Source organism: Plecotus auritus (genome assembly GCF_963455305.1).
Source record: "Plecotus auritus genome assembly, chromosome: 1".
Lineage (NCBI taxonomy): Eukaryota > Metazoa > Chordata > Mammalia > Chiroptera > Vespertilionidae > Plecotus > Plecotus auritus.
The window spans coordinates 116713353-116998946 of NC_137770.1; the positions used below are offsets into that span (position 1 = coordinate 116713353).

At 49.2% G+C, this 285594-nt stretch overlaps 4 protein-coding genes and 1 pseudogene across 8 annotated transcripts; 2 read left to right on the plus strand and 3 right to left on the minus strand.

Moving 5' to 3' along the window:
* Window positions 1–2879: 2879 nt before the first annotated feature.
* Window positions 2880–28197, plus strand: SEMA7A (semaphorin 7A (JohnMiltonHagen blood group)). The gene is made up of 14 exons (XM_080672670.1): window positions 2880–3304; window positions 17872–18023; window positions 18534–18575; window positions 18930–19022; window positions 19222–19306; window positions 19418–19528; window positions 20161–20300; window positions 20912–21096; window positions 21965–22073; window positions 22157–22355; window positions 25512–25639; window positions 25833–25987; window positions 26206–26267; window positions 26557–28197. Exons 1-14 carry the CDS (start codon window positions 2956–2958, stop codon window positions 26916–26918), a joined length of 2172 nt encoding a protein of 723 aa, XP_080528796.1. The 5' UTR covers window positions 2880–2955; the 3' UTR covers window positions 26919–28197.
* Window positions 28198–57066: 28869 nt separating this feature from the next.
* Window positions 57067–58264, minus strand: LOC308240916 (large ribosomal subunit protein uL22-like; annotated as a pseudogene). The gene is made up of 3 exons: window positions 58250–58264; window positions 57514–57825; window positions 57067–57329 (listed from the first exon to the last, which is right to left on the minus strand). The product of its transcript is annotated as a large ribosomal subunit protein uL22-like (transcript).
* A 49924-nt stretch (window positions 58265–108188) lies between these two features.
* CYP11A1 (cytochrome P450 family 11 subfamily A member 1) lies at window positions 108189–126287 on the plus strand. Of its 3 annotated transcripts, none has more exons than XM_080668395.1 (9): window positions 108189–108503; window positions 117623–117778; window positions 119355–119554; window positions 120525–120728; window positions 121494–121651; window positions 124382–124548; window positions 124812–124890; window positions 125361–125558; window positions 125969–126287. In XM_080668395.1, exons 1-9 carry the CDS (start codon window positions 108235–108237, stop codon window positions 126098–126100), a joined length of 1563 nt encoding a protein of 520 aa, XP_080524521.1. In that variant the 5' UTR covers window positions 108189–108234; the 3' UTR covers window positions 126101–126287. The 3 variants fall into 3 exon arrangements, with proteins under 3 accessions (XP_080524521.1, XP_080524522.1, XP_080524523.1); XM_080668396.1 differs by having other exon boundaries at window positions 120657–120728; XM_080668397.1 differs by lacking the exon at window positions 125361–125558.
* A 1927-nt stretch (window positions 126288–128214) lies between these two features.
* Window positions 128215–225301, minus strand: CCDC33 (coiled-coil domain containing 33; the record flags this gene model as incomplete). Its single annotated transcript, XM_080654407.1, has 19 exons — window positions 128215–128322; window positions 129155–129268; window positions 129636–129722; window positions 130523–130689; window positions 131627–131717; window positions 131830–131958; window positions 132519–132607; window positions 132885–133050; window positions 173988–174182; window positions 186947–187018; window positions 187933–188066; window positions 188641–188770; window positions 194836–194956; window positions 196149–196240; window positions 198855–198971; window positions 200514–200623; window positions 208240–208373; window positions 221460–221623; window positions 225284–225301. The coding sequence occupies 19 exons, from the start codon at window positions 225299–225301 to the stop codon at window positions 128215–128217; spliced, it is 2238 nt and encodes a 745-aa protein (XP_080510533.1).
* A 27376-nt stretch (window positions 225302–252677) lies between these two features.
* LOC308252900 (mitochondrial fission regulator 1-like) lies at window positions 252678–253707 on the minus strand (the record flags this gene model as incomplete). Of its 2 annotated transcripts, XM_080677755.1 has the most annotated exons (2): window positions 252888–253121; window positions 253231–253707. In XM_080677755.1, 2 exons carry the CDS (start codon window positions 253705–253707, stop codon window positions 253008–253010), a joined length of 591 nt encoding a protein of 196 aa, XP_080533881.1. In that variant the 3' UTR covers window positions 252888–253007. The 2 variants fall into 2 exon arrangements, with proteins under 2 accessions (XP_080533880.1, XP_080533881.1); XM_080677754.1 differs by having other exon boundaries at window positions 252678–253707.
* Between the last annotated feature and the right edge of the window lie 31887 nt (window positions 253708–285594).

Here is a 285594-nt window from a genome sequence, read left to right on the forward strand (position 1 = left end):
CAAGCTCTGAGGTCTCATAGCAGGGATGGATCTAGCAGGAAGGGGTCTGTGGGCTTGAGTTCTTATATCTCCATCTTTAACTTCCCACAGGCCTCTTGTTAGGGGTGGGTTACTCCTTTGAAACCAAGTGTAGCCATGGAATCAGGGATGAGGAGGGGGTCAGAGGAAGCTTGGAGAGTGGAGGAATACTCTGAATAGGGCTGTGAAAGGCTTTGCTTGGAAGGCTGAGGAAGGCTCCCAGGGCCTCTGCTGCTTCAGGCCTGTGAACCTCAGGGCTGTGTGTGTCCATTTCTCTGATTCCCCAAGGAGCCTTCTTGGATTTGACTGTGTCTTAGCTGCCGTACCGGGAAGACCCTGTCAAGGTTTTTTTTTTGTTTGTTTTTTTTTCCTAGATAGGAACCCCCACATCATTTCTTTCTCTTGGTTTCCTTTCTGCAATCCCTCATATTTGGAGTCATGGGGAAGAGGAGGACAGGAATGGCCTCTGCCTCAGACCTGTCAGCATCCACATCTGTTGCTTCCTTTGCTGATCCATTTCCCATCATTGTCTGGGAGTGAGGGTTGTGCCCCTGTCCTTGTTTAAGGCTCCTGTCACCACCTGTTCCATTCTTATTTTATTTTCCTATGCTGCCTCAGGCAGGGAGGCCACACACAAACACTGGTCCAGTGTTCTCCCCACCCCATAGAGGGGTACCCGCTCTCCTCTATGTCCATAGTCTAGCTGCCCTCTCCTTCTGTTGGCCTGGTTCTCACCTCCCCTGGCTGTCTGTAGCCAAGTAGGAGTGGTTTGCCATCTGGCCCTGGCCCTTTGCCCCTAGATTGGCTGGCTCAGGGATGCCCGCTGGTGGTAAAGCAGGTGCTGAGCTGGCCATGGAGGAGCCCAGCCAGAGGCCCACCCTGAGACATGAGGTGGGATGATCTTTAGCACTACCTCCTCACCCCTACTCCAGCCTAGAAAAAAAAAAAATCACTGGCATCTGCCCCAGTTTCCATCTGCTGCCTTGTTGCTTGGAAGGCTGAGCCTAGACCCTAGCGTACCCTCCTGCCCAGCACCTGGTAACCTGGGACCTGTCCGGGTTTTTCGAAGGATCATTCAGATCCAGAATCCAGCCTAACACAAGAGGCAGCAGCAAAAGGGTGCATTGCATTAAGAGCTTTATGATGTAGAAGAGTGTCGGCATTAATCTCAGACCTTCTCTAATTGTGACTTTGGGGATATCACATTCTCTCTCTTTTCCTTGGTTTACTTGCTTGCAAAAGGAGCTGTATACTAGCACCCATCTCATAAGATTGTGAAGATGAAATAAGTTAAAATGAGGCTAAGAAACATGCAAAGAACATAGTAACCTCAGTGTTAGCTATTACCATTGGAGTCAGAAAACCCAGGTTCCCATCTTGGCTCCACTAGCTGACCTTGAGCAAGTCCCTTTCCCTCTCTGTGCCTCAGTTTCCTTCTCTAACATGGAATTATGCTCTCTCACTGAGGGGAGAATATAGGATTGGAGGGAGAATGTAGGTGGAAGTGGGTTGTGTGTTGAGTTGTTATGCACATGAGTAGTGTTATCATTAATTCTGAATTTGCTTACCTTTGCAGAGAGGGCAGACACTGGGCCATACAGCTCAGCAGATGAGGCCCTGGGCTGGAAACAGAGTGTCAGTCTTGAAGACTAGCCTGGGCCAGGACATGCTGCTGGCTTCCGGGTCTGGGGAGGGGCTCTTGAACCATCCTCTCTATGAGGCAGTGTGCGACCCCACCCAGTCTACCAGGAACCTGGTCCTGCATTATCTCTGGAGGCATCTTGATTTACCCTTTTGACCTGTTGGGTTATCTTGGGGCTCCTAAGGAAGATGGAGGTGATAGTTGGAAACAAAATTTGGAATGGTAAAGCAAAACTTACTGGTAACAATACTTTCCTGGCTGTAGATCAGAGCAGAGGGCTAGAGCTGAGGTTGGGACAAGGATATCTTGCTCCCTGTCTTAGCTGGTGCCTGCAGTGTGTGAATCAAGTCCAGATAGGTGTGAGGGTCCTGGAAGCTCACATGCATCTCTGCTATCTCCTCCTCACCCTGTGTCCTCTCAGTGCAGGCCACCTGGGGAGAGACATCTCTTAAGCAATGGATAAGTGGATTTCCCATCCATAGCTCCTTCAGGCACAAGCCAAGGTAAAGGGTCTGGTCCTCTTTGGGCAGAACTGATGGGAGAATTGCCTGGGCTGCTCAGGTGACTGCAGAAGGACTGGGCCTAGACCCTGCAGGGGATCACCAGGTTGTCTTCAGTAGCTCAGCCCTATGTAGCTGGTGAGCGGAGAAACCCTATAGCTTGTTTGACTCTGCCTCCTCACAGTGAGTCCTAAGAATGCAGGATGTTCCCTCTCTTTCTGCTTGGGTAAGGGGCCTTGTTGATTATATCCCCCTGCACACACATGGAAATGAGTTTGGATTTTCTGAGCACACACCAGCTGGCTGGGGGGAGGCAGCCCAGAAGGCTGCTGGCTATGGAATGGGGAGAAGAGGGAAGGGAGGAGAGGGAGCCAGGCCAAGATGAAAATTCCACCTTCTCACAGCAGAGCAATGATGGGGTGCTGAGTGGTCCCCACAGCTCATCAACCCTCCCTTCCCCCACCCCCCTCACTCACCTACCTTCGGTGCTTATAGGCTCAGAAGGAGCCAAGTCCACTCAGGCCAGCCTACCTCTGAGAAACACAGTCTTCGGGGTGCAAAACACTGAGCTGGCCATTAGCGAGGTTGCCTGGTAGTAGACTTGTCTGTACCCTCAGAGAGGTCCTCCCCCTCTTCTAGGCCAACCCTTTCATTGGCTGGGGGGCGGGGGGCGGGGGCGGGGGGGCGTGGATCTGAGGCCCTAAGAGGGAACCAGAACTACCTCGGATCACAGAAGACCCAAGTCTGTCTTGTCCCGGTCCACTCAGGTTCTCCTGTGGAACTGCCCGGGAGGGAATGACTAAGGTTCCACTGGCGGTGGGCACTGCGCCCCACTTGGGTAGCCCGGAGGCGAGAAAGGCTGCGAGGGGCGGGGGAGGGGTGGGGTGGGGTCAGGCATTTGACTCCGCCTCTTCATGCTGGTATCGGTCTGTGCTCGGGTGCTGGCTCAGTCTCCGCAGCCAGGTCCACGAGATGACACCGCCTCCGCCCAGATGCACCTCCCTCGGTGTCCCGCGCTACCGCATTCCTGCCCCACAGGCTCGGTCCGGACTCCTGCTGCAGTTGCTACTGCTGCTGCTCTGGGCGGCCGCTGACACCCAAGGCCACCCGAAGAGTGGACCCCGCATCTCCGTTGTCTGGAAAGGTAGGTGGCACGCAGGGGAGGGGGGGGGGGAATGGAGCGCGGGATACGATGCCTCGCGGGTGGGTGCAGTGTGCGGCACCGGAGAGGGTGCGTGTGCGAGGCTCTGTGGGTCCTGGGTGCTACTCTCGGGGAGAGTATGGGTCTGGATGAGTGTGAGTGTGAGCGCTGGCACACTGGAGCCGCTGGAACACTGAGGGGAAGCGGGTGGTGGGGCCGGAACCCAGGCTAAGTCGCTCCAAGTCCTCCTGCAGCTGGGATCCGCAGCGCCGGGGCACCGGGGAAGGGAGCGGGGCCCCTCTCTCTGCCCAGAGGCGCTCTCTGTCCTCCAGCACAGGGCCTCTGTGCAAGACTCTCTTGGGCTGGGACCTCCACCCAAGTCCTTCCTGAGCCGTGGGCTCCGCTGTCGCAAGGAGCCCTGGCTGGGCCAGAGACGGGGGCGCGGACTCCTTGCTGCCGCTGCTCCGCTCTGGCTGAGGGAACAAAGACCCTGCTGCCTGCCCTCGCCCGGGGCCCAGGACCCAGACCGGTAAAGGGGTGGGCACCCTGTAGCGTGCTGGGTCTTGGTGTGGTGCTGTGGAGGCTTGGGGCACCTGGGCGCTACCTCTGCAATGCCGGCACCTGCACCGGCACCGGCCGATCCCCCCACCCTACCCGGTCCGCACGTGGCAGTTGTTACCAGGAATAGGTGCCAGCGTTGTGGGCACAGCATAGGGTGGAGTGCGGCGTTGGGACCCCACGCAGCGGATCTGGGGTGGGGGTGTAGCTTTTAGGCTGCGGTGGATATTCGAGTCTGAAGGACAGGAGTCTCCCTCAGAGGTGCCTTAGTTAAACAATGGGTCCGAAAGCCTGTTAGGTGGGGTTTGAGGCTTTATGCCATGAGGGATTGAGCTCCCCTCCTCTGCATTGCACGCAAATGCTTCCCACCCACAGGACAACTGGGTTCTGTCCCCAAATTTGGTGGTGCTTTGGCCCCCTGTGGTGGAGGTGGACTCAGCGTGGGGGTTGGAGAAGCTGCCTGGTCTGGCCCTGACAGGGCCCTTAGATGACTGAGGCCATTTGCAGGGATTGCCAGAGCCTGAACATTATCTGGGGCAGGTATTCTTAGCAGAGAGAAGGAGAAAACCCCACACAAAACCACATGAACTGCAGCTGCAGCAGAGAGAATGTGACTCGCCCAAGGTCACTGGACAAAGTGCAGACAGGGCTCTGATCTGGCATAGGACAAGTGCTAGCACTGGCTTAGGGAGGGGAGAAGGATTTAGGCAACTTCTTGGCCACAAAGGAGGGACTATGGGGGCCAGCTCTGTAACCCAGCCTGAGATATTCTGTTGGGAGTGCAGCAGAGTGGGTGGACCTACTCATGATAGATACCTCCAACCCAGGCTTCCTCTACCTTCCCAACATCTTGGCCTTGGGTCAAACCCCTTGGCTGTCCTGGACAGCCCAGCATTTGGGCACTCTCAAGGGGATAAATGGCCATGTCTAAGTGTTCTAGCATCCCCGCCCTGCGCCAACCCCCTTGCATTTGGCTCTGCTTGCCTCCACTCCCCAAGACTTCTGAAGACCTTTCCCCCCACATATTTAATGCACACCCATTTCTTAGTACTTAATATGTACCTCCCCATCTCAGGCACTTCATCTCTCCACCCTGAGGCTATTTGAATCTGCTTTCAGTTCTTTTGCCCACTTTCCAAAGCTCCCAAAGCACCTCTTTCCCCTCCATGCAGTTCACTATAATAGCCACTCTGGCTGTGCCCTCTGCTTGGTAATACACTAATGTCCCCCGCTGGGATCTGCCAACCCCTCACTTGTCTCGTTCTAGGGCAGCCTGTAGTCTCCTTCATCAGTGCCAGGCACCCCACTGGCCAGACAGACCCAGCCATTTGCCTGTCCCTCAAGACCACCAGCTGGTGATGGTATGCATGGCTGACAGCTGCCTTCCATTTCCTGTGGGGTGACACATGGACAGAAGTGGGCTTGGGCAGGGCAACCCCAGAACTGGGGTGAGAGGAGGATCCCCTTGGCTTTGCTGTAGTATAGGCCTAGGTTCCTGTCTACCAGTGGGTGGGGTAGGTGAGCGGTAGGCTCTAGGAACAACCAGATGTAGGATAATGGTGGTTCTGGAGCCACTTCTCTATGAGGCATAGGTTGGCATTAAGTTTTAAGCCAAGACAGGTGTGGGACTGGGTATGGAGCTCCAGCTCTTCTTTGTAATTTATTTTTTGCTTCATGAACCCCTACACCCTAGGGAAAGATTAGATTAGGGAGTTCTGGGAGGGTCCCAGCCTGCACTTGCCAGAGGTTGAGAACTCTCCAAAATATTGAGTCCCCGTCCAGCAGTTCTGGGCAGAGAGGGATGTGCTAGCACTAACCTGCTGGGTGCCCTTGAGCTCCACACTGTCTCTGACCCTCAGAGCTCACCAGAGCAGGAAGGGCTCTGAGATTGTCCCCTGAGGGCTGTCACTGACACATGGGCCAGTCAGAGATATGACTGTTTGGGCCTGCCCTTCCTGCAAGCAGGGGCTGGAGAGGAGTGGGTTGTAGGTGAGTGCAGGAGATTGGCATGCCTGTGGAAGCTCTGCACCCCTCTCTCATTTCATCCCCAGTTAGAGGAGATGGAGAAGCTCAGGAAGGTCCTGACCCCCAAGGTCAGAGATGAGCCAACCTGCCCCCAAGGAGAAACAGAGCTACCTGCCCAGCCGGTTCTGCTTCTCCCTTGTCCAATTAAACAACAGGATGTTATTGTTGACTTGAGGCTGCTGGGGAGCCATTATGGAGCTGCTCCCCAGGGAAGGGGTTGTTGTCACCCCCTTCAGGGGATGAGGTCACTGCTGGGGCTCCCTAAGCATCAGCATTTTCAGTGGAAATCCTTGCCTCCTTGGGGACTTAAATGTGCTCCTCACCTTCAGGGTGAACCCCCTGCAGAACAGAGAGGGGACAATTCCCAGGAGGAGATGGGGGTGGTCCTAGGCTGGGAGAGAGATGCTCTGTGATGCCCCTAGGAGCTTCCTGCCGAAGTCTGTGGCCCCTCTGTCCTGGATAGTGGAGGTTCTGAGAGCAGGCTGGAGTGAGTGCAGGCACGGGCTCAAGATGACCGTGGTGTCAGGGGAAGAGATCCCAGCTCTGGCCTGATTTTCTGTGTGACTCTAGGCAAGGGTTTGCTTTTTTTCTGAGCCTCAGTTTCCTCAGATGTCCAAAGTGAATGGAGGGAGGAGTTATACTTATCAGAGCACTAATTTCCTGCGATCCCTACCTCTCTGGTATGAGCAGAGTCTGTGGTGGCCCATTCAGATCTTAGCTGTGAGGAGAAATTGAAACCTGGGAAATCAGGGGAAATCCTTGAGTTTCGTGTTCTTTTCTTTTTCTCTCATGAGCTGAGGATCAGCTGGAGGAAGTGGCATATTGGTTTGTGGCCTGAAAGGTAGACAGTATTTCAGCATTTTTGACATTTGACATTTGCTGGGGCCAACCTGTGATGGTTCTGGGGCTGAGCTTGGGGATCCAGGGATGAGAAACTAGACAAGTCTGTAGACTTCTCAGTGTAGGCGGAGAAATAGGAGGTCAACTTGCAGTTACAATGAAATGTGGCAGAGGGCAGCTGTGGGGGTTGAGGAGGTACATAATTCAGTATCCCCAATTAGGTAAGACTTCCTGAAAGAGGTGGTCTGCCATGATGGCAGGAGGAGCAGGAGACAGCTGGGGGATGGGAGGGACGGGAGGGAGCACCTGGCATGACAATATTTCTGACCCTAAAACTTACAACTAGGACCAGGGAGAGGAGGAGGCAGTGAGTGGGAGACATTGAGTCAGCCTTGGCCTCCGGGTTTTGGGAAGGTTTCTTGCAGGAGGTGACATGTGAGCTCAGCCACCTGACTTCCACAACCAGCCCTGTGTGGGGAGGAAGGACCATGGCTGTCAGGGAAGTCCTCCCCAGAGTCACAGCTTGCTGATGGGAAGCTGGGGCTGGGTCCTGGGAGACCAGAGTTTTCCCCCACTCCCAGCCCTCCTGATTGTGAGGGACAGTTGATGCCTAAGGCCCACCCCTCGGCAGAGACTTTCCATGGAAGGGAGAGAGCTCCCCCAGCACCAGCCAGGCCCTGCGGGGGGAGGAGGGGGAAGCAGATGCCCTTCCTCTGACCTTCCAGGAACTTTCACCTTTTTTTTTTTTTTTAATATATTTTATATTTTATTGGTTTTTTACAGAGAGGAAGAGATAGGGATAGAGAGTTAGAAGCATCGATGAGAGAGAAACATCGATCAGCTGCCTCCTGCACACCTCCTACTGGGGATGTGCCCGCAACCAAGGTACATGCCCTTGACCGGAATCGAACCTGGGACCTTTCAGTCCGCAGGCCGACGCTCTATCCACTGAGCCAAACCAGTTAGGGCAACTTTCACCTTCTTAAGAGGGGTCAGGGGAGGGGGGTGTAGGTCACTCCCCGGGGTGGGAGACAGGGAGGCTCAGCCCAGGGAATAGGGTCCAGTTTGCCTGCAGGCAGCAGTGGTGGGAGTGGGTGGCCCTTGTGGTGGTAGCTGGGGCCCCATCTGATATCCTGTCCTCCTCCCCCGGCCCCATGTCACTCATTTCAGCCACTGTAGGGCCTGTGTCACAGAAGACTGACCACACTTCCCCTGCTTTGGTTGGCAGTTCTGGGGCTAGAAACTTCCTCTTCTCTTGGTTTCCTTTTTTGGCAAGGCCTGGCTGCCCCGGAAACCTCCTCTCTCTCAGGGCAGGGGAGGAAGAGGTCTCCTACAGCATGGAGGACTCGTTGGTCCCGGCAAAATGGGCTTCCACCTTCTCTAGCCAGCCCAAACCACGGGAGACCAGGAGGTCCATCTCCTCCCTGCCCCCTATGGTATGAGGGAGGAGAGTGGTTCTCCTCCTCCAAGCCCTTTATTCCCCAGCCTTGGCCTGGGCCCTGCTGTGTCTCCAGGACTGTGCCCTGGCCTCTGTGAGGCCCCTCCATCCCTCTGGGTTATTGTGTTGAGAGTTTTTCCTGGGACACGCAGAGACAGAGCTGCCACTTCCTGGTAGCCTGGCCCCATTCCTACCTTATCTTCCACACGTCTTCCCTCACCACTCTCCAATTCCCCACATTTTCTTGCCTCAGGGCTGTTGCCCTGCACCCCATTCACTCTCTTCTTCCTTTCTGCCAGTGCTATCTCACTTCCTCCAAGGAGCCTTCTTGGAAGACTTCAGCCCACACAACCTGACTGGACAGAGTTTATGACGTCAGAAAAAAAATCAGATCTGTTGAGCTAACCACAAGTTCTACAGATGGGGAAATTGAGGACAGTGATGACAGGGACTTGCCCAAGGTCACCTAGTGAGACCGGCATAGCTGGGACCAGGGCTGTGTCTTCTGCTCCTGGCCTCAGTTCTTGGCTTCCCTCCATTTGCCTGTCTGCCTTCATGCTCTGTCCCAGGCTTAGGGCTCCCTGAGTCCCTTTCCTCCTTGGCTGGCTCAGCTTGAGCCCAGCTTTTACTGCCCCAGCACTGTCTGCTGACATGAGCCCCACTGTCATGACCTTCCTTCATTCGGGATCTTAGATTTGGGCCGGCTCAATGCACCTCTTATGCTTTTTCCTCAGGGCAGCTGGGCCCCCGAGGGTCTCTGCCAGGGCAGGTTGAACTGTGTCATGACTTAGGCTAATCTGGGTTTAACCTTCACAGCATCCTGGGATTAGGCTGATCTTGAGTATCTCCTGCACACCTGCTTCCAATCAGGGCTCTGTGCCAGCAGCCCCGAGCAGCCCTTATCGTGGAGGGCAGCTACCCCCTGCCCCGTGCTAGGTCTGTGTTCCGCCCATCTGGGGAGAGAGGAGGAGAAGCTCTGGGCAGCACCCAGGTGTCCGGAGAGCAAGGCCTGCTGCCAGTGACTAGGGAGGGCACCTGGAGATATCAGGAAGGACCAGTAGATACAGCCAAGGACTGTGACAGCAAGAAAGGTCACTGTGGAGTGTTACAACTGGGGAAGACTTCCTGGGGAAGGGGGAAGAACCAAGCGAGGGCCAGGGACATGGTGTGGGGTGGGGGCAGAGAGCTGCTCATGTTGTTTGTCTTCTGGGCCTGAGGGAGAAAGGAGGGTCACCATGATAAGCTCAGCACCCTGTCAGTGGCCTGAGAACCTATTTTAAGATGTTTCCTTGTCTGACATGGGGTTTAACCTACCCCAGTCCTGGCTCTCCCTACTATCTCATCTGCCCCACTTGCCCATCCCTAGCCTTGGCTTGGCCTGGGGATGACAGGGACTTGCCCAAGGCTACTCAGTGAGACAGGCATGGCTAGGACCATGCCTATCCCTGGCCTCAGCTCTTGGCCTCCCTCCACTTGTCTGTCTGGCCTTGCCTACAGGACTCCACACCAGACAGTGTGATCTGAAAGAAGATGGTGTGTGCCAGCATAAGGTCAGAGGGAAGACGGAGCAGTGAGGGCTGGAGCAGTCTGAACACTTCCTGGAGCCACGGGGTTTCAGACTAGATCTTCAAGGACAGATAAGACCACATACATAGAGAAAGGGGAGAGAACGGTCAGAGGCAGGAAGAGCACCAGCAAAGGTGTGGCGATGAGAAGGAGTCATGGCAGAAATGGGTAGGCCTTTTCTGCCAGCTAGAGGAATTGGGCCCTGCTGGGATGGGCAGTGGGGAGACATGGTGGGTTCTTGAACTGAGGAGCCAGGGGTAGAGGTGAGTATTTTTATAATTTAATGTAAAAATATTTTTCCATTACAACTGTCATTCAATATTATATTAGTTTCAGGTGTACAGCATAGTGATTAGACATTTATATATCTTATGAAGTGATCACCTAAGTCTAGTACCTACCTGGCACCATACATAGTTATTACAATATTATTATTATTATTATTATTTTTTAATATATTTTATTGATATTTTACAGAGAGGAAGGAAGAGGGATAGAGAGTTAGAAACATCGATGAGAGAGAAACATCGATCAGCTGCCTCCTGCACACCCCCCACTGGGGATGTGCCTGCACCCAAGGTACATGCCCTTGACTGGAATCGAACCTGGGACCTTTCAGTCCCCAGGCTGATGCTCTATCCACTGAGCCAAACCAGTCAGGGCGTTATTACAATATTATTGACTATATTCCCCATGTTGTACTTCATAGCCCTTGACTGTTTTGTAACTACCAATTCGTTCTTCTTAATCCCTTTACCTTTTTCACCCAGACTCCCAACCCCCCTCTCCTCTGGTAACCATCAGTTTGTTCTCTATACTTAAGAATTTGTTTCTGTTTGTTGTTCATTTATTTTTTTCTTTTAGTTTATACATATAAGCAAAATAATATGGTATTTGTCTTCCTCTGTCTGACTTATTTCACCTAGTATAATACTCTCTAGATCCATCCATGTTGTGGCATATGTTAAGATTTTATTCTTTTTTATGGCTGAGTAATAGTCCAGTGTGTATATGTACCACATCCTCTTTATTTAATGGTCCACTGATGGGCACTTAGGTTGCTTCCATATTTTGGCTAATGTAAATAATGCTGCAGTGAACATAGAGGTGCATATATCTTTTTGAAATAGTGATTTGTGTTTCTTTGGATAAATACCCAGAGGTGGAATTGCTGGGTCATATGGTAGTTATATTTTTAAGTTTTTGAGGAACCTCCATACTGTTTTCCATGGTGGCTGCACCAATCTGCATTCCAACCAACAATGCATGAGGGTTCCCTTTTCTCTATACCCAAGAGGGGAGTGTTTTTGGCCAGTGCTGGCTGGTGGGAACCTTGCTGGGCATGTGTTAAAGAAGGGTTTGTGAGTATATCCTGCACTTCGCTGTGGTCTGCCCAAGACCACAGAATATGTTCTATTTCTGGGCAGAGATCTCAGAAAACTTATCTTCTCAGTTAGTCATGCTGGTCATCACTCAGTGCTGTGCTGCAGCCCTAGATCCACCCACACCACTGCATCAGGCCTGTATACCCACGCTCACTTAAACACTCTCCTGAGGGCATCGTGATGGAGGTCAGGGCTTCATTGGCCAAGAGGCATCTGAGCAGGCTGTACCCTCTCTGGGCCTTAGTCTCCTCATCTGTATTGAAGAGGCTGGCCTGGAAGCTTCCAAGGGCCCATTTATGAAGCACAGAGTTATAAGCACAGATTCCAGAGTCAGTCTGCCTGAGTTTTAAACCTTCTCTCCACCTTAATAGCTGTGTGATCCTGGGCAAGTTACTCAACTTTTTTGTTTCTCGGTGCCCTCATCTGTAAAATGGGGATAATAAAAGAACCCACCTCATAAAAGTTCAGTGATTATTAAATGAATTAATATATCCCCAAATCACTTAGAATAGTGCCCGGCACATGGTGAATGCTATGGAGTGGTTAGGTGTTAGGTAGGGGTATCACTATCGTCATTGTCATCCTTTTCCTCCTTTGGCATCTCTCCTTTGGTTACTGATGAAATAAGGCTCTGGCAGCCCAGCCCCCATCAGCTCTCCCTAACTGGCTGCCCTTCTACTGCTCCCCCCACCCACCCATTGCTGGCCCAGGCTATGCTGACCTGGAAACCTTCTTTTTCTCAACAGTCTTCCCATCCTGCCTCCCTGTCTCCACTAACCATCTTCTGCCCTCTCTGCCACCCATGCCCTGGCTCTGGGCCCAAGGGCAGGCCCTGCAGCTCTATTCATTGTTTCTTTTGAAGGAGTCACCAGCTGACCTTGGCCTCACTTTGGGGCTTTTAGAACCTGCTGGGCTGAAGAACAAGTGAAGCGCCCTAGCCGGTTTGGCTCAGTGGATAGAGTATCGACCTGCGAACTGAAAGGTCCCAGGTTCGATTCCAGTCAAGGGCACATGCCCAGGTTGTGGGCTTGATCCCCAGTGGGGTCTTGCAGGAGGCAGCCGATCCATGATTCTCTCTCATTATGGATGTTTCTATCTCTCTCTCCCTCTTCCTTCCTCTCTGAAATCAATAAAAATATATTAAAAAAAAAAAGAACAGGTGAAGGTAGATGGGACATGGTGTTCATCCTGGCCTTCCTGCCTTCCCTGGGCGTGTTGCTTCCTCTCTGCTCCAGTTGGGTCTCAGTGCTAACCTTCCCCTCCCTGAGCCCCTGAATCTGGCTCAGCTTAGCTCCCCCACAGCTTGCTTTTCAACTGCCACATTCCCTCCAAACCTTTGCCCCAGCTGGTCTCCTCACCAGCCAAGCCTCCTGTCTTTTAAGCACAGTGGCTCAGAGCTGGCTTGGAAGAGCCTTAGTTTTCCTGTCTATAAGATGGGCATGCACCCCTTGTCCTGCCTTTTCTGCAGGGTGGTTGGGGAATTTGGTGGGCTAGTCAGTGGAGGCAGATGAGGATGTGGCTTCTGCTGCCTCTACCTCCAAAAAGTTGTCTCTCACTTTGCCACAAGTGACCCATGAACCTAACCCTGATTGTTTTGTGATTTTTCCAAGATTAATGGTGGGTCATAAAACCTAGACCTTAGCAAGTACTAGCTGTTCCAATCCATAGAGGAGGAAAGTGAAGTCAGGAAGGCCCAGCCCCTGGTCATGGTCATACCCAACCAGCCGCCCGGCTGCCAAAGGGAGAACATGGCTTCTTGGAATCAGGGCTGAGTCTACCTGGTATATGCATCCCTCCCACCCACAGCTGACCTTGGTGGGCAGAGGACGTGCCCCTTAGCCCAGCCCTGTTCCTTGGCTGATAAAGAGTGGCAGACCTCTAACTTCCCATGACTAAGAACCATATCAAGAGCCTGCTACCTGTCCAGTGCATGGCTCTGCCCCTGCCAGGCAGCTGGCTGGAACCTTGTCCTGCCAAATGTCACCAGCATCCCAGTAACAACCACAGCTCCTCCTTAGCATGAGTCATTGCCACCCTGGAAACTGGGCTTCTGGGTATGAAGAGTAGCTTCTCACACCCTCATCCCGGACCATATCAGGAGAGACAAAATCAATGCAACATTTGCCCCTTTGACTCCATTCATCCCAGTAGAAAGGTTTCCCTCCACTGCTCTGATGCAGTGCTACATTCCACCTTCAGTGCTACATTCCACCTTTAGTCACTTCTTGGAGTTTAAGGCTTTGGTTGCTCAAAGTCCCTGGAGATCAGGACCCCCACCTGGAAGGTAGGTGTGTGGGTGATTCCTGTCAGTTATCAGGTTAGTGTCTTCTCAACGAATCGGGGTGGGGGGATGGTGGAGGGGGAGGGTGGAGAGCAGGAGATGACTCAGGGAAGTGGAGAGAAGATGATATACAGCTTTTTGCAAATCCTGAGGCTCTCAAGAAAGTCCAGGATGTGGTTCCAGAGGCCTAAGCTGTGTGCTGGGTACCAGAAACCCTGGGCTGTGATCTTGCCCTGCCCCTGTCTCCTTTGCTGTGTGCCTTGGGCCATTGACACAGCCTCTCTGGTCTCTATGCCCCCTCAGCCCAATGACTGTTCAGATTTCCTCCCTTCCACCTTGACCCATAGGGTGTGGGTTCCAAAGGGTGGAGAGGCTGCCGGCTCATTCCTGGGCTCCACGTGAGCCTTTCCTCTTCTCTCTGCCAGCTGTGTGGTAGGCAAGGGTGTGAAGTGGGTGGGGGTGGGGCGTAGCTCCTGCCACCTGTGGCTGGGGTCCCAATTGGAGGTTGGCCTGGCTTCTGCTGGGTGTCTGAATTCCTACCATTCTCAGAGCCAACCTCAGTACCCACTTTCAGAGGACTCCTTGAGGTTAGCATTCAAGACCTATTGGGTCAGTGGGTCAGGTTGAAAGGCTGTCCCTGCCCAGACCAGACTGTGGGGCCTGTTTCTTGTTGCTCCCTTCAGGGACAACAGTACCCCCTCGCCATTCCAGCTCTTACTTTGCCCTCCCCTTGGACTATCCTCTTTCACAAGCAAAGAGGAAATGGGGACAGCACCCAGAGAATATGAGAGAAGGAATGGTGTTCCACCCGGCAGGCCTGCTTTACAGAAGTCCAGACTTACCCCGGCCAGCTGGCTGCTGGAACAGTGGTGGGAAGGTGGCAAGCATGAGAGGAATCGGCTCTGACTGGTTCCAACAGGATCAGGCTTTAGGGACAACCCAACTTGGGGGGCTATGGCTGAGGGAGATTGCCTCCCACACCCAGCCATCTTCTTGGCCCTTGTTTCGGTCTGGGCTGGCCTGGGCCTTGCCTGTCCTGACACTGTGAGGAGGGTGGGGTCTCAAGGAGGGCCATGGAGACCTGCTGGGTATGGGGCAGCCTGAGTGTGGTCTTCCTTGATCCAGAAGAAGTAAAGGTTGGAATCACATAGGATAGGAGGAGGGGGTATTGTACCAGGCTGCCTCTGGGGCTATGCCCACCCTGTGTTCCCCTAGCCCCCTCCCCTGCCTGAACTCCTGGTTATGCTGGGAGCTTTTAGCTACCACTTAGTCAGCCACTAATGCATCAGGCTGGAGAGTGAGGGGGGAGACATGGTGGTGCCAGACGGTGCTCCTTTTAGATATCCAGGATGGGAAGCAGAGGGGGCTGGGCAGGCAAGGGAGCACGGAGGTGGGGTGCTAGAGGAGGGGTGGCTTTCGGGACACTGACCCTGCTCCTAGGGAGGAGGAGAAGCACCAGAGACTGCTGGGCAGTGGGTTGGTGTATCCTTGCGGGGGCCGCAGCACCTTCTCTTCCCATCACACAGGTCCTTAGCCTGCCTTCCTGATCTTCTCTGGTTAGTTCTCTGTACTCACCATACAGTTAGCTTCCCTGCTTTGCTCTGCCTGTTTCCCCTGCCAAAGTCAATTATCTTTCTGCCTGTTCCTGATCCATCTAGCTTGAATCTGCCTTCCTCATCTCTTCGATTTCATAAGGAAGCAAAAAGACGTGTTTAAGGATGTGACAATTGTTCCCTTGGCTGGGCCTTTTTAGGGGCAGTCCCAGCCTTGCTCTGTATGGGCAGAGCCTTGAAGGCTGACCCCTCCCTGGCCCATGTTGGTGCCATGGGGCTACAGATCCTGGCCCCAAAGGCCTGGTGCTGCCTTCACTTCCAGGCAGCCCTCCTGCCCCTGAGCCCCCAGCCCCCGCTCTTGCCAACCTGAACAAAGCGTCCTTTCATGTATTCATCGAGCTCAGACACTTCCCAGGCACAATCAGGCCCTTTGAGGGCTTTGGGCTGTGCAGGAGCAGGGGTGGGGCTGGGGTGGAGAATGGGCCAAGTCCAGGACCTGGTGCCGGACTGGTGCCATCCCCTCCAACATATCACCAGGTGCAGAGCAGTGAGGGGCGGGAGCCTGGGGGTCAATGGAGGCAATGCTCCTGGGCTCCTGTTTGTTCTTCTGCAAAATGGGGCCAGTAGTCCCTGCCTCCCCTGCACCCCAGGGCCTGCAGCCAGGGTTTGAGAGGAATAGGGCTCAGGCTTGCAATTCTGTGCAGGACTGCCCTGGCCCTGATGCTGCAGTCCCCTCACATGGAGCTGCATCAGCTCTCACCCGCCCTCTGTGTCCTCAGAAATTCTTTGTGAGCAGCACCTAGACAGTTTTGCTTGAGCATTGTGGAGGCTTGCTTTGATGTGGTGACTCCCCCCCCCCTGCCCCCCTTCCCCCCTGCCCCCCCTCCCCCCCCCCTGCAAACTGAATTCCAGGGTAGGACCAGTTTCCCTGCAGACCTTGCTCTTCAGGACCAGGCTACTGCCTTTCACATCAGACTCGACTTCCCCGGGCAGGACTTCAGACGCCCAGACAAGGGCTCCTTCAGGGCCCCCTCTGGTGCTTCTTTCCAGGGGCGAGAGCTGTGCCTTGATTGTGGCCTTGTTGCTGGTGCAAGCTGAGGTGACTGGTAGAGATGGCTAGCATGGCCCAAGGGTTGGGGCTCCTTCCCTTTAGCCTTCGGGTGAGGGGTTCAGAGCTTCTGCCCCAGTCCAACATCTCTAGATGCAGACACATAGCTTCTCCTGGCCCCTGGCTGGCTGGGGATGTGGGAGGGGAGCCGGGGCTGCTGACTGTCTGGATCCCAGGCTGAGCTCTGGGCTCTGGGCTGTGGGATGGTGGCTGCTGCTCAGGCTGCAGGTGCAAGGGGAGCTGTGGGAGCTGAGTCAGGAAGGCCTTGTATCTTCTGGCTGCTGACCCCAGCACTCTAATTTTATCTCAGCTGGAAAGGAGGCCTTGCACAGCTGGGACTTATGGGGAGTGGGCCTCACAGTGCAGGGAGGCTGCTTGGGCTGTTTGTGGAGCGCCCAAGGAAAGCCAAGTGAACCAGAGGCAGTGAGTTCAGCATTTCTCTGTGGCTCACAGTGCTGCACTTCCTAAACGCTCCTGAGAACCAATACTCAGTAATGGACTAGGCAGTCTGTCCTGCCGCCTAGTGTGACATTGGGCTGGCGTGTCCCCAAGGAGCCCTCAGTTTCCATCTCTGCAGTGAGCCAAGCTACAGCTGAGGTGGAGAGTGTGTTACCCCACCTCCAGAATGACTTGGCCACACTGGGATATATCTTAAGGAAAGGGAGTGAAGGTGTGTTGCGCTCCTTGCCCCGTTGAATGCAGAATCAGTAGGAATGGCTCAAATGGCAGCAAGAAGGAAAGGGCAGTTCTTTTCTGTCTGGCTGGAGTGTGTCTTCCTTGTGTATCACTGCTAAGCTGGCTTCCCCGGAGTTTGCTGTAGCTGAATAAACAGTGGTCAGGCCCAGTTCCTGCATGAGGCCTCAGGATGGTCGAGGTGGGAAGATGTGAGCTGTCCAATCCCTGGAATTTAGTTCTGCAACTAGGACATCCTCAGCAATGTCACTGGAGATGAGACATCTCCCCAGAGGCAGTATCTGCAGAGAGTTGCCTTTTTGGGCAAAATTGCCCAGATCAGTCCTCCTGTTTAAAGGCCCAGGCTGTGCTCTGTGAAGGACATCCTGTCCCAGAGTTGCTGGGGTGGGAGGGTGGAACTTGACCCCTGGGGTGAGCTGGCACCTCCATGAAACCAGGCCAGAGTGGGCCAGGCCAGCGTCTAGCTGTGGGCAGGAGCTTGGCTCTCGTTAAGGGACTGCTACTGACTTCACAACCTTGTGCTATACCTGCTCTGGGCCTCTGTTTTTCCATTTGTGAAATGGGAGGGAATGGACATTTAGATTCCTTTCCATCTCTGATCTGAGCTGACCTATTCACTGAAGGCCTGGTCTGGGCAGGGAGGAGTTGGAGAAGGCTTCTTGAAGGAGGGGATAGGGTGCTGAACAAAGTGATTCCAGGGAACCTGGACTCTAAGTGGGGTGCTTAGAGCCCTGCTACCTGCAGGGGGTGGAGATGGCTGCTTGCTGTGTTGTGGGTTGCAGAGAGCCTCAAACAGCACCGCGGAGGTCCTGGTCCCTCTTGCCTAGGTCCAGCCTCTTGGAAATAGCCAAGTGTTTGGGAGGGTGGGGGTGGGGGAGGAAGCCTGCTCTCCTAGGGGTCCCTACTCTGAGGTCACATATTATAGGGTAGGGGCCATGGCTTTGGGGTGAGGACCCTACCAGGGTACCCCTCACTTCTTCCACTTGTGGCTCCGAGTCCTGGTGCTGCCCCAGCCCGGACTCAAGCACTAGTTGCCAGGCAGTTGCCGGGTGCCTGAGAGGGAGGATAGGGTCTCCCTGCTCATGGCCCAGCCTCAAGTTTTTGCCAATTGCCTCCTCCTCAGGCCGCGCAGGGAAGGACCGGGTGGATTTTGGCTCGGCAGAGCCACACACCGTGCTTTTCCATGAGCCAGGCAGCGATTCTGTGTGGGTGGGTGGACGTGGCAAGGTCTACCTCTTCAACTTCCCTGAGGGCAAGAACGCCTCTGTGCACACGGTGAGCCTGGGGCCCTTACTGCCCCTTACCCCCAATTCTCCTCTTATTTCCCTTCTGGCCTTGGTGAGGGGCCTCAGGGAATTAGGGGATGGGAGCTGGCATCTCCTCCTAAACTGGTCCACCTCCCATTTTATCCCATAAACGGTCCCTGGGGGAGGCTCCCTAAAGGTAGTCCAGATGGGCGTGGGTGTTGGTCAGTGTGGAGAAAAGCCCGGAGCTTACCCACCTGGCCAGGTGGGCTGCACTGATGGGGGAGGCCTGGGCTAGAAGCTGAGCTCCAGAACCCCATCGCCCCTGGCTTCTGAGATCTCTGGACTGGTGGCGCTCTGCGCTTGGCTCTGGGTATCAGGCAGAGCAGCCTGTGTGACCTTGGTGAATCACTCATCTTCTCAGAGCCCTAGTTGCTCACCTATGCTATAAAATGAACTTGTCCTAAGGACACATGGACAGTGCTTGCAGGGCATCTGACCCCTGGCAGGGTAGACTAATGCTTCCTCACCTCTCCCCCAGGTGAACATTGGCTCCACCAAGGGATCCTGCCTGGGCAAGCAGGTGAGTGGAGGAGAGGGAGTGTAGAGGGGAGGCTGGCGCCTTGGAAAAGGGATGGGAGTCCCTGGGAGTCTGAGGAAGGAGGCATGGCCCTGCCTTGGGAGCCTCAGTCTGGGAGGAAAGAGGCAGCCCTGTCTTAGGGTTTCCAGTCTGAATGCGAGACATAGTCCTTCTCCAAGGTCTCTGTGTTCTTCCTCTGCTCTGAGGGGAGTTGGGATCAGCTGCATCCCCTCTAGGCCCTCCTTGGAGACTGCCTCCATGCTCAGCCTTCTGATTCTGTCTTCCCCAAGACTAAGGGTTCTGGTTCGAGTCCTGTCAGGGTCTCTGACCAACCTCTCTTCTTCCCTTTCTGGACAGGACTGTGAGAACTACATAACACTCCTGGAGAGACAGGGCGAGGGGTTGCTGGCCTGCGGAACCAATGCCCGGCATCCCAGCTGCTGGAGCCTGGTGAGAAGGCCCTTACCCATATGCCTCATCAGCTTACCCTTGCATGGGTAGGCTTCTGCCTCCCAAGGTGGGAAGGAGGTGGGAGACTCAGAGGCTGGCTCACCTTGTATAGAATGCTTGGGAGGAGGGGAAGCTGGCACCCATGGGAAGCAGTAGTCATGGGATTATGTGGCTGTCTAACCCCCTTTGTCTCCCCCAGGTGAATGGCACTGTGGAGTCACTTGGTGAGAGGAGAGGTTATGCCCCCTTCAGCCCGGATGAGAACTCCCTGGTTCTGTTTGACGGTAGGACTGCTGCCCTTGCCTGGGGGAGGGTGATCAAATCAGTGCCCAGGCCCAGGGGAGGGACTTCTAGGAGCTGTCTGCCCTTACCCACATCCCTTCCACCATGAACAGGGGACGAGGTGTACTCTACAATCCGGAAGCAGGAATACAACGGGAAGATCCCTCGGTTCCGCCGCATCCAGGGCGAGATTGAGCTGTACACCAGTGACACTGTCATGCAGAGTGAGTCAGGCTCCATCTGGGCTGGGGTGGACCAGGGTGTGAATGCCCACGGTGGCTCATGGGATCCTCATGTCCCTTGGGAGGGCTCTCCAAGGGCGACTGGGGCCATAGGCCAGACAGGAAAGTGGGAGTTTGGGACAGGCCTGAACAACCAGAGTTGAGGACGTTGGCCTGGCAGGGAGCAGGGGAACAGCAGAGGCAAAGGTACAGAGGCAGATGGGCCCTACACACTGTGGTAACAAAATAGAAGAGCCCCAGACCCAGAGTGTGGTCCCTGGGAGCCATAGTGTATCCCTCTGCTGAGCTCATGTGGGGGCAACTCTCCTTCCCTCCTCATTAGGGCTCTGCCAATTAGGCAGAAATGACATAAAGGCCCAGGGACCTTCCTAGTCCCCAGGCATGAAGTCATTGCTCCTGGGCTGATGACATCTTTGTAGGGGGAGAGCAAAACAGATGTGGGAAGGGGTGCTGAGTCTCAGACCCTTGGGGTGTTGGGCCTGATGTTCTGAGTTTTATTCCAGGTCTGATTTGCTCCAGGTTTGTTTGTGCAGAGTTGGGGGGTGTGGTGCAGGGTTGGAATGGGTCTCCCGAGCAGGCTCCCCATGACACCAATTCACATGTATCACTGGTAGATCCACAGTTCATTAAGGCCACCATCGTGCACCAAGACCAGGCCTATGATGACAAAATCTACTACTTCTTCCGGGAGGACAACCCTGACAAGAATCCCGAGGCTCCTCTTAATGTGTCCCGCGTGGCCCAGCTGTGCAGGGTGAGTGGGTGGCTCAATGGGCAAGAGTGTGTGTCTATGCGTGAATAGGTGTGAGTGTGTGAGTGCCTGTTTGTCTGAAGGAGTGTGTGAAATGTATAAGTCTGTGTGTGGGATGTATATGCACAAGAGTGTCTGTGCATCTGTGAGTGGGTAAAGATGGTTGAGCTCATGTGCATGTGTGGCAGTGTGCAAGTGTGTGTAGTCATCTAAGAGTGTGTTTGAGTGTGAGTGGGAGTATGAAAGTGTGTTTACATGTGTGTTTCACCAGTGTGAAGGTGCTGGGGTATTCGAGTGTGTCACCTGTGTGTGAGTGTGCATGTGTGAGAATGGACAAATGTGTGTCTGAGTCCATCTGCTCTGTAGGGACAGACCTAGCACCCTCACCCTGCAGGTCCCCACTGCTGGCCCTGTGCCCTCAGTCAGCCAGGCCTTCTAGCTGGAACCTGGCTCAGGAACCTGGCCTGAGTCATGGGGCACCTCTGTCTGGTCCCCTGGCAGGTCCCTGCCCCTTTCAGAGCCTACCTTCCTCCTCTGAAGTCTGGGTGCTGACATTCCTGGCAGCAAGAGCTCAGGGGGTACTGAGGGGCCTCCTTTTCCCTCCACCCTTTCAGGGGGACCAGGGTGGTGAGAGTTCGCTGTCGGTCTCCAAGTGGAATACCTTCCTGAAGGCCATGCTGGTGTGCAGCGACCCTGTCACCAATAAGAACTTCAACAGGCTACAGGATGTCTTCCTACTCCCTGACCCTAATGGCCAGTGGAGGGACACTAGGGTCTATGGTGTTTTCTCCAACCCCTGGTGAGTGACCCTTGTCCTGGGGCTGAGCCTGGCATTAGTTACGTGTCTACTAGGGATTAGAGGGCTTGGGCCCTGCTGAGGGGATAGCTGATGATAAGCAGGGACGCCAGGGGGCAGGGTTGTTGCCGGGCCTGGGGTGGACACAGTCAGTGCTTGGGGAGATTTTTGTGCTGGTATGTTTCTGAGTTTGTACAACTAGTGTACATGCATGTACTGTATACATGTTCATGGCAGTGCCTGTGTGTCTACCAGCTGTGTGCTCAGAGTGGGTGGTGGGCCCTGGAAAAAGGCTGCTGAGGCCTCATGGGGTGCTCTCACACCCATTCAGACACTGCCTGCACCTGATAATTCACATCTCTTAATCACTCTCATTGATTGAAAATAAGGCAGGCAAAAGTGTTAGGTTTGGGGGGAGGTGGGACAGGGTAGAGAATCAACACCCTGCTCTGTAGCTCCCATGTGGGTGGATCCAGCTGGCTGGGGAGGGCATGGGATCTGGCTTTGGGCATCAGCATCCTGCAGCTGTGTCCAGAGAGGCGGGAGAATTGCCCAACGGGATGCACATGAGGATCCTTCTGCCCTGGAGCTGGCCTCTGAACCCTGCGATCCTATCAGGTTGTGGTTTTAGATTGCAGCAGAAAGAAATTAGGTGGAATTTCTCTTTCTCCCTCCTGCCTTCAATGGTGACTGATGACTCTTAGGCACTGATCTTGGCTCCTAGGATAGTCCCTGTCTTCATGGAGCTTGTAGGCTGGGGAGCTTGGTTAGAATGCTCTAGTTGTGCCCTGTATGGTGCTGAGCTGGCCTGGGTGAATGAAGGTGGGTGAGTACTGGGCCCCTCACTGAGGTAGTCTCTGTGTCCCCCCAGGAACTACTCAGCTGTCTGTGTATATTCCCTTGGTGACATTGACAAGGTCTTCCGTACTTCCTCACTCAAGGGCTACCACACAGGCCTTCCCACCCCTCGGCCTGGCAAGGTGAGCACTGACATCTGCCATGACCCAGGCCCCTACCCCACTTCCCAGCCACCCACTGACCTGGGCTTACTCTTCTTGTCCAGTGCCTCCCAGGCCGGAAGCCGATACCCACGGAGACCTTCCAGGTTGCCGACAGTCATCCTGAGGTAGCACAGAGGGTGGAGCCCATGGGGCCTCAGAAGACACCACTGTTTCACTCTAAGTACCACTACCAGAAAGTAGTTGTCCACCGCATGCACACCAGCCATGGGGAGACCTTTCACGTGCTTTACCTAACTACAGGTGAGGGACTACCCCATGACCCCTAGTCTGCCTTGTGAAGATGGATATGAAAGGTATAAATAATAATGTAATTAACATGTGGTTGGATCGTTATACCCTGAAGGAAGAATTGAATGACTAAGAGCTGTCAGGAGTTAGTATGTGTGGCTGTGCAAGAATCAGGCAGGAAGGGCTTCCTAGAGGAGGTGGGGGCAGAGGCGAAGAGGGGAAGGCATCCTAGGGTGGGAGGAGAGCAGGTTCCAGGATTCCAAGGCAGAAAGGTGGCCAGTCTGAGCAAAGCCAGGTGCAGGTTTGGTTCTGATATCTGATTCATGAAGCTGGGAGGAAGAGATGTGGAAAGCCAGGAGGAAGGATCTGGTCACTGGGTATCCTGTGGGCACCTGCTAGACAGAATGAGGAAATCGAACCCCTTTCCCTGTCTTTGGGATTATGCAGGTGAGAGGAAACATTTGATGTGGGATGCACAGTATTTAGTGAGACATGAGGAAGGGCTTCCAGGTAGCAGAGCCTTTGCAGTCTTGCAGAGGCACCTCCTCTTCCCAGGGAGAGCAGGGTCTGGCTGACCCCTGAAGCTGAGTGGAATGCCCTGGGAGATGCCCCTGCATCCCAAGAAGCCACTGGCCATGGAAGAGCCAGCCCTGAGCAGGTTTATGGCAGCTTCCTGGTCCCAGTTGTGGGCAAAGGGGACTCCTGAGGGTGAACATGGAGATCAGTGTAGGCAGGATACAGCATTTCTTTGAGACCTGGTGGGCAGTGATGCCATATAAAAGGGCAGTGTTTCCCCCAGGGGCTAGCACCTGGGGCTCCAGGGCTCAGCCCCCACCCCTCCTGTGTGATTTCTGCTGTTGCTTCATCTTGGAATCTTCTCAGGGCCACAGGAGGTGAAGGGCTGTGAAGGGCAGTTCCCATGGAGCAGGGTCTGGTTTCCAGGTCCCGAGATCACACCTCTTTGCTCCTCCATTCATCTTGGCTGTACCAATGGGCTCTTGTCCTTGCTCTGCTCCAGCAGTGGCTGGCCTAGCTGTTGCAGTCAGACAAGGGATGACAGGCACTGGGGTGCAGCAGAGGAGAGGTCACACAATGGGGGACTAGGAGCAGGAGCCAAGGACAGAAGGGTGGGGCCTGGGCCAAGGGAACCGTGGACTCTTTTCCTGCAGACTTGGGAGGTGAGCACACTTGAATGATGAGGGTACTTACCTTGGTTCTCCCTGAGGGCCGTCGGAGAGATGCCATTTGGAACCTGCAGCAGGAAGAATTGGAGCCAGATAAGAAATAGAGCTTTCTGAGCCCTCTGCAGGGCACAAGAGGCTCTCACAGCTGGGAGAAGCTATGGGAGGCTCTCACTGGGCTGTTGTGGAAGGAGGTGAAGGGCTGTGAGTGGGGTGGGAGCTTGTCAGGCCAAAGAAGCATTGGGCTACATCCCAGAGCCTACAAGAGGCATCACAGAACTAAAAGACATGTCCTAGGCAAGCAACCATCTTTTCATCTGACTGCTGTTTTGGAACAAGCAATGCCCTGGGGAATTGAGAGGGAGGGAGGCTATTCTAGAAACTGGGACAGAAGGTGATGTGGGATTGGGAGGACCCAGGGGTCAGGATGCCCATTAGACCCCCAACAGGTGTGAATGGATAGAGCACTGGCCTCAGAGGCAGGCAGCCATTATGTGACCTTGGGAATTCCTGTCCAGAATCTAAGGTTCTTTTTAGATTTTATAAAAATTTAAAAATTCCCTTAAGACTAAATGCAATGTGGAGTCCTGGATTGGATCCTGAAACAAAACAAAACAAAACAAAAACATGAAATCCCAGTAAAGTCTGTAGTTGAGTTAATAATACTATACTGCTCAGTTGTGATGAATGTGCCATCTATATATATAAAAGCCCAGGGATTGGAACGGCAGAATGACCAGTGGCTATGATGCATGCTGCGGCAGCCAACCAGCCTGATTTGGGCCCTGATTGGGCCCCAAACCCTGATCAGGGGCAGGGCCGGCCGGCCAACCGCCCATGGCCCCTCCCTCCTGCTGGCCTGGCCCAATGGGCCCCCATCAGGGTGGGCCAGCTGGATCCCACCTGTGTATGAATTCGTGCACCAGGCCTCTAGTCTATACGAATAAAATGGTAATGTGCTAATTAGACCAGATGTCCTTCCGGACAAAGCCATGGTGGCAGGAGCCAAGGCAGGGGCGGTTAGGGGCGATCAGGCCTGCAGGGGAGGGCAGTTAGGGGTGACCAGGCCAGCAGGGGAGGGCAGTTAGGGACGACTGGGCCGGCAGGGGAGGGCAGTTAGAGGCAACCACGCCAGCAGGGGAGGGCAGTTAGGGGTGACCAGGCTGGCAGGGGAGCAGTTAGGGGCATCAGGCCAGCAGGCAGAGGCAGTTAGGGGCGATCAGGCAGGCAGGCAGGTGAGTGGTTAGGAGCCAGCAGTCCCGGATTGTGAGAGGGATTCCAGATTTGAGAGGGTGCAGGCGGGGCTGAGGGACAGGCGCCCCCCCCCCCCCCCCCCGACTCTCCCCGCTCCCATGCATGAATTCTGTGCACCAGGCCTCTAGTAGTTATATAAGATGTTAGCATTAGGGGAAATTGGGTGAATGGTATACAGCAAATCTCTGTGCTATCTTTGCATTTTTTATGTAAATCTGAAATTACTCCAAAATAAAAGGTGTATTTAAAGAAAACACATCCTTAAGTTGTCCAGGAGGCAGGGCAGTTATAGAAGAAGCTGAGGGGTGAGATTCTGACATCTCTGTGTTGCAGTCACCAGCTGTGTGATCTTAAACAAGTTGCTTAGACTTTCTGAGCCTCATTGCCCTATCTGGGAAGTGGGGAAGATAATACCCACAAGCAGGGATGTGGAGGAAAGAAGTAACGAAGGGTCAGCATAGTAATTGGGTATGCAGGACTGCTGGTTCTGTTCTTCATGCTCCAGCTCACCCAGGGCCTCACGGAGCTCTGGGCCAGCCTTGGAAACTTCCTGGGCTGCGCTCTGACTCCCGCGTCCCTCACACTCACCTTACCTAGTCTAGTGACCCTTGCCTGAGCCATGACTTCCCAGGCCTCCCCACTCGTGTCTTCCCTGGTTGGTCCTATGTAGAGGGAGGCTGCTTGTCTCTGAGGTGGGATGCCCGTCTGCTGACCCTCTGCCCACCACCCACAGACAGGGGCACCATCCACAAGGTGGTGAAGTCAGAGGAGTGGGAACGCAGCCTCATCTTCAACATCATGGAGATCCAGCCCTTCCGCCGTGCAGCAGCCATCCAGGCCATGTCACTGGACCCTGACCGGGTGAGCCTCCACATCCCCAGCCCTGCCCTGTGAGGCTACCCTGTGATGGCCAGCTAAGGACAGAGCTCTTTTGCATGCAATTCACATGTCCTTTTCAGAGCTTCTGGGCCGTAGGGCAGCCGGCCATGGCCTGGGAGTTTAAAACTCAGTGTTGGAGATGGGGGCCCTGGTCTGACCTAGTCTCTCATTCCAGCGGAAACTATATGTAAGCTCCCAATGGGAGGTGAGCCAGGTGCCCCTGGACCTGTGTGACATCTATGGTGGGGGCTGCCATGGCTGCCTCATGGCCCGAGACCCATACTGTGGCTGGGACCAGGGCCACTGTGTCTCCATCTTTAGCTCCCAAAGGTATGTTGGCTGGGACCCCTTCTCCCTGGGAGAAGGTGGACACAGGGGTGGGGGTGGTGAAAACAGGCTGCAGGAGTTGTCAGTGCTGGGTACCGAGCCATTCTGGCCAGACCCTCCTCTTGGTAGGCACTGTGGCAGATACTGGGTGGGGGACGAGGACAGGGAAGGGCCAGGTGTCTGGCCTCCTGTCTGTTTAGCCTTTCTCTTCCCAACTCCAGGTCAGTGCTGCAGTCTATTAATCCAGATGAGCCACACAAAGAGTGCCCCAACCCAAAGCCAGGTACCTGATTTAGCCTTGCCCAGGACCCCAGTCCGATGAGGGTGGTACAGCCTTGCCTCAATTGCTCTCTCTGAGGGAAAGCTGGCCTGTTCCTGGGGGCCCCAGATAGTCCTTGGTGTGGGGGTGGTATAAGAAGGGTGGGGTGAGGGAGGCAGGGGAGAATAAGGAGACTGGGTGCTTAGATTCTTGTGTTCATTTAGAAGCCTTGGCGTTAGAGGCCTGGGGGAGGACACAGTCTGCCCTGGGAGCTCTCAGCCCCTCCTCACAGCTGCGTACCCATCCCTCCCAGATGAGGCCCCACCTCAGAAGGTCTCCTTAGCTCGGAACTCTCGCTACTACCTGAGCTGCCCCATGGAGTCCCGCCATGCCACCTACTGGTGGCGCCACGGAGAGAAGGTGGAGCAGAGCTGCGAGCCTGGCCACCAGAGTCCCAACTGCATCCTGTTCATCGAGAACCTCACAGATGGTCACTATGGCCACTACTACTGCGAGGCCCAGGAGGGCTCCTACGTCCGCAAGGCCCAGCACTGGCAGCTGCTGTCTGAGGACGAGGCCAAGGCCCAGCATCTGCTGGGCTGTGCCCATGCCCTTTTGGCCTCCCTCTGGCTGGGGGTCCTGCCAACACTCATTCTAGGCCTATTGGTTCATTAGGGCCTCCTGGGGCTGGGCATGTTGTGGGCTTCTGCAGTCCCAGGGCACTAGAAAAGTCTCACACCCAGAGCCACCTGGCTGGGAGCTCCTTGCCCACCACAGGTTCCAGGGGGACTGCATAGCTTGACAGGGGACACCAAGCCTGGAGATGGCCAGCCACAGGCAGCTGCTGCGTGGGGCAGGGTAGTGGGGGCTGGAGAATGAAGGCACTGGCTATGAAGCTGGGGCGTTGATGGCCCAAGACTTTATCTTCTGGAGACTATTTTTCAAAAATTCTTCCTCAAACTTGCCCAAATTCAGTGATGCTCCTGGCCCAAGAGCCTGTGGGCCAGAGTGGGGTTGGGAAAGGGGAGCTGGGATCCCGTTTCTGGACCTTCACGCTCTCTATACTCAAATTGCCCCCTCATCCTCCCTCCTGCACTGCAGGGGCTGGTGGGTGTTCCTGCAGGCCCAGGCTGCCCTTTGTGGCCCTCACCAGCCCTGGGTCCCACTAAGGCAGCCTCCTTGCATGTTTATTGAAGGATGTTTGCTTTCCGGACATGAGGACGGAAAGGGCTCTATTTTTATCTTAGGCTTATTTCATGTACTGCTACTTCCGACTGCATCTGTATGAAAATACCAAAACTACATGCTGGGGGGGGGTGGGGAAGGGAGGGGCTGGAAAGGGATGGGTTGTGGGGTGGGGGTGGGGCGTCCCAGCCTGAGGCTCTTGGGCATGGGATAAGAGTCCAGGGACATGGTGGCATGGGTTCAAGGAGATGGCATGAGCTGGCTCTTGCCCTGGAAGCCCAGGCTGAGGGGTACATTGTCCAAATCTCCCTGTTGGTTATGGGAGGGGGTGGGGTGAGGGAGACGGGAAAATGAAGGAAAAATCTGAGCCCTAGGTTCACACGTTCATATAGGAGTCAGGTCCTCAGGGGGAGGTTCCAGGACTCTGCCCTTGGCATTGGGGGTTGGGGGGCGGGCCCCCTCCCCTCAGTCCCCTTCCGCAGGGGCTGTGCTTCCATGCTCCTAGCCTTCCACCTTCAGCTCAGGACATGCTATAACTAAGGCTAAACTGTGAATTCCAGTGGGGACAGCCTGGGCCAAGCTCTCCAGGTGGGTAGCTCTGCCCCAACCCCGTCCCTGGATTTCAGCAGAGAGCTGGGCCTTCTCTGGTGTGTCTGGCCAGCCCCGGGCAGGGCCTGGGGCTGGCGACCTTCCAGCTTTGGTCCCTGCATCTCTTTTCAATGCACTTTAACGATGTAACATATTACTAATAAACAAGCTATTTATTTACCTGTGCCTGCTCCTTCCCTTCAAAGCCGTTCTGGTGGTGGGGGCGGTGAGGGTGAGGGCTCTTGTTTGTAACTCCACCTCCTGCCTGTGTGAGCATCACCCCCCAACCCCCACTAGCACTCTCTGTAGAGCCTTGGAGGGGAGGACACCCTCAGCAGGGCTCCTAGCTAGTGAGAGGCAGGAGCAGGATCTGAACCCAATGCTCCTGAGCAGTGCACTGCCTGCCAAGCCATTGACCCTGGAGCTCAGACAACTCCTGCACTCCACCTCCTCTCCTCACCTTTCCCCCTTCCCAACTTCCATCTCCCATACTTGCCAGGGAGGCCTGGCCTCTTCTGGCCATGAAACAGCCTCAGGCCTCCCTGCCTTCTAGGTTCCCATTCTAGGGATTAAGCTAGTCAAAGAGCCCATGGAATAAACCTGTGATGACAGAAGGAGGCTCGAGGGCAGCTGTAGGATGTGTCTAAGTGGAGTGAGGTACTCCAGGCTCGGCCCACCAGGCAGGGTAGGTGTTGGTCTGCATGCAGAGGGGACAGAGGGATAGTAGACAGGGTTTGTGTGCTAGCCTGGAGCTTGACCTTTCAACCCCAAGGCAGTGACAGGGCTGGGTGGGATTTGAAACATAGACGCTCTTGAGTTCTCTCAAAGGTAAAGCAAATAGGTTTTAGAACCCAGAAGGATGTGTGAAAAATGGCCCCTGAAGCTGGGGTGAGAGGTGGGGAAGCTCTCCAGGGGTATGAGTGGGCAGGTCCAGGGATGAGGGGTAGGGTTAGTGGGGGATTCAAAGAGAAACCTGGATGTCCTTCAGGGGCCTCCCTCCATTTTTATCTCCTCTCCCCTTCATTCCCTTCTCACCTACCCCTTGTGGCAGGGACCTGTGCCTTTTGGGGTTTGCTGGGAGGTTTTCCTGACCAGTAACTGTTGGAGGGGGGTGTGGAACTTGAGACAGCTCTCTCTCTGAGTCTGAGCACAGCTTCTGGGCGGCCCTGGCAGACCCCATAGGGCTGGAATCGCCCCCACCTACCACACTGCCCTGTGATCTGGGCCAGCCTGGTTCTTTCCTCTCCCACACCCAAGATGGCAGCAGGTGCTGGGGCCAGGAGTCCAGGAGTTTGAGGGACCAGGATGAGCACTGGGCTGGGAGCAGGGACTCTGGGCTGCTGTCACCTTTCATGATCCCAGGCAGATCTTGCCTTTCCTAAGCCTCGTTCTCCTTATGTAAGAGGTAAGGGCAGGACCAGGGCTTCTGGGGGCCCCTCTGACACTGTTCTGGGTTATAAGACCAATTTACTTTGTCTTGGAAGGAGTTCGGAGTCTCTATCTTGGCCCCTTCTCTCTGTTTTCCCAGCTCATTGCCACGCAACAGCAGCACAGGGGCTTCCTGGGCTCTCCCCACCCCCAAGCGAGTCCCTTTAAAGCAGTGGTTCTCAACCTTTCTAATGCCGCGACCCTTTAATACAGTTCCTCATATTGTGGTGACCCCCAACCATAACATTATTTTCGTTGCTACTTCATAACTAATTTTGCTACTGTTATGAATTGTAATGTAAATACCTGTGTTTTCCGGCCCACAGATTGAGAACCGCTGCTGTAGAGCCTAAGACCATCGGAAAACACAGATATTTACATTACGATTCGTTAACAGTAGCAAAATTAGTTATGAAGTAGCAACGAAAATAATGTTATGGTTGGGGGTCACCACAACATGAGGAACTGTATTAAAGGGTCGTGGCATTAGAAAGGTTGAGAATCACTGCTCTAAAGGGAAAGGACAGAAGGAGTGGGTTTTAGGAGTGGTTGGTAAAGAAAGTGTGGGCTCAAGCCCTGGCCCACCTGGATTGCTGAGTGACCTTCTGTGAGGTCTCTGCCTTCTCTGGACCTCAACAGGCCTCCTCTTTCCTGCAGGGATGCTCATGGTACCCTTTAGTACAGCAAGAAACTTGAGGAACAGAACACACTCCTTTGTACCGGAGGCACCAGGAGAGGCCAGGCTGGCGGGTGGGCAGGAAGCTGTGTGCATGAAGGCATGAAATGAGTCCTTGTAAATCCATGTGAATGAGCCAGCGAAATGGCCAAGCACAAACCTCCCTCCCTCTGGCTTTCGCATGACACACAACTACCCCAGTGGACCTGGGGCAGAGTGGGTGCCAGGCCATTAGGCTGGGGTTGGGGGCATGGAGATCCACACAATATGGCACCAATATTGGGTTCTTGTGGGCCAGGCTAGGGCCAGGACACAGGCCCAGCCTTCTGCACTCTGTCTTGTGCATCCTCTGCACGCCCCTCCCCCCAAACCAGGGAGAAGTGGGGGTGCAAACGAGGGAGCATGACTGAAAAACCAGAGCTCAGCTTTCCTGAGCAAGCCAGAAGGAATGGGAAACTATGTCTCCCTTACTTCATAAATCTCAAGGGCCACTAAGGTTTACCTCGAGTAGGTCCATGTCTTGCCAACCTATCTCTTGGGGGAAGGCCAGTGCCTTCTCTTCCTGCCGTTGAAACCTGTTAACATCCCCTTCCATGTGCAGAGCTGATGTCCTAACCCAGTGCTCATAGCCCTGTGCACCCTCTGTCTTCTCCGTCCGGTCTTCCCTCAGTCCTCCACCTGCCTATCCTGGAAGCACTCTGTGCCATTGCTCCCGTGAGGCTTTCCCCTGGGGTGCCAGGAGTAGGATGATCCCAGGCAAAGGTTCCAGAATGACCTTGAATTCTTCAGAGGCGTCCTGGACACCCACCCCCATCCCCCATGCCTCTCCTGCTCAGTCCTGAGTTGGGGTTAGGGAATGGAGCCTTGTGGCCGGTGCATCTAGAACAGGGGTGGGCAAACTTTATGACTCGAGGGCCACAATGGGTTCTTAAACTGGACCGGAGTGCCGGAACAAAAGCATGGATGGAGTGTTTGTGTGAACTAATATAAATTCAAAGTAAAGGAGCAGAGGGGAGAGCAAGAGAACTGGATAGAACAGCCGGATCCGGCCCGCGGGCCGTAGTTTGCCCACGGCTGAATCAGGCCCTGGGGTACAGCCCCTTCCCTCAAGACCCTCACAGCCTGGTAGGGGAGGCAGATATGTATGTGGAGCTGGATGGTGATCATCTGTGTGATGATCCTAGGTGGTACCCAACCCATGGGCAGATCAGGGAAAGGTGGGCGTTAAAGGCTGAGTCCCCCAGGTGGAGAAGTCACTAAAGAATAGAAGAGGGAACAGCCTTTGCCAAGGCCTGGGAGCATTATGGGCTTGGTTGGAGTAATATGAGCTCCAAGAAGGCAGAGAGACTCTTCTCAGTTTTGGTCACAGCTGCAACTCTATCACTGAGAACAGTGCCCATATAACCCACCCCTCCATTCTTTTAATATTGTTTCTGTAAAAAATGTTTTTGTAAAAGGTGAGTTGTTAACTAATGTGTAACCCATAAGTAAACAGCATATTTGTGTAAGAGTTCAAAGGAAGCTGACTCCAGTATCTGGACATTCTGGCTCAAGGAGACTTGTTGATGGTCAATCATAAAAACTGGACCAATTTTGAGGTAATCATCAGAATGGACTGTACTGACTTACACATAACAAATGTTCAACTCCCTTCTCCCCTAATTTTTTTGTTCTGCTTTCCCTATCCCTCCTAATAAAAAACCCCACCTGCACTGAGATGTGAAGATGGTCTTTTTTGTCGTTGTTAATCCTCACCCAGGGATATTTTTTCCTTTTTTTTTTTTTAAGAGAGAGTTGGAGGGAGGGAGGGAGCGAGGGAGAGCGGAAGAGAGAGAGAGAGAGAGACATCAATGTGAGAGAGAGACATCAATTGGTTGCCTCCCACATGCTCCTTGACCCAGTATGTGCCTTTGACCAGAAATCAAACCACAGACCCTTTGGTGTGTGGGTGGATGCGCTAACCATTGAGCATACCTGACAGGGCTGAAGATCTTTAGGACAGGAGTCTGCCAGTATTTGAATAAACTATTTTTCCTTACATCAGCACTGGTGTCTCAAGTATTGGCTTTTAAAGCAGCAGGTAGCTGAACCTGAGTTTGGTATCATCTGGAATACATTCTTATTGAATGAATGAATAAGATGAAAGAGGGAAGAGTATCTGGAAGTGAGATTGAATAAGTTTGTTCCAGCTCTTGGGAGCTAAGGCCCTAGATCTTTATCCTGCCAGTTATAGGGAGCAATTAAAGAGTTTTGAGCAGGGGGTGGGTAGGTGATGATGACAATGCTAATATGGATGACGAGGGCCTGAGATCCAATTTTTCTCACACCTCATCCCTGCCTGCCTCACTGCAAGCTCACCCCTCCCCCATTCCCAGGCCTTTCCGGCTGCCTACACAGTCCAATTTTAGCTTCATTGTCTGGAAAAGCAAATGGAGAATCTGGGTTGGGTCATTCCAGTAAGGGTTCTGGCCAGGAGGTCTGCAAATGTGGGTTGGTGAAATGGGGCTGGAATGGCTAACTTAGGCTCAGGAAACACTTTTATGTTGGTATTGGTTAACATTGGGAAAAAAGGCCTTGGGGAAAAAACAAAAACAAAACGAAACTCACATTCCCATAGTGAAGGAAGGAACATAGGACCACAACCAGGAGGCACTTGCCCTCTTAGTGTGGTGGTGACTTTCTGGAGGATGGTGCCCATGCCAGAACTGATTCAAGTCCCAGAAGTCAGACTGGCAGTTTTTTTCACATTGGGCAAAATGAATGGGCTCAGAAGGGCTCTAGAGACTCTCCTGATACCCAGGAGAGGGTAGCTGGAGGAAGAAAACACATGCCTGGGGTCAGGCCTATAACACAGGGGCAAACACATGGCCTGCAACTTTATCCAGCTCCCAGACATGTCCATGCTCGTAGCAGACATCACTAATCAATCGTCCTTTCTCCAGTGAGTGGTTTCCTCTGAAACTGCATTCTCCAAGGGCTACTGATTGAGATTTGAAGACGTAATATGAAAAAGAGAGTTTATCTTATTAATAAATGATTATATTGATTACTCAGACATTAAAATGTTTTAGATATATTGGGTTAAGTAAACTATTGTAATTGTTAATCTTATTTGTTTCTTTTCATTCCTTTCTTTTTTTAAATAAATCTTTATTGTTCAGATTATTACAGTTGTTCCTCTTTTCCCCCCCATAGCTTCCCTCCACCTGGTTCCCACCCTACCCCCTGCCCTTACCCCACCCCCACTGTCCTCATCCATAGGTGTACGATTTTTGTCCAGTCTCTTCCCACACCCCCCACACCCTCTTCCACCCAAGAATTGTCAGTCCACTCCCTTTCTATGCCCATGATTCTATTATATTCACCAGTTTATTCTGTTCGTCAGATTTTTTATTCACTTGATTTTTAGATTCACTTGTTGATAGATATGTATTTGTTATCACTTTGTTGTTCATAATTTTTATCTTTACCTTTTTCTTCTTCCTCTTCTTAAGGAATACCCTTCAGCATTTCATATAATACTAGTTTGGCAGTGATGAACTCCTTTAGCTTTTTCTTGTCTGTGAAGCTCTTTATCTCACCTTCAATTCTGAATGATAGCTTTGCTGGGTAGAGTAATCTTGGTTATAGGTTCTTGCTATTCATCACTTTGAATATTTCTTGCCACTCCCTTCTGGCCTGCATAATTTCTGTTGAGAAATCAGCTGACAGTTGTATGGGCACTCCTTTGTAGGTAACTAACTTTTTCTCTTGCTGCTTTTAATATTCTCTCTTTGTCTTTTGCTCTTGGCATTTTAATTATGATGTGTCTTGGTGTGGTCCTCTTTGGATTCCTTTTGTTTGGGGTTCTGTGAGCTTCCTGGACTTGTAAGTCTATTTCTTTCACCAGGTAGGGGAACTTTTCTGTCATTATTTCTTCAAATAGGTTTTCAATGTCTTGCTCTCTCTCTTCTTCTGGCACCCCCATAATTCAGATGTTGGTACGCTTGAAGTTGTCCCAGAGGCTCCTTGCACTATCTTCATATTTTTGGATTCTTTTTTCTTTTTGCTTTTCCGGTTGGGTGTTTTTTGCTTCATATTTCAAATCTTTGACTTGATTCTCGGGATCCTCTAGTCTGCTGTTGGATCTCTGTATATTATTCTTTATTTCAGTCACTGTATGCTTAATTTCTAATTGGTCCTTTTTCATATCCTTGAGGGTCTCACTATATTTCTCAGAGGTTTCTAAAAGATTCTTGAGTAACCTTATAACCATGGTTTTAAACTCTATATCCAGTAGTTTGCTTTCCTCCATTTCTTTCATTTGTGACATGTTTCTTTGTCTCTGCATTTTGGCTGCTTCCCTGAGTTGATAGAGTGGCTTTGTGTGCTAGGTGTCCTGTAGGGCTCAGTGGCTCAGCCTCCCTAATTACCTGAGGTGGACACTCTTGGTGCACCCCTTTGTGGGCTGTGTGCACAGTCTTGTTGTAGTTAAGCCTTGATTGTTGTTGGTATCACTGGAAGGAATTGACCTCCAGGCCAATTGGCTGTGAGGACCAGTTGTGTCTACAATGGAAGAACTTCTGTGCTGGAGACACCCTTATGGGGCAAGACTTGCTTCAGTGGGACTTTGGCGCTCACTGAGTCTGCCCCCTGAGCGTGTCTCTTATGGATGTGAAGAGTTGTAATCTGGATGGTCTCACTCTGACCACTGGGTACACTGGCTCTTGGATCTCCAAGGAGGTGCAAAGTCAGCCACTGCCTGAGGCCACCCAGCAGAAGCTACAGAGAGATCTGCAGATTTCTCCTCTCTGTATGGGGTTTGGAGGTGCCCAGATGAGGCCCAGCTGTGAAGCAATGCAAGCTGCTGTGGAGCCTTGGGCCTTCTTTTGGAAGCTCTGGGGCTCTCTGACCCAGCTGCAGTTTGTTAGGTAATTTTGGATTGCAAAAGGCCAGGCCATTCATATGGAAAAACCTCTGCGCACAGCTTGGGTTGGGCAGAGTCTCAGGGAATCACCAGGGCATAGCAAACAGCAATGGCTGCCCATCAGCCCTGCCCAGAAGAGGCCCCCGGGTCTCTGTGTCCCATGGCACCATGCAGGAACAATGATTGCTGCAAGCACCTCTGAGAGAAAGCCGCCCTCGCATTCTGGCCTGATGCCAGACAGTCCAGTTTCTCTCAGTATGAGTCTGGGTCCCCAGAATCTCACCTGGAACTGGAGTTCAGAGCAGTTGGGAGCTTGTATTTCCCTCCTAATTGAAAAAGACAGGGCCAGCCCCTTTCGTATGCACCTCCATACCTCTACACTTCCACACCTCTGCACCTTCTACCAGACTCAATGCGCTTTTCTCTTCCCTTCTAGTTGTAGAATTTCCACTCAGCCAGCCTTCCCGTGGTTCTGGATGATATTCGTTTTGTCTTTTAGTTGTAGTTTTGATATGGTTGTGCTCGCAGCAAGTTCAGGTGTTTACCTATGCTGCCATCTTGGTTGTCTGTTTCTTTTCATTTCTATTTCATGTGGCTGCTAGAACATTTAAAAGTATCTCTATGACTCACATATCTTTCTTTTGGCCAGCACTACTGTTGAAATATTTCCCACCAGGGCAGAAAATTTTGTCCTTTTTTGTTCACAGCTAAATCTCTTGCATCTAAATAGTGTCTGGAACATAGTAGATGCTCAGTAATTATTTGTGTAATGAATGAATGAATCCTCATAAACATTGCTTTTCAGGGATCCCCCAGATGGACTGTATTTGCTACTCTGAGCCTATGTAGTAGTTCAAGCATCATGCAAAAATCCCCTGTGTGTGCTTTCTGATTTTAGAGCTGGTATCACCCTCTGGGGACTCTCCTGATACCCAGGAGAGGGTAGCTGGAGATGGACTCTGCTGAATACACTGCTCCCCAGAGGATCCTCTGAAAGGGGACTTTCTGTTCCTTCTCATGAGGAAGCAGGGTAGTGTGGAAATGATATGGAAATCACCTCTCATGTGCATTTGCATGCCTGGGGGTTGCTGGAGATGCTTCCTGTTCACGTCCTGACCCTAACCCTTAACCCTAGGGACAAAACAGGAAGCTCTGGAGACCTTAAGCTCCTGGGAAAATCAAGACCACCTTAAGTCTTTCCCCAGTAAGCAAGGGCTGTAGCCCACAGGATCCTTGTCTCACCCATCCAGCAGGAGCCTAAAAATACTCTGCAATTCCAGCCTCCCCCACAGCTGCCCTCCCTGAGCTGGGCCCTGTGCCTGCCAGCTCCTCCAAAGCCCAGACTGTCTGCATAGTCCTGTCTCAACCACCAACCCCGACTCCTCACCCTCTGTCCCATCCTGGCCCCTGGTGACCCTGAACTCAGTGCTCCCACTGTAAGGCCTGTTGAGGGTCTGCCTATTGCCCTGCCCTCCTAAGCAGACTGGGCTCTGATCCCCTGGACCTCCAAATCCCAGGCTCTGTCCACTATCCTGTTCTTGAGGGGATATTAGCCAGATGCAGAGGTGGGGTGAGGGAGTTCTGGGCAGTGGAACTCAGGCCAGTGAGCCAGGGCAAGCAAAATAGGGAAACTGAGACAGATAGCTGCACTAATTGGCTGAGCAATTTACAGCAGATACAGAAGTCCACCTCCCTAGAGATAACATCTAGGCCTCAGTTGTATTTCAGCTCCAGGCCCAGAAAAGCAGCAAAACCAGGTGAGTGAAGCCAAGACCAGCTGCAATGACTAATGACTCCCTGCCCTGGAATTGATCCATCAGTGGAGACCATGACCCTTAAAGGAGCCACCTGGGAAGCTATTGAGATCCTCTCCTGGGACCTCCCCTAAGATCTCAACCCTTAAAAGCTTTTAGGCTCTGGTTGGTGTGGCTCAGTTGTACACCAAAAGGTGGCAGGTTAGATTCCTGGTCAGGGCACATACCCAGGTTGTGGGTTCAATCCCCAGTCAGAGCTTGTGTGGAAGGCAACTGATAGATGTTTCTCTCCTATATCAGTGTTTCTCTCTCTCTAAAAATCAATAAAACTTGAAAAAAAAGAAAAAGGCTTTTAGAATGGTGATAGATCCTCCTTTCCCCCGACTGGTGGGCGGAGTATGACATAACCGGCGTCTGCGCTGAGACATCCCCAAGACATTGAACCACCAATCAGCGAGTGCCAAGTGCCCCGGGCCCCACCCCTTCCCGTTCCACCCTGGGCCCCACCCCTTCCTGTTCCTCCCCTCAAAAGGCGTATTCACCGCTGCACGTGTTGCTGTCTCCCCAGTCTGCGAGGCAGTCCGGCTGGGTCCTTCTCCTCCTCCCCCTCCTCTAATCCTGGTTTTTCTACCCTCCTCCATAATGAATCTCTCTCATTAGTGCAGAATAAACTTCCTCTTTAAGATGCCTTGGTCTCTGACTCCCGTTTCCTGCACCTTGAACCTTACAGATGGAAGACCTAGCGTGCTCTCCCTCTGTGGAGCACTCTTGCTCTATTCTCTTCCCCTTCCTCTTCCCCCACTTCTCCCGCCACAGGCCTATATCTCCTAAATTCTAAGGGTCCCCATGAGATTTGCAACCAGAGCAGCAAGCTTGTCCCAGGCCAAACCCCAGAACCTATCCCCAAGGTCCCCTTTTCTCTGATTTCCTAGTGAGCTAAGTAGGGCAGCCCAGCCTAGGCTCTCCTGTTACTTCTTCTGTGCTGAGTCCTTCCTTGTTTTACTGTTCCCAGCTTTAATAAATGTACCCTTATAGTCACCCAGACTTGTGTTGTGAAATCTTTCCTACACAAAGTCAAGAATCTACATACTACTGGCCGGCCCTAGACACATCTGCTCAGAGCTAGGTCCCTTGTCCGGTAACAGAACCAGCATATGCAAAACCAAGTGGACAGACCATGGCAGTTGGCAAGTCCTTTGGAAGGGCTTGTTGAACAGGATGGAGTGGTGGGACCAGGCACAGGCTGGAAGGCACTAGGGCAGGTCTGCTGGCACATGCATGGGTCTTCTATACATCTTTGTTGTGCTTCACAGGAAGGCAACTGCCATTCTCAGATCTGAACCTTCCTCTCCCCTCCCCTCCAAGTTCGAGCTATTGCTGTTCTGTCCATACCACCTATAAAACCAACGGGAACTCTCAGTGCCAGGGCTCCTCAGTTTGGACCTTCCACACCTCTGATTTGTGGGCAGCCCTGGTGCCTTCCAGATCTGAGCTTTGGGACTTCCTGTCTGCTCATTAGGGCTGTGGGTGGGCAAGCAGGGCTACTCACTGGACCCTTAGAAAGAAGATTCTCAAGGCAACATGGAGCATCTGGCAGAGCTGGGGCCAGAGCCTCCAAATCCTGATACCCAGCTGGGACCCAGATCCTCATCCTGAGGTCAGGCCATCACTGTTGGAGGCACATCCTGGTCTGAGTGAAGCATGGAGTTGGGGCCACTCTATGGAGTGCTTCCTGGTGGCAAGCATAAATGTGCAGGTGACACCGTTAACCCATGACAATTTCCCCACTCCGAACTGATCAGGGTACCAGCTGCAGGAAGTGAGGGCATTGGAAATCATACTTTCCTCTTCTGGGTGGTGACTTTGGAGGAAACCCTGAGTTCATAGGGTGGTTGTTTCCACAGCTGGTGCTGGGGATTCTATTACCAAAGCTCCTTGTAGCCCCAGCATCTCCTGGTAGGCCACCGATAGCCCTTGGTGGCAGAATGCCAGTGTGAACATTATTGTTCCCATTGTCTCCAGTAGACAGATGGGGGATGAGACCAGAGGAAGGGAGCTTCTTGCCCAGAGCTACCCGGCCCATCAGAATCTGGCCTAGAACCCAGGACTCTTGCCTCTTCCTGTCCCCACACACCACCCTCCCCCAAGGAAGTAGGAGTGGGTGTGAACTAGATGCTTCTTGTCTGAAATGTAGGTGTTTGGGAGGTTTTCAGACTCTTGAGGTTTTCTCACCCACTAGACCCCTCATTTCTCAGCACATAGGAGCCCTCCTCAGAGTGCACATTGGCCACTGTGGAGAGTTAGACAATTTTAGGACATTTGGTTCTGGCTCTGGGGCCTGTCAGAGGTGGCTCCCCTCCCTCAGCCACCTCAAAGCTCAGAGACACCTGGAGCTCCTCTGTACCCTGGAGAGCATCCTTGGGACCTTAGAGCCATTTCTCAGCATGAGGAAACTACAGCCCTTGGAGGAAGCCCAGACTGGCTGTGTGAGTGGGGAGGTGTGGCTTGTGACTTCCTGGACTTGATACAGCCCTTTCTGCTGCCTGATCACCTCCTCTGAGCCCACCTCAATCATGGATAGAAACACAGGTGTAATAGGAGGAGGGCCTGTACCAGGGAAGATGGAATTGTGGGGTTCTCTATCTCTACCTATGCTTTTCTTGTGGCTCTGTCTTATTTCTTCTCTGTTGGCCTCTTTGTCTCTTCATGTTCCTCCTGATTCTCTCTGTGACTTGTTCTCTTGTGTTCACTCACATGAACTATGGTAGGCAGTTAGACATGAGAAAAGCCAGGACCAGGACCAGGTATGGAAGGTCACCAGGGTGGAAAGCCCTAGATGCCTAGCAAAGGACAATTATAGGGTGAGACCTCACCCCCAGGGTGACCTTTCTTTCCCTAGCAGATCACTGGTTATGGGGTTTGGACCCCCTGACCTTTCCTCCCTAGAGATAACATCTAGACCTCAGTTGTATGTCACCTCCAGGCCCAGAAAAGCAGCAAAACCAGACAAGTGACCCCCATGGCTGACTTCAGGGCATCAGATAATGATCCCCTGCACTGGCACTGACCAATCAATCTGGGGAGACCTAGACCCTGAAAGGATACCTGGAAAGCTGCTAAATATTCTATTGAGATTTCCCCCTGGGACCTCCCCTAAACTCTCCACCCTTAAAACCCTTAGGACAGAGGACCCAGCACCCTCTCCCTGCCAGGAGAACACCTGTGCCTTTCCCCTCTCCCTTCCCTCAGGCCTGCATCACCTTTACCTTCCTCACTCCTAAGCCCTAGGGCCCTTCCTTCATCTCTATAACTTGTTTCCTAAGCCCATTTCTTCTACAAATTACTTTTACCTCTTTGATTTTCCAAATAAATGTTCTCTTATAGCTTGAATCTTGACTCTGAATTCTTTCCTAGCCAGAACTCAAGTTCTGAGGTTGCTGACCCAGGTCTAGTCTGACTCCACCTAACACCTGGTGCCATTCCCACCACCCTCAACAGAATAAGCATGTATACACATAACACAGGGGACCACACACATGACCTGCTCACATGTACACACATGGAGGCACCTACATCTGTGCACATGTGCACTCCCCACAGAATTTTCACTCCTCAGGTCCTGTCCACATATTCAGAGAAGGGAGGCTATGAAACTTTCTGTGTCCACAAGCTCAAGGCAACCCACAGCTGATGTCCAGGCTGTTCCTGCCTCCCTGGCACTGGCAACTGAGAACTTGAAGACCTAGGCTGAAACCCCCTCTGGTATCTGAGGAATCTAGTGGGGCCACTGGGCCAACAGGAACTGCAGAGAGAGAGAGGGAGGGAGAGAGGGGGGAGCACAGAGAATAGAACATAAAGATGTGATGTAGATTTAGTGATGAACTAGCCCAGGTCTCCAGCCTCTGCTCCATTTGATGCCCCTTCCCTGTGGTCCTGCTGAGATGCCTTATGACCTGCCTGGGAGCTGGGGACAGGGGATGACTAGACCACGGGAAGTTCTAGGGGAGGTGGCTGTAGGGAGGAAGTGAGACTGTTCCTAGGGGAGGTCATGGTCATAGTGGCAAGGTCTTTGTTCCTTTCCTTTCCTTTCAGGACAATGGGGCGGATAAGGCCCTGCCAAGTACTTAAATTCCCTGGGCCCTAGGGGTTTTCCTGGAATGCCCAACTTTCCTGGTCTCCCCAATGTAAAAATCATATAACACATATAACAGGGGTGCAGGAAAAGAGGTTGTGCAGGCAGGAAGCCCTAGCATCTGGGCTGAAGCCTGCCTCCATCCATCACCCTCAATGCATGGGCCTGTCTCTGTTCAGACCAGCCTACTTCTGAGCACCTACCTCTTAAGTGCAGGTTCTGAGTGTAGTAGGCTTGCACTCGGGAGGAGTCATGGCTGAGCACTTGGAAAAGGGTACCTCTCACTGCTGCGGCAGAAGTCAAAGCCCGTCTAGGGACTGAGGCTAACCCAGCAGGAGCTCAGAGGTCTTTCTGAAAGGTGTCACTATCTCCACACTCTTTGTCAGAGACTCACATTGGCTTCAATGGGCAAGACCGTAAAGATAATATCACAAACAGCGATAGTGGTGATGTATAGCATATATCCTGTGAGTGTCAGCATTGTTCTAAAAGTTTTACATTAATTATTTTAGTTAATTTTCTCACCATTCCTATGAGGTTGATACCATTATTGTTTCCATTTTATACTTAATGGAATTGAGGTGCAGAGAGTGTAACCAGTTTACCAACATTTTGCAGCAAAACGATTCTTCTAATCTTTGTCCTCAAGAAACTGGGGTTTGAGACAACTTTATCTGATCACATTCACTCATCTTACAGGTATTTAAGCTCCTCTTCTTTGCTGGCTCATGGTTGACACAGGGGATATACGGGGCAGAGGTAAGCAGACAGTGAGGTCACTCTGATGCTCGGACCTCTGAGAAAGGTCATGGAAGCACCAGTTCCAAGAGGCTCAGACAGGAGAGGGCCACTTGCCAACCTGTCTGTCCTCTTAGTGATCAGAGGCAGGCTGGGTGTTGGCCCAGCCCCTCTACTCTGGCTGGGGTGTGCTGCCAGGGGCGGGGTGGGGGGTAAGGGGGATGGGTAGGAGGCTGGGGAGGGGACAGCCTTCTCCTTTCACTGGTTCCCACCAGAATCATTCAGGGAGCAACTGCTTTGGGGGCCTGAGAGAGCCCACCTCCTGCTCCATCACTATGAAGTGAGCATCCAAGGACAGTGACCCCAACAGGGGCTGAATCAAGCTGACTCAGTGGAAACCTCTTCCCACTACTGTCTCCAAGCTAGATACCACAGTCAGACCAAAGGATGAACTTTCCAATTGCTGGTCCATATACTGCTGGAATGTTTGCAAAGGAGAGGCCTTTGGGAGGATACCAGTGCCCAGGCTGTGTCACACTCATCCTGCCCTGTGAGGGACACTGCTGATGGAGACACTGAGGGAGGGGCAGGGCCTGTGCCAGAGCCAACACCAGAGCCACACCTTGGTTTTACTTGTGGGAGCACATGCTCTGAAGCTGAGGGTACAGAGAGGGTTTCATCCCATTACAAGGCCCAAGTGTTTCCTTGGGGCTCTTCCCCTCCCACTACTCCTCACAGGCTACTCTGGAGGCAGGACTGGGGTGGGAGGTGGGACCTCCCCAGGACAAAGAATGGCTCCTGTGGGATGGTGTTTTCAGAGAGACAGAAATAGACAAGCAAACCAACAAGACAGACAGGTTTGGCCTTCTAGCTCTTCCCTAGAGAGAGGTAGTTTGCCTTTATTTATTTTATTTTATTGAGATTTTTTTAAAAATCACCATTTTAAAATGTACAATCCAGCCCTGGCCAGTATGGTTAAGTGGTTAGAATGTTGGCCCGTGAATCAAAGGGTCTTGGGTTTGATTTCTGGTCAAGGGCATGTACCTGGGTTGCAGGTTTGATCCCCCGCCCAGTCAGGGTGCCTTGGGAGGCAACCAATTAATGTGTCTTTCTCACATTGAGGACGTGTGTGTGTGTGTGTGTGTGTGTGTGTGTGTGTGTGTGTATGTCTCTCTCCATCCCTTCCTCCCTCTCTCCCTCCGTTCCATTCTCTCTAATAATCAATGGGGAAAAAAATTCTTGGGTGAGGATTAACAAAACAAAACAAAAACTAAAATGTACAATCCAGTGGTTTCCAGTTTATGCACATTCACCACTATCTACTTACAGAGCAATTCATCACCCAAAAGAAACTTTATACCTGTTGTCCGTTCCTGCCTCTTCCATTTGCCCCCATTAATTTACTCTGTCTCTGGATTTGGCCATTCTAGACATTTAATATGAGTGGAAACATACACTATGTGTTCTTTGTGTCTGGTTTTCTTTTACTTACCATAATGTTTTCAAGGTTCATCCATGTTGTAGTATCATGTATCAGTACTTCCCGTCTTTTTATTGCTGAATAATATTCTATTGTGTGGATATCAGTCACTGTTCATGGACCCTCGGGTTGTTTACACCATTTGGCTGTTATGAATGATGCTGTATGAACATTGGTGTCTGTGTTTTTGTGTGGACATATTTTTTTGATTCTTTTGGGTCTATCTACCTAGAAGTGAAATCTATACTAATAAAAGGGTAATATGATAATTAGACTGGGAGACCTTCCAGACAAAAGCCATGGTGGCGGGGCTGAGGCAGAGGCGGTTAGGGGCGATCAGGCCGGTGTGGTGGGGGGACAATTGGGGGTGATCGGGTCGGCAGGGGTGGGGGCAATTAGAGGTGATCAGACCTGAAGGGAGGGGCAGTTGGGGGCGATCAGGCCGGCAGGCAGGTGAAGGGTTAGGAGCCAGCAGTCCTGGATTGTGAGAGGGATGTCCAACTGCCGGTTTAGGAGGGATCGGGCCTAAACCGGCAGTCAGACATCCCCTGAGGGGTCCCAGATTGGAGAGGGTGCAGGCCGGGCTGAGGGACCTCCCCCCATGCACAAATTTCATGCACTGGGCCATTAGTTGTGGAATAATATGGTAATTTTATGTTTAACTCTTGGGCAACTGCTTTCCACAATGGTCATGCTGTGGTTTCAATTTCTCCACTTCCTCACCAACACTTATTTTCTGTGCTTTTATTCTTTTAACACACATTTTGTAGAGAATGTAAGGTTCGAGGCACAGGAAACGGGAGTCGGAAACCAAGGCATGTTAAAGAGGAAGTTTATTCCGCACTAACGAGAGAGATGCATTATGGAAGAGGGTAGAAAAACCAGGATTAGAGGAGGGGGAGGAGGAGAAGGACCCAGCTGGACTGCCTCGCAGACTGGGGAGACAGCAACACGTGCAACGGTGAACTCGCCTTTTGAGGGGAGAAACAGGAAGGGGTGGGGCTCAGGGCACTCGGCACGTGCTGATTGGTGGTTCAATGTCTCGGGGATGTCCCAGACACAGGCTACGTCATACTCCACCCACCAGTTGGGGGAAGGGAGGATCTATCAGAGAACCTACTTGGTGTGAAGCCTGTGCTTGGGATAGGGGATGCAGAGGGACTGAGATTCAGGCTGCTCTGGAAGGGTCAGGGGACATAGACAGGAAACAGTGGCTGCTGGTTATGAGTGAAGTGAAGGATGGGGAATGGGCACCTTATCCATGAGGGGGGTGTAGGGCAGACTTCAAAGGAGTCAATGTTTATGCTGTTCTCCCTGGTCCCTGCCACTGCTCCCTTTCCAGCACCCATGGCCCTGAGAGGGCTGGTGGCCAAGGTGCCAAGTATTGCCATCTGAAAAGTCCCATCCTTTCCTGAAAGCCACCCATTAGAGCCTGTTTCTTGTGTTGAAAAGATCATATGCCAGCAACACAAACCAGATGAGGAAACTGAGGCTCAGAGGGGATGATCTGCCAAAGGTCACTTTAGAAGACCAGAGCTCTGATCTCCAGAACCCAGCCTGAGGTCCTTTGAACTCTGATGGGATGAACCACAGGTGGCTAGAATGAGGCTGGCGGTAGAAAAGGGGAGGCAGCAGGAGGCTTAAAGGAAGGGGGAGGGGAGGCCCAGGTAGGAGGAAGCCAAGCTTCAAAGACTTTCCCAGGCTTGCAGGAAGGGGTTCTGGGCAGGGTGTGTGGGGAGAAGGGGTAAGCAATAGAGGCTCCTGGGGCCTGTTCTGACCTATTTCTCTTCTGTCCAGTTTCAGTTCTACCTCACTTGCCCCCTGAGGCCCCAGGGTTGGGGTGGGTTTGGTGTATGGGGGATGGCTCTTAGTCAAACCCATCTTGGTCCCTAGGGGGTGGAAATGGAGGGATGAGTCCAACACTAGTCATCAAGCCACCTCCCTCAGCCTGCCTTGTCTCTGACAGGTCTGAGGGAAGAGGCTGGAGGCCTGGCTGGATTCCATCCTCACTGGGTTGGGGTGAGCTAGGGCTGGGCCTGGCTGGTTGACAATGTCAATGGCCTCTCCTATTTTGGAGCTTGAAGCATCCAGTGGGTGGTGACTGGCCCCAAAAGTAGACTTGGGAAATGTTTGTTCAGTTAACTAATACATATATATATATATATATATATATATATATATATATATATATATATATTTCAGAGAGGAAGGGAGAGGGAGAGAGAGATAGAAACATCAATGATGAGAGAGAATCATCAATCGACTGCCTGCTGCACCCTCCACACTGGGGATCGAGCCTGCAACCAGGGCATGTACCTTGACCGGGAATTGAACCATGACCTCCTGGTTCATAGGTTGATGCTCAACCATTGAGCCATGCCAGCGAGCAATGAATTAATACTTCATAGGACTAAGCTGAAATTTATTCATTCACTTATTCTTAGTGACTCACAGGTCCTCAGGGTACATCCCTGGCCATATCAGTTGCTGTGGGTATGTGGGAAAGGGGTGGGACGCAGCCCCTGCCCTCCTGGACAGCAGAAGAGGTTCTAATCCTCCTGTGACCAGAGTGCTCAGTGGCAATGGCTCTGATGGGGTTGCAGATAGGAGGGACAGGCCTCACCTGGTGCTCAGGTGGGTGGGCTGGCAGCCCTAGGCCCTGCCTGAGCCTGGAGGAAGACTTTCTATTCCACCATGGAGTGTGAGCTCAGAGATCATACACCAAATTTACCAAATATGGTGCCAATTCAAGGTCTTGTACCACCTTTGGGTTTGGCAGGGGTCTTTGAGGCCCTGTGGGGGAGGTGTCTGTGGCTACTTTCATGTCTTTGGTTCACTTGAGTCTCCAGGGTTGGGGTACATCCTTCAGGGGCTCTGGGCACTGACAGAGAGAGCTCAGGCCTTCCTCCTCTGGGGCTCAGCTCACTCAGGCTGACTTTATCTTTTGGTCTTGTTCCCTGGTAGCCCCCAGGCCTGTCCCAGCAGCTGCCCTGAAGACATGTGAGTAAAACTGGAGTCGTGGGGGAAGTCCAGATGATGATGTCTTTGAAGTGCCTCTTGCCACTCTGGCCTCCTGAAGGCCTCACTTCCCCATCATGTGGGGCTTTGAGGACACTTTTTAGATCTTTAGCAAAGGCCTCTGAGGGACTGGCTTTTCCTTGGGGCTGCCCTGGTATGTGTCACTGTGGGGTGGGGTATTTTGGTAACTCCAGGGGCTCAGTGTGGCTGAAACTCCCGGGGATGGCTTAGCTGCCCAAGTGTAAGCCTCCATGCTGTGCCAGCCAAGCCTGTACCACTGTGAAGACAGACATCAGGACATCATTCATGCCTTTGGGCCAAACCCAGGGAGAGGACATTAAAACCAACTAGGTACTGTTAGTACAGTAAGTGATTCTTGCGTTCTGTCTTTGTGTAAAAGCAGGACTTAGCTGGGCAAAGAAAGAGCTGAGGGAAACTACATGGTCAGAGGCACAGAGTAGGGAGTGTTTCCATATGACTGGAGAGGAGTGGATATAGGGGGACAGGAGGGCAGGGTGGCTCAGAAAGGACTTCGAGGGCTCAGGCAAGGAGCAGGAACCTTCCCTGAAACCAGCAGTGGAATGAAGAGCTGGAAGGCCTCCCACATGAAGCTGGCATGGACAGCTCCACGCTGTGGCTGATGGCAGCCGACTCAGCTCTGTTTCTGTGAGGGCCGGGGACTGGTGGCCCACATGAGCAGAGGTATAGCCTGGGCTGACTCCACAGGCTGCCCTCGGTCCCTCCGTGGCTCAGGCCCTACTTCTGAGGGATGTAGGTTGGTACAGAGGGGAGGGTATGAATTTGGAGTTACCCAGCCCTGGGTCCAGATCCAGACTCTGCTGGGATACACACTAGGCCGGTAAGGCTGTGGGAAAGAGGCACCTCATACCTTGCTATCCCACTTCTTGGAGTCTTTCCTACAGCAGCACCTGCATGCATATGGAGTGGGCAAAAGCATGTTTACAGTTGTTTGTATTGAAAAAGGCACATGAGTTATGATTAATACAATAGCTTTGCTAACTCAGAAGAATGTCACTCACAACTGTAACCCTACTTGTACCCCTGTATGCACAAGATGATTCACAAGATTGGAATTGCCCTCTATACCCATCCATATGGAACTGGTTTAGACTGTGGTATGTTCACATGATGGAATACTACACAGCAGTAAAAAATATAGATGCTTTCTATGTATGAACGTCCACAAAGCCCTGGGATTTTTGTCAAGTTAAAAAGCAAGTGTGAGCCCTAGCTGGTTTGGCTCAGTGGATAAAGTATCGGCCTGTGGACTGAAGTGTCCCTGGTTCGATTCCAGCCAAAGGGCACATGCCTGGTTGCGGAATCGATCCCCAGTAGAAGTTGAGCAGCCAATCAACGATTCTCTCTCATCATTTATGTTTCTCTCACTCTTCTTTCCTCTCTGAAATCAATAAAAATATATTATAAAATAAAATAAAATACTTTCTCCTTTTTGTGAGATGCCTTTCACTTAAAAAAAAAAAAAAAAAAGCAAGTGTGAGTTTGTGAGGAGCAGAGAGCAGCTCATGCCCTTCTGGCCAGGTTGGAAGCTCAGGAGACTGGGGAGTTCAGTGATTAGAAAGAAGGAAAGGTGCCAGGTTAGTGAGATGGAGACCAGCTTTGGGGGCCCCCTGGGCTCAGAGAAGAAACTGAAAACTACCAGGACCCAAGCAATAGTGTTCAGCTTTACCTGGCCCAAGATCTGGCATCAGTAAAGCAAAAACCACATGTGAACTGTGCTTTATGTGCATTGTCTCATTAAACTTCGCAACAACTCCAAACTCCATGAGGGAGGTGCTTTCCTTATCCTGCTGGGCAGAGGCTGGAGGTGGGGTGGGGGGCTCTGAGAGGGTTCCTGAAGGCTGCAAAGACATGAAAAAGGGTTTGATGCTAAGAGGCAGCAACAGAAGGTCGAGGAGGTTGGGACACGTGAGACAGGATGAATGTCATGTTCTCTGGGGCCTTTCTGGAACAAGACTGAGGTGACTTCCTCTTGCTCTACTCTGGCTCCTGAGTCCTGAGTCCTGAGAAGAGGAGACTGTGGGAGGGGAATGTGGTCAGAACTAAAGGAGGGACAAAGGCCCAAAGGCAGAAGTGTCAACATCTCTTACAGATAACCTGATGTTTGTTTCCGCTGTGGTGAGAAGACCATAAAGGAAACCCATTTAAGCCGGGCAATCTTTTGAAATACTTTTCTGAAGTGAGGGTGTAAATCCCTTTCCCAGCCTGGCCCTACCTTCAGGTCTAAACCTGGCTGCTCTCAGAGGACCCCCAAAGAGAAGGCCTTCGAATGGGACAACCGTGCAGACACAGAGGTGGGAGGAGAGAGGGCAAGGCCAGAGGCAGTCCGGGTAAAGACAAGGAGGCAGGGAAGCCATGTGGTATCTGGGAGAGAGGCTGAGGCTTAACTGTGGAGACCAGCTGGCCAAGTAGGGGCTGGTGGGTGCTGTTCGGCAGGCGTGGGTGCTGAGAAGTAGAGTCTTTGCTGAGTGTGACCTGACCAGCGATGCCTTCTGGCACTCAGCACCTTCTCCAGGTCCTGGGCCAAAGGTCCCAGGAGAAAATGGATGCCTGGAGGCGGGGCTGGGGCCAACTGGACTTGAGCAGACAGGTGCTGGGTTTGCTAGCTTGTGTCTGGTCACCTGTTCCTTTCTGGGCCTACCTGGACCTCACCTATTGAATCATCAGAGCTAGACACTTGCCTGGGGGTGGATCTTCCCCTCTGGCTTATCATTTCTCAGGAATCCACCTATTTCCTCTTTTCTGAAAATGGGAACTGACTTTGTTACCTTCAGAAAGAGGAATTAATCTTTGTTGATAGCTCTCCGCACACTTGCCCCTCCCCCCACACATGCACTAACACATGGTGTGTGAGCAGGTACCAGGCCTGAGCTGGTACCCATGTGGTGTTATCCTCATAAAGCCTCACAGAGAGGACACTGTTGTCCCCAGGTGGGAAAGCTGAGGTCATGCATAGGAGGTGCAGTGACATCCAAGGTTGCACTGTGTGGCGAGTCTAGTGAGGCCACTGGTGTGAGTTGAGTATGGAGAGGCCTGGCCATGGCACATGGCAGGCCAGGCACCCCATGTAGCTGAGTAAATTCCTATTCTTCCCTCCTATCTCGAGTGCTCATTTCATGGATGCCTGGGGCTTCTGTGGCTCTCATGGATGAGAGTTCCTCCATCTCTGGTGACAGGCACTCTGGGTCTGAGAGAGGCTAGAAGGGGGGACTTGGTCCACGACCAGCTTCACAGACACCCCCCAATTTACTGATGGGGCTGGTGGCCAGAGCATGGAGTCCACGCATAGTGGCTGGACCTGGCTCCCCAGTGGTGACCCACAGATCCTGCTCTCTGCTTCTACCCAGCTCCCCACAAATGCCCCACACTTCTCTCTGACTGCTCAAATGCGAAGAACACAGGTTCTGGGCTCAGAGAGGGGGCTTCAAAGCCACCTGTGTGACCTTGAGCAAGTCAGTGAACCTGCAAATCAGGCCTCCTCAGAGGGTTACTGAGGGCTGCGGAGCCTATTAGAGCCTGGTGTGCAGTAAGTACTACTTTCTTTCCCTCAGGCGCCCAGCCTCCTGGGACCACCCTGATTGTCAGCCCCTTGGTGCCTAGGCAGCCAGCTCCAAAAAGAACTGGGGACTGGAGCTTTAGGACTGCCTCTGGTTGCTGATAGTTCAGCTGGGAGTTTTGGCATTTACATTCCTTCCAGGGCCTCACAGAAGGAGGCCCCGAGCTTCAGAACAAGAATGAGGAAGCACTTGTGAAGACGGGTGTCCGCCGGTGCCATCAGGTGCCTCTGAGAGGCTCACCCCAGGCATTTGTGGGGCTCAGGGCAGAAGTACAAATGGAGGCTCACATAACATATGTGTAGATATTTAAAGACTATAAATCAAGCAAGTAAAAGGCTAAATAGAATATGTTCTAGCCCGGCTGGGGTGGCTCAGTGGTTCAGCGTCAACCTATGAACCTGGTTCAATTCCCAGTCAGGGCATATACCCGGGTTGCGGGCTCGATCCTGGGTGTCCAGGAGGCAACAGATTGATAGTTCTCTCTCATCATTGATGTTTCTATGTCTCTCTCCCTTCCTCTCTCTGAAATAAATAAAAATATATTTAAAAAAATAGAATATGTTCTAGCCTACATTGACAAATCTACTTTCACAACAACCTGGAAGGCTAGGTTGCATTTAGAACTCTTGGCCTCCTGGATTCAGTGCTGCAATGTGGCAGCACAGAGAGAGCCATCGCCAGCCCCTCCTCCAGTTCCAACCTTGGGAAGCGCATGTGGCCACCTCAGGCCATTTGTCCATGGTCCATTCACATAGCTGGCAGCAGCTGCCCTTGGTTACACCGTAGCCTGGGTATGCATACCAGCCACAGGCCCAGGGGAAAGGCCCAGGCAGACAGAGCAACTGGGCTCTGGACCTTGTGGCAGGGAATTCTGGGGTCCTGCATTTGGGTAGGCATGTCTCCTTGGCTCAGTCTTTTTGTACCCCCCCTTTACCTCTGTGAGAGGGAGGCTGAAGCCAGAGGAGGGCCAGAGTGGGTTCCTCTACAATGGGGGATCCAGGACACTTCTTGCCTGGGTCTAAGTTCTATGCCCTGGGGGTACTGCCAGGATCTGGTTCCAGAGTGAATGCCACCCCCACCCCCTGCTTACACCCCAGCCCTTGAGCCCCACTGGACCATGGTGATTCAGGCCACATTCCTTGCTGAGCACACAGTCTAGGGAGCTGCCCCTCCCTCCCCTGGACAGCAGGGCTTCTCTCCAGCACCAGCCATCCTCTTCCTAACCAGGATGACTCACTTTTATCATGGAGGAGGTGTATCCACCACCACCTGCTCCCCACCTATCTGGAACCTTGATATTGCCCTGTCTAGTCTGGCTCTGTGGACTGCTCAGTGCTGGGCCCTACAGCAAGTGGGCAGGTCTTCCTAGCTTCTGCCAGGAAAGTGGAGCACAAACTCCACTTTAGCCAATGTTTCTTGCTCACTCAGCTGAAAAGCCACAGCTTTCTAACCCTCAGGCTCCCAACCCCCACTGGGAGCTAGCTGTTTCTTCCCTGATGCTGTGTGACAGTCCCAAGTCAGGGCTCCTGCAGCTGTCCTGCTACTGGGTGCCTCCCTCATGGGGGCACATCTGCCACAGGCTACCGGTGCCTACACACCCTCTCCCACTGGTGCTGGTGGCTCTTTCTGGGCTCCCTTGTTACCACCTTAGAAAGTGTGGGGTGGAGAGGGCAAGGGGAGGTAGGGGTAGTGAGCAGACTCTGCTCTCAGGGTCCAGAGGAAATTCAGAGACCTTTTCCATTGGGAGAGAAAGGCCTGGGCCCTGGGCGGGAGGTGGGGGGTGAGGGGGTGGGGTTGACAGGGTTTTCCCAGGAAGGCTGAAGCATGCCCCAAACTTCAGCTATGAAGGACCTGTACTACTATGTGATCAAGAACACTCTGGACTGAACACCCAGGGAAAGTCTATTTTGTACATCCTTCCAGTGTAGCCACTGTCCTGTGGCCAACACAGCTCCCTGTTGGTGGGGACCAGGTCTGGGACCTGGTGAAGAGGTGCCAACCTCATCCTGCCAGGTAAAGGAGGGAGAGCACCTGTCACCCTCTGGGCAGCGGGGCCACCCTGGATGGTCTTTTCTCCTTTTTCATCGCATATCCCTCATTTCCCTCCTGGCAAGCTGCCCCCTCCCCAGCTGGCCTGACAGGGACCAGTAGCCCAACCTGTCAGTTAGTGGAAAGACTTCAGGATGGGGGGCAGTGCCCAGGACAGTTAACACAGTGAGGGGGAGGGGCATTCAGGCCAAACCTGTGGTGGACCATGTGCCCAAATTCTTCCCCTGAGGGCCAGCCTACCTGGATGAGATGGGACATGGGCCAGGGCACTCTGATCTGAGTGGGAACCACTGAGCCCCTCCTTTCCTCCACACCTTTACACCTGCCGTGTCCCGGTCTCCATGCCATCCTCCTGCCTCACTGCCCTTGAGGACCCCCAGCCCCCTTTCGGAGAAAACCTCCCAACTGCAGAGCTCCTAGCTGAGGTCCAGGTGAGGGCCCAGAACAGGCCTTTGTTCTGTGAGCTGAGACTCTGGGGAACTGGCCCAGGTACCCTCCTCAGCAGGTGCTGGGTCCTAGGGCTCAGCTCAGGCGAGGGAGGGGTTCGTGGCGCTCCAGCATTCAGGGGTGAGTCTCAGTGTGTCACACACTGGCTCACCTCATTTCCTTGACAGAATAGCCCAGCTGCATCCGATGGGAAGCACCTCCCTCCTCTGGGAAGGGCTCAGGAAGCAATCCAGGATCTGACCTTATGTTTGTGTCTATCCAGCCCTGTCGGTGCCACAGGATATCCCAGGAGCTTCTGCGGGGGGGAGGAAGCTAGGGAGTAGGAGTTGGGGCTTCAGGATTAGGGACTGGACATGACCCAGGCCCCTCCTGGGAAGAAGTTGTCCTCCATTCTAACTGGGGTTCCAAGTTGAGGGACGGTTCAAACTAGACACCATGCCTCCTTGCCCTTAACTATCCTGGCACATCCTGGAGACCTTCAAGGAAAACCACCAGCAGATACCAGGCCTCAGGGTTGCCTGAGGCTCAGGAGCTGCCAGGGGCAGGGAGGGGCCGGAGGCTGACTTTAGGTGGGTGGGTGAGGTAGGGGACCCTCTGAGGAGAGCAGACAACCTGAGTGAGAGGCTCTAAGCCAGGCCCTGTGGAGGGGAGCCTCTGGGACACTGCATTCCTCTGGAGCACCACTGAGTCCCGCTGGTGGGCTGGGCTGGAGGAGTAGTCACTTCCTTTTTGTGGACCACACCTTTTGAATGAGATCACCTCCTACTTCACTACTGGACTACCTGGCTATTGCAGGATCAAATAAGGTAATGAAGAGGCTAAAAAGCAGAAAGGTGGTATTATTAGCAGGAGTCATATTTGACTTGCTAATTAGTTTCCTAAAAATAGCCACATTTATTATAGTGCAGGGAGAACCGTAAACGAGCCAGCGCCTGGATTCTTGATGTGGTGCTGTGGCAGCCTTGCTGTGTGAATTTGGGTTGGACTCTGACCCTCCCTGGGCATGTGGTTCCAGATGGAGACTGGACAGTCTCTGAGGGCCATAAGCCTGAGTCTAAAACAGTAGCCAGATGCAAACTCAGGGATGTCTTCTCCTATCTGGGGCTGGGTTCTGGAGGACTGGCTTCCTCTGAGTCACTAGGTCAGAGCAATTGGTGTCGCTGAGGATGGCTATCCCTGGCACCTGTTAGGGAATCTAAAGGGGTCCTGAGTCTGGCCTTGATCTTGGAATCTGGGGGCAGGCTGCCCACTTTCCATTACAGAGCCCAACCATTAGCAGGGACTGCAGACAAGAGGGCTCACAGAGAGGAGTGGGGCCTGGCGGGGGAGGGAGGGGCGTGCGCGGGCTGGGTTGGGGTAAGAGGAGAGGGGCTGCAGACTCAGAGGGACATCTAGCTGGCTGGATTGCTTCCTGAGTCCTTCCCAGAGGAGGGAGGTGCTTCCCATCAGATGCAGTTGGGCTATTCTGTCAAGGAAATGAGGTGAGTCAGTGTGTGACACACTGGGACTCACCCCTGAATGCCGGAGCACCACGAACCCCTCCCTCTCCTGCGCTGAGCCCTGGGACCCAGCACCTGCTGAGGAGGGTACCTGGACCAGTTCCCTGGAGTCTCAGCTCACAGAACAAAGGCCTGTTCTGGGTCCTCACCTGGACCTCAGCTAGGAGCTCTGCAGTTGGGAGGTTTTCTCAGAAAGGGGGCTGGAGGTCTTCAAGGGCAGTGGGACATCCAGCTGGTTGGGAAGTCCATTCACTCAGTGCATGTTTATTGAGCACCTACTATGTGTCAGGTACTGTGCCACATGTTGCAGAGATAATATAGGGCAAATTAGATCCAGTTTCAATCTAGTGGAGGCGGCAGGCACTCATTACTAAGCACCCAACTAAACCTCACAAAACACACGCAGCTCTGACAAGGGCTCCAAAGAGTCATGTATGGTGCCAGGGGCATGTGTAATGGGGAATTTGACTTAGTTGAAAGGTCAGGGAAGGCTTTCTGGAGGAGGTGACATGGGTTGAAACCTAAAGGATGAGTAGGCACTCTCTAAGCCAGTGGTTCTCAACCTTTCTAATGCCGCGACCCTTTAATACAGTTCCTCATGTTGTGGTGACCCCCAACCATAAAATTATTTTGGTTGCCACTTCATAACTGTAATTTTGCTACTGTTATGAATCGTAATGTAAATATCTGTGTTTTCCGATGGTCTTAGGCGACCCTGCTAACGGTTCTCAACCTGTGGGTTGCGAGAAGCAGAGGGTTCAGATGCGCAAAGATGGTGGTGAGCAGGTGCATACAAGGGGCTGAAGAAGAGCTGGGGTGGTTGGAGTGGAGATGGGGGCGCCAGAAGCCTGCTTTTACCTTTAGTGTGATGAAAGCCCCGGGGAAGGCGGGGTGGGGAGAGATTTCAATTTGAAGAAGCCTTATTACTGTGGTCCAGGCCAGAGGTGGTGGCGGCTATGGGACAGGGAGGGTATTCAGGTGGTAAGATCAAGAGCACTAGGACATGGCCAGACTCAGATGTCAGCATAAGACAGCAGGAGGATGTCACGTTGACTCATCAAAATGCTGACGTATAAGTACACCTGGGAAGACAAAGGCTGTGGGATAGATGTTCCTCCCTTCCATGCTTCCCTGTGTGATTTCTTAAAAAACAAAACAAAACAAAAAAAACCATTCTTTTTTTTTTTTTTTAAATATTTTATTGATTTTTTTTTTTTTTTTACAGAGAGGAAGGGAGAGGGACAGAGAGTTAGAAACATTGATGAGAGAGAAACATCGTCCAGCTGCCTCCTGCACACTCCCCACTGGGGATGTGCCCGCAACCAAGGTACATGCCCTTGACCGGAATCGAACCTGGGACCCTTGAGTCCGCAGGCCGATGCTTTATCCACTGAGCCAAACCAGTTAGGGCAAAAACCCCATTCTTATTGATTTCAGAGGAAGGAGAGGAAGAGAGAGATAGAAACATCAATGATGAAAGAGAATCATTGATCGGCTGCCTCCTACATGCCCCTCACTGGGGATTGAGCCTACAACCCGGGCATATGCCCTTGACCGGAATTGAACCCCAGACCCTTCAGACTAACGCTCTATCCACTGAGCCAAACCAGCTAGGGTCCCTGTCTGATTTCACTGCTGAGAGGAAATGTCCCCTTTGTCATTTCCTGTGAATCACTAGCCCCTCTGGCAGTATAAGCTGGATCCTGCCAGGATGCTGCACCCTCCCCTCACCTATGTGTTTCCATCTCCATTTACCTTGCCCCTGTGTCCAGGGAACCTGATGTGACTCCCCAGCCCCAGTGTCTGCTCTCTAGGGGGAGGAGTTTGTGAGAACTGAAAGGCTAACGGGGACAAGTGGCCCTTACAGGGGGCAGTCCTACAGACAGTTCCTGGACTTTATTACACGCTAACATCAATGGGAACCTGAGGAGGGTGATGAAAGGGGCTCCTGGGAGACCATCTGGTTTGACCTCCTGGGGCACAGCCAGATTGAGTGCTGAGGACCAGGGAGGGTATGACTTACCACAGCAGAGCACAGCACACCTGCATGAGAACCTCCAGCCTTCTGGGCATTTTAAATCTTGGGGCAGGCAGGGCTGTGGGTTCTCTCTGGGCTGAGGGCCCCCAATATCTTCAAGGCCCGGTCTTGCATTGCCTCCTGCTCTGGAACTCCTGCCCCTAGAAGTTGGACCTCTGAGACATTGAAGGGAGGCTCGGAAAATAGTGAGCTCCCAGTCACAGCAGCGATTCTTGCTGCAATGAGATTCTAAAAGACTAGTTATAGGAAACCTCACCAGTGGGAAGGGATGTAGGGCTGCTGGGAGTGACATGAAGACCCCTCACCTGGGGAGGCCAATTACCTTATACCGGGATCTCTCCTGGGCCCTGGGATAGCTCATCCCCACCCTCCTCTCTCACCTAGGGGAGGTCTGAGACAGCAGCAGAGACACCCAGCCCCATGCAGCTTGACCACCCTCCTTACCTCCTAGGGTAGGATTTTGGTAAAAGAACAGTCCTGGAATCCACCAGGGACACTCAGTGGGGAGACCTCACAAAGTTCCTGCCTCTCTTCAAGACAACTTTCTGTGCAGGCCTGTGGCCTGGGCCACATGCTCTTTTCCAGAGAGCAGAGGTTGGGTGGAGCTGGGTGCATTTCCAAAATGTTCTTTAAGCTGGTGGGCATGTAAGGGGCGGGGGGTAAGAGTTTATTTTCCTCCAGTGCTCAGGTGATGGAGTCCTGATGTTCAGCCCTGTGTGCTTCCCCCCTCCGATCCCCCACTGGAAATCACTTCTGCCTTTCCCACAGATCTTGGGTATCCCCACCCTCACACCTGCCCTGAGGCCTTGGGTAGGACCTAGGGAGTCTTACTTGTGAGAGCTCTCACTCCTGGGACAGCACTGCCCCATGTGCCCACCCAGAGAAGCTCGGGGGAACAGAAGTCTCATCCTGTGCCCAACATCAGTCAGTCCGTTGTGAGCTGCTGGGGCCCCCACAGGGGCTGGGTCCTTGTTTCTCCCCAAGGCCAGGCTGGGGCCACCCTGGGATTCAGCCTCTTCTTGGCCCTCCTCCCCAACAGGCCCCTGTCTGGTTCAGGACACAATGAGAGTGGAGGTCAAGCTGCTGGGAGAGGGGTTGGATCTCTCCGCTGCTGTCTCAGACCTCCTTTAGGGGAGGTCCCAGCTTGGCCTCTGGCAGACTGAGTGATCTTGGGCAAATTTCTGTTCCTGCCCGGGCCTCAGTCTCCCCATCTGTACAATAAACAGGGTGACTCAGGGAGACTTCCTCCAGACCACAGATTTTTTCCCCACTTTTACTTTTATTAGTATTTACTTTATGCTAAATTTACTCCAGGGCCATAATTTTTTCTTCAGTTTCTTCTGGGATATCTTTTTCTTCGGTGCAACCTCCTGCTCTGGTTTAGGAACAATCTGCTCCGTTGCAGTGAGGATCATCTCAATGTGGCCGGGAGAGCTCGTGTATGGGTTCACCTGCCCATGAGCTCCTTAAGTTCTGCGCTGCATCCTGGGAGCTTTGTTCACCTGGATGTGCTCAATGACCAGAGAATCTACATCTACCAGCCGTGGGCAAACTACGGCCCGCGGGCCGGATCCGGCTGTTCTATCCCGTTCTCTTGCTCTCCCCTCTGCTCCTTTACTTTGAATTTATATTAGTTCACACAAACACTCCATCCATGCTCTTGTTCCGGCCCTCCGGTCCAGTTTAAGAACCCATTGTGGCCCTTGAGTCAAAAAGTTTGCCCACCCCTGATAAACCCTGAAGTTCAGCATCACTCTCTGCATTTTTAAGCGTGTGCAGCAGAAACCCAGCACTCTATTTGGGCCACTCACCGTGTCCAGCCCCACGTTTGGCCTGGGCACACCTACCAACTGCACCACAGTAACAACAAAATGGCACATATTGCTTCTGTAAAGTGACATCGTTCATTTACTTGGTGGCTTTTTGATATGCATACCCTTGGTGGCCTGGGCAGTTCTATGACTGTTCTTAAAGTGAACACGAAGATTTGAATTTCTCTTTCTCTCTCTCTCTTTTTTTGTTTGTTTGTTAATACTCACCCAACGATACTTTTAGAGAGTGGAAGGGAGAGAAGGGTGGGTGAGAGGGAGAGAAACATTGATATGAGAGAGACACATTGATTGGTTGCCTCCTGCATGCGCCCAACTGAGGTTGGGGATCGAACCTGCAACTCAAATATGTGCCCTTGACCAGAAATTGACCTGTGACCCTTCAGTTCATGAGCCGACACTCCAACCATTGAGCCACACTGGCCAGGGCTCATTTTGTGAGGTTTGCATGATTTTTGTGAGGTTTTCTGGGTTATGTGAATATCGCACCATTTTCAGAGGTCACCTCTGGCTGCTTTTGAAAGAACAGATCTCAGCTTTAAAGCCCTCTCTCAACCTATCTCTCATCCTATCCCTGTTCTCCTGACCCTGCCCAACCTCTCTCCCCTCAGTGTCTGGCGGGCCCCATTCTGGGAGCCCTCACTAAAGGCACACCCATGCCCCGCCCCCCCGCCACCTCTCTGTGACCCCTCTCCTGCCTACAGGCCCTCAACACTTGGCCTCTGTTCTGTTCTGGGCCTGGCTGGCCCTGCTGGTTCTGAGCAGACTCCTGATGGGCACCTAATGGGACCATAAAATTCAGTTTGACCACAGTAAAATGAATAATGACACCCAACTCCCAGAGCTGTTATGAGGATTAAACAAGCTAATAATATGTTTGTGAAAGAGCTTGTAGGTGGTGGGCCTGTGTCAGAAGAAGGGCAGTAATTCTGGAAGGCTGCCGTGACTGGTCCCTAAGGCCACTCTTCCCCAGGCCGCTGCATGCAGGGCCATGCCAGCACGAGTGGCACTCACTGGCTGGGTTGAAATTCAGGTCAGACCCTTGTTGTCCAGTCCTGGCCCCCTGCAGTGAGAGAGGACTGCAGTCTGGTGAGAGGAGAGGACAGCTCCTTTACCTACTGGTACAAAAGTACACAGGATGGTTGGTGGGGGCTGAAGCCATACCTTCAGCACCCTGGGGGCAGGGCAGGCTCTCAGCTTCTGCAGAAGAGAAGGTAGGACCTGCCCTGGGCACCATTTAAGATATAAAATTGATCAGAGCAAGTCACAAGCCTTAGTTGAACACTGAAGGTCTCAGGTTCCTGGCCCCCGTGCCTCTTTCTGCCTCATTTTATCCCCTTGCCCTCATCTGCTATTGGCCATTCTGGATTTCTCAGTAACCATACTGTTCACACGCAACCCTAGGAGTGGGAAGACCAGCTAGGGGGCACTGTAGGGGTCTAGGTGACAGAGGATAGTGGCCTGAGTGGGGCAGGGCTGAGGGCCTTGGGAAAGAGAGATGGGGTTTAAATACACTTGGGAGAAGGACAAGGAGGTGCTGGAGTTTGAGGCTTTAAAGACTGGATGAAGAGGGGCAGGGCTGAGGAAGCTGGCGGGCAGGTTTGGGTATAGTGAGAGTGCAGGCCTGGGGCTACTAGGAGGCAATGGGCTGGGCTCAGGGGTGGAGCCACCTGGGAGTTAGGATCCCAGTGCTGTGGGACTGGATGCAGGCACCCGGAGCATGTGTACAGGGAGAAGTCCTAGGGAGCCGCAAATCAGGGGCCTCTCACACACTGGCAGGGTTGAGGAACAAGACAAGGTTCAGGAGGCCGGACAGCTGCCCAGGAGAGGAGCAGTGAGTATCAGGCCCATCATGTTCCCAGGACACAGGAAGCAATAGCTCTAGATCAGTGGTTCTCAACCTTCCTAATGCCGCGACCCTTTAATACAGTTCCTCATGTTGTGGTGACCCCCCAGCCATAAAATTATTTTCGTTGCTATTTCATAACTAATTTTGCTACTGTTATGAATTGTAATGTAAATATCTGTGTTTTCCGATGGTCTTAGGCAACTCTGCTAGCGGTTCTCAACCTGTGGGTCATGACCCACAGGTTGAGAACCATTGCTGTAGAGCCTAAGACCATCGGAAAACACAGATATTTACATTACAATTCATAACAGTAGCAAAATTAGTTATGAAATAGCAACGAAAATAATTTTATGGCTGGGGGGTCACCACAACATGAGGAACTGTATTAAAGGGTCGCGGCATTAGGAAGGTTGAGAACCACTGCTCTAGGGGATGAGAGGGGGCCTGTGGGTGGGAATTGCAGAGGGAGGTTTCTCTTGGTTTGAGGAAGAGTCTTCTCAGAAAGGGAGCCCCCAAAGATAACAGGCTTCTTCTTGAGGATCTGAGCTCCCTGTACTAGTAAATATGTGAGGCAGGGCTGGATGGCTCTCTGAAGGGTAAAGGTCATTGCTGAGGGGATTTTTGCAGTGGGTGATGATAGATGTGAGGCCAGAGAATCTGCATATAGCAAGGGTTCAGGGGTGGTGGTGGCGACATTGCGTCCTAAACAGTAAACAGCCCCCTTCCTTGGCTACAAAGCTCTGACTTGCACCGATTGGCCCAGCATGCCTGCCATGTGAATGGAAGCCTCCTGCCTCTCCAGAGAGAGCCTCTTCTTGGGGCACTTCCTCTGCCTCCCTTCTCCCTGCACCACTCCAAGCAGGTTTCTGAACCAGGTCTCCTGCCTGGCTGGCACGGAGGGAGCCACAGAGGGAGGTCCAACAGCAGCCACTAGCCTGCCCTGCCCACATGACATTCTGGTTGGCCTGGGGGCTGCAGTTGACAGGCTGGCCTAGGGAGGGGCTCCTGAGAAGTTTCCTTAGACATGTGATTGGAATGACACACACAGCTTAGTAATTAGGAGGCAGCACTTTATTCTAGAAATGACTGTAATTATAGTTACTTTCTGCTGCCAAACCAGGAGTTTTGGGGATCACCTGGGATCTGGGTGAAAGGGGGAAGGGAGAGAGGTAAAGACTTGGTTTTAGAGGGCCAGCTTTATATAGTCATGAGGCCCCTCCATAGATGCCTGATTACTCTAGAACATCAACAGGCTTGGAGACCCAATTTGACAAGGGAGAAACCTTGAGAAGGACAGAGTGCCTCAAGTGACAGCAGAATCTGCACTGGAACCCAACCTTCCCCTCAGCCAGACTGAATCTCTCATTTTTTATTTGGTCTATGCTAAGTGCTTTCTCCTCTCCTGGTCTTTCCTTAGTCTGGCACATTCAGCCTGGCACATTCCCCACCTACTATCTGGGACACTCTCATTCTTCCCTTGGTCTCTGTGTGACACCACCTCCTCCAGGAAGCCTTCCCTGACTCGCAGGTTCTCCATCCCTCTGTCCCCCACCAATGACCTCACAATGAATAGGCCTGTTTCCTTAGAGAGTGTTATCTTGAGGTCATGGACCACATTCAGTTACCAGTGGGGAGCTGGAGTTGGCTTGTACTGGCATGTGAGAGCTGATGATTAAATTTGCAGGAATTTTGTGAACTGGTTGTTAAATGCAGTCATTGTTAACAATTAAATTACATAAGTTTACAATTAAATACTTTTTGTTAAAAATGGCAATGGACACTAAAAACATCACTTCCTAATTATTTTGTTATCTATGTTCATAAGGTTATTTATGTCTATCAGATCTGGTGGTAACAGATATACTATATAATGGTGCAAACCAACTCAGTCTTTTATATATATACTAGTAGCCTGGTGCACAAAATTCGTGCATGGGGTGGGGGGATGGGTAGGGGGGAAGGGTGTCCCTCAGCCCGGCCTGCACCCTCTCCAATCTGGGACCCCTCAGGGGATAACCGGCAGTCAGACATCCCTCTCACAATCCAGAACTGCTGGCTCCTAACTGCTTGCCTGCCTGCCTGATTGCCCCTAACTGCTTCTGCCTGCCAGCCTGATTGTCCCTAACTGCTCCCCTGCTGGCTTGATTGCCCATAATCACCTCTGCCTCGGCCCCGCATCCAGGACCCAGGATTCCCTCCTCCAGCTGACCACGGGCACCCGGGATCTGGGCTTCCCTCCCTCTGGTCAGCCATAGGCGCCCAGGCTGGCTGCAGCCACAGGGGATTGTGGACTGGTGGCTTCGCCTGAGTTGCAGCCGCAAGTGCTGGTGCCCGGGACCGCGGGGTGGGCGGCTTCTCTGTCTCCCGGGCCACAGCCAGCCGCAGGTGCTGGCTCCTGGACCACAGGTGGATGGCTTCTCCGTCTTCCCTGGGATGCAGTGTGGGCGACTTCTCCGGCTGGCTGCAGCCTGGGATCACGGGGCAGGCGGCTTTTTGGTCTCCCTGGCTGCAGCCAGCCTCAGGCGCTGGTGCCCGGTTTATCCGTCTCCCCCAGGACATGGGGCGGGAGGACGTGGGGCGGGTGGCTTCTGCAGCTGGCTGCGGCCTGGGATCACGGGGCAGGTGGCTTCTTCATCTCCCTGGCTGCAGCCAGCCTCAGATGCTGGCACCTGACTTCTCTGACTCCCACAGGCCAGGAGTGGCTGGGGGGTGGGGCTGCTGCCATCTTTTCAGGTTAATTTGCATACACACTCTGATTGGCTGTTGGGCATAGCAGAGTGATGATAATTTGCATGTTTCTCTTTTATTAGTGTAGATTCTAGAGGCCTGGTGCACAAAATTTGTGCACTCGGGGGAGGGGGGTCTCTCAGCCCAGATTGCGAGGGGGCGCAGGCCAGGCTGAGGGACCCCACCTGCACGATCTGGACACAGGAGGTTGGCCAACTGGGGAGGGACTGTGGGAGGGCTCCAGGGCGTGTCCAGCCTATCTCACTCAGTCCTGATTGGCCGGATCCCAGCAGCAAGCTAACCTACCAGTCAGGGTGTCTGCCCCCTGGTGGTCAGTGTACGTCATAGCAAGCAGTTGAGCGGCCTTAGCATATCATTAGCATATTACGCTTTGATTGGTTGAATGGCAGACCAGACGACCAGACACTTAGCATATTAGGCTTCTATTATATAGGATATTTTATTGATTTCAGAGAGGAAGAGAGAGAGATAGAGAGATAGAAAATCAATGATGAGAGAGAATCACTGATTGGCTGCCTCCTGCCAATCCTACTACGGGGGATTGAGCCCGCAATCTGGGCATGTGCCCTTGGCCAGAATTGAACTTTCTACCCAATGCTCTATCCACTGAGCCAAACCAGCTAGAGTCCATTTCAGTCTTAAGAGACATCGCATTGGTGGCTTGATACTTGCCATGGTAGAAATACTGACGCCACAGAAGTGGGCAAGTGCCACAGATCAGAGCCCTTCACTGCATCCCAGAGTTGGTTGTTAAACATTTTTCAGTTCACTGCTGAATTCATTGCTGACCTTGACTCTTACAGCTGAGCTTGGCACACAGCAGTGCTCAACAAAGGGCTGCTGGAGAGAAAGACACAGGCATTGCCTCGAGAAGTGGGATTACTTGCTTCCAACACCTGCCACCAGTACTGGCTCCAGCCCTGCCCACTCCTCCCAGCTCTCTGGGGGCACAGATAAGGCCGCTGCTGGGCCTACATTTGTGGGCACTGGGGTGGAGGGGAGCCACCTTTCCCAGGCCAGGGCTGAGGGGCACCAGAGAGTCAGCAGGTGTGGGCGGCCTTGGCAGGGCACACAGAGAACTGGGGCTGGAGGAGGTCCTGTTGCTTCCTCCCCCATGGCATTGTGCCACCTTTCTGCACCCTGGCCACAGCAGGAGCAGCGGAAAGGTTGTCTAGCTGGGCTGGCTTCAGAAAGGGTGCCTAAAGTCCCCCTCCCTTAGAACTTTGGGTAAGAATTGGTCCTCTCATGATCTTCCTTAAAAGTTGCACCCCCCTCTTTGGGGAACAGACCTTTTAAAATCTGGGAAGGTCAGGGATGAGAAAGGAGAGGGAGTCTGAGCACTTTCTACCCAATGCCTCATTTAGCAGTCACACACACAAAGCCACTCACTCTACCCATTCACTTTACAGAGGGGCACACTGATGAACTTACTATTCAACTAGCCCAGGGTGTTCCTGCAGCTTTTACAATGGTTCTCAATGAAGGGAACATTTGGCAATATCTGGAGACATTTATTGCCTGGCATCTAGTGGGTAAAAGTCATGAATGTTTTTAAACATCTATAATGCACAATATAAGCCCCCACAAAAGACTGTCCAGGCTAAAACATCAATAGTGTCAAGGTTGAGAAATCTGACATAGAAACATACACACATAACACACATGTTGACACATGAGCAATTTCAGTCTCCTTGCAACCTGTGCTATCAGCATAGTGCCTGCACAGGAGCAGCAGCTCCATAAGTGGTTATTAAATTGGGAAGAAAAGCAAGACAAGGCTGGGCTCTGGCCTAAAACTCCTTTCAAGGTTTACCTGGACAGGATGCTCACCAGTGTCCTCTGAATCCTCATTGGACCCCAACCTCTCAGCAGCAATCGCCACTCCTGATTAGTCCCTTCTTTTTTTTTCTTTATTGATTTTACAGAGAAAGAAAGCGGGGGGAGATTGATTCTTGCATGTGCCCTGACTGGGGATTGAACCTGTAATCTTGGCATATCAGGATGACATTAACCAACTGAGCTACCCAGCTAGGGCACGATTAACCCCTTTTGACTTCAGAGAGGAGGTCTGAGCCAGGCTAATGGTGGGGGTAGGTGGGGCTGCCTACTGGACGAGGGAGAGCGTGGGTTGCAGCCTACTTCGCACATCTAAGCCCAAGAGGCCGAAGCAGTTGGAAGGGTACAGCATGGTGGTGGGTACCTAAGGGCATTGGAGGGCTGGGTCCAGTTCCAGGTGCTGATGGGGTAGGCTGGTGCCACCTCCCCCTGGCCACATCTCTTCGAGGCATGTGGGGTATATGCTCAGGGGAGCTCAGATTTTGACCACTCAATAAATATGAATTATTATTGGCATTTTTTTAATTAGGTTCCTCACACCCTCTGGGCAGGTGGGAATTAACCAAGGTTCTTCTTGCATTTCCACTTCTCTGCTGCCCTCTAGTGGTCTTGGCTGCACTGTCCTGAGGGAACTGTTAACTTGATGTGTCCAGAGTATTTATTTATTTAAATCCTCACCCGAGGATATTTTTTTCATTGATTTTCAGAGAGAGTGGAAAAGAGAGGGAAAGACAGAGAGAAATATCAATGTGAGAGAAATTCATCAATTGGTTGCCTCCTGCACTCGCGTGCCCTTGACTGGAATAGAACCTGGGACCCTTCAGTCCACAGGCTGAAGCTCTATCCACTAAGCTAAACTGGCTAGATTTCAAAGGAAGTTTGCCCTGTAAGAAAACCTTACGGTTGATTGTCGGATAGAGTCAAACACTAATTTATTTCCCTTCTTCCCAAATAGAACTCACCTGTGGATTGGCATTTGCATGTTGGTTTTCTTTCTTTTTCTAAAAATCCTCATCTGAGGATATGTTTCATTGATTTTTTTTTTAAATTTTAGAGAGAGGAAGGGAAAGAGAGAGAGGGATAGAAACATCAATGATGAGAAAGAATCATTGATTGGCTGCTTCCTGCATTATCCCTACTGGGGATTGAGACCACAACCCAGACATGTGCCCTGACTGGGAATTGAACCGTGACCTCCTGGTTCATGGATTGACGCTGAGCCACAATGGCTGGGATGTTTTATTGATTTTTTTCAGAGAGAGAAGGGGGGGGGGGAGAGAGTGAGAGAGAGAGAGAGAGAAACATTGATGTAAGAGAAAAACATTGATTGGTTGCCTCCCATATAGGCCCCGGCTGGAAATCGAACCCCTAACCTTGGTGTGTGCCCTGACTGGAGTCAAACCTACCACTTTTTGGTGCACGGGATGACATTCTAACCAACGGAGCCACCAGCCTGGGCTGCAAGTCGGTTTTCTTTTCTTTTTAAAAAATGTGTTTTTATTGATTTCAGAGAGGAAGGGAGAGGGATAGAGAGATAGAAACGTCAACGATGAGAAAGAATCATTGATCAGCTGCCACCTGCATGGCCCCTACTGGGGATTGAGCCTGCAACCCAGGCATGTGCCCTGACTGGAATCAAACCTGGGACTCCTCAGTCCGCAGGCCACATGTTGGTTTTCTTGAAGCAGCACCCTGTTATAGAGGAAAGACAAGGGGGCAAGTTTTCTTTTTGATATTCATGGTAATTGACCATTTTATCTTTAACATTTCTGCAAACCTCTTTACCCCCGCTGTTTAAGCCAAAGGTTGCTCACTCACATCTCCAGCGTGGGGATAACATGTTAGTTGTCTCAAATTCTGTCTCTCTCTCCCTCCTTATCCTACAGTTTGTTGTGAAAACTGGGTAACAGCAGTGACCATTTCTGTTTTGCTCCCAGTTATCTCTGGGAGTAGTGTCTGGCAGATGGCAGGTGCTAGTACATTTCTGGGGAATGAACACTGCACTCATGGCATATAGGTAGCCATGTGGCCCCCTAGCCCTCCCCTGCTCTCCAGACACTGTGAAAAGCTGGGGTCTTTGTGCTGAGCACTGGTTGTACAAAGGTAAGTGTGTTGTAACATTGGACTCTGGAAGAGATTTTTTAAAAAGGAAAGATGAAGGTAGAGGGTGTGAGAATAAACAAGTAATCTTTTCTGTCAAAGAAGGTTTAGGCACCGGCCATATTAAAACTGCAAAGGTCAACTCTTCCCTTTTTCCTTTAAATTAGCCAATTGTGCAAGAATGTTAGCCTAAACTCTGACCAATCAAGAGTGAGGGACAGCCCTAGCCAGTTTGCTCAGTGGATAGAGCATCAGCCTGCGTACTGAAGGGTCCCAGGTTCAATTCCAGTTAAGGGCACATGCTCGTGTTGTGGGCCTGATACCCAGTGGGGCCATGCAGGAGGCAGCCAATCAATGATTCTCTCATCATTGATGTTTCTATCTCTCTCCCTCTCTGAAATCAATAAAATATATATGTATTTTTAAAAAAGTGAGAGACAGACAGCATGTGTCAGGGATAAAACCCAAGCGGACTGCCTGCTCGGTGTGCGTGTGCTCCCAGACCCTGTGATGGCTGCATACCCTTCTGCAGGAGTAAAGATATTTGCCTTGCTGTCTGGCTCCCGAGCATCCTTTGTGTTCTGCCAGGATCCCTGGTTTGAGGGCTCACCTTCTTTCTAACAAGGGGACAGGTTTTTGGTGAGAGGAGGTGTGGGGGCCCTGACCAGAGTAGTCAGAGGTTCAAGGCCTACACACCATACGCACATGCGTGCAGGCGAGGACACAGCAGTATTGCTGTTAAAAGCCCCTTTGCCCTAGGCATGCTTGAGGGCAATGATGCAGCAGTAACACTATACGTACTGCGCAAGCGCACCCTTATATAACCTGCTTATGTTATTGTAGCACAGCGTCACTATTTGGCATGAGGCCGCTTTTGTTTGAGCGTGTATATAAGTTGCCACTGACCAGCCAGTTTTGGGCTGCTTTGATTGTAATAAAGCATGTCCCACCTACTGCTGTCACCCTATGTTCTTCCAATTTCCTGCACTCAGAGGGGTCAAGTCCCTGCTGAGGAACTTACCCCCAAGAAGGGGTGGCAGATTGGAGGAGTGGACACTCATCTGGTTCCTCTGGTGGGAGGTCAATGGTTCCTCAGGGTGGGGCAGGCAGAGTCCTGGATTCAGGACTGGGAAAACTGAGGGGGCCTGGTGCTTCCTCTCCTGCAGCACACCTGTGCCTACAGACCACAGGCCTGATGCTTATCCCAGACGCCGGGACCAGCTCCGGGACCAGCTCCGTAGATCAGGCCGGGAAGCCAAGGAATGTATCTCAACTGCGCCGACTCCGTGCCTCTATCCACCCGCGCTCTTTCCCGTCTTTAGGGCTCTCAGCCCCACCCCTGGTCCCGCCCCCTTAGCCCTAGCCAATCCAAGAACTCCAGCAACCCTCACGTCCAATGCGGAGCCACGAGGCCCAGGCCCCACCCCGCCGCCTCCACTAGCAGTCCGGGAGTGAGGGCACCTTCTGACCACGCTCACCAGCGCTGGTTCTCTCAAGTCCTGACCTCCGCTCCCCCGCGCCCGCCTCACCCTTGCAGGTACTGGGGAGGACAGACCCGGCGCCGGGGGCCAAGCGTGCCCGCTCCCAGGGTCGCCCTTTCTGGAAGCGGCACCTTCACTTGCGTCCTCCCCACGGGCAGAGCCTGGGTCCCCTGAGTGGCGCGGGCTCTGGCCTCAGCCCTGTCCTGGTTCCACTTCACACCCTCGAAGGGCTCAGGCTCCTCATCTGATAAATGGGGGTTTGCGGCTGCCGGGGTCCGCTCTGGGGCCATTAGCCTTACTGCTAGGACAGACTTTGAAGTTTTAATAAGGCCATCCTGGGCTGAGCCTGGGCTGGCAGTCCCGTCTCCTTCCCATACTCCTTGGTAGGGCCCAGACTCAGCCCCTCTTCCCCAGGCCGCTGCCTCTGGAGCCCACCTTTCTCACACCCAGCCCGGCGCTGTTACCGGGAGCTTCGGCTCCACCTAGTGGCACAGGCGCTGGCTGAGGCTCTGGAGCGAACCAGGCGGCTGGATGCGGTGAATACCTGGATACCTCAGAGACATCCAGCAAGAGCAAAGTGGCATTTCTCTGCTTCTGGTTCCGAGGGAGGCTGGGGCGGGAGAGAGCGAGAACACTGTTACCGAGCACAGATGTCTTTCCAGACCCCTCTGCCTCTGCCTTCCAGAAGGCTGGGGTAACCGAAACCCCCTGCCAGTGCTCGCCACCCCCACTCCTGGGCTGGCCCTGACACCCGCTGCTGCTGCTGCTCTCCCAGGCCACCATGGGAGAACCTGTTTCCTTTCCCCTAAGGACTGTCACACAAACCATCTCTCTTCCTGCCTTTCTCGTGCCCTCATTCCAGTTTCTTCTCAGCCACTTGCTCTCCCCACCCCCTTTCTTCTCTCCTTTTTGCCCCACCCTCTGCCTGACTGTGTGACTGTGTCAACATTTCCACATCCTCCTTGTCAGGCACTTCCCTTATACCACAGAGAAGCCTCTCACAGCCCTCCAGCCCCAGGGTCCAGCTGCTGGGTGAAAGACGAAACAGAGGGCCGAAAACTAGGTGCTCAGGAATGTCCAGGCTGCAGGGGCAGGTTACATCATACACCTTCCATCAGTTGGGGGAAGGGAGGATCTATCACTGGGAACAGAGGCCATAGTCCCCACATAGGTCCAGGCAACTGCTCTGTGGCTGACTGTGACAAGCAGAGTGACTGGTCCCTTCCTCAGTCTCCCTGGGCCCATGCCAACCTCCAAAGCTGGGTTGTCTCAGCCTCTGTGTCCTTAGCAGCTCCAGCCTCCGGAGTAAGGAAGCCCCTTCCGACATGACATAACATTGCTTCCATCCCTGCTTCTAACTGGCCCCACCTGTTACAGGTACAGGATTCGTGTGCCCGGTGCTTCAAAAGAAAAGCCAATATGCAATACATTACAGTTTGGAGTAAGGAAAGGTTTATTGAGAAGGCCCAGATGAAGATGATGGGGGTGCCTTATAGCTCCCACAAATCCATCTTAAGAGTCTAGAATTCAGGTGTCTTTTATTGTCAAGAGAAGGGAGGAGGGGAGAGGCAAGAGGTGGGTGAGGGCTGTAGTCATCTAGGCAGGTGTAGAAAGGGTGAGCTCAAAATTTCTAAATCCTTTTGTTCCTCGTCTGTTGACCCCCAACTGACCTGAGTAAATTTTTGAAAAAAGTCATTACTTTGTGCATATTTCCCCACCTCTGACTAGGAGCTACTCAAGCCTTAAGCAGAATTCCTCTAGTTCAGTGGTCGGCAAACTCATTAGTCAACAGAGCCAAATATCAACAGTACGATTGAAATTTCTTTTGAGAGCCAAATTTTTTAAACTTAAACTTCTTCTAACACCACTTCTTCAAAATAGACTCAGCCAGGCCGTGGTATTTTGTGGAAGAGCCACACTCAAGAGGCCAAAGAGCCGAATGTGGCTCGCGAGCCGCAGTTTGCCGACCACGGCTCTAGTTAATCAGCATATCTATAGCAGGAAATAACAGCCTTAAGGCCATCAGAAAAAGGAGCATTTCATTCTATTACACACTATCTTCCTCCTCTAGAGTAGACTGTCTCCACAGTCCAGTCAAGGTGATGTTTTTCCTCAGTATGTCTTTGTGTGAGTGTATATTTGTGTGTGTGTAAGTGTGTACAGGGGTGTATATTTTGTGAGGAGGATAGGGAAGACCTATTGGCTGTTAACATAAAATATTCAAACCTGTAAAGAATTTTTGTAGGTTTATTTAAGCCCAATTGTCGGGGAAGCAGAATCTCAAAGTATTGGGATAATGCTCCGGAGAATGGTGGTTTTACACCTATTTTTATAAATTATCATCAAAGGAGGAGACGTACGTGGGTTATATGAAATCCATTGGTGATAGATTAGGGAGGTGGGAGAAAGCAAAGAGGGGAAACCTCTGGGAATGGATAAAAAGTAAAATGACAGACACATATTTCTTTTACACAGGTGGGTTCAAGATAGTTAACAGTCAACAATTAACACAGTAACAATCACAATGAGTGAATTTGTGGTTTCTGCTGGGGTGCCATTTGTTGTGCCCTGAGGGGTCCGGAAAAGGGGAAGTTACAAGCTACCCCGACATTCCACAGGTATGTTATCTTAGATGCAAAAAAAACAATTGGCTCAGTAAAGATCCAAGTTGATCTTTGTCTTGGGAGATCCTGGCCTTGGACATGACTACTCACTATAAACTGCTCTTTAACTAAAAGGTTTTAATTTCAGACCATCCTTTGTGGTTACTTTAGGTCTATGAATTTGCAAGGACGCCACACAGGCCTTCCCTAAATTAGCCATGTTAGCATGTGGCCCCTTTTCGTCCACAGGCCCAGGTTACTTATGTGTTGCCCACTGGAGGAGTCCGTGGCTTAGGTCCTCCACAGGGCCCCACTTGAAAATTTGACAACTGGAAAAAAAAAATTGCAGGCTCTAAAATAAAAACACTGCAAAATTGAAATCAATAGATTGTTAATGAAATGTCCAATTGTAACATATCAACTTCATTAATTGTTAAATTTACTATTCATAAAAATTTCATTGTATTAAAAAAAATGTACGGGCTAGGTTTTTCTCATTTTACAAGAATTCCAGATTTAATTAGCCAAATGGTTTTGAGTTAGACAGACATGAGCAGAGGAAGGATGATGGGCCAGGTACAGAAGGTCACCAGGGTGGAAACCCTAGGCACCCAGCAATGGACAAAACTGGGAAAGCAAGGACCTCAATCCCAGAGTTGATAGATCCTCCCTTCCCCCAACTGGTGGGCAGAGTATGACATGCACCTGTGGCCTGGACATAACAGGCACCTTATATGGACTATACATTGAACCACCAATCGACACCTGCCAAATACCCTAAGCCCTTGTCCCTATATGACCATACATTAAGCCACAATCAGCACGTGCCGAGTACACTAAGCCCCCATTCCTTCCCATTCCTCCCCTCAAAAGGCATGTTCACCTCTGCACGCGTTGCTGTTCTCCCCTTGTGAGACAGCCCAGCTGGGTCCTTCTCCTCTAATAAAGCCTGTAGTGCTGGTTTTCAGCCTCTGTCTGATCTTTCAAGAGTAACCTTTTCTCTCCTAGCATATCACTGGTCAGATGGTTTATACCCCCTGACCTTTCATATCACTGGTCGTGCAGTCAGATACTCCCCTGGCATGTTGCTAGTCATGTGGTCTACCTCCTTAAAGGAGGAACAAGGCGGGGGCGCATGGAGAGGAAGAATGGCCTCATGGGACTCCTATGTAGGCCCTTGTGTGACCACTCCCTTAGCATAACATCCAGGCCTCAGTTATGTTTCAGTTCCAGGCCCAGAAAAGTAGCAAAACCAGACAACAGACACCAAGGCTGACCTCAGACCAGCTGCATTGACTAATGACCACTGCCCTGGCACTGACCAATCAGTGGAGACCACCACCCTGAATTGACACACCTGGAAAGCTGATGAATATTCTATTAAGATCCTCCCTTGGTACCTCCCCTAAAATCCCTACCCTTAAAAGCCCTTAAGATGGAGGCCCCAGTGCACTCTTCCTTCTGGAGCATACCTAGCCTTTGCTCTCCCCCTCCTCTTCTGTCCTCCTGGCCCTTATCTTTACCTTTCTCCTAAGCTCCAAGGGCGCTTTTGCCTCTAACTTATTTCCGAAGCCTATTTCTTCTATGGCTCACTGTGACTTGCTAAGTAAACATTCTCTTGGCACTGAATTCTTTTCTTTTTTAACTCTTCATTATTGAGAGTGTTATAGATGTTCCCCCCAATTCCCCCCTCCCCCATTATCTCTCTCCACCAGATCATGCCCTGCCCCAGCCTTTACCAACTTTTTTATTATCTGTGTCCATGGGTTATGCATGTATGCATATAAGTTCTTTGGTTAATCTTTCCTGACCCCTCCCCTCTTCCCTCTGAGATTTGTCAGTCTGTTCCAAGTTTCCATGCCTCTGGGCCTATTTTATTCATCAGTTTATTTTATTCATTAAATTTCTTGTTCATTTATTTTGATTTTTAGAGTCAATTGTTGATAGATATGTATTTATTGCCATTTTATTGTTCATATTTTCTCCTCCTTCTCCTTCTCCTTCTCCTTCTCCTTCTTCTTCTTGTTTGTTCTTCTTCTTCAAGAAGACTCTTTAAAATGTCATGTATTGCCGAAACCGGTTTGGCTCAGTGGATAGAGCATCGGCCTGCGGACTGAAGGGTCCCGGGTTCGATTCCGGTCAAGGGCATGTGCCTTGGTTGCGGGCACATCCCCAGTGGGAGGTGTGCAGGAGGCAGCTGGTCGATGTTTCTCTCTCATCGATGTTTCTGGCTCTCTATCCCTCTCCCTTCCTCTCTGTAAAATATCAATAAAATATATTAAAAAAAAATAAATAAAATGTCATGTATTACTGGTTTAGTGGTGATGAACTCCTTTAGCTTTTTCTTGTCTGTGAAGCTCTTTATCTTTATCTGACCTTCAATTCTAAATGATAGCTTTGCTGAGTAGAGTAATCTTGGTTGTAGGTCCTTACTATTCATCACTTTGAAAATTTCTTGCCACTCCCTTCTGGCTTGCAAAGTTTCTGTTGAGAAATCAGCTGATAGTCATATGGGTGCTCCCTTGTAGGTAATTAACTACTTTTCTCTTGCTGCTTTTAAGATTCTTTCTTTGTCTTTAACTTTTGGCATTTTAATTATGATGTATTTTTCTGTGGGCCTCTTTGGGTTCCTCTTGTTTGGGACTATGTGCTTTCTGGACTTGTATGTCTATTTCTTTTACCAGGTAGGGGACATTTTCTATCATTATTTATTCAAATACGTTTTCAATTTCTTGCTTTCTCTCTTCTCCTCTGGCACCCCTATAATTCGAATGTTGGTATGCTTGAAGTTGTCCCACAGGCTCCTTACACTATCTTCATATTTTTGGATTCTTTTTTCTTTTTGCTGTTCTGATTAGATGTTTTTTTGCTTTCTTATATTCCAAATTCTTGATTTGATTCTCAGTGTACTCTACTCTAATATTAATCCCCTGTAAATTATTCTTTATTTCAGTTAGTGTGATAATGTAAGAAGCATTCAAGCCTGTGAAGAATTTTTGTGAGTGTAGTTGAGCCAGACTGTGGACAAATACTGGGAAGCAGAGTCTCAATTGATTGAGATAATGCTCTGGAGAATGGCAGTTTTGCAATTTGTTTTATACATTACAATCAAAAGAGGAGACGTAAGTGGGTTACATGAAATCTGTTGGTTATAGATTAGGGAGACAGGAGAAAGCCAAGTGGGGAAACCTCTGGGATTGGATAAAAAATAAAATGATAGCCCTAACCGGTTTGGCTCAGTGGATAGAGCGTCAGCCTGCGGACTGAAGGGTCCAGGGTTTGATTCCAGTCAAGGGCATGTACCTTGGTTGTGGGCACATCCCCAGTGGGGGGTGTGCAGGAGGCAGCTGATTGATGTTCCTCTCTCATCGATGTTTCTAACTCTCTATCCCTCTCCCTTCCTCTCTGTAAAAAAAAAATCAATAAAATTTATTTAAAAAAATGATAGACACATACTTCTTTTACTTAGGGATTTGTGACCTCTGCAGAGCAGTGCTTATGCTTTGAGGGATCTAGAAAAAAAGGAAAATTACTTTGAGATTCCAGTGATATGTTACTGTAGATGCTAAAAGACAATAGACCCACTCAGTTAAGGTAAAGATCGACCTTTGTCAGGGAAGATACCGGCCTAGGACATGACTACCTACCATAAACTACTTTTTAGTTTAAAAAAGTTTTTTTTTTTTAACTTTTTTTTTATTGTTTAAAGCATTACATATAGTAGTACATATATCTCCTTTTTTCCCCCCATTGACCTTCCCCCAGCCTCCCCTACCCCCTGTCGCATGCCCTCATCCCAGCCCCCCAGTATCTTGTGTCCATTGGTTGTGGTGCATGCATACAAGTCCTTTGGTTGATCTCTTTCCTTCCCTCCCCAACACTCCCCAGCCTTCCTGCTGTAATTTGACAGTCTGTTGGGTGCTTTACTGCCTCTGTATCTATCTTTTTGTTCATCAGGTTATAATGTTCTTTATTTTCCATAAATGAGTGTGATCATGTGGTATTTTTCTTTCATTGCCTGGCTTATTTCACTTAACATAATGCTCTCCAGGTCCATCCATGCTGCTGCAAATAGTAGGAATTCCTTCCTTTTTATAGCAGCGTAGTATTCCATTGTGTAGATGTACCATAGTTTTCTAATTCACTCATCTGCTGATGGGCATTTAGGCTGTTTTCAAATCTTAACTATGGTGAATTGTGCTGCTATGAACATAGGGGTGCATATATCCTTTCTGATTGGTGTTTCTAGTTTCTTGGGATATATTCCTCACAGTGGCTGCACCAGTCTGCATTCCCACCAGCAGTGCAAGAGGGTTCCTTTTTCTCCGCATCCTCGCCAGCACTTGTCCTTCGTTGATTTGTTGATGATAGCCATTCTGACTGGTGTGAGATGGTACCGCATTGTCGTTTTGATTTGCATCTCTCAGATAATTAGAGACTTTGAGCATGTTTTCATGTGTCTCTTGGCCTTCCTTCTGTCTTCTTTTGAAAATATTCTATTTAGGATCATTTATCTTCCTTTTATTAAGTTGTATAAGTTCCCTGTAGATGTTGGAGATTAAACCTTTATCAAGTGATAACATTTGCAAATATGGTCTCCCATACAGTGGGCTTTCTTGTTGTTTTGTTGATGGTTTCTTTTGCTGTGCAAAAGCTTTTTATTTTGATGTAGTCCCATTTGTTTATTTTCTCTTTAGCTTCCATTGCCCTAGGAGTGGTATCGGTGAAGAAATTGCTTCGGCATATGTCTGAGATTTTGCTGCCTGTGGATTCTTCTAGTATTTTTATGGTTTCCCGTCTTATGTTTAAGTCCTTTATCCATTTTGAGTTTATTTTTGTGTATGGTGTAAGTTGGTGATCTAGTTTCATTTTTTTGCATGTATCTGTCCAATTTTCCCAATACCATTTATTGAAGAGACTGTCTTTACTCCATTGTATGTTCATGCCTCCTTTGTCAAATATTAATTGAGCATAGTGGTTTGGGTAGATATCTGGGTTCTCTATTCTATTCCATTGGACTATATATCTGTTCTTGTGCCAGTACCAGGCTGTTTTGAGAACAGTGGCCTTGTAATACAGCTTGAAATCTGGTATTGAGATCCCACCTACTTTATTCTTCTTTCTCAGGATTGCTGTGGCTATTCGGGGTCTTTTTTTATTCCATATGAATTTTTGGAGAGTTTTTTCTAGGTCTGTGAAATATGCCGTTAGTATTTTAATGGGGAGTGCATTGAATCTATAGATTGCTTTTGGGTAGTATGGACATTTTATTTTATTTTTTTTATTATTTTTTAAAATATATTTTATTGATTTTTTACAGAGAGGAAGGGAGAGGGATAGAGAGTTAGAAACATCGAGGAGAAACATCGATCAGCTGCCTCCTGCACACCCCCTACTGGGTATGTGCCCGCAACCAAGGTACATGCCTTTGACCAGAATCGAACCTGGGACCCTTGAGTCCACAGGCCGACGCTCTATCCACTGAGCCAAACCAGTTAGGGCTTAGTATGGACAGTTTAATGATGTTGATTCTACCAATCCATGAACATGGTATGTTCTTCCATCTGTTTACATCTTCCTCTATCTCTTTTTTCAGTGTCCTGTAGTTTTCTGTGTATAGGTCTTTTACCTCCTTAGTTAATTTTATTCCTAGGTATCTTAATTATTTTGGTGCAATGGTAAATGGGATTGCTTTTTTAGTCTCTCTTTCTGTAAGTTCACTATTGGTGTATAGAAATGCCATAGATTTCTTGGCGTTAATTTTGTATCCTGCTACATTGCCGAATTCATTTATTAAGTCTAATAGTTTTTTGATGGAGTCTTTTGGTTTTTTTTTATGTACAATATCATGTCATCTGCAAATAAGGACAGCTTTACTTCTTCTATTCCAATTTGGATGCCTTTTATTTCTTCTTCTTGTCTAATTGCAATGGCTAATACTTCCAGTACTATGTGGAACAGGAGTGGTGAGAGTGGGCATCCCTGTCTTGTTCCTGTTCTTAGGGGAAATGGTTTTAGTTTTTGCCCATTGAGTATGATGTTGGCTGTGGGTTTAGCATATATGGCTTTTATTATGTTGAGGTATGATCCTTCTATTCCCACCTTGCTGAGAGTTTTTATCAAGAAAGGGTGTTGGATTTTGTCAAATGTTTTTTTCTGCATCATTTGAAATGACTATGTGATTTTTATCTCTCAATTTGTTTATGTGATGTATCACGTTTATTGATTTGCGGATATTGTACCATCCTTGCATACCTGGGATAAATCCTACTTGGTCATGGTGTATGATCTTTCTGATGTACTGCTGGATCCGATTTGCTAGAATTTTGTTGAGGATTTTGGCATCTATGTTCATGAGGGATATTGGCCTGTAATTCTCTTTTATTGTGTTGTCTTTATCTGGTTTTGGTATTAGGGTGATGCTGACTTCATAGAATGAGCTTGGAAGTGTTCCTTCCCCTTGAATTTTTTGAAATAGTCTGAGGAGGATAGGTTTTAGTTCTTCTTTGAATGATTGGTAAAACTCCCCTGTGAAGCTGTCTGGCCCTGGGCTTTTGTTTGCTGGAAGCTTTTTGATGACTGCTTCAATTTCTTCCATAGTTATTGGCCTGTTGAGATGTTTAGATTCTTCCTGATTGAGTTTTGGAAGGTTGTATTTTTCTAGGAATATGTCCATTTCCTCCAGGTTGTCCAGTTTGTTGGAATAGAGTTGTTCATAGTATTTTTTAACAATCCTTTGTATTTCGGTGGGGTCTGTTGTTATTTCTCCTCTTTCATTTCTGATTTTGTTTATTTGGGTCCTCTCTCTTTGCTTCTTGGTGAGCCTGGCTAGAGGTTCATCAATCTTGTTTATCCTTTCAAAGAACCAGCTCTTGGTTTTGTTGATCTTTTGTATTGTTTTTTTGGTCTCAATGTTGTTTATCTCCACTCTGATCTTTATTATTTCCTTCCTTCTGCTTACACTGGGCTTTTCTTGTTGCTCTCTTTCTAACTCTTTGAGTTGTAGGGTTAGGTAATTTATTACCATTGTTTCTTGTTTTTTGCAGTAGGCTGGTAGAGCTTTGAACTTCCCTATCAAGACTGCTTTTGCTGTGTCCCATAGATTTGGATTGTTGTGTTTTCATTGTCGTTTGTTGCCATAATACTTTTTGTTTCTTCTTTGATCTCTCTGGTAACCACGTCATTGTTTAATAGCATGCTATTTAGTCTCCATGTGTTTGATTTTTTTGGATTGTTTTTATTGTAGTTGATTTCCAGTTTTATGCCACTGTGATCTGAGAAGATGCTTGATATGATTTCTATCTTCTTGAATTTGAAGAGACTTTGCCTGTGTCCCAGTATATGGTCTATCTTTGAAAATGACCCATGTGCACTTGAGAAGAATTTATATTCTGTGGCTTTGTTGTGAAATGTTCTGAAGATGTCTAGTAATTCCATCTGGTCTAGTGAGTCATTTAGGATTGATGTTTCTTTGCTGATTTTTTGTTTAGAGGATTTGTCCAATGGTGATAGTGGGTATTAAAGTCTCCTACTATGATTGTATTGCTGTCAATCTCTCCCTTGATATCTTCCAGGATTTTTTAAAATGTATTTGGGTGCTCCTGTATTGGGTGCGTATATGTTTACCAGTGTTATTTCTTCTTGTTGATTGCTCCTTTTAGTATTATGAAGTGGCCTTCCTTATCGCTTTTTATGTCCTTCACTTTGAGATATAAGTTGTCAGATATAAGTATTGCTACCCCTGCTTTTTTTTTTCATTTCCATTCACCTGAAAAACCTTTTTCCATCCCTTCACCCTCAGTCTGTGTGCTTCTTTTTTTCTGAGGTGGGTTTCTTGTAGACAGCAGATATATGGGTCATGTTTTCTTATCCAATCCGTTATCCTATGTCTTTTGATTGGGGCATTTAATCCATTTACACTTAAAGTTATTATTGATAGGTACTTGTTTGTCGCCATTTTTATTCTTTACCCCTGTGTTCCTTCTTCACTTCCTGTTTCTTCTTTTTACTGCAGACCCTTTAGCATTTCTTGCATTGCTGGGTTGGTGGTAATAAACTCCCTTAGTCCTTTTTTGTCTGTGAAGCTCCTGATTTTACCTTCAATTTTGATTGATAGCCTTGCTGGGTACAGTATTCTTGGATTCAGACCCTTCCTTTGCATGACTTTGTATATTTCATTCCATTCCCTTCTGGCCTGATGTGTTTCTGTTGAGAAATCAGTCACTAGTCTGATGAGGGATCCTTTGTAGGTAACTTTCTTTCTCTCTCTGGCCGCTTTTAAGATTCTTACTTTGTCGTTGGTGTTTGCCAATTTAATTATGATGTGCCTTGGCATCGGTCTTTTGGGGTTCATTTTGCTTGGGACTCTGTGAGCTTCTTGGATTTGTGTGGGTTTTTTCTTCCCTATATCAGGGAAGTTTTCTGTCATTATTTCTTCAAACAGGTTTTCTATTCCTTGCTCAGTTTCCTTTCCTTCTGGCACCCCTATTATGTGGATGTTGTTTTGTTTCATGTTGTCCCAAAGTTCCCTTAGGCTCTCCTCCTGCTTTTTAATTTTTTTTTTCTAGAAACTGCTCTGCTTGGGTATTTTTTTCTACCTTGTCTTCTAGCTCACTGATGAGGTCCTCTGCTACTTCTAGTCTACTCTTGATGCTTTCTATTGAGTTCTTTACAGCAGTGATGTCATTTTTCATTTCTTCTTGATTCTTCTTCATTTCCTCTTGGTTCTTACACATATTGTCGAATTTGTCTTCCATTCCATTTCTCTGAATTCTTTCTCTGACAGGTTGCTTGCCTCCATTTCATTTACTTCCTTTTCTGGTGATGCCTGCTTTTCTTTCAGATGTAGGCTGTTTCTTTGTCTCCCCATGTTCTCTCTTCTCCGCATGTCTGGTTATGAAGTTCTCTCTCTCCTTTCCATGGTGGAGTGTAGAGCTCCTCTGAATCCATGTGCTTGTGCCACTCTGGGACCGGTGTTCTCGGATTCACAGCTGTTCAGAGGGTGCCGTAGTTGTAGATTCCCTGGGCTTTTCAGGCTCCCAATAACATCCACGTTTCCTTCAAGATAACACGGTCTCCACGTCCAAGCCAGTCGCCCCGGGAGGGAACCCAGCAGCAGTGGGGGCTGCCTGGTCGGTCAGGGGATCCCCGTCTGACAGTCCCCCACAGTCTCCTGGAGTATAACTGTCCCTCAGTTCACCAACAAACACTCCCCGTGCAACCACAAACTCTCCCTTTGTTTTCTCACTCACACACTGTCTTGCAGTCAGCCTTCCCGTCGGCAGCCATCTTCCTTCTCCAGTTTAAAAAAGTTAAAAAAAACTTTTATTGTTGAATTTATTACAGATGTCCCTCTTTTTTACCCCCATTGCCCCCCTAAAAATGTTTTAATTTCAGACTGTCCTTTGTGGTTACTTTAGGTCTCTGAATTTACAAAGCCACCACATGGGCCTTCCCTGATCTAGTCAGGTTAGCATGTGGCCCCTTTTTGTCCACAGTGTAGCCTTCATTTCTGGGTGGTTCTTTTTTATGTTGTTGATGTTCTCACTAAGCTCCTTAAAGTTCTCAGTAAGTTCCTTGCACATTCTTATAACCATTGTTTTGAACTCTGTAACTGGTTGTTTTCTTGCTTCTTTTTCATTTAGTTCTTTTTCTGGAGATTTCTCCTGTTCTTTCATTTGAGACATTTTTTTTTTGTCTCTGCATTTTGGCTGCTTCTCTGTGTTTGTTTCTATGTATTAGGTAGATCTGTTATGTCTCCTGGACTTTGTAGAGTGGCCTTCTATGGTAGGTGTCCTAAGAGGCCCAGTGGCTCATCCTCCCTAGTCACCTGAACTGGGCACTCCAGGTGCGCTTCTATGTGAGCTGTGTGCACTGTCCTATTGTAGTTGAGCCTTGATGTTGGTGTCACTAGGAGGATTGACCACCAGCCAATAAGTCCAGAGGAGCCCCTGCACCCCAACTTGAGGGGTGTGGAGCCTCTCTGTGTCCCACCCTCACCCCACTGGTTCTGTGATTCTGCTCCGTGTATAGCAGTGTTTTCCGATGGTCTTAGGCTCTACAGCAGCGGTTCTCAACCTGTGGGTCACGACCCACAGGTTGAAACCACTAGCAGGGTCGCCTAAGACCATCACAGGTTGAGAACCACTAGCAGAGTCGCCTAAGACCATCGGAAAACACAGATATTTACATTACGATTCATAATAGTAGCAAAATTACAGTTATGAAGTAGCAACGAAAATAATTTTATGGTTGGGGGTCACCACAACATGAGGAACTGTATTAAAGGTTCGCGGCATTAGGAAGGTTGAGAACCACTGGTATATAGGAATAGGCTGCAACTACAGCAGAAAAGCTGTTGTATAGGAGCCGACCCTATGGAATAAGACTTGCTTCAGTGGGGCTTTTGTGCTCACTGGGTCCACCCCTTGAGTGTGTCATTCCTGGAGTTGGTAAGGTTGTAATTCAGTGTGGCTGAAGCTGACCGCCAGGTGCACTGGCTCTGGGGTCTCATAGGAGCTACAAAATCAGCCTCGGTCTGTGCCTTGCCCAGGGCCACCCAACATGAGCTACAAAGCAATCTTCAGATGGCTGCTACTTGTGTTGGGCTTGGAGGTGCCCAGGAGAGGCCAAGCTGTGAACCTTGGCAGGATTCTGCTAGTGCAGGCCTGGGGCCACTTATTGCGAGATATGGGGCATGCTGAAGCCAACTCCTATTTGTTTGAGAGATTTTAGAAAAGTCTGAAGCATGAGGCAAGAGAGACCAGTTGTATGGAAAAAGTCACTGGAAATGGCTTGGATGAGCCCTACTAGAGAGGGGAAGGACCTCAGGGCATCACCAGGGCCAGGTTAAAAGTGTGAGACAGGGAGGAACCAAGATGGCGGCATAGGTAAACACCTGAACTGCTGCCTCACACAACAACTTCAAAACTACAACTAAAAGACAAAACGGACATCATCCAGAACCACAGGAAGGCTGGCTGAGTGGAAATTCTACAACTAGAAGGAAAGGGAAAAGCACACTGAGACTCAGAGGGGCTGCGAAAGTAAAGTGCAGAGGTACGGAGGCTAGCGCGCGGAGAGGGCTAGCAACTGAGTACGCTGCTGGCTTTTTCAAGCTGGAGAGAGACAAAAGCTCCCGACTGCTCAGAACTCCAGTTCTGGGTGAGACTATGGGGACCCAGACTCATACAGGGAGAAACTGGACTGTCTGGCAGCGGGCAGAACTCAAGGGCGGCTTTCTCTCAGAGGTGCTTGCAATGATTACCGAGGGACACTGAGACCCAGGGGCCTCTTAGGGCAGGGCTGACAGGAAGCCATTGCTGTTTGCTCTACCCTGAGACCCCGCCCCACCCAAGCTGTGCCAGAGGCTTTTGCATATGAATGGCCTGGCCCTTTGAAATCTAAAATTACCTAAAAAACTGCAGCTGAGTCAGAGAGACCCAGAACATCCAAAAGAAGGCCCAAGGCCCCGCAGCAGCTTGCATTGCTTCACAGCTGGGCCTCATCTGGGCACCTCCAAAACCCAAACAAAGAAGAGGAATCTGTAGATCTCTCCGTAGCTCCTGCTGGGTGGCCTCAGGCAGAGGCTAAATTAGCACCTCCTTGGAGATCCAAGAGCCAGTGTACCCAGGGGTCAGAGTAGGACCATCCAGATTACAACTCCTCAGATCCATAAGGGACACACTCAGGGGGCAGACTCAGTGAGCACCAAAGCCCCACTGAAGCAAGTCTTGCCTCATAAGGGTGTCTCCAGCACAGAAGTTCTCCCATAGTAGCCACAGCTGATCCTCACAGCCAATTGGCCTGGAGGTCAATTCCTCCCAGTGATACCAACAACAATCAAGGCTTAACTACAACAAGACTGTGCACACAGCCCACAAAGGGGTGCACCAAGAGTGTCCACCTCAGGTAACGGGGGAGGCTGAGCCACTGGGCCCTATAGGACACCTAGCACACAAAGCCACTCTATCAACTCAGGGAAACAACCAAAATGCGGAGACAAAGAAACATGTCACAAATGAAAGAAATGGAGGAAAGCGAACTACTGGATATAGAGTTTAAACCACAGTTATAAGGTTTTTCAAGAATTTTCTAGAAAAGGCCAATAAATTTAGTGAGACCCTCGAGGATATGAAAAAGGACCAATTAGAAATTAAGCATACACTGACTAAAATAAAAAATAATATACAGAGATCCAACAGCAGACTAGAGGATTGCAAGAATCAAGTCAAAGATTTGAAATACAAAGAAGCAAAAAAACACCCAACCAGAAAAGCAAAAAGAAAAAAGAATCCAAAAATATGAAGATAGTCTAAGGAGCCTCTGGGACAACTTCAAGCGTACCAATATCTGAATTATGGGCATGCTAGAAGAAGAGAGAGAGCAAGATATTGAAAACCTATTTGAAGAAATAATGACCGAAAACTTCCCCCACCTGGTGAAAGAAATAGACTTACAAGTCCAGGGAGTGCAGAGAATCCCAAACAAAAGGAATCCAAAGAGGACCACACCAAGACACATCATAATTAAAATGCCAAGAGCAAAAGACAAAGAGAGAATATTAAAAGCAGCAAGAGAAAAACAGTTAGTTACCTGCAAGGGAGCACCCATACGACTGTCAGCTGATTTCTCAACAGAAACTATGCAGGCCAGACAGGAGTGGCAAGAAATTTTCAAAGTGATGAATAGCAAGAACCTACAACCAAGATTACTCTACCCAGCAAAGCTATCATTCAGAATTGAAGGTCAGATAAAGAGCTTCACAGATAAGAAAAAGCTAAAGGAGTTGGTCACTGCCAAACCAGTATTATATGAAATGCTGAAGGGTATTCTTTAAGAAGAGGAAGAAGAAGAAAAAGGAAAAGATAAAAATTATGAACAACAAATACATATCAACAAGTGAATCTAAAAATCAAGTGAATAAAAAATCTGATGAACAGAATAAACTGGTGAATATAATAGAATCAGGGGCATAGAAAGGGAGTGGACTGATAATTCTTGGGTGGAAGGGAGTGTGGGGGGTGTGGGAAGAGACTGGACAAAAATTTTACACCTATGGATGAGGACAGTGTGGGGGGGCTAAGGGCAAAGGGTGGGGTGGGAACCGGGTGGAGGGGAGCTATTGGGGGGCAAAAGAGAAACAATTGTAATAATCTGAACAATAAAGATTTATTTTTAAAAAAGCAAAAAAAATAAAAGTGTGAGCCAGGTTTATTGAGATTCAGATATGGTGCAGCCTATCAGCTCTGTCGTGGAGAAGGCTCAGCAAAGGAACACTGGCCTCTGCCAGCACTTTTGATTAGGAGAAAGCTGCCCCTCCAGCCCTTGCCCTGATTCCAGGCAAATTAGTTCCTCTCTTAATGTCCCAGGTTCCTTTCAAGCTGCTGCTCTAGCAATGGAGCTCAGAGGGAGTGAGTCTGAGTAAGTCTGTGCACTGGACTTTTAACTGCCTGGGATTCCTGCAGCCTCCATGTCCTTCTGCCACAAGCCCCACTGGTTTTTACAGCCAGAAGTTGGGGGGACTTCTCTTCCTGTAACCCTAGGCTGGGAGTCTTGGTGTGGTGCAGGGACCCTTCGCTCCTCAGGGAAACCTCCACAGCCAAGATATTCCTCTCAATTTTATACTGCCACACATGGATGTGGGACCAGCTGGTTCTGTGATTCTGCTCCGTGTCTCCACCTCTCCTACCAATCTCTATGTGCTTCTTCTTTGATTCCATGCTTGTAGGACTTCCATTCAGCTAGATTTTAGGTGGTTCTGAATAATGGTTGTTCTGTATTTTAGTTGTAAATTTTGATGTGGTTGTGGGAGGCAGTGAGGGCTACATTTACCTGTGCTGCCATCTTGACAGGAAGCCTGAAATTTTTCTTAGCCAGAATGCCATGGTTGCTTAACCAAGGTCTGGTCTGACTCCACCAGTCTAATACATGGTACCATTTTCGTCACCAAGTTTCAAGAGCAAAATTATAAATATCCTTTCAAAAATTTTACAGCATATTTTAAATATTTTAATATGTTTTCAGTGATGTAAGGTGAAGAGATCCTAAAGCAGCCCTTTGTCTCTGGGTGAGGCAGGAGCCTGGAGACTGTGAGGTTGCTGGAGTGGGGTGGGGGTGGAACACAGATAGGCCTCAGGGGATAGTGAGGACAGTGGTGATGATGGGGAGAAGGGGGGTGGTGTCTCCTTCCCACACCCCAGCAGGGAGTGCTCTAGGCTACTCAATCACCCCTCAAGGTGGGGTGCAGGGGCTCCTCTGGACTTATAGGGTATGGAAGAAAAAAAGTTCTATGGAAAGGGTGATCTGAACATAAATTCCTAACTGGGCAGGTCATAGTGGGTAGTCTCCCCCCAGGCATATAACTTCTTTTATTTTTTTAAACAGAGTTCTGGTTTCTTTATTAAATATTTTTATTGATTTTAGAGAGGAAGGAGAAGGAGAGAGAGACATAGAAACATCAATGATGACAGAGAATCATTGATTGGCCACCTCCTGAATGCCCCCTACTGGGGATTGAGCCTGCAACCTGGGCATGTGCCCTTGACTGGAATCAAACCCCATACCCTTCAGTCCTCAGGCTGATGTTCTATCCACTGAGCCAAACCAGCTAGGGCTATAACTTCTTCTTTTTTTTTTTTTTTAAATATTATTAATTTCAGAGAGGAAGGGAGAGGGAGAGAGAGATAGAAACATCAATGATGAGAGAGAATCATTGATCAGCTGCCTCCTGGGGATTGAGCACCCAACCTGGGCATATGCCCTTAACCAGAATGGAACCTAGGACTCTTCAGTCCACAGGCCAGTGCTCTATCCACTGAGTCAAACTGGTGAGGGCCATAACTTCTTTAGTAAAAGGTTTATCTTTGCCTTAAGCAAGCCCTGTCCATTGTTTCTGTGCATCTAGGTTAATGTACCAAAACTTTATTTTTTTCAAACCTTTAAAAAAATATATATATATATTCTTATTTATTTCAGAGAGGAAGGGACAGAGATAGAAACATCAAAGATGAGAGAGAATCATTGATTGGCTGCCTCCCACAGGCCCCCTACTGGGGATCAAGCCCCAAACCTGGGCATGTGCTCTGACCTAGAATCAAACCATGATCTCCTGGTTCATAGATTGATGCTCAACCACTGAGCCAGCTGGCCGGGCTGTTTGTTTTGTTTTATTACATCAATTAATCCACTTATTATAGGCTAGCAATGTTCCAAATTGTGGAATTCCTACTGGTCTTTCAATTCCTTGTCTTCTTATAGCAAACTTTACTGTGATGGCCAAAGTGGTGTTTTAGGTCCAGGCACCAGCAGCTTCTGTTTTCATGCAGGAACCACAGTGCCAGATCCCCACGGCTCATCTCTTCATCTTGGAAGGGACCTTATCAGGTGCCTAACCACAAAGGGATCTCTACCCCTATTTCTGACACTTGCCTCAGTCTACAGCAGACATCAAAGATTCCTCAAGGAAGAGAAGATGCTGACATCAGAGGTAGACTGCTATCTGAGACGTCAACAAGGCCTGTGTACCAATGGATTGATGTTTTACTCAGAAACAGTTGTTTGATTGTCTTTACCTGTTTGTTAATGACATTAGTTATTGTAATAGTTATATTTGTTCTTTATATAACTATTTTCTATATAGTTATAGGCTTTTCTATATAGTCCAACTGTTTATGGTTACTGAAGATGTATAACTTAAGTCTTTTTTATGGCTTATGTAAATGTTATAATAGATACCAAATACAGAAAAATGAGAAAAAAGGCAAGACTCAGGTCATGATAGTTCACAGATAAAAATGATCCAGAGTGTTTTGTTTTTCAATGAAGACCATGAGATCTGGCTGCCTTCCATTTACCTGCTCTTCCCTTTTTGGGAAAATTCATCTTCAACTCACATCCCATGGTTACGATATTGCCCCATCCCAGTGGTCCACCATTTCAAGAAGACAATGCTGATACTGAGACTTCCTAGGAATGAGCCCTCCTAAATCCTGTGAGACCACATATCTGACCAAAAGGTTGGTCATAAATCAACCTGAAGGATGCATTGATGACCAAATCAGGGAGCTGTGGATAAAGGGATCTGATCATAAATTCCTAAGTGGGCCGGTCATGGTGGGTGCTCTCCCCCCAAGCCCATAACTTCTTTAGTAAAAGGCTATCTTTGCCCTAAGCAAGCCCTGTCTATTGTTTCTGCACATCTAAGTTAACACACCTTTGAAATGCCTCTTTTCAGACCCCTCCTTTTAATATGCAATCACCCTTTTAGACCCCTTCTTCCAAAGTGGACCATCCTCTAAAGAGCACAATCTTAACTATCCTGCAATCCAGTGATTTCCAACAGATGGGCCACAGGAAATTTTAAAACATGCAGTACCTGACTGTTTAGTCAAGGGCACTGACCTCTTTTCCCTTAGATTGTCAAGTAAAAAAATGACAACAGTTAATACAACAATAGCCATCTAGTGTAAATAAATCAAAATCATACCTATTTTTTTGTCAGATCTGCAAAAATATAGTATTTTTTTGTTGTGCCTCAAAATTTTAGTAATTAGTTTATGCATGTCATGAGATGAAAATTGTTGCTGTAATCCAATTCGCACTCACCTTCATATAGTCTTCCTTATGTTCCCTCCTTAATTTCAAATGCATAAAAGAAACTGCAAAACTGTTGTTCTTTGGAGCATTTCAGATGTTGCTCCCTGGCATATGTCATCAGTTTGGCTCAAATAAACTCATAAAAATTCTGTTTCTTACATCAACAAGAGGTCATGGAATCTTATGGGATCAGGGAGAGCCCCATAGAGTAGCTGAGTGAAGATAAGGGCCAGGACTTGTGTCCAGCCCAAGTGGAGTAAGTTCTCATAGGAGACTGTGTTGGGGGACGTGTGTGTGCCTGGGGCCAGCTCTCAGAGAATCCCTTTGCAGGGACCTCCAAACCGGGAACATTCCTCTACTGAGGACTCAAGGTCCCTTCCAGGTCCCTTCTTCTCCCTCCACCACACTGTTTTACTTCTGCCCCAAAAGTTCTGTTAACTCTGTCTCACATTCCCTTCATTTCACTGTCTCTGGCCAAAAGAAACAGCCTAGGATCCATGATAAGAAACAGTTTCCAAAGCAGGGTCCCCTTTCCTCCAGGGCATGAGCACTCAGTCTTTAGAAACCCTGAGTATGGGCGGGGAGTAAGGTATCCCGACCCTCAAATGGCCACATGATCTCTCCCAGGTCCCCTCTCCCCTCGAAAAAAAGAAAAAGAAAAAAGAAAGCATAAAAAGCAACAGTGAACAGCTAAAGGAATTCTGTATTAATTTAGTAATTTAGTTTTCGGAGTCACATTCCGCTACTCAAGATTAGCAATGCCACAACCTTGAGGCCTGTCTCCAGGGTTGGTTTCTCTCTAACCATCTCTGGGTCCTTCCCACCCCCAACCCAGACTCTTTAAACTATTAAGAGTCAGGTGGGATGAGAACATAGAAGAAACCCACTCTGAGGAAGGAACTGGGTAGGGGTGGGGGTGCAGTTTGACTTAGTGGCAATATGACACAACCTGGAGTAACAGTATGACACAGCCAATAAAAAACCTCACATAGCCCTAGCCCATTGCACAGTGGTTAGAGCATCGGCCGGTGGACCAAAGGGTTGCAGGTTCGATTCCTGGTCAAGGACAGGTATCTCGGTTACAGGTTTCGCAGCCCCAGTAGGGCACATGCAGGAGGCAACCAATCAATGTGTCTCTCTCACATCAATGTTTTTCTCTCTCTCTCCCCCCCACCACCTCCTCCCTCCCTCCCACTTTCTCTAGAAGTCAATGGAAAAATATCCTCGGGTGAGGATTAAAAAAACAACCCACATAATCTATTATTATATTTTTATGTATGGTGTCCATACCCTAAGTCAGTGGTCGGCAAACTCATTAGTCAACAGAGCCAAATATCAACAGTACAACGATTGAAATTTCTTTTGAGAGCCCAATTTTTTAAACTTAAACTTCTTCTAATGCCACTTCTTCAAAATAGACTCGCCCAGGCTGTGGTATTTTGTGGAAGAGCCACACTCAAGGGGCCAAAGAGCCGCATGTGGCTCGCGAGCCGCAGTTTGCCGACCACTGCCCTAAGTTAAGCCACAAGAGGGTGGTAGGGTTACTTTGAGAACCTAGGAATTTTCCAAATGTTTTATTATTTCGCAATAATCTTGAAAAGCAGGTGTGATTATCCCCATTTTAAAGATGAAAAATTAAGGATCAATTAGTTCCCCCAAGACCAGTGGTTGACTCAGAAACTCACGTCTATTTGACTCTAAAGCCTTAGCTTGTTTCAAAAGGCAAAAGTGTATTTTTATGTCTGTGGTCTGCCCAGCACCTCTCTGCTTTTAGAGACTGTCTTTTCCTATCCTGTCTGGTTCCCATCAACCACAGAGGCTGCTGGTCCCTGGCAGACGGGCTGAGTGGTGACACAGGCCTACCTAGTAAATGCCCTAGCATAGTGGCTCTGTACACCAAGCATGTCAAACTTGCGGCCTGTAGGCCGCATGCAGCCCACAATGCATATTTTTGCGGCCCAGCCAATATAATGGTATGCAAGAAACGTTTTAATAAAAATTTCATAACTTAATTTTTACAATATCCTGTTATACTTCATTATTAATAACAAACTACAACGTTTGCTAATGACTGATTACTATAATCATGTTGCATTCATTTCCCTTACGCACCTTATGTGCAGGCGCACCATTTCTCTCCACTGATACTAGCAGCGAATATTTTAGCAGCCGACTGCCACGCCATTAGTCTTGGACTGACTTGTTTGGTGTGCGCAACAGGAAATATTTTGCTTTCTGAGAACAAGAAAAATAGGTTTATTTGCATTATGCTTATTAATTTGTGCAGGTATTCCGTGTCTGGTAAGTTAATGTTTAAGAAAAAACATTAATTTTTATTTAAAATGTTCTATTATTAGATGTTAATGATGACTCATTTATTTCAGCCCTTTGTATTCAGCATGTCTCTATTGAAATAAACCTACATTTCTATGAAATTTGAAGGTTTTGTTTTTTGCAACCCACATAAACTTAGACCTTGTTTATTTGGGCCGTGTCAGCCTTTGAGTTTGACATGCTTGCTGTACACTATGAATGGACTGAAGGGTGGACATGTGACACAGAGTAGACAATCAGAGATCTGTGGTCATTGAAGAGGGGCTCCCTCTATTTCTGGGAGGGTGAGCTGCCCTGGCATCTTTCTTGCCATGTGCAGGTGGCTGCAGGAGGGCACAGCAATATTGGAGAAACAAGAATCAAGAGAGGGGGAGAGTTGCAGAGAGAGCACGCGAGCCCTGAAGCACCATTAAATCACCAGTTTCTGCCCTGACTTGTAGAATTTATGTCAATGGATTTTTTATAATAATAGTAATAATAATTGTTATTATTATTATTTAATCCTCACCTGAGGACATGCTTAGGCAGGGAGAGAGAGAGAGAGGGAGGGAGAGAGAGAGAGAGAGAGAGAGAGAGAGAGAGAGAGAGAGAGAGAGAGAATTGAACTGGCAACCCTTCAGTGCACAGGACATCGCCCAACCAACTGAGCCACTCCAACTGGCTATGTATTTCTTTTTGTTTAAGCCATTTTGAGCTGGATTTCTGCTACTTGCTACTGAAAGACTTCTGACAAATACTATTCTCTAATTAAATGTGTTATAGACACAGAAGCTCTTCTCTATTGGAGAGAAACAGGTAACTGGAATAGTCACAGTTCTTTATGGCAAGTGACAGAAACCTAGCTGGAGTTGGGTGATGTAGATGGGAGGGGGTTTGACTTAGATGGGGGGGCAGGGGTACCAGAAGAACAGAGTTGTAACTGGGCCTCTTGGAACAGGAGCAAGGTCCTAGCGATGACCTTGTGCTCAGAGCTCTTCTCTTAAGTTTCTCTGGCTTCTTTCTCTCTGTTGCATTCTTCCCTCCAGGTGGACAGGACACAGCCTCACACCTTACCACTTGACCATCAGAGAAGGACTGGTGCTCTTTCCTCACATGAACACTAGAAGATCCTAGAAGGGACTGCAAATGGCCCGGTCTGGATCAGTTGACACTCAAGTAGAACTGTCATTTGTGTCCAGAGGGAGGATGACTCAGGACCCACCTCTGTGTTTTAGTCTTTCCCAGAGAAGAGGGGGTTATCGTGAGACCGAATTATTGCAGGATGCGTCGTCCAGAAAAATGAAAGTTCTGGTTATTTGTTCTGTACCAGGCACTGTGCCAGATGCTGAGGATTTCTGAGGTTCCAGGCACAATACTGTCCCCTGCAAATTCTGCAGTGATTTGAGCAATAGACCCAGATGTCAGACAGGATGAGATTCTTAGCCTTATTCTTGGATGGAAGAACCAGACTTCCTTCTCATTCTCTCCTTACTTGTCCTAACTTACAGTGACCAAGACTGCTAGCTGGGCCTGTTGCCACCAAGCAGAAACTATATTTGCAAGCCTCCCTATTGTTAGGTGCAATCATGCAATTCCGTTCTGCCCACTGAGATGTAGTTGGACTTGTGTGGGATCTAGAGGAAGGCTGCTTCAATGCAGTTGACTCAGCAAGAGGCCCCTTTTGCTTTCTTTAGCTCTTCCTCCTCCTTCTGGCCAGCAGCAGGGTGAGGGCTTTCACAGCATTTTGGTGACATGGGCTGGGGTGTGTAAATCAAGTGCTAGCATGCATGGAGCAGGAACATGGAGCCTGGGTTTTCCACAGGACTGATTCAATAGCCCTAGACTGCCTAGTTTTGACTCTCTTTACATGAGATCTCAAGAATAGGCTCTTATCTTGTGTAGGCTGTGATTTGCATTTTCTGTTTATCCAAATCAGATCCCAGTCAGTAACACCTTCTCAGTCATAGACAACATTTTAGATGGATCTCAGTGTGTACAAATTCTGCCCTGAGAACTGCAGGATCATTACAGAATGCAGGAGATGGGGTGGGGGAGTGAGCACAGGCTTTGTCAGCACTGGCCAACCCTCCTGAGAGGGCAAAGAAGGGTTCAACATGCCTGCTCACTAGTACAGCCTCACCCATCAGAGAATTTAGAGTCCCTTTCAGAACAGAAGGGCTTGGTGAGGGTGAAAACTAATTTCCTATCACTTTTGAGAGTGTGAAAGTTTCAGTTTGGGCACTGGTAGGACAGAGAGAGAGAGAGAGAAAGGGAGGAAAAATTGTAACATACATTTGTACATCATATATGATTTCATTACTTCCAGCAATAGTTTGGTGAGGTGGATACTAAAGTTTCTGTGAGCAGATCTGAAAACTGAGCCCAGGGTCCCACAGCTGACAAGGAGTGAATATGAAACACAGCCACATATTCTTTAGTCTCTTAATATTGTTTACTATTTTCCCACTACACACAGGGGTTTAACTGTCTGAGTTGGAGGTTGAAAGCATAGGGAGGCATATCTGGAATGGCCTTTTGGAGTCTGGAGGGTGTAGGACCCAACAAGACCTGAGTGTACAGACCTGGTCCTGTTGCTAAGACCCAACTAATGTGTCTCCAGGGTTTGGTTTTGATCTAAAAAGTCCAGTATACGGGCATTCTGTCTGGGAAACAAAATGAGAAATGTCAGATGTGTGGCTATCCTGGAGTTTCTTTTAAACTGAGTCTTCTCATCAGATGGAGGGCACTCCTAGGCTGATTGTCACTTGGGTAAGAGCCCACTGGCCCCTCTGTGCAGAGCAGCCCAATGAGTGGGTGGGCAGTGCCCTGGACCCCCTCCCGAAATGGGTGGGATTTCCCTTGTGATATGCTGTGGTGATCTCACTATGTGACTCTATGCCGGCTTCTTCATTCCTACGAGGGGATCAGGAGACATTTGATTCCAAGCAGCAGAAATCCCAACACAAACTGGCAGAAACTATAAAGAGGACTCATTGGCTCATGTAACTGGAAAGTCTCAAAGAAGGCCCAGTTTAGGTCTGGTTTAATCCAGCATCTTTCCAGTGGCATCAAGGGCCTTGTTTCTTCACATCTTTCTAAAAACTGACTCCTCTTTATAATTGCTAAATGGCTGCCAGAAATCTCTGGGGCTGCAGGCTTCATCAGTGCAGATTAAAACATATCCATGAGTTCCTGGATACTTCCTTTAAAAAGTGGAGCCTAATTCCCTTCTTCTTGAGTGTATGAGGGACTTAGTGCCTAGCTTCCTAACAAACAGAAAAAAGCGAAAGTGGCAGCGAGTAACTTCAGAGTCTAGGGGCACAAAATAGAATGCAGCTTCTTGCTTGCTCCCATCCAGATCACGTGCTCTGGGGGAAGCCAGCTGCCATGTTGTGAGGATGCTCAAGCAGCCCAGGGAGATGCCCATAAGGTGGAAAACAGGTCTCCAATCAGTAGCCAGGGAGACCTGAGTCCCCTGACAACCGCAGCTGAAAGTAGGGCTGGTTTAATTCAGTGAGATTGGAAGCTGATTCTCAGCTCTGGGCAAACTTCAGGTGAAAGCAGCCCCTCATGAGAAAGGCTGAACTAGAGCCACCCCAGTGCTGTTCCTGGATTCCTGGCCCACAGAAATTGCAAGGTAACATTTGTTGCTTTAAGCCACTAAGGTTTTGGGTAATTTGTTAAGCAATAATAGACAACTAACATCTGCAGCCTCATCCAGAGAGAACAATGTGCAGAAGCTCTTTCTGAAAAGTGAAGAAGCTCCTTATTTGTCCCAGAGCCTTAGGCAAATCCTTCCTCATATCTCATTGGCACACACTAGTCACAGGCCCATCCTTCAGCCAGTGACTGGCCAGTGAGTGGGATGAGGCCAGTAACCTCCTACCTGGGCTACTCTTGGTGGTCAGTGCCCTGCACACATGGCTGAGGAGGAGGGGTGGGGCTGGACTGAAGCTGGGGTGCTGCCAAGAAGAGGACCACAGGTGTTTCATGCCACACTAAGCAGGACTCTTCCCAGCGAGAAATGTGGAGCCACTTAAAACAAAGGAATTGGCTTTAAGTCATGAATTTACAAATTTCACCTTGGTTCTGAGATTCTATGAAGAAAAACAAGTTGACCGTTTTTCTTTGTGGAAGCTCATTGCCTTGGTGCTGCCTGTGAGAAACGGCCTTCCCTGGCTGATGTCATTCCAGGCTCGAGGTCATCAGTGAGGCAAAACAGGCTCCCTCCAACTCTCTTTATCAGAAAGCCCATGCCTGAGAGGGGCAGTGGTCACTCTCCTAGGGAGAACAGCAACCACTCTTGATAAGTGCAAATAATTATTTTATTTTATTTTGCTAAATAACAGCTGCTTTAAATTTGTGTTGGAAGTGGTTCAACACCATTGGAATCCTGGCTCAAGTGGCTGTGTGTAGTGACAACTTTCACTGTCATGGGTAATCTATTGGCTGATAACACCATGGAAGAGGCAGGAGGATGCCAGCTCTTTTGTGCACATGCATGTGTGCATGTGTGTGCGTGAGTGTGGGATAGCAGCTTTATTGAGATACAATTCACATGCTACACAATTCATCCATTTAAAGTGTACAATTCAATGGTTTTCAGTATATTCACAGAGTTGTATAAATATCACTACAAGTAATTTTTGAACATTTTCATGTTCATCACTCAAAAAAGAACCTCCATACCCTTTAGATATCATTCCTTCAACCCAAAGCTACTGCCACTCTACTTTCTGTCTATACCTTTATTTGCCAGCAGGTAAGATTTTGGGGAGAAAAAAAAAAGGAGTCATATTGTCCAATGTAAAACATAAGGTATAGTGTAGATTGTTGTCAAGAGATGTTCTACATGGCATGTGTGTGCTTTTTGACATACACACTTTTATCAAGAGGGCTGTAGTTTTGTTGAAGTTATATTATGATGGATCCTATTTTCTGGGAAGGTGGTGGGTTCAGGGAGGGTTGTGTGTGGGGAATGATCTCAGCTGGCCTGGGTCTGGGGGTGTATGGTGGGAGGGGTTGTAGAAGCAGATCAGAGACCAGTGGGCAGGGAGGAGTTGACATCCTGGGTTGGGTGGTGACCTGATTTGTCACGATCTTGGAGTGAGTCCAGAATAGTCTGACTGCAGACCTCAGCTCAAGGGACCCCAGGCTCCTTCTGAGTCAGCCATACTGAATCATGACCCAGATCAGTGTCAGCTGGGAAGAGATGACGAAGATTGGGGTTCAAGGTAAAATTCCTTTGTTTCTTCAAGTTCTTCCAAGGCCTGGGGAATGAAGGTCTTCTCATCACCTTCACTTCCTCCTCTGGCTTTTCTCTCTATCCTCAGCCAGGCTCCTACTCTGTGGAAGTCACACAGGCCAGGCTACAGGGAGGAACCAGCCACACTTCTCCAAATGGCCACTCTTTACTTGGGCCCCTATGGGTCTTTGGGGGGTTGGGGCCTGGTTCAGGCCTGCCTCTGCTCCTACTTTGCTCTAGTGACTCAATGTAGGTCTCTGTTCCTTTCTTTCTTTCTTTTATTTTTAAAATATTTTTATTGATTTCAGAGAAGAAGAGAGAGGGGGAGAGAGATAGAAACTTCAATGATGAGAGAGAATCATTGATTGGCTGCCTCCTGCATGCCTCCTACTAAAGATCAAGCCCGCAACTCAGGCATGTTCCTGATCAGGAATCAAACCATGACCTCCTGGTTCATGGGGTGATGCTCAACCACTGAGCCACACTAGCCGGGCTCTGCTCCTTTCTTTCTTTCTTTTTTTCTTAAGTCTTTATTGTTGAAAGTATTACATATGCCCACCACCCCCCCCCCCCGCCACCATTGACCTATTCTAGCCCACCCCTGCCTCCCGCCCCAGGCTCTGCTCCTTTCTTGACCTCAGTCTACCATCTGTTTAATGGGAGGCCAAAAAAATGATACCTAAGGGCCTTTCTAGGTCTCAGCCTGTATAACCTAGTTCAGTCATCACTTTACAGTTTGCAGGGCATGTCATAGCATTGTCAATGCCCTCATTTAGTGTTCTCAGGCCCACTTCTCAGCAGCATGGTGAGGGGTCAAGAGCCCAGCCCTGGGAGAAGGTCCACCCGGATTTGAATACCAACTCTGTCACTGGTTAGTACTGTGACTTTGGGCAAATGCCCCACTTGTCTACATCTTAGTTTCCTCATCTGTAAAACAAGGGAAGTATATGAACTTACTTCACAAGGTGTGTGTGTGAAGATTAAGTAAAATAATGCATGTAAAGTGCCCTGCAATGCTCCATTCAATGCAGACATGGAAATTTAGTGATCTTGCCAACCCCTCCCACCATACACAGTGTGTTAAACAGTTGCTCTTTCTACCATACTGTGCCACCTCTCCCAGGTGCAGAAGTTGAGAAGCAGAATCTCCTTGATGTTCCCAAATCCGGATGCTTGGGAGGTGGTCCCAGGCTCTCCTATCTGGGCCTCTTACAACCACACCTTAGCCTGGGAGCACATCTTGACTACCACCGATCCCTGGTCTGGTTTGCTCCCAACTGGCAACATGTTCAAGGAGCTGTGGAGGATTCTGGAGCCTTGCACCAGGAGACCAGAATGATATAGGGATACAGGTGGTCTGTGGGGTGAGCTTCAGGCAGCTAGACAAGGCTGTCTCTTACTCATTGGGAGCTGTATTCTTCCCTCTTGGAGGGGTGCAATGAAGTGAGGGCAGGGACCCAGGTAGAAAGACACTGCCTAGGGAATCATTTCCTGTCTTGCAGTCTGTTTCTCCCCTTCCTCATCCCAATCCCTGTTCATCATTCCCTGACATGGTGTTACCCAGGAGGAACTTTCTCTGGAGCTGGTCTCCTTCTTGTCCCCACTGGCCTTGCCTCCACTCCTTCAGTCCCCCTCCACCTGGGCTCTGGCTTTGCCTCCTCCTGGCCCCGCCCCTTTCCTCTGCGGCTCTCTCTGCATAGATTTCCTTATTTTGCCCCAAAGAAGGAAAGTAAAAGGCACCCTGACTCAACCTGTCTGCCCCATCCAGGTACTCCAGGCTCCTTCCCTGCATCACTGTACTCCTTCAAGGGAGGGTCCACACCTTGATTCATAGAGTGTGAGGCCTATGTGGAGGGTTCAGAGGACAGTGTTCTCCAACTCCCAGTGGCCCCGTCATGTAACTCATTTGAAAGAGGTGGATATTCACTCTCAGAGAAGATGGGAACATTTCTCAAGGTCACCAGCTAGTATAAGGCAGAGCCACAGCCGTACCCGATAGGGTGGATTCTGAGCTGTGATCAGTCTCCTGCAGGTTATTGCCTCCCACTCCTTTCTCACATGTTTTCTGGAACTGGTCCTTTACCTGTTGCCTTAGGGAGGCGGAAACCAGCAGGCTATGGAGGGTCATTCTTAACTTAGGCAAATCGTGCCCTGATCTAGCCCTCTGCAAAGCATCTCAATATCCAGGACACAAATGCACAGGAATGAAAAATGCCCACACTGACTGACCTGGACACTTGCATTGCCCTCGGTCAGTTTGACAACCTCACCTGCTCTCCCCTGAAACTCAGGCCTCTTGGCTCTCTCCTGCTTCTCTCCTGCCTTCTTCAAGTGCTTTTTCTTTGTCCCTGAGCAGGATTCTCATCTCTCACTCCCACCATGGGAGCCACCAAGCCTCAACCCTCGAATGCCGCTACCTCCCTGTCTGTGGAGTCTGGAGTCCTTCCAGCCTCCCCTGATTCATGGCTTTCTTGCCACCTCCCCACACTGTACCACCAAGGACAAGGCCAGTGTGTCCTGAGGACCTCCCCTCTCTGCCATCACCTAGCCCAGTGCCTGGAACAGAGATGTGGAATGCTGTAGGTGTGGGAATAAATATGTGCACCTGTCCCATGGTTGTTACCTCAATTGGGCTGGCCTCACCTACACATCCCAGTTGACCTCTGAACTTCAGAATTTTGAACTTGAAAGAATAAGGCACAGATAACCTCCCTCACAGAATGTGATGCAACTTTTCCAAGAGATACTTCAGGAACATTTAATAATAAATGAAAAATGCTTACGATAATTAAGGTAAAAAATGCAGCAGCACACAAAATTGTGTGAACATGATGACCATAGCTGTGGGCTCAGAACACCTGGAGGGCTTCTGGATCAACATGATGAGGTTTGCTCTCCAGATTCATTGAGCCAAGAAGGATCTGGGCCTGGGTACATCAGCCATAGTGAGACAAACGAGAGGCCCTGTACTGAAAATGTAGAAGAGTCTTCTTTAGGAAAATGATCAGCTTAACTGAAGTCACATAGCTATTGACACTGGTGATCTGTCAGAGTCTTACCTTATGGCCCTTTCCCAAAGCCACAGCTGGACAAAACCCACTGACATGCTCCAAACTGGCCAGGCTTTTGGGTCCTAACTCTTAAATTTGGAGTTCAGACAAGACTCCTAATGGACTGCCAAAAATCAGTAGATATTTGAGGAAATTTCTAATATAAAAGACAGAGACCAAAACAAACAGAAAATAAGACTCAGAGGAAACGGGGACGGAGGAACCAAGATGGCGGTGTAGGTAAATGCCAGTATTCACCACCTCCCACAACCACATCAGAATTACAACTAAAATGCAGAAAACCATCATTCAGAACCACCTGAAAGCTGGCTGAATGGAAGTCCTACAACTAGAGAAGTAAAGAAGAAGGCACATTGAGACTGGTAGGAGGGGCAGAGGCACACACCCATGTTTTTTTTTTTTTTTTTTTTTTTTAATCCTCATTGGAGGATATTTTTCCATTGATTTTTAGAGAGAGTGGAAGGGAGAGGGAGAGACAGAGAAAAACACTGATGTGAGAGAGACACATCGATTGGTTGCCTCCCACATGCCCCAACCAGGGCAAGGAGCCTACAACCGAGGTACGTGCCCTTGACCGGAATTGAACCCAGGACCCTTTAGTCTGCTGGCCAACACTCTATCCACTGAGCCAAACTGGGTAGGGCTATGCCACTTTTTTAATTGGGAGGGAGATTGTCCCTGCAAAGGCCACCTATGAGGATCAAGGGGTCCCAGCCTCACAGCAGACCCTCCAGCCCAGGGTTCCAGAGCTGGGAAGAGAAGTCCCTGTAACTACAGGCTGTAAAAATCAGCAGAGATTGTGGCTGAGTGACACAGAGGCTGCTGGAGACCCAGTTGTTCCTTTTAAAGGGCCAGGGCACAAACGTACTTAGATTTGATACCTCTGAGCTTCAGCACAATTGGCTCTGGGGGACCCAGACACAAAGGGGGAGGAAATGGACTGTCTGATATTGGGGCAGGAACCCAGGGGCAGCTTTCTTCCAGACAGAGTTGCTCTCAAGGGTCATTGTTCCTGTGCTGGAAACTCCCCTGTAGCAGGGCTGACTGGCAGCCATAGCTGAGTCTCAATCAGCCTGGAGCACACTATTTGCTCCACCCTGGGGATTCTCTGAGACCTGCCCCATCCAGTTTGCAGCCCTGCCCAAGCTGTTTGCAGCAGTTTTTCCATATGAGTGGCCTGTCCTGGCTCAGGCTTCAGACTGTTCTAAAATCTCTCAAATAACCTGCAGCTTGTGACAGCTTGCTCAAATCTAGCAATAAAAGGCCCAAGATCTGTGCCCCAAACCTATCAATAAAAGGCCCAAGACTCAGCACTAGCACCAGCCTGCCTTGCTTTACAGCTGGGCCTCGTCTCCTGCATAGCAGCTCTCCCATTGTAGTTGCAGCTGGTCATCACAGCCAATTGGTCTGGAGGTCAACTCCTCCCGGAGATGCCAACAGCAATCAAGGCTCAACTACAAGACTGTGCACATAGCCCACACAGGGGAGCACCTAGAGTGCCCATCTCAGGTGACTAGAGAGATTGAGCTACCGGGCCCTACAGGACACCTATTATACAAGGCCACTCTACCAATTCCAGGAGACATAGTAGCTCTACCTAATACATAGAAACAAACACAGGGAAGCAGCCAAAATGCAGAGACAAAGAAACATGTCACAAATGAAAGAATGGAAGCAAGCGAACTACTGGATACAGAGTTCAAAGCCATGGTTGTAAGGTTACTCAAGGATCTTCATGAGAGCTTTAAGGGATTTAGTGAGACTTTCAAGGATCTTAGTGAGAATTTTAATGACATGAAAAAGAACCAGTCAGAAATTAAGCATACACTAACTGAAATAAAGCATAATTTATAGGGATTCAATAGTAGAGTAAAGGATTCTGAGAATCAAGTCAATGATTTGGAATATGAGGAAACAAAAAACACCCAATCAGAACAGCAAAAAGAAAAAAGAATCCAAAAATATGAACATAGTGTAAGGAGCCTCTGGGACAACTTCAAGCATACCAACATTCACATTATGGAGGTGCCAGAAGGAGAGGAGAGAGAGGAAAGAAAGAGAGAGCAAGAAATTGAAAACCTATTTGAAGAAATAATGACAGAAAACTTCCCCTACCTGGTGAAAGAAATACACTTACAAGTTCAGGAAGTGCAGGGAGTCCCAAACAAGATGAACACAATGAGGCCCACATCAACACACATCATAATTAAAATGCCAAGGGTTAAAGACAAAGAGAGCATCTTAAGAGCAGCAAGAGAAAAGCAGTTAGTTACCTACAAGGCAGTGCCCATAAAACTGTCAGCTGATTTCTCAACAGAAACTTTGAAGGCCGGAAGGGAGTGGCGAGAAATATTCAAAATGATGAATAGTAAGGACCTACAACCAAGATGACTCTACTCAGCAAACCTCTCATTTAGAACTGAGGGTTAGATAAAGGCAAACAAGAAAAAGCTAAAGAAGTTCATCACCACCAAACCAGCATTATATGAAACTAGAGGCCTGGTGCACGAAATTTGTGCACAGGGGAGGGGGGTGTCCCTCAGCCCAGCCTGCACCCTCTCCAATATGGGACCCCTCAAGGGATGTCCGACTGCCCGTTTAGTCCCGATCCGGATCGGGCAGTCGGACATCCCTCTCACAATCCAGGACTGCTGGCTCCCAACTGCTCGCCTGCCTGCCTTCCTGATTGCCCCTAACTGCTTCTGCCTGCCAATCTGATCACCCCCTAACCACTCCCCTGCCAGCCTGATTGATGCCTAACTGCTCCCCTGTCAGCCTGTTTGCCCCTAACTGCCCTCCCCTGCAGGCCTGGGTCCCTCCCAACTGCCTTTCCCTGCAGGCCTGGTCGCCCCCAGCTTCCCTCCTCTGACGGCTTGGTCACCCCTAACTGCCCTCCCCTGCAGGCTTGATCGCCCCCAACTGCCCTCCCTTGCAGGCCTGGTCCCTCCCAACTGCCCTCCCTTGCTGGCCATCTTGTGGTGGCCATCTTGTGTCCACATGGGGGCAGGATCTTTGACCACATGGGGGCAGCCATCTTGTGTGTTGGAGTGATGGTCAATCTGCATATTACTCTTTTATTAAGTAGGATAGAGGCCTGGTGCACAGGTGGGGGCCAGCTGGTTTGCCCTGAAGGGTGTCCCGGATCAGGGTGGGGGTTCCCTTGGGGCGTGGGGCGGCCTGGGCGAGGGGCCTGTGGTGGTTTGCAGGCCGGCCACGCCCCCTGGCGACCCAAGCGGAGGCCCTGGTATCTGGGGTTTATTTATCTTCTACAATTGAAACTTTGTAGACTGGAGCGGAGCCAAGCCTTCTGCTTGCTCCGTGGTGGCAGCCATTTTTGTTGGGATTTATGTATCTTCTATAATTGAAACTTTGTAGCCTTAAGCGGAGGCCTGGGCCGGCCAGGGTGTGCGGAAAGCTTGGCTTCCTCCATCACTGGGGGCAACCCTAGCCTCCTGCTCTTTCCAGCTTCGTGGCTGCCGCCATTTCTGTTTGGGTTTATATATCTTCTATCATTAAAACTTTGTAGCCTTGAGTGGAGGCCTAGGCCAGCAAGGGCAGGCAGAAAGCTTGGCTTCCTCCATTGCCGGGGAAACCCAGGCCTCCCTCCTGCTCTCTGTGGCCATAGCCATGTTGGTTGGGTTTATTTGCAAATTCGCTCCTGATTGGCTGGTGGGCGTGGCTTGTGGGTGTAGCAGAGTGGTGGTTAATATGCATATTGCTCTTTTATTATATAGGATGTTGAAGGGTATTATTTAGAAGAAGAAGAGATAAAAAATATGAACAATAATATGGCAACAAATACATATCTATCAACAATTAAATCTAAAACTCAAAATAAACGTAATAAGAAATCTAATGAACAAAGAAACTGGTGAATAAAACGGAATCAGAGGCATGGAAGAATAGAACAAACTGACAAATCTCAGAGGGAAGAGGGGAGAGGGGCTGGAAGAGATTAACCAAAGATCTTACCTATGGACACAGACAGTAGGGTGGTAAAGGCATGGGGTGGGGCAGGAACCAGGTGGAGGGGGCAATAGGGGGAAAAGGGGGACATCTGTAATACTCTCAACAATAAGGATTAAAAAAAAAGAAAGAGGAAACAGGGACAATACAGAGGGCAAAAGAAAACTGAAAAATAATCTGCAAACCAACAACTAGAAAACAACCCTATGATTTATATCTTCAGAGAGTTTTGAGAAGCTATCATGTCTATATTTTGTCTATACCCAGATACAGTAAAAGTCCGTAGGAAATTAAAAAAAAGATAGTGGACATAAAAATTGCAACAGAGAGACTGGAAGCTGAAAAGACAAATGTAATATGGGAAAGAAAAGAAAAAGTAAATGAAAGATAAATCCAGGAGGTTCACTAATAAATAACAGGAGTTCCAGAAATAGAGAAAAGATAAATGGAAGGGAAAAGTTATAAAGTAAGTTATACAAGAAAATGTCCAGGAATTTCCAGAAACTTGAGGACATGAACATGAATTCATAGGTTAAAAGGGCTAAGTATCCAGCCCAAGGACTAATGTGGCAAGATGCATTGTGAAATTCGAAGCAGGCAAAATAAAGAGGAGATTCTAAGAGTGACTGGAGGGAATAAAAAGGACCAATGCAAGGTTTCAGGGATCAGAATGGCGTGGACTTTTCAACAGCAGCTCCAGGATATGGAAGACAATGTAGCTATGCTTTCACACATTATTTTAAAAAATGGAAAATTATTTCCAACCTAGAATTCTATATACAGTTAACCTCTTAGTCAAGTGTGAAGGCAGAATAAAGACATTGTCAGGTAAGCAAGGTCTCAAAATTTCACTTTTCATGCACTCTTTCTGAGGAAAGCACTGAAAGCAGGAGAGACATGGGACCCAGGAAACAGGAATGAGAAAAAGGAAATTTCCAAGATGAGGGTGAAGGGAGGATCGTGAATGGTAGCTGTTCACCGGCTCAGAGACTAGCAGCATGGAATGGGGAAAGTGAATTGGCAGAAGTCCCTAGAAATAGAGAGGAATAGGAACCTGATTGTTTTCAGAAGATGTTTTCATTCCCCTCTGGGAAGTGGCACCAAGAGTAGGGAGGGTTGGAGCAGACAGTTGATATTTTTCCTTATAAGCTTAGAAGTGCTGTGATGGTCAGTTTTATATGTCAATTTAGGTAGGCTATGGTCCTCAGTTATTCCAACACTTATCTGTGTTGCTGTGAAAGCACTTTTTAGATGAGATTAATGTGCATAATCAGTAGACTTTAAGTTAAGGAGATTATCCTAGACAATCTGGGTGGGCTTGATTCAGTCAGCTGAAAGGCCTTAATTGCAGAACTGAGCTTTCCCTGAAGGAGAAAAAATTCCAGATGTGGACTGAAGCTTCAGTGTGTGCCTGAGAGTCCCAGCCTGCCCTTCCTGACCACCTGGCCTGTGGGTTTCAGACTAGCCCAGCCAGCCCCAGGATTGTATAAGCCAATTCCTTGAAACAGCTCATACTAAAACTGCTTCTCTGGTTGAACCTGGACTGATACAAGTGCTTTTTGCATTAAAAAAATTTTTTTGAGCCAAAACCGGTTTGGCTCAGTGGATAGAGCGTCGGCCTGCGGACTGAAGGGTCCCGGGTTCGATTCCGGTCAAGGGCATGTACCTTGGTTGCGGGCACATCCCCAGTGGGAGGTGTGCAGGAGGCAGCTGATCGATGTTTCTCTCTCATCGATGTTTCTAGCTCTCTATCCTTCTCCCTTCCTCTCTGTAAAATATCAATAAAATATATTTAAAAAAAAAAATTTTTTTGAGAGTACGTTTATTGAAGCTGGGGATGGTGAAACAAAGAAGGGCCTAGGATAGAAGAAACAACAGGAGAGAGACTAGGCAGGACTGCTGTTAGCTCACTGGAGAGTCAGAGAAAAGGGGCCTTGGAGACAGGTTCAGGGGGTTAGCCCAGGACGAGTTGCCGCTGCTCATTGCTCCCCTTGTTGAAAGTCTCATAGGGACTCTTAGAGTTCAGGAGATGCCTGTAGGGGAAGAAGAGGGGGAAGGGAAAGGCCAGGGCATGTTCCCAGAAGGGAGAGAACTCAAGTACTATTTGGATTTTTAAAACGTCTATACAAAGTATTTGGATAAAACTGTGAGAGGCAGTTAGACAGACATGAGCAGAGCAAGGACCATGCCAGGTACAGAGGGTCACCAGGGTGGAAAGCCCTGGGTGCCTAGCAAAGGACAATTGTAGGGTGGGACCTGGCCCCCATGGTGACCTTTCCTCCCCTTGCATATTGCTGGTCATGTGTGGTTTGGACTCCCTGGCCTTTCCTCCCTAGAGATAACATCTAGGCCTCAGTTGTATCTCAGCTCCGGATTCAGAAAAGCAGCAAAACCAGACGAGTGACCCCATGGCTGACCTCAGGGCCAGCTGCATTGGATAATGACCCCCTTCACTGGCACCGACTAATCAATCAGGGGAGACCTAGACCCTGAAAGGACACCTGGAAAGCTGCTAAATATTCTATTGAGATTTCCCCCTGGGACTTCCCCTAAACTCTCCACCCTTAAAACCCTTAGCACGGAGGACTCAGTGCCTTCTCCCTCTTGGGAGCACAACCCCTTCCCTTACCCCCTCCCTGACCGCCCCCCCCCTCAGGTGTTACTATTATCTTCCTCACTCCCAAGCTCCAAGGGCCCTTCCTTTACCTCTATAACTTGTTTCCTAAGCCCATTTCTTCTACAAATTACTTCTTCCACCTCTGTGATTTTATAAATAAATGTTCTTTTATAGTTTGAGACTTGGCTCTGAATTCCTTCTTAGCCGGAACTCAAGCACCGAGGTTGCTGAGCCCAGGTCTGGTCTGACCCCATGGGTCTAACATCTGGTGCCTTTCCTGCCACCGCAACAAAACTATACATTGTACTAATAAATAAATAAAATTTCAACCAATCAGAAAAAGAAAGAAGAGAACAGAAAAGAATAGTCTGGCTGGCATGGCTCAGTGGTTGAGCATCAACCTATGAACCAGGAAGTCATGGTTCGATTCCTGGTCAGGGCACATGCCTGGCTTTTGGCCTCCATCCCCAGTGGGGGGCATCAAGGAGGCAGTAGATCAATGATTCTTATCATTAATGATTCTCATCATTTATGTTTCTATCTCTCCCTCTCTCAAAAACAAAAAACAAAAAACAAAAATCAAAACAACCAACCAGAAAAGAATAAATTAGAAAAGGACTGAAAGAAAATATATCAGAATATTTTTAACAGGGTTAATATTTATCTCAGGGTGGTGGGGCCACAGGTATGACAATGGCAGTTTCCATAACAAACCATTTTGCCCCACTATTTCCATCAAATACCACCTTGTCATGAGATTTTCTCTCTGGTTCCTGGAATGTACCTTTAATGAGTTAAAGCTTATGGGGTATAACTTAAAAATAGACTGATATAAAATGATCCAACTTAGCTACATTAATTTAGGTGCAAACAATTTTTGAAGTGTAAGAATGTGATGGACTTTTAACAAATATAATTAGCTGTTTACTGTAAACAACAATATAAGTGTAGCCATGGATCCAGAGCTGCCATCCCAGAGGAACAGCCTTGCACATCTTATATATCAAACCTTGGAATGTTAAAAACAGGGCCAAATAACCTTTGTACTGGGCCTAGGATGACATTATGTCCCAAAGAACTGTTTGCAAAGATAAGAGAGCAGTTGACCACTGGACTGATGACTACTGGACTGAAAATTAACAACGTTGTTTAGAATTAACATCACTATGTTATCTGTACCAATACAAATGCCTTCCTTCTGTTGATGTAATTGTTCCCCTCCCTTTCTCAAAAATAGCTATTGCCTGTCATCTAATCAGAACACTGTCTGGCCTTAGCTATTCTTTTTTTTTTTTAAATATATTTTATTGATTTTTTTACAGAGAGGAAGGAAGAGTGATAGATAGTCAGAAACATCGATGAGAGAGAAACATCGACCAGCTGCCTCCTGCACACCTCCCACTAGGGATGTGCCCGCAACCAAGTTACATGCCCTTGACCGGAATCGAACCTGGGACCTTTCAGTCCGCAGGCTGACGCTCTATCCACTGAGCCAAACCGGTTTTAGTGGCCTTAGCTATTCTTATTGATCTCAAATGCTTGTTGCCTCTTACTCTGAAAAGTCTTTTATTTTTAGATTAACATTACTTTTGTATCATTCAGAGTTCTTAGTTATCAAGAACAAAATTCATTCCAGCTACTATTTTCAGGGAATGGATTTATCAGGGAATATTATGCAGTTCCACAAAATCTCTAGGAGGGTAAGATAATCAGGCTTATGGAGCATAATGTAAAAATAGATTATTTTAAAGTTATGTATGTCAGGCCCAGGCCAGTGTGGCTCAGTTGCTTGGTAGGTGGTCATGAACACTAAAAGTTAGCGAGTTTGATTCCCAGTCAGGGCACATACATAGGTTTTTGGTTCAGTTCCTGGTTGGGGCACACATAAGAGGCAAACAGTCTCTCTCTCTCTCTCCCCCCCCCCCCTCCTCTCGTCTTTCCCTTTCTCTCTCTAAAAATAAATCAGCCCAGCTGGCGTGCCTCACTGGTTGAGTGTCAGCCTATAAACCAGGAGATCACCGTCGATTCCAGGTCAGGACATATGCCCGGGTTTCCGGCTCGATCCCCAGTTTGGGGTGTGCAGGAGGCAGCCGATCAATGATTCTCTCTCATCATTGATGTTTGTATCCCTCTCTACCTCTCCCGTCCTCTCTGAAATCAATAAAAATATATTTTAAAAAATTATGTGTCAGGAATATTATCCAAATTATAGCCAGGGCTGCTTTGGTGGCCAATTATTGGCCCCCACAGGCCTTATATGCTGCAGCTGGCCCAGGCTAGAGGTCTTTTGCCACCACATGTTCCAGGCAGGGTTTCACATGGGGCCTGCTTCCTCATCTCAACCAAAACGTCACTAGAGGGTATCTGATTGGGGGAGTCCAAGTCATCTGCCTGATTTCCATTTGCAAGGTATTCTGGGAAAGTGAGTTTGAAAAAGTATTTGTTAGAAAAAGATGATTTTTTCTTTTTTGTATTTTTACTGCAGTAACTTGTATTTCATAAAATGCAAATATCACATATATATTCAGGTGAATTTTTACATATGTAAACATACAGATCAAGAGAAAACATTTCTAGCACCCCAGAAAGTTCTCTCATGTCCTCTCCCAGGCAACCCCCAACGAGAGAACCTCTTCTAACACCATACATTCATTTGGCCGATTCTTGAACTTTGTCAGAATGGAATCCAACATGTCAACATAGGAAACATCCAAACCTGTAGAGGATTTTATACAAATTTATTTGAGCCAAACAGAGGATACACCTGGAAACAAGATCGCAACAGACAGAAAAATGTTTCTCAAAATGACAGTTTACAGCTTCTTTTATGCATTTGGAATTAAGGAGGGAATGTAAGGAAGATTACATGGAGGTGGGAGAAAGCCAGGTGGAATTGGATTATTGGGTATACATGTGCTGTCCTCTGAATAGAGGTATTTCAAAGGTGTGCTAACCTAGATGCACAAAAACAAAGGACAGGGCTTGTTAAGGCAAAGCCAGAACTGTTTAAAGTTATAGGCTTGGGGTGAGATTAGCCATCATGACCTGCCCGGTTAAGAACTTAAGATCAGATCACCCTGTGAGGTTACTTCCATAGAACCCCTTTTTTCATTCACAACCAGTATTTACTCTTTTGTGTTTGGCTTCTTTCACTCAGCATTCAAGACTCAGGAGATGGTAATTTGTCTTGTCCTTTTCCTCAATGTTCTGCAATGAACAAATAAGACTAATTTAATTTACTTTTATAGTTATTAGTATCTTTAAAAATAATAATAGCAATACCTGCCAATTACAATGTTTTCAGAAAATAGTATTTTTTTCTTTTTGTAAGCAGAGAAAGTAGAACTTTAAAAATCAGGGAATTATCTATAATAATAAAAGTGTAATATGTAAATTGACCGAATGGCTGAACAGTGGACCGACCATTCAGACAACCTTCCAGACAACCTTCTGTGAAGCCGGGGCTGCAGCCACTGTGGCTGCGAGGGATCGAGGCAGCCGGCAGGTGCAGGGGCTGCAAAGGCCTACTCTTGCACGAATTTCGTGTATCAGGCCTCTAATAGAAAAATAATTTAAATAAAGCAAAATCAGGGAACTATACAAAAACAGTTTATAATCATATAAGGTATATATATAGTGGGGGGTCACAATAAGATGTATGCTGCCCCAAAGCTGCAAGGTGCCTCCAACCTCCTCTCAGGCCCCTCATTATTGTTCCCAAGCCCCAGCTGTTGGCAAGTCCTGATGGATGTCTGCCAGTAGCTGGGTCCAGCTACTATTTTCAGGGAATGGATTTATCAGGGAATATTATGCAGTTCCACAAAATCTCTAGGAGGGTAAGATAATCAGGCTTATGGGGCATAAGCCTGCAGGGGTCAGCAGGAGGCCCCAGCAGAGGAAAAGCACAAACCTGTACCATTTCCAGGGTCTGCTGTGGCTGGCACTGAGGATAGAGACAGAGGGTCTTCTTGTCTTCGGGGAGCCTCTCTGGCTGCAGAAATTCCAGACTGAGCCTTGGTGTCCCACTCTGGGAGGGGCCGTGTGTGGGTGGGAGCCAACCAGAGGAGGAGGAGGGCAGTCCGCTGCTTTGTCAGCTTCTCCCTTAACCTTGAGCTGGCGGATATAAGCTGGGCCCCAGGGCCAGAGTCTCCAGTCAGGCCCTGCTGCAGTAGGAGTAGGAGCAGTGGCAGTCTTGGTGACAACATGCTGGTCAGGGGGCTTTCTCTGCGCTCAGTCCTGGTCAAAGGCTGCCAGCCCCTTCTGAGTGCCCCACAGGAGGCACTGGGGAATCCCAGGGTGCCCACTGGAGAGGGAGCCGGAATCTCCACTCGCATGCCTCGTCCTTTCAGTGAGATCCCCTCCCCTGGTGACAACGGCTGGCTAAACCTATACCATTTCTGGAGGGAGAAGGGCTCACAGAATTTCCACTATCACCAAGTCCAGAACTTCCAGAAGTATGGCCCCATCTACAGGTAAGCCTGGTAGAGGGAGGGGCTGGTGGGACAGGCAGGGAGAGGGGCCTGGATAGCCTTGCTGTGTTCCCCCTTCCCAAATTGCTTGCCCGTTGCAGGCTCCTGTCTACCTTCTGACTTTGCTTCTTCCATGCCTGGTGATGGTGGCAGGAGAATGGATAAGGCTCCCAGACAGTGGGTTCAATTCCCAGACTCAACCCTTCCCAGGTCCTACCCTTTGAAACTTTATGGGGTGAGGGGATGGTAAGAGAACAAGCCTCAGTTAACTGGTTAACTGCCCCCTACATCCATTATCCTCAGGACCCCTTGGAAGGTAAGTTTTCCACCCCCATTGTCAGAAGGGAATAAAGCTCAGAGAGGTTAGGGTGTTTAGTCACCCAGCTGGATCCCTGTCCTGTTGGGCTGCTGGCCTCGCCCCTCAGCCCTGTGCATCTCTGGAGCAGCTGATTTTGTCCCTTCCACTTGGCCTGGCTAGGGCCCCCTTCCCCAAGCACCTGTTTTGCTTACTACCTGGAGGAAGGGACTTTGGCCTCAGTACTGCCACTCCCGGGGCTGGGGGGGGGGGGGGGGAGGCGGGGGATGCGCAGAATGGGGGGGAGCAGGTATCTGAGGGCTGCCCCTGGTGGCAGGCCTTGCTTGTTCTGGTTTAGCAGTTTCTAAGGTGGGTCATCTTTAGGCCAGCCTGGGTTCTTTTCCGAGAGCATAGTTGAGGAGGATGGGAGGTGGTGGAGGTGATTGTTGGGAAGGGAGGGAACATCAGGAGGGACAATGCCTTTTACTTTGAGTGATAGGGAAAGAGCATCCTAGGGCATGTTGCTGGCTGGCTGGCTGGGGGTGGGAGGGCAGGCTTGTTTGTGTAGGGGTCCAGCTGCCCACTCCACTGGGTCACTTCCTCCCTCTCCCACAATCCATTTTGAAGTGTACAGTGCCTTTTTCACAGCAGGTTGGAGGCTGGAAGGCCCTAGGCTGAGTGTCAGGCTTGGGAGAAAGTTATTCCTGAGCCTCTCTCTCTCTCCTAGGCCTGTCAGTGCCTCTCCCCCAACCTCCCTTCAGGGTGATCCCTCGCTATCCCCTGCTTCCTGTGCCCCAGTGGAACTCTTTACCAAGCCCCTTTCTGTTTTCTGAGTCACTTTTGCCTGAGCCTTGAAGCTTGTCCTTTAAATTGGCGTTATAATCTTCATTTCACTGTTGGGAAAACTGAGGCCCAGGGAGAAGAGTCTTGCCAAGGTCACAGAGCTCACCAGGGCAAAGCCAGTGCGGGAGCTGCCGCTGCCTGATGCCAAGGCACTGTGCCACCTTGCTGTTCACACATACAGCCTAGGCACGGTGAACTTCTGAATAAACGTGAGGAATTTAAAATACAACTTTGGTAGATTTCTTCTTTTTGTTATTTTTAAATTGAATTTATTGGGGTGACATTGCTTAATAAAATTATGTAAGTTTCAGGGGTACAATTGTATTGTGTGTTCACCACCCCAAGTCAAGACTCCTTCCATCACCATTTATCCCCCCTTTACCCTCTTCTACCCCCCCCATAGGTTTTTTCTTAATACAAAGGCTGTTCTAGTTCATATTTATAGAACAATTTGGAAAATATAAACAAGCACAAATGAAAAATTGAAATCAGTATATAATCAATTTTGATAATATGTATGTACCATTAGAATGTGAATGTTATATACACTGTTTGGTGTCCCACAGAAATATATCAAAGACTTCGCTCCTCTTTTCTCTTTTTGATGTAGTTTAGAAAGGCAGCATTATAGTCCATAGTATGAATAAGCCATACTTTTTTAGTCAGTTCTTCAAAGTGGACTCTGGGATCTTTGCTATTATACAGATGCCATGATGAACCTCCTCATCCATTAGGCATCACTGTCCCCTGTCAGGTCGTTGCCTTGGGCTAGATTCCCAGAAGCAGAATTGGTAATAATACTAGTGGTTCAAGGACTTGGCTGAGCCAGGGTGGGGCTATGGAGCTTATGGTGTGAGGACAAACGGTAGTTGGAAAAACACTGAGGGGATTTTCTGGGAGACTTGGGAAGGTAGGCCCAGGGTTTATAGGTCAGCAGTTAAAGCTGAATTCCTGAATTCTCTCTCCCCATTCCCCCTCCCCCGCCCGTCCTCCTCCCACTATTTTCATCACTGTGGGGAGGAAGCGGGGGAGGGAGGAAGAGGGGCAGTGAGGAGGTGGGAAGGGAGGGAGAGAGAACTCAGCTTGTACCTGTACTAGTATGTATTTCTAATATTTTGCCTTAAATATATCTTGAATTAACTTTCTTATGCAAAAGGCAGATTACCCCCCCACAAAAGGCAGATGCAAGTGACATGTTGTTTTGAGAGAAGTTAACTTTAAAAGCAGGCAGGCAGGGCAGGGGTTCAGTGGGACACAAAGGCAGGTGGGACATAGGCAGGGGCAGACACGAAGTTTGAGCAGCCTAATCACAGGAACCAATCAAGCAGAAATAATAAAATGTTTCTGGACTCAAAGCAGGAGGCATGGGAATCCAGGAGAGCCTGCAGCAACAGAGAAAGTTCAGCTGGGCAAGAACAATGAGGGAATCAATCAGGTGGTGACATAGGTGGACATAGAGCAGGCCTGGAGCATACACAGATATATATGTCAATATATATACACTCCTAGACTACAAGGCTACACGGGCAGCCCATTATTGGGCCTCCTTTCCCATGAGGGGAATCTGAATCTGCTTGTAATAAATTTTCCACACTTTAGTTTAAATCTTCTGATCCACGGAGCTCATTCTTCTGTGACGCAAGGCACGACCCCGGGGGGGGGGGGGGGGGGGGAGACCTTGGCTCACAGTTCTGGTTATCAATTTCCCCAAGTCCTTGTATATTCTCCTCCCTCCCTCCCTCCCTCCCTCCCTCCCTTCCTTCTTTCCTTCCTTCCTTCCTTCCTTCCTTCCTTCCTTCCTTCCTTCCTTCCTTCCTTCCTTATTTTTTAATCCTCACTGAGGTTATATTTTTATTGATTTTAGAGAAGAAGGGAGAGAGAGAGACATTGATGTGAGAGAAACAACAGTTGTATTTTATTATTTTTTTTATTTTTTATTTTTTTTATTTTAATAAATCTTTATTCAGATTATTACAATTGTTTCTCCTTTTTCCCCCCATAGCTCCCCTCCACCCAGTTCCCACCCCACCTTCTGCCCTTACCTCCCCCCCACTGTCCTCATCCATAGGTGTATGATTTTTGTCCAGTCTCTTCATGAACCCCCCCATACCCCTTTCCCCCTGAGAATTATCAGTCCACTCCCTTTCTATGCCCCTGATTCTATTATATTCACCAGATTATTCTGTTCCTCAGGTTTTTAATTCACTTGATTTTTAGGTTCACTTGTTGATAGATATGTATTTGTTGTTCATAATTTTTATCTTTAGTTTTTTCTTCTTCCTCTTCTTTAAGAATACCTTTCAGCATTTCATATAATACTGGTTTGGTGGTGATGAACTCCTTTAGCTTTTTCTTATCTGTGAAGCTCTTTATCTGACCTTCAATTCAGAATGATAGCTTTGCTGGGTAGAGTAATCTTGGTTGTAGGTTCTTGCTATTCATCACTTTGAAAATTTCTTGCCACTCCCGTCTGGCCTGCATAGTTTCTGTTGAGAAATCAGCTGACAGTCGTATGGGTGCTCCCTTGTAGGTAACTAACTGTTTTTCTCTTGCTGCTTTTAATATTCTCTCTTTGTCTTTTGCTCTTGGCATTTTAATTATGATGTGTCTTGGTGTGGTCCTCTTTGGATTCCTTTTGTTTGGGGTTCTGTGTGCTTCCTGGACTTGTAAGTCTATTTCTTTCACCAGGTGGGGGAAGTTTTCAGTCATTATTTCTTCAAATAGGTTTTCAGTATCTTGCTCTCTCTCTTCTTCTGGCACCCCCATAATTCTGAGGTTGGTACGCTTGAAGTTGTCCCAGAGTCTTCTTACACCATCTTCAACTTTTTGGATTTTTTTTTTTTGCTTTTTGCTTTTTCGGTTGAGTGTTTTTTGCTTCTTTGTATTTCAATTCTTTGACTTGATTTTTGTGTTCCTCTAGTCTGTTTTTGGGTCTCTGTATAATATTTTTTATTTCAGTCAGTGTATGTTTAATTTCTAGTTGGTCCTTTTTCATATCTTCGAGGGTCTCGTTATATTTATCGGCCTTTTCTAGGATATTCTTGAAAAGCCTTATAACCGTGGTTTTGAATTCTATATCCAGTCGTTTGTTTTCCTCCATTTCTTTCGTTTGTGATCTGATTCTTTGACGCCGCATTTTCACTGCTTCCCTGAGTTGGTAGGGTAGATTTGTGTGCTAGGTTTCCAATATGGCCCAGTGGGTCTGCCTCCCCAGTTAACCTGAGGTGGATACTCTTGGTGCACCCCTTTGTGGACTGTGTGTACAGCCTTGTTGTAATTAAGTCTTGATTGTTGTTGGTATCACTGGGAGGAATTGACCTCCAGGCCAGTTGGCTGTAAGGATCAGCTGTGTCTATGCTGGGAGAAGTTCGGTGCTGGAGACAGCCTTATAGGATTAGACTTGCCAAATTGCAATAGCCTCTGTGCTCAGCTTGGATGGGGTGGAGTCTCAGTCTTGGCTTCCAGTCAGCCTTGCCCTTGCGCGCACATGCGTGCCTTCAGACCTCTGCCTTCCCCGGCTCCCGAGTCTCTGCCTGAGAGTCCAGACTCCCCCCACAAGAGCGTGGGTCCCCAGGGGCTCGCCTGGAACTGGGGTTCAGTGCAGTCAGAACTGGGGCTCAGTGCAGTCAGGAGCCTCCAACTCCCTTCTGCTAGGGAAAGCCTGTGGCAACCTCTGCAGCCTTTGTGCGCACTGGCACGCGCGCGCCTTCAGACTTCTGCCTTCCCCAGCTCCCGAGTCTCCGCCCGAGAGTCCAGACTCCCCCCGTAAGAGCGTGGGTCCCCAGGGGCTTGCCCGGAACTGGGGTTCAGTGCAGTCAGAACTGGGGTTCAGTGCGGTCGGGGGCTTCCTTCCCCCTTCCGCCAGAGAAAGTCAGCCAGGTTCTCAGCCTCCCTTCCTCTCTGTGTGCACAAAGACCCTTTGTCATACCTCCAATTCTCTGTAAGCTTTTCTCTTTCCTTCTAGTTGTAGAATTTTCACTCAGCCAGCTTTCCCGTGGTTCTGGATGGTGTCCGTTCTGTCTTTTAGTTGTAGTTTTGAAATTGTTGTGCGAGGCAGCAGTTTAGGTGCTTACCTATGCCGCCATCTTGGTTTCTCCCAACAGTTGTATTTTAAAAGAGACTGCTGGCAAAGTTCTTTGTGAGGTACATCTTGGGGATAAAAAAGGATTCTAGGGAAAGTAACCTCATTGATCATAGATTCCTAACTGGGCAGGTGTGGGTGGGTAGTCACATCCCAGACATTTTATTTCCTTTTTTTAAAAATTTTTTTTAAATTTTATTTATTTATTTATTTATTTATTTATTTATTTTTTAGTAAGTATTTTATTTATTTATTTTTTTAAAATAAATCTTTACTCAGATTATTACAATTGTTTCTCCTTTTTCCCCCCATAGCTCCCCTCCACCCGGTTCCCACCCCACCTTCTGCCCTTACTGTCCTTATCCATAGGTGTATGATTTTTGTCCAGTCTCTTCATGAACCCCCCCATACCCCTTTCCCCCTGAGAATTATCAGTCCACTCCCTTTCTATGCCCCTGATTCTATTATATTCACCAGATTATTCTGTTCCTCAGGTTTTTAATTCACTTGATTTTTAGGTTCACTTGTTGATAGATATGTATTTGTTGTTCATAATTTTTATCTTTAGTTTTTTCTTCTTCCTCTTCTTTAAGAATACCTTTCAGCATTTCATATAATACTGGTTTGGTGGTGATGAACTCCTTTAGCTTTTTCTTATCTGTGAAGCTCTTTATCTGCCCTTCAATTCTGAATGATAGCTTTGCTGGGTAGAGTGATCTTGGTTGTAGGTTCTTGCTATTCATCACTTTGAAAATTTCTTGCCACTCCCGTCTGGCCTGCATAATTTCTGTTGAGAAATCAGCTGACAGTCGTATGGGTGCTCCCTTGTAGGTAACTAACTGTTTTTCTCTTGCTGCTTTTAATATTCTCTCTTTGTCTTTTGCTCTTGGCATTTTAATTATGATGTGTCTTGGTGTGGTCCTCTTTGGATTCCTTTTGTTTGGGGTTCTGTGTGCTTCCTGGACTTGTAAGTCTATTTCTTTCACCAGGTGGGGGAAGTTTTCAGTCATTATTTCTTCAAATAGGTTTTCAGTATCTTGCTCTCTCTCTTCTTCTGGCACCCCCATAATTCTGAGGTTGGTACGCTTGAAGTTGTCCCAGAGTCTTCTTACACTATCTTCAACTTTTTGGATTTTTTTTCCTTTTTGCTTTTTCGGTTGAGTGTTTTTTGCTTCTTTGTATTTCAATTCTTTGACTTGATTTTTGTGTTCCTCTAGTCTGTTTTTGGGTCTCTGTATAATATTTTTTATTTCAGTCAGTGTATGTTTAATTTCTAGTTGGTCCTTTTTCATATCTTCGAGGGTCTCGTTATATTTATCGGCCTTTTCTAGGATATTCTTGAAAAGCCTTATAACCGTGGTTTTGAATTCTATATCCAGTCATTTGTTTTCCTCCATTTTTTTCGTTTGTGATCTGATTCTTTGACGCCGCATTTTCACTGCTTCCCTGAGTTGGTATGGTAGATTTGTGTGCTAGGTTTCCTATATGGCCCAGTGGGTCTGCCTCCCCAGTTAACCTGAGGTGGATACTCTTGGTGCACCCCTTTGTGGACTGTGTGTACAGCCTTGTTGTAATTAAGTCTTGATTGTTGTTGGTATCACTGGGAGGAATTGACCTCCAGGCCAGTTGGCTGTAAGGATCAGCTGTGTCTATGCTGGGAGAGGTTCGGTGCTGGAGACAGCCTTATAGGATTAGACTTGCCAAATTGCAATAGCCTCTGTGCTCAGCTTGGATGGGGTGGAGTCTCAGGGCGGAGCAGACAGTCTTGGCTTTTAGTCAGCCTTGCCCTTGCGCGTGCGCACGGGCCTCCAGACCTCTGCCTTCCCCGGCTCCCGAGTCTCTGCCCGAGAGTCCAGACTCCCCCCACAAGAGCGTGGGTCCCCAGGGGCTCGCCTGGAACTGGGGTTCAGTGCAGTCAGAACTGGGGTTCAGTGCAGTCTGGAGCTTCTGACTCCCTTCTGCTAGGGAAAGCCTGTGGCAACCTCTGCAGCCTTTGTGCACACTGTCTCATGCGCCTCCAGACCCCTGCCCGCCGGGGCTACCCCGGGTCTCCCCCGGGTCTCCGAGTGAGTCTCCGGGTGCCTTTCTCTCTACCTGACAGTCCAGACTCCCCCTGTATGAGCCTGGGTCCACGGGGTTTCGCCCGGGACTGGGGTTCAGTGCAGTCAGAACTGGGGTTCAGTGCGGTCGGGGGCTTCCTTCCCCCTTCCACCAGAGAAAGTCAGCCAGGCTCTCAGCCGCCCTTCCTCTCTGCATGCACAAAGACCCTTTGCTGTACCTCCATTTCTCTGTGAGCTTTTCTCTTTCCTTCTAGTTGTAGAATTTCCACTCAGCCAGCGTTCCTGTGGTTCTGGATGGTGTCTGTTCTGTCTTTTAGTTGTAGTTTTGAAATTGTTGTGCGAGGCAGCAGTTTAGGTGCTTACCTATGCCGCCATCTTGGTTTCTCCATCAGACATTTTATTTCTTTAGTGAAAGGGTTATCTCTGCCTTAAGCATGCCCTGCCCATTGTTTCAGTGCATCCAGGTTAGCACACTTTTGAAATGCCTCTTTCAGATCCCTCCTCTAAAGCAGACCACTTTAGAGAGAACACATCAATCTTGTTAACTATCCTGTTATCCAATCCCTGCCTTGTCTTCTCCCACCTTCATCTAATCTTCCTTATGTTCCCTCGATTTCAAATGCATTAAAGATACTGCAAAACTGTAGATCTCTGGAGCATTTCAGATCTTGCTTCCCTGCAAGTGTCCTCAGTTTGGGCCCACATAAAATCTTCTAAAACTCCCCTCAGGTTTAGACATTTCTTATGTCAACAATTTGTACCTGGGTCAGTGTTTATTTTTATTTTATTTTTTAAATCCTCACCTGAGGATACTTTCCAATTGGTTTTAGAGAGAGTGGAAGAGAGAGGGAAAGACAGAGAGAAATATCGATGTGAGAGAAACACATTGATTGGTTTCTTCCTGCACACACCCTGACCAGGGCCCAGGCCAGGGGGGAGCCTGCAACCAAGGTATGTGCCCTTGGCAGGAATCGAATCCAGGACCCTTTGGTTTGCAGGCCCACCCTCTATTCACTGAGCCAAACCAGCTAGGGCTGTTTGTGTTTTGTGTTTTTTTTTCTTTTTAATTTTTTATTTATATTGATTGTAGAGAGAGAAGAAGGGAGATAGAGAGAAATATCAATTTGTTGTTCCACTTAATTATGCATTCATTGGTTGATTTTTGTATATGCCCTGATGGGGAATCAAACCTGTAACCTTGGTGTGTTAGGATGATGTTCTAACCAACTGAGCTACCTGGCCAGGGCCAGTGTTGTTTTAATAGAGACAAAGTGCTTTGTCAGGCCTATGATTGACTAGCCCATGCGTGACCTATCTAGTAAGCTACATGGAGTCATTCCAGTACAGGGTCACTCCAGTGGTGACATGAGGGTTTCATGTTTCTGAGCAATGCAGTGTGTGAGAGAGTGAAGAGGGTCTGAACACACAGGAAGAATAAGCATGGGATGAGGACTTGATGGTCCATGGAAGATGGGTGGGGGCGAGTCTGGTCCTGGAGGACATGATGTGGCATGACAGCAGCCAATGGATAATATAAGGAGCACAAAACTGTCACTTAGAGAATGCCTAACAGGAGTCATATTCACAGACTTCATCTTATTCTTTAGCAGCCCTGTGAGAAAGGTACTGTATTCATCTCCATTTTATAAAAGAGGAAACTGAGACTCAGAGTGGGTGAGAGACAGCAAGAACCTTGTGGAAATGGGATCCACTTCCAGGGCCCTCTGCTCTGCATTCTCAGCCATGATGTGGTTACAGATGAGCTGAGCTCCTGTCCTGATTGCACAGGGTCTTCGAGGCTCTCCTTGATTCCTTACGCTGTAGCCCTCCTCCTTCCCTCCAGGGAGAAGCTTGGCAACATGGAGTCCGTTTTTATCATTGACCCTGAAGATGTGGCCCTTCTCTTTAAGTTCGAGGGTTCCACCCCAGAACGGTATTGCATCCCGCCCTGGGTTGCCTATCACCAGCATTACCAGAGACCCGTCGGGGTCCTGTTCAAGTGAGTCTGGGGACAGAAGCTGGGGAGAGGGGTTGGGGCCATGCTTGCTCTGTGCTGTCTGGCTGGGAACTCTAGGGACATCCCTGTCATCTTCCTGCCTCCATGAAACAGATGGTAATGATACTGAACTGCTGTGCCCGCCAGCAGGGAAATGGTCAGGCTGAAGATCTGAATGGGTAATTAAAGACCTTGCAAAGTTCTCATTTATTAGTTCATTCATTAAGTCCCATCTTATTGAGAACCTACTATGTGCCAGACTTTGTGCCAGGCTCTGGGCTTTTAGCGACATGTAAGGCAGGGCCCTGCCACTGTGAGTCCCTCACAGTCTAAGAAGGCAGCGAAACAGGACAAACTGGTGTATTTAGTGTAGTGGGTACCATTTCCCACCAAATTCCTAATCACAAATTTAAAATGTGACCATATCAAACGTTGGTGAGGATATGGAGCAACTAGAACTCTCCCAGATTGCTAGTGGGATGAAAACTGGTGCCAGCGCTTTGAGATGATTGGCCATGACCTGCAATTGAATACACACAACCCTGGGATGCAGTAGTCCTGCTCTCAGGGATATGCTTTAAAGAACATCCCTGAAGGGAAGGTAGCAGAATGTTGGCAACAGTGTCATTCATAAGCACAAAACCCAGGAAACCACCTGAATGCCAAACAGGAGTATAAATTAGTGAGTGGTGGCATATGCCACTTATTATGAACAAACTCAGTGACCCCCAACAGTACAGATGATACTGAGACAGATAAAATTTTGTCAATAAAGCAAATCCCCCAAGGCATGACAAGAAAGCATGTTTTAGAATTATATGTAGATCAGGTAAAACTATACACAAAAGCAAGCGAGTCAGGTTGGTGGTCCTTAGTTGGGGAGGACCAGGTGGACACACAGAAGTTACTGTGATGTTCCTTGTTTTCCTATTGGGTGGTGAGTTTATAAATCATTCTTATAAAAAAACAAAGCCTCCAAACTAGAAAGAGGGCTTTGCATGGATCTACTTTCAAGAGTGGGCCATAAGCTGAGGCTTATCATTGACCCTATTCTGGGCATGTGACAGCCCCCACCAACGTGGATAAAGGCACATGCTAGGGTGCAGCGGAAAGGTTGATCAACTATGTCTGTGCGGGGGTCAGAGAGGATGACATACAGGGGCCCTTAAATGGCAGGAGGTGAGCAACAGCCAGGGGGAAGGCGAAGTGATGGGAAAGGCATACCTGTAGCTGAGGCAAAGACGAGGCAAAGGTTAGGGCACTGAAAGAGACATAAAGGCTCCAAGATGCCCAGTTCCTAGCTCGCAGCAGCAGCAGCAGCAGCAGCAGCAGCAGCAGCAGCAGCAGCAGGGCCGGGGGTCAGGTTTTGTTTTCCTTCATTCACTTTCTTCCTGTCTCTTTCTTAAGGCCCAACAGAAACAGGGAGCTGAGGGTGTTGGGAGGAGTGAGGGCTGGTGGACATGAGTGCTGGACTCTGAGCTGTGACTTGGCCTCCTGGGAGAGCCCAGTTAGGCCCCTCTGTGTGTGCCAAGCCTGGGGTTTGTGGCCATGAGGGCCCAAAGGGCCTGTGTTTCCACAGGAAGTCAGGAGCCTGGAAGAAAGACCGACTGGCCCTGAACCAAGAGGTGATGACTCCAGATGCCATGAAAAACTTCATCCCCCTGCTGGACACGGTGTCCCAGGACTTCATCAGCATCCTGCACAGGCGCATCAAGCAGCAGGGCTCTGGAAAGTTCTCAGGGGACATCAGTGATGACCTGTTTCGCTTTGCTTTTGAGTGTAAGGGGGTGGGAGAACCCAGCGTCCCACCTTGAGACCCAGCCAGCATAGACCCTGAAGAAGTGGTGGAATTGGTGTTTGGGATGGGCTACTGAAAACATTTTCTGCCATTTTACCCAGGGGATTCTGAACACTCTTATCTAGCATTCATACTATGGGGGCAAGGGTCTCCACAATGTAGGTCCCCATTGTCACTACCCTCTAAAGGACAGAGTATGGCTCAGCCCTGCATTCTGCAAATCTCTGTCTCTTGGGCCATAGACCTTTGAGGTCTGGGAGGGGAAGGGAGGATTGGGTGGGTAATCTGAATTGGGTATTCAAGAAGGTGTAGCAGTTATTCAGATGGGGTAAGGAGGTTGGGCAGTCTGGGCAGAGGGAACAGCCCATACAAAGGCCCTGTGGCATGATGGGAGTCATGTGATCACTGCAGGAGATCTGGGATGCCCAGACTTTGGTATAAAATCAGCATTCACATTCCTGACCCCACAGGTGGGAAAAACTTGGGGTTGTTGTGACTTCTTAAGTCTAGCCAGGGTGGGTCCTGTATGGCCAATTACTAGGGCTTTATGTCTTCTAGTCTTCCATCTGGCCTGTTTCAGGAAGTATTTCACCAATTTGGTCAATTAGAGCTAAGGAGTCTCTCTTCCTGGAGAAAAGCCCAGCAGCTGCTTTGGGTGCTGGTGAAAGGGTGGATGGAACTGTTTCATCCCAGCGTGGGCCCACTCCTACCTCTGCTGGAGACTGCTTCCCACCCAAGTGATCCCTTTCAGGGTCTTCTGCTTGCTCCCCTGAGTGGTTGTCAGAAGGGCAGTTTTCCTCAGTCCTGAAATTTCAGCCCCATAAGCCTTAGGTTTCTGTTTCTTTACTGAAGGAGACTGAGGTCGGGTCAGGAGGTCCTATGTGTTGGCAGGAGTGGGTTGGTGGGGGTTCCTGGGAGCGGAAGCTCCTCAGCTTGTGCCTATCCCTGCAGCCATCACCAACGTCATATTTGGGGAACGTTTGGGGATGTTGGAGGAGATTGTGGACCCCGAGGCTCAGCGGTTCATTGATGCCGTTTACCAGATGTTCCAAACCAGTGTCCCCATGCTCATGCTTCCTCCAGGCCTGTTTCGTCTGTTCAGAACCAAGACATGGCGTGACCATGTGGCTGCATGGGACGTGATTTTCAGTAAAGGTGAGGATTCCTCTGGCTATGCCCTGGGCAACTCAGTCTGGGAGCTAGGAGAGCCTTGTCTACCTCAGGGGGTGGGAAACCCAGGCTTGGGTGGACACACACACACACACACACACACACACACACACACACACAGCTGGAAGCCCCAAGTCTCGGCCTGCTTCTTTGCCCCAGTTATGTCAATGGACACTGACTTGCCATGTGGGCAGGGATGGGTATTAGGGAGGTCCTATAAGCCCTGGGATTGGAGAGTTGAAGGCCAGCTGTTGGGAATGATCAGATCTTTATGGAGAAAGAAGATCTAAGATGTCCATCATGTTCTTCTAAGGATCCCATGATCACCAAGATAGGTTAAGGCTAGTGTTTTAGACCCGGCTACACTTGGGGACAGACTGGGACTTGGGTGAGAGAGATTAGTGAAGTAGAGTGGAGAAGGCTGATTGGAGTATGGTGATGATGCGAGACCTGGAGTCAAATCCCTTCTCCATCTAACCCTGGGCAAGTCACTACCCTCTGTGGGCTTCTGTTTTCTTACCTGTAAAATGGTGATAATATCACTTACTCCATAGGACTATGGTCAAGAATTAAACAAAGAAACAGATAGGAAGGGCTTAGCAGATAGTATGTGCTCAGTAAAATGCAGCTAGAAATTGCAGCACTTTAGAATCTCCAAGCCCTTGGCCCATCCCTCTCACCAAGGGTCCATCCCTTCACTTATGCCTGTAGAGAGCCTCACTCTTTTTCTCCCCTCCTGCCCACCCACAGCTGAAAAATACACCCAGAACTTCTACTTGGACTTGAGACAGAAAAGAGACTTCAATAATTACCCGGGTGTCCTCTACCGCCTCCTGGGAAATAACAAGCTGCTCTTTGAGGACGTCAAGGCCAACATTACAGAGATGTTGGCAGGGGGCGTGGACACGGTGAGGTGATCGCAGGGGCATACTCTGTCCCTTCCTGTGCCCCTGTGTCCCTTCTCCACCAGTTTGCATCATTCAAACCCCTGCCCATGTGGGGTAGATCTCCTTCTCTTGACTTTATTTCCTAAATAATCATCTCCTAGGAGGCTGAGGTCAGGTCATCCCTTGAGGCTGATCCAACATTTTTTTTTTTTTAACCTATGAGAAGGGAGTAACTAGGCATAGGTGGTGAGCCCTTCAGTCACAGGTGGGGGACACAGCTCCCTGGATTCAGAAAGGCAGGCAGGACCTCAGAAAAGCTGGGAGCCAGTGGAATTAACCCTGGGCTCTGCCTTCTAGGGTCCTTTTGTTGTTTTCCATTCTCCCCCACATTATTATTAGTTTGCTAGGGCTGCCACACAAAGTACCACATACAGGATGGCTTAAACAACAGACATGTACTTTTCTCACAGTTCTAGAACTAGAAGTCCAAGATCAAGGTGTCAGCAGGGTTGGTTTCTTCTGAGGCTCCTCTTCTCCCTTATGTCTTCGCACAGTCGTCCCTCTGTGTGTGTCAGTGTCCTGATCTCTTCTTACAAGGACACCAGTCCTATTAGATTACGGTCCACCCCAGTGATCTCATTTTACCTTATTACCTCTTTAAACACCTTGCCCCAAAATACAGTTACATTGTGAGGTATTGGGCGTTAGGGCTTCAACATATGAATTTGGGGGAACACAATTCATCCCATGACAAGGATGGCCACCATACCATAGTCATAAGGCTGAATGAGTAGGCTTGGATCGGGTACTGACAATGCTGAGAAGAGGCCCTGCAGGATGGGGAGAGGGCCCCTTAGAGGAGCTAAAATTCAACTTGTGTCTTGAAGGCTGTTGCCAGGAGGAGAGAGGGAAAATAACATTTCAGGACAAGAGAGAAGAAATATGTGTCAAGTCCCCTGGGTGAATAACTTTATTTCCTAGGTATCTTATTTACATCGTGCTCTAATGGAAGACTTTTAGTCCCTGTGACAGGCTGCAGATGGAGCTTTTGAGTTTATTTTATTTTTAAAAACATATCTATTTATTGATTTCAGAGAGGAAGGGAGAGGGAGAAATAGAAACATCAATGATGAGAGAGAATCATTGATGGGCTGCCTCCTGCATGCCTCCTACTGGGGATTGAGCCCGCAACCTGGCTGTTTCCTCTTCCTAGAATTCCCTTCCCAACCATGGAAGCCAGTCTCGGCCTGTTTCTTTGCCCCAGTTATGTCAATGGACACTGACTTGCCATGTGGGCAGGGATGTGCCCTTGACTAGAATCAAACCCGGGGCCCTTTAGTCCTCAGGCTGACGCTCTATCCACTGAGCCAAACCGGCTAGGGCTGAGTTTATTTTAAACCTAGTTCTTGTCAGTTATGTAGAAGGGATCTCCAAAAAGTGCTTACCTGAACCAAAGCAGCTATTATTATTAGGTAATGTTTATTGGGCATGCACTATATGGTAGGCAGGGCCTAAGCTTTTCATATGTATTAATTCATTTAGTGCTCACAAACTAAATTATGAGGTATATTACTATTATCCCCTTTTCAGATGAGGAAACTGGGGCACAGAGGGTTAACTTAGTTGACTACCTTAACAAACAAGTATTTCCTGAGTAGCCACCTTGTCCGGCTTTGTAAATAGTGAGACGAATACACAGATTTGATTTGAGCCTTAAAGGCCCACAGACTGGCTTCCATGGTTGGGAAGGGAATTCTAGGAAGAGGAAACAGCCAGAGGAAGATTTCTGGGCTTCAAGGAGCTGCGTGTAGCTCAGTGCAGCTAGAGTATTAGGTGCATGTTGGAGAAAGGTGATGGCGAGGCTGGGAGCAGCAGGCAGGTGTTGGGGGCTCTGTACTTGATCTGGGGATCTGGGCTTAATCTGGGGGATCTGGGCTTTATTTGGGGACTCAGACAAGGATTTCCAACTGGGAAGTGACTGGATGGCATGCTTTCATGATTGCTCCTGCTGGGAGGAAGGAGAATGTTCCGACTTTTTGGACAAAAATATGATTCTTGGTAAGATATGTGCAACAACCCATGCCCTAACCATAGGAGGGAGGGCTGCACCAGCCTGGGGTCCCACCACAAAGGTTTGTGGGCCTGTGGGGCTTGATGAGGGTCACTCATACCTCCAGGGATGGTCTAACGGTCATGACGCTGACTAATAATGAGATTAGCAAGTTCATCTTAGTATAACCGTATGCTAATTGCAACACAGATAGGAACCAGGGTGGTGGTGGCTTCATTATCTGAGCCTTCTTTCCCACTTCACTGCTATAGGCAAATGCTAAAGTTTGTGAAGTTCTACTGAGGAGACGGCTGCTTGTTTAACAGGCATTTCAACAGGAATGGCAGTTAGTCAGGGAGAACTGTTACAGAAGAGGGCTTTGGCCTCTGAAGGGCTCCAGAGTCCTTTAGAAGAAGGCATTGGTTGTGTGGGTGCCCTCTACTGGCTGGGGAGCTGGTAGGCTCTGGTGACATGAGGGATGAGGGCAGGGACAAGTGGTACCCCAAACATTCCTGCCTGAGCTGGAGAAAGCCTCTGGCACATTTGCCTTTTGAATTGGACTTTGCTTTTGTAGATGATGGTCTCTGAATACTGGGACAAGGGTGGGAAGACGTTCTTGGAAATGAAAATTTAGCACGAGTCTAGGTGCCTCAGGAGTGACAGGCCCTCCTGGTCTTCTGCACCCTGACACTCCCTCCCAGACGTCCATGACACTGCAGTGGCACTTGTACGAGATGGCACGCAGCCTGAGAGTGCAGGAGATGCTGCGGGAGGAGGTTCTGGCTGCCCGGCGCCAGGCTGGGGAAGACACGAGCATGATGCTGCAGTTGGTCCCGCTTCTAAAAGCTAGCATCAAGGAGACACTGAGGCAAGCCCACACCCACCCATGCCTGCCTCCACCCCAATCCTGGCCAGGTTCAGCATGGTGCCTGGGGACTGGTGGAGATTGGTAGCAGGAAGTAAGAAGTCTGGGGAGATAGCTGGGAATGGGGAGGAGGGAAGAGAGTCCTGGTCTTGCCTCCAGATTCCCCAGGGGTGCTGCCACTGGGCCTGAGATGCATGCTGGGTGTGGGGCTTTGGGGCTTTGTCCTGGCCTCGGGGCATTAGCTTCTGAATGCCTTCCTCCGGCAGACTCCACCCCATCTCTGTGACTCTGCAGAGATACCTCGCAAACGACTTGGTTCTTCAAGATTACATGATTCCTGCCAAGGTAGGTACAGCAGGGCTGTACCTGCCAGTCAGACAGGAGGTTGGGGGCTGACTGCAATTGCCTACAGATGGGGGCTTCTGCCTGTGTTCCTGGAGCTGGCTAGTGGGTCCTTGGCAGCAGCAAAGTTTGAAGGGCAAAGGTGGTAGGCATAGTGGGTGATCCCTGGAATGTTGATGGAGGCCAGAGTTAGGAGGGCAACGCCATGGGTCACCTGGGTCTCAGGGGGCCTTCTGGTGCTGAGGAAAGGGCAGGACAATTTCTTGGGCCATCCCTGGCCTACTGGCTTCAGTCATGCTCCTTTGATGGGTGAAGCTCAAGGAGAAGTGGGGTCTTGTTCAAGGTCACCCAGTGGGTAGTGTCTTCTGGACAGCTGGGAAGCTGGGCTGGGGACTGGGAGTGGGGAAGCTGGGTTATGCTCCTGGCTGTGAGGAGGTGAGGCCTACTTAGACCTCTGCTCACCTTGTCCCCAGACATTGGTGCAGGTGGCCGTCTATGCCATGGGTCAAGATCCCACCTTCTTCCTCAATCCGGGCAAATTTGACCCCACCCGATGGCTGGGTAAAAACAAGGACCTCATCCACTTCCGGAACCTGGGCTTTGGCTGGGGTATTCGGCAGTGTGTGGGTCGCCGGATCGCCGAGCTTGAGATGACCCTCTTCCTTATTCATGTGAGTCTAGCCTAGGGACCTCTGGGCACCCTGGGCTGGCTTTGGCCTTAATGAAAGCACCAACCCTCCTACTCCCATCTCTGTTCAGAGCCCTCCCCCACAATTCCCTGCTGCATCCTCTTTTGGGCTAATATACTTGTCACCCATTGGTGCCCCTGGCCATCTGTCCTCCCATGGTGGTGATGGGATGGGGGTGGGGGTGGGATAAGGTTCTTTAGAAACTAAAGCGAAAGCCTAAATCAAGGGGACAGCACTAGTGGTGTGTTCTCAGGTTATGTAGGAGCTGGTGTGGACCCCTTAGAGCTCCCCAAATCCCACTCAACAGGCACTGCCTATAGGTGAATGAGTCTGGTCCAGTGGAGATGGATCCTCCCCACTTGTCCACTAAGTCCATCACCCCTCTTTCTCAGATTCTGGAGAATTTCAGAGTTGAAATCCAGCATCTCAATGACGTGGGCACAACATTCAACCTCATCCTGATGCCTGACCAGCCCATCTTCTTCACTTTCCGGCCCTTCACCCAGGACTTGCCCAAGGCTTGACTGAGAGAGTGGTGTGAAAGGAAGGCCCGAGGGGTGGGGCGGGGGCCCATGGAGGTATCTGCATCCTCAGCTCCTGGTTCCCCACCCCTGCTCCTTTCTGCCCCAACTCAGTGGAGGCACTTCTCTTTCACCCACCTCTTCCCCTCTTCCCCCACCCCATGAAGGCAATAAAAGGCTGAACTACGTGAAGTGTTTTCATTTCCATCTGGTCCCTAAGGTATCACTCCTGTGGAGATGCTCTCTGATGGATCAACAGTTGGATCTGAGCACAAATGGGCAGCCACACCTGAAGCCATTTCTGCTGGGATCCACCTACCTACAGCTCAGGAGCCAGCAGGATCAAGCCTCCTGCTTCCTGGGGCTGAGAGCAGATGGAGGGCTATTGCTACTGTGCCCAGGCCAGCAGGCAGAGGGACAGAGGACCTGATGGAGCTCTGCTGAGAGAACAGGGCATCCGGGGCAGGCACACCTATCAGAGGCAAGGCTCGTGCAGTGCTCTGCTTGGCTGAACTTTGGGTAGGAGTTCCATGTGGGTCATGAAGACTTCCTGCCAAGGTCCAGCCAGAGTCTTGGGCATGACCAGGGCTGAGGCCTGTGGGTGAGGGGCTGGTATGAGGTGGCTGACCCTAGGGGTGGAAGGCCAGTATGCTTCCTCTGCCCCACCTGACCCTTCTCTGGGCTTCCCTAGGGCTGCTCTAGGGGGACATGCCCACTTTTCTAAGCTCTGGGCTGTAGGCAGGGAGACTGCAGCAGAATCTTTGGTCCATTATTTGAACTGATCCCAATTTTAGCCCCCCTTACCCCTTCTGAGTTCCATAACTTCTGATCTGAACCAGGTGCCTGATACTTCCTGGCCCTTGACTACCCAAGTCTAAGTCTGGCCGGTAGACAGGGGAGCTAGTTCTGTTTGGGACAGCAGCCTAGTTAGCTTGAAGCCTTTTACCAGGATCTGTAGGTTCTGAGTCCACTGTTGGAGTCTTTCTGCTTTTCCCCATCACAATACTCTTTCTTGTCTCTCTCCTTCCTTTCTCTTCTCCTGGCTTGAGTCATCTTTGACTCAGAAATGTTAGAGCTGGAAAGGGTCTTACCATCAGAGAGGTCAAGCTCTGCATGGGATAGATAGGGAAACTGAAGCCTAGAGAGGTTGCTTGAGTCACCCAAGGTCACATTGCATGCTTTTAGCTAGAACCCAGGGCTCCTTTCTGTGGAGTACTCCTTCCTTTAGTCCAGTGGTTCTCAACCTTCCTAATGCCGCGACCCTTTAATACAGTTCCTCATGTTGTGGTGACCCCCAACCATAAAATTATTTTCGTTGCTACTTCATAACTGTAATTTTGCTACTGTTATGAATCGTAATGTAAATATCTGTGTTTTCCGACCCACAGGTTGAGAACCGCTGCTGTAGAGCCTAAGACCATCGGAAAACACAGATATTTACATTACGACTTATTAACAGTAGCAAAATTATAGTTATGAAGTAGCAACGAAAATAATTTTATGGTTGGGGGTCACCACAACATGAGGAACTGTATTAAAGGGTCGTGGCATTAGAAAGGTTGAGAACCACTGCTTTAGTCCCATCTGCTTTCCTGTCCCGGGCTACATTGATGGGGCATTTCACACTATTATAACTGGTTGCCATAGGCAGACTTCAAGTGTCTCCCTTCCCAAGAAACAGGTAAACTAGACTTCAAGGAATTTTAGTTATGGTAGATGTTTGGGGGCAGGTGGAAATCCCACCCTCCCTCACATCACCTAACAGAGTTGGTCTCTGGTGGTCTCACTTCTTCCAGAAGCCTGGAAGGAGCTTGTTTCCTTGGCTCCACTGTTGGAGCCTTTCTGCTTTGGAAGGACTTTTCTCCCCACCCTCCTGGGTCCACAATGGCCTTCAGCTCTCCAAAGATGGGAGGCAGGAGGCTATTTCACAGCAGCAGAGGGCCCAGGCCCAGAATGAAGTCTGGGAGAAGGAATCTGGGCACCTCCAGCCTGCCCTGATCCAGGAAAGAGGCAAATGCTCACTGACTTACAGCATTTAATAAAGTCATTTTGAGGATGTGGTAAAAAACCCCAGCACACAGTGAGGGAGCTGCTCCAGTTCTCAGGTCTGTTGGGACTCAGGTCTGCTGGGAGTTTGAGGGCTTGATGAACTTCGTCTCTGAGCTGGGCATCAAGGGGTCCCCTTTTGAGGGTTGCCTATAGTCCTTGGCATGGGTTGAAGAGTTCTGCATTGTGCAAAGCAAGATGAAGTGAGTTTGCCCTTGCCTCAGGATCAGGGGGCCCATTCAAATGCAGCTTGCCTGGCAAGCCATGTCTTAGAGGGCCATGACTTCCCAAAGATTTTCAAACTCATTTAACCATAGAGGTTGTATCCAATTTCTCCGGGGCCCAGCAGGTGAATTTGCACAGGAATCCCTATGTTCCTTGTCACTTGCCCCATCTTCTTCAGACATGGCCAAGAGCCTGGAATTGAGCTGAGTACTAATGGCTCAAGAGCAGGAGCAATCAGGGGTTTTGCTCTGGGGGCTGGGTGGCCCAGGCTGAGCTTGAGGCACAGTTGTCAGCAGATCTATTTGTTTTTAAGAAACCGCAATGTTTCTGGCAACATGCTCCTATCCCTGGCAGGTCTGTAGCATTGCAGTTGCTCAAGAAGGGTGTGCTCACAGGACAATCTTAGGCACTATGGCATTGGGTGGTGGCCATGTGTACTTTGCTCATGAGCAAATCAGCCCTAAAGTACAGCTAGTCCCAGAGCACTCCTGGAGTGCTCGTGTAGACACTTCATCCACAGCTCTCTCCCTTTTGGTTCTCACCATCACCATGGGGGAGGGGTAGTTCTGACAAAGTTTTCTATTCCCCTTAGACAGGTGAGGAACTGAGACAAGGCCAGGGCTTCTTCTGTTGGTAATAGAGTAGAAGCTGAGCCTAGGTCCTCTGAATTCCAGCTAAGGAGCTGGCTCCCCTGGACAGTTTTTTTTCAAGGCCCAGTGACTCCGGGTAGAAGTTGCCAGCTCTACCGCCCGAACCCCAGGGAGCTTTTCCAGAGGGATCACTCACTGGCAGGTCTGTGAAGATGGAGTTTGAAGGGTGACCCAAGCCGTTCTCTTGCTCCTGCAGCTGTGTGGCCAAGTCCTGCTTCTCTCGTCCCCAGCGTCGAGCTGAGTCCTCTAACTGCCACCATGGAAAGGACAGATGGGGAACCTCTAGGTAGCAGGGCCCATCCCTGAGATCTGAGACAACCAGAGCTTGAGCCTATTCTCTGGGCAGAAAGTGAAACCCTGGGCAATGGGAGCTTGCTGCTTCCCCAAGAGACCTTGGGTGGCAGGGCTGGGTAGAGAGGGTCAAGTCAGTCTGACTAAGACACGGATGGCTCTTCTTTGAGTTCCAACATCATACTGAACCCTGACTCTGAGTCCACACTGATCCTTGACTCTGGTCATAGATTGAGCCTGACCCTGCTCACATACTGATCCCCAACCCTGGTCATGGGCCAAGTGGTGAGCCTGCCCAGTCTGACCAACTCCTTTGCCTCACCTACCTGGTTTTCCAGGGACAGGATCCGGTTCTGAGCTTGTTCCAGTTTGGCCAGGAGGTTAATCTTGTCTGAAGTGTTGGTAAGAAGATCCTGTGGGCAAAGCAGAAACTCACACATGGCTCCAGCTGAGGCCAAACTCAGCTCTCTGATGTAGAGCCTCAGACAAGGGCTAAAGCCTCTTCTTGAAGTTCAGACCTGATATGGCATGTGCTTTTTTCACAGCTGTTCTTCCCACAGATTTTGGATATATGGTTTTTGCACATCAATTTTATTATTATTTTTAATCCTCACCTGAGGATATTTTTTTTTAATCGATTTTAGAGAGAGGAAGGGAGGAAGAGAGAGAGATTGGTTGCTTCCATTACACACCCCAACTGGAGATCGAACTCACAACCTAGGCATGTGCTCTGACTGGGAATCAGTGCACAGGATGATGTTCCAACCAACTGAGCCCCATTGGCCCATCTGTCTCTCAAAGCCTCTTTGCCAGGTCTCCTGCTCCTAACTCCCCAGGGTCCATCTGGGGTAGGGGAAAAGGACTCTCCAAGGCTGTACCAGTCCCAGGAAGTGCTTCAGACTGGAGTTTCTGAGAGGTCTGTGTGGAGTTCACGAGCAGGCCAGACAGGTGGCAAAAGGAGTCAGAGATCAAGGGCCAGTTAGGGGCTTGCTTTCTCCCAGGATGCTAGGTAAGGGTAAAGGTGAATCTTTCAGACCCATGTGTGTCCCCCCAGGAGAAAGAGCAAGGCCTGAGGGCTGGCACTCCAGTAGACACCAGGCACATTAGAGACACTGGGAAGCCTAGCTCCTGGTCTTAGTCTTTGACTTGGATGGCACTGGGTGATGGCTGGGCACAGGCAGACCCAGGCCAAGCCTGTGCTGGTGGCTCTTACCGGCAGGGCTTGCTGCTGCAGAATGATGGGGGCCGACTGGTGGTGGCTCTTATCCAGCTCTGCCCGCAGCCTCGAGTTTTCTGCCAGCAGCACTGAGTAAAGGTCAACAGGCAGGTTCTCTCCTGTAGGATCCTGGGGAAGTCCTGAGGCTGAGAGCATGGGGAAGACTGAAATGGCCACAGATGTTCAAGAGGTGGGCTTTCCTGTCTCCACGTCCCTGGCCTGATCTGCTCCAGCATTTTGCTCCATTCTGCCCCTCTGCTCCCAAGCCTTCAATGGCTCCCCACTACCAGTGGGATCAGGTCCACACTCCTCAGACCATTATTCTCAACTCTTTAGAATCTGTTCCCATTGTTCTCCCTAACCACTCCCCTGCCATTTGTCCTAGGTCTATTGTAGCTCTTCATCCTTCTATCTTTCCTCCCTTCTCTGCTCTTGCTATGGTCATTTCCTTGGTCCTGAAGTTGCCTTCTTGTTTCTCATCCTACTCCTGGGTGACCTCAGGGCCTGAAAGGGGAGCCCTACTTTCATTGTTTTCTAAAGGCCTTCAGAAGCGCACCCCCTACTTCCAGTCCCATGCAGTAAAGGCTGAATGCTGGCTGGGCACACAGGGGTTTCTGGTGAGGCGGCCCAGATAGGCGCAGGGAAATCTGCTTAGGCTTGCCTGGGGGGGTGTGACCTGATTCTCTCTTGCTCACCAGAGCTACCTTTAAATGGCATTTCTAGGTGGCTTTGTTTAATATCAATGGAAAAAACAAATCATTGATTTAACCAAAGCATTTTGTTTGTTTTGTATAGAAGCAGATTCTGCAAATAGGGGAGATGAGGACATAATGTGAAAAATCCTGGAGTTAAGAAATTGGAAACTTTCCAGATAGCCCCTCTCTGCTACTCTGGTCTGCAGGGTTCTCCCCTACCTCTTTCTAGCCTGGCTCATACACTATGTTCCTATGTATTCTGTGGGTTTCCTGGGAGAAGAGAGTGCAAGGGCCTATGAATAGGGGAGTACCACCATCTGCCACAATTGGGAGGAGCTCCTGGAACTGGGAAGCTCTGGGAAGGGAGGAACTCCAGGGCCTGGATGACTCTGGGGGAGCAGCTCACCCCTGCTGGGCTTTCCCTGCAGCCTGTTGGGGAGGGGCTTGCTCCTCTCCTGAAGCTTGTTCTTCAGCACCCCCTCCATCTTCTCAATCACCTGGGAAGCAAAGTGCAGAGGCTGGGCTGGGCTGGGCAGGGCTGGGCTGGGCTGGAGGCTCCACACATTCCCTCCGTGGCTGGTCCCTGGCAGCCTGCCCCCCTGCACCTGCCTTTTCCTGGTGCCGCACGGTCTCCTCCAGCGCCTTCATCTTCTGCAGCTTGTCCTGGTGCCACTTCAGCAGCGCAGCCTGTGGCTGCTGAGTCTGGTACAGAAGCAGCTCTTTCTCTCGATCATTCTTCTGATGGTGGGGGACAGGAGCAAGAGGGAAGAAGGAGTGCCTGGGTGGTACCCTTGGCCTAGAGGGCTCACCCCAGCCCCTCTTCTGAGTTCTCCACTGTGCTAGCTCCCCTCCCTCTAGGCCAGTGGTTCTCAACCTTTCTAATGCCGCGACCCTTTAATACAGTTCCTCGTGTTGTGGTGACCCCCAACCATAAAATTATTTTCGTTGCTACTTCTCATAACTGTAATTTTGCTACTGTTATGAATCGTAATGTAAATATCTGTTTTCCGATGGTCTTAGGTTCTACAGCAGCGGTTCTCAACCTGTGAGTCGTTACCCACAGGTTGAGAACCGCTGGCAGGGTCGCCTTAAGACCATCGGAAAACACAGATATTTACATTACGATTCATAACAGTAGCAAAATTACAGTTATGAAGTAGCAACGAAAATAATTTTATGGTTGGGGGTCACCACAACACGAGGAACTGTATCCACTGGCCTAGGCCCTTCTCCCTTCTGCTCCCAGACACTTCTCCACAGATTCCCACCCTCGCTCCCCATACTCTGCCCCAGCTCACTCGAATCAGCTCATTCTGCAGATGCTGCATCTTGTTCCTCAGTTTCTTCATGTCCAGCTCACTCAGCAGCAGTTTCTGCTTCATGGACACTGGTGCTGGGGGCATGGGGAGAGAAGGCTCAGGCAGGAAGCATCTTCCAGCTCAAATCAGCACAGTTTGATGGTGAGGGCAGGTGTCTCTCAGGCCTGAAGCTTGAGACAGGACTGGATTCCCTGTTTCCCACTATGGAGAGGGCCCAGCTGGCTCCTATCAGCCTGTGTCCAGTAACATGAACCCTTGGGAAAGGTTCCCACCGCCCTGTCCCACAATTCAGAGCCAAGGCTCAGGCGGGCACCCGGACTCCCTTGGTGGCCTTTATGCCCTCACTCAGCTTCTGGGTCTTGTCCGCATCGTCCTGCTCCTCCTCCATTTCCTCTGGGGTCAGGTGGCTCCTCAGCATGCGGTTCTCTGCCTCCAGGACCCTGGCCTGTTTCCGCAGTGACAGGATGTCCTCAGCCATCGTCTGTATGGCCTGTCGGTAGCTGTTTATCTCCTGTGGATCCCAGTGCTCAGAGTTGAGTCTCCGGCCCACATCTGTACCCACACTTAGGAGTCGGTGGGTCAACTCCAAGGCCGATGGACAGCATGCCCTCAACTCTTAGCAATTCCTCTGAGGGGTGGTTATAATTTGGTCTGCACCAAGTGAGAAGTCGCACTTGGGTTCTCTCCCAGGGTCATGCCTCTTCCTGTGATGCCAGCTGGGGGGACCCAGGGCTCAGACACGAGGTGAGGAAGATTGTGAGTGATGGAGACTCGACAGGACCTGGAGCCAGGTTTCCAGGGCTACTTCTCTGGCTTCTCCCTGCTCCTTCTCTTCTTTTCTATTTCCTCTCCTTCCTCATGTCACTGAGAACCCAGGGAGAAGCTCTCAGAAACTCCACTGACTGCCACTTGGGAACTGACTGCAGACACCAGCACCCCAGCCAGCTTAGGGGTCAGGAAAGTAGGCCTGGGAGATCCAGCTCCAAGATCTGGGGCCAGGATGCCAGGCTCTGTTGTTAGGTTAAGAATAACAAAAATCTTAATATCTGGCTTTCATTGAGCTTCACTATGTTCCAGGTTAGGAGGAGGGCTTCCCTCAGTTGTCCTCACAACAAGCCTGTGAGGGTCGGCACTGTTATCATCCTCATTTTATTGGCAAGGAAACCAAGGCCAGATGGGCAACTAACTTGGTCAGTTACAAAACTGAGTGGCAGAGCCAAGGTCTGAAACCTGCACTTCAGCTCACAGACTCCAGTGGCACTTGAGTCTGTGTTCTAAGTGCTGTGCAATCCTACCACGAGGCTCCGATGTGGAAACATCACAGTATGTTGAGAAGTGATGCAACAGGCTACTAAAAAGAATTATCAGTGTGATCTCAATCTGGGGAAATTATTTATGTCTGACCTTATGTGTGCATAGGAGAATTACTAAGCTATATTTACATGCATTTATTTCATAATTAGAAAGTCCCTCTTGTTACTTAGAAAAAGTTTTATAAAGGAAGTTTCTTAAATCTAAACAGCACAAGATATAACAGGGTCCCAAAACATGAAGCCAGAAAGGTCCATAGAAGCGGAGGAGGTGGGTGCTTGGCTGGGGGAGGAGTGGGTGAAGTCAGCAGGAATTTGTTAAGCCCTGGTTGCTTGGCCTCCCAGTGACTTGCACGTGAAGGTAGGGCTCCTAAAACGGCTAGGGTCCTAAGTCTCCCAGAAGCAGAGTTCTGTACCCAGTTTCCACCTAGGCCTCATGCTGACTGGGGACGAGGCCTGGCTCCCAGCCACTGCCAACCACCAGCTGCAGGCTGGGCCACTGGCTTCTTGGTGAGGGGCTCCTGGACAGCAGGGGTTCATCAGACACCACTTGTCACCTGCTACTGTCTAGTCTTTTGGCTGGATTCCCTCTAACCAGTGCCAGGGCCAGGCCCATTTCTCCAGCACCTGCTGCAGTTGAGTTCCAGGTCTCGGCTCCTCCAGATCAGCCCACATGGTGCCCTCAGACAGCCCGTTAATTAGGAGCCAGCCCAGAGCCCACACAGGGCTTTGTGTTTGGGCCCTGGTCACAGCCCAGCTTGGCCAATGACTCACTGAGTGAACTGAGACAGGCCCCTTCCTTATGAGCCTCAGATTCCTCAGACGAGATAAACACAGGTGCTGTAGGGCTCAGAGTCAGAGTGTGTGGGGCGGCTGGCACAGGGCCTTGCCAGGGCAGGTAGGACCTGGAGGTATCCATTCCCATCCAACCCTATTTCTGTTCAGTGGCCGCTTTATCAGCAGGTCAGACCCCTTCCTCTTTTTCCTGGCTGCCTTACTCATCACTTTGGAGAATTGCTTGAACACTGGATACTATTAATGTTGAATACATGCAAACCTATGATCTAGCAATTGTATTCCTGAGTATATACCCAATAAACATGCAAGTGTGAATGTATCTAGAAGCAGAGGTAAGAACATTGCTACCAGCCTTATTTGTAATAATCCTCAACTGGACACGACACAAGTGCCCCTCACAGTAGAATGGTGAGATAGTTATACAGTGGAATACCACACAGCAATAAAAATGAGCCAACGTCAGCTACATGCAACCACATGGAGAAATCTCTCAAATATAGCACACAAAAGAAGTCAAACACAAAATACCTACTCTATGATTCCATGTAGATTTGGTTCAAAAATAGACAAACTCAAGCTATAAAGTTAGAAGTCAGGGTATGAGATCCATTTGGGGAGGTGATTGGGAGGCACCAGGGAGCTTTGAGGGTGCTGGCAATGCTGTGCCTCTTGACCTTCATTGAGCATTTACTATGCACTTTGTAATAATTCAACACAGCAAATACACCTATGTTTTGTGCATTTGTCTGAATGTGTGCTGTACTTCACATAAACAAATTAAAAACATTTAACGAATTAAAAAATAAATGAAATCCTGGCTCAAGTTTGGTTGAGTATATGAAGCCTCCACACAGCAGCCCTCCTCTGGGGACCCTCTCAACTCTCCGCAACAATGGGCTCTTCTCAGCTCTGAGCTGTGAATGCTTCTGTGGGTCCTGCTCCTAGGCCCTCACTGCAGCCTCTGTACCCTGAGAGGCCTCCTCCCAGTTTGATTCTGGAGGCTGGGCGGATTCAGTGATGCCTCCTGGCAGGCCCTTCTGAAAATGAGCAGGTGTGCACACTGATAGTTGTTGAGGGCTGGCACGATGCCTCAGAACATCCTGAGACTCACACTGGTTCAGTGACATAAGGTCACACTGCCGCAAATGTGGAGCTAGCACTGGAACTGACTCTACTCCAACACCTGTGCTCTTTGCATCTACTTGATTGAGGAAGGCTGGGGCCTCACCCAGAGGGAAGAAGAATGACTGACTGAATCTGTCTACAGAAATTAAGGGACACTGATGGGGGAGGTGGCCAGTGTAGGTACCAATGTCCATCTGATGTCCTGAGGCCCCATTCTGCCTTGTCCCTGAGGCCAAGATTGCCTTGGGGCAAAGGTGGAAGAAGGAGTTCCCCTGTCTGCTCTTCAAGGAGCCAAATGTGCGCAGGCCTCTGTGTCAGAAGAGGTGGGTGTAGCTCATCTCACTGTCCCCACCTGCACCTGGCCCAGCACAATGTGAAAACAGCAGATTTGAATAAGCCAGCCTGATCCCATTGCTGCCTCACCAGCTTCTTCTTCAGGTGAGGCCTGCCCAAAGTAGGGGAGGGGGCAGAGGGGCCCTAGGCAAGGAAGAACCCTGCTGGATGCTGCAGTCCAGGCACCTTAGTCTATGTGTGTGCTGGTGTAGGGCTGAGATTTCTAAGGCTGTGGTTCAGAGTGAGCTCCTGAGGTTTGGATCAGATGCAAAGCCTGGCATATAAAAACTCTTACAAGCTTCCCCTCATGCACACTGACCAGCCCTTCCCCTCCCACACTCTTATTTCTCCCTTTATACCTCCACTCCTGCATTCCTACAACCTAACTTGTCCTTTTATATTCCATCCAGAAAAATTTTTTAAAAATGTATCTTTTTATTGATTTCAGATGGATAGGGAGAGGGAGAGAGAGACAGAAACATCACTGATGAAAGAATCATTGATTGGCTGTCTCCTACATGCCCCACACTGGTGACTGAGCTGCAACTCAGGCATGTGCCCTGATTGGGAATCAAACTGTGACCTCCTGATTCATAGGTCGACGCTCCACCACTGAGCCATGCCAGCTGGGCCAGAAATTTTTAATCACATGAGGACCAATAGTGTGTGAGTGTGTGTGTGCATGGAGGGAGTCCCAGGGGAAGGGGTTGCCAGGCCCTCTGTCTACTCCGTGAATCTGATCACCCCCTTCCCATTCAGGGCTTTTTCTAGGATCCCCTTGTTCTTCATCCCAGCAGTCCCAGGGTGAGCAAAGCTCTTTTCTGAACACCGCCCCCCCACCCCTGACCTTGACAGATGAAGAAAGCTGAGACCGAGATAAAGTGGGTGTCCTCTCCTCAGCCAGATGGGCTCTGCTGGAGGAAGAATCATGGCTTCTTCAGGACTCCACTCCTTGGAGAGTAGCTCTATAGACCTCCCCAGGCCCCTGTGCCACCCCAGCCTGGCTGCTCTCTGAGCATGAGGTCCTCCCAGGAAGATGGAGAGGGACCTGGTCCTCACTTATCCTCCTCAGTCTCTACCCTGGCCAGTATTCTCTGTCCATGGGACCCAGAGAGGTAGCCTGGCAGGCCTGTCCTCCTTCCCCAGTTTTGCCCACCCTCATAGCAGAGTGGAAACCTTGGGCAGCACAGCTGAACTGAGAAGCTGCAGCCTGACCTATCCAAGCAGCCTGGCTGGGCTTCCCACTCAGGGCCACATTCTGCGTCACAGTTCAGCCTTGAGAACACACAGGACACCATGTCTCAGATTTCTTGTAATGGTCTTGCCCCTCTGCCTGCTTCCTCCTTCCCCCAGTTCCCAGCCTGCTTGGGCTGGCACATCCTCTAGAGCACTGAATCTACTTATGCCTGACCCTGAGTGCCCACTGCATCCCCTCACTCCCTGATAACCCACAAGGACCCATCTCTCAATAGTGAGCCCAAGATCATGAAGACAAGTTAGGAAGCCTAGACTAGAAGCAGATCAGTGAACACCCGATCACACTTGCAGACCACCACTGTGTGCCAGGTCTATGCCACACTGGGGCCATGAAGCACAAAAGAGCCCATACAGTCTCTGCCTGTAGTGGTCTCCTCTCTACACTGAGAAGATGGCATGTACATGTAACAGAGGAGAGTTCAGAGAAGGCTCTTAACTCATCCTGGTGTCCAGGAAGGCTTCCTGGAGGAGGTGATAATCTGAGCTGACTCTTTGAAGATGAGTAGGTGTTACCTGGGGTAGGGAGAAGGCCCTCTGGGCAGAGAAGACACTGTGGCAAAGGCAGAGAGGTGAGATAATGTGTGATGAGGAACAAAGCAGGCAAATTTCTGGAGAGCAGGATGCAGGGAAGAGGGGTAGGAGTATGGCTGGAGAGGTGTCAGGGAAGACAGAAGAGGGCTTTGAAGGTCAGTCTCAGGAGCTTGGACTGACTATTGAAGGGTCTAAGCTGGGGGCAAGGGGTGCATGTGACTCCTCTCTGGTTGTTTAACACAAAGAATAAATGGGGGGAATGGAGGCCAAGAGCAGCGGGCAAGGTGACACATCATGGGACTTGCTCAGGTAAAGGCAGTGGGCATGAAGACGAGGGCAGGAGCTACAGGAGGGAGAAGAGCAAGGAGAAGGAGGAGAAAGGGGGGAGGAGGAGGAGAAGAATCTTGGGTCTTGTGAGGGCGGACGTACATGTAGGAAGTGATGGGGAGAAGGTGCTGGCTTGGGGAGGGGAGGGGCATGTTGAGTGTGAGGTGCTTGTGTGGCATCCAGGTGAAGATGGCCACAGGCAGTTGATGGCGGTCAAGCCTGAAGAGAATCTCGGGCTGGAGATCTGAGATGGAGGGGTGGGAGGGCAGCCCTCAGCGGTGTGAGTGAAGCCTTGGAATGGAGGAGATTTTCCATAGTTAGGGGAAGTGTAGAGTAGCGTGGAGGATGGGCTTAAGAACAAAGGGAGGTTGGTTGTGGGAGAGGAGTCTTCAAGATCAGGGCAATTGTCAGAGACATGAGAGATAAAGGGCTAAATCAGGCTGGAAAACAGAGCTTCAAAATGAAGGGACAATGGCCTTCCATGTTGGGGAATGGCACATTGTGTAATATAGAACTCTCAACCTCAGAGATAACCTTAAAACCTGGATACAAAATAAAACTACACACTTAAAAATATTAAAGAGCTGGCAAGATAGTGAGGAATTATTGGACAGAGATGAGGGACAGATGGGAACCCACACAGTGGAATACTACACAGTAATAAAAAGGAGGAACCACAGCACCAAATAACCACACAGATGAGGCGAGCAAAAGAACCATACACAAAATAATGCACATGGCATGATGTCCTTTAAAGTTAACAACAGGGACTATTAGGCCATAGTGATTAGGGAAGTACACTTAGGTGATGACAGTATAAAGAAGCAAAGCAATACAGTAAGCTGGCACAGTGATCTTGTCTAGGAAAGGAGGGGTGTGAGGGGCTTCCAGGCACTGGTGATGTTTCATTTCTTGACCTAGGTAGTGTTTTCATGGACATCTTATAATAATAAAAGCTGATATGGCCCTGGCCAGTTTGGCTCAGTGGATAGAGCACCGTCCTGTGGAATGAAGGGTCCCAGGTTCGATTCTGGCCAAGGGCACATGCCCGGGTTGCGGGCTCGATTCCCAGTGGGGGGTGTGCAAGAGACAGCCGATCAATGATTCTCTCTCATCATTGATGTTTCTATCTCTCTCTACCTCTTCCTTCCTCTCTGAAATCAATAAAGAAATATATTTTTTTAAAAAATAAGTAAAAGCTAATATGCTAAATGTCCAGTCGTCCAGTCGTCCATTCAACCAATCAAAGTGTAATATGCTAATGATATGCTAAGGCTGCTCAACTGCTCGCTATGACATGCACTGACCACCAGGGGGCAGACAGTTGACCAGTCTACTAGTCGCTATGACCACCAGGGGGTAGATGCTCCGACCGGTAGGTTAGCTTGCTGCTGAGGTCCAGCCAATTGGGACTGAGCGAGAAGGGCTGGACAAGCCCTGGAGCCCTCCCACAGTCCCTCCCTGGCTGGCCAACCTCCCACGTCCCTCCCTGGCCCTGATTGTGCACCAGTGGGGTACCTTGGCCTGGCCTGCACCTTCTCACAATCCAGAACCCCTCAGGGGATGTTGGAGAGCTGGTTTTGGCCTGATCTCGCAGGCCAGGCTAAGGGACTCCACTGGTGCATGAATTCGTGCACCAGACCTCTAGTTTGTTTTATAATAACTTGGTTGTGTTTTATTTTTATATTCAATGCAATTTTTCCATGTGGGTTACGTTTTATAATTTAAAAGGTTTTTAAAAAATATGTTTTTATTATTTAATTTTTTTGTTAATCCTCACCCGAGGGTATTTTTCCATTGATTTTTAGAAAGTGGAAGGGAGGAGGAGAGACAGAGAGAGAAACATCGATGTGAAACAGACACGTTAATTGGTTGCCTCCCGCATGCACCCTGACCAGGGCCGGGGATTAAGCTGCAATGGATACATGCCCTTGTGTGGAATTGAACCCTGGACCCTTCAGTCCATAGGCTGATGCTCTATCTACTGAGCAAAAGTGGCTAGGGCTGTTTTTATTGATTTCAGAGAGAGGATGAGAGAGGGAGAGATAGATAGAAACATTAATGATGAGAGAGAATCATTGATCAGATGCCTCCTGCATGCACTATTGGTGATTGAGCCCGAAACCCAGGTATGTGCCCTGACTGGGAATTGAACTGTGACCTCCTTATGCTCAACTATTGAGCCACACTAGTCTGGCAAAAAATGTTTTTTGTTTGTTTGGTTTTAAAAAATATATATTTTTATTGATTTTAGAGAGGAAGGGAGAGGGAGAGAGAGAGAGAGAGAGAGAAAGAGAGAGAGAGAGAGAGAGAGAGAGAGAGAGAGAGAGAGAGAGAAACATTAATGATGAGAATCATTGATCGGCTGCCTCCTGCACATCCCCTACTGGGGAATGAGCCTGGCGCCCTTGGCTGGAATCAAACCTGGGACCCTTCAGTCTGCATGCCGATGCTCTATCCACTGAGCCAAACCAGCCAGGGTGGGCAAAAAAGGTTTTTGAAAAAAGGAGAGAAGGATTTACTTCCAGCCAAGATGGCAAAGTAGGTAAATGTTTTGCTTGCATCCTCCTATGACTACACCAAAATTAGAGAACAACTACTCTTGAGAACCACCTCATGCCAGCTAAATAAAACTTCTATAACTAAGGATATAATGAAGAAGCCACTGGAGACTGATAGGAGGGGAGAAGATGTGGAATAAGAAGGTTTCACACCCATGGTGTGGTAATTAAGAATCAGGAGGTATATCTTGGGTGCAGAGGTCCCCCCTGAGGAAAGACGGGTCCCAGGCCCACACCGGCCTCCCCTGCCTGAAGCACCAGTGCCAGAAAGGGGAATCCTCACAACACCTGGCTGTGAAAACCAGCAGGGATAGCAGCTAAGTGAGATGGAAGGCTATTGGAGTTCCAGGTGTTCCTCTTGAGGGCCTTGTTCATGGACTCTCTGGCTCACAAACTCATTCATTTGAAGTTTGCAGGAAAACAACTCGAAAAATGCTAGGGACCTATGGGGAGGAACTGAATTGACTAGCTTCAGGGTGAGGGATGGAGGGGCAGGGGTCAGGGGAGCTGTCTCCAGGGATGGAAGTGCTAGCAGTTGCCATTGCTCCTTTGTTGAACTCTTCCCCCACTCAGCCTGCAGGTGTAGGCAGGCACCAAATATGAGCTATTACTAGTAACTTAGCACTGTTCACCCTGCCCTAGTGGTTTCCTGAGACCTTGTCCCACTCAACTCTTGTGCTCAGTCCAAGTCACTTCCGGAGGCTTTTCCACACAATTGACCTGTCTTAGCATGTGCTGCAGACTTTTCTAAAATCTCTCAAAGATCCCCAAATCTCCAAACAAGCAATGGTTGGCTTCAGCATGCCCTGTACTTCTTGCTAAATGGCCCCAAACCCAGAAAAAGCAGCAACAGGGCTCAACTTGCATTGTAACTCCTATCAGGTGGTCCCAAGCTACACTGAGTGCTGACTTGGAACAAAACCCAGCACAAGTGATGGCTGGCCTCAGTTTACATTGTGGTGCCCACCAAAAGGTCCACGCACAGCACTAGTGTCAGCCAGCCAAAGTTTTCAGCATAGCATCTCCCAAACATTTTTAAGCCTTGCACAAGTGGCAACTAACTACAGATTACTTTATAGCTTCACCAGGTGGCCCTGAGCAAAGCACAAATGATGGTTGACTTTGGCTTGCACCAGAACCCCTTCCAACAGCCTCCAGAACCAACATTCCTGGTGTCCAGCTTCAGATCACACCAGAGCACCACCCAACCAGCTCCATAAATGACACACACACACACAAAGGGTAGACTTTGCAGGCATCAGAAGCCCTCTAAAGAGACTCCTGCTCTATAAAATGAACCCCACAAAATAGCATCTCTGCTGTAGTCTTAGCCAGTCCTCCCAGCCAATCAGCCTGAGGATCAATACCACTGACTTATGTGCCAAAAGAAATCAAGGTCTGACTACAACTGGAAGGCATACACAACCCACACAAGGGACACCCCTGGAACACCTGGCTCAGGTGAACAGGGAGATTGCACTACTGGGTTCCCCAGGACACCTAGTAGATAAGACCATTTTGCCAAGACTTGGAGATATAGCAGCTCTACTTGATACATAGAAACAAGCACAGGGAGGCAGTCAAAGTGAGGAGACAAAGAAACATGTCCCAAATGAAAGAACAAGATAAAACTCCAGAAAAAAATTAAACAAAATGGAGAAAAGCAATCTATCAGCTACAGAGTTCAAAACACTGGTTATAAGGATTCTCAGTGAACTTAGAGGAAAAAAACACACCAGATGAACTCAGTGAGAACTTACACAAAGAGATAGAAACCATAAAAAAGAACCAGTCATAAATGAAGAATACAATAACTGAAATTAAAAAAACACATTAAGGGAATCAACAGCAGATTATATTAAGCAGAGGATCAAATCAGTGATTTGGAAGACAAGTAGCAGAAAACACCCAATGAGAACAGGCAAAAAAAGAAAGAAGAAAAAAAATGAGGACAGTTAAGAGACCTTTGGGACCACATCAAGTGTAGCAATGCATGTCATAGGGGTACCAGAAGGAAAAGAGAGAGTGAGCAAGGGATTGAAAATCTATTTGAAAAAATAATGATGAAAATATCCCTAACCTGGTGAAGGAAATAGACATATAAGTCCAGGAAGCGCAGAAGGTCCCAAACAAGATGAACCCAAACATGACCATACCAAGACACATAATAATAAAACTGCCAAAGATTAAAGACAAAGAGAATCTTAAAAGTAGCAAGAGAAAGCAGTTAGTTATGTGCAAGGGAGCTCCCATAAGACTGTTAGCTGATTTCTCAGCAGAAACTTTGCTGGCCAGAAGGGATTGGCACGAAATATTCAAAGTGATAAAAAGCAAAGACCTACAACCAAGATTACTCTACCCAGTAAGGCTAGCATTTAGAATCAAAGGAGAGGTAAAGTTTCCTAGACAAGAAAAAACTACAGAAGTTCATTACTACTAAGCAAATATTATAAGAAATGTTAAAAGGACTTCCTTAAGTAGGAAAAAAAGGTAAAAAATATGAATCAGAAAATATAGGAAAGAAAAAATTCTCATTGACAAAGGCAGACATTTTAGTAAAAGCAGTGGATCCACCAACTACAAAGCTAGTACAAAGTTTAAAAAGCAAAAGTAGGATGAGCTCATGTAAGTACAACAACAAATTAAGGAATCTACACAAACACACACACACAAAACAAGTAAGAGATAATGACAAAAACATAAATGTGGAGGGGGTGAGTCAAAATTGCAGTGATTTAAAAATGTGTTCAAATTTAAGTGACCATCAACTTAAAATAGGCTCACATAAACATAGCTTGATGTATGTAAAGCACATGGTAACCATAAACCAAAAATCTACAAGAGATATGGAGGAATAAAGACAAAGGAATCCAAACACAATACTATAGAAAGTCATCAACATACAAGAGGAGAGAGTAAGAGAATGAGAAAGGAATAGAGAAGAACTACAAAACAATCAGAAAACAATGAATCACATGGCAACAACTACAGGCCTATCTATCAATACTTACTTTAAATGTAAATGGACTAAATGTTCCAATCCAAAGACTTGGGGTGGTTGAATTGATTAAGAAAAAAAAAATACCCATACCTATACACTGCTTATAAGAGACTCACTTCCTTTCAAAAGACTGAAAATGGATAGAAAAAGTTATTTCATGAAAATGGCAACAACAACAACAACAAAGCTGGAGTAGCAATACTTATATCAGACAAAATAGACTAAAACAATGGCTGTACCAGGAGGCAAAGAGGGGGGGGGGCTTTGAGGAGGGTGGGGAGGGAGGTGGGATGGGGAGGGGAGAGGGATTCAATAAGGGAATCCAACAAGAGAATATAACTCTCATAAACATCTATGTACCCAACATCGGAGCACCTAAATATATAAAGCAAATATTTATAGACATAAAGGGAGAGATCCACTACATAGTCATAGAAGGGGACTTTACTACCCCCTTGATATCAATGGATAGATCATTCAGACAGAAAATCAATAAGGACACAGTGGCTTTAAAGGACACACTAGATAAGATGGACTTAATAAATATTTTTAGAACATTTCACCCCAAATCAGCAGAATATACATTCTTTTCAAGTGCACATGGAATATTTCCAGGATATACCACATGTTAGATCACAAAACAAATCTCAATACATTTAAGAAGATTGAAATCATATCAAGCATCTTCTCCGATCACAATAGTATGAAACTAGAAATCAATTACAAAAAGAAAACTGAAAAACACACAAACATGGAGGCTAAATAACATGTTATTAGACAATGAATGGGTTACCAGTGAGATCAAGGAAGAAATAAAGATCCTTGAGACAAATGAAAATGAAAACACAATGACCCCCAATCTGTTTGATGAAGATAAAGCAGTTCTTAAAGGGAGCACCAGAGCCCCACTAAAGAGACTCCTGCTCTATGAAATGAGCACCCACAAAACAGCTTGTCTGCTGTAGTCATGGCCAATCCTTCCAGCCAGGCAGCCTGAGGGTCAGTACAGGCTCAAGAAACAAGAAAAATCTCAGTAAACAATCTAATCTTACACCTAAAGGAACAAGGAAAAGAACAAACAGAACCAAAAGTGAGGAGGAGAAGAACGGACATAATAAAGATCAGAGCATAAATAAATAAATAAAATTGAGTCTAGCCCTGGCTGGGTGGCTCAGTTGGTTGGAGTGTTGTCCCATACATTAAAAGGTTATGGGTTTGATTCCTGGTCAGGGCACATGCTTAGGTTGTGGGTTTCATCCCTGGTCGGGGCATGTACAGGAGACAACTGATCAATGTTTCTCTCTCAGATTGATGTTTCTCTCTCTCTCTTTCCCCTTTCCTTTCTCTCTAAAACAAACAAACAAACAAACAAACAAACAAACATATCCTTGGGTGAGGAAATATAATACATATCCTTGGGTGAGGAAAAAAATGAGTCTAAGATATGTTAGAAAAAATATCATTGAAACCAAGATATGGTTCTTTGAAAAGATAAACAAAATTGATAAACCACTAGCTAGACTCATCAAGAAAAAAAGAGAGAGGACCCAAATAAATAAAACCAGAAACAAAAGTGGAGAAGTGGCAACCAACACCACAGAAATACAAAGGATTATAAGGACATACTATGAACTATCATATGCCAACAAATTGGACAACCTTGAAAAAATGGATAAATTTATAGAAACATACAATTTTCCAAGGCTAAATCAGGAAGAAACAAAAATGTGAACAGAGTGATAACTGTTAATAAAATTGAACAGTAATAAAATACTCCCAACAAGCAAAAGCCCTGAGCCAAATGGCTTTACCGGTGAATTTTATCAAACTTTCAAAGAATTAATAATTCTAAAAAAATTGAAGAGGAAAAAAAGGCCCAAAACTCATTTTATGAGGCCAAAATTACCCTAATACCCAAGCCAGACAAAGACACTACAAAACAGAAAATTATAGGCCAGTATCCTTGATGAAAGTAGATGCAAAAAATCCTCAATAAAATTTTAGCAAACAGAATTCAGTGACACATTAAAAAGGTTATTCTCCATGATCAAATGTGAGTTAGTCCCAGGATGCAAGGTTAGTCCAATGTCCACAAATCAGTCAATGTGATACCCCACATAAACAAAACAAAAGTTAAAATTTATAATATTATTAGATGCAGAAAAAGCATTTGAGAAATCCAATATCCATTTATGATAAAAACTCTCAGCACAGTGGGAATAGAGGGAACATACCTCAACATAATAAAGGCCACATATAACAAACCCACAGCTAACATTATACACCACAGTGAAAAGCTGAAAGCCTTTTCTTTAAGATCAGGAACAATGTAAGGATGTTCACTTGTATAACTTTTATTCAACACAGTATTGGAAGTAATAGCCATAGTGATTAGACAAGAAATAGGAGGCAGAAGGCATTCAGATGGAAAAGAAGAAGTAAAACTGGCATTTTTTGCAGATGACATGATATTATATATAGAGAACCCTAAAGATTCCACAAAAAAACATTAGAACTAATAAGTGAATTCAGTAAAGTAGCAGGATACAAAATAAATATTCAGAAATTGGTTGTATTTTTATATAGCAATAATAAACTATTAGAAAGAGAAGTTTAAAAAATCCCATTTACAATTGCATAAAAGAGAATAAAATACTTAGAAATATATTTAGTCAAAGAGATAAAAGATGTGTGCTTGAAAAATTATAAGACATTGAAGAAAGAAATTGAAAAAGATACAAATAAATGGAAGCATATACTGTGTTCAAGGATAAGAAGAGTTAACATCAGTAAAATGTCCATAATACCCAAAGCAATTTAAAGATTCAGTGAAATCCTATCAAAATACCAGTGGCAGTTTTTTCACAGAACTAGAATAAATAATCCTAAAATTTAAATGAAACCACAGCCCTGGCCGGTTTGACTCAGTGGCTGGAGTGCCGGCCTGCGGACCAAAGGGTCCTGGGTTCATTTCCAGTCAAGGGCATGTACCTCGGTTGTAGGCTCTTCCCCAGCCTGGGTCCTGCTTGGGGCATGTGCAGGAGGCAACCAATCGATGTGTTTCTCTCACATCAATATTTCTCTTTATCTTTCCCTCTCTTTTCCATTCTCTCTAAAAATCAATGGAAAAATATCCTCAGGTAAGAATAAAAAATAAAAAAATAAAATAATAAATAAATGGAACCTCAGACCCCAAATAGCCAAAGCAATCTTGAGAAAGAAAGTTGGAGGTATCACACTACCTGATATTCAAATATATACTATAAGGCTATAGAAATCAAAACAGCATGGTACTGTTATAAAAACAAACACACAGGTCAATGGAACAGAATGAGAGCCCAGAAATAAACACATGCCTACATGGTCAATTAATATATGATAAAGGAGGCAATGGGGTAAAGACAGTCTATTCAATAAATGGTGTTAGATAAACTGGACAGATATGTGTAAAAAATTGAAACTTTCTTATACCATATACAAAAAATAAACTCAAAGTGGATCAAATACTTAAATGTAAGACCTGAAACCATAAAACTTACAGAAAAAACATAGCATAGGCAGGAAATTCTTTGACATTGCTCCCTCTTGGATATGTCTCCTTGGACAAGGGAAATAAAAGAAAAATAAGCAAGTGGAACAACATCAAACTAAAAAGTTTTTTCCCCCCATCACCATTTATCCCTCTTTTACCCTCTTCCACCTCTACCCAGCCCCTTTCCCCTTGCAATCACCACACTGTTGTCCATGTCCATGAGGTATTTCTCTTTTTTGCTCAATCCCTTCACCAAACTAAAAGTTTGTGCACAGTAAAGGGAACTATCAACAAAATGAAAAACTGTCTACTGAATAAAAAAGATATGCACCAATGACACATCTGTTATAAAGGGGTTAATATCCAAAATATATAAGAAACTCATACAACCTAACACACCCCCACTAATCCAATTAAAAGGGTAGAGGGCCTGAGGAAACATTTCTTCAAAGAAGACATATAGCCCTAACCGGTTTGGCTCAGTCGATAGAGCGTCGGCCTGTGGACTGAAGGGTCCCAGGTTCGATTCCGGTCAAGGGCATGTACCTGGGTTGCGGGCACATCCCCAGTAGGGGTCGTGCAGGAGGCAGCTGATCGATGTCTCTCTCTCATCGATGTTTCTAACTCTCTATCCCTCTCTCTTCCTCTCTGTAAAAAAAATCAATAAAATATATTAAAAAAAAAAAAGAAGACATATAGATGGCCAATAAACATGAAAAGGTGTTCAACATCACTATCATCAGGGAAATGTAAATTAAAACCACAATGAGCCCTAGCTGATGTGGTTCAGTGGATAGAGTGTCAGCCTGTGGACTGAAGGGTCCCGGGTTCGATTCTGGCCAAGGGCATATGCCCGGGTTGTGGACTCGATCTCCAGTAGGGGGCATGCAGGAGGCAGCCAATCCTTCCTCTCTGAAATCATTAAGAAATATATTAACAAATAAACAAACAAACCACAATGAGATACTACCTCACACCTGTCAGAATGACTATCACCAATAAATCAACAAGCAACAAGTGTTGTGAGGATGTGGAGAAAAGGGAGCCCTCGTGCACTGCTAGTGGGAATGCAGATTATTGCAGCCACTGTGGAGAACAGTATGGAGGTTCTTCAAAAAATTAAAAATAGACTGCCAAGCCCTGGCTGGGTAGCTCAGTTGGTTGGAGCATCGTCACAATGCACTAAGGTTGTGAGTTGGATCCCCGGTCAGGGCACATGCAAAAATCAACCAATGAATGCATAAAATCGGTAGAACAACAAATCAATGTCTCTCTCTCCTTCCCCTACCCCTCAAATCAATCAATAAAAAAATAAAAATAGAACTACCTTATCACCCAGCAATTCCATCTCTGGATATATATCCAAAGAAATCCAAAACACTAATTTAAAAAAATATACGCACCTCCCTATGTTCATTGCAGTATTATTTATAACTAGTAGCCCTGCGCACAAATCCGTGTGCCAGTAGCTCTCTGCCGCCTCCCTGTAGCTCTCTGCTGCCTGCTTGTACTTTGCTGCCCCACCCTCCTGCAGATCCGTGATCTGGTTGTTACGCAGTCAGTACTTATGCCTCATGGCGTAACAGATGATTAGCTTATTCCTCTCTAATTATACAGGGTAGCCAAGACATGGAAGCATAGAAGTGTCCACTGATAGACAAATAGATAAAGAGGATTTGGTACAGATACATAAAAAAAGAATGAAATCTTATCATTTGTGATAACATGGATGTACCTAGAGGATATTATGCTAAGTGAAATAAGTCAGACAAAGAAAATGCCATATGACTTCACTTACATGTGCAGTTTAAAAATAAATGAACAAACAAAACAGAAATAATCTCATAGATACAGAGAATAAATTGATGGTTGCCAGATTTTAGATGGGGGGCGGTGTTTGGGGGCTGGGTGAAAAGGTGAAAGTATTAAGAAGTACAAATTGCCAGTTATAAAAATAGTTATGGGGATGTAAAGTAAAGAATAGGGAATATAGTCAATAATATTGTAATAACTATGTACGGTGTCAGATGGGGACTAGATTTATCAGGGTGATCACTTTGTAAGTTATATAAATGTCTAGTCAATTTGTTGTACACCTGTACAACATAATATAATATTGTATGTCAACTGTAATTGAAAAAATATTTTTTTAAGAAAATAAAAAGAGCCCTGGTGGGTGTGCTAAGTGGTTAGAGTGTTGGTGCATGACCAAAGGGTTGCGGGTTCCATTCCTGGTCAAGGGCACCTACATGGGTTGTGGGTGCAGGAGGCAACCAGTTGATGTGTCTCTCACATCAATGTTTCTCCCTCCCTCCTTCCCTTTCTTCCACTCTCTCTGAAAAGCAATGGGGAAAAATATCCTTAGGTGAGGATGAAGGAAAAGGAGGAGGAGGAGGAGGAGGAGGAGGAGGAGGAGATAAAAAGAAAAAAGGAGAGAACATTTAATAGGCTACAAATCTGTGGAGGAAGCCTCTGGGTGTTGTCTCCAGAAGGTGGCCTCTGGTGACTTTGGCCAGTGCTCTGGATGCCAGGGTGCAGGAGAGAGAGGACTGAGGGGGACAGTGAGACTGTGAAGGGACAGAGATAGCTGGGGACACAGGGTGGATGAAAGGCTGGCGGGGGATGGGCGGTGGGGAGGTGGAGAGAGAGGATTTTCTGGAGAATGAGGAGACTAGCAGGAAGGGGTGTATCGGGAGGGAGGGCTGAAGTGGGAGAGGGGCTTCATTCTCCCAGGGCAGTGGTCAGCAAACTCATTAGTCAACAGAGCCAAATATCAACAGTGCAACCATTGAAATTTCTTTTGAGAGCCGAAAACCGACTTCTGCGCATGGGCCACAAAGTTTCAATCACACTGTACGTGCGCGCCCGCACGTGGTATTTTGTGGAGGAGCCACACTTAAGGGGCCAAAGAGCCGCATGTGGCTTGCGAGCCGCAGTTTGCCGACCACTGTCCTAGGAGGAAGGAAAGAGGCCTGAGCCCCAGGCAGGTGTAGGCAGGTGTCTGGATCAGAAGCAGGGTGGGTGTCAGGGCCCTACAGGGGGTGGAGTGGATGCAGTGGGTGGGTGCCAGGGCAGAGGATTTGCTAGGTCCGGCGTACATTCTTCTCTCTTTGCTCTACACAGTGCAGCCATCCAACCTCTGGGTCCCCAGGCTGGCAGGCTCAGGCTACCTGTCCTGCGGTTTGCCTTTACAGCCGGCAGAGGGCAGCCACCTTCCACAAATGCTTCAGCTTCAACCTGTAGCTGGAATGAGGCCAGCTTTAGGGGCCCCACAGCTCATGATGGGGGGCACGCATGGAGGACTGTCTTGCTGACCAGCCCCAGGAAAATATGTCCTCCCTCCAGATGATCCAGCCTGCCTTTCCATACCTCCTGTCCCCAAACTCCCAGCTCTGAGGTTCTGATGGGTGCTCCTGCTGAAAATCACTTATGGAGTCCAGAGAGGTGTAGTGATTTGCCCGAAGTCACAAAGCAAATCCTGAACCTCAACTGGGTCCTCTGTCATGAGCCAGCACCAGGGAAAATGATAGGGCTGAGTGGGGAGGGGGAAAGCTTGGGACAAGAGCCATCTCAAAGCACTGAAGTGACCTCATCTGAAAGAACCCTGCACAGCAGCAGACATGTAAGGCTCACCTCTGTGCACAAAGACTTGGATGCAGCTTAGAAAGTGTAATAAACACATGCACACTAACCAAAGCCTAAATCTTTGCAAATCAGACAAGATTCTTCAATCCACTTAGGAAGACACAGTATGGACACTGGGCCCAGGTAGGGCCTGTAGGGGTCCTGGGCCTAATGGCAGCAGCTCTCTTTGTTGAATGCCCACGACTGGCCAGCCCAGTACACTTTGTCTCTAATCCAAGCAATGAGTCTGCAAGGGAGGCCTTTTCATTCATTCCTCATTTTCTGAGGAGGAGGCTGAGGCTCAGAGCAGGAAGGGCTGGGTCGCTCATTCAAGGCCACCCCTCTGCCAGGGGCAGAGAGGCAGTTCTGCTTGGGCCTCTGGCTGTAGGTGAGGGCGTGTGCTACTAGAGAGCCCACACAGAGAAGCTGGGGTGGGGCTGGAGCTGCGGTCTCCCAGGGCAGTGGTCAGCAAACTCATTAGTCAACAGAGCCAAATATCAACAGTACAACGACTGAAATTTCTTTTGAGAGCTGAAAACCGACTTCTGCACATGGACCATGAAGTTTCAATCGCACCGTACGTGTGCGCCCGCACGTGGTATTTTGTGGAAGAGCCACACTCAAGGGGCCAAAGAGCCGCATGTGGCTCGTGAGCCGCAGTTTGCCGACCACTGTCCCAGGGAACTGAGTAAGGTGCTATCCGGCTCTTGACCTTCTCCTTGCACCAGGGACTGGGCAAGGTGTCTGCTGGGGGAGGGGAGGATGCCCAGGCCCATCCCATACCCTCCCAGCTGTGATATGCTCTTAGGGCCCAGAGGGGCTGTCTTTCTGAGTCAGGGATAGAAAGATGCCTGTCCCCCCGGGCCTGGCCAGGCTTGTTTCTTGGTGCCTCTGGAACTCTACCCAAAGCCAGTTCTACCCAGAACACAGCTCTGCCCCTGAGAAACCAACTAATAATGTAACCCACTCTCCCCCAGGAACTTCCTCTGCTCAGGGAGCATCTCTTGGTTGAAGGAAGTGCCCAGGCACCAGGGTGGGCAGCCCCCTCCCACTGCTCCTGGTTAACTGGTCTGATCTCTGTAGCTTTCTCCTTTAAGCAGGCCTCCTAGTTCTCTGCTTCCCTTATGTTATGGTTGGGCTTTCTTTGTGCTGCTTCAAAACACAGATGGAAGATGGCTGAAAATGCTGTATTACTCCTCTTACCAAGAGGTGGTATCCCACCCCCACACCCCCGCCCTCCCCACTGCCCTGGCCTTAGAGGCTTGCAGAATGCAATGTTGTGATGTTCTGGAATTTCTGAGGCCAGGCCACCAGCAGCTGTGCCTTTCCTCCTGGAATATTTGCTGTTTCCCCTGGGAAAGAAGTCTCCCTACGCGGAGGCTGCCATGCTGTGAGGAAGGCCAAGTGACAGTGTGGGAGACAGCCATGTCCACCTAGCCCCAGCTGCTCCAGCCCCAGCCCTATAGGTCTGCTTAGCTGAGGCCCCACCAGATCTCCCAGCTGTGCCTTGGCTGAGCTCCTGACCCACACAACTGTGAACTAGGATAATAAATGTAAAATGATGGCCCTGAGGCACATAGTTTTGGTGTGGTTTGTTATACTGCAGTAGGTAACTGGAACATTCTCCCTGGCCTCTCGGAGCCATGCAGTGGCTCCCACATGCCCTCATGATAAACTTCCAACTCTCAATTTCAAGGCAGTCTGTCCCAGCGCCAGATCTCCTTTCAGAAATTAGTTCTTGATCACTCTGCTCATGAGCCAGCCTGAACCTCCTTCTATCCTCAAAGCCACACCTACTTCTGCCAAGAAGCCATTATTGACCATTCCAACCTGGCATTCCCCATTCCACCAGGGACCACCTACACATTCTCCCTCTTGTTCCCAGGAGATCCTGACAGCGAGGAAGGGCCTCGCCTTCTCTCTGCGGCCTCTGGTTGTCCTGAGTTGGGGCATGGGGCTAAGCAGATGCCCAGGACTGGGAGCGGAGAACCTGCTCCTGCTAGATTTGCTTTCATCTGACTCATCTTCAGGACACCCCAGAGGCCCCTCTTGGCTAATCTAAGGTATCTAATAATGTTAAGGGGAATTAACAACATTTCTTTAAAATGGAAACATTCAGCCTGTGCAAATTGGAGTTGGCCTCCAGCTTTGAGTTCCAGTTGGGGGCTGTCTCAGGGAGGTGTGGGAGAGGATGAAGGCGGTGTCTAAGATCTGCTGAAGGAGAACAGTACTTTTTTGGGGCAAGGTTTACCATGGCTAAGTAGCCTTGCTCCTAGGTACACCCAGGCCACCACCTCTGTACCTGTGGCCCCCTGCCCTTAGCCACAGACCACCCAGCCTTGGGCCCTTCTGTCTTGCCCAGGACAACAGAACCCCACACCCCACAGTCATGAGAACAAACCATTTTCTTTTCGCCATTCATTCTCATATTCATTCTCCCCCCCCCGCCACCCCCAACCCCAAGGAAGGCTAGGGAGGCCTGTGAGCACCATTGCCAATGGGGATGTGAGGCCCAGGGCCGGCCAGCCCGAGGTCAGGCAGCTTGAGGTGGAGCAGGAAAGGCTCCACTGCAGATCGTAGAGGGCAGGGTAGGACAGAGGATGGGCAGGGGATAGATGATCTCCGCGGTGGGCCTTGGTCCTGGGGGTGGGAGCCTGGAGGAAGTGTGCCCTGGAGGATCAGTTCTCCATCTGTCACTGCTCTTCAAGCCAAGCCCAGGAGCTCTGCCTCTGCTTTGAGGCAATCCTGGAGTCAGCACCTGCTCAACCCAGATCCCTGCTCCAGGGTCCCCTTGAATGTCAACTGAGACCTCAGCCACAAGCAAATCTGTGCAAATTGCTGTTTAAAAGAGACTCCCTGAGGGGGAGGCAGTTGCTTCTTTGTTCAGCCCAAGATTATAGTAAAGAAACAAAATAGTGAATTTTCCTTTTTTCTGTTCTTTCTTTTCTTTCCTGTTGCAGCAGAGATGGTGCCTAGAAAGCTTTTGTGCTTAGCATGGTGAATGTGAAGCTCAGAGGGGTGGTGAGACCTTGGCCACTGATCCCAGCCCCTGCCTAATTGGACCCTGCAGGAGCTGGACTGCTAATTAGTCTGTGCCTGGATAATGGGGCTGGGTTGGGGCTGGCTTGGGGGAAGGCTTCCTGAAAGCTCTTTCCAGTTCCCCTCCCAGGCCTTCCGGAACCCTGCTCCACCTTCAGGTCTCCACTCTGTGCCCTCCTCCTCCAGGAAGACTGCCTGGGCTACCCCCAGCCCAGCCATCAGTCACTCTACTTCAGGTTTGTGGGTCAGGGTCCTGCCTCTCCTGGACTCATCTTAGAGCTGGCTCTTGCCCTCAGCCCAGCGACTTAGGGTACTGGTGAGGGGACAGATCCTAACCCTGGCCTCACAGGCCCTGCTTACTCTCCCATAAAGAACCCCCCGCCCCCCCCCCCCCCCACACACACACAAAAGTTGGGAGGGGGGAGAGTCTTTTCTGGTCACCTCCTGCCAGAACCCCCCCCTGGTTAGAGTGTTGCTGCTCTGAATGCCCAATGTGGGGTGCAGGGAGAGCTCTGTCCAATGTGCTGTATCACCCTAAGCAAGGCTCTGGCCCACTCTGTGCCTCTTCATCTGCAAGCTGGGGAGATGACCCTTGTTGGCATGTACTCTGGAGTTCTTGCACAATGAAAAAGCAAATACTTTGGCAACTGTGGCTCGAATGAGAGGGTTGTTGTCACTAAGCCAGGCAATGCCAGCCCCAATGGCCTGGGTTAGTTGCACCTCCCCTTGGATGTCCCCATCTGCCTCAACCTCTCTCCCTCTCAGGTCTACACAGCCAGCAAGCCTTCCGCGCTCTACTTGCCAGGCTAGCCCAGGCACAGACACTTTCTAGGATGTAGGGCTGAACCCCCAAGAGACCAGAGCCAGGGTCTGAATTAGCAGGAGACAATGGCCATATTAAGGGATTTACCCAGAAGCCCTTCCCTTTTTCCTCCTGGTTTTCTGGGTTCAGGGGGCCAGGGCAGAGGCTAGAGGCTCCAGAGGAAGTTCCTGTGACCATGGGCATTTGGGGTGAATGTCTGCAGGCCTGATCTTCTCTCCGGACCTTGCTCTGGCAATGCCTCTACTGGCTGCCAGGCAACACACCCCAACATACTTGTCTGCTAGGTTAGCCAACCCATCCTTCCAGAACTGGTGAGTGTGGGGGCAAACTTACACAGTGGCTGTCAAGGAGGTCTGGGGCAGCCTTGGGGGCTGGAAGGGATGAGGAGTCTGGCTCCCCCATCTTCCCTGCTAGCAGTCCTGCTCCCCAGGGACTGTTGCTACAACAAGTACCTGCCTGGTGACAGAGCCCAGCCCTGAGCTGGAAGCAGGCAGGCCCCTGGGGCCTTCCCCTCTGCTCCAGGGTGGGGTGGCTGCCATCAGGCTAGACTCATTTCTGGGCTAGGGAAGTACAAGTTGATGAGGGCCTGGGAGGGTTGTGGCCAAAAAAGGGGCTATGGCTTGAAGGCCTGTGGCCTTCCGTCCCTCAGCCCGTCAGCATCCTTGCCTGCCTTCCAGCTACACTTCAGTCTCCCCCACAGTGCCCCCTCTCGTTCCCCCTTTCCCTCTGTTACCCCTATATCGGCCCCTGTCTCTGCTCCTCCATCACCCCTTGCCCTCTCAGCAAAGCCCCCTCAGCAGCTTGGCTCCTCCTGTACTGCACAGTATGGCCTTAGGGCCACCTGCCCAGAGCCTTCCCATCTCTGCTTTCCTGATTGTCTGGACAAATTCCTTTCCCTTTAGTTCAGTGGAGACATTGGTAGATGTTTTTTAAAGGAACTCACTGCGAAGCAAAGGGAAAACAAACCCAAACAAGGCCGCCCACCACCTAGAGATGGCTCTGGTCACTAAGGCGGGGCCACCTGCTTTCTCTGTCCTGGGCCTGGGTTGCAGAGGCCCGCTCCTAGGGCATGGAAGGGTCCGTCTGCCTTTTTTCCAACTGAGTTGGGTTTAGCCTGCCTGTCCCAGGCAATCTTGGCTCCAAAGCCTTTCCTGATAGGCATCCCCATCTGACTGAGCAAAGTGCCTGCATAGAGCTGGGGCTCCATACAGAGTTGTTCACCTGTTTAATGAACGGATGGGTGAATATTGGAGGTCGCTAATGGCACAATAGTATCCCTGACTGCACAGGCCAGGACAGATAGCTCAACCTGTTTCACAAGCTCCACCCCTAAGGCACCCCCACCCCTGGCTGTTGGGCGCTAGCTCAGGACTCTGCAGGGGAGGCTCTGACCTCTGTCAGTGTTGAATGGTGACCCTTACTCATCTCATTTCAGCCCTAATTTTTTGCTTAATTCACTTTGAGACCCTGGAGAGTTCACCTTTTCTTACTGGGATGTCTTCCTTTGTATATAATAGGGACGGGACTGGGGGCTGGACAGGACAAGCCCCACACTGCTCTGGTGGCTCACGTCCAGCTGCGGGAGCAGAGGACAGACAGTGGGCGTTGAGCTTGCTCGGAGCTGAGTTTGAGTCCCTGCTCGCCTGCTCACTGTCTGTGTGACTTTGGATAGGGCAGTCACTGGCCTGAGCCTCGGACTCCTGCTCTGAAACATGGAGAGCATGACCGTGCCCATCTCCTAGAGCTGTTGGGGGTTTAGTGAGGTTGTGGGTGTAAAGCTCCAAGCAGACTGCCTGGCCCATGAGTGGCTCTGAAAATGTTACTCCCTCCTCTGTGAGGATCCTGGAGGGACTAATATTCCTCTAGGAAATGAAAAGTAGGCTTATGATAGAGATGGTCATCCTCTTTGAACAGCACCAGCTACCCAGATGGCATCCCAGATGTGGGCCTAGACCTTCCCCATCTTGCCCCCGCTTCCCACAGGGAAAAATGGCCTCTGCTTTCTGCTGTGTGTGCCCTCCTGTCCCAAGTTCCTGGGCTAGAAGCCTAGGATAAAGGCTAAGTCAGACTGGTGCTCCCTCCCAGCCCTGCCTTTAGCCACCCTCACAGAGAGAGGCCCAGTGCTCCCACGCACACTGGGCTGCCAATCGATTGAATGTGCTCCCATCCTCGGGCGTGCCATGAATTTTTCATCAAAGGCCTGTAGACTTTGGGAAACACAATTAGAAGCCCCATCAATAATGCACCACGCGGAGGCATTGGCTGTGCTCAGCCAGGCCCCAGACATGGCTGTCTTCTGGCCCTGCTCTGGCAGAAGGCTGGAGGAGCACCGAGGGACCCCCATAAGGGTCCTCATTGAACACAGATCAAGTGTGGGATGTTGAGAGGCAGGAGCAGCCTATCAGAAGAGTTGAACCTGCCTCTTGAAGCCCCAGTGGGACCCTTTACAGAAGTTTCAGGGATGGAGCCCCTGACGCTTAAAGTGTGATAAGACACAGCGGAGAGTTGCTATGTGAATACTAGGGTTCTTTGTAGAGCATCTTTCTTCCATGGGGTCCCAGGAAGCAGGGTGGGCACTAGGCTGGGGTGGAAAGGAAGAGGAGAGGAGCACAGAGATGCCTGGTGACATTAGGGGGCTTTATTCACCCAGCTATCGGTCAAGGTCCCCTGTGATCCAGCCCCACCACCTTCCATCCTTGTAGCCCAGCTCCCTTTCACAAGCATCCATCCACTTGCTGCAGCTTCAGAACCCTCATGGGAAAAACAGTTCTGTTCTGTCCAGTATCTGCCTTCACAATTCCTCCACCGACAGGACAGAGGCGCCCTTGCCCTATCTCTGTTGATCTGTTCTTCAGAGCTCGCCTCCAGGCAAAAGCTTTTCCCTCTCTCCTTGGCCAGAGGGATGTTTTTTTCTGAGTTTCCAGAGTCTGAACCAGGAGGTAGTAAACAGTGCTCACCTTGGCAGGAAATGTTCTAAATACTTTATATGGATCAATCTAACTTCATCCCCCCAAGCAACTGGACAAGGCAGATGTCCATTCTACAGAGGAAGAGGTCAGGGAATTTGTCCCGGTGGGGAATCTGCTTCCAGAGCTTACTCTGAACCACCTCCTCAGACTCTGGGGCTGGCTCTCCTGTCCTCAACTGAGTCCACAGGGCTGGGCTCATGCTCCCACTTCCTCACTCACTAGGGCTAGGATCGGGGACTGAGGCTCTCCTGCCCCCAGCTCAGGGGAGCACAGGGTGGGGTACATAGGCTGATAACAGCCACTGGCTCTCTGCTCTCCCACCCTCACAGGCTCGAGCTCTGGCTGCTGCATGCCCCTTGAAATAAGGCCATCACATGCTGGGGGGTGAAGAGAGAGGAGGCTGGGGCTGAGGCAGTTTGTACCATTGATTCTGGCCGTGTCACCAGATCTCTTTGGGTCCTGTCTAGCTATTGGCCTTTCTGTTCCAGCCTCTGTGGGGGCTCATAGGGTTCTGTGACTATGTACATGGCTGCCATGGAGGATTACCTGAAGGCCTACATTTCTAAAGCCCTCTCCTGGCAGAAATGCCACCAGTGGGCCTGAAACATAAAGGAGGCCATGTCACACCCTTCCCACACCACCTGGCCAAGTCCCAGCCCTGGCACCCATGAAGGACACATGCTGGGACTCTCTACAGCAGAGGACTCACTATGATTCTAACCACAAGGCTCACACAGGTATCCTGGGAGGGACTCTGGGGGTGGGAGTGGTTGGGGGAGGGTGAGAAGGGACCTGGGTGCCTCCCCAGTTGTGTGCTGTCTTTGGCCTTAGTGCCTGCCCTGAAGACCTCCATGACGCTATCAGCGGGCAGCCAGGGTGGCAGGAGGAGCACCACCTTCCATCTATGGAGGATGGTGACCACTGCCTCTCCCCAGCCCTGGCTAAGGGCACTAGGCCCATCCATTTTTCTCTCCAGCGGCCCCTTGCCCAGGCCCTGTACCGGTCACTGGGAACACAGATGTGAGCAAGGGTTAGTCTCTGTCCCTGAGGAGCTTGTATTCTGGTGGATGTGGTAGCAGGCACAATATAGCCCTCAGCCAGGCCCCTCGCCACCCCAGGGTATAGGCAGAGGTGTAAGGAAGGGCATTTTAGAGCTGGAATGGGTTTTGAAGGGTGAGTAGGAGTTTGTCAGATGATAAAGAAGTGATGAAGGGGTGCATTCTCAGCAGAGGGAACAGTAGGAGCAAAGGTGTGGGGTGAGAAGCAGCCTGGCACAGTTAGGAGGAGTGGTGGGAGGTGAGGTTGGCATGGCTGCAGTCATAAGGTCTTGAATGCCAGGCCAACATCCAATGAGGAGCCTATTACAGTCAGGTGAAATGGGCTGGGCTGAGCTAGATGCTGGCATCAAGCATGACTATAAAGACCCTCCTAGGATAAGGCCTGGTCACCTTACAAACATGCCCAGCCTGGCAGCACAGACTATCAGAGCTGGAAAGAGCGGCCTCCAAAGGAGTAGGGCTGGGATATTGGCCACCAGGAACCTTGGTTGGGGAGATAGCCACAGGCAGGTGACCTTAGGATGCTGCCCTTTCTCAGTTCTTGGATAGGCTACCTGCTTTGGCATCCCGGAGTCACCAGGCCATGCCCACCCTGCGCCCGAGGGCTGTCTGAGTCTTGATCCCTGTGCCACCCTTCACCCTTGCTGTGTGAGAGAAACAGACTTGGCAGTAGCTTCTTAGTCCCCTCTGACCTGTAAATCAGTGATGTCACTGTTCTTGGAGCAGGAGCCAGAGCTGGGACCAAAATGGAGACCTGCTTCTCAGCCCCAAGGGCAGCAGCCTTCTGGGGGATTGAGGAGCTTCTTCTGGGGCACAAGACCCTACCTGGTGGGGTCAGGCTCTGCGGGGGCCTGTATGGCTCCCCAGGGTGAGGGGCCAGGGGTGAGGAGGGAGATGAAAGAAGTAGGCTTGGCCCCACCTTCAGAAGTCCTAGATTGAGGGGGGGGGGAGGAAACAGTGCCCACCTTGAGGAACCCCAGTCTGAGGTGGGACACATGGTTCTGCTCTGGGAGTCCCAGTTTGAGGGAGGTGCCATGTCCCTGGTCTGGAGCACAACTGAGGAGGAGGCAGGGCCCCACACACCCTCGAGAAAGATGCATGAAAAGAACAGATGGTCCCAATAAGTGCAAATTAATTGAGCGAAACCTGTGTACATAGGCGCTGTGAATAGGTGGCTGACAGGAAGGGGGGGGCGGTGAGGCAGGGCGGGGGTGGGGTGGGGAGGAGCTGTAACGAGCACTTATCAATGTCTTGCTGGATCTGCAGCTGGGAGCACAATTATTGATCAAACCTGTCTATAAATTTCCCAACCACGTCTCCAGAAACTTTAATGACAGGGCCTCATTATCCCTCACACCTCCAGGCACAGGGGACCAGCCTGAGCTGGAGTGGCCGGTGACACTGCGGCTGGCCTATGACAGCTTGGCAGAGCCCTGCAGCAAGAGGTGCCCAGCTGGGATGTGGGAAACACAATTCAGGGTCCCCTTTCCCATGAGTGGGAGTGGATGGAAGCTCAGCTTCCAGGCCAACCAGGCCGCAGGTGGAGGGGACTTTGGAAGTAGGGAGTTCGGGGTTTACATTCCAGTTTTGCCAGTTACTCATGACTCCCATGAGCACTTGGCCTCTCTGAGCCTCAGTTCTATCATCGTACAGCGGGGAGAGAGCTGTGGTAAAGATTAAGTGGGCAGAGTCTGTCTAGGGCTGAGCACAACACCTGGCACTGGTACGTGTGTAACACATGCCCCTTCTCTATCCTCTGTCACTATGCCCAAAGCTGTTGAGAAAGAAAGAAGCAGCCCCTGGTGGCCAGGAGCGGGCCTGGCATGCACAGCCAGGCCTTGTTCTGTGGAACTACAGGCCACTCTGACAATCAGGTCTGAACACAGTTGAAACATGAACATTGGCCAAACCACAAAATGACCAGACAGCAGCCTGGATAACGTGAGTGTCTGCTGCTGTTTTACCAAGGACAGTTTCAACCTCATTTCATCCCCCTGCCCTCGGGTAAGAATCACAATTTTTACTGCCCTTTCTAGCACCCTCTTCCTGGTCGGTGGCCCCTTGGCTGCAGTGAGTTAATAAACCCAACGTGCTTCAATTGCAGGAGTGCTCCTGGTCATCTTTGGCTGGAGAGAATCGCGATTCTACTATTAGAGCATCATCTCTTTAGTGTGCTTTCCAGGCCTGAATTCCAGACTCTCTTTTTCACCCTCCCCCAGTTTATTATTTCTGTGAAGGTGTGGGATGCTGCTTCCATTTACTGTGTCCTCCCCAGGCAAGGAGAAAAGACCCCTGGAGCAGGGCTGTGTGTTGCAGGGGGAGATCCTGGGGCCACCTGCTAAATCTCTGGTGAGGGGGAAGGAGCCCAGGCCAGACTTCTGGGCCTCTTGAGGGATCCAGGGAGGCACAGTAGGTGGGGATGGGACTGTGCTAAAAGGGGAGCCACAGGTGAGGCCTCCCTTCTCTGTATTTCAGGCTCATATTAGCTCTGGAAAGGCAGCCCTGGAGGGCCAGTGGAGAGGGTGGGGTCCTCTGCTCCAAATGCCAGGCCTGAGGGCCAGAAGAAGCAGACCCCCAGGGCTTTCTGTGGGGAGGCCAGCATGGCTGCATACCTTAGGGAACTTGGGACAAGGTATGTGTATGTAGGTCTCCATCCCTCGGCACTCACCTACCTGTCTCTGCCTCTCTGGCCCCATCTAGATTCTTTCTTAGGGGTGATGTCCTCTGCCCCTTCCTCAGTGGCTAGAGACTCTTCCTGGCTGGTTCACCCCTCCTGCCTCCAGCCCAGGCCAGCGCACTCTCCTTGCCATGGAGTCCTCCATTTCTGCAGGGCTCCAGGCTCAACCCAGGACTGTGCAGTGTCTCTACTCTCAGATTCCTGGGCAGTGCTTCTGGAAATCTATATGACCTACTTTGTGTTTTGGAGGCCAGAGCCACAAGGGAGTTGGTCCCTTCTGAGCCCCTTCTCACCTGGCTTGTCAGTTGGCCTTTTGGGGCCATTTTCCCTTCATGACTAGCTCTCCCCTATCAATCCTTTTGGGTCCAGGCCCTCACAAATCTGAATGAGGGGAGGGGTTTCATGGGGGTGCTCTGTTGTCTGGGGCACCCTCCCCACTCAGTTTCTCAGGATGCCTGTGCCCTGCCCACCTCAACTCAGTCTCAGAATGCAAATCCTGGTTACCAAGACCTTTTGAACCAAGCCCATCTCCAGCTCTTCTGAGCTCCCCTCCCACTTTAAGGTCCAGCCCCCAGGCCCTCCTGCGGAGATGCCTGTGAAGTCCTGGCTGGGTAGAGGACTTGGGGATTGGGGATGGGTAGGGCAGAGACCTATATATAGTGGGGGAATGGACTCTCCAAGGGAGTGGCTGATTGTTGTCTGATATGAGGGACTGGGAAGGGCTGAGAGAGACAGAATCTGGTCTCCAACCCGCTGCCCCCAGCTCTCCTACACGGCCTTCCTCATCTCTGCTGTGAATGATTAGGCACCAGAGGCCTGGCACAGCTCGCAGAGGCCTCCCTAGGCACATCAGGATTTTTGCAGCTAGCCTGGGGTAAGGATTATCATCATCCCCATTTCACAGCTGAAAAGACTGAGGTTCCTGTAGGTGCTGGCTGGGAGCTGAGTGGGAGGCAAACATCCTCTCTCTGATGAAGATCTGTCATTTCTCCAGACCAGGCGTCCTCAAACTACGGCCCACGGGCCACATGTGGCCCGCCAAGGACATTTATCCGGCCCGCCGGGTGCCACTGCCTGTCCTGCTTAGTAGCCGACTCGTCCCGGGCCCGCAGTGCGCATAGGAATTTGTTCATAGTTTTTTTTTTTTTTAAACTACAGCCCGGCCCTCCAATGGTCTGAGGGACAGTGAACTGGCCCCCTGTTTAAAAAGTTTGGGGACCCCTGCTCCAGACCATGTGGCTGCTTAGGAAGGGGCATTTTATGCATTCATTGGACTCATTTACTGAGCATCTACTGTGTGCTGGGCACCTGGGGTGGAATGGAGAAGGAGATATAAGGCAGAGAGTCGAGGAGAAAAGGCCTGGAGCTATAGTGCCATCAGGGTTAGGTGTGGGTAGAATATTCTGGGTTGGGCACAGGCTTCAGAAGTCACAGGGGCCCCCAGGCTGAGGGGTTCCTGGTACAGGTGAGGGAGTCATGGAAGGGTTGTAAGCAGGGGCAACACATTTTGTGCTTTGGATAGGTCACCTGGTGACTGTGCCCTAGGGCGGAGGGGTCAAATGGGCAGGAGGGCCCCATCTGGACTATCATCAGCTCCTGGAACCTGAGCCAGCTTCCTGAGGGAGCCCCTCGGGCCCTCCACCGGGCCTTCCACCCACATAAAGGAGAAGGTGAGAGGGAGGGGTCTTCACCTTAGCCTCCACATGACTCCCAGCTGATGGAGCAGGGCTCCGAGGGGGCTCCCCATGCAGCCAGAGGAGGGAGGGTCAGATAGATGCCTCCAGTTTCCCACACTCAGAGTGGGTCTAGCTGCCAGGCCCTTGCCACTGCCCTTCCAAATCCCTGAGCCACTGTTCAGCCCTCTCTAGAGTCCACCATGCTGCAAGATATTTGCATATCTGACAGTAAAAACAATTCTTCATAGAAGCGTAGCATCATCAGGGCTGCAAAGCCCCCTTTTGTCTGTCTGAGTAAGAGCTGGCTAAAGGCTGAAGGATAATTAGTCCCCCAAGGGCAACTGCTGCCCACCTCCTTGAAGATTTAAAAGCACAGCCCACCTATTCAATCTGCTACTAGCTTCTCGGCCCCCATGGTTCCCTCCAGCCCCTCTCCTGCAGCCCCCACCCCCATCCTCTGTCCGGGCTTCTCTGAGGAGGGGACATCAGCCTATGGCAGGAGCCGATGAATGGGCATTTTATCTGATTAAACTGGGAATGAACTGGCCTTTCTCTATTATCTTTGGACCTGATTGGATATTTAACACCAAATGTAGTGTGTGTGTGTGTGCGCGCACGCACCCAGAGTGGGTTTTTCTAGTTCATGTCAGCGGAAATTGGATTGTACTGAAAGCATTTAATCTGAGCTCAGGAGTCCACCCTAATAGTTACTAAGTTGGGGGTGGGGCAATTCTACCCTTAGCCCTGGACAAGCAGAACCCTTGCCCTGGCCCTGTGTGTTAGTGTCGTGCTCTGGCCTCCTAGGGCTACAACTCTCCCCATGGGGTGAGGAACTGGTGGGCCAGGGGGGAATGCACAGCCAGAGCTTGAGCACCCTCTCACCCATAGCCCGGCTACCTGGGACCCTGGAATTCCCTTCTACTTCCTGGGCCTGTCCTCCTGAAGGTGACGGTGTAGCCTTATGCACCTCATGTGAAAGGTCTCACGTGGTCATTGGGTCATTAGTGTGTGGAACTGAAAATATGAGAAGGGCACAGAGGGGGCTAGGGGCAGGGGACTCTGGAGGTGTTAACAAGGAGATGGTGTTAAGGTAGAAGAATAGACCATATGTAATAGATTGTTAGCTACAGCTTGGTTTATCACTTTTCCTTATTTGGAGTTTAGACATATGGTGTGTAGGCCTCTCAAAGGTTTGGGCATCTGGCAGGGAGCTGCAGTACAGAACGCTGTTTTGGTGTTTACTCGGAAACTGAGGCAGACTGCCCACCAGACCAATGGGGAAGAGGGCAAGCCAGGCTCTTGACTTCTGAGTCAGGAGGTGTGGCCAGGGCAGCTGCAGGAGCGGGCACTGGGTGGGTGAACCCAGACCTGTGCTGGACCAGTGCTCTCCTGTGGTATTGCCCCGAGCAGCCAGCAGTTTCTCTACCTGCAAATGGGGTTAAATGTGTGTTCTTCATCAGATTGGTGTAGGGATGAAATAAGATTCTGATTAAAGCTCTGGGAGCAGAGTAAGAGCTCAATAAATATTGGTGAATGAAATTAGTGTTATTAAAAGGAGGGCTAAGTTTGCAGAAGAGGTGGGTCTTATTTCCCAGGTTAGCAGATCTCTCCCAGTCACCCCTGGTTCTGTCGTCCCTTCTGCCCTCACCAATGGATGGTTCCAGCCCTCAGAAATTCACGACCTCATCGTCTTGGCTTTATTTACTGAGAGAGCTGCACTCCTGCTCACCCTCCCACCGCTTACTCGAGGAACTGAGATGGACAGTGATGGGGCAGCAGCAGTCTTTAAGTTACTGTGACTAAGGAGCAGAGCCAGGAGGCCATCCCACTCCATCTGCCTTAAATGCCAGGATAAAATAAGAAAAAATCAAGACCAAGCCCCTCACTGCAGAGGCCCAGGGAGGCTGGTGGGGGCCCCTCCCATATCAGGCTTTCTGAGCTGTTTTCTTTCGTTGCCCCAGTGACCTGCTCATCCATATCTCCTCGGATCCTTTGGGTGCTTGGAGCTAGGCCCTGATTTGGTCAATCCACCGTCACACTTACCTCCTCAGTTCTCTCTTCCACACACCTAAGACTTCCTCATCCCTCCCTGGAGGGAGGCATTCCCCCCATTTTACCGATAAAGAAACTGAGGGCCAGAGAGGGACGGGTTAGCCTGAGGGCTCCACAGTGCCTCTGGGTGGGAAAGAGATATGGAAACACACATCTTCACTCCCTGACTTCTCTTACAGAAACAAGTTCACTGCTACCAGCAAACCAAAGACCTGTCATGGTTTTATACCAACACCATTGATGACAGTGACATCTGGGGACCACCCCCTGACATTCCGTATAAAGTGTGCCCTGCCTGGTGGGGTAGGTGAGGCTTAGGATTAGGTACACTTCCCTCTGTGCTTCCATAAGCCCCTCAGCAGATTGCACCCCAGTCAAGGACACACCCTTCTTCACTGATTCCCAGAGTCTTTCTGCTGAACTCATCCTCCTGAGGACAGGGCCTTTTGCAGGAGGTTATCTTTAAGTTACTGTGACTCAGCTTGGAGAGGAACTTCTGGAGAGGGGTCAGAAGGGAAGGCCTAGTAAGCTGTGCTGCTTCCCCGCTCCCCCTCAGTCTGCAAGGGCCCCATGAATACAGTGACTATTTATAAGCTTCCTGCAAAGTGGACAGTCCTTTGCAGTTTCCAAGGCGCTACCATCCACTCTCTTTAATCCTCTCTAAAGATTCAGGTAGGAGAGAGTATTCCTTCCCCTTAACAGAGGAGATAGGCCCACACAGGTGGGGTAATTTATCCAAGGTTACACAGCTCTTGAGTGGTGGAGATGGGACTCAAACCTGCTACAGCTACACAGATGAGTAGAGGTGTCTATGCGGGATATCACAGGACTGGGCACATAGCAGTGTGTAAACGCTGGTCAAATGAATGAGTGAGTGCACGTGGCAGGCTGTGGAGTCAATAAGAACGAAAGAGGCAGCCCAGGGTCCGTGGTGTGGGAGAACACTTGACCGTTTTGTTCCCAGTGCCCCCTTCGTGGCTCTTCAAGCACTGCTCATCTGGGGGCAGAGCTCTTTTGCCTTCTCAGCCCCGGGGTGGAGCCCCTTGCTCCCCAACCTCCCAGGCTATCTCACTGTCCTTGGCCTTTGCAGACTCCTCCCCAGTGAGGCTGGGCTTTCTCCATGGAAGCTTACCTCCTCCTCCCCAGGTCCACCCCTAATGTCTGTGGGCCCAGGACCAGAGCATAAATGGAGGCTCCCAACAGCCATTCCCCGGGCCTAGGGGCACAATCCCCTGAAACTATTCGACCCTTGGGAGAATGGACTTCAAGAGGAGGTTTGCATAGTCCTCACAAGCAGACTCAGGTCCACTTGGACCCCAGAATCTTGGATACCCAGATAGTGGCCTAGAATTGTGGAGTTGGGGCTCTGGGCTACATTTACCTGGCCCTGTGTACCCTTTGCTCTGTGGGGAGAGATGAGGCTGAAGGAGGCCCAGAAAGGGCCCTCTCAACATCTAAGGATGGCCTCCCTCCCATCCTGCCTAATACCTGGTCCCATGGGTCCTGGGGCTCTTTCCTGGGCAAGTTGGTCAGGAAGACAAGCCCACTCCAGTGGCCAGTGACTCTCCACTAGGCTCCTGGGACCAGGTGGGGGTGGGGATGGTGTGGGGGTGGTGAGCCTACCAGACAGAGTGTGTGGAGTGGGGGAGGGGGGAAGGAGGTTGGCCTGCAGGGGGCCTTGCCCAACCACTCACAAACACACCAAGAGACAATAAATCCATAAACACTTAATCTCTCTGCAAATTGAAAAGGAGCTGTACATATCTGCTGCACCCCAGCAGCTGAGTTATGAGTCTTGCTTATTAATTTCTTTAGTCCTAGGTGATGGATGGAGGAGGAGAACGGCCCACCAGGGAGATGCTGGGTTGGAGGGAAGGAAGGAGGTGGAAGTGGGTCAGGGCTCTGGGAAGAGCCCTTCTGGAGAAGGGGTGAGAGGGGGGAGGCCTAGGCATTTATGCTTCTCCCTTTTATTCTGTCTAGAAGGGCCCCATGAATATAGTGACTATTAATGAACCTCCTGCAAAGTGGACAGCTCTTTGTAGTTTCCAAGGTGCTGCCAGCCACTCTCTTATTAATCCTTTCCCTCTCCCCCCCAGTCTCAGAATGGAGATATTCCTACCACTTCACAGTAAGAAGACAGGTCCAGAGAGGTGGCGTGATCTATCTAAGATCACACAGCTCTTGAGTGTTAGATATGGGCTCAAACCTGCTAGAGCCACATGGATGAGAGGAGGGGGCAGGAGGGGTCTGCAGGGGGAGGACAGGTACACAGGCAGGATGAATCCTATTTCTTTCTTTATCTTTCTCCCTCCCTCCCTTTCTTTCTCAAATGCTGTGTCCCCCCACCCCAGGAACTGGAGGAGGAAGAAGAGAAGGAAGTTGGAAGAGGAAGAGGTAGCAATGCCCAGGAGCTATGACTGTTGTAACCTCACAAGACTGATTTTTAGACTCCCCAGGGGTACGACCTGGTGCTCCTGTGTGAGGAACACATGCCTTACTAGTAGGTGGGCCCCACAGCACATGGACAGAGCAGGGGAGATTAGAGGTGACCGGGATGGAAGACTGACCTGGGAAAGTGGGACCACGAGCCCTGGGCAGTGGAGTCAGGGGGACAGAAACTGAGGTGTGGGGGGTGGGGTGGAGTGACCGAGGTATTTCGGGAATGTATCTGGTGGTTGTGCGGGTGACCTGGAGGGGGCACTGAGTCAGGGGTCTGATTGTGGGAGAGATGAGGCTGGGAGAATGGACTTCAAAGATGATTGATTGGAGGCTGTGGAGGTGGACACCAGATGACTGTGCTTTCTTTGTCTCTGTCTCACTCTCCGTTTCTGTTGTATTTTCTCTGTCTCTCAAGAGGCCTTGGACTCTCAGGACCCGGGTGAGCTGCCTCCCAGGCTGGGCTTTGTGTCTCCATGGCTGGTGGGAGCCAGCCCCAGGCTCCTGGGCTGATGTTCCTACTACTAGTGGCCACTGCGGTGGGTGTGTCCGGTTAAATGACCACCGCTGGTGCCGTAGGAGGCTCCTTCTCAGACTCAGCACCTGCCACCAGGTGGTGCCACGGGAACCGAGACTGGGTCTGACCCAGCCTAACCTGTCTGCAGACCTCATCTGGGCAGGAGGCTGGGCCAGGATCAAGGCTCCAGTCATGGTGCAGGAGCCCCTGGGACTGGGCAACATCTGCTCAACCTCTGCTGACAGTGGAACTGGGACCCAGAAAGGGGAAGAGAGTTCAAGGTCACTTCAAAGAGCTGATGAGTACAAGGGACAGTGTGGAGCTGGGCTGGACAGTGAGCAGAGAGTATGCATCCTGTGGTTGTGGGTGCTGAGGGGGCCGAGAGTCCAGCAACCTCAAATGGAGCAGGGCTGGGGCAGGGGAGAGTCCATGCTATGGAGGGTGAGCTGTGTTCTGACTTACCTGGGCCTGTGTTGGTTTTAGCACTGCTGAACCCCTCAGTCCTGAGCAAACAAAGATGATTGGTCACCCTGGAGCCATGCCAGGCAGACATGCAGGACCAGGCTCTGAGGTGTCCCTGCTACACTGCCAGCCCTTTCTGAAGGCCCCACCATTTGACCCTGAGAGGTAGGTAGGGAAGGAAACATCCTGTGTTACAGATGGAAAAACCAAGACTCAGGGACACAAAGTGCTTCAAGCCACCCTGGGAAGGTGTGGCAGGGCCAGCACCTCTCTGCCTGCGGGAGGGAAGCTGAAGCGGTCCCTGGGCTAGAGGCTGCCCTCCTGTGACCCCAGCCCCCACCTCCCTGCTGTGTGACTTGGGAGGAGCCACAGCTTCTCTGGCTTTCCTTCCTGTCTTCACACAGGCAATGAGGTCCTCTTCCTTGGGGAAATGGTGTCCAGAGGAGCTGAAATCAACTTACTGAGGAGCAGGTTAAATGGGGTGGGACAGCTGGAGAAGTGGACATGAAACCGAGGGATCAGGGATCATTCTGGAGTCTAGCAGACTCAAGAAAGGAAGAGAAACAAAAGCGTTATACTCAGTGGGGGTGGCATGTGGGGAGTGGATGGGAGAGATGGGGAAGGGGGTGGGGGAAGGCTGTCAAAGAAAGAATGAAAGAAATGAGTCATTCCAGTGTGGTGTGGTTGCAGAAATTCCACTGAATCTTTAAACAACCCTTGTCAGTTTTTCATCTGCTGGTATGAGGGTCCTCTGGTCTGCCACAAATCTCTGAGTAGCGGGGGGAAAGAGGGAGGGAAAATATGGGGTCAGAGAGAGGGAAAGAAAATCAGAAAATCAGAAAGAAATAGAGACAATTAGAGAAATACAGAGCAGGGCAGGGAGAGACAGAAATAGAGAGGGGGTGGGGAAGAAAGGAGGGAGGGAGCCAGAGAGAGGCGGGAAAGACCCTGTGCTGGGATTTCCACACTGGCAGCAACACTGAACACAAAACACACTTCCTGAATAGCACCGAGCACTTCTGCCTCTGTTTATTCAAAGCATAGCCCACCTCCTCTAGGACATCCTGCTTGTTGCTCTCTCTCTTTGCTGAGGGCTCACCAGGTGTGCCCAGCAACACTGGGAAGGTGTGACACTTAGAGGATACATGGTCTCAGTCATGCCCCTTTGTCATTCATACCTCACCAAATATTTATTGGTCTCTTACTCTGGGCCACTGTCTTGCCTCCTGTCTCCCAGGGCATGGCTCAACTCCTGCTGGCTGGAGAATGTCCAGGGCTCAGGGCCTTGGCCTCTTCTTTGTCTCTGCCTTCCCCTGGACACAGCTGGGCACCTGGCAGGGGATGGGAGTTTTCTGGCTGGTTGGAGGCTTGCTGAGGACTGGCGAATCAGGCACAGGGCAGGTGTTTTTAAGCCCTGTGTGAACAGAACCAGGCCTATGCACACAGCATGGAGTCCCTCATCTTACCTGCTCTCCCCTAGTGTCTGGTTGGCTGAGGGGCTCTAAGGGTGAAGGAGGATGCTTGCAAATGGTTACTGTTTGGAGCGCTGTCATGTTCAGGATAACTCTGACTCTTCATTCCACTTAAAGCCTGCCTCTTTCAAAAGACTTCCTGGGCTGCTCAGAAGGGTGGTGAAGGCTTCCTCTAGCTCTGCCCGGGCCTTGCACTTGACTCAAGATCACAATCATGGGACCCTGACCCTAGTGGTCCAGTCAGGACAGGAGCTTTGCACCACATTGACAAAATGGTACATGAAAAGACCCATTTTAAAACCAAGTGTCCTGAATGAAGGTAGCTCGAGATGGAAGAATTGCCTGGATGGCAGTCCTGAAAGGAAGATGATCCAAGGGCATACTAGGGGGAGGGCGCCCCAGTAGAGCATGGTGGGGCTGTAGGGTTGGGAGTGGCAGGCCTGGGGCAACATAGAGCATCCACAGCCTCCTCCCTAAAGAGAGAGTCCAGCCTGCATCTCCTCCACTCCCTTCTCCACCCCCAAGATGCTTCTTTCTCCAGAAAATGTTCAATTTCTTATTTAGCCACAGTAGGCTCTGGGGGGAATCAGAGGTGAAATTATTTCTTGTGCTCCAGGGAGTGTGCTATAAGACTACACATAGACCAATGCACTCTGGGAGTCAGGTGATGCTGGGAGGCTCACAGCCCCGATAAAGTGGCCAAGAGCCCAGGGAGGCACTTTAGTCCTTTGCTCCCTACACTGCCATGTCACTGGGGCCCAATGCTACACCCTGAGGCTCTGCTGCTGGTGACTACTCCCTGACCACACATTCAGGAGTCACATACCTTGTGGCCATGCCATTGCCACCAGATGTGTTTGAGTGCTAATCAGATATCTTCTACTGCTCTGTGACTCTGTCTATGGCTTACATGCCATGTTCTTTGCTCATTGCTATGTCCTATGGTTGTGTCTTCCTGGAACACAGTGCTATGTGAAAGCACTGGGCAGCTTGGGTTTATTGCTATGCAGCTGCACTCCGCTGCTCCCTGATTGCAGTTCTCTTGCTTGTCACTATGTTTCTTGGTTGTATGAGCGCATTCACTACTATGTAACTTTGTTTTGTTGCTATGAAACAGTGATCCATTGCTACATCATTATTCATAGACCTGTACTCCATTGCTACCCACCCAAGTTCTATTGCTTGTACTGTGCTGTACCGGCCTTGTGAATGTTTGGGTGCTACTGTGGTCCTTTCAGGTTCTGGCTAGTTATTAAGAGCTGGAGCTGGGGACTGGGTCTTCAGGACCCAATGAGAACAAAGGGTTAGAAAGAGAGAGAGAAAGAGAGAGAGAGAGAGAGAGAGAGAGAGAGAGAGAGAGAGAGAAGTAAAAGAAGAAGAAGAAGAAGGAGGAGGAGGAGGAGGAGGAGGAGGAGGAGGAGGAGGAGGAGGAGGAGGAGGAGGAGGAGAAGGAGAAGGAGAAGGAGAAGGAGAAGGAGAAGGAGAAGGAGGAGAAGGAGAAGGAGAAGGAGAAGGAGAAGAAGGAGAAGGAGAAGGAGAAGAAGGAGAAGGAGAAGGAGGAGAAGAAGAAGAAGGAAGAGGGGACAGGGGAGAGGGGAGAGAGGAGAGGAAAGGCAGGGGTAAATAAAATGGAGCTGAGTCAGGAACAGGAGGGAACAAGATGGGGCCTTGGATAGGCTGGGATGGGCAAGGGAGAGGGGCAGGCCCATTGCCTTGCATACTATGTGTCTGAGGCACCCAGTGGTGTCAAGTGGCTTGAAGGGTCCAGGGCTGGGTATCCGGGCCTCTACAGCCATCTGGTATTCACTTGGCTATATGCAAGGCAACACAGAATCAGGAGCCTTGGCAGGGTTGTCCCACCTCATCCTCATTGCCATCCTTCGTAAAACCAGGAGCTCAGCCTAGATGCTCTCTAAGGTTCTTTCTGATGTACTTCCTGTCTAGCCAGGGTTTCTAGCACATGGCCCAATAAGCATTTACCTACATTTGTGTGGAGCCAGTATGCTCTTAGTTCAAAGGCTGAATGGTGATGGCTGAGTGGACCTAACCCCACAGCAAGCCAGGGAGAGCAGCCAGTGCCTGTGGCCTTGCCAGGTGCCCAGCAAGGGGAGACCAACCCACTGATGGGTGTGCCAGGGTGGTGTTCAGAGAAGACATGCTTTAGTTCTCCATCTAGACCCACTCAAAACATCTCTGACAGCCTGTGGATATGGGGCAACCCTGAGCCCCTTGTTTGCACTCAGAGCTTCACAGAATCCATTTTGGTGTCCTTGGGTCACTTATTTCTCCTCCGGCCCTCCATCACTCACAATGGTTACTCAACCTCTTGCTTAAAAATGGTTCTTCCTCATGGCTAACCTTGACTTCTCAATATTCAATCTCATCCCATCTATTATAGTTTAATTCTTAAGAGAAAATCAAGACTAACTGCAGGCATTGATTTATTAATACTGTCTAAAGCAGTGGTTGCCAACCGGTGGTCTGCGGACCACTGGTGGTCCGAGAGGTCTGAAAGGTTGGCGACCACTGTTCTAAAGTCTTCAAAGACAAGGTTTGAATCTTTATTTGCAACCCAACTAATGCCTAAACTGGGAAGTCAGGTTAGATAACTGCTTTCCCGAGGGGCAGAGGCGAGAGGAAGGAGAGCAGAAGGTAGCCTGAGTGCTCTGGCATCCTGGGAGGGACCTGTGCTGGGGTGGGCAGGGGCACTTCATGTGGGAGTAACCTGGACACACCCAGCAGACAGCAACCCTCCCTACTCATTCAATGGGACATGTTTCAGAAAGGTGCAGAGTGCCCAGGGAAGATGTGGAGGCTGTTAGTGAGAGGGGAGATCCCTAGAGGAGAAAACCCAGGGCTTCCCTATTGGCCAGTGGCCGTGGCTCGGGCCTTTTCTCAGGATCTTCTGGAGCAATGTTCACTATGGGACCCATTGTGGAAGAAGGGAGGAAGCCACACTTGAATTCATCCATGGTCATTGGCTTGGTACCTCAATTAGGGACTGTGGACTGTCTTTTTGGTAGCCTGCACTTCAACTCTCTTTAGCAAGGGACTAGCACCCAGCACTGACCCCTCAACAAATTAAGACACCAGCTTGGCCACCTTCACCAACCCTTTCCCAGCATCTGGCCAACTGGCAACAGGAAGCCATGCCAGCTCTCACGATCAAAGATGGTGTCCTCCTTTTTTTGAGGCTCCTCCAATATACTCTCTCTTCACATTATACCATTTTACTGTGCTCATAGCACTTTACCAGAAAATTAAATTTCAAAAAATGCGTTTAGTTGTTTAGTGTCTCCACACTAGAATTTAAGTTATATGTAAGCAGGGACCTTGTTTATCCTCATGTCTGCCTCATTTAGATGCTCAATGAACACTTTTAAAAGAATAAACGATGCCATCTATGACTTCCATACTCAGTGTAGTAACAACAGCTTCTAAAATCTCCACACTCTTGTGACACCCTTTGCTGTGCAGACTTATTTTCCATCCCATCTCCTCTGTCATTATTTCAGAAGCTAAAACGAATCTCTCAGGGCTTCCCATTGTCAGTGACATGCTCCTGAGGATGCTCTGAGTTGATGACTAGTTGAGTAAATGGAACCAGCTCATACAGTGTTTCAAGGTTTGTTTTTAAAAGAAATCATATGGGTATTTGATTCAAAAGATAAAGAAACTCTGTAAAATGAAGAATGCACACCTTCCACAGTTTAGATTTGGGGTAACTCACTTACAGAGTGCTCCCAAGTGGAGGTCTACTTGTCACCTGAGGAGTGAACCAGGCCCACAAGGGCTGTCAAGCCTCTTCCAAATCCCCCCTATCATGGCTCCAGCCCTCCCAGGCCTGGAGGTGGGGGGAGACACTCACCATTTCATGGGACATTTGGGGCATCTGAGGCTCTTCCTCTGCTTCCTGGCAGGTGGATGTGCTGGAGTTCATTATGGAGCTCACTGTGGCCTTGGACCAGGACTCATGGATGGAACCCAGCTTCTCATCTAAGATCTGAGGGTCCAGCGTGGGCAGAACCTTGCTGTTGTTTGGTGTTAAGAAGTTTTCTGGCCTCTGGGAAGAGCAAGTGCAAAGAAATTCCTCTGTGCCTCTCTTCCATAAGTGCACTTTCCACACCCCAAGCCTCTCCTCCTCATGGCTCAGGAGGCCCTGCATGTCTGGCCCCTGTCTACCTCCTGCCCCCTTGCTCACTGGGCCCTAATCACACTGTCCTTGATGTTTCTCTAACAAGCCAAGCACTTTCCTGCCTCTAGGCTTTTACATCTGTTTTCTCTAACTGGAAAGCCTCATGGGTCTTTACAGGCTGTTCCCTTCTCTTCACTCAGGTCTCAGCCCAAATGTGATTTTCTTAGAGAGTTCTGCTCTTTGAGGTGGAGGCCCATCCTATTAAAAGTAACTCCTCCTCCAATATACTCTCTCTTCACATTATACCATTTTACTGTGTTTGTAGTACTTTACCAGAAAATTAAATTTCAAAAAATGTGCTTAGTTGTTTACTGCCTACCTCCCTTCTCCAATTTCCACGCTAGAATGCAAGTTATATGTAAACAGGGACCTTGTTTATCCCTCATCTGCCTCATTTAGATGCTCAATAAACACTTTTGAAAGAATAAACAATGCCATCTATGACTTCCATACTCAGTGTAGTAACAACAGCTTCTAAAATCTCCACACTCCTATGACACCCTTTGCTGTGCAGACTTATTTTCCATTCCATCTCTGTCATTCTTCCCTCTTATCACCCCTTAAACAGTATCTCTCTCTCTCTCCTCTCTCTCTCCCCTTTCTCCTTTAATGTCTTGTTTCCTATTCTCCTCCTCCTCTCTTGGTATGATTTTCACTCTCATCTCTGCTTGTCTAGAATTTGACCCACTCAAATACCAGCCCTTCTAGGAAGCCTAATGGCCTCTGCCCACACTTGCTCAAAGCTTTTCTGGGTTCTTTGAGCTCAAATGCTGGCTCTCTCTGCTCACATTGGTCTCTAACTCCAGGCTTGTTTGCCATTTTATTTTTCTAATTAGAGGCCCGGTGCACGAAATTTGTGCACGGGGGTGGTGGGGGGGTGTCCCTCAGCCCAGCCTGCACCCTCTCAAATCTGGGACCCCTTGAGGGATGTTTGACTGCCCATTTAGGCCCGATCCCACCAGGATTGGGCCTAAACGGGTGGTTGGACATCCCACTCACAATCCAGGAGTGCTGGCTCCCAACTGCTCACCTGCCTCTGCCTGATTGCCCCTAACCGCTTCTGCCTGCCAGCCTGATCACCCCCTAACCACTCCCCTGCCAGCCTGAATGATGCCTAACTGCTCCCTGCCAGCCTGGTTGATGCCTAACTGCTCCCCAGATGGCCCGATTGCCCTTAACTGCCCTCCCCTGCCAGCCCGGTCACCCCTAACTGCCCTCCCTGCTGGCCTGATCACCCACAACTGCCCTCCCCTGAAGACCTGGTGTCCCCCAACTGCCCTCCTCTGCTGGCCCAGTCACCCCTAACTGCCCTCCTCTGCTGGCTCAGACACCCCTAACTGCCCTCCCTGCTGGCCTGATCACCCACAACTGCCCTCCCCTGCAGACCTGGTATCCCCCAACTGCCCTCCTCTGCTGGCCCAGTCACCCCTAACTGCCCTCCTCTGCTGGCTCAGTCACCCCTAACTGCCCTCCCTGCTGGCCTGATCGCCTACAACTGCCCTCCCCTGCAAGCCTGGTCTCCTCCAATTGCCCTACCCTACAGGCCTGGGTTCCCCGCAACTGCCCTCCTCTGCTGGCCTGGTCACCCCTAACTGCCCACAACTGCCCTCCCCTGCTGGCTATCTTGTGGTGGCCATTTTGTGTCCACATGGGGGCAGCCATCTTTGACCACTGGGGGTGGCCATCTTGTGTCTTGGAGTGATGGACAATTTGCATATCACTCTTTTATTAGATAGGATAAAACTTTAAGCTCCTTGGACTCGGGGACATGTCTTATGCTCTCTCTGGTGAGAGGTTACTTTAAAGCTCTGTTGAAAATCCGTAGTTAGCCATAACTGCATTGTTCGAAGAATTATGCAGTATCAAGTTTGTAGGAACCTCAAAGGTGCTCCACTTCCACCATACATCAGCTGATGGAATTCTGTCTTGGCCAAAAGCAGACAAATATGGCACTGTCTAGAGCAGCGTTCGCTAACCTTTCAGACCTCACGGACCACCAGTGGTCTGTGGACCACCGGTTGACGACCTCTGGTCTAGAGTGTTGTTCTAGAAGTAAATAGAAGAATGGGCATAGTGCCAACCAGGACAGATGTGTTGAGGGTTAGAAGTGCTTGAGTGTCTGACTCTGAACAGTGAGAACTTGGTACTTTATATGAAAGCCCACTCATGAATCAGATGAATTAGGACAAGGATCCTTCACTTTACCACTGGGATCCTTTATGATCTTTAAAAATAAAATTGCAGAAATTCATTAACATGAAGCCATTTCAGGCTTGTGTTGGTAGAGTAAGGGATAGTCACACAAGTACAGAGGTATTTCCTGTTCAATTTGGCCTCACCCTCACCCTCACCCCCACCCTCCACCTCCATCCCTGGATATAAGGATAAATATTTCCAAAGAGAAAACAGCTAAACAAAGACTCTTGGGATGGGAAGAATGAAGCTTGGGTGACCTTGGGGCTGACTATGGCACCTACTGCTTGTTAAAATCAAGATTTCTGGGACTGTTTTGTCCCTGGGCATTAGGCCTGGCTGTCTCTCTCACCTGCTCCTCTCAGTAGCTATGGTACAGGGAGGGTGAAATTCACTCAGGGGCTCCTCATTGAACATGCCCAGGGCCTCAGTGCAGCATCTGAGTCAGATGGTTTTGGCATTTTGGGTTGTCTGTTTTATATAGGAAAAAGTACCATGTCTCTCTCCTGTTCAGAATGGCTGAACACCAGAATGGCTGCAGAGAACAACAGAATGCATATTGGATGGATAGATGGATGGATGGATGGATGCAAGAGAGAATGAAGGAAAGAGTAACTACCCAGGGTAAAGACTAACTCCCCATTGACAAAGTGGCCCCTGGGGCTGGGGTGAGATGCTGATTCGGGACCCATAATGACATTTCTCCTCATTTCCAGGCAGCAAGCCAATTTTGATGTCCTGGATTTCATAGACTGCCATCTAATTCAGTTAGAAAAGGAAGTAGAAGTAATGAAATCAAGGGAGAGGTCTCCAAAGGTGCCCTATCAGTTCTGAAAGCAGGGACACAATGCTGAGAAAGTCCCCTCCCCCACAGCCTGTCTCCCTGACATCCACCCTGTGTGGCCCCAGCACCAGAGGGGTCAACTCAGTGACTCAAAAGCTGACATTTACGGAACTGGGCATTCACCGGATACTTTTATGTGTATTCTGAAGTTTGTCATGGATAATTCATTTAATTTCATTATAAAGATAAAATAAAAATGAGACTCACCCCAGTCCAGTCCAGTGCCTTTACCCCATCAGTTTCTGGTGGGTGTGTGTGTTCTGAAAAGCACAGCATCTATGGACTCTAGTCTATACTGCCCACTGCACTCCCTTCTGACTCTCAGCTGCTCTACCCAGAGCCCCTGTCAGACTCAGAGGTTCTGCACTGCTCTGCCCTCTCCATGGCTGGTCCTGGCCTATATCTACTCCCACAGCTGTTTCATGCCAGTACCTCCCCACCCCACCCACCTCTGCAGGTCTCCTGCCCAAATTTTCAATCAACTTTGTCAGGATCTATTGTGGCCTGGGGGTTGGGGCCAAGGTGGGTGGGTGGTTTTTGCAGAAAAGTCTTTAGACTTCCACATAGTATAGGCCCCACAGGCAAGGCCAGAGGCAGTTGCTCTTGTCATGTGAGGTAACTGGCACCAGGAAGGCCACAGTGCCTCACGAAGTGCCTAAATTCTCCCTAACGGTCCTTTACCTCTCCAGACTCCTCTGCTTTCACTGCCCTATTTTGGGGAGTGGATTGTGCCCTCCCTGCTTGTTTCTCATGGGAAAGGAGCTTGTTTAAGACTATAGGGAGGGGCCAGGCTGCTGGAAGTGGTGGGTCAGGGTAGAGGATGGGGGAAGGGGCAAGGCTAAAATGGGGGAGAGGGTGAAGCCTTGGGGCTAATTCTTCCTTATGTAGTCCCAGGCTTTCTTGGCTCTCCCCCTTTCCTCCAGATGAGGGTTGGAGTGAGGGCTGCTGGCCCACCCCACAAGCCTGCTTACTTGTTTTTCTACTTGGCAGGTCATACCCTGCCTATTGAGGCAGCTTGGGGCTGACAAGTGGCCTCTCACTCTGTGGCTCCATGGCTGCAGCACGCCCAGCTTCATTAGGGTTGTAATTGGAGACTTACTTTGAAAGCTCAAAGCAATGCATCGCCATGCACTGGCTCAGACTCGGAGCCCAGCCCACCACTCCTTGTGCTGCCACAGCAGCTGCCCCACATGACGAGTGCCATGGTGGGGAGAAGACACCCCTTCCATATGCCTCCCAGCCCTCACTGATGCCTGCAGGCAGGTCTGTTGAGACAGACCAGGCCAAGAGCATCACAAGCTCAAGGTTTTTTGGGTCACCTGTTTTCCCCTCCTCCACTTACATATTCTGCTTCTCTCCTACGCACTCCATCCCCCAGACCCCTGATCATGCAAAAGGCAACAGTTCCAGCTTGCCCTGGCAATTACAGACTAGCCAGGTCGCAGCTGCTGTCCTTGCTGCTGAAAGTCCCCCTACCGGACTGGGGCCTCTCACCCCGCCCAGAGCCTTCCCGCTGGAGTGCACTGCTCTTAATTCAATTAGCTGGTCCTGAATCCTCCCCAGGGAGCCTGGAGCGGAAACTGACAAATTCTGTTTAACAAAGACATTTTCCCCCACCCCACCAGCTTTAGGTTCTGCCCGCCTCTATCCCCTCACCTCCCCCTCATTAGGTATCTAACAAAGTGCGTCCCAAGAAATCTACTTCCAATCACTAGTAATTCAGGGGGCCTGATGCAATTTTCTCCGTGATAAGGGTGTCTCGCCTGCTGGCAAACGCCATAATGAGCCCTGTACAGCGGCTCCCCATCAGTCACTGCTTTGTCATTTCCTGTTGCTGAAGTTGTAGGTTCTTATCTCTTCAGCTAAAGGCGAGGCTCAGACAACAGGCTCCCTCCAGGAGGGCTTGCTGCCTCCCCTGCATATGGCAAGCCTCATTTATGGCATCCTGCATGGCCTTGCAGCTGCCATGGGGTCTGTCAGCCAACCAAGCCATGATTCATTCTTCAGTAAATGATGTCAGAGGGTTAATCTAAAAGCCAGTTGTGGGATCAGGGGAGAGGAGTCAATGATATGATTTAAAGAAAATTCTGGCAAGGATTCTAATTCTATATAATAAAAGCATAATATGCATATCGACCGAATGGCCAAACAGCCGAACAAACATCTGGACGACCATCCAGGACCATGCTATGACACCCACTGGTGGCAGGCCAGCCAAGGCAGGTGCGATGTGATTGGTTGGGGCCCAGCCATCCCCCATGATCACCCCACAGAGGGAGGCCCAGGCCACTTACTGGTGGGCTGCAGCAGGTGGTGGGGCCTCTCTCTGCGAGGGAAGCCTGGTCCGGGTGCCGGCAGGAAGCTGGTGCTGGCAGCCAGGGGAAGGAAGGCCTACTCTTGCACGAATTTCATGCATTGGGCCTCTAGTCCTATATAATAAAAGGCCAGCCACCATGGGTGTAACAACCAGAACAACCAGAGACCAGAACCACCACAGCCCCTTGCTGGGCTGGCCCCGCCCCCGAGCAATCAGTTAGGGGCAATCAGGCAGGCAGGCAGAGTGGTTAGGGGTGATCAGGTAGGCAGAAGGCCCCTCGCCAGGCTAGCCCCACCCCCCAGCAAGCCGTTAGGTGTGATCAGGTAGGCAGGTAAGTGGTTAGGGGTGATCAGGTAGGCAGGTGAGCAGTTAGGGGTGATCAGGTAGGCAGACAGCCCCTTGTAGGGCTGGCCCTGCCCCCCAGCAAAGAAAGAGGGAGGCCCAGGCCACCAGCAGCGACCCTGTGGCAGGTGTGTGGCTGGCCAGCAATCGCCCCGCAGAGGGAGGCCCAGGCCAGCCAAGCCATCGCACCCCACGCCTGTTGCCTGCAGAGGGAGGCCACCGGTGGCAGGGGAGGGAAGTGCAGCGCTGAACAGATGGCAAGCAGTGACAGTGGTGGGGTTGGGGCCAGCTGCCTGCAGCCGGGGGAAGGAAAGCCCTGATAGGCCCTGATTTTAGGCCAGGCCTAGGGACCATACCTGAAGGGTCCTGGATTGTGAGAGAGTGTAGGCCAGGCTGAGGGACCCCTCCCCCCCTCCACCCGAGTGCACGAATTTTCATGCACAGGGCCTCTAGTTTCCTTAGCCATCCTTGCATCCTGACTCAGTGGGAGCTCAGGGCTCACACTGCTCTCAAGGCCAAAAAGCAGGTCTTTACTTTCTTCATCTCCTCCATAGCCCCCAGCTCAGGGCAGGGTACACTGGGAACTCCAGCAAGTCTGGTCTCTGGAGAGATGATTGTCTGTCTCTTTCCCATTTCTTTATTCCCTGAAAAATTGCTGTGAGACCAATGTGCTGCTGGTGACATTTATCTTCAGCACTTGACAAGGCTTTCTGATGTCCTTATGGATGTGAATCTGGTGGGATGGCTGTCATGAGGGGTGGGCAACAAGTGAGGGTTAGCAGGGCTCCACTGTTCCCCTCCCTCAGGATCCCTGCCCTCATCCCTGAGGAGTTCAGGTGCTTGTCAGCAACCTGGGTGAACAATGAATGTTAAGCACTCCCCTCACCAAGTGTCTGCAAGACACTGTGCTGGGCACTCACACATGCTCCTCCTGTCAATTTTTACTACATTCCTGGCTGGTAGGAGTCACAACCCCCTTCTTTAGATGAGGAAAGCAAAACTCTAAGATCAAGTGGAAGATCCAGGATTCAAACCCAGTTTGAAGGATGCACACTTTTTAGTACTCATAGTGTCCTGACCACATCCACAGATGATACAAAGGTAGCGGTGGGGATGCAGGCAGGACTGTAAATGTGATGCATGATAAAATCAGGGTCCAGAATGATCGCAAGCCCAGACAATGGCTGAGATGAAGAAGGAGAAATACGGCAGGGAAGAGAACCCTGCCCAAGTTCAAAATAGAGCAGCAGAAGGTGAAGATGTGCTGCCTGACAATGGCTCACATGCCAGCCTGGACCCACAGGCTTTCACTGGATCCCTGTAGTGTTGGTTAGTAATAAAGTAAATGACAGACTTTGGCTGTACCAAAGGGGAGAATGTGTTTGGAGAAAGGGGGTAAAGGTCCTATTCTATCCTCCAACGTTGATCCAGCCCCACATTTTGGGGGGAGTTTTAAGAGGGGTCTTGTCAAGAGGAGATGGCCAGGAGGATGAGAAGCAGAAACCAAGTGGGACAAAGATCAGTCAGAGGAAGGAGAGCTGGTCAGACTAGAGATGATATAACCAAGTTTGCAGGCAGCAATAGAGCTGATGTGGGCCTGGGAGCTGACTTCTGTGGGGCTGGCCTCAGGAAAGAAAAGGTAGGGTCAGGGGGAGGAACTGGAAAGAGACAGAAGGAAGAGGTTTACAAGGGAGCTGACAGATGCTGGAAAGGGCTTCCTGGGAGGTAATGAGCTTCCTGTCACAAGAAGTGAGCAAGTAGATTCTGTAGAACCCAGTACTTTCGAAGGAGTGTCAAACTCCCTCCCTGAGGTGGAGAGCATCAGGTGGGGAGTTGTATGATAACCAAGAGACTGTGGGGGGACCAATATTTGTCCCCAAGGCATGGAGCACTACTGGGATGGGTTCGGGCATAGTGAACCCTGAAAAACCACAGGCTCTTGCCTCTTACCCACCATTCGCAGCTTCCTTTGAGTTGACTTGGGCCTAGAATCTGAGCAGGTAGAAGAAAGAGTACCTGTGAGCTGGGGGAGAGATAGGCCTATTCCTGCTTTCTGCCATCTGGCCTGGGAGAGTGAGAGGATAGGGGTTGTAGCAGTTTGGGGCAGAAGGAAAGATAGGCAGGGATGTTGTGAGGTTGTGGGAGGGGACAGGGCCTCTTTCTCTGGATCCACCATTGTCCTTATGGTAGTATTTTCAGAGCTGGCGTCTTGGGATGAGGACAGACCAGCCAAGGAGGCTGCTATGCTATCCCGGACACTGGGCCTTCCAGGCAGCTGTGCTTGTGAAGAAATGAAGGCAAGCTTGTGTTGGGGCTTCTCAGAGAACCAGCCTATGGCTGTCATGTGAGCTTTTCAACGAAATTCATGAAAATTCACCAATAAAAACCAGCAGCCTATGTCCTGCCTATGCCCCCACTTTGGGCAGGTCTCCAGAGATAGTGTTGTAATCAGTGGTTTGAATTAAAATACCAGGGCAGCATGGTATCAAAGACCCACCTGCCCCTTTCTGTGAGGGGATCAGGGAGGGGGAGGGCAGACTGACTGTGGGAGCCACCCCTTCCCCCAAGGGGTGGCAGCAGATTCTTCCTTTCCTCAAATATATCCTCCCTGTGCCAAAATCCATGGAAGCCTGTGTGTTTCAAGTCCTGCCAGCATCTCTCAGGGCCGTGGGCTACCTCTGCCTGGTGCCCTGGCACCTGGCCTGGACAAGACTCTGGATCCCAAGCCCAGCCCTAAGAGGGGACCCAAATGACTGCATGGACTTGTCCTACCTCACGGGAGGCTGAGACCCCCACAACGAGCACCTGATGTGTGCATCCAGGCTCCAGTGCACATGGCTCAGTGCACATGGCCCAGTGCCGGGCCGGGCCTAGAAACCTGGTCAGGGTGGGCCTCACTTAAAAGAGGATGTCTGTGAACTGGAGGGCACCCAGGATACTGTGGGAATTTGAAGCCAATTCATTAAAAGAGGAGGCTGCTTAGCCTGGAGAAGCATAGACTCTCGGAGGAGCAGATCACACTCTTCAAAGAGAAGAGGCCAACATCAGAGAGGGAGTGGAGGAGACCAAAGGCTTATTCATGTATGTATATGTGGAGTAGCCACAGGCTCAGGGGTTCTTAGAGCACAGTGGTCCTCCAAGGCCAACCCCTCCAGAATGTGCAATAAGGGAAGTTTTCTTTGTATCTATGCGTAGCTATACACCTACTCATGTATATACACAGCTCTGGCTTGAGGCAGATCACTCGAAGCAGCAGGTCCCATAGAGAAGCCCCACTAGAGGGAAGAGCTTAACCAATCACCAACACAACCAGCTTCAGGCACAATATCCCAAACCAGGAGACCACCTGTTCTTGCCATTCACTGAAATGGCTGGCTTTGTTGGCTAGTCTGCCCACCAGCATGCTGGATGGCTGACCACGTCCCAGTGTCTCTCGAACCCGTGCACGAGGCTTGCTGGCATTGCACTGCAGCCCCAGAGGGCAGAGTCAGTAGCCTGGGGCAGAGGGAGGGCCCTTGGAGGCAGGGTGGGCTCACTGGGGGTTGAGTGTTTCTATCAGTTGTAGCTACCGAGCCATGGCATGGGTTGCTTCTAGAGGTAGTGAATTCCTGGCCAAGGCAGAGTAAGAGGAGAGACTGGGCTGACCACCCATAGTAGATGTTGTCAAGGAGATTCCTGTCCAGGGTGGGCTGTTGAGATTCCTCTGTGCCTAATTTGGAATAGACCACAGTGCTCTTGTTCCTAGAGCTTTGAGAATGGGAGCAGTGGGTGGGGGGTGACTGTGTTCACCAAAATGTCAATTAACCAGGATGGTCTGTGCTATCCTGTGGAGGCTCCCAGGAAAACAGGCTATGTCCTCAAGCAGGAAGACATGCATATTTATTTTTCCTGAGTTATTTCCTCTCTACAGCACATCTGACCATGAGCAAGGAGCTGCACCTAAGACAGCGTTGTTAGCCACATGGACGCGGGGCTCTGAGGAGCCCATTATCACAAGCCCCCCTGCAGCTGGATTGTCACATTTATTATAGGACTGCCAGCCTGCAGGGATGGCTTTGGACAGTGTTTGATTTAAATGGTGGAAGAGTCAATGGTTCTGGTCCCACAGGCTGGAACGCAGAGATGAAGGCCTGCAGTCCTATGTGTGAAAATATTTGTGTGTCAGTTTGCATGTGTGTATGAGCATGCATATATGTATTAAATGTGTGCACCCTGGCAAAGGTGTGCGTGAGCATTTGTGCACATATGACTGTGTGGTTATTTGAATGCTATTGTGTGAGTGTATATGCGTGGAACTGCGTGAGTGAATTCTTGGCTGTAGAATCTGAATTTCCTCTAGTATTATTTTCCCGGTACACACTGGATCTCCTCCCTCTTTACCTTTCTTTTCAGAAATCCATTACTGAAAGGTTTTTACCCACCTTCAGGGGGAGGGGGAGGGGAAGGGAAAGCTAAAATCACAAGGCCCAGATCAAAACACTCAGCAGCTCAATGAATTCACAGCGTTTTCCCGCATGACTTGGAGGGATAATTTAGTGAGGTCGCCAGCTGGAAGGAAAGGGATTAATTCTGCACTTAGCACAGCTCCGGTGAATAATTCATCACCAAGTTCTTTGTGCCCAGCCCCTGGGCAGCTGGGAAAGTGTCCTGCACACCTGCCTGTTGCCTGCCTGGATCCCCCAGTGCCTTGATCGCTTGATGCTCCTTTGGGTCCTCAGAGCACACTTGCCCCAGTGAAAGGGCAGGAGGTAGGGGGAGGTGAGGAAAGGGCTGGCAGTGGCCCCTGGCAGACGCTAGACCCTGAGAAAAAGGTATGGAGCATTGAGCTCTAATTTAGGTAATCTGTGACATTTTTCTCCAAGGACTGTCCTTCCCCTTTCTTGGTGTCTTTCACTGCCTCTGTGCTCTCCTCTCTCAGTACCTTCTGGCTCCTGGTTTGGGAGGGGGTATGTCAGCTACCTAACAAACTCTCTGACCAGGAATTAGAGGGTGCTCTAGAAGGCAATGTAGAACGTTGCACAGCAGGGAGTGCTGATGGGAGGTCTCAGACACTCACCAGAGGCCTTGTGGGGAGACACCTGCAGGATGGTACATTCCTGGATATACCCTAGAAGGGACAGTGGACAAATTCCAGCAGGTGACTGCAAGGTTCACTGGGGCCAAATGACGGGTCCAATCTGGACTCAGAGCCCAGGAATAATTGGCTAGAGGAAGAGACTCATCCGCCAGGCAGGGCTCAGCCCCTGTTGCCTGCCTGGATCCCCCAGTGCCTTGATCGCTTGATGCTCCTTTGGGTCCTCAGAGCACACTTGCCCCAGTGAAAGGGCAGGAGGTAGGGGGAGGTGAGGAAAGGGCTGGCAGTGGCCCTTTCCACTTGGACCAACCCAGCTGTGGTAGGCAGCGTTCCTACAATGGGCCCTCAAGAGTCCACACCCTAATTCCCAGAACCTGTGAGCATGCTGAGCTGTCACTCTTGTGCTTATGTTATATGGCACCGTGCACCATAAGATGGGAATGTTATCAGAGGGGGCATAACCTTTTCACATGACCCCTCAAAAAGCAGAACATTTTCTCTATCTGCTGACAGAAGGGGAATCCAGAGTTTGGAAGTTTGAGGGGGATTTAGCATGCTGCTGTGTAGAGAGCACCTGGGAAGGCACATGGGCATTTCTTTAATTATTGTCAGCTGAATCCAGTGGTGTCGGCAAAGCCACGTCCTGGAAACACGCTTTGCCAAAAGGCAGCAGTGTTCTCAGCTTGACCTTCATTTCTGCCCAGGTGCCGGGGAGTGGGTTTTATTATGTGAATCCAGCCAAGCACCAGTAATGAACAGGACTCAGGCCCATCCAAGAATGTGAATAATCTCCTTTGTCTTTACTTTTAGTAAAACTTCCTGGTATTTGGGGTATAAAGTAAACATGCTGTATCACCTCTGGGTCACTGTTCCTGTCCCTGTCCATGTCAGAGGACAGTGGTCCCACCCGGCCCCAGCTTTTCCCTTCTATCTCTGTGTCTGTCTCTTTCTTTCATTTTCTCAATCCCCAGCTGCCTCTACTCAAGAACCAGACCACTCTCCAGCTGCGCTGGATGCGGAAGAGAGAGAACCCTCCATACTGCTGGCTTGAAGATGGAGGAGGCCATTGTGAGAAAGAACGTGGGCAGCCTTCAGGAGTTGAGAGAGGCCCATGGCTGACAGCCAGCAAGGAAACAGGGACCTCAGTCCTACAACGGCCAGGAACTGGGTTCTGATGACAACCTAAATGAGGCTACAACAGCCGTGGGCAAACTACGGCCCGCGGGCCGGATCCGGCTGTTCTATCCGGTTCTCTTGCTCTCCCCTCCGCTCCTTTACTTTGAATTTATATTAGTTCACACAAACACTCCATCCATGCTTTTGATCTTAAACACTCCCTCCGGTCCAGTTTAAGAACCCATTGTGGCCCTCGAGTCAAAAAGTTTGCCCACCCCTGGGCTAGGAGCTCAGTCTTCCCATAGCCTCCAGAAAGGAGCTCGACCCTGCCAGCATTCAGATCTCAGCCATGTTGTGTAGGTCTGCCTACTGCAGAGTCTGAGCTCATCCGTGGGTGTTTTTTAAACTGCTGAGTTTGTTATAAGCTACAGAAGCTGATGTTCTAGTTCACCCTGTGGACCCTCAAGACCAGTGAGTCAGGCTTGGCTTAGACCAGGTTAGAGACTAACTCCCAGGCTTTCTCCTCCAACTCTCTTCTTTCTAACTAAGTGTTCTCTCTGGTTTTCTGGAGCCTCAAGTCACCCTCAGACGTTTCCATCCAAAGCAGCAGTTCCCTCTTCCCTGAAGCCCAGACCCCAGCTCTGAACAAGGCCAGCAGTTGTGAAGGAGGCTGGAACGCACCGAGGGGCTACTGGAGGAGGCACAGGGCTTCCAGCCCCCGACTTTGCCCTGACCTTCAGCCTTACCTCAGAGGAAAGCAGCTGAAAGGAGAGATCCACCGTGGGGGCCTCGCCATTCATGGTTTTCAGCTTGGTGTCCTAGAGAGAAGAAGGGAGCAGTCAGACCATGATGTCCAGGGCAGCTCTGCCTCTGCTGAGCCCACTCTTCTGATTACTCAGGAAGGTGCCTGCTGAGGGCTAGGCCTCCTTCCTTACTCAACCTCACTGCTCTGTACACCCTTCCCCACTCCACTGGAGACCTGACTGGCACCTTCAGACTTGCCTCCTGGTGAGTAGGGGAGGTCTATTATGACCGCATGGCCAGAAGTATTGTAGTGAAAAAGGTGGCATAGAGGTAGACAATGATGATAATAATGTATTAATTCTTATTGAGAACTTATTCTGTTCTAAGTGCTTTATGGGCATTTCCCCCAAAATCTCACAGCAAACCTATGAAAAAAGTATTATTACTATGAACCCATTTTATAGACAAGGAAACTGAGGCGCTGAGACTTTAAGTAATTTTCCCACAGTCATGTAAGCTGGTAAGTGGTAGGACCAGAATTTGAACCCAGTTAGTCTGGCTCTTGAGTTTGAGCTCTCGATTCTTATTAAACAGAGAGACTGTATACAAACATGCTCCCATTTTAGAGTGGGGCACTCTGAGATTTAGAGAGGTCAAGTAACTTGGCCCAGCTTCTACCATGAGGACTAAGGCAAGTCAGGATTTGAACTCAGGTCTCACTGGATAGAGGCCTGAGCTCTTGCTGCTATCCCATGGAGCATCCCTGTACTTCTCCCCAAGTTGCTCTGGGGCAATTTCATCACAAGCCCAAGGGCAAGATGGACTTCCGGTGTTTGTGGATACTCCTCACACCTAACAGCGATCAGCTTCAAGGGTGGGGGCCCTGCTGGAAGCTGCTGGGGAAGCCAGATTCGCCTGTGTTGGTGAGGCATGGAGGAGCAAGGCGGGGTAGGGTGGGACCGGGTGGACTTGCCAGGGGCAAACTCACGGTGATGGGGAGCCTCTCTATTCGCAACCCGTTCAGGCCTTTCCCTCTCAGCATCTTGGGGTACAAATGGCTCTTTAATGGCAACACGGAGACTCCCAGGGGCTTGCTGAAGGTCCACGACTCACCGCCTTTCACTGTGGTGATGGGAGGACAAGCTGAGGCTCCCAACAAAGTCCCCGCCTCAGGCTTTTCAGTTCCCAGCCCCACCTGAGCCTCATCCTTTGGTACCCAACCCTCCCATCCCTCACCACCCACCTCCTGGCATTTGCCCACAAATATCCTCCTCCTTCTCTGCTCTTCAGGGCTTACTGAGTTCAAGGCCAGCTCTAAGCATATTCCTGCCTCTGGGTATTGATATGTATCTCTCTTGTCCCTGTTTCTGGGGGCTTCAGTCTTATAGTGTGGACTGAAGATGGTGGATCAGCTATTCTTGGAATCTGTCTCCTCCCCTCTCCCCAGGATGTGAGTCCTGAGGGCCCCACCTCCACCCACCTCACTGATAAGTGCATGGGGAGGGGTGGTGGTACAATAAAACCACATGGACCCAGTGTGGGAATAGGGCCCATACCCCAGAGCTGCAATTTAGACAAGGAAGGCAGCCTGGCGCTCCGCTGCCTGTCTGTGTGCACTGGGAGGTGGCCCTGGGACCACCCCTGAAGGAGGCAGAGACAGGATGGTCTGAAAACCCTGTCACACGTGTGACCTTACTTGAAGTCGAGGTATAGTACTCCAGCACCAAGGCAGTGTCTTCCGAGAAGTTGGTGGCTCCGTCTCGGCCTTGGAAGAGGAAGGACTGATTCCACAGGGGCAGCTCCGGGGGTCCCCCGGGCTTGGACAGCTGAAAGGAGAAGGTGGGAGCAGATGATGGGCCATAGCTTCTCCCCAAGCAAGGGATGTCCGAATATTGGGTTCTGTGCACGTCTATATATGCCACAAACCTTTGTCTCAATTATAAAAGCAACACGCACTTAATGAATAAACTTGGGAAAATATAGAAAAGTAGAAAGATTAAAAACCCCTAAGTTCCTATACTAAAGACAACTGTTCACAAGACAGTTCATTTTTCTAGTCTTTTCCTATGCCTTTTTTGTATATGATTGCTATTCTAACATCCCATTTTTTAAATTTACCATGAAAACCTAAACATATCCACAATCAGAAGTAACATTTGTCACCCAGAGTTGGCTATTCTGTCATGAACAAGTGCCCCGGTTTCTCCCTTCCTATTTTTCCTATAATAACATGCACTGAATGTTCTTTGACATATCTCTCTATATCTCAAATGGTGTCCTTAGTACTGAAAATAGAAATTTGAGTTAAAAAAATTCCTTATGGGTAGACTGTTTTCCTAAAGAGTTGCACCAACGTTCACACCCATGGCTGCTGGTATCAGAGATGCCAAGTCAGACATGACCTCTCCCCTTGTCACAGCCCCTCTCTGTTCCACACAGGTTTCCCAGCTCCTCGCAGAGGCCACACCAGTTCTTCAACGGACTTTCAGGGGATTTGATGACACATTAATGCAGCAGCTCGTGTACCATTTAAACAATGAAACAAGACAGCATTAACTATAGCCCCCAAATAAGGGTCTGCGACGTCTGGGTGTGGTCAGAAAAGCCACCTGGTAGGAAGAGGGACCAGTGGAAGGCTCTGAAGGAGGACCGGCAGGGCAAGGGAGAAAGGAAGGTCTTCTGGGTGGGAAAACAGCCCAGCAAAAACGTGGAAGTGGCTTGGGTGGAAGGTGCCTGGAACAATAGGGGACTCCAGGTGGAGGAGGCCCAGAATGGGGGGAGTGGGGACTGAGACATGGGGGTGTCACCCTATAACCCCAGCAGGCCATCCTGCACATCCCAGCACAGGGCGGTCATTGGTGCACTCTCTCCTAGTGGCTGACTTGCCTCTGCCCCCAGCCAGAGGCTGTCAGCAACAGTGGAAGAGGCCCCACCTCCCATTCCCCGCTGGAATCAGTCATCACTGGAAAGGTCAACGCAAATGCACCACCGGCTTCAGGGGCTATTGATGGAGGATCACAACACTTCAGTGGGTCTTCTCCCCCCGCGGTGGCAGGGCCCTGATGCTGTCACAGTAATGTGCCTGCTCCAGCTCTGAGGCTCAGCTGGAGGTTCAGCTGAGTCTGTCCCATCCCTCCCCCTGGGGAGGGGGGTTGTAGGCACTTCGGGGGCCTGAACACAGGCAGTGGCTGAGGTGATGACAGTGTTTCTGCGAGCAGGCGATGGGACAGTGCCCAGACAGGGCTTGGCTGTGAGGCCAGGTAGAGAAGCTGCTTCTAGGTTCAATGGCACTTGGAAGTGACCTTTTAGGATTGATTGCCAAACCATGCCATCCCAAAGCCCTCCCCTGCCCCCCATTCTCCTGGGTGCCAGAGGAGCATCCACATAGCCTGGACCACCTGCCAGGCACTGGGCACTCAAGGACCTGTGACTCAGTCCCCCGCTGCCCTATCCCTTGCTTCCACCCTGGGAGAGGGGTATTGAATGGCTGCTGGCTGCCCTCTCTGTGGTCTAGTCATGTGTCAAATGAAGTCTACAAAGCCAGAAATGGTGTCTGCCTGCCCAGTATGGACAGCTCCTTCCCTGAATGGTTTCACACAATGAGTCCCCAGAAAAGATCCCTTCAGACTGAGAATTGAGGAGGGGGAGGGGTCAGCCTCTCCTGTGTGTGTAGTGAGCAGGGGATGGGGTGGGGGAGCAAGGAATCAAGGTTAGACCACCTTCAGAGTCTAATGCTAGCACCCTGGTGAAGGTGCTGGTGGCATGTGTGTTGGGTAGGGGAGGCAGGAGGATGGTGGGGTGGGGAGGCGGGTGTAGGTGGGGAAGGGGGAAGGGGAAGCCAATTCCCGCAGTTGCTAACAGGAAAGACCATGGGGCTATGGAATTAAGGAATGTGATTAATATTCAGTTGTGATCTCCAGCAAAGCCTTTAACCTCCAGCCACTGAGGCAGACTTGCCTTCCTTGGAGACAGAGTCTTCATTATGTGGCCCGTGGTCGCTCCTTCCATTTCCCAGGGCCCATCACACCCACACCCACACCACACCCACACCCACACCCACACCACACCCATACCCACACCCACACCCACACCACACCCACACCCACACCACACCCACACCCACATCCACACCACACCACACCCACACCCACACCCACACCACACCCACACCCACATCCACACCACACCTACACCCACACCCACATCCACACCACACCCATACCATACCCATACCACACCCACACCCACACCCACACCCACACCCACACCCACACCCACACCACACCCACACCCACACCACACCCACACCCACATCCACACCACACCCACATCCACACCACACCCACATCCACACCACACCCACATCCACGCCCACACCCACATCCACACCCACACCCACACCACACCCACACCCACTGCTGCCGGTTGTGCTCAAGCATGTGACAGCCATGCTGGGAAGATTAGCTGCCAACAGCTGATGCAGTGTGGGGCCTCAAGGGAGCTAAGATGCCAAGAGACCCGGGTCTATCTCAGCGTTGCTGTGTAACCTTTGGCAAGTCTCTTTCCCTCTCTGTAAGTTAGATTTGTCACCATCCAATGTCTTCTGCTCCATGTCCTGATGAGCTGTTGTGAGGATTGAAGGAGACAATAGATATTTTGCTGTGAAGGTGAAAGTTCAATTCAATTGTACTCAGCAAACGTTGACTGGGGCTTCTCCATGCTAGATGCCTCTGGGGTGCCAAAGGGCATATGGGGGAGCTAGAGCCAGAGCCTGCTCCCCTCTGGAGTTTATCATCTTCCAAGGGGATAGCCCCCCTCCCCGCCCATGATTCATGCAGAGGCCTAAGCAAATTGCAGGTTGTGGAAGCTAGGGTGTCAGAGGAAAAAGCAATGATTTCTGACCTGGGAAAGTGAGAACCTAAGATCATGTAGTTGGTAATGAGGAGGAAGACCATTCAGGCTCAGAGTACAGTAGAGCTGAAGACTGAGAGGTGAGAGGGGACAGTACAGGTGTGGAGAACAGCCAGTTACCCAGTGGGACTAGAGAATGCCTGTGAGAATTGGAGCAGTGAGTCAGGAGGCTGGAGGAAATGAGGCCTGTGTATCTGGCTAACAGTGAGGGCTTTGTCCTATGGGTGATAGGGACAAGAGGTCCAGAGGAAGGGACTAGCCCTGGGCAGGAGGTCATTGTGGCTGCTTCTGACAAGATGTATGGGAGAAGCCTGAGTGGAGGCATGGCCAGCACTAGGGCAGGATCTGTGGGATGACAAGGGACCCCATGAGAGGTTGAGTACAGGCTGGCTGCGGAGGCTGAGACAGGAGATGATGCTGGGCGCAGACAGCTTCTCTCACCACTGCTTTTGTTTCATTAGCCAGGAGCTCTGCCTCAGCTCTGTAGCAAGCCAGGCCAATAGGAGCAGCCTGTTGGGCAATGTCCCCCCTCAAAGGTTCTGGGAGGAGGGTAGGAGTAAGTCCTAAGTCTCAGACTTGTGCTGGGTCCAGCAGACTCATCAGAGCTCAGATTTTGCCATCGTTCCCAGGCTCTGAGAGGGGTGAACAGACACTGAGGGCCATCTACCTCTCAACCATTCCCCTCCTCCCTCCTAGCCAACAGAACCCACTTGGGGCCAGTAGGCCCCCTTCTCCTGCATTAGCTACTGCAAGGTGATGTCATACTCCTCCTCAGGATTGGCTGAGAGAAATGCATGTGTCCTAGTTCTGGCCAATGAGATGAGAGGGGTGGTCTGCCAGGGGTTGCAGGGGAGGTTTCAAGTTCCTCATTAAGACCCTTTCCTCTGGTCTTGGTCATGTCTAGATGAGATGCTGAGACATTTTGCCTTCATGAGTTGTCCAGCTGAGGATGGCAGGGGTGTTGGAAAGATCCTGAGTCCTTGAGGACACTGCTGAGCCAGTAGATCAACCAATTCTAGCATGGGGGGCCCTTTTGATGTATGATAATAAATCTCCTTAGAATTTAAGTCCATGTGAGTTGGGGTTCCTGTTACTTGTAGCCAAACATGACAAGGGCAATGTCCAGGCGGGCCTCAAAGGGGGCATTTGGCATCAAGGGAGGGGCATCTATAAAAAGGATGGAGCCCATTTAGCCTCCACCCCAAGCTTGGGCACTTTGCACAGGTTAGCCCTCTACGTTTCCTAACAGTTCAATAAGGTAGTAATCAGTAGGTCTAGAGAAATTGGGCAGCTTGCCAAAGGTCACTCAGTAAGTCACAGAGGTGGAGTCCAGCCTCAAACCTCTGCCCATAGTGCTTTGGCTGGCGGGCAGCTGGTGGGAAATCACAGCACTCCAACATGTCAGAGAGGCAGATCCTAGGGTTAACCCATTTCCCGCCCCCCCCCACCGCCCCCCCCGCCGCCCCGGCCCAACTGGAGAGAAGAGGGAACTGAAGCTCAGAGTGGGGACAAGGCAGGTCTGTGTGAGTTCTGAGCCCAGGGTTGCTGACTGGTGTCCCTTCCAGGTGGGGCTCTGCCCACTAACGACCTCTTCTCACTTGTACTACAGAAGCTCACCTCCCACTGCTGGCACCTGGGCACCTCTGTGCTGGCTGCCAGTGAGCTCTCAACCTGGCCCAACTGCCATAGTACTGGGTGACCTTCCACAAGTGTTCTGCCATCGCTGGACCTCTGGCCTTGAGTCCCACACATGCAAGAGGCACTGCGGCAAGTTTCTGTATTAAGGGGTACCTCTGCCACCCAGACTAGCCAGGCAGCAAAAGCAGCCAGAGAAGGGCTGGGGGTGGGGAGAGGTTCACTCATTAAAGCAGCCAGTGCCTCCTACCCCTTGGGACTGCCTGCTGATTGGTTTATAATTTTCTGGGCAAATGCAGGTCCATGTGTGAGATGACTCTGGGGAAATCAAGCCAAGGATTGGCTTGGGTTTGAAGCCTTTGTCCCCAGGGTCCCCCTTTGTTCCACCCCTCCCTACCACCATCACTCTTGTCCATGTCGATCCGAACCTTCTTCAAATGTCTTTGCCTTTAAATGAAGATTGTAGCTCTGAAAGAGTGCCTCATTTTATATTTGCCATGTCAGGCATGAACATTGGTAGACAGACAACAGGAAGAACGTCCCAAGCACCCTGTCTTCTTTAAGGCCCCTGGGAATGTTGGGACCATCGTGTGGGGCAAGCTCCTGCTGAAGTGCAGACCATGGGAAAAGATAGCCATTTGCCTGGACTCAGACACTCTCTGCACACCCCTCCCCAATATACTCAGACACACTGGCCTCCTCTCCAATCCCGACATGCACCCCCACCTGCACACCTGTGCTCTTGTTCCTACTTGCCCTGCTAAACACTCCCTACTAAAAACTCAAGTCCTGCAGCTGGATGCCCAGGCTTCACATCCCTCTCACCTCTAATTAAAGCAAATTTTTATTGTGGTGAAATATACACAAAAAAATTTTACCACTTTAGCCACTACCTACTTTTAGAACTTTTCCAACATCCCAAACAGAAACTCTATACCATTAAAAACTAACTTCCCCATTCTCCCTGGCCCCAGTCCCTGGCAACTACCATTCTACTTTCTGTCTCTGAATTTGCCTCTTTAGGTACCACATTTAAGTGGAATCACAATATTTGTCTTTTTTCTGTCTTCTCTCCTCTGATTTTTACAGCTCTGGCCAGCCCCTCCTGGTTTGTTATTAGATTATCCATTGTCTGGTGTTGATGTTTACCCTTTTCACCAGACCAAGAGCTTCCTGTGGGCTGCTTCTCTGCAGCACAGACGGCATAGCCCTAGGCACACGGCAGATTCGGTGAGCTCCATAGTCAAGTGAACAGCTGACTGACTGAGTGAGGGACTGGATGAATGTGTGGGTGAGTTACTAGAGGTCTGGACCAGTGAGAAGTGAAGTAGGGAAGGAGCCATACCTGAGGGCACCCGTTCTGGCTGACTTGAGGAACATCGAAGTTCATCACAGATGGAATAGGGAAGGAGAGTGGGGTGAAAGGCAACCCCAGGGAGGCTGGATCCTGGTTCATCTGACTGACCCTGGGGAGGCAAGGAGACAGGGGTCAAGCACTGCTCAAGGCTGCTGTCCTTCAGGCCCTGTGTCCAGCACCCTTGACGCTGTGCCCAAGTATGGCAGCCAAGGGCCCCCAAGTGGACTCAGGATTGATGTGAGAGGAAAGTGCAGTGGCCCACCTAGGACAGGTAATGGGTCCTGGTCCTTCTGATCAGGTAAGGGCCTTGGGAAAGCTCATCTTGGTCAGGGGATGGGATGCAGCTCCCAGGTTTCCTTCCCCATGACTCACCGTGGCCTTGGCCACATCTGAATGCCCCAGCTGCCCGTCTTTAAAATGGGTCTTGCATCCCTGCCTCACCTTTAGAAGACCTTGTGAGAATAGCCCACCCCCATGGTGAAATTCTGGTTTAGGCTTGGGTGGCATGGAGGCTGCAGGGGTGGGATTCAGGTTGTGTGTGTGTGTGTGTGTGCGCACACACACACACACACACACACACACACACACACACACTCCCTGAGCTCATAGAAGGGCTGGGAGTGAGGGCATCAGTTATCTTCATTCCTCCAACCAGCAAGGAGGCCTCATAGTTTGTCAGAATTCAACAGATGAAGCAGATGAGTCAGGGAATCCTCCCAGACCATCAGTCAGTAGAAGCGCAGAGGCAGACAGCTCCAGGAGATGGTGCTGTCAGAGAGGGCACATTTTCCCTAGGGAACTCTCCACACTGTGTGTCTCCAGTGGCCAATCTAGACTGAATCCCCTCCTGAGGACTGTGATGCTCATACCCAAAAAGAGGTCTGGGGGGAGGGGGATGAGCTGGGGCTGCAGCCAGGGAGACCTCATGGAGGGCAAGGAAGGGGACCCTTGGGCAAGGCTAAAGGTCATGAAGTTCTGAGATGACCCTTAGGCTGCCTCCTTTGGGAACAACCACCAGACAGTGAACCACCTTGGCCCTGAATTCGAGTGGTGGGTATGAGATGGAGAGGTAGATTGAAAGGGCTGAGGACCCCCTTTCTTCATAGTATGCTGACCCCCCTCAGCCTGCTCTCAGGAGGGGTCTGAACTGCCCCTCTCCATGGGCTGTGGGTAGCTTCCTGGGTCCTCAGTCCCAGTGGGAAGGCTTGAAGGGCCTTGTGGGGAGGGCAGGGTTCTAGCCATCCCTCTCCTCTGTATTCTGCCCCCCTCCCTCCTTGCTCACACCACTTGGCCTTACTCACTTAAACTCCGTGTAGTTGGGAACCACCCGGGCAATGACCACCATGGGACTGGGGTTGTTGACTAGGGGTTCATTTATTCCCCGAAGAAAGACCTGGGGAAGAGAGGAGGCAGGTGAGCCCCAGATGGCCTTTGGCTCTCTCCGGAGCATGGTTAGCTAGCCTGCCTGCCATCTTTCTTTCCAAGGATGGGCTCATTTCTGCCACCATACCTCTGCACCTGCTCCTGTCTCTCTAGGGTCTTTCTCTGCTCAAGGCTACTGTCCTTCAGGCCCTGTGCCAGGCATTGGGTGGGCAGCAAGAGAAGACACGGATTCTGTCCCACATACCTCCCCTGCCATCCCAGGCAGCTCCTGATCTGGATCTGGGCCCTCAATCCTTGTTCCCCCCAGCTGAGATTCCTGTGGCTTCTTTTACTTCTTTGACCCCTCACTGGCCTCTACTCTTGTCCCAAAACCATCCCCTTTCCCAGGCAATTTGATACATGGTGGCAAAATTGCTGTCTTAAATTAGATTATGTAATTTCTCTGCTTGAGATTCAGCAGTGACCGCCCTTCCCCCCACTACCCTTAGAATAAATGCCATAATTTTTACCATGATAGTCAAGGCCTGCACAAATTGGCCTGTCTGCCCCTTGGCCCACATCTCCTGCTAGCCCCCCAGGCTCCACAGGGGCAGGGACTTATCTACCTCATTCACTGCTGTATTTCCAGCTTTTAGCAAAAGCACCTGGCTCAGAGTAGAAGCCCCATGTGTGTTTGTGGGATAAATGAATGCCATCAATGAGGAGAAAAGGGGGGCAAGGGTAGGAAGAAGATGACTGTGTTTATGAGGGTGAGAGAAACAACCATAGAGACTTGGGAGGGGAAGAAGGAGGAGGATAGCAGTGGCCTCAGGGAGAGGGCTGGGGTTGAGCTAGTCTTGGAGGCTGGGTGGGATCCTTACTATAGGTCTACTCTAGCTCAGCCACTTACTAAGTCTGGGTCATTAAGTCACTGTGGCCAGTCCCTGCTTCACTCTGGGCCTTAATGTCCTAACTTGTACACTGAGGGGTTGACCATAATTTACCTGGTCCTTTTAGTTCTGATCTTCAAAGGGAGGAGAGTGCCTAGGAGTAGGGACTTATTCTGGACCCCTCTCCCTTTCCTCCCCTCCACCCTCAGCTCTCTCTCCTAAGCCCCTTGGTCGGGACCCATTCCTGACCCATCTCAGCTGGCTGCCAGCTGTGAGCTGATAAGTATTTAAAATAGTGCTTAGAGGCTGTCAGCTGTGGGGGCCTCTGAAGACTGAATCCCTTCTCCAAATTCAAATGATGAAATCTCTGATGATGGCATTTCAAACTTGGGATGGGGATGGGAGTCTGGGCCTGAGGGATTTTACTGGAATGCTGTCAGGCTCTATTGCTTACAGGGACTCCAACAGGTGTAAGGGCTAAGAGGGAGGGTCTGAAAGGTGAGTAGGGGGACTAATTTATCACTGTTCTGGGCTGAATGGTCAGGTGTTGGATGAGACAGCTGCCCAAGCACACCTGCTCATGACAGCCCTGTGAGGAATAAGAACAATTTCTTCTCCCACTGTCCTCTCTGGTCTGCCATAGGAGCCTATAGGGAGGACATCTATGCTGGGGCAGGGGAGGGTACTGGAGGGCAGAGGAGCCCAGACTCTACAGGGGGGGCGCTTATCCACAGTGAGCCCCCTGCAGGTCAAGGTGTTCTTTGTGCAGGAAAGAGCATGATTGAAGAGGGGGGTGAGGGGAGCAGAGGGTGCCTACAGGTCTGACACATGCTGGCATCCATGAGATGGCTATGGGGAAGCAGATGTGTGGGCCAAGAGATCTGCGCTCCCATATCAGACTGCTCCTGAGGCTCCATGGCCCCAGCTGTGAAATGGGACTGAAGAACACTTCTTGCTCTGTCATGGGATGGATCAGGGGAAGGGGCAGGGGCAGGGGAAGCCTGAAGCTTGGGCCTCCCTGCCTCCACCCTGATCAGATTCAGGTCATGGCTGGATTTGAATCTGTCACTCCTGGGCAGTTTGAAGACTGGGAGGGAAAGGAGAGGGGTTAAGGTATCTGGACTATATCCTCCTGGAGCATCACCAATCCTCCTGAAGCCCTGAAAGGCTTAGTATAGAAAACAATGGTGGTGGGTGTGTGTGGAAATAGGGCCTTCGCCTGGCCTGGCTAATGGAAGGCTCTATAAATAGTTATTGAATGAATGAATGAATGAATGAATGAATACCTAATTAGAAAAGCAGCCAAAGCTCTTCAGAAATAGGATTCAAGGAAATATAGGGTGGCCCTAAAACTTTCACTTGGGGGATGTAGGCCCTACGTCAGGGGTCACTACTTTGGGAGGGACAGAACAGTAGAGAAATAATCAGGAGATATGAGCCAAGGTGGGGGCTTTTCCTGCCCCCATGAGATTCAGACAGACCTTGCGCTTTGGAAGTCTCTGTAGCACTCCCTGCATGGTGTGTGAGGAACAGAGTGAGGGAAGAGAAGGTTAGGTCAGGGCTGCATGCCTGGAAAGTGCTGGATAATGCTAGGCATCGTTTATCTTCATCTCCATCATCTCTGCCATCTCAAGGCTATTCTTCACAAACCACTTCTGCTATTTTGAAAGTCCCAGTCTTCCCCAGACACCTCTGCCCCACACCATCAAAATTTGACCCCTTTTTGCCCTGCCCCCAAGGGACCCAGGCTGGCACCTCCAGAGCTCTGTGGTTACAGTCAACTTGGCGGGGGATGAAGCTGCCCTTCCGGACAACAGTTGCATACAGTTGGGTCTTGGCAGTGGCTTCATTAGCTTTCCCAATCTTGGTGGGCTGGGAATAGAGTCAGGGAAGAAGACACACAAGAAGAAGCTTGACCCTGGCCATAAATCCAGCCCTCTGCAGACAAGCATTGGCATTGCTCCACCAGGGCGCCAAGCTGATAATTAAAGGCTCCTTGTGAGCCCTTCCAAGGAGATCAATATAATAAATCTTCCGTTGTCTATTTGAATATTTCATTGCCCTCACAAGGACCATGCCTGCCAGCTGTCTTTGTAAAGATGTGATAACTAGGCTTGGACAGAGAGCCAGGAGGCCTGGGTGATGCTCCCAGAACTATAGCTGAAGTACTGAGTCTCCCACGTGAGTCACTAATCTCTCTGGGCTTTGCTTCCTTGCCTCATTCTGAGGTCCTGAGTGTGGGGTTCTCCTTGAGGCATAGGGAACGCGCAGTCCCCTGAGATCATGATTGAGGAGTCATTTGAAAAGGAGGTCAGTACCAGGGCCTGGGGAAGGGAGGCAGGAAGGGAACTAGCCTGAACTGAGCACCTACTATGTGCTGAGCATAGTAGGTGCTTTATGCACATCATTGTTTTTGATCCTCCAAAAGGCCATGTTAGGAGGCATATTATCTTAATTTTGTTGATGAGGAATGGAGACCCAGGGGGTTAAGCAGCTTCCTATGGATATATAGCTAGTAAGCAGAAGACCTGAGAGAGGAACCCAACAATTCAACTTCACATTGTTCTTTACTCTGAACCACTGTAGGGAATTGGAGCGCACAGTGGAGGAGAGAGAAATGATGCTTCTGCTTTTCTTTGGCCCAGTGCCTGGCACACAGTAGGTGCTTAATAAGTACTTGAGCAACGAGAGAGTAAATTCACCTTTCCACCAATCAGCTTTGGGGAGAGGGGGTAGGCAGGGGAGCTGGCTTAGGATGCTCAGACCATAAAATGAGTGGCCTGAGGCCCACTAGATGGGTGCATTCCAGGGAACACCTTATCTTTCATATACCCCAACTCTCTTCAGGCTTCCTCCTGCCAAGGTAGCATGTGGAGGCAGCACTGAGTGAACTGGTTGGGAGATGGTGTCACCTGGACTCACACTTGACTCTGCACCTCACTTGCTCTGTGATCCAGGATGAGAGGATTCTTCTCTCCTGAGTCTCAGTCCTATGTATGCAAAGTAGAATTCATCTTGAGAATTAGAGATGGTGTGTATACCATATAGCCCAGGACCTGGAACATAGCAGGTACTTTGCAAATACTGTATGAAATTGATTTTTAGATATACTCTTACTCTTTCAACATATATGAAATCTAGAATGCATTTTCAGTTGGTGTATTAACTTAATGTGGTAGATATTCTATGCCATTTTGGCTGTTTTATGAAGATCAATTTGGAGAATTCCAAATTTTTATGGATATCATTCCTGTCTATTTGCCAGGAGCTGTGTTTCCTGAGCCCCACAAGGTCCTAGACTGGTCATACTTCAGGGTGGGCATGGATGCCCAGAGCCACTCTGAGGGAATAGCTGGGGGCTCCCTGCTACCTGTCCCAGGCCCATGTGGGCCAGAGCACAGGGCTCTGACTTACCTTCACCAGCTCAAAGTGGTAGGGGTGGAAGACACGCAAGTACTTGATGGGGATTTGATAGAACAGCAGCTCCTCTTTTTTGTTGTTGTCCACCACCTTAAGGACCACATCTGGAGAGAGAAAAATGGAGCACAGAGTTAGGATCAGGCTTAGCTGACCACTATCCCTCCCTCTGAGTTGAGAGACATTGCTGAGAGTAGGGGAGCAGGGGCCACACTGAGGAATCCACACACAGGCACACTTCACAAGCACTGCCTGAGCCCCTGCACAGGATAAGGCTCTATGCTAAGTGCTGCTAGAACCCAAAGATGCCATGCTTATCTAGTTGGTCTAGAACAGCTGTGGGCAAACTACGGCCCGCGGGCCGGATCCGGCCCGTTCGGCTGTTCTATCGGGCCCGCGGAGCCGAAAGAGCGGAAAGTTCTCTTGCTCTCCCCTCCGCTCCTTCACCAGCAGCAGTGTTAACATGGCAACGTCGGGAAACACGGCCGCAGCTCCTTCTTCTGAGTGGGAGGATTTATATCCGCCCATTCAGTAGAAAGAACAACCTCTCAATCTTCCAGAGGCTCCTTGTAATGCCCGCGGACGCGTCCCCCGACATCACCCTGGGAATGCGTAGACACGTTATCGTGGTGATGTAGGGAGACACGCCCCTGGAGAGCACAGTATCAGAGCCTTTCTGAGGTAAGATTAAGAGCTCTACTCAAACACAATTTTTTCCTGTTCCCACATTCTGTACATCACAATGACTTGTTAATAAAACAACAAAGACTTTCAGCTTTTAGGGCTTGTATCCACTGCAGTTTTTTTTCCCACTGTGGACGCGCGCAGCAGGGAAAAAGACATACAGAGGACATGTCACACTAGCCATGCTGCGGCTGCATTTTTTTGCTGATACGGATGCGGTATCAGTAACGCTACCGTGGCCACTAACCACATGTGTTAGCGGCAAAACAAATGCATTTTGCGCTGCATTTGCTTCTCCCCCTTGCACCTGTAAAAATGCGTGCTACAGGGCATTTATGTTAACATGCACCACTGCACATTAGCGTCAACGCAAACATGATGGCAACCTGTGTACCCTGCATTAACCCTAGCTGCGCTGCATTGCAGTACTGCACCACACTGCAACGGCAGCACGGCTAGTGTGAACGAATCCTAATTCAGTGGGTTGAACAAAAAGATTGTATAGAAATGTGATGAACTAAAGATTTTATTACAAAATCGCTTAATTTCAGGGTTTCAGAAGTAATTGGACAAATGAAAAACTGAAAATCAAATGTTCATATCTAATACTTGGATGAAACCCTTTCCTGGTAATGACAGCCTGGAGTCTTGTACTTATGGACATCACCAGATGCTGGGTTTTCTCCTTTGTAATGCTCTGCCAGGCTGTCACAGTAAGGGTATATATATATATATATATATATATATATATATATATATATACATAAATATCCTGCCATTTCCAGCTTTTAATAAGAAAAACTGTTGCAATGGGCACTTAAAAGTGGCACTTGGTTGTTTTTATAGAGTCCAGTGGATGCAATCTGACATTGATAACGGGCTCTTTCACACTATGTGCACTGCGGCTGTTTTTTGCCAGTAATGGAAGTGCTAGTGGTAACTACTGGTTACCCATGTTTTGCACTGCCCTAGCACCTCCCATACAAGTGTGTCTGGAAGACACAGCAATGTGCAGCTATGTGTGTTACCATAAACAAAGGGCCTGTGTGAAAGATACACAGGTTTCCTATGGAGGAAAGGGGTTGTTCTCTATGGTCAGGGTGTGCCTCTGTCCCATGTCTGAACTTTTCCAGATGATTTTGTTATATATATATTTTTTAGAAGACCAAAAATGTTATAGTAGAGCAAATTTAATCACTTGTTTTTATACTTTACTGTCTTATTTTAGTAAAGAATTTAATAAGAGAACGGTACTGTTGGTTTTAGCCCAATATTAAACATGAGTGGACCACAGAAAAGGAAAGTGGACAGTGAATGCCGAGTGTTTAAGAGGGAGTGGACAACAAAATATTTTTTCACCGAAGTCCGATCAATGCCAGTATGTCTGATATGCCAGGAAACACTTGCAGTCTTCAAAGAGTACAATCTCAGCCGTCACTTTGCCACAAAGCATGGCAACTATGCTAGCAAGCAGTCACCTCAAGAACGGGAGGCTACTGCACAGAGGTTGATGGCTAAATTATAGGCTCAGCAAAATGTCTTTCACAGACAAACTGCAATTCAAGAGACAACTACCAAAGCAAGTTTTATGCTATCATTCAAATTAGCAAAAGCTAGCAAACCTCTCTCTGAAAGCGAGTTTTTGAAAGAATGTATGATAGAGACAGCAGGTCTCTTGTGTCCAGAGAGCAAAGGCAAGTTTGAAAAACTCAGCTTATCACGCAGGACAGTGACTCATCGAGTGGAACTGATTGATGAAGACTTGGCCAGCAAGTTAAATAGTAAGGCAGAGTTCTTTAAGTTTTATTCACTAGCATTGGATGAAAGTAATGACGTAAAGGACACTGCTCAGCTCTTAATTTTTATCCGAGGGATTAGTGACAATTCTGAAATTATGGAGGAGTTTTTAGCCATGGAGCCACTGAAAGGAAAAACACGGGGAGAGGACTTGTATGACCGGGTGTCTACTGTCATCGAGAAAATGAAGCTACCATGGAGTAAACTTGCTAATGTCACAACAGATGGATCTCCAAATTTAACTGGAAAAAATGTTGGACTGCTAAAAAGCATTCAGGATAAAGTGAAAGAGGAGAAACCTAACCAAGATTTTTTTTTTATTAAAATATATATTTTATTGATTTTTTACAGAGAGGAAGGGATAGAGAGTTAGAAACATCGATGAGAGAGAAACATCAATCAGCTGCCTCCTGCACACCTCCCACAGGGGATGCGCCCGCAACCAAGATACATGCCCTTGACTGGAATCGAACCCGGGACCTCTCAGTTCCCAGGCCGACGCTCTATCCACTGAGCCAAACCCACCAGGGCCAAGATGTTATTTTTCTTCACTGTATTATTCACCAGGAATCATTGTGCAAGTCTATATTACAACTTAATCATGTTGTTAATCCAGTCGTAAAGCTTGTTAATTTCATTCGAGCAAAGGGACTTCAGCACCATCAGTTTATTAAGTTTCTGGAGGAAACTGATGCGGATCACCACGACTTACTTTACCACTCTCGTGTCCACTGGTTGAGTTTGGGCAAAGTTTTCCAACGAGTGTGGGAGCTCAAAGAAGAGATTGGTGCATTTTTGAAATTAAAGGGGAAGTCTGATGAATTTACTGAGCTGAGTGACAAGAATTGGCTGTGTGACTTTGCATTTGCTGTAGATATATTTTCACATTTGAATGAGCTAAATGTGAAGCTACAGGGAAAAGATCAGTATGTAGATGACATGTACACTAATGTGAAAGCCTTTAAATCGATGCTGATTTTCTTTTCCAGACAAATTTCAGACAAAGTCTTCACTCATTTTGCCACACTAGCCACACAGAAGGAGACCATCCAAAACGTGAAGAAATACAGCAAATCACTGGCTGACCTGCATGCAGAATTCTGTCGTCAGTTTTCTGATGTTGAAAAAATTGACCAGTCACTTCAACTGGTGGCCTGTCCTTTGTCACAAAACCCTGAAACAGCACCAGAAGAGGTGCAACTGGAACTCATCGATCTTCAGTCTGACTTTGTCCTAAAGGAGAAATTCAGTTCTCTTGAACTAAGAGACTTTTATGCTTCACTTAATGAAGCCACTTTTCCAAACATCCGGAGGATGGCACAGAAGATACTGGTGCTGTTTGGGTCAACCTATGTTTGTGAGCAGACATTTAGCATCATGAACATCAACAAAGCCCCTCACAGATCCAGCTTAACTGACGAACACCTCAGATCTATCCTGAGAATAGCCACAACAAAACTAACTCCAGACTTTGATGCATTAGCTAAAAAAGGAGACCAACAACACTATTCCCACTGAAGTTGATGTTTTAAAGACCAAAAACCTTTCAACCCAGTCTACCTTGCCATCTACATCTATGTCCCGGGCATAATTTGGAAGTTGCACTAAAGAAAATGTTTAATTTACTGTTTACACATTTTGTTCTTTTCTATTTGTTTTAGTTTTAAATTATTTTATTATATTTAAGTTTAATTTGAAAGTCTTTTGTACCTTTCCTTTGTTAGGCAATTTTATTTTGCCTTTGCCATCTTCAATATAAGGTATGTTATTGTGCTATGATTCCTCCATTTTTTGAAGTTTCAAATTATAATAATTAGTGTTTACATTCTTCTTGTTAAAATGTTTGAAATGAATAAAACTATTGAAATAATAAAAAAAAGACCGTACCCTTTTATGTAATGATGTTTACTTTGAATTTATATTAGTTCACACAAACACTCCATCCATGCTTTTGTTCCGGCCCTCCGGTCCAGTTTAAGAACCCATTGTGGCCCTCAAGTCAAAAAGTTTGCCCACCCCTGGTCTAGAAACTCCCAGCTCAGGGATGGACACATGCAGAAATGAGCCCAGCCCCCATGGCAGAGATATACATGTGCATGCTCAGAGACACACAAGCAAGTAAGAATAGTACCCCTTTCCAGGCATAAGGCTCCTCCCCTTGGTCACAAACACTCTCACCTGTTCCTCAGGCAGAGATTATCTCTCACATTTTGCAAATGGGGAAAATAGATCTGCTCAAGAAATCTTCAATACAACTGTCAGTAAACGTCTACTCCAACTACATGAAAACTAAACACTAAGAATGATGCACCATTTAGAAAACTCCCTCTAAAGACACTATATTTTGCCATAAAAATGCATAAACTTTGGATAAAATTCAAGGAGAGCACCAATGACCTGGAAATAGTCATAGCAGTACTACTTAGTGAGCACCTACTGTGTGCCAGGCATTTGGGGGGGGGGGGCGTGCTCCTGAGCCTATTCCAAAAAATCCTCACCCTTAAGTAGGAAGGAATCACTATCTCTGTTTTTTTAAACATGGTCACTGGATCTCAGAGAGGTTATATGTCTATGATTTGAAGAGGAAGAGGAGCTGTGGAGAGAGGAAAGGAGTAGACGGGTGGATGAAGGAGTGAGAAGGATTGAGGGAGATGGAGGAGGAAATGAGGTAAAAGAGAGATCTAGAGAATAATGGGAGAGAGGATTGAGGTGGACAAGTGTACTCTTGTGTAGCCCACTTGGCCTCTGCCTCTCTTCCCTGAGAGAATGACATTTCAGAACCAGGGACAGCTACCTGTTCTGTGGGCTAGGCAGGCTGGAAACAGTGCTGCGGGGCCACTTGGAGCTGGGTGAGTCCTTTGGATTAGGGAGTGAAGGTGGAAGCTGAGGGCTTTACTGGTTCCTTTTACTCTCTTTCTTCTCCCCAAAGCTACCCTGGACACATAGAGAGGGAAAGACACTTGCCACATTCCCTCAAAGCTAGCCATATGGGATCCACACTCAAAGGGAAGGGGGAAACTGTGCACCAAAAGGATTTGAGGTTGCCTTGAAGAAACTAGAATAAAACAAGGGAGTTGAAGTAAGCAAATCTGGGTCCTAGTACCAACATACACAAACTTGCTCTGTGACATTTAGCCAGTCACTTAACCTCTCTGAGCTTCATGTTCCTGCTCTGCAAAATGTTAAAACTTTAAAAAGAAAAACGTTGTTCCTCTCCTAATCTTGTTATAGGGAGGGGAATGTGTTTTTCAAGCTATAAAATTCTAAGCAAGTGCTCCTCGTAGCTGTCATTACTTTCCTCCTCGTTAACCATCTGTAGCGCTCCATACATTCACCCAGCCCTGAGCAGACTGAGAAGACTCAGCTGGGGGATTCCAGCATTCCAAACCAAAGCTACAACAGTAGCTGTGGAGGCTTCAGCCCCACATGGCCATTACCCATGGGCTCTGAGCCCCCATATCCAGTTGGAATTTGCTGAGGTCAAACAAGGGGTGAGTGCCCTACCTTCCCCCCCACCCCAATCTCTGTGTGGGCAGCCAGCAGATGAGCTGCAATTGGGTTCCCGTCCCTGTGCTACAAACATGCTTCAACAGCTTTCAACAACTCTGGGCACCGTGCCCCTCAGCCTCCCACTGTCCTTTGCGAGGCCAGCGAGCTATTTCTACCGCCAGCCTGCTTTGGCCCTGACACAGGGTCTGAAACTGCCCCTCCGCCCTTTGCTTTTCATTAACACATCACTGAGTTACCTCCTGCCCTTCCTCCACCTCTTGGCTGGTCCTCCATCTCCCCAACCCTCCCACTGTAGACATCACCACAGCAACCATTTCCAACCAGCATCCATCTACTTCAATATGAAAAGAGGTGTCTGCCAATATTCCCTGCATGTGGGGGCAGGGTCCCCACCTCCTGTCCCCCCTACAGTGAACCCTGCTTCCCTCTCTGCTGCACAGATAGGCTTGAGGCCACTCATCCCATCCTTTCTTGTGTTACCCCAGCTGTGTAGAGCCCAGGGTGGGATCCCAGTCCAGATTCACTTGCCACAGTCACATAGATGCAGGCACACACACACACACACACACACACACACACACACTCTGCACACACAGACATGCATGCCTATAGGCACAGTCACAAGCACATTTTTGAACACACATGATGTTCACACATACACATGAATGAGCATGCAGACATTCACAAAGACAGGTACACACCTGCATTTGTACAAAATCCTAGGTCAATTTTTTCCTCCTCTTTCACATTTTTTCATATCATCCCAACAGCCCCACCTATCCCTTTATGGTGGAAAACAGTCCTCTGGCTTGACCCAAGACTAGCCTCTTTCCCTTTTATTTATGTCCCTCTTCAATCTTTTTCTCTCTTTCCATTTATTGTCTTCACAACTGGTTTTCTGCTCTTTGTGGGGTCTGGTGAGGTTTCAAGGAGGAAGGAAAGCGTGTCACCTGAGAGAAGCACCACCTATGAGATGGGAGCCTGAAGTTCTTCTGACTAAATACTAGATAAGACCAGAGACCAGAGCTCTCACCTGCTCAGGCTCCCAATGGAGAAAGCATAAGTATGCACACGCATGCGTGCACACTGGTACCTTAAATTGTCCGCAGTGTTCGAATTTGTCAGGACATGGGGACTGGGGTGGAGGAGTGAGGATTATCAGGCAGTTTCTGAGAGCAGATCCCGACCCTGGGAAGCACAGGAACACTACTGTGGACAGCGCTGGGCAGGACCAGGCAGGATTGGAAGCCATGTAGGAAAACAGCTAAAACGCTGGACCTACAGTGAGTGCATGGATGCTGAGTCCCTCCGTTCTCCACTTACTGGTTACTTGAGCTTGAGCCAGTTACTTAAGTTCCCTGAACCTCAGTGTTCCCATCTAAGCAGTGGGAGCAGCATTGTTCCTCTGCGGTGCGACTCCTCTGAGAGATACTTGGGGTGTGCCAGGAAGCTGTGATGTGCTGTGTCATTAGGAAATGCAGCAATAACTACCGTGGAAATAACAACAATGGTCATAAAGAAGATAAGCTTCCATCGTCTAGAAAATTCGTTTATGTAGGATAACTCATTTTTCCAGGAGGCTAGGTAGATGAGGAATGACAGTATTATGATTTTTTTCTTTAAAGTGCTTTCAACTGAGCCCAAGGAGGCATTCATGTGGCTTCCAGCTGAGTTGAGAGGGAGCTACTATCCCCTCCCACACACACCGGGCCCACCCAGCCCCCTGTCTTACCTTCTCGCCCCACATCCTCAGCTTGGATCTCCACTGTGACTGTGTCACCCCAGACGGGGGCTTTAGTAGGCTCTGAGGTCACAGATGTGACTGCCTTGGAGTCCTGGTTCTTTGCTTCCTCAGATGTGGTTTTCCTGGGGAGGGACGGGGCAGACTGAGTCAGAGGGAGGGCATCCTGCCTGCTCCTCACCCCTCCTGACTCCACAGTCCCTAAATCTGAGCAAGGAGTGAACAGGGCAAGAAGATCTCTTTCCCAGGCAGACACTCATGTCATCTCAGGCCCAGGGGGAGCCAGGTTTGTCTTCTGCTGCCCTGCCTGCTCCGGTGACCACACTGTCTCGCTGGCCACCTCTGAGGCCTTCACATGGATGCAGGCACCAGAGCTCAGAATGGGGTGGGAGTGGGAGGGACACCTTGCCTGTCTGTCTTCCCGCCTCTGCCAGTGCAGGGCTCTCCAGCAGGCGCTTGTGTACACAGACTCTCCATTATCGTCTTGACCATCTTCTCTAGGTTCTGTTTGGTGGGAGGAAGCCTCCAGGCAGGGTGGCTGTGTGGTACTGTCTGGCTGCCCTTCACTTCACTGAGCCTCTGGCCCAGCTCCCCCAGCTCTGAAACCTTCCAATGGAGCACACACATGCCTTCTGCAGCACCCACTGTGTGCTGGGCCCTGGGCTGGGCACCTGGAGCTGGGCATGGGGGAGGGTGGGGTGAAGAGTTTCTGGCCCTCAAGCACTCATAGGTGGTGCAGTGCCATGTTGTCCAAGGTAAGCTGGAGCTTGGGCCCTCTGCATCCCAGTGCATCTCACAGGTCTCTGGGACAAGAATCCCTGAGATCCAGAGCCATCAAACAGCTCAGTGAGAGAGTTAATATGTGTTCTGCTGAGGAGGTTTTATGTCGGAGCTGTAATGGTACAGCAGTCACAGGTAAGGGGTCATTGGAGAGTCTGTGGCAGGGGGAGCCTTACCACACACTTGGGTGCACAAACAGCACCCCGGGGCGGAGAGCAGAGATGGTGTCCTCACCAGTCTTGGCCCCACTCCCAGAAGTCCCCAAAGGGATTGTGGGGCATAGGAGTCAATCTGCCCCAGGTGTTAGCAGCACCAGCCTGTGGTTCTTCCCAGCCCAGCTTGTTCCTTTCCTCCAGAAAGCACGCTGGCCCCCTGGCCCTCACTGCTCCCTCCATCCTCTGGACTTGAGTGACACAGTAGCCTGACTCCTTGTTCTCTCCTTGTCACAACCCTGCTCCTGTGGATGACCAATCTTGTGGGAGCCCCATCTCCAAGCTCCCCTTCTGCTTTGACTGAGGGGCTGTATGGGTCCAAAACAGGGTCCCTGATTCAGACCATCTGGGTTCCAAACCCCAGCTCTATACCCTACTAGTTGGGTGACTTTGGGCAAGGTATGTAATCTTGCTGTTATCTTCCTTCTTTCATGTGAACGGGGATGATAAATGCAGGGTTGTTGTGGGCATGAAGTGAAACATTATGTGTAAAGTGCCTGCCACATTGTTAAATACCATAAAGTGTTAATAATAAAAATTTTAATTGTCTCTGGCCTGGTGTCTCCCCATTGTCTACAAGTGAGGGTCTTTGGCTGAAGTACTAGAAAGAGTACAGGCTTTTAGCCACACAGAGTTGGGTTTTGAGCCCACAGTTATCTCCTAGCCAGGTCACCCCCCCTCTCTGAGTTGTGCTGCCCTCAAGGGTACTTGGAGGGGCTGGGGAGAAAGTGGGAAGCTCCTGCACACAGAAGGCCCAGGGCCTGATAGTCCCTCATTTGTGGTATAAACAACCTAGGTGTTTCTCAACGGGACATGATTGAGGGCCACATGGAGGGGAGTGAGGGGAGCTCTGATGGAGGGCTGAGGGGAGCAAGGCTGGATCTCCCAGAGAGCTGGAGCCCTCCTCAGACTCAGGGCCCAGGGGGCTGTCAGGATTGAGAGGAGAAGGCATCACTGCTGGAGGCCCTGGAGCTCAGTCTGCCCCACCCCCAGGTCCCTCCCTCAGGCTCTATGACCTCTGCTGACTGAAGGGTGCAATCTGCTGCTGCTCTGTGCTCTGCTTCTCTCCCCTGACAGCTGCCCTCAAAGTCAGAGGCCTCGAAATCAAAGCAGCCTCTTACCCACTCTTGTCTGCCTGCTCTGTGCATTGCCTGCAGGATGCTCGCCTCCACTCTTCCGTGGAAGAACTTAGGGAGGGGGTGTTCCAGGAAGCTGTGGAAGGAGGAAGTCAGCCCTTCTACACCCTAAACACTACTCAAAGCCTCAAAGCTCCTGCACTATGCACAGTTTTTTTTTTAATCCCCTGGGGGCCTCCAAGTGCACTAAGAAGACAGAACCAAGGGTGAGTGAAGGCCTTAAGTCACAAGCAGTGCAGTGACAGAATTCAGGTTGGAACTCATGACCATATTGTCAGCCTGTCTTTCATCCTCCTGTTAGCTTTGGCCTCTTGTCCCTTTCCCTTCTCTATATAAGCTCCTGGGTGTCTGGCAGGAGGAACACCAGGTGGAAAGAGACAGAAGGACCATGAGCAAGGCCAAAGGAGCTGACTTCACTCAGGCATAGAAAGAGTTAAGCAAGCACCTCTCCTTCCTTCCATCAGACACACACCAGAGAGGTGGGTCAGGGCTAGGTGAATGGATATGAAATAAGTCTGGAGGGGTGAGGCCCCAGGGGAAGGAGAGAGCTTTTAGCAAGTGGAGGGAGGCTGTCAGGATAATGGCTTTTCCTGGCACAGCTGACTCCTCCAGGTCTTGATGCTATTCTAGAAACTGAAGAGCTAGAGGGGTCTCTGATTCCACACAGAAGTAGAGAAGGGGACCAGCTCATGCACTACTCCCAGCCCCTATTCTGTGCCTATAGCTGGGCACATGGAAGGCCAAATTCTAGGACCCTCAGGCCCCTGAAGGAACCAGGTCTCCGGTTCAGTCTCAGAGCCCAGGGGCCTCTCCAGGACCTGCTTCCACAGAGCATCTGCAAGATGATGCCCTCCCTCTCTGTCCTTAGAGCTCTGGCCTGGCCTCTAGCTGGGCCTGGGGGAGCTGCTGTTGGCCATGCCACTGTCCTGGGGCTCAGCCTTAACCCAGCCATGGTGGGGAGGGTTCAGAGGCACAGTGCAGCAGTCCTAGATCCAAAGCTGCTGGGAAATGTAACCCCCACACCTGGCTGGGTGCTGGAGGGGTGTGTATGTGTCTGACGAACTCTAGCCAGGTGGCCCTGTGGGGGCCAGGCCCAAGCCCAGCTGTCAGTGAGAGGGAAGACAAAGGACTTTGCTGTTTTTCTGTGAGGTCATAACTAAGGCAAATGTGTGGTCTGGCTCCCAGGAGCTGCTGCTGTGAGCAGAGGTCAGCGGTGGAAAAGTACAGGACATTGATGGACGGTGCATAGGCTCCGGAGCCATCCTCACCCCCCACTGACCTCTGACCACCCGACAAGGCACATACCTCAGGGATGGAACCTGTGTGCCACTGTACCTGCTTACACACACACACACACACACACACACACACACACATACACACACACACACACGCACGCGCTGCCCCAAGGAGGTTTGTGTGCCACAATGTACCAGATCTCTGACCCTATCCCCATCTGCCAGCCCTCAAACTGCCTCCCAGGTCTCTAAGGCTACTTCCAGCACCTGCCCAGCCTGTCCTCTTGGTCTCCCACACTCCTCAAAGCCTCAGAGCATGAACAACTGTCAAGGTCTGGCCTCCTCCAGGGCAGGGCTTTGGAAACCCAGGATGCAGGCCACCTGGCTTTTCCTAAATGCCAATCTCAGACACCAAGTTTGGGTCTGTTCTGGCTGCTGGGTTCCTGGCTGGGCAGACCCCTGAATCTTGAAAGACCAAAAGGATGCTCCCAAAAGAAATGGCACATCCCAAGGACCTCTGAGATGAGCTCTCTGGCAAAGGGAAACATCTTTCTGTAAAACCAGAATGCTGCTCCCCACATCCCCACCCACACTTTATCTGAAACAACTCCACTGTCCTCAGGGGAGCCCCTCATGGGCAACAGGCACCTCTCCCCATGGCAGCTTCTGGAGACACAGGAAGGGGTATACTTTCCATATGGCCCAGGGAAAACCACAGACAGTGCAAAGGCAGGCTCGAGCCCCAGTCTGTGGGGCACTGTCATACCCTCTCTCCTCTCCTGGGGGCACTTACTTGTTCAGAGAAACCTTTTTTCTCTGTTGAGGCAAGAAATGGTGCAGGGTCAAAGAGGGCCCATGACTGTGCCATCTGCCAGCCTTTGAAATGTCCAGCAGTGGCTGCCCTGTGGTCTAGCTGGGTGAGGGGCCCTGGGAGCCATGTTCTTAGGCAGAGGGGGAAGGGCCAGTTGTCAGTCAACACATGACCCCAAGGGATGGAATGACAGTCCCCTTGGTGAAGTACAGGCCTGGATGAGATAGTCCAGGGAGATCTTGCCATGACTTGGGGTCCTTCTCAATGGGTCGCTCTGAACATCCACTCTTCTGAATATCCCCTTTCTTACGAATGCCACCTTAGAGGAGGAGGAATGTGGGTAGACATAGAGGAGAACTTCCCAATCTCGCAAGAATCACTTGAATCACCTGAATCACTCTGATTCTGGTTCTTGACCTAACACGCATGGAGTTCAGTTCAAGTTCTGAGGTCTGGGGCATCTCAGATATAGAGCCCTGTTTCCTGCCCCTTTCCACAAATAACAGCCTCCCTGACAGGTCCTATTACCCAAGGCAGGGGCCTGGAGCCTGCTAACTGCCTTCTGCTTGGGAGACTGTGGGCAAAAGATGAGTGAGTTAGATTTATCTGTGTATTCGCCACCCTCCCAAATCAGGCTGTGAACTCCTTGAGGACAGGGACCTGTCTTGACACTACTGGAACTGTTCCCAGCTCCCAGCCTGGGCACAGTGAGGCCCAGCAAGTGTTTGTGAATGGAGGAAGGGACCCCTGGAAACTCCTGTGGAGACAGAGGCAGCCCCTCCTCTCTGGCTCTGCTAGGCCAGCCCCAGCCCAGACTGCTGGACCCTGCTCTACACAGTGCAGCTCCTCTTTACTGTTCTAGAAGAAGCTCCTGGGCTGGGAGGAGGGCTCAGATCCTCTCAAAGGAAAAGAAGGGGTGCCTCTCAGACACATATAGAGGACACATAGCTATGGAGAAGTCACTGGCCCCTGAGAGAAGAGGACAGCAGCGAAGCTGGATGTGGACGTTGCATCTGAGCGGGAGGAAGAGGCGATGAGGAGAGGCCTAGAGACCCTAACTAAGCTGAGGCAAGTGGTCTGCATGTAAAAACTGGCCTGTTTTACACAGCCACCTGGGTTTCCGGTTTATCTTGAAAATCTGAGAGAGCTGCCTGCATTCTTCCAAGGCAGAAATCAGCGGGGGTGACTCGGGCTGCTTTTCGAAATAACCTGTGTGCTCTCCAGTTCGCCACAGTCGCCTCCACTCTCTATTGCATCACACACCTGGCTGACTGGAGTGCTGAAGGCACTGACTTTGCCTTCCCAGGTACCATTCCTCTGACAGAAGCTCACTGTGTGTGTAAGGACCACAGATGACAGAAATGGGAAGAGCACAAGCAGGAGGAACTATATTGGAACCCAAACACCAGCTTCCTGCCCAGTGGCCTTTCTCACTTTTCAATAGATGCTGGACCATCTAGCATCTGACCTTGAAGCCTATGGGGCCAGACAAGGGCAGAGGGAAGACAGACAAAGCCTGGAAGGGGGATCAAGCCTCCTGGCTACTCATGGTGTCATGGGAGGCAGGAGGAGCCCTGCCAGAAGCTATGCCCATGCTCAGAAACAGCCTGGGCAGAATGCCATGAGGACACCAAGAAAGCCCCCTGGCCTGCCTCACTGCCTGAGATCTCCCCACAAGTACTTCTCCTGGTAAGCATTGCCCTCTTGGACTGCTCCTTCAGGATCCTGGCACTTCTCAGGGAGAGCTCATGCCTTTTGGGTCTGAGTGAGTGTTTCTGGCATGAGAAGATCTCAGGGGCCTGAGCAGTGGTGAGAGGGGGGGATCTGAAAAGAATTCTTATGGCTTCAGTCTGGCTGGGGGCATCGCAGGCCAACCCTTCCTTAACCACTGATGTCAGCTGTGTTTATAGTTCTGGGATACAGGAATGTTCTCAATGAACAAAAATTCTGAAGCTCTGAGCATAGAGGGACTGACATTATGGGAAAGTCAGACCACACTGTAAGCTTGGGAACCTGAAGGGGAAATAAGACCCCAGATTCCCAGGTCCTGTGCTGGGCCTTCTCCTTCACCATGTGCCTCTTCTGACAGGCATCCTGCTGGGAGAGGGAAAGAGCCTGGGCCTCTGCCAGAGCAAGTGGCCAGTGGCTAGATGGTCATCTTCATGTGCTCCACTCCCACTGGCAGCCATGTGACCTCAAGTTCCTTTATTGCCTGGGGCCTTGGCCTCCTTGGCTATCACATGGAGCCAAGACAACCTGCCTCCCAGGGCTACCACATTAGAGCCAGTGTGTGGAGAACCAGGCCCCTGAGTGAGCACAGCCATGATCACTGCCACTGTCACGGTGAATAATGATTAATTTCTTTTGCTGAGCCCAACCCTCTGGCTGCTGAGATAAGCCTGTGAGTCATGCCAGGCCTCCGTCTACTCCACCCAAGTCCCTGCCCTCTGAGGCCCTTTGGCCAAGGCCTATGGCCAGACAGGGGATGGTGTGAGCAATCCAGATCCTAGCGGGGAAGGGTGGGGGTGGGCGTGGTCCTCAGACTTCTCTGAAAATCTGGCTTAGGGCTCTGATGCAACAGTCCCCTTCCAAGTGGGCAAATGCTGCATAAGGATCAAGGCAGGGATGAGGTGGAAAGAACCTTTGGATTCTGGAATCCTGGATCCTGGCTTGGTTACCTACCAGTTCTGTGACTTTGGGCAAGTCACGGAAATGCTCTGAGTCTTAGTAACCTCATCTGTAAAGGAGATAATATTTCACCTAGCTCACAGGACTAAGCAATAATGAAATGATGCAAAACACACACAGATGCACTGGGGCAGGTATATGGTAGGCACTAGATAAATATAACCTTTCTCCTTCCTCTCTTACCAGGACCTTAGACAATTGTCCTACATCAATACCTTCTTCAGTTAGTCACCAGGGTGTGATCAAGGTCAGTCTCAGTCTGGGACCAGGGTCAGGGCTCTCAGGCTCATCCAAGAAAACCAACAATCCTTTGAATATGACTAACTGACCTGATCTGTGCCCTGCCCCTCCCACCTGGGCCGGGGCCAAGCATCTCCATGTGCACAGAGGGAGCAGCCCTTCCTCTCTCAGTACTGGCTCTGTCCCTGCTCATTTGCTCTGGGCAGTAGGCAGTCAGAGAAGTAGCTACCAACTGTCAACTCAGCCATCCAACCTTTGGCCAGTGGTCAGAATCTCACAGGCTGTCTCCTGGCTGGCCCCTTCCCCACACCCTGACCTCTTGGGCACCCCCACCTGTCAAGGTCACTGCCTTCCTGGTCCCTGCTGTGTTCTGACTGGCAGGTCTCTCTGTGCCAGGATGGGAGGCAGGTTCTAGGCAATGCTCAGGGACCAGGAGCCGGGTCCAGACCAGTTAGGGGAGACCTCAGGCCTGAGCACTGACCCAGCAGATCTGGGTGTGGAATTTGTCTTGGGTAGTAAAGCTGAACTCCTGTTCCCAAGAACTAAGGCTGTTTCCCAGGCCAGAGCACAGTCTGGAGCAGCATGGAGGCCAGCCCTCACATCCTGACCACGGCAAGATTGAAATTGAGAGAGAAGCATGGACTGGCCTGAATTCACACAGGGAGTCAGGGGCAGTGGGCCACACTCTGGGTTTTCCTGATCCCATTCTGGCTTTTCTTCTTTGCCCCGAGGCTTTCTTCTGATAGGTCTTACATGCCCACGGTGAGTGCTGCTAAGGATACCCTCACCTCAAGGATATCCCTCACCTCCATGTCACTCTTTACCAGTCAGCATCTCCCCCATTTGGCTGTGCCATCTCCACAGTCCTTTGAGGTGGGTTCCCAGGTGAGGTATTCAGGCACTGAGAGGTGAAATAACTTTCCCAAAGTCACAGAGAAAGCTAGAAATGGGGCCAGATTCACTCATTCACTTGTTTATTCATTCATTCAATATTTGTTGACAGCTTCCTATGTTCCAGATACTGTGTAGGGATGGGATGGTAAGCAAAACAGACCTGGTGGTTGCTTATGGAACTAGTGGGGCACAATGGGGGAGGCACTGAGGAAGAGTTAGCCAATCTATATAATAAAGAGCCAGGGTCGTAACAACTGTTACTACTGAAGGCTTGACCAGACGGGAAGTCAGTGCTGGGTTGCTGTGGCGACCCAGCACTGACTGCCTAGGGGGCTGCGGATCAGGCCCGGAGAGAGGCCTGCAGAGAGAGAGGTAGGGTCTGTCCGTAGCCTCTGTGGCAGCAGTTGATCCGAACTTGCCTCTCTTTTTCTCCTGGCCTGGCCAACAGCCAGGCCTCCATTTCTCTCCAGGCCTCCACCAGCGCTGCTGATCAGCCCCGCCTTTCTGATCAGGCCCCATTGATAGGCCCAGAGATGCTGACTGGCATAGAAACTGACCAATCAGAACCAAATTGGCCGGCAGAGGAGGGCAGTTGGGGGTGAGACCAGGCCGGCAGGGGAGGGCATTTGGGGGCAACCAGGCTGGCAGGGGAGGGCAGTTGGGGACGAGATCAGGATGGCAGAGGAGGGCAGTTGGGGGCGAGATCAGGCCAGCAAGGGAGGGCAGTTAGGGGTGATCAGGCAGGAAGAGGCAGTTGGGGACTCTATCAGGCCAGCAGGGGAGGGCAGTTAGGGAAGGTCAGGCAGGCAGGCAGAGGCAGTTAGGAGAGATCAGGCAGTCAGACAGAGGCAGTTAGGGGAGATCAGGCAGGCAGAAAGGTTAGGGGCGATCAGGCAGGCAGGCAGAGGGGTTAGGGACAATCAGACAGGCAGGCAGGTGAGTGGTTAGGAGCCAGCAGTCCCAGATTGTGAGAGGGGTGTCTGACCGCCGGTTTAGGCCCATAGGGATCAGGCCTAAACTGGCGGTCGGACATCCCCTGAGGGGTCCCCGATTGGAGTGGGTGCAGGCTGGGCTGAGGGAACCCCCACTCTGTGCATGAATTTTGTGCACTGGGCCTCTAGTAATCACAAAAAGTGAAACTATAATAAGGGGGGAGGATTTAGCCTGGCCTGGGAAGTTTGGGAGGACTTTCTTGAGGAGGTGATGACTAAGCTGAGATCCAATGAGGGGAGGAGGGGAAGGAAGAATGTTCTGGGGGAGGGAGTGTGCAAAGTCCTGGAGTGGGAGGGAACAGGGTCTGCTCAGAGAACAAAGAGATGTCTGGAGTGGCTGGAGCAGACAGAGTGAGTGTTTGTGGGGGGGTGGAGGTCATATTAAGGGGCCAGCAAAGACTCACCCATGCTGGGTCGGGAATCCTCTTTATTCTGGGAGCAATGAGAAGCCATTAGAGGGTTCGAAGAATGAGTTCCTTTGGTAGTATGGTACCATGGTATCAAATAGTAACCTGCCTTTGAAGGGGGTTTGAAGAGGGGCAAGTACCAAGAGCAGAAGAATAATGTAGTAGCCTAAGGTGGTGGAGCTGATGGAGAGAAGCAGCAAATTCAAGGTACGAGAGAAATGACATAGCTTGGTGATGGACTGGATGGGGTGAGAGAATGTGATTTGATACCAGGATGGGGAAGAGATCATGTGGAGAGTATAGAGAAAGAAGAGCAAGCAAGGGCTGAACCCTGGGGCAGGTCAACATTTAGTGCCAGGAAGAAGAGATAAAGGGATGGTGCACAGAGAGGAAAATAAGAGAGGGAGCATTTTGAAAACCAGGAAAAGAAAGGGCTTCAAGTAGAATAAGTGGTCATGAGGGGTTAATGCCCCAGAGAGATCACAAAAGGTGAGATGATTGTTGGATGTAGGATCAGGCATGACGGTCACTGGTGACTTTAGAGAAAGCTGTTTCAGTGGAGAAGTGGGGTCAGATTGGAAGCAGGCCAATGGCTCAGGTGGAAAGAGGCAGAACCTCAAGATGAGCCAAGTGGACCTGTTGGCCTAGAGCAGTGGTCGGCAAACTCATTAGTCAACAGAGCCAAATATCAACAGTACAACGACTGAAATTTCTTTTGAGAGCCAAAGTTTTTAAACTTAAACTTCTTTTAACGCCACTTCTTCAAAACAGACTCGCCCAGGCTGTGGTATTTTGTGGAAGAGCCACACTCAAGGGGCCAAAGAGCCGCATGTGGCTCACGAGCCACAGTTTGCCAACCACGGGCCTAGAGGATGCATCTTATTACTAGACTAGAGGCCCGGTGCACGAATTCATGCAGGGGTGGGTCCCTTGGGGTGGCCTGTGGGGATCAGGCCCCAGTTTGTGTCCCCAGGCTTGCAGCCCCACAGCCCTGCCTGGCACTCCGCCATGGCCTGGCACCACCCCCTCACCTGCTCCACCATCCTGCCTGCAGGGCAATCGATCAGGGCGGGTGTGGGGGGGGAAAGGGGGCTCCACCTGGCTCCCTCAGTGCCTGGGAGTTGAGTGGTGCTCCCCCACTGGTCGCCGTCTGTGGGGCGATCTGTGGGGCAATGGGGGCCCCCACTCGCACCCACCTTGTCCTGGTGCTGCCCGCTCACCTGCTCCACCATCCCACTGCAGTCCCGCTCTTGTTGGGGGCCCATCAGGGCCGGCAGCCCTCCACTGCCACCCGCTGCCGGTGCCACATTGCTGACACCCGCCATGTTCCGCACTGCCCCCTGGTGGTCAGCGCATGTCATAGCTAGTGGCCAAACTCCCGGTTGAACTCCGAAGGGGACAATTTGCATATTAGGCTTTTATTATATAGGATGGCTCAAGGCTGAGCCTGCATAGTGGTAAAGCGGCCACATGCCAAACTAGGGATGTTCCTTCTTAGGACCTGAGCCCTCTCCAACTCTCCTCTAGTGGGCTAATGAATGAGTAGCTTGGGTCCTTGTACTTCAACCCCAACTCCACCTCCTATCACCATGGGCCTGCCTGCTGGGGATGCAACAAACCAGAGAGGAGGACAGAACTGGCAGACACAGGAATCCCCAGTGTCCCCCCTCCAATCTGAGATGAGACAAGGTGGGATGGCAGAGAGCAGGAAACTAAGCCAGGAGACCAAGCTGAAGGCAGCAGAAAACACAGGCAACAGAAAGATAAGAAAAAATATTTTGAAAGAATATGAAATTATGTGTTTAATATATGTTAATATGCTATTTACTATTAGTCAATATATAAAATATATGTAATATATATTTTAAGCATCAAAATACTCATCGTGAGAAAAATAAAAACTTAAGTGGACTAAGTAATGCTCATTGCAGGTGTGCATTGTATTGTTTGGAATCAGACTTACGGGGATACCATGTTCTTCCCAGGGCTTAGGGCTTCTGAGGGCTTGGTCCTCCCCCCTGGGGTTCCTGCCTGGAGCTGGGGGCTCGAACTGAAGCCCTTTTCAGGTCCCACCAGCTGGGCCTTCCTTCTCTGAAGCCCTCCCTTTGATTCATTTGCATCTCATTAGCGCCTGCAGCCGCCAGGAGGCCTGGAACGTAGCTCCCTGCCCCCTCCCTGGGTGGAGAAGGGTGCTGGCGATGCGCTCCTCCCGCCCCCACACCCCACACCCCACACCCCACACCCGAGTTCCAGCCCAGCACAGTTCCAACTGAGCGTTCCCATGGCAACCGGGTGAAGGCGCAGGTCGTGAAGCCTGTGGAGGAGCAGCAGGCCGCCGAGCTTCCTCCGCCTCCCCCCTTCACACCTCCCCCACCCCCTCTTCGCCCTGCCGCCAGGCTGGATTGGTGATAGGCAGGGCCTCAATCTCCCTAGATGATGGGCGATAATTGGTTTATGGAAATAGCTGAGCAGAGACCACAAGCTCCCCACCAAGCCCTCTCTCTGCCACCTGTCCTTCCTCTCCGCAGAAATGGAGCTGGGGGAGGAGGGGGGAGGGGAGGGCCTGGGAGCTGGACAGGTGGGGATGGGGCTTTTGAGACAAGCAAGTGTTTCACCTGTTGGTCTCCAGCCCACTGTCTATCCTTCTTTCACTCTATGGGGTGCAATAGTTGTTATAGTAACCTGGTATTTGCTTCATTTGCTCTTTGGCCTCTAAGTCTGTGCTTAGGCTTATGCTGGGTGCATTGTCAGAGAAATGTTCCCTGTCCTGGGAAGCCCTAGTGCGGGGAACAGAGGAGCAGCACTTTTTTACATAAAGTGCATCTGACCAGTTTGATACTGCCATGGGCCTCCCAGAAGGGAGAGCTCAACTTTGGCGGCTGCCAGAGTCGAGGAGGCATCATGAGCAAGGCTTTGAAGGTGGGGTTTCAGCAGGTGTTGGGGAGAAGGCTGGGCAGGCACTCTCCAAAAGAAAATGTGCAGAAAAGCCAATAGGCAGGCACTGAATGAAGCTGTTATTGGTGGAGGAGGGGAGGTGGAGGGAGGGGTAGCAGAAGGCCCTGGTGGCTTCCAGTTTCTACAGAAGGGGCTAAGGCTAAGCGATGGCAAACATGGGCGGTGGGGGGGGGGGGGGGGGCGGGGAGCACTGCATAGTGCTTTATAATCAAGATTGAGCAGATGTCCAACATCCATATGGAAGGTTGGCTGGATGGAGACTCTGTAGCCCTTTGATGCTATTCTGAGAGAAGTGAGGTCCATGAGATTGGCAGCAGACATGGCATGGCAGGCCTCGCTCGGATACCAAGCTATGAGAAGTGTGTACCCTGACTGCAGCTAGCTGGAGGGGATATGGCAGTGCATTAAAAGACAAGAACTAGAGAAGTCCCTGTGATAGAAATGATCAGAGAGTAGTGGGGGCCAAGGAGGAGGATGGTAGGATGGGGCACCCAGAGTCTGGAAGAGGTAAGGCCCAGGACTTCTCCTTCCTTTGACCACCCTCACCCCTCACTGAGCATAGCCCAGGCCTCTGCATCCAGGGGCCCTGCACCTAAGGTCAGGTTGTGTCCAAGCCCAGGCCAGTTAATTGTGAGATCAAGGAGTGGCCTGCCCTTTCCTCCCTAGCCCTGGTGAGCAGCTTCCACGCAGCAGGAAGATGCTAGGCCTCACATTTGCAGAGTCACCCCAGTCCCTTGGCATTCCCTCTGGGTATCACAGCCCCAGCCCCAAACCTTTGGGTGCTCATATTCTAAATAACCATACTGGTTTCTGCTCCAGTGGACACCAGGCCCTGACCCACTCTCAGCAGCTACTTACACTACTATGTATGGCCACGGCTCAGAGCCATCTTTGCAGGCAGGGAGGTTGGTGGCCCCATGGAGAGTGACTGTGATAATCTCCTTATTAGAAGGAGACAGGTGGCTGATGACAGATTCCACAGTCTGGGTGGTGTTTGGGGAGTCCTCTGGGCCCTTGGCGACCTGTGGAGAGAGCCAGGGCTGAGTGGCCTCTTCTTACTGCCTCCTGGTAACTCTTGTCCTCTCATATCTCCTCTCCAAGTAGCCGTTTCCCTCTGTCACTCCCCTACCCAGTCTGGAACTACGGTTCCCAAAGGGGCAGTCGTCTTTGACCCCATTTTCTCCCCACCTCTGCCCCACAGCCCACACCTCTCCCAGTTTCCCTCCTGCCTCTCCCCAGGTCCTGGGTCCATCATTTCTTGCAGAATGAGAGAGGCCACCTCACCTTTCAAGTCCAGTCCCACCTCTAAGCCCTTACTTTTGCAGGTACCCTGCCTATAATTCCCAAATCCCTCCTGCTTTTGAGCTCCTAGCAGTTGACCTTCTGTCTCTCCTGTAACCCCACCCCAGTCCACCTCAGGTTCCCCTGTGCACTGCACTTTACAGTTTACAAAGCTTATCCATGGAGCCACCCAATGCCTTAATGAAGATGAATGATTTGTCTGTGCCAGATGCCTGGTCTATCTTCAACCCAGAGAACCCCATGGACCAGGAAGGAGGACAGAGGTGCCTACCTCTCTGATAAGTGGCCTCCACATGTGGCCTCCTGGGCTGGTTGCCCCAAGCAAACTCATATGCAAGGGCTCAATAACTCAATAGTTTGTGGATTCATGGCCCAAAGGACCATGGTGATGAGAGCTGCTGAGAGGAGACAAAAGCTACAGCTTGAGGCAGTCAGAGAAGGCAGCTGGGAAGAAGAGGCCTTAAAGGGTTGGGAGAACACACAAGGATGAAGCAGGGAGGACAAGCGGGAAAGCAGAACAGATCTGAGGCAGCTGAGTGGGAGGGGGCGGAGCATTCTGAGGCCCAGGGCAGGCTCAGAGTGTCTCTGGAGGCTTCAGGGAGTCAAAGGATGTGGCAGAGCCGGGCATTTATGGGTGAATAAACAAGAAAGCAATTAAGAATCAAGTAAAACACGGGGGTGGGGAGAATGTGGACCTGGGGCTGCTGTGACTTGGGGTATCTGGGTCCTCTCTCTGCACTGAACCACTGACTCTCTCCCTGTGCCTGGAACTGACATTGACACAGTTGACCCAGATTAACCTGGCAGAAGGCCACCCCCACCCTTCCTCTATCTTGCTTATTAATTGGCACCAGCTGATGTGAGGGGCCTTCTGTCTGGGAGAGAGGAGCAGTGGACCTCTTCAGGTTGGAGATGGGCGCTAGGGGGCCACTGGGAGCTGACCCTATTATCTGGAAAACTCAGCTTATCAAAGCCTGCGTTTCAGGGCAGACTGGTAAGGTGGGAGAGTCCTCAGAAAGGGAAGGGTCTGTGGAGACCATTGAGAACAATGATCTATTACATAGTGGGGAGACTGAGGGTCTGGTCCTGGGTTGGCTTTGTGCTGTAGCAGCCCTGGCAGGGTGGGTACTCTGGCTCTGTCCTGATAAGTGTCAGGAGAGCTGGGTTAAAATCCCAAATCAGGCATTTTCTGAGAGCCATTTTCTCCAACTGGACAATGAGGGCTTGAACCAGCCTTCCTGGAACCCACCCAGCTTCCTATGTGATGGCCCAGGTTTCCCACACACTGTTTCCATTTTGAGCCTGAGGTCCTAGGCACTGTGGCTCCTGGTTTCTGGAAGCCTCTAGGCAGAGGGAACAGGAAGAGCTGTTATTGCATTCAGTTCTCACAACAGTGGTGTGGTGTGACCACAAATATGAGCCCTGCGTTACTCCAATCTGTCAGCATGTCCTGCCAGACCTGCCTTCAAACCATGTCTAGAATCTGACCCCTTCTCATGGTCTGCACTTCCAGCACTGAGGTCCAAAACAATGGATTTCTGTATTTGATTCTTAATAGCTTTCTTGTTTCCCTCTGCCTCTCTTCTACCCTGCCCCACCTCACAGAGCAGCCAGAATAAATCTTTACAGATTTCAAGCCGACTACATCACTCCTCTGCTCAAATCCTGCAGCAGCCCCTCGTTTCACTCAGGGCCTCACAGTACTGTAAGGACCTGGGGGCTCTGGCAGGGGGAGCTGACCTCACCTCATCCCGAGGCCCTTGGCCACTCACTCAAGCCACCCTAGCCTCCTAGAGGTTTCTCGAACATACCAAGATGACTCCTGCCTCACCGCCTTTTCCCTGGCTGTCCCCTCCCTGGCCTGCTCTTCCCTACATGCCCATCCCTGTGGCTTGCTCCCTCACTTCCTGCAGGTCTGACTTATTATCCAAAAGGCCTTCCTGGTACAGGAGATCCTGGCCTAAGATGACTAATTAGGAGGTGAGAATCCTATCCCCAGCTCCAGAAGTGCCAGACCTACAAAGAGATCCCTCCAGTTCTTCTGACTAAGGCAACCCCCACCTCAGGACCCAGCAGGCCCTATCACTGTCTGAAGGGTTGTTGAGTTACCTCTCCCCCTCCCCCCTATTCCTCTTCCAGGCCAGGATAGGATGAGGGGGAGGGAGGTCAGCAGAAGGAACCCCTGCCCTGTGGAGGGGGGAGGGGAGGGAACAGCCACAGAGCCACCTTCCATCATAGTTTGAGATGCTGCCTTTCCAAGGTTCCACCCTCACTGCTACCCCATAGCCCCTCCCCCCTCCCTACACACACACTCCCCAGCAGGTTTCCTGTTCTGGTTTGGTGGTGTAGAAGCAATATACTAGCTTGGAGGTCCAGAGACCTAAGTTTTAGCCCGGCTCTGCCCCCAGCTCTCTGCAAGACCTCTCTGAGCCTTAATTTTCCCACCTGGTCAATGGGTAAATCTGGAATGGCTTGTAATGCAGTCTTCCCAGTAGTTAGCCTAAGCTTCCTGCAATGAGATCAGGAGAGTCAACTAATATCTCTCCCACCCCCAGATTCCTAGGAGCAGCCTACGATGGTGGCCCCAGCACCCTTGTTGCTGTGGGGGTACAGGGCCTGTCAAAAGCTCCCTATGGCCCCAGAAATGAGGGCCCAGCTGAATGGCAGTTGCCTAAGAGCTCTCACGGACTACTTGGCAACCCCAGAGCCCAGCCAGGCATTTTGCAGACCAGACCGTAAGTTGTGCCTCCTCCCTGTCCTCTCTATCCTCTGCCTCTGCTGTGCCCCGCCTTGGGAAGTAAAGCTTGCAGGGGTTTGGGAGAGAACGGCTTGTGCTTCACTCTGTGCATGAGGCCAACTACCAGGTGGTGCCTAGTGCTGAGGCCTGCAGGCACATGCCCACTGGGCAGGCTGAGCCCAGGGCCAGGGAGGCCTGGGGCCAGGGAGGCCACGAGGGGTGGCGGTGAGCCAACCTTTCTGCCTTCCCTGCTTCAGGACCAATGTCCTCTTTCTACCCCCATCCTTCCTGGCCTACATTGGAGAAATTATCAGGGAAAGAAAATGCATGTGCTGAGTTACATGTCAGGGAGCAAAGTAAACTGTGTGTGATGATGAAATCTCCCTCAGTTTCAGGTCCCATAGACCCATCATGGGGGTGAGATGAATGAATCCTGGGGAGGGAGTTCACTTTCCTGAATATACTTCCTGTAGGCTGACGGCAGAGCTGGGTACTTACTATTAGCTTACTCTCCATTGGTTAACCCTCCAACACTGCTGGGGTGCAGATAGGGTCTTGGTCAGCATACAAAGCAGCCCTCTCGGCTCCTCTACCATGGCCTGGCACACAGCTAGCTCAGAAGGTTCTAATTCTAACAACTTACCCTCCAGACTGTCGGCATTGCCCTCAAAGCCAGGATTAGCCTGCAAATGTCCCAAGGGACCCTGGGCTGCCCATTTTGGGATGTATGTGCTGTGGGGAGGAGACTAGGGTGGGAGTAGGAAGACTGCACCAACAGAAGGAATTAATGGCTGGTTGCTTCAGCTTCCAGGGCTGGGGCTTAAATTGGCCCAGGTGGGGAGACAGATCCCTCTGTTCCTCCAGATCCTGCCCCCATGCCACCCCTCTTCCCCAGCAATCTGGGCAGCAGGAAGCTCAGGTCCACCTCCAGAACCGCCCTGCATCTGAAAGCCAAGGGCCAGAGGAGGGATTGCTGGACTGGGAGACATGAGATCTGGCTGCCTCTGATCAGTAATTTGGACAAGTTATTAGACTCCAGGGGCCTCAGTTTCCCCAGTTGTATCACAAGGGCTTTGAGTTAAAAATGCTTCCTCACGTTCCTTCTAGTTTCAGCTTCTAAACTTGCCTGGGAGTCATAGTGGCCATTAGGCTCTTTCATAGCTGAGGAAGCAGGCACTGGGACTTGGGACAGAAAGCTCTTGCACTTGCACCAAGGCGCACAGCGAGCTCGTGGGCAGAGTCGGAAATGGGAACAGGGTCTGGCTGCCTCCACTCTCTGCTGTTCCTGCTCTGAGCTCACCAGCCTTCTTTGGATGTAACCTGCTTTCCCTGGGCCACAATGTATCCATACACCCTCAGGCTCATAACCCAAGTAGCCAGTACTCATTGGTACTAGCAAGAAGTTGTAGTGTTTGGAGCAGGAGAGGCTTTTTAAAAGATGACACAAAAGTCAGAAATAAAGAGAAGGATTGATAGATTTGGTAACTAAAAAAATCTATACCAGCTTCTACAATGGTCCAAATTTCACCACAATACAAAGAAAAGACAAACAGGAGAAAATTCTTGCAATTTATATTAATGTATGAATATCCCTAACACACAAAGAACTCTGAAATCTATAAGCATCTCCACAATAGAGAGGCATGAGTGGAGGATTCACCAAAAAAGAAATATGAATATGTAATACTATATATACATTATGAACATCCTTAAAGGGGATTCTGTTTCCTAAAGCTGTGAGCCAAATAAATCCAGCTCCTCCTCAGGGCACTCTTTCTCCCACCCACATGTCCTGAATATCCCCTTCCTCCCCCATTCAGCTCAGGTGGGCAGGTGGCAATGAGCTTCAGGAACCAGTTGGCAGCTCAGGGCCCCCAGGTCAGGCCAGCCTGGTGCCTGGTGCCCAGTGTGTGACTTACCAGAAGGAGGCTTAAAGGGGAAGGGTGTGATCAAAGAGAGGAGCCAGCTGTGGGTAGAGGGCACCAGGAACCACAGACACCAAAGTCAAGGGTAATCTATATATATAAAAGCCTAATATGCAAATTGTCCCTGCAAATTGTCCCTGCAGGAGTTTGACCGGGAGACCGATCGCTGCTATGACGTGTGCTGATTACCAGGGGGAGGTGCAGAACAAAAGAAGGCCCTGATCGGCCCAGATTGCCGGCCAGGCCTAGGGATCCTACCCGTGCATGAATTTTGTGCACCGAGCCTCTAGTAGAGTATAAACCACATTGGGGCATGGGCACTACTAGCTATTTGGTTCATTTGACTTAAGAGTATAATTGCAAAGAGGAAGTTAGCAAATACCTGTGTCTTGGTCTTAGTTCTTTCTGTTATCCCTGTTGGTAAGTGACACAGTCGAGGGCATGGGCTCAATCGTGCCAGTTAGCAGAAGGTAGGGGAGCCCTGACATGGAACTATTTGCCTTTCTTCACACTGAGATTCTAGTCCAGGCAGGGTTGTGCTGCTCTCTCACAGCTATTTATTAAGCACCTACTATGTGTCAGGCACTATTCTGAGTACTGGGGATATAGCAGCGACAGAAAAATTCCTTCTTCCCAGGCATTGGAGTCCCTGTGACCTGGGGCGGGGGCTGGGCCAGGGCTGGGAGGGTGTGGTAGTGGGGCATGGACACTGCAAGGGTAGCAGCCTGGGAAACCCCTGGGAGATCTTGGAGAGTGATGGTGAGCTATCTCCTTGGGCTCCCTGAGACTCCGTGACCCCAGCAACGAAAAGGCAGAAACTCCTTTTCAGGTTGTGGAGGGTGAGACAACCAATTCAAGCTACATTTCACTCTGGGTCATGGGGAGACAGGCAGAAGTCACCAGGTAAGTGTAGTAGGGCTTGATAACACTGAGCACGCCACCTTTCAGATCCCACCTGGCCCAAGTATAGGACACCTAACCTGAAAGAGCCACCGAGATCACCTCAGTCCCCATTTCACAGCTGTGAAGACTGAGACAGAGAAGAAAATTATCTGTTATGATTTAGGAAAAAACACACAAGGGACTTGGAAGAAAAGATGAATTCATGTGGTGCATGGCCCATGCCCCCAGGCCTCACCTTTTTCTTTTCCCGGCCCATCCTCTTGGGGGCAGCAGTGTAAGGCTTTGTTTAACAATCTCAGAAACCAGGACCTGGTGTTGGTGGGAGATCAGGCATCAATCCTGTCTGGGCACCTTAAAGTCTTTTGGGTGGTGAATGGTATAGAGCATCAGTGTGGTCTTAGGGGTGCTATATACTGGTCCTGAGACCTCAATGGGGAAGGGAAAGAGGGAGTTGGGGTGGTGGGGGCAGGAGTATGGAGTTTCCTCAGCAGCCAGACAGACTGTGAGTGAAGATGCCGTGGGGAGTCTGGGGCATGGCCAGCTGGCCAGGGGTCAACAGCTGGGTAACTGGCTCCTGACACCCCCAGGAAGATAAAGCCAGGGGTGGCCCTCTGTCTGCTCAGACCTGGAAAAGCAGAAAGCCTTTCTATACAGCTGGGTCACCTGGGCAACACTGTGTGATGTCATAGGGCAAGGCAGAAGTCACACCGAAGTCCAGGTACAGTGGTGGAATCAAGAGCCCTTTTCCCTATTCCTGGAGCTGTGTCCTGCCTGCTCTCTGGAATCCAGTATTCATCCTTCCTGGTCTGGATACCCCAAGCAGACCATCAGTCACTATTCACCAACCACCCTGAGTCCCAGCCCCTGCTGGTCACACTGCAGGAGAGGAGGAGAAGCTGCTCCCAAGGAACTTGCAACTTGGTTGGTAAGACAGCTATTTCTTTTAAGAAATCTGCAGCCATCCTGCCTCTTTGGGTGTCCATAGCTTTTCATTTGTTTACTAGTAAACAAATAAAAAACACAACGTTCAAGAGAATGGTTTCCACTTGGAGTGTGGGTAGGAAGGTAGGGGAAAGAATTGGGAATAAGTAGATCTGTTACTGTAATGTCTCTTAGATTGGGTGGTCAGTTAATGGGTGTTCATTATATTATTGAAAATCCTATATAATAAAAGGCTAATATGCAAATAGACTGAACGGCAGAACAACCGAACAACTGGTTGCTATGATGTGCGCTGACCACCAGGGAGCACACGCAGAACATGGTGGGCATCGGCCACGGCCAGATGGTGGAGCAAGTGAGCGGGGGGGGGGGGGGGGGGGAAGGGGGTGCTGTTATGCCCAGATTTCGTGATCCCAAAAGACCACCAGGGAGCCGAGTCCAATGCAAAAGCAAAGAGCCTTTAATCGAGCTAGCTCGAGCTCAATCCCCCACACACACACCGGCGCAGCGGCGAGGTGGAGAGAGAGAGAGCCCCAGAACCCAAACGCGATGATTTATAGGGGGCCTGGGAGAGGTAGGAGGGGTGAGGTAGTGTGGCCTCCGCTGATTGGTCGGGGTCAGGTTGCACATGGGGGCAGGGCACGGCTTACTTTCCTCTTGCATTTCTATTGGCTAATTCAAAAGTGTGGGTTGGGCTCTTGGAGAGGTTCTAGGGCAGGAACCTGACTCCACGAGGTGGAGGACATGGAACAAAGGGAACATGGAGTCAGTCTCTCCCCGCCCTTTCAGTGCCAGACCAAGGTGGGGCACCGGTTGCTGTCATTGGGGCGAGCTTCTGGTGGTTACTGAAAATTCTTTGCTCCCACGTGCCCAGGACTCACACCTGCTGTCGGGCCTGGCCCCAATTGCTTGGTGCCATCAGTGGGTGCAAGCGGTGGCTGTGGGCCCAGATCGCCCCTGAGGGCTTCTCCACCTCCCTCTGCTCCTGTGGGGCGATCAGAGCAGCATCGCTCTGCGCTGTCAGTGGGAGCGGTGGTGGCAGGAGCAGGGCTGCTGACAGGGGAGGAGGAAAGGGGGGCACGGTGGGAGGGTCTGGGCAGGGGTGCAGAGAATGGACCGAGACCCACCCCTGTGCCCACTGCAACCTCGTGGTCCACAGTTCCTTTTAAGGTGTACAAATTCATGCCTTGGACCCTTAGTAAATTATAAAGAGGACCATGTATGGGTCAGCAGTGGATCTAGGATATGGACCAAGGTTTATGACTAATCCACAAGCCAGGTATGGTTCTAAGTGCTTTTCTGTGTGGTGGGATGGCAGAATGAAGATGACTGGCCCTTGGCCTGGAGTGGGTGGGGTCTGTTCCATGGGAGTGAGGTCTGAACTGGACCTCAAAAGATGATCCAGAATCCTGGACTAGCAACAGTGTGATTTGTGTGTACTGGGTGAAGTTGAGAGGTATCTGGGAGACCCCTCTTGCCTGCCTCATTCTTCTGTCAGCTGTTTTATACTCATGTTGAACGTTCTTCCTATCTTCTTTGGTTTGGGGACCAAGAGTAGGCCCACCCTGGCAGCCAGAGGGAGGAGGCCTCCAGCTTCTGGCTCCACCCCTCGACTCCAGCGAGAGAGGCAGGGAGGAAGTGGTTCTCCCAATTTAGAGACAGAAAAACTGAGGCCTCACCTTTGTTAGAACAGAAGGATCTGCTGAAGTCACCCAGACATTTGGGGATGGAAACTGGGAGGCCCACTCCCAGTTTTCCTCCCTCCCAGGCCTGCCAAGGGTGATGCCCTTGGCTCCTGGGCAACACTGTCACAATCCAGCCAGGATTATCCAAAAGGCCTTCCTGGTACAGTCTCCCTAGAGTGCCCCCTTCCTTTCAGTGCTGAAGGCTGCAGCAGCAGGTCGGGACCAGTGCTGCCCAGCGCCTGCAGGAGCCATTCATGGCCAGGTCAGGGCCAGGGCAGCAGGGCACTTAGGGAGCGTACTTTAAGAAGGCACTGGCTCTCAGGGCTATGCTACCACACCTTAAATTCTGTTCCCTAGCCATCTTTCATGCCTCACTGTGGCTCCTGCCATGCCCTACAGCTCTCCCAGCACCTAAGCAGCCTCCCTAGGGCCAACCGTGGGCGCTGGGCTCTCACCCAGCAGCCCTACCTAGCATCTGAGCTTTCTGCTATTGCAGCCCCCAGCTTTGCCTTCCTCCCTAAGAAGATAATGCAGGGGCCTGGTTCCAGGCCGTCTGACTCCAGAGCACTAGTGAGCCCTGCACACTCAGCAGTCACTGGAAGGGGGCCTTTCTACCACCTCACTCGCTGGCTGCCCAGCTTTCTGAACCATAGATCCCTCCCTAGGACACTCACTCCTGTGCTATAATAACCTTCCCCCGGAATTGCTTCCTCCTCACCAGTGAGAGGGCTGGCAGTCTGGGGGCTGAGTGTGGCTTTCCCACTGAACAATCCTGTGAACCAGCTACTCCACCTGCCTCATTCTCCTTTCCCAGGAGTGGAGCTCTGCCTCCCCCAAACAAGGGACATGAGCCTGCTCCCCAAAAGTCCAGAGGATACTTCTGCTCCCCTGCCCAGGGGCTGGCCCCAAGCTTGGATAACTGAGGGAGATTCCAGTGTTGAGGGGAAGCAGAGAATGATTGGTCTGGCAACTAATAGGTAACCCTGCCCCTCCCCCAACCTCCTCCCTCAGGAGAAAGCACTTGGAGCTATATCATTTGGTGGGGCCAGGGGTTAAACACAGCCATTACGCAGCCCACAGCTGAGGGGAGTGCGGCAAGCTGCCTGGATCTGAGGCTAGCTCTTGGGAAGGAGGGGTCCTGCTTCCCCTCTGGCTTTGCGCTGGGCTGGGCTGGGCTGGGCACACCTGTGGGGCCTGGCTTCTGGGGCGGCAGCCCTTTGACGTAACTGCATGAAGCAAGTTACAGGGAAATGTGTCTCCCAGAGCCCACAAACTCCTTTCCCTTAGTCCTGTTCCATGCCCTATAACAATGACACTGCCCCCCGCCCCCCCCCCCGCCCCATTATCCATCCCTCTCCCACTCTTAGACACACACACACACACACACACACACACACACACACACCCTTCCTCATTACTTTCTTTCCATTTCTTTTGGGCAGCTGAATTGGGAAAGGGAAGGGATGAATGAGGTAGGAAACAGTGTGATTTTGTGCAAATGGCAGTTCACAACTGTGTGATCTTGGTTCAAAATACTAACCCTCTCTGAGCTTTGGTTCCCTTTTACAATGGGGAAATCAGCGCTGCTCTGAGGACTGAATGAGAAAAGGTAGGTAAATCACTTAGCACTGACATTCAGTTTAGTGCTCCAAAAATGCTTGCTTTGTCCTGCTAAGCAAACTTGGACTTGGCAGGTTCTCCTCAACAGAAATGGGCCAAAGTGCAAACAACATCTGCAGGGTCAGTCTCCACCCAGCTCAAACCACACCAGATATGCCAGCTCCTCTCTCCCTCTTCCCCAGACCCACTCTGTTCAGGCTTCCAGGCTCATTCCCACAGCCACACCTTTCTCCACTTAGTTGCCTCTTCATAAATGTCTTTCCTCCCTAAATCCAATTTGTCCTTAGGATCCAGCTCAAGACACTTCATCCAGAAGACTTCCTGACCCCCTTTATCTCCTGCATTGATCAATCCTCTTCTTCCATGGTGGCACCAGCCTGTGTCTATGCCACTGAGCTCATTCCGAATAAATAACAAGCCTGAGGCAGGGGGTGGGATCTGGCCAAGTCCTTGCCCCTCTCCTGATTTTTGACAGCTGTCTGAGGCAGTTGTCTTGGGGAGGTCTCTGTGCTCCCAATGCCATTTCCCCTTAGCCCCAGTGGTGTATACAGCAGGTGATCACTTGTGAGCTAAAGGATGGCAGACTCCAGGAAAGTCCCCAAGTCGAATGACTGCAGTGAGTGCCCAGCCTGCTTGGCCAGGACCTTCAGAGCTGTTTTGACCTCACATCAGCTACGAGGCTCCACCTGGAAGTTTCTAGAGAGATCAGGGGAGCTGGCTTTGCCTTGTGCTTCAATTATGGTTCTCACTGGGGCCCCCAGTTCATACCATACTCCTTAAGGCTAGTCTGAGTTTGAGCTGGAGGCACTGTTGACAGAGCTCTCCTTGGGGCTGTTGGGGACACTCTAAGCCCCTATCATTGTGGTTCTGCCCCTCCCACCTGTCTTCCTTCCTGTCCGGAGTCCCTTCCACACCAAAACAGCAGCCAAGGACTGCCTGTCTGCTTCCCCTGAGTGAGTTCAAATTGGAAAGCAGTGAGTGTGGCTGCAAGTTACAGCTGTCTTCTCTCCTCTCACCTGGGGCTGGGTGTCTCCCATTTGTATTGCAGATCATTCTCCCTCTTCTCCACCCTGCTCTAGGCCCCTGGAGGCTGATACAGCTGACATCAGTGGCTTCTGGTTGGGCTGGGTTTAAGGGAGGGCACACATGGATCTAGGAGGCTCCCTTCTAGCTGGTTCTTACAGTTGGCTGATCTCTCTACTACCCAAGGCTACCCTGCCTGGCAGGCAGCACTCTCCATACAGCGCCCCCTCGGCTTGTGGTCATCATTCCTCCTCATGCCTATCCAGGCCTAGGGGTGGTGAAGGTTCCTCTCACTAGACCCAGGGTACTGCACTCTTCCTCTTGTTTTTCCTAAACCTCACCATCAGCTTTGTAAAATGTCCCTCTATTAAGCTCCCTTCAAATGACCAAATTTGAATGCCCCCTTCTTCCTACCAGGCCTCTGACTGATGCACCTGCTGCATGAGCCACTCTCTGTGGGCTAAGATGCCACTTGATGTCCTGGTAGACCATCATCATCATTGCTACCAGCACCTTCACACATAACTAGCATTTAGTGATCACTTACCATGTGCCAAGCTCTGCACCCGAAATTTTACCTGTGGTCTCATTTAATTCGCACATTCCTGCTCCCCAGGAGTTATAGTTGTTTCTCCCTTATGAAGAAGAAGGAACAGATATTCTGCGCAATGAAGGGTCTTGCCCAAGCTTTGAAGTAGCAGAGTTGGGATTTGAATCTAGGTCTCCTGGCTCCAAAACCTGTGATCACCACCACCACCAAAGCAACCTGCCTTTTTCTTTAATTCCAGGGGAAGGAATCACATCTCTCCCTCACTCCCGAAACTGGGGCAACATGGAAAAGGTCAAGTGCAGAGATTAAGACCCCTGGCCTTTTGAATGAGGCTCTGTGACAGTGCAGCCCGCAGACACTAGTGTCAATGGAGAGGGAAGTGGAGCACCTGGAGGTGCAGCTGGCACTACGGGCTAGGCCCCTTTAAGCCAGGGCAGAAGCCATTCTATTCTGCACAAATGGGTGGTGAGTTGTTTGGTTGGGTCATTGTGCCCTGGGGCTATGACTGAGATTCCAGAATGGGAGCTTGCTTCCAGTTGCACTAAGCCCCTTGGATGCAGGCTGCCTGCAGGCTGACCTGGCAAGGCAGGCGGTCCTGGAGGCGCTTGACGGTGGGGGACTGCCCCTCTGACCTTCCTTTGGTCCCTTATTGTGCAGAGGTAATCTGATCAGGTCCTGGGCTATATGCATGTGCTTTTATGTTTTGTCATTTGTACTTAATAGTCCTGACCCTGTGCCTGCACCTAGTTCTTATGGGTCCCTGGGAATAACCAGTCTGGCACAGCACCACCATGTTGGGTAGCAAAAATGCATGACCTCTTGAAATCTGCCAGGCCGGGCTTTAACCCTGGCTCTGCCACGCCTCTCAGAGAGTATCTGGGCAAGTCCCTTGACTCCTTGGGTCTCAATTTCTCATCTGCAAAGCAGCAGGGATAATCCTACCTGGCAGGGGCATGGGGATTGGGTGAGAGAATAGGTACTTGGCTTGTGGCAGGCAGCTCCCCACCTTTATGCCAATCTGGAGCCCTTATGGCCCAGCCTTGCTATGGGAGACTTGGGGTGACTATTAATGGACACATTCTTCTCCTTGTTGGCTAACAGCATGGCTATTTATTTGCTCATCAGGTACATTCATGTTGGAGGAGTCCTCTCAGCATTAGGTAACCAGAGCTCTTGTTTGCAGCAGCCCAGGTCCCATTGTCATGTCAGGAATCACTTTGCTAAAGATACAACATGACTTTTGAAAGTTTTTCTTTTGCAAAATTGATAAGGGACTGGCTAAAGGGGTAAGTAATGAAAGCCACCTGCTCTTTCCTCCACGGGGGACAGTGGTGGTGGTAGAAGCAGCACTCTTCCAAGGTGGAGTGGGGAGGTCCAATCAGGGCAGAGAGGTCTGGGCGGACACTGGCCCAACCAGTTCCCTCACCTCCACTATTCTAATCCACAAATTTGACCACGTCACTCCTCAGCCTCAGTAAACACTCTGATAGGCCCCCTGCTTTCAGGAGACTCCTGCAGGCCTCATGATCTGCTCACACAGTCCCTGCAGCCTTTTCACAGCCAATCCCTGCCTCACACCCACTCTCCAGCCATGCTTCATACCTGTGGTCCCTTGGATGGCTCTGGTCTCTCTGGCCTCTGGCCTTCACATATGTTCCATCTGCCTGGACTGTCCTTCTCTGCCAGGCTGCTTAATCCATAGTGCTTCTTCAAGACACAACTGGAACAATTGACAAATCTCCCCTGAAACCTTCTCCCACTGCCCCACCCCACCCAGGGGCATGGGGCTCAGCCCCTTGGCTTCCCCTAACCCTGGCTCATGACCAATCACTGACTTTTGTGGGAGAGAAAAGTTTGTCTGTCTCTTCCAGAGTCTGTGCCACATGGGTGCTCATTGAGTGAGTGAGGTATGACACTCACATCAGATGCCTTTTTCCTTGGTAGCTCCCCAGATGTCCCACTTCAGCCTGGGACAGTGATGCCTGCTCCCCAAATAGCCTTCCCTCCTCCAGAGTCCGTCTCCCCACTTCTAAAGCATCACTAGTTGGTGTGTGCACTACCTGATAGCAGCTACCAATGATCAAGCACTTGTTATGTTCCAGGTACTACTGTATGCATTTTACATGTTAACTCAGTTCACAATCACATATGAGGTAGGTACTATTGTAGTCCCCATTTTACAAATGAGAAATGAAAGGCACAACCAGGAGCAGAGGAGTCAAGCTTTGGACCCAGGCCATCCAGCTGCAGAGCCAGCCTTTGTAATCTCAGCCCTCTCCTTTACTAAGGGCTCCTGTGGGGAGTTCTGGGGTGGGGGAGACAGCCCAGAGTACCCCACCCCCCAGACAGGGCCTCAGGGCTGCCTGTGCAGCTGGAAGGAGCCAGCAGGTCCCAGGAGCTCCAGTTACAGGAAACTGCTCATTCAGGCTAGATCCCGATCCCCTCCCTCAGACTCCTTGCTCAGCTAAACCCCTCGCCCACACTGCCTGTCCTTGTCTCTATCAGAGAGAGAGAGCAGAGCCCCTGGCCCTAATCTTATTTGAGGCCATGAAATCACATTTGCAGCATATTAATGCAACACTGAGCTGGCCTGGTCCTGACTGTCTCCTGGAGGAGAGGAGCCTGGAAAGCAATCTCTTGGGAAGGCAGCTCCCAGAACACCTGCTGACAAAAAGCAATTATGTTTTAAGAGGAAGATTAAAATAATATCTACCCCTCCTTCCATGCCCACCCTGAGGACCTCAGCTCTCCAGGGCCCCCCTCCCTGATCTGTGATTCAAGAGCCAGGCTTCCTGCTGGAGTGAATGTTGGGGGCAGGCTCAGCCTTCTCTCTCCCAGGTATGCCCCATGGCCGGCCCCTCAGCTGTCCCCATACTCCTCACCGCCCTTTACCTCCCCTGAGTACCACACGCTCTCAAGCCTCTGGGCCTTTGCCTAAGCTGTTACATCTGCCTAGAATGCAGGCTTCCAAACCTTGTCTATCTGACAAGCTGCTATCCATCCACATAATGACCATAGCTAACGTTTTGTGAGCATTAGTATATTCTTTAAATGTACTACACATTCAATTCAATGATCCTATCAGGGCAGTCTTGTCACCATCCCCATTTTATAGATGAAGAAAGGAGGCACAGGGAGGTTAAATTCCAGATCCAGGAGGTGGCAGAGCAGGAGTGTCACCCTTTCACCCAGGGCAGGCCCAGTTGCTTCCCCTCCTACATCCAATGACTGCAATGGTCTCACTGTGCTATCTTCCTGAGAACTCTGAGAGGCCAGGCCTGGCAGGATGGATGACCATGCTGAATCTGGGCTTAACAAATACTTCTTGTGCAGAAATCGATACACCCCCCTGCAGGGCTAAGTATGGGTGTGATGTGTGTCCTACTCCCTCCTCCAGGCTGGTTGTAGCCTGAAAGTCAGGGCTCCTGGACTACAGTCAATCTAGCATATTATTTAATCCTCACAACCATGCTGCAAAGTAGGCATCATTATCCTTATCTTCTAGAGGAGAAAACAGAGGGTCAGAGAAGTGAAGTGACTTGCTCAAGAACACCTGGTATGGCCCTAGCCAGTTTGGCTCAGTGGATAGAGTGTCAGCCTGCGGACCGAAGGATTCCAGGTTCGATTCTGGTCAAGGGCACACACCTGGGTTGTGGGCTCGGTCCAACATACAGGAGGCAGCCAATCAATGATTCCCTCTCATCATTGATGTTTCTCTCTCTCTCTTCCTCTCTGAAATCAATAAAAATAAAAATTTAAAAAAAAGAAATGAAATGAGGTTTCTTTAAAACAACAACAACAACGAAACACCTGGTATGAGCCAGAGCAGGGATCTGAAACAATGTTTATTCACTGAACCTTCTTGGCTGTAACTGACTCTTACTCCTCAGGGTGGGCAAGGGCTTAATTCTGGGACTATTTATGCAACTTTTTTTTCTCAGTGTCATCAGCCAACTCTAGTGGGCCACTGGGGTTGCCTGGGGACTCTGAGCCGTTGACAGCCCGAACCCCATCCTCAGTCCTGCTCCCAAACCCCAGGACAATGAGCACTCGTTGTTAGGGTTGGCTTAACATTGAGTGACTTGTCTTGGCTGGACTTGTTGTGATATGGGGCCACGAGGCAGAAATCTGTTTCCCCAACTGCTTCCCACAATTCTGTCTCATTGCCTAGAAAGCCCATTAAAACATGAATCTCCCTGGGAAAGACTGCTGTGAGCGATTACACCTGTGTTCATTACCTCATCAGAGAAAAACAAAATAATATGATGGAGACCTCAATTCCAGACTGGCTTTGCAATTGACTCAAGGGAAAGCTGTTCACTTCCTCTAAGGGCTTATTTCCTGCTTCAGAAAATGGACATCATCTAGGCTTCCCTAACCACCCACCTCCCAAGAGCCATATGATGCTCCAATGGGCTCTGCAGGTTCCCCCTTGCCAGCCTGGCTCAGAGCAGTCTGGGAAAATAGGGGATGGTAGAGAGCTCAGAGCTGTGGAGCTGGCACCTACTCTCCATTCCCTTGGCATCCCCAGCAACTCTCCATCCCACAGATGGTCTCTCTACACATCATTCTTTCTCCCTGATGCTGCCCCCTCACACATCTCCCAATTCTTGCTTCCATATCATTGTCATACTGTCCTCTCCACCTGAAAACCTCTTTCCTGGAACCCTACTGATTCTTTGAGGCAGGGATCAGATGCCCCCCTGACAAATGTGAGGTGGGTTTTAATGAACTGAGCAATTCCCAGCCTCTTGCTTAGCTGAGCCTCTCAACCTCCTTGTCAGTAGACACTCTCTGTCCATTGTACAGATAGGAACTTGAGGCCCAGGGAGGTAAGCGATTTGCTCCAAGTCATACAGCTTACATGCAACTGTGAAATGGTGCCCTAAACCAGGGTCTTTTGAACTGTTTTTCTTCTACAGCCAACTGAGTCCTTGATGACCACCCAGCCTATCATGCCTCCCCAACCCTCATAGTCAGCTTGAAAGTAATTGTCTTCCAACTCCTCCTACTTCCTCTCCTAACCCAGCCTGGCAGCCCCGTAAATGCTGGGAGATACAGCTACCTGGTTTAGTGCTGAGGAAGTGGATGGATGGATGGATGGATGGATGGATGGATGGATGGATGGATGACCACCCTGAGCTGATGGAGGTTGGGCCATGGGACCCCAGGGCAGGATGTCTGATCCAGATGGAGGGATACCCTCCATTTATCCTCCATCTGTCCTGAGCCCAGGCACTCTGCAGAACCAGTCCAGGATCCAGGATTGTGTGTTTGAACTGACTTCTAACAAGCTAACCCCTCATCAAGGCCAGGGCGGGTGACTGGGCACTGTCAGCCTTCCTTCCCTGCTGCCTATCCCATCTGCTCTTAGAGTTTTATTAAAGATCAATGATTAAAGATAGATTTTGCTTGCGTTTTAATTTCACCTCATATATCACACATGCCAAGTTCCCAAAGCCTCTTCTAATAGAAGCTGCACTTGGGGGTTTATACAGAAATGAAGCCAGGAGGCCAGGATGGTCCTAAGGAGTGGGGACCTGTTTGTGGGAGGGTGTGTGCCCCATGTGTATCCATCAGTGAGTCTATCTTTGTGATGGGGGCTCTCTGCATGTGCAGGATGTGGTGGGTGTGTGTATAACAACACGTATGCGTCCTGTGTGCCTATGCATCTATGTTCTGGAGTGTCTGTTGGGGTACATCTGCCTTCCAGGGTTGTGAGGAAGAAAAGAGGGAGATGCCCTAAAAGGCCATGAAAACTGGACCTTTTCCCTCCTTTCACTCCCTTGGAGTCCATCAGGTGCTCTTTGGTGCTGGGCCTGACTGGCTAGGAGGACGGCAGATATAGGCATCCCCTTCCTCCCCATCTCCCTCACCACACACATCACACATTCACATTCACACTCACAGGGCCTCCGGAAATCCTGAGTAGGGTGGGGAAGGCAGCCCAGGAGGAGCAGCAGGGCCATCTGTGTGCTCAGTTATAACAATCTGCTAACAGAGCCTCTTCCCAGACTACCATCCAGGCTGGGCCAGTCTTCCCGACGCACACCCCCCCCTTGCCCCCGCACCAAACTGCCTCCCACCCCCAGCACCAGAGACAATGGGGCCCTGGGAGGCCGGCTAAGCAATAAGGACCAACATATTTTCTAGATGCAGAAACTGAAGCCCAGACCCATCTGCTTTGCCCAGTGTGTAGACATCCCAACTCATTACTAGAGTGGCAAGCATTATTAAACACTTCCTGAAGGGCAGGGCTGCTCTAAACGGGCTCATCTCACCCTCCTGGCAACAGAGGACACAGGGACATCGCCCCCACCCCCAACAGTGGGAAATGGAGGCTGAGGGACATTACCTAACCTGCACAAGATCACACAGCTACTAAGTGCCAGAGACTGATCTGAACCCAGATCCACCTGACTTAAATGCACCTGCCTCTCCTTGTAAGCTGGCTAGACCCCAAAGCTCCCCTATCCCCCACCAGCTGAGCTCCAGGCACGGACCCTAAAATGACTCCCAAGGCATACATGTAGATGACTTGGAAATCAGGCAGGATGAGGTGAAAGAATTGGCTTGGGCAATGACAGAAATATGGGAACCCCCCCCACCACCACTTACATATATTCAGGTCTTATCCACTATGCCTAGGGACTTGTCTGAGGTCTCCTTCAGAGGCCCCAGGGGGCAGAAAGTCTTTCAGTGCCTCCAAGGAGGAAGAGGGGGACAGCAGGAGGCCTGCAGGGTAATTGTGTAGATTTACAGATAGCTTTTCTCTTCCTGAGGGGGCTGGCCTTGTCCCTCACTAACCAGCCCTGCCTCTCCAGCCAGCCTCAGCCCTCCTCCATGATGATAGGTCTGCACCCCTTTCTGAGTGGGTGACAGTGCCTTTGTTCCCCTGAAATAAAAGAAAATCGAGCTTCAAAGAGAAGCCTCAGGTAGCTTTTAACAAGGCTCAGCTGCCTGGGGCAGAGTGTGTTCAAGCTGGAGGCAGTTGTCACAGGAGCAGAAGGGGGAGCCACCCACAGTACCACTCCTGCCCCCCATTTGCCCCCATGATTGAGTTTACTCAAAGAAAAGGCTCTTCCAAATGGCAGCAAAGGAGAAAAATCAATGAAAATTGATAGAAAAATGTAAAGCAGCTGTCCACCCGCTGTGGTGTGTGTGTGTGTTTTGTTTTGCACAGCAAAAGCATGCTGCCTGGACCCACGCTAACCTGCCTGGGCTGGAGGCCAAGAGGGTTGGGTTGGAGGGGTCGTTGGGAGGGAGGAGGGAGAAGTTGGGAGTTGCTCCTGCACGTGCTACTGGAGGGGCGCTGGTGGCTGGGGGAGGGGCGGCAGCCGACATTTTCATTCAGTTAGGAGAGAGATTAATATATTCAATCTGCTCAGTAATTGAGGGAACAATTGGAGTGTTTTTCTAAAGCCCATAAAACTGCCTCATTGGCAAGGAGGCGCTGACCCGTTCATAGTCTCTGCATTTGATGAAGCACAGGAAAGGGGGAGGAGTGGTGTACACTGTAGCCCCAAAGCAGAGAGACTGGCGAATCAGCCTGGGAGGGGGCTAGCAGACCTTGTCTAACCTGTACTCACCTTGCCCACCTCTCGCCACTTTGTTGGTAGCAGTCCGAGCACCGCCTTCCACAGCCTCTTTTACCCTACCTGGGATATGGGCCGGGCATTCCCCTCTTCAGGAGCGGAGGGGAAGCTGCAGAAGAGGACTCAACACAAAACTGGAAGTGAATACCCACAAAACAGGTCAGACACTGAGGTGAAGGGGCCTGAGCAAAAAGGTGCCCAGCTCCCCACCACCACCGGAGGTGAACTGGGAAGTAGAGTTAACGAAATCCACATTGTATGCCTTTCCCTGCTTGCACCAGCCCAGTCTCCAGGGCAATAGAAATTGTGTATGCAATAGGAAACAATGAAAGGCATAATGAATTTAAAAGCCCAGGTAAGAAGGGAGAGGAGGGCAACCTGGAATGGGTTGGCCCCTATGAAGAAGGATGCCTGGGACTGGGAGAGTGCAGACCCAGAGCTCCAGCCAGACTTGGGACAAGAGAGAATCCGAGAGAAGGGTGGAAGAGGGAGTAGGGGAATGAAGGAACAAAGGGAGAGAGACTCAGAAACGGAGGTGTAGGGACAGGGCAGAGGGACGTTAGGCAAGCCACTGACTGCTCCATTCTCCTCCACTTCTCCGTAAGGAAAGTCCCCAGCCTGTTGGTGCCAGAGCCACGTTTGGAATGCACAGGCTTAGAGTCCAGTGATCAGCGTTTGGTGATTGCTTTAGAAGCTTTTCTTCTCTCCCTCGCCCCGCCCCAGGAAAAAAGGGTGTTTTAAATGGAAAGAATAAAAAAGACCCTTGAAAGTGCCATTTAAAAGGCTCCCGGGGAACGTAATCATTTCAGTGAAACAAAAGTGTGATTGTTTGGAAGTGGTAAATGCCAGAGGGAATGGGGGAGGAGCCCACCACACTCCCTCCTCCTCCTCCTCCTTCCCCTCCTCCTCTTCCTCCTTTTCTGCTCCCCTCTGAGTGGGAGGGGGCTCCGCCCAGTGAAAGAGCCCCCAATATGCAAGCCCCAGAGCTAAAAGCAAGGGATTTTTAAGTTCATGTTTCCAGAAATTCCATCACTGCGAATTTCCAGCATAAAGATTCCCTTTGAAACAGCTCTGCTGGTGGGAGGTTGTCCTTAAACTTTCAGGGTATCTTAGAGAGGCGAGTGAGGTGCCAGGAGGAATGTGGCCCTGGGACCCCGCAGCTCTGCCCAAGGTTGTTGTACCCCAATTTCCCAGGCTGCCTTATTCACTCTTAAAAGAGTCCTCAGGGACAGGCCACCCTCATTCTGGGAAGGAGGGCCTTGGGGTGCTGGGGTGGGACAGCCATGTGGCTTAAAACCTGCCAAGAGGTGAAGGAGGTGGCATCAGGGAACTGGATTAATCTTGGGGAGCTCTGCCCAAAGGAAGGAAAGGAAGCTGCTGAGCCTCCTGTGCAGCTTGCAGCAAACCTGGAGCTGATGCTGATTCCCTCCTTTGCAGGGTAAGCTTCCCCCTTTAACTCCTCCCTGCATGCCCAGTACCTTCATCCATGGGTCTGGGATGACCTCCCAACACACACACACACACACACACACACACACACACACACACACACGGAAACTTGGAGACTGGAGATGGGTAGGTGTTCACTGTCCATATAATGTTAGCTCGGTTGAATTGATTGTACCAGTGGAATCGCCAGGATTTGGAGAAGGCTGTGACTAGCATTGGTGTGGCCATTTAGGCCTATGTAACCTGTGGACCATGGCTAAAAAGCAAAGTAATTGATTCAGATCCTAACCCAGTCACTGAAACTCACACTGAACCCTGCCTCATGCTTCCTACTCATTCTGGATCATTGCATTCCTAATCCCCATGTCCTCAGCCCCCCTGCTCCACTCTCATCCCATCCCTCATTCCATGACCACTGGCAGTTCTGGTTTTTAAAAATGACACAAGTTGAAGAACTTGTGAACTTACGATAAAGTTCTACACCAAATAGATTCACTAGTTGAAATACCTGATACAGACAGAATAGGATAGTTTGGAAGGGACAAATATTAGTGCTTCCTTGAGGAGGTGACCTTGAGCCTATCCATTTGCATCTGGAACCCGGAAGTCTGTTCCTGGCCTTGAATTAAATATGGCTGAAGTTGGCTCCTCTCCTTAAAAACCTCCCTTTCGCCTCCTCTTTATTTTTATTTTATTTTTCCAATTTATTGATTTTGGAGTTGGGGGAGAGAGAAAGTGAGAGATAGATAGAGAGATTTGTTGTTCCACTTATTTATGCATTACTTGGTTGATTCTGACACTTTCAGAGGGAGGGGTATCAAATCTGCAACCTTGGTGTATTGGGACGATGTTGCTCTAATCAACTGATCTACCAGCCAGGGCCTCTTTCCTCTTTAGTGGAGAACTACTAGTAAAGAGGTCTAGGCTAAGTCCTTTCTTCCTGGGCCTCTTTTTCCCATCTACAAAGAGGGGAGGGTGGTTTTAAGGGTCCTTGTGGTTCCAGGCCACATCTACTTTCCCAGAGAGCTGGCCACATGCCAGGACAACCTGTGGCCCCATACCTCACTGAGAGTCCTGCCTTGGTCTTGCTCTGTCCTTCCAGCTGTGTCTTTGAGTCTCCAAGTGGAAACCCCTGAAAGGTGCCCTCCTTCTTCAGGGGGAACAGCTGAGCTGAAAGCAGCATCTCCTCTCTTCTCTGAAGGATCCCTCCCCATTGTCTGTCCACCACCGGCTGCTGCCCCTGTTGTCAGAGTCGTGATTGCTGACACCTCCTCCCTTTGCCCCTCCCCTGCCCAGGAGGGAAGCGATTTTCCTCTCCTTTAAAGCCATTTTCTTGTCTAGCTAGAAGCAGACATCTGACACTTTAAGAGGGAGAATGGCAGGGAGATGATGGCATTAAATAACAGAAATTAGAGCTGCCTAGGATGGCTCAGCCATCTCTCAGCCCCCTTCCCCAAAGCAGTCCCACCCCTCCCTCACACGCATTCAGAACTGCAGGCTGCAAAGCACTGTCCCTGAGGCCTCTGGCTCCAGTGGCCAGGCATGCTTCTCCCTGAGCTCTGCATATCTAGTCCTGGACAAACTTTTGGACGAGACCTGAAGTCAGGGAGCTTGTAGTCTAGGAAACAGAATAGCATGTAGGAACAGGATGAGACGGGGGCAAGAAAAGCTGGTCCCTGGGTCCCTGACCTGTCCTTGCAGTTCTCCTGGCGCATGTTGCCAGACCACTCTGTCTAAACCACAGTTCAGATCCTGTCTTTCTTCTGCACAAACTGCTCCGGTGGTCCCCCGCTGCCTCCTGAACTGAATGGCCACTTTTCTCTTCTATCACTGTGCCCTGACTCCTTCCACTGTCTCCCACCAACCCTCCCTCTCCCAGCCCAGCTCAGCTCACCACTCGGGCCTTCACTTCAGCCCCAAATCAGTGCACTGCTGGGAGACAGGTACTAAAGGAGAGCCAGCCACCTTTCACTGGAAACTTTTGGTTTCAACTTCAGCTCTTTCTCCTGCTGCCAGCCAAAACCTTCCCTTCTCCTCAGCCAGCTTATTCTGGTCCCTCCTCTTAGAATACTCTCCCCAAAGCCCAGAATTGCCATCCCTAAGTGGGGTCTGACAGAGTTGGCACTTAAGGAATATTTGATGGATGAATGGATAAGTGAGTGAGTGAACAAATGAATGAAAGATTCATCTCAAAATAAATCTCTTTCCGAAGCTTCAAAATCAGACACATCCCTCCCTGCCCCCCCAGAGCTCCCCAGCATGTTCTTTCTAGGACCACACGATGCCCACACTATGTCCGACTGTCTTCAAGCCAGCATCACTTCCATCATCATCATTCTCATCATTAACCAATGCATCATCACCATCATCATCATCATTTACAGTACACTTCATTGAACAGCTATTGAGTACCAAGTACTCTACATGACTCTGAGGCAGATTTAATTATCCCCATTTTACAGATGAAGAAGCTGAGGCTGGGAGAATCTTAGAAGCAGAGCTGATACTTAGTGATTCTATCTGTACTTTCCCCTACTAAACCTGTTCTGAGACTGGCTCAAGGGTTTATTCTATTAGAGACTTCTGTACCTTAAAATTGTAGAAGTGAGAAGGCTAACCCCTATTTTGTAAAACTACTGTTTGGAATTCTCTGCTTTTTTTATTTTATTTTTATTTTTTTAAAAAAATATATTTTATTAATTTTTTACAGAGAGGAAGAGAGAGGAGAGGGATAGAGAGCTAGAAACATCGATGAGAGAGAAACATCGATCAGCTGCCTCCTGCACACCTCCTACTGGGGATGTGCCCACAACCAAGGTACGTGCCCTTGACCAGAATCGAACCTGGGACCTTTCAGTCCACAGGCCGACGCTCTATCCACTGAGCCAAACCGGTTTCGGCTCTCTGCTTTTTTTTAGACGGACTCTTATTCTAAAAAAATAACTTTGCTTTCTAGCCTGCTTTAGCCTGCTTGAATAATGAGGAAGATAACCTTAGCTGTCTAACCTTGTAGGCCAGAGACTAGATATGCCCATACTCTCAATGCCATGCCAGGTGCATTTTTTTTAATTGGATAGAACTGTGTTGTTTTCAAGGCCAGCAGCGAGATAACCACTAAGCGCACATAGGGCTGGCTCTTTAATAAAGAGGGAAGTTCTGCTTGTAGCCTTGCTTAGAATTTGAATTCATTTTCTCTAAGCCCACCGGTGAATAAAGTGTGACTCCAAACTCTTCGAGCATTGTTTGATTATTCCGATTCTCTGTAACAGAAGTACAGTTCTGAAGAGAACAGCATAGATTTCATTCAAAAGATTTATTTGAAGTCACCTTGACTGGAATGCATCATTTTCATAAAGTAAAAGATAACCAGTCTGCAGATGGTGTTGGCCAGCCCAGCTAAAGGCTCCAGTGTATGTGGTAGTTTCCTCTGCAATGGTTAAAATTCAGTTTAAGGTCTCCCAGGGAGAAGCCAAGGCAAAGAGAGTTCAGATCAGAGTTCTGTCACCTGACTTGCAGATGAAGATCCCTTCCCCTCTTTGGATGTCAGTAGCGCCATCTGTATGATGCGTGGGAGTCTGGTAGATGTCATCCCACAGCTCTCGTGGTCTGAAACTCTGTGATTCATATTGGGGAAAGCCACAGTCTAGCCACTGGGGGAGAAGGTGGGTGGCAGAGGCTACCTGGAAACCGTTACCTCAACAGCTGGGGCTAGAGCCGGAGGCCTGGGTGTCCTCTGCTAGGTCTAAGGTCTTAGGGATTCAGTGATTCAGTAGAAGCAGCTTTCTTCCCTTACATGTTTGAAGTAATCCTTAGAGATATGTTTTTTTCTAATTTATTGATTGATTTGAGAAAGAGAGAGAGAGAGAGAGAGAGAGAGAGAGAGAGAGAGAGAGAGAAGAGAGAGAGAGAGAGACCTATTGACTTATTTATGTATTCATTGGTTGATTCTTTGTGTGTGCCCTGACTGGGAATCAAATGTGCAACTTTGGGGTATCTGGACAATGCTTTAACCAACTGAGCTACCCAGCCAGGGCCCTCAGAGATGTTATAAGGTGGGAGTCAGGCCCTTCTACCCTAGGTCCAAACTCTTTGCACTGCACCCAGCCTCATGTCCCTGCAAGCAGGCCCCACGCACACACTGTTCTTACCACAACACTTCACTCTTCCTTGCTTCTTTCCCTCCCTCCAACCTTCTACAAAGGATCTGTGGTGACAGGGTTGGCCTTAGCTTGGTTTGAGGGCCCTCTACTTCTGACCCCCACCCCTCCCATTTCTGGCCCCCTTCCCATACTCAGTCTCTGGGGCAGGCTCATTCGTGTGTGTGTGTGTGTGTGTGTGTGTGTGTGTGTGTGTGTGTGTGAATGTATGGTTACTTTTTTAAAAATTGTGGTAAAGTACATATAACAAAAAATGTATCATCTTAACTATTTTTGAGTGTGCAGTTCAGTAGTGTTAAGTATATTTACATTGTTGTGCAACCAAGTTCCAGAACTTTTTTCATCTTGTACACTAAAACTCTACACCCATTATAATCCCCATTTTCCCTCCCCAGCCTCTGGCAACCAGTATTCTGTTGTCCCTCTCTATGGATGTGACTACTCTAGACATCTTATAAAAGTGGAATCCCACAGCATTTGTCCCTTTGTGACTGGCTTACTTCACTTAGCATCATGTTCTGGGGATGGGTCACTCTTGCCCCAAGCCAGCTCTGTCCTGTCTCCACTCCCCACCTTTGTGAATGCTTTATCCTCGACCCAAACTGCAGACCCACCTGATGTATCCTAAGCATTCTCCACACAGCCAAAAGCCTACTTCTCTGGAACCTGGTTAGTGACTCCCTTCTCTGCCACATTGCACCTTCTTCTCCTGTTTCAAATGATGACTTGCCCACACTTGACTGACCATTCTTCAGGGGCCATGTCTGCATGCCTAGCACAGGGGAGGGCACAAAGTAGGTGCTTGGGGGACCATTAAAGCATTATACGATGAATGAATGAACAAAGGAATGGAAGGGTAAATGAATTAATGGATAAACTTGACCTAGCTTCTGTGCATAAAAGTATAAGAAATGATTCTTTTTGGCTGTTTTCATCCTGATTCCATGTGAGAAATGAAGACCATTTGGGGCTTTTGATCCATATTTGGATTCAGAGATGCATCCTGGTGACCAGGAGGTTGGACCTAGGGTTAAGCGGCAAACCAGAGTCAGTAGTTTCCAATGCTCAGGCTTCTCCTGGCCTGGTCTCAGTCCCACATGGAAACCGCAATGAATTTTAGCGGGTCAGGGCTGGATAGCATTCCATTTTACAGACGGAAAAACTGAGCTTAGAATAGCAGAGCAGGACCAGATCCCTACTCCCTTCCCAGGATTCCTTCCACTCCCAGCTGCCTCCCTGGTTCAGCCTTCTGTGATTTTCAAAAGGTTTAAACTCCAGGCAGAAGCCTGGCTCCCACAGAAAGAGTCAAGATGGGGTGGGGTGTGGGGTGAGCAGAGGAGGCAACAGTGCTGATTTTCAAACCGCTTTCCTCCCGCAGCCTAGCATAAGAGGACTAAGGGCCCTCCAGTCTTCTTTCTTCCCAGGAAGAATGGTTGCTCAGAGGCTGCTGGCTTTGTCTGGAAAAGCCTGGGCCTGTGATAAGCACACCCTCACCTACCCCCCCCCCCCCCGCCCTTTCTATTTCTTACAATGGCTCCTTTTAGCCTCCACCCCACTGTCAGCCCCCCTGGCTCTTGTGGGTCCTCAGATCCCCATCCTTAGGACCCACCTTCAACTCAGCTCACTCCACCCCACTCCCAGCCTCTGCTCAGAACTGAATCCTAGATTTTATGAGTTTACTGGACCCTCTCAAGAGCGGGAGCTAGGATTATTATCCCTTCTACAGATGGGGAAACAGAGGCACAGAGAAATCAGGTGTGAGTGAAGGGATGGGTCTGCACCTCAGGCCTCTGGATTCAAGGCCAGTGTGATAATGTGATCATCACTACTCCACACTGGGACATCAGTACCCAACCTCTCCAGCAGCCTTCTTCCCTCCCTCTCCTCCCCCACAGTGTAATCATCTCGGGCCACACCCCACACCCTCAAAGTCCACAGTGCCAGAGGCTCATGGAGGGATAGAATCACAGACTCAGACCGGTAAAGTGAAGTATGGCCGTCAGCCTCTCTCCATTGCACAAATGTGAAAACTGAGGCCCAGAGCAGAAAAGGGCCTTGTGTGGCCACTCAGCTAGTAAGTGGTAAAGGCAAAATTAGAAACCTAATCTCTTTCTTCCACTGACTATGGTGGCTAGGGCCAGGACCTGGCTACCTTGGAATTCTGCCCTCTGAATGGTAACTCTGACCCTGTCCCCTCAGGTTGCATACCCTTCCCCTCCTGGATCCCTGTTCCAGGCTCTAGCACAGAGCACTATCAGGAGACTCTTGGGTCATTCCTGAAGCCCTCTATCTCTGGCCTTCAGCTGACCAGGAGCTGGGCCACACCCATGATCCCTGGGCTCACCCTGTCAGCCACCTCTGCTAGCTTTGGCTGGGAGGGATAAAGTTCCTGGGGCAGCAAAAGGAAGAGGGTGCTAGCCTCTCTGACAGCATTGACAGCACTGACTTTTGCCTAGCACGTGCCAATTTACCCTGCTGCTCCACTGGCTCTAAGGACCCAAATCCCTGCTTCAGGGCCCTGCAGAATCTGGGGGTCCTGAGATCAGTCTTACAGCATCGGAGACATGTAGAGCAGGTAAGGGGGTGGGGGCAGGAGTGGGCAGGGGCAGCACCAAGTGAGCACATAACACAGTCTTAAGAAAAGGCACTGCTTAAAACCTTTAGGAGGAGAGCCCAACTTCACAGAGAGGAAAGAGATATACAGAGATCAATAGAGAGAAAGGCAGAGACAAAGAGTTAGGAGAGACTGAAAGACAGGGGACAAGCCAACTGAATCAGAGGAGGATGGGAGAGAGAGACAATAATAGGGATGGAAAGTGAGACTGGACTGGGACAGACAGGAAAACGGGATAGAGAGAGAAAAAAAGAAGCCAATTAGGAGATACTGACAGAGAAACCCACCAGTGGGCACCAGAAGGCAGAAGTTCTGCTGTATTCTCACCAAACAGAATGCTGAGAGGTGTCTCACAGCCTGCCACTTAACCAACTCTGGAGGCCTTTGCCCACCCCCACGGCCTGGGCTCCCAGCCACAGAAGGGAGTAGCTTCCAAGCTCTGGGAAGGGAATTTTCTTTCTTTTCTTTTTCTTTTTTAATTAATAATTCTGTATTGTTGAAAGTATTACATATGTCTCCCCTTTTCCCCCATTGACCCCCTCTAGCCTTCCCCCACCCCCGCCCCAGGCCTTTAGCCTATTGTCTGTGTCCATGGGCCACACATATATGCATACAAGGTCTTTGGCTGATTACTTCCCACCCACCCACCCTCCCCCACCTTCCCTCTGAGATTCCCACTCTGTTCCATGCTTCCAATCTCTGGATCTACTCCTTCATCAATTTATTTTGTTACTTAGATTCCACATATGAGTGTGATCATGTGATACTTGTCTTTTTCTGACTGACTTATTTCACTTAGCATAATACTCTCCAGGTCCCTCCATGCTGTCTCAAAGGGTAAGAGATTCTTCTTTTTAACTGCTGCATAGTATTCCATGGTATAAATGTACCACAGCTTTTTTATTCACTCATCTACTGATGGGCACTTGGGTTGTTTCCAGATCTTAGCTATTGTAAATTGTGCTGCTATGAACATAGGGTACATACATTTTTTTCCAATTGGTGCTTCGGGTTTCTTAGGATATATTCCTAGAAGTGGGATCACTGGCTCAAATTGCAGTTCCATATTTAATCTTTTGAGGAAATTCCATACTGTTTTCCATAATGGTTGCACTAGTCTGTATTCCCACCAACAGTGTAATAAGGTTCCCTTTTCTCTACATCCTCACCAGCACTTGCATTTATAGATTAGTTTATGGTAACTATTCTGACAGGGTGAGGTGATACCTCATTGTCATTTTAATTTGTGTCTCTCTGATGATCAGTGACTTTGGACATTTTTTAAACATATTTTTTAATTGATTTCAGAGAGAAAAGGAGAGGGAGAGAGAGAGATAGAAACATCAATGATGAGAGAGAATCATTGATCAGCTGCCTCCTGCACGGCCCCTACTGGGGATCAAGCCCACAACCCAGGCATGTGCCCTTGACTGGAATTGAACCTGGGACCCTTCAGTCCACAGGCCGATGCTCTATCCACTGAGGCAAACCAGCAAGGGCTGAACATTTTTTCACTAGAGGCCCAGTGCACAAAAGTTGTGCACCGGAGGGAGGGCCCTCAGCCCAGCCTGTGCCCTCTCACAATCCGGGATTCCTTGGGGGATGTCTGCCTACCAGCTTAGGCCTGATCCCCCCGGAACTAAGCCAGCAGTCACATAACCCTCTTGCAGTCTGGGGCTCTCACAGTCCAGGACCTCTTGCTCCTTACCGCCCACCCGCCTGCAGTGGAGGCAGGAGAGGCTCCCGCCACCGCCGCTCCACTCGCCAGCCGTAAGCCCAACTTCTGGCTGAGCAGCACTCCCCCTGTGGGAGCGCACTGACCACCAGGGGCAGCTCCTGCATTGAGCATCTGCTCCCTGGTGGTCATTGCGTGTCATAGCGACTGGTCGTTCTGCCTGTTGTTCTGCAGTTCAGTCGATTTGCATATTAGGGTTTTATTATATAGGATATGTCTCTTGGCCATCTGTATGTCCTCTTTGGAGAAAGGTCTATTTCGGTCCTTTGCCCATTTTTAAATTGGATTGTTTGTCTTCCTTTTGTTATGTTGTATGAGTTTCTTGTATATTTTGGATATTAACCCTTTATCAGATGTATCATTGTCAAATATGTTCTCCCATACAGTGGGCTCCCTTTTAATTTTGTTGATGGTTTCTTTTGCTGTGCAGAAGCTTTTTATTTTGATGTAGTCCCATTTGTTTATTTTCTCCTTAGTTTCCTTTGCCTTAGGAGATATATCCATACATATTTTGCTATGAGAGATGTTTGAGATTTTGTTGCCTATGATTTCTTCTAGGATTTTTATGGTTTCATGACTTACATTTAGGTCTTTTATCCATTTTGAGTTTATTCTTGTGTATGATGTAAGTTGGTGGTCTAGTTTCATTCTTTTTGCATTACCTGTCCAATTTTCCCAACACCATACACTGAGTGGCCAGATTATTATGATCTCTGAATGCAAAATAATCTGGCCACTCAGTGTATATTGAAGAGACTCTTTTGACTCCATTGTATGCTCTTGTCTCCTTTGTCAAATATTAATTAAGCGAAATGGCTTGAATCAATTTCTGGGTTCTCTGTTCTGTTCCATTGATCTATATGCCTGTTCTTGTGCCAGTACCAGGTTGTTTTGATTATGGTGGCTTTGTAGCATAACTTGAAATCTGGTATTGTGATTCCTCCAACTTAGTTTTTCTTTCTCTAGATTGCTGCAGTTATTCGGGGTCTTTTTTGATTCCATATAAATTTTTGGAGAGTTTGTTCTAGGTCTGTGAAATATGCCATTGGTGTTTTATTATTTATTTATTTATTTATTTATTTATTTATTTATTTATTTTAATCTTGCCAAATCCTTTAATGTCAGGTAGTACTTCAACCCAAACACACACGGGATACATACTGCAGGGAAAGGGACCTGAGGGCATCTGAGTCATGCATGGTGTGGATACAAACCTTGGCCCAATACAAAGAAGCAGTCAAGGGCCTCAAAGAAAGATGGTATTCTCTTTCCCCTCCCCACTTCTGTTTCCTACTGGGCTTGATCTAAAGTTCTCAGAAGAGCAAGAGTTTAGTCAGTGGAACCAATGAGGCCCCAAGGCCTTGGAGGGTAGATTTGGTTGTATGGTATTATAAAATATATTTAAGAAAAAAACAGCCCAGGCCTCCCAGAAGCAGCCCAAATGCCAGCTGGTCCAGAGGGCCAACCTCTACATCTAGGTGTTAGACACGTGAAGAGGGTGATTGCTGGGCATTGGTGTTGGTTTGTGATGGAGCAGCATGAGATTTTTCCTGCCCTGTGAACATGTACATAAACACTGATAGCTCTCTCTGCTGCAAGAAAGCTGCTAAGAGTAATTGACAGCTGGGCACAAAGTGTCCGGTAAGACCAGTTATAGGGTCTTATGCAGTGAAGTAAGCCATTCAGGACCTATTTTCACACAAGGGCAAGGAAAAACCAGAAACTTCTAGCTCAGCCTTTAGATCGAAACATTCCAATCTATACATTTACCTATAACAAGTGTCTCAGCTCACAATAGGCCTTAGCTTCTGCAAAGGTTTGAAGTATGGGAAACAAATAATCCAGCTCTTTTCTTTCAGTCCAAGCTCTAGCTTTCGGGAAGACTGTTGCAGAAAACTTCTAATGCAGAGACAGAAACATCTGCGGTGAGGAAGGCAGCTACTGGAGGAATTTCAGGAGCAGGAGACTGAGTGTGCAGAGCTGAGTGCTGTCAGTTTCCTTTTCTACTGAAATCTTCTTCCTTCAGAGCAAACTTCCTTCTTGGAACCTCAGAAATAAGGATGGCAGGGTCCTCCTCCTTCAGTAAACTCCGGTTCAGATCTTGACTCTGTTTCATCCGGTGAAAGTCCTTCAGGATCCCCATCATATCTGCAAAGCTGCTGGCCTTGGTCAGAGAGACACAGTCATCCTCTTCAGATGAGCTGCAGATAGCTTTGTGTTCCAGTTTGCAACATTCAGGGCTGGCAGAACAAAGCAGGGGGACTGATGGAAGCTCGGGGACCCCTACCTCGCTTTCCTCAGTGATGCCACTAATGACAATGGAAGTTGTAGAGTGGAATGAGGATCCAAAACAAGGTAAGGGAGAAGAGACATTTGAACTTCCTGGAGATAAGAAATGTGGCGTTAATGAAGCTGAAGCTGTATCAGCTGCCACTATTTTAGCAATCTGGCTGCGCAGGTGGCTCAGCTCATCCTGCAGCTCTGTGGTGCGGCTCAGGGCTGGCAGGGCTGGCTTCTTCAAGGTCAGGAGCCTCTCCTCGGACCCACGCAGGTTGGGCACTGAGGCATTGCGCTGCATGACAATCAGAGGGCTGGGCTTCCAAGTGTGCCTCAGGGGGCGTGTATCACTCCTGACTCGGGCGAATGTCTCCTCTTCATCTGCAGCAATCCAGGCGATGTCAGCCAAAGTAGGGACTGGGGGCACATTTCTCAGACACAGATCAGAGACATTGGGCAGGGTCTCAAAGGACGCCCGGGGACATGGCTTTAGGGGCAGATTGGTCCCAATTCTTCTCACTACACTGCGAGCAGCCCCATGCGGCTTATTTTGCCAGATTGGGATGGTCACATTGGCTTCCATTCCCAACATCTCAACCGGCTCCTGCACTTGAAGGACAAGGCAGCTTGTGGAGGCGTGATTCCTTCATATCAGGCCATCTTACATAACACCAGAGTTCTCTTCCTAAGACTCCGGCTCCCGGATTCCCTCACCTCACAGCCACTCCTACTACGGCCACCATTGGTGTTTTAATAGGGATTGCATTGAATCTGTAGATTGCCTTGGGTAGTATGGACATTTTAATGATGTTGATTCTACCAATCCATGAGCACAGTATATTCTTCCACTTGTTTTTATCTTCCCTGATCTCTTTTTTCAACGTCCTGTAGTTTTCCGCATATAGGTCTTTTACCTCCTTGGTTAGGTTTATTCCAAAGTATCTTAATTTTTTTGTTGCAGTGGTAAATGGGATTGTTCGTTTAGTTTCTCTTTCTGAGAATTCATTATTGGTGTATAAAAAAGCCATCGATTTTTGGGTGTTGATTTTGTATCCTGCTACATTGCCAAATTCATTTAAATTAAATCTAGTAGTTTTTTGGTGAAGTCTTTGGGGTTTACTATGTATAATATCATGTCATCTGCAAATAATGGCAGTTTTACTTCCTCCTTTCCAATTTGAACAGCTTTTATTTCTTCTTCTTGTCTGATTACTGTGACTAGGAATTCCAGTACTATCCTATCTAATAAAGAGGGAATATGCTAATTGACCATCACACCCTCACAAAGATGGCGGCACCGACAGCCAATAAGGAGGGTTATGCTAATTGACTATCACGCCCTCAAAGATGGCGGCACCCACAGTCACAAGATGGAGGCGCCCACATCCACAAGATGGCGGCGCCCAGTCCCCTCAGTCCCACTGGGGCGGCAGGCCTATGGCACGTGCCTGCCTCTGGAGTCCCCCAATCCCCTCAGCCCCCCAGCCACCAATGGCCAGCCTGAGGCACAAACAAGCTTCAGATGGCAGCCGCCCAGCCACCCAGGGCCAGCCCAAGGTGCAGGCAAGCCTCAGATGGCGCTGCCCAGCTGATGCCCGAGGTGCAGGCAAGCTTCAGGTGGCGGCTGCCCAGCCAATGCCCGAGGCGCAGGCAAGCTTCAGATGGCGGCTGCCCAGCCAACACCAGAGGTGCAGGCAAGCCTTGGATGGTGGCTGCCCAGCTGCCCAGGGCCAGCCTGAGGCACAGGTAACCAGGGCTGGGCCAAGGCTTGTGCTGCCAGCAGTGGCAGCAGCAGAGGTGTAATGGGGCATCGCCTTCCCCTGATTGCCGGGTCACCTCCTGCCCCTGAGGGTTCCCGGACTATGAGAGGGGGCAGGCTGGGCTGAGGGACCCCCTCCAGTGCATGAATTTTCATGCGACGGGTCTCTAGTGTTGAATAAGAGTGGTGAAAGTGGGCATCCTTGTCTTGTTCCAGTTCTTAGGGGAAATGGTTTTAGTTTTTGCCCATTGAGTATGATGTTGACTGTAGGCTTGTCATATATGGCCTTTATTATGTTGAGATATGCTCCCTCCATTCCCACTTTGCTGAGAGATTTTATTAAATACTAGAGGCCTGGTGCACAAAATTCGTGCATGGTGGGGGGTGTCCCTCAGCCCAGCCTGCACCCTCTCCAATCTGGCTCCCAACTGCTCGCCTGCTTGCCTTCCTAATTGCCCCTAATCGCTTCTGCCTACCAGCCTGATCACCCCCTAACCACTCCCCTGCCAGCCTGATTGATGCCTAACTGCTCCCCTGCCAGCCAGTTTGCCCCTAAATGCCTTCCCCTCTGCAGGCCGGGTCACCCCTAACTGCCCTCCCCTGCAGACCTGGTCCCCCCCAACTGCTCTCCCCTGCAGGCCTGGGTCCCCCCCAACTGCCCTTCCCTGCAGACCCAGTCACCTCCAACATCCCTCCTCTGCCAGGTGGGTCACCCCTAACTGCCCTCCCCAGCAGGCTTGATCACCCCAACTGCCCTCCATTGCAGGCCTGGTCCCTCCCAACTGCCCTCCCCTGCTGGCCTGATCGCCCACAACTTCCCTCCCTTGCAGGCTTGGTTCCTCCCAACTGCCCTCCCCTGCTGGCCATCTTGTGGTGGCCATCTTGTGTCCACATGGGGGCAGGATCTTTGACCACATGGGGGTAGCCATTTTGTGTGTTGGAGTGATGGTCAATCTGCATATTACTCTTTTATTAGATAGGATAGAGGCCTGGTGCATGGGTGGGGGCCAGCTGGTTTGCCCTGAAGGGTGTCCTGGATCAGGGTGGGGGTTCCCTTGGGGTGTGGGGCGGCCTGGGCGAGGGGCCTGTGGTGCTTTGCAGGCCGGCCACGCATCCCGGCGACCCAAGCAGAGGCCCTGGGATCTGGGATTTATTTATCTTCTAGCATTGAAACTTTGTAGCCTGGAGTGGAGCCAAGCCTTCTCCTCGCTCCGTGGTGGCAGCCATTTCTGTTGGGATTTATGTATCTTCTATAATTGAAACTTTGTAGCCTTAAGCACAGGCCAAAGCAGGCCAGGGCTGCAGAAGCTTGGCTTCCTCCATTGCCGCGGGCAACCCTAGCCTCCTGCTCTCTCCAGCTCCATGGCTGCCGACATTTCTGTGGGCTTTATTTATCTTCTATAATTGAAACTTTGTAGCATTGAGTGGAGGCCTGGGCCGGCAAGGGCAGGCGGAAAGCTTGGCTTCCTCCATTGCCAGGGAAATCCAAGCCTCCCTCCTGCTTTCTGTGGCTGCAGCCATCTTGGTTGGGTTTATTTGCATATTACCTCCTGATTGGCTGGTGGGCGTGGCTGGTGGGCGTGGCTGGTGGGTGTGGTGGAGGTATGGTCAATTTGCATATTACTCTTTTATTAGATAGGACTAGAGGCCTGATGCATGAAAATTCATGCAAAAGTAGGCCTTCCTTCCCCCAGCTGCCGGCATTGGCTTCCCTCCGGCACCTGGGACCCCGGTGGCTTCCCTCCGGCTGCCAGCTGACACCCGGGACCTGGGTGGCTTCCCTCCAGATGATGGCTGGCACCCGGGACCCAGAACCCGGAACCCGGGTTCCGATCCTGGCTTTGTCTGAAAGGACATCCTTAGTACCCTTTTATTATTATAGATGGGTGTTGGATTTTTCAAATGCTTTTTCTGCATTGATTGATCTGATCATGTGACTTTTATCTCTCATTTTGCTTATGTGATGTATCACGTTTATTGATTTGCAAATGTTGTATCATGCTTGCATTCTTGGAACAAATCCCACTTGGTCATAGTGTGTGATCTTTCCAATATATTGCTGGATCCGATTTGCTTATATTCTGTTGAGGATTTTAGCATCTATGTTCATCAGGGAAATTGGCCTATAATTCTCTTTCTTTGTAGTGTCTTTATCTGATTTTGGAATTAGGATAATGCTGGCCTCATAAAAAAAGTTTGGAAGTGTTCCTTCCTCTCAGATTTTTAAAAATAGTTTAAGGAGTATAGGTGTTAGTTCTTTGAATGTTTCATAAAACTCCCCTGTGAAGCCTTCTGGATCGGGCTTTTGTTTGCTGGGAGTTTTTTATTATTATTATTATTATTACTGCTTCTATTTCATCAGTTGTTATTGGACTATTCAGGTTTTCTGATTCCTCCTGATTCAGTTTTGGGAGATTGTATTTTTCTAGGAATTTGTCCACTTCATCCACATTGTCCAGCTTGTTGGCACATAGTTATTCATAGCATTTTTCTTACAATCCTTTGTATTTCTGTAGTGTCAGTGGTTACTGCTCCACGTTCATTTCTGATCTTATTTATTTGGGTCTTCTCTCTTTGTTTCTTGATGAGTCTGACTAAACGTTCATCAATTTTGTTTATCCTTTCAAAGAACTGGCTCTTGGTTTCATTGATTTTTTTTGTATTTTTTTTTTTTTTAGTCTCTATGTTATTTATTTCTGTTCAATCTTTGTTATTTTATTTCTTCTACTTACTCTGGGCTTTGCTTGTTCCCTCTCCAGTTCTGTAAGTTGTAGGAATAAATAGTTTATTGTTCATTTTTATTGTTTCTTGAGGTAGGCCTGTAGTGCTATGAACCCTCTCAGGACTGTTTTTGCTGCCCCAGAGATTTTGGGTTGTTGTGTGTTCATTTTCATTTGTTTCCAGGAAGGTTTAATTTCTTTCTTGATCTCGTTGATAACCAATTCTAATGCCGGGGTTCTTGTTCCAGCATTACAAAGGGTTCAGCAATCTGGAGAAAGGCTGTGCGTAGATTAAATAAGAGTCCAGAGAAGAAAGATAATTTTGAAAGGCAATTGGGGGTCAGAGGAGCTTCAGCTAAAGGAGCTAAAAGTTCTCCTTGTCTCAGGACCCTTGCATTTTATTAACACAATTTGTCCTAAGGCAAGGTGGAGATAATACAGAAGCATTGTCAGATTGGGGAAGAGCCTACAGCTGTTCAGGTGTTTGGCCAATAGGAGGCAATAACATGCAGATTAAGATGGCCTGAGCTGTCTGGCAGCAAACAATCATCCTATTCAGGTTTGGGGGAAGTGCCTTTCAGCCATTCCAATAGGTGATTACACATGTGACTCAGCCTTGTTGAGCCCCCAAGTTTCATCAACCTTTTGATGAAACTCTTGTAATTATGACATGCTGGAATTGGCTTCTGGCTACAATTCATTGCTTAATAACATGCTATTTAGCCTCCATGTGTTTGAATGTAGTTGATTTCTAATTTTATTCCACTGTAATCTGAGAAGATGCTTGATATGATTTCAACCTTCTTGAACTTGTAGAGACTTGTTTTGTGTCCTAACATGTGGTCTGTCTTTGTGAATGATCCATGTGCACTTGAGAATAATGTATATTCTGATGCTTTGGGGTACAATGTTCTAAAATGTCAATTAAATCCATTTGATCCAGTGTGTCCTTTAGAGTCACTATTCCTTTGTGAAGTTTTTGTCTGGAAAATCTATCCAGTGAAGTCAGCATGGTGTTAAAGTCTCCTATTATGGCTGTGTTGTTGTTGATCTCTCCCTTAAAGTCCTCTATGAGTTTTTTAAATATATTTAGTTCTCCTATATTGGGTGCATATATGTTTACCAGGGTTATATCCTCTTGTTGAATTGATCCTGTTAGTATTATGTAGTGACATTTGTTGTTTCTTGTGATGGCCTTCATTTTGAAGTCTATTTTGTTGGATATGAGTATTGCTACTCCAGCTTTTCTTTTTTTTCATTTCCATTTGCATGAAAATTTTTCTGCCATCCCTTCACTCTCATCTCTGTGTGTCTTTTGTTCTGAGATCAGATTCTTGTAGACAGCATATAGTTGGGCCATGTTTTTATATACATTCAGCTACACTATGCCCTTGGATTGGAGCACTTAATCCATTTATATTTAGAGTTATTATTGATAGGTACTTATTTAATGCCATTTTAATTTTGTATGCCTATGTTTTGCTCTTTGTTTCTTCTCATTACAGCAAACTCTTTAGCATTTCTTTTTTTTTCCAGTTTTTTTTTTATTTCAAGAAAAACAAATCTATACTAATAAAAGGGTAATATGCAAATTGTCAGGACACCCTCACAGTAATGACTGAACAGCAGGCTGCATGGGGCGACCAGGCTGGCATGGGGGTTAGTGAGGGATGACCAAATGACTGAACAGCAGGCTGCGTGGGGCGACCAGGCCAATGGGGGGAGGGGGGGAACCAAACAACCAAATATCAGTTGTCAGTGAGGGGCAACCAAACAACCTCTGCATGGGGCGACCAGGCCAGCAGCAGGGGCAGTGAGGGGTGAGGGGGGCAGTTGGTGGCAACCAGGCCAGCAGGGGGGGCAGTGAGGGGGAACCAGACTGGCAGCGGGGAGCAGTGAGGGCTGACCAGGCCAGCAGGGAGGGGACAGTTGGGGGCAGCCAGGCTGGCGGGGGTGCAGTTGGGAATGACCAGGCCAGCAGGGGGGGCAGTGAAGGGTGACCAGGCCGGCAGGGGGGGCAGTTAGGGGCGATCTGGCCAGCAGGCAGAGGTGGTTAGGGGTGATCAGGCAGTCAGGCAGGTGAGCAGTTAGGATCCAGTGGTCCCAGATTGTGAGAGGGATGTCTGACTGCCGGTTTAGGCCTGATCCCTGGGAGTCAGACATCCCCTGAAGGGTCCCGGATTGGAGAGGGTGCAGGCTGGGCTGAGGGGACCCTCCCTCCATGCATGAATTTTGTGCACTGGGCCTCTAGTATTTATGAAAGAAAGTGAACAGTTTGTGGGAGATCACATGTCTGCATTTATTTCTTTTCCTCACACAGGTGGCCCCAGCAGGCCTAAGTATCACATCAGAGCTGTGCACCAGGCCTCTAGTTTAAATATAATAATGTTACATGCAATAAACCTTAATGTTTCAAGAAAAATGATCTGAAATATAATAATGTTACATGTGGACAACCAAGATGGTGGCATAGGTAAACACCTGAACTTGCTGCCACTCACAACCATATCAAAACTATAACTAAAAGACAAAACGAATATCATCCAGAACCATGTGAAGGCTGGCTGAGTGGAAATTCTACAATTAGAAGGAAAAAAAAAGGGCATTGAGTCTGGTAGGAGGTGTGGAGGTGTGGAAGTGTGGAGGTATGGAGGTGCACACTAAAGTGGCTGGCAACTGGGTACGCTGTTGTCTTTTTCAATCGGGAGGGAGATACAAGCTCCCCACTGCTCTGAACTCCAGTTCCGGGCAAGACTCTGGGGACCCAGACTCATACGGAGAGAAACTGACTGTCTGGCATCAGGCCAGAACACGAGGGTGGCTTTCTCTCAGAGGTGCTTGCAGCGATCATTGTTCCTGCATGGTGCCACGGGACACAGAGACCCAGGGGCCTCTTTGGGGCAGGGCTGATGGGCAGCCATTGCTGTTTGCTATGCCCTGGTGATTCCCTGAGACCCTGCCCCACCCAATTTACAACCCCACCCAAGCTGTGTGCAGAGGCTTTTGCATATGAATGGACTGGCCTTTTGTAATCTAAAACATAACAAACTGAAGCTGGGTCAGAGAGCCCCAGAGCTTCCAAAAGAAGGCCCAAGGCTCCACAGCAGCTTGCATTGCTTCACAGTTGGGCCTCATCTGGGCACCTCCAAACCTCAAACAAAGAGAAGGGATCTGCAGATCTCTCTGTAGCTCCTGCTGGGTGGCCTCAGGCAGTGGCTGACTTTGCACCTCCTTGGAGATCCAAGAGCCAGTGTTCCCGTGGTCAGAGTGAGACCATCCAGATTACAACTCCTCAGATCCATAAGAGACACACTCAGGGGACAGACTCAGTGAGCACCAAAGCCCCACTGAAGCAAGTCCTGCCCCATAAGGGTGTCTCCAGCACAGAAGTTCTTCCATTGTAGACACAACTGGTCCTCACAGCCAACTGGCCTGGAGGTCAATTCCTCCCAGTGATACCAACAGCAATCAAGGCTTAACTACAACAAGACTGTTCAAACAGCCCACAAAGGGTGCACCAAGAGTGTCCACTTCAGGTAATTAGGGAGGCTGAGCCACTGAGCCTTTTAGGACACCTAGGACACAAAGCCACTCTATCAACACAGGGAAGCAGCCAAAATATGGAGACAAAGAAACAGGTCACAAATGACAGAAATGGAGGAAAGCAAACTACTGGATATAGAGTTCAAAACCATGGTTATAAGGTTATTCAAGAATCTTCTAGAAACCTCCAAGAAATATAGTGAGACCCTCAAGGATATGAAAAAGGACTAACTAGAAATTAAGCATACACTGACTGAAATAAAGAATAATATACAGAGATCCAACAGCAGACTAGAGGATCCCAAGAATCAAGTCAAAGATTTGAAATACGAAGAAGCAATAAACACCCAACTGGAAACGCAAAAAGAAAACAGAATCCAAAAATATGAAGATAGTGCAAGGAGCCTCTGGGACAACATCAAGCGTACCAACATCAGAATTATGGGGGTGCCAGAAGAAGAGAGAGAGCAAGATATTGAAAACCTATTTGAAGAAATAATGACAGAAAAGTTCCCCTTCCTGGTGAAAGAAATAGACCTACAAGTCCAGGAAGCACAGAGAACCCCAAACAAAAGGAATCCAAAGAGGACCACACCAAGACACATCATAATTAAAATGCCAAGGGCAAAAGACAAAGAGAGAATTTTAAAAGCAGCAAGAGAAAAACAGTTAATTACCTACAAGGAAGTACCCATACAACTTTCAGCTGATTTCTCAACAGAAATTATGCAGGCCAGATGGGAGTGGCAAGAAATATTCAAAGTGATGAATAGCAAGAACCTACAACCAAGATTACTCTACCCAGCAAAGCTATCATTTAGAAATGAAGGTCAGGTAAAGAGCTTCACAGACAAGAAAAAACAAAAGGAGTTCATCACTGCCAAACCAGTATTATATGAAATGCTGAAAGGTATTCTTTAAGAAGAGGAAGAAGAAGAAAAAGGTAAAGATAAAAATTATGAACAACAAAGTGACAACAAATACATATCTATCAACTAGTGATCTAAAAATCAAGTGAATAAAAAATCTGATGAACAGAACAGACTGTTGAATATAATAGAATCAGGGGCATAGAAAGGAAGTGGACTGACAATTCTCGGGGGGAAGGGGGTTTGAGGGGTGCGGGAAGAGACTGGACAAAAATCGTCCACCTATGGACAAGGACAGTGGGGGGGGGGGTGTAAAGGAAAGGAGTGGGGTGGGAACTGGGTGGAGGGGAGCTATGGGGGAAAAAAGAGGAACAACTGTAATAATCTGAACAATAAAGATTTATTGAAAAATAATGTTACATGCAATAAACATTAATATCTCAAGAATAAAAAGATTTTAAGTATAGTATTACCAAAAGTGTTCTCACATAGTATTATATCACAAAAGTTGTAGGAAATATTAACAATATGTAAATAACAGGATTACTTGTAGTATATTCTAGTATATATTTTCCCCCCTCTGGCTCTATTTTTGTTTATCAGTTTATGTTCATTATATTCCACAAATGAGTGAGATCATATGATATTTATCTTTTTCTGACTGGGTTATTTCACTTAGCATGATGCTTTTAAAGTCTATTTTGTTGGATATGAGTATTGCTACTTCAGATTTTTTTTTCTTTTGTATTTGTGTGGAAAATTTTTTCCTATCCCTTCACTTTCATCCTGTGTGTGTCTTTTGTTCTGAGGTGGGTCTCTTGTAGACAGCATATAGTTGGGTCATTTTTTTGTATCCATTCAGCTACCCTAGACCTTTTGATTGGAGCATTTAATCCATTTACATTTAGGGTTATTATTGAGAGCTACTTATTTATAGTCATTTATAGTCATCCTGTATGGCTAGGTTTCTCTCTGTTTCTTCTTCTCAGCAATCTCTTAAAGCAATCCCATTAGCATTCCTTGTAATGCTGGCTTGGTGGTGATAAACTCCTTTAGCCTTTTTTTTTGTCTGGGAAGCTCTTTATTTGACCATCTATTTTGAATGATAGCCTTGCTGGATATAGTAATCTTGGTCTCAGATCCTTGATTTTCATTACCTTAAATATTTCATGCCATTCCCTTCTGGCCTGTAGAGTTTCTGATGAGAAATCAGGTGTCAGCCTTATGGGAACTCCTTTGTAGGTAACAGTTTGTTTTTCTCTTGCTGTCTTTAAGATTCTCTCTTTGTCTTTAATTTTTGGCATTTTAATTATGATGTGTCTGGGTGTGGGTCTGTTTGTGTTCTTCTTGTTTGGGGTTGTCTGTGCCTCCTGAACTTGGGTGACTTTTTCTTTTACAGGTTAGGGAAGTTTTCTACCATTATTTTTTCAAACACCTTCTCTATTCCTTTCTCCCTTTCTGCCTCTTCTGACACACCTACTATTCTAATATTGTTATGTTTCACATTGTCCCACAACTCCCTTAAGCTCTCCTTCTGTTTTTTAATTGTTTTTTTTCTTTTGGTTCTATAATTGAGTGATATTTTCAACTCTGTCTTCTAATTCACTGATTTGATCCTCAGCTTCCCCTAATCTGCAGTGTATTCCTTCCAATGTCTTCTTTGTGTTATGTCATTCTTTATCTCAGACTGTTCTTTTTTCATAGTTACTATATTTTTTTGTACAGTTGAGCATCTTTAACATCATTACTCTGAACTCTGTTTCAGATAAATTTCTTATCTCTGCTTCATTTATCTCTTCTTCTGGAGTATTCGGTAGTTCTTTCATTTGGGGGTTGTTTCTTTATTTTCTCATTTTGGTTGTCTGGGTTTGTGACTATGTTTTAGGTAGATCTTCTATACCACTCAATCTCTAGTGCAGGACAGTGTTAAAGGCTGTTTCTGACTAATTGGATCAGACAAAAACTCAAAGCCTCCAGAGACTGCCTCTGTCTACAGACTAATAGGATTCCAACTTGAATTGCCTACAGGCAATTATCCTCATGTGTGGTGGGAGTTTTTTTCTGCAGGGTGGGGCAGTTGCTTCTGTCTGGAGGCTAATTGTTATTTTTAGTCTCTTTTGTGGCCTCAGGGCAAGGTGTTTTCCAGTAGGGTGGGTCAATTGTCTCCCCCCACACCCAGGCAAGGCAAATGTCTGTGTGGGAAAGATGTCCTCTGCTGTGTGAGGGAATGACTCAGCACAGGAAACTGGGGGTGTCTGCCTTCTGAGCCCTAACCCCTGAGTCCGCAATCCTGGCTTCTGCTCACACAGCTCCAGTTCACTCTGCCCTCCCTTGGTTGGAGCATAAGTTGAGTGGCTCCACAAGAGATTTTGTGCATTGGCCCTTTAAGAGGATGCCTGATTTTTCAGCTGTCTCTCCCTGGCAGACAGCAACCCTGCTGCTTTTCAAAGCCAGATGTTATGTGGGTATCCTTCTCAGTTCTGGTGTTCTTTGCTGGGGAGCCCAGCTTGGGGGTAAGATCCCAGAATTCTCAGTGGCAACCCACCACAGCTGAGATATCTCTCTGGAACTTCAGTTGCTGTCTGTGGGTGACTGGCCTGCCAGTCTCTATGCAGTCTCCACTTTAGGTCCTTGGGTATCAGGATTCTCTCCAGCAAGTCTTCTGTAGATTATTCAGGAAGTTTTCCTGTATTTTATTTGTAATTCCAACTTGTTCCTGGGAACATGTTCGTGTAGCATCCACTCACTCTGCTGCCATTTTTAATCTCTGACTTTTTTTGGGAAGGGAGGTTTCTAGAGAAGGAGCCCTGTGGGTGGGGCAGTGATGGTGGTGGGGATCTTGGGCAAAACATCTAGCTCAGTTGCTGTCCCTGGAATATCATGTGACCTCTTTGGGCCTCAATTTCTTTGTGTCTGATGGTAAGTATGGATAGAGTAGTGGTCCCTGAGGTCTCCTCTGGTCCCAAGATCTGGTCTTAGTTCAGACTCTGTCTTTGTAGCTAACTTACCACTTTATTCTGTTTAACTCATGACCTCCACCTCAGATTCAGCCATCACAATTGCATGTCAACTAGCTGGAAGAAGAAAGAAGGGAAAGAATACAGCTCTCTTTTAAAGAACACCTCTGTTAGAAGTTATTCTAAACACTTCTTTCTCCATCTCATTGGCCAATACTTAGTCTCAGGACTGCATCTAGCTTTGAGGGAAGCTGTGGATGGAATCCATTTCATACAGCTCAGTGATGCCTTTACAATAGGCTTCAACACAGTCTCGTGATGTCTTTTGCTTATTACATACCTAGATTTTAAATACACATTTCAAACAAGTGATATCCTATTCATTTTCCCAAACTTATTCCTTCCCTGCATGTGACCACTATGAACAATTTTCTGTGTGCCTGCCAGATTAATTTTTTATGTATTTACCTCCTCTACCACACCCACACTTGTGTACCTAGCTTAGAGGAACATAAAATGGAATTGTGACTTACATATTGTTTAGCAACTTGCATTCTTGGTTATTGCAGGTTGGCATTATATCTTGGAGGTCCTACCAAGTCAGTCCACAAGGAAATATTGCCTCCTTCTTTGTGGCAGCTGAGTAGTACCTACTGTATTAACACAGCAAAGCTTACTGATGTATACTGGGCTTGGTTACAAACAGTCTTGAGCATTTTCTCTGCATATACAGTATTCGCAGGTGTTCCTAGAGGGTAGTCCTAAAAGTGGGCCAAAGTTTAATTCTCTCTTTGTGTTGTGGGGGGTTAACCCTTTTTGTGTAAATACCCTCTCCCAGGGCAAGACAGTTGGTCAGGTCAGAGTCAATGGATCCCTTTCAGCTTGGCTTGGGCTGGTCCCCCACCCCTCCTTCTACCAAGTAGGCACAGCCCTGGCACCACCCTCATTGCTGTACCCGCTATTCTGGGTTCTTCACCATCATTGGAAGCCAATCTCACGTCCTAAACTTTGGGATTGTTGGGCTTCCCACTCTTTCTCCTTCCAGGAGGAAGAAGATGCCTCAGGTGTCTTTCTCCTGGGAATTTAGGGCCCTCGCGTTTACCCCTTCCCATCCCTTCTGCCTGCCTAGCACCACATTTTAGCACCTTATGAGCCCTTTTCCCTTCTCTAGTCTTGTTTATATCCCTCTAGGAAGGGAAGGGGAGAGCATGGTGTGCCTAAGCCCATCCCAGGCCCAGTGATGGGGATCAGGGGACTGTCCCTGCAGCTTTGAGGGAGTGTGGTTGGGAGCACAGTTACCCCAGAACCTCAGCCTTCCTCTGGGCACAGACTTGGCTATGAGAGATTGAAGAGAAAGTTCTCTGAGTGGGCCTTTTGGTCCTCCTGACATGGATCATACTTAAAATTTGAGCTCCAAAGCCCCATGAAAGTGCGATGAACTCCCCCATCTTGTTCAGGGCCATCAGCCCAGCTGGGCAGCTAAGGGGTGGTTTGGGATATTAAAAGCTTAGCTGATGGTTCCCCTAGGGCAGTGGTTGGCAAACTCATTAGTCAACAGAGCCAAATATCAACAGTACAATGATTGAAATTTCTTTTGAGAGCCAAAAACCGACTTCTGCGCATGGGCCATGAAGTTTCAATCGCACTGTACGTGGGCACCTGCACGTGGTATTTTGTGGAAGAGCCACACTCAAGGGGACAAAGAGCCGCATGTGGCTTGCCAGCCGCAGTTTGCTGACCACTGCCCTAGGGCTTGATGCAATTCTTCAGGCAATGCCTTCCCCCGCCCCCCACCTCTTCCCCCATGTGATGGATAGTAACAAATGAGAGTAGGTATGGGGTTCCTGAGCCCATCCACAACCACAGCTGGGGAACTCAGCCATCAATGTCCTCTGCAGACTTCTCCAATGAGGTGACTCTGAGGGCCAAGGAGATCAAGTTTCCGGCAAATGGTTTAGGAGTAGAGAGGCTTCTCTGGAGATAGTCTGTCCTGTGTGTGGTGTGGGGCCCGCAGACGCAGACCCGCTGTGAGCCTGCGCTGGAGAGGTGGGGGTGGGGTGGGCTTCTTTGATTCTGGAATTACAGGAGGGGGGAGGGGCTTGGGCCAGACCTGGTAGGCTGGAGGGTGTTGCTTTTCTGGGAGGTGGAAATCAAGCACCTTTGAAAGCAGGTGCTGGGGACGCTGCTCAGGGCCAAGTGCTGAGACTTTACAACCAGCCAGTCCTCTGCGATCCCAGCCAGAGCTGGTGCTGGCACTCAGAGGAGGCTCCAGTTGTTGGGGAGCACACTGTCTGCCTGGAGGGACAGGACTCCCCAGAGTGATCAATAAGAAGAGGCACAGAAGGGAGAGGTCGAGAGAGCGCCTGGTGGAGGTGGGTCAGGTAGGACTGGAACTGGTGGGGGAGCAGGGAGAAGGCACACTGGGGGAACAGAGCACCTGCAAAAGCTTGGAGGTTGGGAGGGGGCAGGAATGCTAGTGTTGAGCAATTCTGAGGGATGAGGTTGAGGACTCGGAGGTGGATGTATTTGAAGGACACTGGAAAGCTAATATGAGCTTCAAAAAACAGGGAGACATCAGAAGAGTCATGTCTGAGTAGTGTGGATGAAAAGGGGCCGCACGCTAAACTGACTAAACCAGGAAAGGGCTGTGTGGCAGCCTTGCAAATTCAAGAGACTTAAAGTAACCACAAAGGATGGTCTGAAATTAAAACCCTTAATTAAAAAAAGCAGTTTAGTCCTAGCCAGTTTGGCTCAGTGGATAGAGAGTCAGCCTGCGGACTGAAGGGTCCCAGGTTTGATTCCAGTCAAGGGCACATGCCCAGATTGCAGGCTCGCTCCCCAGTAGGGGGCGTGCAGGAGGCAGCCAATCAAAGATTCTCTCTCATCATTAATGTTTCTATCTCTCGCTCCCTCTTCCTTCCTCTCTAAAATCAATAAAATATATTTAAAAAAGAAAAGAAAAAGCAGTTTATAGTGGGTAGTCATGTCCTAGGCCAGGATATCCCATGACAAAGATCAACTTCGATCTTTAATAAGCCTATTGTCTTTTTGTAACTAAGATAACATACCTGTGGAATGTCAGGGTAACTTATAACTTCCCCTTTTCCGGACTCCTCAGGGCACAACAAATGGCACCCCGGCAGAAACCACAAATTCCCTCATTGTAATTGTTATCGTGTAATTGTCGACTGTTAACTACCCTGTACTGACCTATGTAAAGGAAGCATATGTCCATTATTTCACTTTTTATCCAATCCCAGAGGTTTCCCTGATTTGCTTTCTCCTGAATCATAGTAACTTCCATCTTGTATAGAAAACTGCTGTTTGAATTCTCTGTTATTGTTAGATAATCCCTTGTTCTGTAAACTCTGTCATTATAAACTCTGTCACTTTAAGACAGTCTGTTATTCTGTAAATGACTTTGTTTTTTTAGTTCAAATAATAGAAAAAGATAAACTTAACTGTCTGACCTTGCAAGCTAGCCATCTAAAGGGACTGATACACTATATTAATTCACATATTCTGCCAAGTGTTTGTTCATCCAAGGTTACAGGTGTTTGATTAGATATAATATGTACTCAAAGTTACAAGTTGTCTGTATAGATATTACAGGTGTTTGATTAGATATAATATGTATTCAACGTTACAAGCTGTCTTACACAAAGAACTAGAAGGATATAAAAAAGGAAATACTCCCTCCTGTGTTAGTTCAGAATTTGACAGAGGTAATCTGCTCTGAACCTGCGTGCCATAAAGATGACTCCTAACTAATTGGCTCATTAGGTGTCTTGTCCAGCTTACCGATTTGCGATGCAACACTCCCACTTCCCTAATCTATCACCGGTGGATTTCATGTAACCCACATACATCTCCTCCTTCGATGGAAAATTATAAAACTAAGTGATGTTAACATAAAAACATTCAAACCTGTAAAGAATTTTTGTGAGTTTATTTGAGCCAAACTGTCAGCAATTGCCAGGAAGCAGTATCTCAACTGATTGGGATAATGCACCAGAGAATGGCGGTTTTTTTTCATCTATTTTTATACATTGCAATCAAAGGAGGGGACGTAGGTGGGTTACATGAAGTCTATTGGTGATAGATTAGAGAGGCAAGAGAAAGCAAAGTGGGGGGGGGACCTCTGTGATTGGATAAAAAGTAAAATGATAGACACATACTTAGGTGGGTACAGGATAGTTAACAGTAAATAATTAACATGATAACAATAACAATGAAGGAATTTGTGGTATCTGTCCTGGTATCCAGGTACATTAGGTTGTGCCCTAAGGAGTCCAGGAAAAGGGAAATGACAAGTTACCCAGACATTTCAAGGGTATGTTATCATAGATGCAAAAAGACAGATAGGCTCAGTTAAGGTAAAGGTTGACCTTGTCAGTGAAGATACCAGCCTAGGACCTAACTACCCACCATAACTGCTTTTAGTTAAAGTTTAATTTCAGATTATTCTTCGTGGTTACTTTTGGTCTCTGAGTTTGCAAGACCACCATACAGGCCTGGCCTGAGCTTGTCAGATTTAGTATTTGGCTCCTTTTCCACCACACTTCCCATTTTGATGACCAACCTTTAGTTGGATAATGGGGTTCCATGGTGCTAGGAAGGCTCATTTCTAGGAAGTCTCAGTGTAAGCGTTTGTCTTGCTGAACAATGGACCATTGGGAATGGAAATAAAGGCAGAATTTTCTTTTCTCAAAAGTGAAAATCAGGTACATGGAAGGCAATCAGGCCTTCATTAAGAAAAACACTGGGCCATTTTAACCTATAAGCTATCAGGATCCAAGTTTTGTTGTCTGTCTCACTTTTCTATATTTTTCATCTAGTATAACATTTACTTAGAGTTTAAAAGCACACTACACACCTCTTCAGTTTTCATAATCTGACCATTTACTATGGCCCATCTTTTTTCCATTGGAAGCACACAAGTGTGGTTCATTATTAATCTGATTTCCATTAGTTGTGCAATTGGAAGCTGTAAACTTAAGTTTTAATTGGGGGCCATGGTGTAAGAACACAACGCTGCAAATTGCAATTGTCATCTAAAAATTCCAGAGGCCAGAAAGATGATAAAAGTTTATAAGTAAACTAGAGGCCCAGTGCACGAAATTCATGCACGGGGTGGGGGGGTGTCCCTCAGCGCAGCCTGCACCCTCTCCAATCTGGGACCCCTCGAGAGATGTCCGACTGCCCGTTTAGGCCCGATTCCTCTCACAATCCAGGACTGCTGGCTCCCAACTGCTCACCTGCCTGCCTTCCTGATTGCCCCTAACCGCTTCTGCCTGCCAGCCTGATCACCCCCTAACTACTCCCCTGCCAGCCTGATTGATGTCTAACTGCTCCCTGCCAGCCTGTTTGCCCCCAGCTTCCTTCTTCTGCCGGCCTGGTCACCCCTAACTGCCCTCCCCTGCAGGCTTGATCACCCCCAACTGCCCTCCCTTGCAGGTTTGATCGCCCCCAACTGCCCTCCCCTGCTGGACTGATCACCCACAACTGCCCTCCCTTGCAGGCCTGGTTCCTCCCAACTGCCCTCCCCTGCTGGCCATCTTGTGGTGGCCATCTTGTGTCCACAGGGGGGCAGGATCTTTGACCACATGGGGGCAGCCATCTTGTGTGTTGGAGTGATGGTCAATCTGCATATTACTCTTTTATTAGATAGGATAGAGGCCTGGTGCATGGGTGGGGGCCAGCTGGTTTGCCCTGAAGGTGTCCTGGATCAGGGTGGGGGTTCCCTTCGGGCGTGGGGCGGCCTGGGCGAGGGGCCTGTGGTGCTTTGCAGGCTGGCCACGCATCCTGGCGACCCAAGCGGAGGCCCTGGTATCTGGGATTTATTTATCTTCTACAATTGAAACTTTGTAGTCTGGAGCGGAACCAAGCCTTCTGCTCCCTCCGTGGTGGCAGCCATTTCTGTTGGGATTTATTTATCTTCTATAATTGAAACTTTGTAGCCCTAAGCGGAGGCCTGGGCCGGCCAGGGTGTGCGGAAAGCTTGGCTTCCTCCATTGCCAGGGAAACCCAAGCCTCCCTCCTGCTCTCTCCGTGGCTGCAGCCATCTTGGTTGGGGTTAATTTGCATACTTGCTCCTGATTGGCTTGTGGGCGTGGCTTGTGGGTGTAGCGGAGTGATGATTAATTTGCATATTACTCTTTTATTAGATAGGATTTCCTGTGCCTCAGCAGCAGTTATTAGAGGGCCATGTTTTTATAGCCATTTCAGCTTCCATCTGAATTGATATAGTTAGTAGTACTGGCTCAGTTAGAGGGTAAATACATTCCCATGATTAGGTTTTTGCCTTTATACATTAAGATTCCTTTCTCAATATTCCTTTTCCATTCTTTCTACAACTTCCCTTGTTCTTAGTTTGTCTCTTTTTACTCATTCAGAAATAATCAGTTTATTAGGACAAACTACTTCCTTTTAACTTTTTTTAAAAACATACCCCTTTCCTTCTTTTTGCAACAGCATTTCTTCTAAATTTTAAGAGAAACCGTAAAAAGAACATTATTGATAATACTAGAGGCCCAGTGCACAAAATTTGTGCACTGGGGAGGGGGTGTCCTTCAGCCCAGCCTGCACCCTCTCCAATCTGAGACCCCTCGGGGGATGTCCGACTGCTGGTTTAGGTCCGCTCGCCTGCTTGCCTGCCTGATTGCCCCTAACTGCTTCTGCCTGCCAGCCTGATCACCCCTAACCACTCCTCTGCCAGCCTGATTGACACCTAACTGCTCCCCTGCAGGCCCAATTGCCCCCAAATGCCCTCCCCTATCAGCCTGGTTGCCCCTAGCTGCCCTCCCCTGCTAGCCTGGTCGCCTCTAATTGCCCTCCCCTGCTGGCCCGGTTGCCCCCAACTGCCCTCCCCTCCTGGCCATCTTGTGGCGGCCATCTTGTGACCACATAGGGGCAGCCATCTGTGTCCACATGGGGGTGGCCATCTTGTGCAAGGGCATGATGGTCAATTTGCATATTACCTCTTCATTATATAGGGTAAAAGTTATCTTGTGCACCTTATTAACAGTTGGACTATATACACAAGGTTTGAGAAAAGCCTAAAGAACAAGTGTAACTATTATGATGTTTAATATTAGCAGACAGGTAAAGACAATCAAACTAATAAAGTTCAACATCAATTTGTAGGTATACAGGCCTTGTCAATGTCTTGGAATAGCTGTCTATCTCTGATGAGCTTCTCATTCTTAAGAAGTCTTTAATCTCTGCTATAGGTGGAGGCAAGTGTCAGAGATGGATAGATGTCCATTCGAAGTTATGCACCTGATAAAGGTTCCTTCCAATACTGTTGGAGAGAGTGTTTAATTAATGTCTTTTCCAATGTACAAAAGTCTCCTGATGATCTTTGAAATCTTTGTCTCCTAGAGTGCACTTGTGAAATGAATGTCACTAATTTATCAGTCATCAGTGGTTAATAAGTCCTTCACAATAATGCAGAATTTCTCCTTTTAGTAAGGTTGGTTCACATGTCCCTTCATCCAGATTCAAAGGACACCTGGTGACTATTTCCTAAGGAGAAAGGCTAAGTTTACCAAAAGAAGTAGATTTCAGGTTGAGGAGCAGTATAGGGAGATATTTTGGCCAAGGGAAATTAAAAGCTTCTGAAAATTTACCTAGTTGAGTTTTAATTGTAGTATTTGTATGTTCCATACAATGAAAATACTGCAGAAGAGGCCAAATATTACAAATGGATTGCCCAGTAAAATGAGTCCCTCAGTCACTAACTCAGAGGGAATTCCCCAATTAAGAATTGATTTTTTTTTCCCCAATAATAATTTACCTACCATTATGGCCGTTGCTCTCCTGCAAGGGAACACCTTAACTCACTCAAACCATAACTAACATATTTGTTCACGGTGGTGGCATTAGGATAAGATCCAATTACTATACCTCAAATGGATCTAAAGGAAGTGAAAATGTTCTTGGGACCCATGGGATAATTTTCCAGGGTTATCTTTTGGACAGATCTACTATACACTTTAAGAGCTAGTAGTAATATTGTTTATTTCATGAAATCATATTTTTAGGACCCCAATGTGTTAGCTCATGTACATGTTTAAAGTATAGGTAATTAAGCCCCTATAGGTAAGATTGGTTTCTGATTGGGTACAGGTCATATCTGTTTGTCTGGGACAAAGGTTCCCCCTTTTTGTTGCCAAATCCTCTTTCTTTTCTGCAGCTGTCCATTGGAACTATCTATTTATTGATTTAATAGAAAGCAAGGAGCATTCCTGGGTCTGGATAATTTGGCTATTTAATGTTGCCTATCTAGCTGCAGCATCAGCTAAATAATTTCCTTTTGCTTCCATGGTGGTGGCTTTAGAATGTCCTGGAGTTTTGACAATTGCTAATTGTTTCAATTTTTGTATGACATCTAATAATTCTGCATCCTATTTTCCATTCTTTATGGGCTGCTCTGAGAAAATTAAGAAGTCTCACTTCTTCAATCAAACTTTAGAAGTTGTGAACTATGCCAAAGGCATAGCTACTATCAATGTAGATATTGGCTATTTGATCTTTGGCTAATTGACAAACCCGATTTAGAACAATTCAGTTTGCTGGGCAGATTTTTTTGTTTTTTGTAGGTAGATAAGAACTTTCAATTATGTCCACCACAGAAGTTACTGCATATCTAGCTAGGTAACATCTCTGTTTATCTTTCAAAGATCCATTTGTAAACCAAATTAAGTCAGCGTTATCAAAAAGAGTTTCCTGTAAATTATTCCTAGGAACAAGCAAAACACAATTGTGGATGTCTTCATCCTGCAAAGAAAGTAGGAAAATGGCTGGGCTAAGAATGTTACATCAAGTTCAAGTAATATTAGTTGCAAGAGACAGTTGATTGACCGAAGTGTTGAATGTGATGAAAATTGAGAGGAGATTCAACGAATGAGGAACATAAACAAAGGAGAGCCCATAACTATCTTTTCTGTTTGTTTGCATATCATGTCTAGCAGATATGGCTGTCATGCAGGAAGGGCTTTTTGGCTACTGAGTCTAGTTGCTGATAATAATAGTCTGTAGGTCTATGATGATCTCTATGTTTTTGAATTGAACTTCTAAAAGTATTTTCTTTATTTTCAAGTTAGAAAGTTTATAATTAAGGTGTCTCCGTGGGAGCTTTAGGTAATTCTTTAGAGATTTCATAGCTCTTCTGGTTCCCACTGAATTGGATCAAGTCAATTTGACTTTAATAGGACATATAGAAGCTGGGCCATTAATAAAAAAGTTGGAACCCAATTGTGATAATATGCAGTCAAACCCAGGAAACCTTTAACCTGCTCTCTTGTGGGTTTTTTTGTGTGTTATTGTTGTTTGTTTTAGTTTTTTTTTAATTTTAACTCTTTATTCTAGAGAGTATTATAGATGTTCACCCTTTCCCCCTTTATAGCCCCCCTCTACCAGTTTCTGCCCCATCCCAGGCCTTCACCACCTATGTCTGTGTTCATAGGTAAGATCTTTGGTTAATCTATTCCTGCCCCCTCTCCCCCTTTCCTTCTGAGATTCATCAGTCTGTTCCATGTTTATATGCCTCTGGTTCTATTTTATTCACCAGTTTATTTTGTTCATTAGATTTCTTGTTTGTTTATTTTGATTTTTAGATTCAATTGTTGATAGATACGTATTTATTGCCATTTTATTGTTCATATTTTTATCTATTTTATTTCTTCTTCTCCTTCTTCTCCTTCTCCTTCTCCTTTCCCTCCTCCTCCTCCTTCTCCTTCTCCTCCTCCTCCTCCTCCTTCTTCTTCTTTTCTTCTTTCTTTTCTTAAAGAATACCCTTCAACATTTCTTGTAATACTGGTTTGGTGGTGATGAACTCCTTTAGCTTTTCTTGTCTGGGAAGCTCTTTATCTGACCCTCAATTCTAAATGAAAACTTTGCTGGGTAGAGTAATCTTGGTTGTAGGTCCTTGCTGTTCATCACTTTGAATATTTCCTGCCACTCCTTTCTGGCCTGCAAAATTTCTGTTGACACATCAGCTGACAGTCATATGGGCACTCCCTTGTAGGAAACTAACTGCTTTTCTCTTGCTGCTTTTAAGATAAACGTTCTTTATCTTTAACGTTTGGCATTTTAATTATGATGTATCTTGGTATGGGTCTCTTTGAGTTTCTCTTGTTTGGGACTCTCTGTGCTTCCTGGACTTGTAAGTCTATTTCTTTCAACAGGTAGGGGAATTTTTCTGTCATTATTTCTTCAAATAGGTTTTCAGCATCTTGCACCCTCTCTTCTCCTTCTGGCACCCCCATAATGTGAATGTTGGTATGCTTGAAGTTGTCCCAGAGGCTCCTTAGACTATCTTCATATTTTTGGATTCTTTTTTCTTTTTGCTCTTCTGATTGGGTGTCTTTTGCTTCCTCATATTCCAAATCATTGATTTGATTCCCAGACTCCTCTACTGTTGAATCCCTGTAAATATTCTTTATTTCAGTTAGTGTATGCTTAATTTCTAACTGGTCCTTTTCCATGTGTTTGACATTCTCACTAAGTCACCTGAAGCTCTCATGAAGATCCTTTAGTAACCTTATAACCATGGTTTTGAACCCTGTATCCCGTAGTTTGCTTACTTCAGTTTCTTTCATGTGTGACATGTTTTTTTGTCTCTGCATTTTGGCTGCTTCCATGTGTTTGTTTCTATGTGTTAGGTAGAGCTACTATGTCTCCTGAAATTGGTAGTGTGGCCTGGGGTAGCAGGCATCCTGTTGGGCCAGTGGCTCAGCTTCCCCAGTCACCTAAGCTGGACACTCAAGGTGCAGCCCTATGTGGGCTTTGTGCACAGTCTTGTTGGAGTTGAGCCTTGATTGCTGTTGGTGTCACTGGGAGGAATTGACCTTCAACAGGTCAATTGGTTCAATTGGCTGTGAGGACCAGCTGCAAAAACAGTGGGAGAGCTGCTGTGCAGGAAACACCCCTATGGAGTAGGACCTCAGTGGGGCTTTGGTGCTCACTGAGTCTGCCTCTTGAGTGTGTCACTTGTGGATGTGTAGAAGCTGTTCTCTGGGTGCACTGGCTCTAGGGCCTCCAGGGAGGTGCAAAGTCAGCCACTGCATGGGGCCACCTGGCAGGGTCTGCAGATAGTTGCTGTTTGTATTGGGCTTGGAGGTGCCCAGTTGTGAAACCAGGAAGGCTTGTGCTAGAGCCAGGTCTTGGGCCTTTTATTGATAGGTTTGAGGCATGCTGACACCAGCTGCAGCTTGTTTGAGAGATTTTAGCAAAGTCTGAAGCCTGATCCAGGACAGGCCATTCATATGGAAAAGCTGCTGCAAACAGGTTGGGTGGGGCTGCAAATTGGATGAGGCAGGGTCTCAGGGAATCACCAGGGTGGAGCAAACAGTGTGGGCCATGCTGATGAAAACTCAGATATGGCTGCCAGTCAGCCCTGCGACTGGGGAGGTCCCAGCACAGGAACAATGACCTCTGGGAGAAAGCTGCCCCCGCCTCCCAAGTTCCTGCCCTGATGCCAGATAACGCAGTTTCTCCCCATATGTGTCTGGGTCCTCCAAAGCTGCCTGGCACTGGACCTCAGAGGAAGCAAGTCTGAGTAAATTCATGTGCTGACCCTCTAAAAGGAACATCTGGGTCTCCAGCAGCCTGTGTCTCACTCAGACACAATCACCACTGGTTTTTACAGCCTGAAGTTATAGTGACTTCTCTTCCCAGCTCTGGAACCATAGTCTTGGGGTCTGGTATGGGACTGGGACCCCTTGCTTCTCATGGACAGCCTCTGCAGAGAAAATCTCCCTCCTGATTAAAAAAAATGGGACATGTGGGTGTCAGACCAGCCTGTTCCGAACCTTGGTACCTCTCTAGTTGTAGGACTTTCATTCAGCCAGCTTTGAGGCAGTTCTGAATGATGGTTGTTCTGTATTTTAGTTGTAATTTTGATGTGGTTGTGGGAGGTGGTGAGTACAAACGTTTACCTATGCCATCATCTTGGTTCTCTACACTCTTGTTTTTGGAAGAGTAAAACATAGGATTCCTCTGAAGTTTTCAGGGTTAATTAGTAGTCCATTTTTACGTATACTAGTAAGATGGCCAAAGTATTTTATTTGAGATAAGCAAAATTGAAACTTATCCTTTAGACCTTATGTTCTTTTATAGCTAGCTATTGTAACAGGTAAGTTGTATACTTTTGTGAGTCAAGTAATGTTCTGGAGTATAAAATTATATCATCTACCTATTGGATTAGAGTGTAATCTCTGGAAAATTTAATACCATTCAAATCAGCTTTTAGTATCTAAGACAATAGGTGGAACTCTTCATATATCCCTGTGGCATTACTCTCTAAGTATACTTGTGACCTTTCCAGGTGAAAGCAAAAAGGTATTTCTCTCACAGGGTGTCTGGAAATAGCTATTTTATTTATTTAATTAATAATTATTTTTTAAATCCTCACCCAAAGATATGTATTTCATTGAGTCTAGAGAGAGAGAGAAAGGGAATGGAGGGGGGGGGGGGGCGGGGGGAATCCACATTGATGTGAAAGAGAAACATCAATGGTGGCTTCTGTTACATGCCCCAATTGGGGATCGAACCTGCAACCTAGGTATGTGCACTGACGAGGAATCAAACCCTTTGGTGCATTGGATGATGCTCTAACTAACTGAACCACACTGGCCAGGATAGCTATTTTACTTATAGCTATGAGTTGTGTACAAATCTCTATTCTTTCCCATTGATCTTCTTTACTGGATGGGTAGAATTACAGGGGTGTGTACATGGAATTATAAGCCTCCTTTTATTTATTTTATTTTATTTATTTATTTATTTATTTTTAGAGTTCAAAAAATTGTGTTTTTTTTTGTTTTTTTTTCTTTTTTTTCAAATTTTTATTAAGGTATTATATGTGTACATATCTTACCATTGCCCCCCACCCCCTCCCCACCCCCATACATGCCCTCACCCCCCAATGTTTTCCATCCGTTGGTTACTCTTATATACATGCATATAAGTCCTTCAGTTGATCTCTTATTTCCCCCACTTCTCCCTAACCTTACCACTGTAATTTGACAGTCTGTTTGATGCTTTACTGCCTCTGTAACTATCTTTTTGTTCATCAGTTTATAATGTTTTTCATTATCCCCAAATGAGTGGGATCATGTGGTATTTTTCTTTCATTGACTGGCTTATTTCACTTAGCATAATGTTCTCTAATTCCATCCAAGTGCCTACAAATGGTAGTAATTCCTTCTTTTTTACGGCAGCATAGTATTCCATTGTGTAGATGTACCATAGTTTTCTGATCCAGTCATCTGCTGATGGGCACCTAGGCTGTTTCCAAATCTTAGCTATTGTAAATTGTGCTGCTATGAACATAGGGGTGCATATATCCTTTCTGATTGGTGTTTCTGGTTTCTTAGGATATATTCCTAGGAGTGGGATTACTGGGTCAAATGGGAGTTCCATTTTCAGTTTTTTGAGGAAACTCCATACTGTTCTCCACAGTGGCTGCACCAGTCTGCATTCCCACCAGCAGTGCACGAGGGTTCCTTTTTCTCCGCATCCTCGCCAACACTTGTCGTTTGTTGATTTGTTGATGATAGCCATTCTGACAGGTGTGAGATGGTATCGCATTGTTGTTTTGATTTGCATCTCTCGGATAATTAGTGACTTTGAGCATGTTTTCATGTGTCTCTTGGCCTTCCTTCTGTCTTCTTTCGAAAAGATTCTATTTAGGTCCGTTGCCCATTTTTTTATTGGATCCTTTATCTTCCTTTTATTAAGTTGTATAAGCTGCCTGTAGATGTTGGAAATTAAACCTTTATCAGTGATACCATTTGCAAATATGTTCTCCCATACAGTGGGGTTTCTTGTTGTTTTGTTGATGGTTTCTTTTGCTGTGCAAAAGCTTTTTATTTTGATGTAGTCCCATTTGTTTATTTTCTCTTTGGCTTCCATTGCCCTAGGGGCAGTATCACTGAAAAAGTTCTTTTGGCATATGTCTGAGATTTTGCTGCCTGTGGATTCCTCTAGTATTTTTATGGTTTCCCGTCTTATATTTAAGTCCTGTACCCATTTTGAGTTTATTTTCGTGTATGGTGTAAGTTGGTGATCTAGTTTCATTTTTTTGCATGTATCTGTCCAATTTTCCCAACACCATTTATTAAAGAGACTGTCTTGACTCCATTGTATGCTCATGCCTCCTTTGTCAAATATTAAATGCGCATATTGGTTTGGGTCGATATCTGGATTCTCTATTCTGTTCCATTGATCTATATGTCTGTTCTTGTGCCAGTACCAGGCTGTTTTGAGGACAGTGGCTTTGTAATACAGCTTGAAATCTGGTATTGAGATCCCTCCTACTTTATTCTTCTTTCTCAGGATTGCTGTGGCTATTCGGGGTCTTTTTTTATTCCAGATGAATTTTTGGAGAGGTCTTTCTAGGTCTGTGAAATACGCCGTTGGTATTTTAATGGGGAGTGCATTGAATCTATAGATTGCTTTTGGTAGTATGGACATTTTGATGATGTTGATTCTACCAATCCATGAACATGGTATGTTCTTCCATCTGTTTACATCTTCCTCTATCTCTTTTTTCAGGGTCCTGTAGTTTTCCGCATATAGGTCTTTTACCTCCTTGGTTAGGTTTATTCCTAAGTATCTTAATTTTTTTGGTGCGATGGAAAATGGGATTGCTTTTTTAGTCTCTCTTTCTGTAAGTTCATTGTTGGTGTATAGAAATGCCATAGATTTCTTGGTGTTAATTTTGTATCCTGCTACATTGCCGAATTCATTTATTAAGTCTGTTAGTTTTTTGATGGAGTCTTTCGGGTTTTTTATGTACAATATCATGTCATCTGCAAATAAGGACAGCTTTACTTCTTCTTTTCCAATTTGGATGCCTTTTATTTCTTCTTCTTGTCTAATTGCAGTGGCTAATACTTCCAGTACTATGTCAAACAGGAGTGGTGAGAGTGGGCATCCCTGTCTTGTTCCTGTTCTTAGGGGAAATGGTTTTAGTTTTTGCCCATTGAGTATGATGTTAGCTGTGGGTTTATCATATATAGCTTTTATTATGTTGAGGTATGATCCTTCTATTCCCACCTTGTTGAGAGTTTTTATCAAGAAAGGGTGTTGGATTTTGTCAAATGCTTTTTCTGCATCAATTGATATGACTATGTGATTTTTATCTCTCAATTTGTTTATGTGATGTATCACATTTATTGATTTGCGGATATTGAACCATCCTTGCATTCCTGGGATAAATCCTACTTGGTCATGGTGTATGATCTTTCTGATGTACTGCTGGATCCTATTTGCTAGAATTTTATTGAGGATTTTGGCATCTACATTCATGAGGGATATTGGCCTGTAATTCTCCTTCATTGTGTTGTCTTTATCTGGTTTTGGTATTAGGGTGATGCTGGCTTCATAGAAGGAGCTTGGAAGTGTTCCTTCCTCTTGAATTTTTTGGAATAGTCTGAGGAGGATAGGTTTTAGTTCTTCCTTGAACGTTTGGTAGAACTCTCCTGTGAAGCCGTCTGGCCCCGGGCTTTTGTTTGCCGGAAGCTCTTTGATGACTGCTTCAATTTCTTCCATAGTTACTGGCATGTTGAGCTGTTTAGATTCTTCCTGATTGAGTTTTGGAAGGTTATATTTTTCTAGGAATATGTCCATTTCCTCCAGGTTTTCCAGTTTGTTGGAATAGAGTTGTTCGTAGTATTTTTTAACAATCCTTTGTATTTCGGCGGGATCTGTTGTTATTTCACCTCTTTCATTTCTGATCTTGTTTATTTGGGTCCTCTCTCTTTGCTTCTTGGTGAGCCTGGCTAGAGGTTCATCAATCTTGTTTATCCTTTCAAAGAACCAGCTCTTGGTTTTGTTGATCTTTTGTATTGTTTCTTTGGTCTCTATGTCGTTTATCTGTGCTCTGATCTTTATTATTTACTTCCTTCTGCTTACACTGGGCTTTTCTTGTTGCTCTTTTTCTAACTCTTTGAGTTGTTGGGTTAGGTAATTTATTACCCCTGTTTCTTGTTTTTTGCAGTAGGCTTGTAGAGCTATGAACTTCCCTCTCAAGACTGCTTTCGCTGTGTCCCATAGATTTTGGATTGTAGTGTTTTCATTGTCATTTGTTGTCATGATGTTTTTTATTTCTTCTTTGATCTCTCTGCTAACCCAGTCATGGTTTAATAGCATGCTGTTTAGTCTCCATGTGTTTGATTTCTTTGGGTTGTTTTTATTGTAGTTGATTTCCAGTTTTATGCCACTGTGGTCTGAGAAGATGCTTGATATGATTTCTATCTTCTTGAATTTGAAGAGACTTTGCCTATGTCCCAACATATGGTCTATCTTTGAAAATGACCCATGTGCACTTGAGAAGAATGTATATTCTGTGGCTTTGGGGTGAAATGTTCTGAAGATGTCAATTAATTCCATCTGGTCTAGTGAGTCATTTAGGATTGATGTTTCTTTGCTGATGTTTTGTTTAGAGGATTTGTCCAATGGTGATAGTGGGGTATTAAAGTCTCCTACTATGATTGTATTGCTGTCAATCTCTCCCTTGATATCCTCCAGGAGTTTTTTTATGTATTTGGGTGCTCCTGTATTGGGTGCATATATGTTTACCAGAGTTATTTCTTCTTGTTGGATTGCTCCCTTTAGTATTATGAAATGGCCTTCCTTATCTCTTGTTATGTCCTTCAGTTTGAGATCTAATTTGTCAGAAATAAGTACTGCTACCCCAGCTTTTTTTTCAGTTCCATTTGCCTGGAAAACCTTTTTCCATCCCTTCACCCTCAGTCTGTGTGTGTCTTTTTTTCTGAGGTGGGTTTCTTGTAGACAGCAGATATATGGGTTGTGTTTTCTTATCCAATCCGTTACCCTATGTCTTTTGATTGGGGCATTTAATCCATTTACATTTAAAGTTATTATTGATAGGTACTTATTTGTCGCCATTCCTATTCTTTACACCTGTGTTCCTTCTTCGCTTCCTATTTCTTTTTTTTTTACAGCAGACCCTTTAGCATTTCTTGCATTGCTGGTTTGGTGGTAATAAATTCCCTTAGTCCTTTTTTGTCTGTGAAGCTCCTGATTTCACCTTCAATTTTGATTGACAGCCTTGCTGGGTACAGTATTCTTGGATTCAGCCCCTTCCTTTGCATGACTTTGTATATTTCATTCCATTCCCTTCTGGCCTGATGAGTTTCTGTTGAGAAATCAGTTGCTAGTCTGATGGGGGTTCCTTTGTATGTAACTTTCTGTCTCTCTCTTGCCGCTTTTAAGATTCTTACTTTGTCGTTGGTGTTTGCCAATTTAATTATAATGTGCCTTGGCGTCGGTCTTTTGGGGTTCATTTTGCTTGGGACTCTGTGAGCTTCTTGGATTTGTGTGTGTTTTTTCTTCCCTATATCTTGGAAATTTTCTGTCATTATTTCTTCAAAGAGGATTTCTATTCCTTGCTCAGCTTCCTTTCCTTCTGGAACCCCTATTATGCGAATGTTGTTTTGTTTCGTGTTGTCCCAAAGTTCCCTTAGACTCTCCTCCTGCCTTTTAATTTTTTTTTCTAGAAGTTGCTTTTCTTGGGTATTTTTTTCCATCTTGTCTTCTAGCTCACTGATGCGGTCCTCTGCTTCTTCTAGTCTACTCTTGATGCTTTCTATTGAGTTCTTTACAGCAGCGATGTCATTTTTCATTTCTTCTTGGTTCTTCTTCATTTCCTCTTGGTTCTTGCTCATATTGTCGAATTTGTCTTCCATTCTTTTCAGCCACCTTATGACCATTTCTCTGAATTCTTTTTCTGGAAGGTTGCTTGCCTCCATTTCGTTTACTTCCTTTTCTGGTGATGCCTGCTTTTCTTTCATATGCGGGCTGCTTCTTTGTCTCCCCATGGTCTCTCTTCTCTGGGTGTCTGGTTATGTAGTTCTCTCTCTCCTGGGTTGATTTAAAGGCACAAAATACAGCACTACCAGGTACAACTCACAAGGCACTGAACAGGAATGTATTCACGATATTAATAACCTCCAATAAAGGTGACCACCAGAGAAAGGCAAATTAGGTGATAGGAGAGAAAGAAGAAGAGGAAAAAAGAAAGAAAGAAAGAAAAAAAGAAAAAAGGAGTGTGAAAATGAAATTGGAAAAAGGGAAAGTAAAGAGAAAAAAAAAAGTAAGAGAGACAAGAAGGTGACTAAGAGAGAAAGGGGAACAGACTATATATATTGGGGATAAAACTCCAATAGAACAATCACTAATCCCAGCAAATGCCAGCAACAAGTGCCTGGGGATTAGTACAAACTACAACACCAACTAATATGGAGTGAGGCAAAGGAAAGCTGAAGCACAAAACAAACAAAAAAATAAACAAAAGAAGAATAAGCAAAACAATCTCACAAAAAAGCATAAAAATTGGATATAATCTACATTCAAGCAAACAACTACAAAAGGACAGAGAGAAGGACACGTTTATGGATAGCTCAGACAGCGAAGGGAGAGGTGTATGTGGACTTGGAGCAGGGGATTGGAGATTAGATATGTAAGTAGGGTGAAATTTTAACAAGGGGTAAACAGAAAGAATAGGGAAAATCTAAAGCAGTAAAAGGGTAAGATAAACAGGACACTGAAAAGGAGGAGGTTAGGAAGAGAGTGATGGCCTAAAGGTAGAGTTGAGATAGGGTAAAACGATGCTAAAGGAAAGATAAAAATAGAATGTAGAACCCTAATCCCAAAATAAAATGAAGAGAAAATAAAATGACACTTTAAAAAAAAAAAAAGATAAAATAGCAGTAGTAATAATACGGATTGAAAATAAAAATGTAATCATTAAAAAGGTAAAATCAAGTGATGAAAAAAGAAAAAAAAGTTTCTTGATTAAAAGATGCAAAAAATGAAAATAAAAAAAAATAAAAAAATAAAAAAATAAAAGGTAAAAATAAAATGTGAAGTAGTGAAGGTCATTCACTTCCTCTGTTTTTCTGTTTGGCACGCCTGTTTCTCAGTCCAGACAGTATTGCAGTTCCCTGCGATCCACTGCTCTTCGGTGTTGTAAGCCAGTCCTGATTTTAAGCAGGCGGTGTGTCTTAATTTCTCGTATTCCTTTATTTTTGATTACACAAGAGTCAATTTGTGATTCAGCCCCTGGGTGGCAGTGTTTCTGGATTAACTTCCGGGTCTATCTATGGCCTCTCTAGGCAGTGTTAGAGCCTTCTTTCCCTGTGGCACTCGCCACCGGCCTGTGGGAGTGGTCTGCCTTAGAGCTGACTCTCTGATGGTCACTCCCCGCTCCGATCCCCAGGTTCCAGAAAAACAACCTTTCCCTGCAGTCTCCCAGGGTGTCGCCAACTGGGTGATCCTATGTATTGGGCTTAGTAATCAGAAGCAAGAATTTCAAGAGGGAAAAGCCCAGTTGTGCGAACTCCGGGACTGCGAGTAAGCCCAGGCACCCAGGGAACGCAGGGGCTGCGCGTAAGTCTGGACTGCCTGAAATTCTTAGGGTGTCCCTGCACTTCAGATCAAAATGGGTTGCTTTTTAGAGTGCCCTTCTCTTAGCAGCTCTGAGGACCCCTTTCCACAATCACAGATCACGCCAGCCCCTACAGCCACGGATTTTTCTAGGCACAGACTTCCCTGGTCCTCCAGCTCCCGCAAAACCCGCGTTCCTCTCTCGCGCTGGGACCAGAGACCTCACCTTATCCCAGGCGAAATCTGACCTTTCCATGGTGGAGTGTAGAGCTCCTCTGAACCCGTGCGCTTGCGCCAGTTGGGGAGCGTTGTTCTGGGGCTCGCAGCTGTTCCTGGGGTGCCGCAGTTGTGGATTCTCAGGCTTCAGATAAGCTCCACTTTCCGGATCAAGATGGCGCAGACTCCGCGTCCAAGCCCGCAGCTCCGGGAGGGGACCCAGCCGCAGTTGGTGCTGCCAGGTCAGGGGAACCCCGTTCAGCAGTCCCCCACCTTCTTCTGGAATTCAGCTGTCTCCCAACCAGCCAACAAACACTCCTTGTGCGACCCTCAGCTGTTCTTTCTTTCTGCTCCGGGACAAGGCTCGGAACACGTCTGTCTATTCCGCCGCCATTATTCCCTCCTGATAGCCTCAAAAAATTCTATAAGCCTCCTTTTAAACATAATCTTGTATAATGGGCTTAATTCTAGCTCATGCATATAGGATATTGGTGACTAGAAAAGGCCTGAATTTTCATTGGAACATCCTGCAACAAATGTTCAGTAAGTTTTAAGATTAGTTCCCTCATGTGAAAGTTCCTTTAAAATTATTATTTTTCTAAATTGGTTCAATATGTGACTTACTTACTTCTAAATACATTTCACCCTTCTGGGAAAAGGATATGTGGGCATCCTTAGGTTTCAAGAAAAATCTGACCCTATCAGGTGAATTGGGGCAGATTTGATTAGCAAAAATAAATATTTTACACCCTTATCATTTCTTAGTTGGAAAGGGACAGGTTCTGATTTAAAAACAGTCATTTGGTGCCTTTGCTGATGTGGGTCAGTTGGTTAAGCCTTGTCCCATGCACCAAATGATTGCTGGTTCGATTCTGGGTCAGGGCACATTCCTACGTTGTGGGTTTGATCCCCATTAGGGGGTGTGCAGGAGACAGCAATCGATGTCTCACACTCACATCAATGTTTATTTCCCTCTCAATCCCTCTCTCTCTAAAA

Coding starts and splice junctions, on each gene's coding strand:
- SEMA7A (XM_080672670.1), top strand. CDS start 2,956: ATGACTAAGGTTCCACTGGCGGTGGGCACTGCGCCCCACTTGGGTAGC. Junction 22,074..22,156: donor CCACCCCTCGGCCTGGCAAG/GTGAGCACTGAC, acceptor CTTCTTGTCCAG/TGCCTCCCAGGCCGGAAGCC. Junction 22,356..25,511: donor CGTGCTTTACCTAACTACAG/GTGAGGGACTAC, acceptor CACCACCCACAG/ACAGGGGCACCATCCACAAG.
- CYP11A1 (XM_080668395.1), top strand. CDS start 108,235: ATGCTGGTCAGGGGGCTTTCTCTGCGCTCAGTCCTGGTCAAAGGCTGC. Junction 117,779..119,354: donor CCCGTCGGGGTCCTGTTCAA/GTGAGTCTGGGG, acceptor GTGTTTCCACAG/GAAGTCAGGAGCCTGGAAGA. Junction 124,549..124,811: donor AGCATCAAGGAGACACTGAG/GCAAGCCCACAC, acceptor TTCCTCCGGCAG/ACTCCACCCCATCTCTGTGA.